General features: G+C 38.4%; 3 protein-coding genes across 12 annotated transcripts; all 3 read left to right on the top strand.

Moving 5' to 3' along the window:
• Window positions 1-46844: 46844 nt before the first annotated feature.
• Window positions 46845-89670, top strand: trpa1b (transient receptor potential cation channel, subfamily A, member 1b). The gene is made up of 28 exons (XM_079863458.1): window positions 46845-47019; window positions 49680-49798; window positions 50010-50172; window positions 57922-58097; window positions 60101-60208; window positions 60305-60413; window positions 61376-61521; window positions 66157-66293; window positions 66970-67018; window positions 67244-67343; window positions 67439-67539; window positions 67713-67882; window positions 68084-68248; window positions 68751-68865; window positions 69522-69688; window positions 72483-72606; window positions 72688-72747; window positions 72859-72957; window positions 73194-73264; window positions 82335-82488; window positions 84576-84665; window positions 84986-85155; window positions 85661-85790; window positions 85898-86080; window positions 86185-86253; window positions 86909-87004; window positions 87145-87263; window positions 88481-89670. Exons 2-28 carry the CDS (start codon window positions 49703-49705, stop codon window positions 88671-88673), a joined length of 3360 nt encoding a protein of 1119 aa, XP_079719584.1. The 5' UTR covers window positions 46845-47019; window positions 49680-49702; the 3' UTR covers window positions 88674-89670.
• An 8087-nt stretch (window positions 89671-97757) lies between these two features.
• Window positions 97758-101933, top strand: msc (musculin (activated B-cell factor-1)). Its single transcript, XM_079863346.1, has 2 exons — window positions 97758-98450; window positions 101194-101933. Exons 1-2 carry the CDS (start codon window positions 98043-98045, stop codon window positions 101275-101277), a joined length of 492 nt encoding a protein of 163 aa, XP_079719472.1. The 5' UTR covers window positions 97758-98042; the 3' UTR covers window positions 101278-101933.
• Window positions 101934-102746: 813 nt separating this feature from the next.
• On the top strand, window positions 102747-223156 carry eya1 (EYA transcriptional coactivator and phosphatase 1). 10 transcript variants are annotated; one of them, XM_079863664.1, is made up of 22 exons: window positions 102748-103104; window positions 105834-105923; window positions 126838-126934; window positions 139667-139818; window positions 151992-152059; window positions 183953-184080; window positions 184617-184682; window positions 186500-186577; window positions 188538-188604; window positions 188968-189113; window positions 190622-190744; window positions 197638-197720; window positions 198100-198286; window positions 199442-199584; window positions 200414-200497; window positions 207021-207110; window positions 217392-217450; window positions 217541-217701; window positions 217885-217999; window positions 218275-218396; window positions 219027-219127; window positions 221147-223156. In XM_079863664.1, the coding sequence occupies exons 6-22, from the start codon at window positions 183957-183959 to the stop codon at window positions 221225-221227; spliced, it is 1830 nt and encodes a 609-aa protein (XP_079719790.1). In that variant the 5' UTR covers window positions 102748-103104; window positions 105834-105923; window positions 126838-126934; window positions 139667-139818; window positions 151992-152059; window positions 183953-183956; the 3' UTR covers window positions 221228-223156. The 10 variants fall into 10 exon arrangements, with proteins under 10 accessions (XP_079719794.1, XP_079719792.1, XP_079719796.1 ...); XM_079863668.1 differs by lacking the exon at window positions 184617-184682 and having other exon boundaries at window positions 102747-103104; window positions 188971-189113; XM_079863666.1 differs by lacking the exon at window positions 184617-184682 and having other exon boundaries at window positions 102747-103104; window positions 190607-190744.
• Window positions 223157-232397: the final 9241 nt, after the last annotated feature.

Here is a 232397-nt window from a genome sequence, read left to right as displayed (position 1 = left end):
ACATGATAACGCAATCCATACTTTTATTTCAAAAATATTTTACAGTAAATCTACATGTTTTAAATATATTCTCATTTTTTTGTGCTGTATGAGGTGACTTACAGTTAACCATTTAACCATTTGTATTGTTGTGCTGTATTTTACTGTATTTTTTTCCCATTAAAATTCACAATTTTTTTTAATAATAAAACAAAACCTTTGCGGCCTTAGCATAATAAAGAATGCTACAGTAAGTAGTCTTAAGTTTACAGTATGTAGGCAAACATAAATTGCTGTACCCAGGACAGATTAAGACAGATCATAATGAATAAATCTATACTAATAATAACCAAGTAAAGGTGTGACTTGAAACCTCAGTGTCGTAAAAAAGGCTTGAGTGGACACCAACAGTGTCAGCTGTACTGGAGCCAGTGTCAACAAGATCCTGTATATATTGACTTTTTTTATGACTGGCAGCAGTCAATACATGATACAGTATATGTGACTAAGCTGTATGCATACTGCATTACTAGCAAATATTTTACAGGGTATAAGAAACCGTAAAATTCCTTAGCACTTCCATGTTGTGAAAGCAGCGGGTCCTTGTTTTTATTACATTGGCCTGGGGAGCCATGTGTACGGTATGAAGTGTGATTTAAAATGTATAACACTACGTGAGGATATGTAGTCACAGCAATTATTAGTTATGAAGCAGCTGTATTGAGTTTCAGTTGGTGTTGAATGACTTGCATGCCTGGGTCTGTGCTGTTAAAGTTCCCTCCATAACAGTAATTAAGCCTCTAAAACTGTCTGCTTTGTCTTTCAAACAGGGCCAAGTGAAAAAGATGAAAGGAAACAATAGTTTGGAGACCGTCCATCTATACGCACGAGATGTCACAGGACTACAGGAGACACAGTGGTTGAGGAACAAATGGTGCGTGCTATAAATATATTCTATGCTTATCAAAGGGGCTGTAGTTTGATTTCAATACATTATACTGTGGCATTGAATGATACTTGAAAAGGAATAAAGGGTGACATTTACATCTACGTTAACTATGACTAGTATGACTAATAACAATGAACAAATCACATTCACACACTGTGTATTGTGTTTTAGTATTTTAGAGAAATGCCGTTCACCCAAATGTTTTCTGTCACTTGAAATTTTCCTCTGACCACGGCATTTTTGTGAAACCAAACAGCACGGTGCGTGTGATTGATGTTCTAGCCTCAAATGATGGGTGATCAATACATCTCCATTGATTTTTCTGACTCCTGTGCGTAGTCTGCTATGAGCCACAATGTGAGGGTGAAGGACAATTGGAAAAAAGAGATGAAATAGTGACAAATGACTAGACACAATTTACTAAGGAGTCGTAATCAACTGCCACTGCTGTTCAATAGAAATATGCTAGTTGTCCGCCTATATCAGTACACCCTAACAAGTAAACATCTTGCTCCTATATGCCTGTCCAGCTAGGACCAGTTCACACAGGTTCCTGTTTATAGTTTGCATTTCTCGTCAATCCAAAAATTCCTATTGGATTCCTTATTAAACATGATTATATATACACACAGTACTGTATATACAAGTAGGCTATATAAATGGCATTATAATTATTTAATGATTTAACATTTTTCATGATAAACTTCATGGGTTTCTGTTTGCATTTCTCATCAATAATAATATTAATAATAATAATAATTATTATTATTATTATTATTTTGGCTTTAAGCAATGTATTAATTTCAAAATTTCTCATACATTTTAACACACACACACACACACACACACACATAAGATTTGGAATTGTTTAATACATTGCTTAAAGTCAAAATTATTTTTTATTTTTATAATATTTTTTATAACAGTAATTTCTGGTCCTCGAATCTGTTTGGCTGAGAGGTCTTTCAGAGGTCAAGCAAACCCACATACTTTTTCGTGAGTTTTGTTTAGGCGAGAATGTAGTTGTTTAGACCTCAAATATGTGATTTATATATAAACATATCACAGATTTGACAATTTGTTTAGACATTTTCAGAGATGTGAGCTCCAGGCCGTCAGCGGCCGTTCAGAGCTCATGTACCCGCCGAGAACAGCTTTTTTCCGGCCAGTCCTTCGGGAATTTGTCGCTGGCTTTTATGATGTTAGTTAAAAAAGAAATATAATTGGTTTAAGGTATATCAAAAATGGACAGTCTTTGGTTTTTATTAATTTATTACTTTTTCCAAAGCAAATCGATTTGGCTAAGAACAAAGTTAAGTTTCATAACTTTCAATTTTTATTTAAAGGACAAGTTCGGTATTTTACACTTAAAGCCCTATTTTCAGATCGTTTCTGATGAAATAGAACGGTTAAGATTAAAATTTGGACACATGCTGCTGGCCCGAGAATTTTCAGTTTCTTTCGCTTTCCCCCCCCACCTCCACAATGGTTGCATAGGTGCACTGGAACAATCCTTCCTAAAACGCATTAAACTTTCGTTTACAAAGACGTGAAACTCACCGAGTGGTCAGGGGTGTTCACTGATATGCTCACACAAAAATTGCTGCAAAAGATGCTTTCCAACAGGTTTTATCGTAGTTTTTGTCCAACTCCATTGACTTGTATTGGATGTGCTGTGAGGTACGGTATTACTCCACCGCCGGAAACTGGACTGGAGTGTCTATTATTCAAGCTCTCAACGGAAGAATGTACGGGTGTGAGGCGTTTGGAAAAATAGGTCCACAGTTTTACAACGAATGGTAAAACACCTTTTGGAAAGCATCTTTTGCAGCGATCAGTGAACACCCCTGACCACTCTGTGAGTTTCACGTCTTTGTAAACGAAAGTGTAATGCGTTTTAGGAAGGATTGTTCCAGTGCACCTGCAGCCATTGTGGAGGTGGGGGGGGGGGGGGGGGGGGAGCGAAAGACATTTTTCTCGGGACAGCAGCATGTGTCCAAATTTTTATCTTAACAGTTCTATTTCATCAGAAACGATCTGAAAACAGGGCTTTAAGTGTAAAATACCGAACTTGTCCTTTAAATCAAATCCTGTTCTAATTATACCATGGTCTTTCTGAATACTTGATTCTGATTGGCTCAAAGGTGTGCAATAAAGTTCCAAGTTACTTTAATCACCGTTCTATACTAATGCACTGTTTTCATTGAAGCTCGCGCACACGTACGTCACTCGCACACAGAGAGCAGAGATCACGCTGCGCACACACAAACATTCAGGAGCACAGAAACTTATCAACTCTGCCCCGTGACTTTTATAAAAAAGAAATAGCTTCGCTACTGAATCACTACATTATATTTCTCAGCAACGCTGGGGTAACGTCGCTTGTTTTGAAGATATTAAACTTACAGCTTTGTTGATAATAGATAGAGACGCTGAACAGACGCAGGTAATTCACACACGCATCTCTCATCTCTCTCTCTTTCCATAATTAATTCAAATAAATGGTATAATTCATTCATTCAAATAAATGTAATTATACGCTCTACTTTATCTCTTTGTCTGATTCAAAGTGGGCAGAAATCTATTTCTAACAAGCCGTAACTGTTGAAAATAAAACTAAAGTATGACCATACTTATTATAGTAATTACAATAACTGGGAATAACTTGGTAATAGCCCATACTTCTAAACCTAATCTTAACCCATGTAGTTCCTTTATATCACCCAGTACTTTCTTAGGTAAGTATGCACATAAGTGCACATACTGTAAAATAAAGTGCAACCCACAATTATAATTGTTTAAGATATTAGTCCATCTGAAAGTCATGCTGTTCAGTGTATGCTATATGGTGAATGTTGACATTGGTATTACCAGTGTAAATAAGGCTGAATTTCTGCTGTCTAGAAGCACTCTGGGCCCCATGTGAATGATGATTAAATGATACTGAGCTTCTGCATTTTTAATTTTAAACTTTATGCCAACATTGTGTCAAAGCACTCCATGTTACCAAGACTACAAAACATTTTGGGAATGTAATGCATGTTTAATTCTCAGTATCATGTGGGCATGTGTGTGTAGGCAGTTACCATAGAAACGGCAATCCTAGCATCATGCACAAGTAACATTTTGGCACAGCAAAAGGGTTATGCCTCAGAGCTAGAATTGCATGATACTATCAATATATCTGATTGATTTTGTACATAAAGCAAACATGAGGACCTTTAAAAGTGAATGTGCTAATGAAAGAAAATATGCAAGCATATGCAGCCCATGCATGTGTCATGTGTGCATGACAATGTTGGTATGTGCATGCTTGTGTGTTCGTGGGTGTTTATAGTGGAAGTGTTTATGGTGGGATTTAAGAAATACTTTCAGCTTAACCATCTAACAGGTAGTTGCCCACACCGGTACCCAGTTGTTCCTTCCCATTTGTTGTAAAGGCCCTCTGACCCCTCCAAATATACACAGTGCCGGATGCTCCGTTTCTATGAAACAAAATAAACAGCATAACATATACACAGAAAGGCTAATGGTTCCATATAAAAGTGGTTGAAGCATTTCAGTGCTGCTAGCTTGTGAGTTTGCAAGACAATTGATGCTAGTGAGCTGCTCTGTTTATTTACTCTGTTTGTGTGCATGGCATTAAGTTTTCAAAGGGCTGAGAAGGGAGGGAAAGGGGTGGGGGGGATGAGACGGACGGCTATAATTTAAGTGAACGTCTGCAGGAAGAAGAGGTGGGAGGGACCTCTCAGTTAAATTATAATAATAAGCTCTCAATCGATGCAGGATCCCTTGCTAAAAATAGAAGCAGCTCTGGACTGAATTGTGTGTGTGTCCATAAAAGAAGTGGGCTAATATAGGGTCAATGATGTACACACAATGGAACCTGTGTAAACCCTCATTTTATTCTTAGTGATGTCACACAAGTGATGATAAAAATAAGAACAATTGACACCCTATTGGAAACTAGTACACAGAATGGCTGAGGTAGGAAATTCTGTCACAGTTTTCTGGTGTCAACCGAACAGCCTTCTGTCACACGACATTACAAATTAAGTGAGAGACCTGGAGTGATGTATTTTTCAATTCTAATGATTAATGGATTTCTGAAGCGCAAGGCGAAGAAAACGCATTAATGAAGCAGCCATTGAACTAGCAGCCATGGTCAGGGCCAGGATGACGAGGAGATGGTTGATGTCAACAGGAAAAAAAACAATGGCTCCCATCCATTTGTTTTCTGGGATATTTTTAGGCTCTGAAGCCACTGTGGTGAAGGACATTGGGCCCTATCTTAAACTCGGCGCAATGCAGCGCCAAGCGCGATGCAAGAGTTTTTTGCTAGTTTCAGTCCGACGCAGTTATCATTTTCACGTCCTGCGCCACGTTGTTTAAATAGCAAATGCATTTGCACCCATTTGTGCACGCTGGTCTGAAAACGAGGTGTGTTATGGCGCATTGTTGACACGTTGCTATTTTGAGGCATCAGAAATAGACTGCAATATTTTTTTGGGTCATTAAGAGCGCGTTAGTAATGTGCGCCTATAGGTGGGTCCATAACGCCTATGTGAGACAATAAAATGGAGTTACTCGCTCTTCGGTCTCAGACACCAACTCTCAGGTCCCCCGTGCCGAAATACAGGTTCTGCTAGAAAAAGGTGTGATGGAAAAGGTTCCCGCAACCCACAGCGAGTCAGGCTTTTACAGACGCGATTTCCTGGTCCCCAAAAAGGATGGTGGCCTCAGGCCCATCCTCGATTTGAGATCTCTGAATAAGACAGCCGTTCAGGATGCTAACCTTGATGCTAACCTTGAAGCATGCTAACCCCAAAAAGGATGGTGGCCTCAGGCCCATCCTCGATTTGAGATCTCTAATAAGACAGCCGTTCAGGATACTAACCTTGAAGCAAATCCTCTCGCAGATATTCCCAGGGGATTGGTTTACATCGGTGGATCTGAAGGACGCATACACCCCATCTGTATCAGGGGAGCGTCTCCAGATGGAAGGTAGTCGTAACAGAAGCCTCCAAGACTTTGCGAGGGCAGGCCTTTGGCTCTTGGACAGAGCCAATGTCCAGCTGGCACATCAACTGCCTGTAAATGATGGCAGTGCTTCTGGCTTTCAAGCAATTTCAACAGGAGCTGAGGGGGCACCATGTCTTGGTCCGGTCGGACAACACGACAGTGGTAGCCTATATAAATTGACAAGGAAGTCTCAGGTCCTGTCTTCTGAACAGACTGGTACGCTGCCTCCTCCTGTGGGCTCAGGACAATCTTTGCTCGATTTTAGCTCTGCATATGCAAGGGAGCAGATATTCTGTCCCGGAACAGACCGCTTCAGGGAAATGGAGACTCCACCCCCTGACGGTCCGCATGATTTGGAGTATTTTCGGACAGGCAGAAGTGGATCTCTTTGCATCAGAAGAGAATACCATATTCTCTACCATATTCACAGTTGGCCTCCTTTGCGCCTCTATGCCTTCTTGCCGGCAGCACTGCTCCCTCAGGTCATCAGCCTAATCAGGGAGGAAAAATGCTCAGTCTTACTCGTGGCACCACTCTGGCAGAACCAGCCGTGGCCGATCCCTCTGAGAAGGGACCTCCTTTCCCAAGTGAAAGGGTCGATCAGGCATCCCCAACCCAAGCTGTGGAGCCTCCACCTATGGCCTCTCGAACGGAGCCTTTAAGCCTTCCTCGTGGGTTATGAACACTGAGGTGAGGGCACCTTCTACCAGGCACCTCTATAGTCAAAAGTGGGCTATCCGGCTTATAGACCCTATGGCCTGCAAGATCGACACCATTCTCTCTTTTCTCCAGGAGCTATTGGACGACGGGCTCACTCTCATTGAATCCACTCAAAGTATCCACAGCAGCTATCGCGGCTCACCATGCCCCTATAGCTGGCCAGTCGGGAAACACGACCTGATGGTCAGATTTCTCAAGAGGGGCCAGGAGGGTTAACCTGCCTCGCCCCAACACAGTCCCTTCCTGGGACCTGTCCATTGTTCTAAAGACACTCATAGGCCCCCCATTTGAGCATAGACCTCTGTCCTGCTGGCTCTGGCATTGTTCAAGTGAATTGGTGATCTGCAGGCTCTCTCAGTGGACTCTTCCTACCTTGAGTTTGGGCCTAACGACAGTAAGGTGGTGCTTAAACCCAAACAAGGCTATGTGCCTAAAGTGCTCTCCACGCCCTTTAAAGAACAGATTATATTGCTCTCTGCTCTCCCCTCCACTGCACCACACCCACTCTGCCTGGTCTGGGCCCTTAAGGTGTACATTGAGCGCTCCAGCCAATTCAGGCAATTGGGGCAGCTATTTGTGTGCTTCGGAGGCCGCTCTAAGGTGCTGCCAGCTACGAAGCATAGACTGTCCCATTGGATAGTGGACACGATAGAGCTAGCCTACAAGTCGCCTCTCACGGATGACAGATGTAACCCAAACACATGTAACCCAAAACATAATGTAAATGTCCATGCCTGGTCCTCTCTCGTCCTTGACTGTAGCCGCTCCTCCATTTATGCTTCCGAAGCTCCTCTGTGAGAGATTCAAGACCGGTGCAGCGCTCAGGGGGCGCTCATCATCAGTCACACCACCGGCCTTGTGCCATTCTCTCACGGCTCTCGGCCCCGCTCTGCTTGCCACAGTTAACATTAGTTAATGCACTGTGAACCAACATAACCAATGAACAGCTGTATTTTTATTAACTAACGTTTTCAAAGATTAATAAATACTGTAACAATTGTATTGATCATAGTTAGTTAATGTTAGTTAACACATTAACTAATGTTAACAAATGAAACCTTATTGTAAAGTGTTACCTAAATTTTTTAATGGTTTATGTTTATTTCACCATTTCTTTAGCTGATTAGTGTTAAACATATAATAATTCATATTTGTATGGTGGATTTTCAAAGGTTATGTCTGAGGACTATGCACAGCGAAAACGAAAACTAGGACTGAAACTTTTATAAAGTGTGATTTAAACCACATGCTATGTTTAATAAAACGTTAATAAATTAAATAAAAAAAATTCTACTGGTCAATTGGGATGTAACTTGTTTTATTTACTTTACTGGCACTTGGTGGGGTGTTAATTTTGGACCCTGTTTATGTGTATCTGCACAGATGTTATGTAACAGACGTTGATAGCAACTCAAATCGATGGGCAATATGGGCCTGCTTCACATTATAATTACTATAGCAAAAAACTTATAGAGGTGATTTGTCAAACGCTGAATGAGACAGGTGCGCTCAACTAGCATATTCTCAAACGTTTCACGTTTGTAGTAACAAGGCCACATGTAGCGCTATCACTCTCTATCTTCCTCTCTTTCTCAAGAGTCCTTAACAATCTCACTCACACACACACACACACACACACACACACACACACACACACACACACACACACACACACACACACACACACACAAAGAGAGGCCCACACAGAGATAGACTCTCACATGGATGTGCCCACACAAACTTTCTTTGAATACTAACATCACTCACTCCTGAAATATATGATCCACGGTCACCGTGATTTTGCCAAGTAAGACATGTTCCTGGATCAATATATTTTGTTGATCCTGGAATAACATTCCTGTCCATAGTCCTTACTCTATCCCTACCCCTAAACCTAACCCTACCCATAACTTTTCCCTAGAGGGAAATGATAGGTGAATAACCCTGATGTTGAAGCACCTCACCCTGGTTCTAAGCCTAAAATTGACATTACCTGTAAACTTGTCCCACAAATCTAATTGGTTGATTGGAAAGTTGTTCCAGGATCAACAAAGATGTTGATCAAGGAACATGTGGTACTTGGTGAAATCACGTTCACCATGATCCATTGTATTCTCCCTCTTGTGTTGAACTGTTACCTTCTCAGTTGCACATCAGTGAATGACTTTAATTATTGTGCAAACAGAAAGCGCTATTTTTTTAAACATAAAATCAGCATATTTCTTTATATTATAAAGAAATTAGACTCCCCTAATTAGAGTTAATTAGAGAATTAAGGTTGTGTAATAATGGGATTATTTCTGAAACTGTACATGAAAAAGGCTGAAGGCTAAATATAAAAGAGAAAGGAAATTAACTGCAGCCCAAACGTGAATTTTAATTATATAGTTAATATCTGGACTTGTAATATCTGGATGTGAAGTGCAGAATGAGTCGGACATTTTAGAGGTCATTTTTATGAGCTAAAACATTAAACAAAAGACACAGAGCTTTTTCATATTTTCAAAGACTTTTTTTAAATCTTGATATTAAAAGAGTAAAATCTAATGAATAAATAAAAGACTATATTTGTATGAATGGTGTTCCAGGTAGAATACAGTACACCGTGCTTGACAATTGTGACAAAAAAATCACAATAGAAAAGACCATCACTCTGTTTCATGATGACTTTAACATCTCAAGTGTCCATTGAAAAGTTCATGAGAGAAGGAGAAAAAGAGAAGTTTATGTTGATTCTATAATTTTTTAGATGATTATTTGGTTATTTACTTGCAGGTCATGATCACATGTTACTCTCAAAGCACAGTTATAGTTTTAGATTTATAACTATATAGATTTATATATAGAAACTATATAGATTTATAGCCTGTTTCCCTTGGGTCCCTGTGCTATGTATTATGCAATAGTTTGCGCTTGTTTGAATGCCTGGATGAATCCAAGTTTATGTATTCATGTATTCAGTATCTGCTATGCTTCAGAAATTTCTCTGCACTCATCAAAACCTCAGACCATAAAAATGTTAACTTCCACTTGACTGTAAACGAATCAGGGTCCAGTTTCTTTTGAATTCACCTACTGTATCTGCTTAGGTCAGTCTTGACTGGGCAACAAAACGTCAGCAGCCTGGTTTCTGATGAACGAGGGGTCGTTATTTACGGTTTGCCAGTAGATCGGTGTCATATCGCAATTATGGAGAACTTCCTGACATTCTGCCATCCCTCTGTGGCACTTTGCTGACAGTCTTCATTTGTACAGACAGCCAAGGCTGTGCCCCATGGTATCTGGGAAAAGGTCAGGCAGAGAGTCTTGTTTGTGCCATTACTGTGGTTGACAAGAGCTTTTAAAGCTACAAATGGATGAGAGAACAAGTGCATCTAATCTTATCTAATTTTGTAAAGACCTCATGTTTGATACAATTGTTTACTGATAAACTCATTGTGACTGAATCTGATGGTGATGAGGAGTGAAAATGGCTTGTGTAGGTCAGACAGTTCATTCTAAAGTGGTATAGGGCAATCAGTTTCTGGTTTCTAGCTCAAAATTAGCATTGCGTCATACCTAAGGGCTTTAATTGCTTCAAATAAAAGGATATGTAAGGGATTATGTTCAGGGAAAATGACCCCGTCTTGTATCACACTGAAGGGATTTATTTTGTAATAATGACTGGATGATTGTACATTATCCTGCTTAATACACAGCTAGTGACTAAATAAATAAATAAATAAATACATTTACATGAGAATTAAATTTATAATTGTATCTGTATATCACTTAAAGCCTATCAAAGTAGTCCATTACAACATATAAAAATATCAGCCTAGCAACAAGACAAACACTGCAACAATATTACAGTACTAATAATTTTTAAATACTAAAATATTTGTGTTAATATATTATTAAAAACATAATTTGAGGTCATTTACACTACAATCCATAACAAAATGCCACCAGTTGCATTTGTATAAAAGTAATATTTTTTACATTTTTTATTAAACAAAAAACGTGAAAGTAATGCCAGTTTTACTAATTCGAATAAGGAAGCTGATTGCAATAAAGATGAGTGCTGAATCGCAGTGTTTTGAAGGCTTATTTAACTGAAAGAAACACAGAGCTTAAATACACAGAACTAATTAACCAAATAAACATCAGGTGCAAACGATAATCAAACAATGATTAACCAAGGTAACTAACTGAAAACAGTTCAAGAAAAACAATCTTCTTAACCCTAAACTTTTGAGCTGTATAATGTTTGTCTTTGCACAGTGCAGAACAGGAGAAAGTATTTTAATGTAGAAAAAAAATGCACACTTCACCTTTAACAATCAAGTCTTTTCAGTTAACTTTGTTTGCAACAAGCATCTTTAAACTTTAATGATACCTTGTAGCCTAGTGAATTTCAAGAATGAGTAAAGCAATTTAAAATAAATCAGCAGAATACTTATCTCATTAATACATTTAAAATGAATCAGCTGAATGTTTACCTCATTAATATTGATTAAGTGCGCAAGCAGGCTGCTCATGGTTACAGACACGTATCAATGGCCGTTTTACAGCACATGTAATGATACCTGTTTCTGGCCTGTTTGATCTTATCCTCCAGTTGCAATGGGTGTCAGAAGTCTCAGTTTCTAGTGCTTTATACTTCTTCCACTTCTATAAGTAGGGTTGAGGCGGAAAAAAAAATCCAACGTGCACTAGAACTAGAAGCTCAAATTAAACACCACTGACAAAAAATATACAAAGACAGTTAGTTTAGTGCTCATTGTGAAATAACCTTCAGATCAGCCATCAGATGATGGACAACTGTGTTGAAAAGGGGACGTTATTAGAAATTGCTTGCAGTGAGTGTCTCTATGAGGACGTCCTGCGACTGGAGGAAGTTTCTGGAAAATGTTCCCCCCTAGGTCAGTTTCAGAGGATTATAGTCTTTACGACTCACCTCTGTACTCGCCATAATTGTAATTGAGAACACCTCATTTTGTAACCCACACCTGAAGGGATGTCAAGCTCGGTCTACTTAATTAGACTGTCGAGGGAGAGGTAATTAACCTAATACAGTTTAATTACACAGAGTGCGTGTCCCTGAATGTTTAATCAAATGTTTATTTTGGTGTTCAATTCTGCGTGCAATAGACTGGCATCATTAAACTTCAATCAGTACTCAGTGAAGATGTAGTGGTTATATTTTAACAATAGATAGTACATTTTCTGCAGTCTATAAATAATAAACAACAGTATACTGTATTCATTGAAGAAACTTGGCCGTGGCTATTTTCAAGTGTAAGTGATACCAAGAAAGTTTTTTTTTTTTTTTTTTTTTGCATACTGGATAAAACCAAAATGTTGTCACATCCCAGCAAGCAATAGCCGTCATTTCACCGTCTAGGTTAACTATAGACCCAGTATAGTCCGGCTATATGAGTAACCCACTTCTAGCCAAAATAACCTTTTACGTGTTGGTTTTGCCAAAATATCTGGTGCAATGTATATTCCATCATGTAAGCAAAGTAAACAGTGATTACAAGGTGTCTTTTATCTCCCCCATGTCTTTTAAATTTTCTATTATGAAATAGCCAGTTAAATAAAGGCTTTTTATACATTTCTAAAGAAGAGTGCCTTGGATTTCCTTCAACTACATTATAGTGATTACAATGTGTTTGGTTTCATTTCTTCACTCATTTCATTTCTTTGTTCAGCAAATCAACGATGATAACTGAAAAATAACAGAACGAAACAGGAAGTATATATACACTGGGAAATAAGACACAGGTGTGACTAATGAGTAACCAAGTGTGGCAGGTGTAGGATTGAAAATAATCCAAGATATTTTAAATGAACAAAGATATTAGCTTTACTGTTTTCCACCCCCTCTTTCGCCAATGACCATTTGGAGTCCCTAAAGGCAATGAGTTGCTGATAGTGATTAAGGCCTGTAGGCCAAGATGTGTGTACTTTGGGGGTCTATGAATTGTCACACCTTTAGTACAGTGGGGGAAGTTGTAATTATCTGATTGGTCAGTTTGAACGTCTCACATTTGGGTTTTAGTCACATGGTCATGGAAGGGATAAAAGAAGATTGAAACTGTTGCTCTGTCTCTTTTATGCTCTGGCTCTCTTCTTAATCTTCTATCTATCTCTCAGGTAACATTTTACATATATGCTGGGTAAGATTATCATCATCTCATACATCTATTTTGTAACTATTTTAAGTGTAACCATAACCATAGTTTGTCATTAAACCTTTTCAATTACAAACATTCGCTAACTAGTTTTGATTTGGTATTGACTTGGAATTGCTTCCTATTGCAATACAATATTGTCACTCTCTATAGCAATGCTCTCCTACATATTAAGCTAGTGTAACTGTGCTTATTTCCGTTGTTGGTATAAGTAGCAGTGGGTGGTAAGAGACAAGAAATGTTCTTTAGTCATTCGGCAGTCTTGCAGTCTGAACCCCTGCAGGAAATCCACCCTTACAGATGGTGCCGAAACCCGGGATCTCTTGCAGTGAGTTTTCTGAAATTTACTTTGATCGGTCATCAGAATGAGGAAATTTTTTCACAGTTGATTTTGTGAATGGATTAGAGCTGACCTTCTGACCAAGAAATGGGTAAGTCTGTTTTCATCGTTTAATGGTATGATAGGAAATTATAGTCTCCATTTGCATGAATTGAATGAAACAGAATTTAGAAGGTAAATAGCTTCAATAGTCTCATTACTGTACAATCTGTGAATATTCAAATCTCCTCAGGGATGGAAGGGAAAAATTCTAATAACAGTGACGTATTGTTTGCTTTATGGAGCAAAATATTTGAGCCTACCTTGTGTAAACTCAAGAAAGAGTACATTGGAATTAAATGTCCAGATGAGGAAATGCTCCAATGGTGGGACACAATTGGCAAACATCAAAAGAAATCAAACATGATGAAATAATTGAAGCTTTAAACTTCATAAGTTTTACACGGCTACGTGAGTTAACTATGTGTCTATCTTCAAGTATAGATGCTAAATGTAAAGAAGTGCAATCTAAAAATGCAGAGGCACAAAATTCTGAGGCAAAGATTCAAGATCTTCAAACACAGCTAATTACTGAGCAGCTAACCCTGACTGAAAAGTGTAAAAATCACAAAGAGACCATTGCAGATCTCAAGGCTAAGCTGAATGCTAAAAAGTCCATGTCACCCAAAATGCTTAACAGCGATGGGACTAAAAAACATGTTCACTTCTTAGAGGAGGTGACTTGCTCTAATGAATCTGAAACGTTTAGTTCAGAAAATGCAGGTTCAACTGTCCAAGAAAGTGTGTCTATTTCAGTTCTTAAGGTGATGCAACACCGTAATAGCACAGAGTCATGTGCCAGAACGCACGGTGTACAAGCATTAGAGAGTCGAGAAAATCCTCAAACTCCAGGATATCGTAGCAATCAACCCTATGGTAAAGAGAGCAGGTTTTGCAATTCCTTTCAGAAAATAGGCCATAAAGAGGGAAAATGCTGGTCACTAGGTAGGGGTAGACCTACTCATTTTCAGAAAGATAGCAAAGCACTTTCTAAGAGCAAAAATCAGCGATCTGCATGCACAGGTAAAACTCTTAGTGAGTTAACTGCTTTGTTCATGCAAGGCCTTCAGCTATTAACTTCACTTGCTACTGGGTTAGTAGCCCAATAGCAACAAGTTTAATATCCAAATTGCAATGATCCTGTTTGAATTTTCAAATCTGTAATTGTGCGTTACACCTTGTGCTCAAAGAACACACTTTATAGTTGTTTGTGCTACTACATGTCCACATAGGCTAATTAAGTTTATTCTTTAAAACTCTACAGTATTTTCCATATAGCTGCAGTAAAACCATGTACAGGAGCATAGAATTGCCATGTGGCTACAATGTGATTCACAATTGCATTAACCATGAAAATGCTTTCCTCACAACAGGATTTAGTAAAGTTGTACTTGCACTTTTATCATGCTTCTTAACTGAAACATTGGTGTGGAAAGATTTTGAGCCAGATCACACCTCGTACTCACATTCTCATGCTGGCTCCCTGTTACAAAAACAGGACCAAATTTGCATCACAATTGTAAAACCTCCTCACCTTTGGTTGGGGCATGAATGCATTTACACATAGCCATAGCTAAATGCAGCCACATCATTTGATCTTCACACAAAGTCAAATCTGCATCTATCTGATTCTGCCTCACAAAATGAATGCATACAATGTTATTTAAGTCTTTACATCTAGACTGAATTATAACTGCAAATTTCATCTAGTTGTTTTGTTTTTCTTTGGATTTACTTAATCACTTATGTTATCATTTGTCTCACCAAGTTAAATTGTAAAATGTATGTCAGTATTTATCACTTTTACCAAAGTACAAAAAATTGTGTTATCATTAATGCATTTGAAACATTTCTGAAACTTATTTGATTTCTGCTCATTTGTATTTTGTCGATTTGACTTGCAACAATGTTTTTGGACATTAATTCAATTGAATCTCTGTTTGGTTTGGTTCCATGGAATATTTTGCTGATACTCTTCATGAAATGGAGTTGTAAACCAGCGTTTGTTGTTTTGTTGTAATGCAATTTATTTAAATGTATCCAGAAACAGTGTAAGAGCTTGTAAGATCTTCTTTTATTCTCCCTTGACCATATTTTTACATCAATTTAAGGGCTTTTTGCCAGAGACAATTTTTAATCTGATCATATCAATCCTCTGACCAATGACAAATGCCACATATATGCTTTTTCTGTTTGTTGTTATGCTCTTTTAAATCACAGGAGCCCTGCCACCTAAGTTCATATCCAGTGTCCTATCTCAGAAAGAGACAGCTCCCAGATTGCTGTCTCACTGTCCCACTCATTTGCTCCCAGATTCAGTGCCTGTTCTTGTGGAGGTGTGAAGTATTCGATGGATGATTTGCATATCTTTCTTTCCTGTAGCTCAAATAGTAGAGCGTTGGCGCTTGCAACACCAAGGTCATGGGTTCGATTTCCTGGGAAAGCAAGAACTGATAAGAATGTAAAATGTGTACCTTGAAATGCAATGTAAGTCGCTTTGGATAAAAGCATCTGCCAAATGCATAAATGTAAATATCTATGATCGGTGCAACACATTTGATGGAGCATCCTCATGCAGGGCTGAAAGGAGAACAAAGTCTGAAGACTGACCAACTGCTATTGCAACAAGCCTGGGCGAAAAGTCTAAAGATGACATCTACACACAACAGACAGCATGTCTTTATGGACGGTGCACCTTTGGACTCCATGTGTGTGGCCAACGGTGCCAAGAGGGGAATTTGTTGGATTGAAAATAATCCAATAACCATAGTTTGTCATTAAACCTTTTCAATTACAAAGGATGCGCTAACTAGTTTTGATTTGGTATTGACTTTGAATTGCGACCTATTGCAATACAATATTGTCACTCTCTATAGCAACGCTCTCCCACATATTAAGCTAGTGTAACTGCTTATTTACGTCGTTGGTATAAGTAGCAGTGGGTGGTAAGAGACAAGAAATGTACAGTTTTCTACTATCTTGCTAATAACGTTTCTTTAGTTATTCTGCAGTCTTGCAGTCTGAAGCCCTGCAGGAAATCCACCCTTACACAGGGTAGGTAAGTTCCCTCCCTATTAGTGGTCACTGAATGATTGTCAGGAGTGACAGCATATCAGCATTCAATCCCTGCTGCAGTTATGCCACATGGCTAATGTTGCTGTCGGTGCACATGCATTAGTAAATTCTAGTTTTGTACACATACTTGTATATAAGCTGCTGCAAACTGTGCTGTGAGCAACAGCATGACCCATGTGTGTCAGTGACCATTCTCTGGTATGCATATTCTTATGAAGAGTTCAGATGCAAAAGCCTCTAAGTGCCATCTGAAATTTTCTTCTTGAATGCTAATTTGTATCAAGGTTGTATATTTAAGTTCAGTAATTTCACTTAAATAGCAATGAAAATTACCTATTAATTGTCATTTAAGTGAAACTACTGAACTTAAATATACAAGCTTGATAAAAATGATAATTCTAGAAGAAAATTTCAGATGGCACTTAGAGGCTTTTGCATCTGAACTCTTCATATATATATATATACACTGCTCAAAAAAATTAAAGGAACACTTTGAAAACACATCAGATCTCAATGGGGAAAAATATCATGCTGGATATCTATACTAATATGGACTGGGTAATGTGTTATGAACGAAAGGATGCCACATCGTTTGATGGAAATGAAAATGATCAACCTACAGAGGATTGAATTCAAAGACACCCCGGAAATCTAAGTGAAAAAATGATGCAGCAGGCTTGTCAATTTTGCTGAAATTTCAGTGCAGCAACTCATCATGGTACTCAGTAGTTTGTATGGCCCCCACGTGCTTGTATGCATGCCTGACAACGTCGGGCATGCTCCTAATGAGACGACGGATGGTGTCCTGGGGTATTTCCTCCCAGATCTGGACCAGCGCATCACTGAGCTCCTGGACAGTCTGAGGTGCAACCAGGTGATGTCAGATGGACCGAAACACAATGTCCCAGAGGTGTTCTATTGGATGTAGGTCAGGTGAGCGTGGTGGCCCTTCAATGGTATCATTCCTTCATCCTCCAGGAACTGCCTGCATGCTCTCGCCACATGAGGCCGGGCATTGTTGTGCACCAGGAGGAACCCAGGACCCACTGCACCAGCATAGGGTCTGACAATGGATCCAAGGATTTCATCCCGATACCTAATGGCAGTCAGGGTGCCATTGTCTAGCCTGCAGAGGTCTGTGCGTCCCTCCATGGATATGCCTCCCAGACCATCACTGATCCACCACCAAACCGGTCATGCTGAACGATGTTACAGGCAGCATAACATTCTCCACGGCTTCTCCAGACCCTTTCCTGTCTGTCACGTGCTCAGGGTGAACCTGCTCTCATTTGTGAAAACCACAGGGCACCAGTGGCGGACCTGCCAATTCTGGTGTTCAATGGGAAATGCCAATCGAGCTCCCTGGTGCTGGGCAGTGAGCACAGGGCCCACTAGAGGATGTCGGGCCCTCAGACCACCCTCATGAAGTCTGTTTCTGATTGTTTGGTCAGAGACATTCACACCAGTGGCCTGCTGGAGGTCATTTTGTAGGGCTCTGGCAGTGCTCATCATGTTCCTCCTCGCACAAAGGAGCAGATACCGGTCCTGCTGATGGGTTAAGGACCTTCTACGGCCCTGTCCAGCTCTCCTAGAGTAGCTGTCTGTCTTCCTGGAATCTCCTCCATGCTCTTGAGACTGTGCTGGGAGACACAGCAAACCTTCTGGCAATGGCACGTATTGATGAGCCATCCTGAAGGAGCTGGACTGCCTGCGCAACCTCTGTAGGGTCCAGGTATCGCCTCATGCTACCAGTAGTGACACTGACCCTAGCCAAATGCAAAACTGGTGAAAAACAGTCCAAAAAGATGAGTAGGGAAAAAATGTCAGTGGCCTCCACCTGTAAAACCATTCCTGTTTTGGGGGTTGTCTCACTGTTGCCCATCTAGTGCACCTGCTGTTAATGTCATTAACACTAAAGCAGCTGAAACTGATTACCAACCCCCTCTGTTACTTAACTGACCAGATCAATATCCCAGGAGTTTAACTGACTTGATGCTATTCTCTGATTAAAAAGTGTTCCCTTTATTTTTTTGAGCAGTGTATATATAAGCAATAAGGTACGAGAGGCTGTGCTGTATCGTGAATAAGTAACGGCTGAAGGGCGTTGTTAGGCACAACATATATATACTGTACAGTATATATACTGATTTATTTGTGGACGTTCTGTCTCTTATGGTGCTGTTGGGGTGATCACTTCTTGCATAAACGCTATTAGGACGTCACTGCTGTTTTGAAGTTTTTTTTTTATTTTGTTTTGTTTTTTTCTCATGCTAAAACTGGTGTGCTTGGGTGGTATTGCATCTGTTTTGATCCGCTTACCGCCGAATGTGCTTGAGTTGTGCACACGTGCCTGTTTTTTTGTTTTTTTATGTGGTGCTGTTCTTAGTTGTTGATCAACATGATTAACATGATCAATGACTAGTCAACATCAAGCTTAAAGCATCATGGTAGAGCATTAAAGTCGACAAGTGTGTGCAACCCCTACTGAGCAGGCTGGGCAGACTGTAGTCCTGTCAGGATTTGAGTTTATTTGTTCATGTTTAGAGTTTGTTTTTGACCTGTTTTTCTGTTCAGTCCCGGGGTTCTTTGTACGTCGCTAACTCACTTAGCTGGATTTGATTGTTGGCGATTTGGCATGATCTTGGATTGTTTGGTTCTTCGATGCTCATCCTGGACTTGCTGTCATAGCAACAGGTCCGTAAGCTTAAACCTGCTCGCGAGCAGGCTTATTTCATGTTAACAGGATTAGATTGTGGCTTTATAAGCGAAGGTGATATGTCTTTCGCAGCCATGTCTTGTCTGTTTTTACGACAGCAACCTGTTGCTGAAGGTGCAAGAATAATACGCAGAGCTTTTCAAATTAATCGCGTATTGCGAGATAGACAGGACCCTTTAGCGCAGCGTGATATTCTACTTATTGAGAGAAATAATTTTTCTCGTCAGGGTGTCATATACATTATTCATTTGTTGGAACCACATTAAATGTTCGACTCAGAGTCGGGCTTTAACAACGGCACAAACTGTTTGCATTGCATTGAGATTCTTTGCGAGTGGCTCTTTCCTTTACTCTAAAAGGTACATTATAATTGTTAATGAAGATCATTGGTGTCATAGACTGCACACACATACCCATCAAGGTCCCACCAGGCCCCAATGAAGGGGATTTTGTGAACCGAAAGGGGTTTCACAGTGTAAATGTGCAGGTAAATTACTATTAAGATTCTTAATATTCCAGATTAGTAATATATACAAAAATAAATAAATAAATAAATAAAATAAAAAACCTCATCAAAAAGTATGCAGTTGACTGACTAAAAATATCTTAGATGGTGTGTGACTCCATGTCCTATATTACAAATGTGGAAGCAAAATGGCCTGGATCTGTGCATGACTCCATAATTTTCAGAGAGTCGCATTTATGCACATTATTTGAACGTGGTAAGGGAATTTTTTTTATATCAAGCTCACTGTATTACATAAATTTATTCTGAGCATAACAACTGCATTTTTCCATTATACAGGTTCTTACGACAGGATCCGGCTTGGTGACAGGTGACCTTCATTAAATTAATAAATACAATATGCTTAGTTCCTTGAGTTTTATTTCAATTTCTTTGTCAAGAAAAGCCAGTGATTGTCATCTTTTGCCTGCAATAAGAGATATTGTTATACAAGGTCAGCAATAGTACTCTGTGTGAAATAGCATATTTGCACTTACTCTGAAGTTCCTTTTGAAGCAACTCAATCTCTAGTGCCAGTTTTTTTCTTCTTTAAGGTGTCAAGATCACCCTGTGCCATTTTTGGATAAAAATAATTAAAAAAAGAAAAAAGAAAAAAGAAAAAACCTCATGCAACAAAAATAAAGGAAAAGTACTACACTGCCCACCACTGTATCACTTTGTGCAGTAGGCCTTTCCTCCTGCAACTCATATTGCAGTCAGAAATAATATGTACACAACTATAAATTAAGTAAAGTTATTTATGCACTTACAAGTACTTCCTCCAAAGGACAGTAATCTGAGAGGGTTTCTTCAATGTCCTGTGCAATGGAAACAAATGGGTATTACACTTTCTTCCCTTTTGATGTAAAGTTAGAAAAAGTCCACTTACTGCACATATTTCAGCCACCACTTTCTTGGGAACAGGTCACCACTTTCTTGGGAACAGGTAAAAGTGTTGGTGTATCATGCTGGTGTAACTGCACAAAAGAGGAAAACACAATGGCATTACAATGAACTACACTAGGAAAAAAAATGGGATCAATAACTCATGGCAGAATATTTTTACATTAAGTTCAGCAGTTTTCACCTTCACAAGTCAAAGCAATTGATCACTGCTCAACTCAATATTTAACAGTTGAAATGACTATACCAGCCATTTGGATTATAGGCCTACTTAATTTAATGCAGCAACACATTATTTTACAGTGTAGCAAGAGAATTTAAAACTCATTTACCAGTAATGAAGGAGTTGCTGCTACTGGTCCCTGGCTTTTGGTCGAAGAAAGAGCTGCCCCCAGGGATGCCCTCCACAATGGGTCGGTTCACATTTAACCCAAGGGCCAGCTCTTCTGATAGGGTATAATGTGGGGGTGAGGACCACCACCTGTTTTTTTTCTGCTCAGCCTTTTTCTTGGTTGCTGTTATAAACAGACAAACACATCATTTAACAGTGTTAAAGTCAATTTTTTTGTAAAAGAGACTAAGAACAGTATAAGTAGAAAATATTACCATTTTGAAGAATACTCCTGTACTTCACTTTTACTTGTTCCCATGTTCTAGTGGGTCTTGAGGTGGCTCTGACATTAAGCAATTATGAAATTATTAAAATACAAGAATATATACTGTAATAAGTGATAGAACCATAACATGGTGAGCACTTACGCATTTAATTTGTCATTTAATTTATTTTTTGCCAGCTCCTGGCTTTTGCACACTTTGAGGTGTTCCCTGGTGTTTTAATTAAGCTTTCAAATTCAGCATAACCTTCAAGAAATAACTCTTACTCTGCAGCGGGGAAAAACTGAGCGTGCTCTTTGGCCATGGTGAGCAGCCAATAGCAGCATTGCTGATCAATGTTTCTACTATCGATACATATCCCATTTTAAACCAGCGCATGAAGGCGCAATTATCTCAGATAACTCAGTCCAGCCATACTAATCATAACCGGCAGGTGTGTTCGAAGAACCTAATTAGCCAGATCATGATTAGGCCGATGATATCTTGGATGTCTCATTTGATCTCGGATGTTTTAAGCAACCTACGAAGAACGGACCCCTGTTTGAGTTTTCTTTGTCAAATCTCTGTTTGTTTCCTAGTTAGTCTTCTAAACTGTTAATTACTTCAGTTCTTCTTGTTCTCTCCCTGTTTGTTTCTATGGTTACTGATTGTGTTAGTTGAGTTCAGGTGTGTCTTGTTAATCAGGCTCATTAATAACTCTTGTTTACCTGTGTATTTAAGCCTGAGTTTAATTCTGTCTAGTTGTTTGTCGATGTCGTTGTAAGCTTGGTTGTACTGTTCTGTGTATTAGAATTCCAAAGTATCCTGAGTATTTCTGTTAGTTTGAGATTAATAAAGACTGCTGCATATAGATTCCGTTTCTTCTCTGCTGCAACCAGGGCCTATGATGTCACACTTGGAGTGCCCTTGCACATAAAAGGGTGCCTAAGTTACACATTATCAACAATTTTTTCTGAAGGAGATTTGCCTTGCAGGCATGCTCTAAAGCAGGGTTCACCAATCTCGGTCCTGGAGGGCCGCTGTCCTGCAGAGTTTAGCTCCAACCCCAATTAAACACACCTGAACCAGCTAATCAAGGTCTCACTAGGCATACTAGAAACTTTCAAACAGGTGTGTTGGAGCTGGTTGGAGCTAAACTCTGCAGGGACAGCGGCCCTCCAGGACCGAGATTGGTGAACCCTGCTCTAAAGTATGGTCTGAAGTATGATCTCGCTCCCCTTCTCTGGGAACCTGGTTGCATATGCAACCTAAGACGTTCCCTTTCGATGCAACTTGGTATTGATGCTGTGGGGATCACAATTCCCACTACACCATGCTGAGATTATGCACACCCACTAGGTAGGGAAATGTGCACAAACAGAGCAAGCATCACATTAAGTGATTGCAGAACTTGCCAGAATCAAAAAGTGTCAACACCCAAGCACATCCTATGTGACCTGAACAGTGGCTTTCTTCCCTAAAGCCAGTGTCCCAAGAAGAACATATTCTGGCCTGAGAGGGTCATTGGGAGTAGTTCAGTAGTTAGTAAGAAGGGCAGGCTACAAACTCCAGAATGTCATAACCCAAAGGGGAACAATGTCCCTCATGAATAGATTGATAAAGGGAGGGAGACAAACGAGAGAAATGGGGCATATCGATTTTTTTTTTCAACCTGCCCCGAAAGCCTCTATACCCTAAGGGAATCAGAGGGGAGATTAAGCCCTATTTAAAACCCCATTAAGTTGTTGGAGCGGGTGGAATAAGAATGGGACACTATGTCCGTTCCTATTTATCCAGTTCTACCCTAAATATAAAAAAGGAACTCTCCAGTGACCTCCAGCACTGCGCCAAAGTGGGCAACAAATAAGAGGGACGCCATTTCAAGTGATCTACCTCTATGGTCATCCCTACTATACACAGATCATAGGGGGAAGCATTTAATCCTACCTAAAACTTCAATCTGAATTATTGGAGAGGCAGATGGGAGCTTGGGACGCAAAGCATTTTGCCCAATGCTACCCCCATTCACCAAGCCCAGGTGAAAAAGACGTACTATTGGTGATGTTTTTGGTACAATACAAATATACTATAATGCATTTTTAATACATTTAACAGAATGTCTTTTTCACCAGGGAGCTTCACCCATGTGGGGGAACACTATCCTACTATTTACATAATATAGACAGTACTGCACCCAGCCTAAGAAACAGGTGACAGAGAGAGCGGGTTCCATTTGTTCTCTCCTTTAAAAAAAAAATTGTTAACCTGCTCTAACTCTGTGCCTATTAACTTGGCAACTGTTGCTCTAACTAGCACGAGCCCGACAAGGAAGTGTAATGACTCCAACACCTCCCAGCCAAAATGCTGGAGTGGAACTGATGAGAAATTAAATTCTATTTACATTGTTTACCAACCCCAAGACTCGTGGTTGACTATTAATACAGAAGGCAACTGAGAGGAAGAGGGTTGCATTTTTTCACTGTGAACATCCTATAAAGAAGTTGCCTCCAAGCAGTGTTCACAACAAGCATTGTCTCTAGACCAATCAGAGACAAACACCATTTCATCATCAGTCCAGATTCAGAGCCTGCCCCAACATCGTCCTTGCTAGGAAGAGGAAGTTGAGGGCTTGGAAGGTTATTTGTACCTTCGCGAGATGTATTTTCTTTATGCAGCTGGCTGCACTCTCCCCCCCTGAATTTCCCCAACATTGCCTCAATAGAGGTGCCAAAGAGCCCAGAGGGTGAGATCAGGGCATTGAGGAGAAGAGTTTTCTCCTTATCCTTGAATTCCTACCGATTAAGCCACAGGTGCCTCTCTGTGATCAGGAAGCAGTCAAGCAACAGTCGACAAGCGAAAGAAGTGAAAGAAGCAGTCAAGCAACAGGAGGTGACAGTAACAAACGAGACTTCTAACAAACTGTCTCAGGTCTGAAGTACCTCAGCAACTGCCTCAGGTGGCAATCCCTGCCCCTGGATTATGTCCTTAAGCAAGTCGGCTTGGTATACCTACAACACTGCCATAGTGCGCAGAGCACTGCCAGCCTGACCCGCATATGCCTAACCTATAAGACCGGAGCCCTCAATGAGGATACCTCTGTGAGAGATAGCTTGCCAGCGTCTCTTCCACAGGGGGCACCTGTACATACTGTACCCCTGCTCACATAATCCCTCCTATGAGGGTTCTTCCCCAAAATTCAGGAGCTTTCAAAAATTACTTGTTTTATTGACTGTAAAGTTCTCTTTAATATGCTTGCCACAAAACGTGAAAAGGGCAACATTTTCCATAAAAAAAGAATGAAAATAAATACACTTAGAACATACAAAAGTATATTATACAACACATTCAAATAAACAAAAATTATCCTTTTAAACAAATCAAATCCCAAAACCTACATTTCCCATAATTCCCGACAAAAGATTTAAAGGGCATCAGTAAACACCGCGCCCTTTTAATAACCGGCCGCCGACTAACGTTGCAGTCATTGATCCTGGCACAACCACTGTTAAGACATATAATAATACAAAAACAACATTGAAAAACAGAGCAATTCCAATAGGGTCCTCACACCATCGGTGCTCAGGCCTATAGATTTAGAACCTTGTCCAATAGATCAACTTCCTGCTTCTCGCGAGCCTAAATCAAATTCAATCTGGCTGTTCCACGTGACATTACATCAAGCAACTCCTGATATGCTGGGCTGACGGAGGAAGTAGGCTCAGTAATTTCACTATCATGCCATACTCCCAACACATCTAACCACACAGCTAGACACCACCAGCAACATGCTCTCTGCTAGTTCGGAAGAAACCGCAGAGTGGGCATGCGAATCCAACAGAGCTCTTGAACTGGCAAGTCAAATCTTGTTCTCCATTGACACGCACTACAAGCAATCAGCTCCAAAAGACAAAAAAAATAACTGATGATGTGTAACTTTTATATGCACTGGCACTTTGCATGTGATGTCAAGGACTGCTGTCTGCCAATAGATTGGTGTGTGTTTACACATGTTTAGACACCGGTTACTCCAAGGGCGTTCCTCATAGCATCAACACCAAGACGCAGCGTCAAAGTTTCACTTCGAAAGGGAACTAACAACGGAGTAGTCAAGACTAAACCACAATGAAACACAAGAAACAAAAACATACAGAAAGACAACTAAACTAATCAATCCTGACAGATGTAATCTGAAAACATATTTCTTTTAATTCTCCATTAGTAACTACTGTTTTTACTGATTCTTTTTTTTTTATATTATTTATGGAAGTTGTGTTTTTTTCTATATTTTTTCTATCATTATTTTATACAATGTACACATTGTCTTTATTCTGTGAAAGCCCATGCCCATGCCATCAACTGATATTGTAAAAAAAAGTTATAGAAGATTCATGGCATGCCATTTATCTGACATTGCCAGCTGGACGCTCTTAGATAAGGGCCATTTTAATGGCTCCAGGAGGCACAGCAGTTTAGATAATTAGATCTAAAGGTGACTTTTGATTTTACTATTGGGTAGGCATTGGGTAGGCATGCGTATGTGCTAAAGGGGAGAGGCAGTTTTCACTTAATCTAAAATGGAGGAAAAAGCCATTGAAAACAAATAGATTAGATTGCAAATTAAGATCACAATCTGAGTTCTCTCAAGCAAAGATAGAGATGAAATCAATAGGTCTCACGCCGGGTCAAAGAACAATTCAAAAGGAACCTATTAAAACGGCAGAAAGTGAGGAGAAAAGCACATTTCCATTGCATCAGCGTGTGCAAATCCAGTACGATAAGCAATGAATAAATTATTCCATGCTTTACTGCAAGGTTAGGGTGGCATGTCTTCTCCCATGGCGCTGCATCCCACGTTAGGAAGAACATACCCACACACAGGTCAAAGTCTTCAACCTTCCTTGCACAGTACACATACACATACAGTCAAACAAGGCTTTTTTGTCCAGGGTTGTGATTCTATGCTAGGACGTTGTGCTTAACCTCTGCCTGGGCTCTGCATGTGGGATGCTGCTCGCTATGAGATGAGTACCATCCTTAACAACTCTAAAATGAAGCGTATCTAGTATAGAAACGTTCTGTATAAGGCCTAGCCAATCAATCTAATCTCTTGTCAGTTTTTTTCCTTCCATATTTGTGATTATTTATGTGATAAAAGGGGTAATAACACAATGCCCCCATCACAGGACTGCCCAACTTATGAGCGGCTGTAAATATCCCTAAACTATAAACACGTTCATTATTTATAACGTGCTGAGGAGACAAGTTTTGGGCATTATTTATTTGCAAGCTCCTACAAACACTTTTTGGATCTGTGTCAGCATCTTGCTTCAAACTTGATCTTTTAAAATATGAAGGTCGTGATGTTATCTTGGCTCCTTTTCTGGTTTTTACCCATATTTAAAGCCAGTTACCTTCATATATTTTGTTTCTGTTTTTTATTTTGCCAAGTGCCATAGTGAAATGTGTCAGGACTTTTCCTATGTCATTTTTCTTTTGCCTATAATCTTTTATGCCAGCCTGGTCTCATTTTCAATACGTAGGCGTCATTACATAACATTTTCAGGTGCAAAACTTAAATTTGTATACGTTTGGATAGATGCTGGAACGTACAAAATGGATGTATTGATCCACAATGTGAAGGGCATGGCACGCATTTGCCATTTTGACATCACCCAAAACATGGCATGTCGCAATCTGTGACAAAGCAGATGAAAGCCAATGAGCGTTTGGTATCACTGCCATAAAACGTGCTGTAAAGTTTCCGCGGTTTTCCCGGGAATTACTTTTACACTATTGCCACGTGTTGTTTTCTTTTTTAGTGTTATATAAAGAATATAAATAATGCTATTCATTTTAAGGGTTATGTCATGTTTAACATTATGTAATCTTTCAAAACAAGTTTGCAGCAGAAGTCACAGGACAGAGCAAAATGTTATAATTTCATATAAAGCAGATGAGTAAACTGCTTTTAATAAATGCAACTGACATTGGCCCGACAATTATTAAATACAATAGAATCAAAATATTAATGCCACGATTTTAAAAATTGATAAATGATTCATACACATTTGTCTAAAAGTTGTTCATACGTAAATAATTTATGTTTTAGTGCTGTCAATATGTCAAAATTGTACTTTTCAGTGTGTTTGAAAACGTAAGTAAATGTACGTAAAAATACACAAAAATACACAAAAATACTCATTATATCACTTTTCAGATGATGATAAGGAGCCAAGTGTGTTTATGAGCTCATGCAGTAATTTCAAAGAGTGCACAGATGGAACAAACACTTGAGTCAGCACTGTGAAACTGTACTTATTTTTGATCTAGAGTATATTTAAAATGCAAATAGGGCTTTTTATGCAGAGAAAAACTTCATATTTTAAACCCTACATTATTCTGACTGTCAAATACTATTCTTAAGTTTAAACTTCAAACTCTTCCATTCTCATTAAATCCTGCCTGTCAACATATGTCCACAAGGTGGAGATGTGCTCATTAGCTATTAGCTGAACATAAGCCATCTACAAACACAAACACATTCAAATGATTTTATTATGGTTAATGCTAGGGCCTGCCCTTAAGTTTGTAGGTGAGATCATTAAAATAGGCCCACCAAACTGTCATAACATAAAAACATCCATCCATAGAACCAATGCAACAAGTTTAATGGGAAAGCACTGAAAATGAATCATGATTTCCACAAAGATATAAATAATTTTCAACATTGATAAAAATGAGAAATGTTTCTTGAGCAGCAAATCAGCATATAAGAATTATTTCTGAAGGATCATGTGACACTGAAGACTGGAGTAATGATGCTGAAAATCCAACTTTGCATCACATAAATAAATTACATTTTAAAATATATTGAAATAGATAAGTTATTTTAAATTGTAATACTATTTCACAATATTACTGTTTTTACTGTATTTTTATCAAATAAATGCAGCAAGATACTTCTTTCAAAAAGATGTGTACATTTATGCTGAATTTTATTTTGTGCAAACAAATGTAAATATTTAGTATAATTCAGGTACAACAATATAGAAAAATAAAAATAGAAAATTTCAATTTCAACCAATTAACAGCATAACTGCTTATGTAGATTATGTGATAAACGCATCATATTGCGTCATATTTTACTTGTTTTCTGTTATATGGTCTTAGACAACTTTCTATATCACCTATAGAAAGGTCAGTCTTTGTTTAACACAATTTAATTCCAATTCCTGCATGATTAAATTCATATTTGCTCCTTGTGAAACAGATTGGGAATTGCACAGCTGTATGCTTTTCCTATAGGAAGAGAAATAAAAAAGTCAGCTACAGAAAGCCTGTGGAGTGTTCTTCTGTCCAATTGCAATCCACTGTCATGAAACTGTACACCACACTGCTTATGATGAAGCCTGAAAGGAATCATACGCTTGAGTGCACTTGTGACCTCTGGTATTGACCTTCATGACTGGCTTGGTATGGGAGGAAGATGCCTTTCATTATTCGACGCACTTGACAGTGAGGCATCTTGAGCTGATACATTCATACCCTTCCTGCCAAATAGCATCAAATCTGCAGAGGTTATATGGTCTCTTAAGGTGCTAAAAGTCACTCTGTTTGTTGCTTTTTCTCAATAAGTGGCCTGGGATAGAGAAATGGAGACATATGGTGGCATGCCTGAAAATAAGATTAAAGCCGGTGGAGGGGTTTGAGAAGGGAGCAAACGCTATCAATGCTCAACCTACCCTATGCTCGAACTGATTCTGCTTGATTGGATTCAACTCACTGGGAAAATATGCATCAGTGTATCAAAATTATCATTCATGCATGCATTTGTAATGCACTTAACCTGTAGGACTCCGGTAGGTTTTATCAATTGCGTTTTTGCAGCTATATCAGTAAGTACAGATTTGCGGATAATTAAGAGGACTTAGAGCTTAAAGGTGCCGGCCGACCTATACAGTATGGGATATCCTCCTTAAACTGCTAACCATCACGCAGACAGCTTAAGAGATACAGCTGAAAGACAATGAAAAACAGCTGATACAAAGCTAATCCAATAGATTTTACTGAGTAGTACTGGTAAAACAGCAAAAGATGCAAGTGTATATCTTTCTGTGGTTTATTGCTGTTAATATATATTTTTTAATTACACTTATGGAATATGTACTTAAAATCATATAAATACTTAATACTGTCAGGAGTAGTAAGCAAGCCTGCAGGAGATATCAGGAAACAGTCTTGTATTAACCTAAACTGAACAATCACTAGATCTTAAGGACAGAAATAACACTATCCACATAAATCCAAACAAGAACCGACAAGAGACTGAACTAAAGAAGAGGTGTATACAGGACTAAATGAGTGAGTTAACAACAAATATAGTACTTTAGGACGGAAGGATGGACAGACAGACAGACAGACAGACAGACAGGAACTGATTAAATCTCATCTGTGAAGACTGAAGAGCTGGAAAAAAGTAAGTAATATATATATATTTCACTTAAAAAATAATTTTATGGGAACCATTTCAACTATTATAATCCTGGTATCTCAGCTATTACATTGCCTTCAACATTATTATTTCCAGTTACCAATCAATGGATGATGTTGTTTAATTATTTGTGGAAAAAAATCTAATTCAAATATTATTTAAAATAAAGAATACAAATATTATACATATTAATAGTCTACTTTTCATAATAATAAATTATTATTATTATTATAGCCCAAACAGACCAGCAAATAATCACAGAACATTGGTGCATTAGAAATTTCTGACAATTTGAATTAGATTTTGAATACTCAAATGAGATCAGTCATTACATGTAAATCATTTACATGATCATTGGCTATGTAATATAATATGACTAAAAAGATTACATAGTAAAATAAGCACCAGCATGCCATTGAAAAGTTTATACCAGCCAAAGAAGCCCATACTGTAAGTACAATTCACCCTGTTTGAGATTATACAGTTTATAGATCTGTGGATCTCTTTGCAAGCCCATTTCTGCCACATTAAGGCCAAAGTACACTTCACTTTTTACTCGAGGGTCAGCATACAGTGCGCGTGACGTGAAATTTGTCATCAGAAGAGTATGTGCGTACCGGACGCGCACCGCTTCATCTAAGGTGTTTCGGACTGCTCCGAGACTTGGGTTGAAGATCCAAACGCAGTTTTATTGGGACAATCCAGAATCCATGTAACAAGCATAAGGTCAAACACACGGGCAAGCAGTCCAAATAAGCAAAATGGCTGAAAGACAGGCAAAAGGGTAAACCAGAAAACAGAACATATAATAAAAAAAGTTAAAAAGACACAGGAAACCAGGATAATGCTCATAAATGCAGTGTAAGAACATTCAAGACATTGCCAAGAATCAGTGAAAACACAGGGCTTAAACAGGCAAGAGTAAACAAGATAATAACACACAGGTGGAAGTAATCAGAAAATGATTAGTCCAGGCAATGGGTTATGGGAAATGTAGTTCATGTTGAGATAAAGCAGATGGAAAGAGTCCCCTCTGGTGGAGATCATAGGCACTCAGCTGGTGGTTATGACAATAATATTTTTAAAAAATTGTGCTTTGGTAATTATTTTTTTATTTTATTTTTTAATATTATTGTCATAAAATTGTGCTTTGGTAACCCCTCCTTGAACTGGAGGTGGAGGGGTTTGAGTACCCGAATGAACCTAGGAGCTATGTTGTCCGGGGCTATATGCCCCTGGTAGGGTCTCCCAAGGCAAACAGGTCCTAGGCGACGGGTCAGACTAAGAGCGGTTCAAAAACCCCTTATGAAGAAAACTAAACAGAGGACCGTGACGTCGCCCGGTATGGCGCAGCCGGGGCCCCACCCTGGAGCCAGTATGCGAGCGCCTGGTGGCCGGGCCTCCCCCCACGGGGTCCGGCCGGGCTCAGCCCGAAGGAGCGACGTGGGGCTGCCTTCCCGTGGGCTCACCATCTGCAGGAGGGACCGTAAGGGGCCGGTGCTAAGAGGATCGGGCGGCAGTCGAAGGCGGGGGCATCGACAACCCGATCCCTGGACACGGAAGCTAGCTCTAGGGACGTGGAATGTCACCTCGCTGGCGGGGAAGGAGCCTGAGATTGTGCGTGAGGTTGAGAGGTTCCGACTAGAGATAGTCGGGATCACCTCTACGCACAGCTTGGGCTCTGGAACCACACTGGAGGAGAGGATGGACTCTTCACCACTCTGGAGTTGCCCATGGTGAGAGGCGGCGGGCTGGTGTGGGTTTGCTTATAGCCCCCCAGCTCAGCCGCCATGTGTTGGAGTTCACTCCGGTGAACGAGAGGGTCGTTTCCCTGCGCCTACGGGTCGGGGATAGGTCTCTCACTGTCGTGTGTGCCTACGGGCCAAACGGCAGTGCAGAGTACCCGGCCTTCTTGGGGTCTCCGGAAAGGGGTGCTGGAAAGTGCTCCAACCGGGGACTCCGTCGTTCTACTGGGGGACTTCAATGCCCACGTGGGTAGCGACAGTGACACCTGGAGGGGCGTGATTGGGAGGAACGGCCCCCCTGATCTGAACCCGAGCGGTGTTCAGTTATTGGACTTCTGTGCTAGTTACAGTTTGTCCATAACGAACACCATGTTCAAGCATAAGGGTGTCCATCAGTGCACGTGGCACCAGGACACCCTAGGCCGTAGGTCGATGATCGACTTTGTGGTCGTTTCATCTGACCTGCGGCCGTATGTCTTGGACACTCGGGTAAAGAGAGGGGCGGAGCTGTCAACTGATCACCACCTGGTGGTGAGTTGGATCCAATGGCGGGGGAGGAAGCTGGACAGACTCGGCAGACCCAAGCGTACTGTGAGGGTCTGCTGGGAACGTTTGGCCGAGTCTCCTGTCAGAGAGATCTTCAACTCCCACCTCCGGTGGAGCTTCGACCGGATCCCGAGGGAGGCTGGAGATATTGAGTCCGAGTGGACCATGTTCTCCACCTCCATTGTCGAAGCGGCCGCTCGGAGCTGTGGCCGTAAGGTCTCCGGTGCCTGTCGAGGCAGCAATCCCCGAACCCGGTGGTGGACACCGGAAGTAAGGGATGCCGTCAAGCTGAAGAAGGAGTCCTACCGGGCCTGGTTGGCTTACGGGACTCCTGAGGCAGCTGACGGGTACCGACAGGCCAAGCGAACTGCAGCCCGGGTGGTTGTGGAGGCAAAAACTCGGGCCTGGGAGGAGTTCGGTGAGGCCATGGAGAAGGACTATCGGCTGGCCTCGAAGAGATTCTGGCAAACCGTCCGGCGCCTCAGGAGAGGGAAGCAGTGCCCTACCAACGCTGTTTACAGTAGAGGTGGGGAGCTGTTGACCTCAACTGGGGATGTCATTGGACGGTGGAAGGAATACTTTGAGGATCTCCTCAATCCCGCCGTCACGTCTTCCATTGAGGAAGCAGAGGCTGAGGGCTCAGAGGTGGACTCGTCCATCACCCAAGCTGAAGTCACCGAGGTAGTCAAGAAACTCCTCGGTGGCAAGGCACCGGGGGTGGATGAGATCCGCCCTGAGTACCTCAAGTCTCTGGATGTTGTGGGGCTGTCTTGGCTGACACGCCTCTGCAGCATCGCGTGGCGGTCGGGGACAATGCCTCTGGGGTGGCAGACCGGGGTGGTGGTCCCTCTTTTTAAGAAGGGGGACCGGAGGGTGTGTTCCAACTACAGGGGGATCACACTTCTCAGCCTCCCTGGGAAAGTCTATGCCAGGGTACTGGAGAGGAGAATTCGGCCGATAGTAGAACCTCGGATTCAGGAGGAACATTGTGGTTTTCGTCCGGGCCGTGGAACACTGGACCAGCTCTATACCCTCTACAGGGTGCTGGAGGGTTCATGGGAGTTTGCCCAACCAGTCCACATGTGCTTTGTGGATTTGGAGAAGGCATTCGACTGTGTCCCTCGTGGCAGCCTGTGGAGGGTGCTCCGGGAGTATGGGGTCCAGGGTCCTTTACTAAGGGCTGTCCGGTCCCTGTACGACCGAAGCAGGAGCTTGGTTCGCATTGCCGGCAGTAAGTCAGACTTGTTCCCGGTGCATGTTGGACTCCGGCAGGGCTGCCCTTTGTCGCCGGTTCTGTTCATAATTTTTATGGACAGAATTTCTAGGCGCAGCCAGGGGCCGAAGGGTGTCAGGTTTGGTGACCACACGATTTCGTCTCTGCTCTTTGCAGATGATGTTGTCGTGTTGGCTTCATCAAACCAGGACCTTCAGCATGCACTGGGACGGTTTGCAGCCGAGTGTGAAGCGGCTGGGATGAGAATCAGCACCTCCAAATCCGAGGCCATGGTCCTCAGTCGGAAAAGGGTGGCTTGCCCACTTCAGGTTGGTGGAGAGTTCCTGCCTCAAGTGGAGGAGTTTAAGTATCTTGGGGTTTTGTTCACGAGTGAGGGAAGGATGGAACGGGAGATTGACAGACGGATCGGTGCAGCTTCTGCAGTAATGCGGTCGATGTACCGGTCTGTTGTGGTGAAGAAAGAGCTGAGCCGCAAGGCGAAGCTCTCGATTTACCGGTCAATCTACGTTCCTACTCTCACCTATGGTCATGAGCTTTGGGTCATGACCGAAAGGACAAGATCCCGGATACTGGTGGCTGAAATGAGCTTTCTCCGCAGGGTGGCTGGGCGATCCCTTAGAGATAGGGTGAAAAGCTCGGTCACTCGGGAGGAGCTCAGAGTAGAGCCGCTGCTCCTCCACATCGAGAGGGGTCAGCTGAGGTGGCTCGGGCATCTGTTCCGGATGCCTCCTGGACGCCTTCCCGGGAAGGTGTTCCGGGTGCGTCCCACTGGGAGGAGACCCCGGGGAAGACCTAGGACACGCTGGAGAGACTATGTCTCCCGGCTGGCCTGGGAACGCCTCGGTGTCCCACCAGAAGAGCTGGAGGAAGTGTCTAGGGAGAGGGAAGTCTGGGCATCTCTGCTTAGACTGCTGCCCCCGAGACCCGGCCCCGGATAAGCGGAAGAAGATGGATGGATGGATGTGCTTTGGTAAATCATAATTATAGCACACTAAGTCATATCGAAATTATGACATAGTAAGTCATTTTATGAGATAAAAGTCCAAATTCATAAGAATGACATTAAAAAGCCAAAATTATGAATTAAAAAGTCATAATTATAACAAAAATGCATAATTATAAAAAGTCGAGTTGTAATTTTGACCTTTTTTTCTCAATTGTTTGTCTTATTCAGATTGGTGAATTAGACCAATATTTCAATGGTCTGTATTGGTCCAATATTTCATTCTCTGTATTTAATGCACTCTTTGCTGTTCCATCCTCATCAGTTTAATTTTATATTATCATAAGTGCATGTTCCTAATTGTGACCCTATCACATTTCCACACCTGCGTGGTTGCATTATGCAGTAACTAACCATACTATTATGGGAGTAACTAGAAACACTAACTCTCTGTCCTCTCTTACATACTGATTTGGAATTGAATAATCAATTCATTCTAGTAATTCAAACAAAAGTTTGGACAAACAACTTATGAAATAAAGCAATAAAAAGTGTAGCAGAACGGTTGCCAAGATACACACAGATGCAGTAATACTGATGTAAGAAGTTCACAGGTGTGTTTATACAGAGTTTTACAACCACTTTGAACATGACTCAGCCAATCATTGTGTCACGGTTCATGAATTCACTGCTTTTTCCTTGTCTCGTGTGATTGTGGTGTTGTGTGTTAATTAGTGTGGGTGTGTCCTCTGATCATTGCTCATCAACAGCGCCAGCTGATTCACATCTAATTCACCTTTATATTCTCTGTGACTGGTGTCCTCTGTTGTCAGAACCTTGTGGTGTATGCAGTGTTTGTTCCTGTCCCGTTTTGGCTGTGACCTGTGTTCCTGTGGAGTTTTCGTCGTGTCTTCGTCTCAACCCACCTTCGTCATCTTCCTGGATTTGGATCGTCACTTCTGCCATCACCCTTCACCAGCCGGTTGCCTATTGAAGTTTCTGTGTCACTCTCCTGCCCCAGTGTGTCGTGTGTGTGTGACTCTGACCACTCTGTTTATTTCTAATAAACATACTTTGTACATGCTATTGTCTCCTCTCTTGCAATCATGACACATTGTCATGGCGGATCAGGCAAAAACCAGAAGGAAGGTTCTAAATGCAGCAATAACAAAAAACAAAGACGATAATCCACACAGGAGAAAACAGGAGCAAACGTGTGGCAGGTCAGACAACACAAGACAAAGAACTGAACAAACTGACGGCCTTGTATACATAAGATAATGTGAAATCTATGAAAATCTAATCAAAACTAGAAATAGGTGTACAAATAATCGGTTACCACAGAAACAAACTAGTGACTAGAACAAATGAAACCAGCAGGAAACACAGAAAATAATTAAACACAAACTAGGAGTCCATCATAACCAACCTGAAACAAAACAGTAACTTCACTGTACTTAATTTCAGACGACACACTTAGAAGAAACAGTTCTATATAGAACTTTAAAGGGTTCTGTCTGGTTCTTCATATATAGATCCTATAGGGGTTTCCAACATGGTATGATTTTATGGATTTAGTTTTAATCAAATCAATTATTAAAAATCATATCAAATCATATTTTATCACTAGAAAAATGTCAATAACATTTCAGTAACACTTTGTTTTGATACTGCACTTTGATACTCAGACATTCTACTAACTATACTAAACTTACTAAGTACGTTTGCAACTACATGTCAACTAACTCTCAGAGTATTAGTGGACTATTATAGTGTGTTCAATTTGTCCTCAGAAGTGTGAAATTCCTAGTTGCCAGTAGAAACTTTTAACTGGAACGCTCTCTTAAGTTGGAGTTGCAGCTGGAAAAACTATGGGGAAGCATAACAAAACATGGCTTCAGAATTCAAAATGGCTGCTCAGCGCATCATCTGTAGTGAAACAGTAGTAATATATCGTTTATTAGCACTTCTGTTTGTGTGTATCTCAATAAACTCAATTGTCCACATATTGAACTTCTATGATAGACATGATACTTCGGCATTATCTGTGCAAAATACTGCTTTTTTGTGTGTTTGTATTCCGAAAAAACAAGCACAACGAGTGTTCAATCCCGGCTACAACATTCCTCTTCCGAGCTAATTGGAACGCAGCATTATGTTAGGGTTAGTAAAATAAGTTGACATGTAGTAGGGGAGCGCGGGGCACAACCTAACGCGGGGTTAGTTGTAACACGCTTGTTTTAAATACTTCCGCACATGCTTGGATGACGAAACTTTGTGTATTTACTAGTTGCCATATCAACACTATATAGAAAAAAAAAATCCGCCAAAATTATTTATTTTTTGGAAGATATCCATAGACATTTATTAAACCATAGCAAAAGTAAATTTCTTACTTAAGTTAATTTTTCATCTCTATTTTTTGTGTTTATTTAAAATAAGACAAATCTGATATTATTTTAATCTCCAAGATGTTATTTAACAGTTGAGATAGTTATTTAATGCTTTGCTAACTAGCAGAAGACACTAGCCGGGTTTAAACACCAGTTGTGCAGGCGGGGGCATGTTGTAACACTGCGTTACAATGTGCCCCTATAGAAATATGCTATTATATTCTATACTTTTATTAATTTTATTGAGAAAACGTGAGAAAAAGGTGACTAAAGACTGAGAGTCAATGTTCAGAAATTACTAATTATTTATTTGTTTTGAACTATGTTGTATAGCTGTGTTTTCCTGTGTTTGTAGTCAAAACTCAAAAATGAGTTTATATTTAATTATTAAAAATTGTCATTATTTTATATGAAAAAGTTTTTTAATTGTATTTTATTTAGAAAATATTTTAGTTTGTTTTGTATTTTTTTTTTATTAGATCAGATAACATTTTAAGCTGTTATATGGTCATGTTACAATGTGCCCCACACATGTTTCAATGTACCCCACCTATGGGGCATGTTGTCACATTTCACTTCCATTCTTTCGGGGTATATCAAGAAAAAAGTATATACTGTATTGATAAAACAAAAACACATAATTGTAGTAGACATGTGGGAAATTAATGTGGGAAAAAATAAATTCTCTGAACCATAAGTAGATTTACACAAACTGAGAAAGTCAAAAAGCGTTACTTTGTGCCCCGCTCTCCCCTACTTGCAAAGTTACTTATAGTCAGTAGAATGTCTGTTGGTGGACCATCAAATTAAAGTGTTAGCAGATATTAAGCAGACAGTCTGCTAATAATCTAATGACTGGTAGTTGTACGTGTACATTTTATATTAGTAGAATGTCTAAAGTGGACTATCGAAATAAAGTGTAACTGACTTTTCTCCTTATATAGAACCTTTTTTGGCATAAGGGGCACTTTAAAATTGAGTGAAGAACCCCTAGGGTTCTATCTAGAACCCCATTGAACCTTTTTTCTAAGAGTACTTCCCCAAATCTCCCCAAACAAGACTGAACTTCATGTCAACTTTTAACCTCAGTCTGGTCTTATGAAGTCAAGGATTAGACGTTGAGCCAGAAGCAGAAGTTCTGGAACATCTTGAACCTAAAGTAGAGAGTGTTATATATAGGTGCTTTAAAGCTGACACAAAATTATATTTTTATGAATTCTCCAAGACAAACATGCATAATACATGTGGATGCAATAAATCTGTTGGTTAATCGAATATTACCATGTAGGTCACTGCATGTATAAAATACGTCAAAGCTTTTGATTTCTGTATACAGCAGGTACAGATTGTTAATGTAACCACGCACCACCCGCCCATTTGGGATGTCTGTGTCAATGTACTAGAAGAAAGCTTTCCACAGAGTGCTCTCTGCTCTCCTGGGATTCACAGTTATGTTGATAGAAAGCTGATAATGCACAGATCCTGAGTCTTTTAAGCAGCAGTTTCAAAGACAATTTGGGGATGTGGAGGAGTTTCCCCCCTTGACAATCTACATAAGAGTGAAGATCAGGTTTCATAGTTCTGTGAAAAGCATGGCATTCAGTTCAATCGGCCTATTGCTTTATAAAGGCACTTAGTAATATGCTATGGGTTAGAACATGAGACGTATTTAAAACCACAGATGCGACAAATGGTAAGTTTAATTGTCGTTTGGAAAATTGTTGTCTAAATGGACTTCTAGGCTATGAAACGAACATTACACCATTTTATGGTGTCCATTGTGATTTTATTTGCTGTGTGGAGAGGATATAGTGTTGAGTAATTAAACTACGGAAATTACTGAAATATGACCTTGAGGAAGGCAAACATTCAGTCATCATTTTGCTGATGACAGGTGTTTCAGGTATTGAGTACACACCAGATAAGGTAATAGTCTCTACACTTTAACATGAAGTAGAATATTTGAGTGCCAGAGGTTGATTTTTATTAAAACTAACAGACTTAAAAAAATAATAATTATGAAGAGCATTTGCAGTCTCTCCTGAAAATATTTATTTGTGCTACTTTTTAAAAAGTATTTTTTAGTGTTATTTATACTTAATAAAAAAGACCTTCAAAACAATATCTTTACTTATCTTTAATTTAAACAAGAGTAAAATATATGTAAATAAATGAAATTACACTGTGGTTGTCATAACATGGCTTGAGCACAATGACGACAGTTGAGTTGGATGAACAATAAACAGGTACGTTTATTAATACAAGCAGCAGGAACACAATCCAATGTAGGCAAGCAATGATGAGCAGGATACATAGCAGCAATTTCGACTATGAAAAGGGTAACTGGTTTTGTCTTACAGGAGATCCAGACACACACACACGAGCAGACAAGATGAGACGACTTGAATGACTTATGCTGGCTTCACGTGCTATCCTACGTTTCCTACTTCCCACTCCTGAAGTCGGGATTACAAGTTTGTTGCGTTTTGCTGTCAGAAAGAACAGGAGGTATGGAGGACACTAGGTTTATTCTTGCCTATTTATTGGGAAATCTTATTAAAACCAAAATGATATTCAATATTCCATTAATTGACAACCATAAACATTCACCATGCTATTTAGATAGCTTGCTAAAGATTCTGGAATTTCTGTCAAATACAGGTCATTTTTTCTGTGTATAAAACATTCAAATGATTATTCATATATGTAAATATGCACTACTTCAACGACAAGACAAGGTGAAGTAGCCATTGTGGAAAAAAAATATACCAGTCACAGCAGAAATCGCTCTCCCTTCTGCCATGTTTAAAGTTTATAGTTCAAAATTATCCCCAAGCTTCCCAGTGGTAAATATGACTTGAGATGGCATTCAGGTCCCATTTTTAACTAGGAAACTTGTATTTACAAGAATTGCAATAGCATGTGAAGGCAGCATTAGAAACGACTTGGATGACTTGACGGCGACTAACAGGATAACAGCGTTGCAGATGATCACTGAAGTTTACGGTAGGATATTCCCAGGTAAGAGAGTCTGTGTTCTCAGACGAGGACCATCAACTACTAGTGGGGTGTGTGTGTGTGTGTGCTTTATAGTGCTGGTGATGAAGGCTGTGAGTGGTAGGTGTGTGTGATCAGTATGCTGGTGACTGTTAAAGGTGCTCTAAGCGATGTTGGGTGACGTCACTTCTTGTTGAGGTTCGAAGTATTGTGAAACAAAACGGAGGCTCTCCCGACCCTCCCTCCTCCTCATCCCGTCCCCTCCCCCTCCCTTCCGTGCTTCCTGACAGTCATGAACCATTTAGAAAAAACAAACTGGATTTACCCACGTGTCCAGCAAAAACAGAGCCACCTGAATGTCGGATTGGAAGCCCCTCGCCACCTTTTGAACGCTTTTCCGATGTAAATTCGGGACTTTGCGTTCCTTCTCCTTTTCCCTATTCTTTGTTATTTGTTCATCGGAACGTCATCTCATTGGTCGTGTGTCGGCCATATCAAAATTCTCAAGAATATAAAATTTTAACGTTAGTCGTTGTTAGGACATCTCTCCTCTAACTTCCCTCTTCATGCTTCTCTCTCCTCCACTCCCCACACCCCCCTTCATGTGCACGCGCACTAACCCCCCCAACCCCCACCCCCAAATCATTCTTGTCGGTTATTGGCTGCAACACTGTTTGTTATGTTTCGTGGTCCAGGCTGGGCCAGTTTGTTTTTCTTGCCGTTTGTGGAGCCTGGGCTGTCTACAGAGACCGCGTTTTTTTTTTTTTACAGTGTGTTCAGGGGTCAGGCAGCTAGCGGATAGTGAGGAGATGTTTGCTGGATGTGACAAAAAAAAATTTTGGCCTAAAAAACATGTGACATCACTTAGAGCACCTTTAAGGATGAATGAGTGAGGAAGAGCCTGGAGTGATCAGTGGTGGCTTCATTTTCCCCACAATCAACAATCATGCCTCTAAAAATAACACTCACAAGAATATAGTGAATCTTTTCCGAACAAGCTCTAATTTTTCTATATTTTTATTTTTTATTTTTTTATGTAAAGTTGTACAAATACATGAATATTAATTCACATTAGTGCTGTCAAATCGATTAATCGTGATTAATCACATCTAACATAAAAGTTTGTAAATAAATAATATAAATGTATACATACAGTACCGGTCAAAAGTTTGCCAATTTGATCAAAAATACAGAAAAAAGTGTAATATTTTGAAATATTATGACAATTTAAAATAATGTTTTTTCTATTTTAATATACTTTAAAATATAATTTATTTCTGTGATGCGAAGCTGAATTTTCATCAGCCATTACTCCAGTTTTCAGTGTCACATGATCCTTCAGAAATCATTCAATCAATCAATCATTGATCTGATGCTCAGTTAGTATGTTGGAAACAGTTGTGCTGCTTCATATTTTTTTGGAACCTGTGATACTTTTTTTCAGGATTCATTGATGAAAAAAAAAACGTTAAAAAAACAAACAATTTATTCCAAATAGAAATCAATAATATATCAATAATCAACAATAGAAGTCTTTACTATCACTTTTTATCAATTTAACTCATCCTTGCTGAATAGAAGTATTGAAAGTATTAAAGAAAAAAAAAATACTGACCCAAACTTTTGAAATACATTATATTGCATATATATATATATATATATATTAGGGCTGTCAAAAGATTAATCGCGATTAATCGCATCCAAAATAAAAGTTTGTTTTTAATAATATATAGTCACTTGAATGGCATAGGCTGTGTTTGGAATAATTTATGCTACCATTCAAAAGTTTGGGGTCTGTAGGATTTTTTATTTATTTTTTCTGAAAGAAATTAATACTTCTGATCAACAAAGTTGTATTAAATTGACCAAAAGTGACAATAATGACATTTATAATACTACAAAAGATATTTCAAATAAATGCTGTTCTTTTGATCTTTATGTGCAAAGAATCCTGGAAAAAATGTATCACGGTTTTCACAACAATAATTAAGCAGCACAACTGGTTTCAACATTGATAATAGTAAGAAATTTGACTTGATCACCAAATGAGCATATTAGAATGATTATATGCATACTTTCTATATATACTGATGATAACCTTCTACATTTTCTAAAATATGCAATATACAACCAGAGCACACTGCAAATATTGTATCCCACAAAGCAATGCGATCAACTTAACCTTCCGCTTCAGTGTCAGTTACCCCCACACGTTTCTGTAATTTTCTGACGTTTCTGTAATTTATATATATATATATATATATTAGGGCTGTCAAAAGATTAATCGCGATTAATCGCATCCAAAATAAAAGTTTGTTTTTAATAATATATGTGTGTGTACTGTGTATAATTAAATTTGTATATATAAATACACACACATGCATGTATATATTTAAGAAAAATTTGTTATTTATATATAAAAAAATTATATTTATATATAATATAAACTATATAAATATATATACAGTATATGTATGCAAATATTTCTTAAATATATACATGCATGTGTGTGTATTTATATATACAAAATAATTATACACAGTACACACACATATATTATGTAAACACAAACTTTTATTTTGGATTAATCTCGATTAATCTTTTGACAGCCCTAATATATATACTTTCATGTTAGATGTGACAGCACTAATTCATATGAATTAATTAAGTTTGTCTTTATGGTACATAATATACTAGCTATGTAATTTGCATAGACAAAATAAGTCAGCAGTTTTATACCAAATACCACAGGATGTAATGTGGAAATGACATTTGTTAATTTATTGAAAAAACATTATAAACACAACAGATATTTGCATGTCGCGTGCTGTTTATTATAACATTCATAACATTCGCAATCCCTCATTTTAAATGATAAAGGAGATACAAACATTTGAATGGACTTGAAGTGGAACGGATGGATACAGGACAATCTGTTTGTCCTTATCTGACATGGTAAAAAGATGAGTATGCCTCTGTGTTTAGCTTTCTCGCTTATGTTTATAAATAATCATAAAGTAGGAACAGCTGCTCAAAACTCATTTGCCCAAACCTCATGTATATTTCTGCCCACTCAAGAGTATTTAATGCACTATCAATGTAATGAAAGTTGCATTTTACAAACTGCTGAGAGCAAGATCCTCATGTTGATTATCTAGTTTCCTACCCAGAGTTGACAACACTCACAACCAACACTTGTGTATTATGCAAAACATTCATGAATTTGGAAATGTATGGGTTCAGCTGTTGAAATTGTATGAGGCAAGTAGTAAACAAGCACACCATGTCTACAGTGAGAATACAATAATTCTTGATATCCCCCATGATACGGCATAATCCCTAGTTAATGATGTATTTTATCAAATAATCCTTTTTGATAAACAGTATGCCTGCTTTTAAATCCAGCCTTTCTTTTCCCAAATGAATATTGTATAATCCATGCGATCAACAGCCTGAGGAGTCCAGCTGAGTCCAGCTTGATTTGATCTTGTAGCAAAGACTGCTTTGTGATAAAATATCAAGAGGATTTACCTTAGAGACAGATTGGAGTGTGAGCTTTATCAGATCACACTCGGACATGTTAGAAAGTTCAAGGGACAAAAGGTGGACAGTTTGAGGTCAAGCCTCAAAAATATGATTAATATTGAGGACAACTCTTTGAACGTGAGCTTGACAATGCCAGAATCTTTTTTTTTTAAAGCATCTGATAGGGTCAAAGATTCAGCCATCATGGGAATGCAATTCATTTTCAAAGCATTATTTTGTCATTTACTGATATATGACAACCAACAAGTTATTAAACATAATTTGTATTATTTCTTTACAGTAAATTTAAAGGAAATTATATTTTTAAGATATATGTATTGTAGTAACATATAAAATATTCATCCATTTGTATTCCACAGTAAGTCATACATAAATTAAACAAATAAGAATGCAAATTAATTAATTTATTAGTACTAAACCAAATATATTTTTATAAATGTATTTAATTAATTTATAGTTTAATAACTAATTGTATTTGATATTATAACTATATATATGTATATTGATATTTTAACTAATTGAATCTTCTAACTAATTGATAATTCTCATACATTTCAACTGATTTTCACAATTCTGTGTTCACAATTAACAGATATAGCCTGTTTATAAGCCATTTGAATAAACACATTTACATATGAATTAAATATGTATATGATTATTTAAATAAAATCATATATATATCAATACTTTATGTCATGATTCATTCTTTGTTAAACATTAAGTGTGTGTGAATGATACATTAATATATATATATATATATATATATATATATATATATATATATATATATATATATATATATATATATATATATAGTATATAATTAGAGTGATTAATGAGAAGGAACATAGAAGCCTTGATAGAACTCTCTGCTGGGCAAGCTTACTCCCTGCTGTCTGGCTGAAGTTTGCAGTCTTCTCCAGCACTCTCACAACAGAAGCATAATAGCACCAATACTCCTTCAATCCTCACTATTGCACAAGAAATAAAGCCCACGGCTTATATATATATATATATATATATATATATATATATATATATATACAGTGCTATGCATAAGTTTAGACACCCATGCTAAAGTTGACTAAAAAGAGGAATAAAAAATCATCTTTTGGAAATTGAACTTAATGCCTTAATTTAAAAAATGAGGAAAAATCCAACCTTTAAGGACACCAATTTTCTTTGTGAATGAATAATGTATGGTAAATAAATAAATGTTCTTCCTTAAAATACAGGGTGCATAAGTTTGGACACCCCTATGTTAAATTCCCATAGAGGCAGGCAGATTTTTATTTTTAAAGGCCAGTTACTTCATGGATCCAGGATACTATGCATCCTGATAAAGTTCCCTTGGCCTTTGGAATTAAAATAGCCCCACATCATCACATAGCCTTCACCATACCTGGAGATTGGCATGGTTTTATTTCAGTTAGCCTAATAGCTGGTTTGATTTGCACTGAGAGATGATCTTATGGAAAGTACTCCATGCCAATCTCTAGGTATGGTGAAGGCTATGTAATGATGTGGGGCTATTTTAATTCCAAAGGCCAAGGGAACATAGTGCGTGCGCCTGCTTCCTGTTTATACCCGCGCTGCAATTTTACAACAATTTTATCCCTGATGTCCTTACACAGCTCTCAGGTCTTGGCCATTGTGGAGAGGTTGGAGTCTGTTTGATTGAATGTGTGGACAGGTGTCTTTTATACAGGTAACAAGTTCAAACAGGTGCAGTTAATACAGGTAATGAGTGGAGAACAGGAGGGCTTCTTAAAGAAAAATGAACAGGTCTATGAGAGCCGGAATTCTTACTGGTTGGTAGGTGATCAAATACTTATGTCATGCAATAAAATGCAAATTAATTATTTAAAAATCATACAATGTGATTTTCTGGATTTTTGTTTTAGATTCCAGCTCTCACAGTTGAAGAGTACCTATGATAAAAATGACAGAACTCTACATGCTTTGTAAGTATGAAAACCTGCAAAATCGGCAGTGTATCAAATACTTGTTCTCTCTCTCTCTCTCTCTCTATATATTTATATATATATTAGGGGTGTAACAATACACCAATGCCACGGTCCGGTTCACGGTTGATCAATGATCACGGTTTTGGAGCCACGGTTCGGTTCGGTTCTGTTTGCTGTGGGGGCAGGGTTCATGGCAGGGCACCACCAGCAATAATAACACTAGATTCACAACAACAACAATAATTTAACTTATTAACTTTATCTTTATTAATTTTATACATTGGCTTCACGTTTTCTTTAGAGCAGTTAACACACCTGAGTTAACTAAAATGAAATAAATGTCTCCACTGACTAGTCAGAAATAAACTGCACACCTGCCAACTTCAGAAAAGTAAAATGTGGGACAATCGTGGTTCTTTATAGGAAAATGAGGGACACTCAAAATATTTACTGTATCGCACAATGTACATCATTTCAGTGTCTGCAAACTGTAGTTAAGTATATGTTTAAAAGGTTATCAGACAAACACATTTGTATTGCTTAACCTATTTATGTACAATTTAATTCTAAAAATAATTTTAATGTCATACAAAAAAAAAAAAAAAAAAAAAAAATGTCACATTACAAACAAACCACCATTCAAAATAACAGCATTTATCTGAAATAGAAAGCTTTTTAACATTATACATAGGCCTACAGTTCAAAAGTTTGAGGTTGGTAAGATTATTTTTTTGGGAAAGAAATTAAAGAAAGTAATTGCCTACTTTTATTCAGCAAGGATGCATTACATTAATCAAAAGTGACAGTAGCCTACATTTATAGTGTTACACAAGCTTTCTATTTCAAATAAATATCTTATGATCTTTACATTCATCAAAGAATCCTGGGGGAAAAAAACAAAACAGTTTTAAACATTAGGCCTAATAATAATCCGAAATGTTTTTTGAGCATATTATTCCCTAAAGTAGATTACATGTTTTCTTGCGTGGCTGGATGTTAGACTCATGAACAATAATCACGTTGTTTGCATTCGCCAAAATTGATTTGCTGAATTCAAAACGTGGACAGTGAAAGGGAATTACCGTTAGCGCGAGACGAGTCCGGCTTGAAGCGGAAGTGACCAGACGGCAGGCAGAGGATTATGTTCGCAAATCAAACAATGATTAAAAAAGCTGTGATATGTCATCATATTGGATGATGACAGGTATCGGTGATCATTCTCAAGTGTCGTGATCAGCACTGCTGCTGTTACTGCTGTGCTGTATCACTATCAGTCAGTGGTTGTGACCGCCATAGATATCTATGGTGACCGGAGGGTCTTCAATCTCGGAGTTGCCATCCTGAAGTGCGTATGTAAACTCCCGAGCGTGATCGATCACCCCAATCACGTGACATGCACTTTATTTAGTAAATAATATTATAATAATATTTACTAAAACTACAGCTCTTATTAGTTGTTAAAAGTGTACTCATTAATTACTATTTAATCAAATGTCAAGGAAGAAAAAAATAGTTTTGTGAAAAAGTTAAGTGAGAGTTGGGCAGCAGGGGGCGGGGCGCGTTCGGTTCGACATGAGAGTATCGCGGTTCGAACCGTGGCTGTTGTATCGCGGTTTTTCGGTTCGGTTTGAATATCGTTACACCCCAAATATATATATATATATATATATATATATATATATATATATATATATATATATATATATATATATATGGATTTCTTTTTTACTGAGTCATCATCCTTTAAATAAACTTTTCTTTTCATTTTAAATAATGCAAAGTTTTAACCAAAGACAAACCAAACATCCATATTTGAAATATTTCAATACACTGAGGGAAGCCACAAGCCACAATTTTTGCTTTTGTTTCAAAAATCCTTTTATCGGTTCTGGGAAGCAATATTACATGTGAAACCACAGGCCATTGTCTGGACATTTACTTTTACATTTACCAGCATTTGAAGTACTGAAGTCTCATGTGAAATTAGCATGGGCTTTAATGATAGCGTTGGATGACATTACCTCTGAGTGAGAGCCACTGTAACTGGATCTCCTTCAACCAACACAGTATATAACTCACTTCATACTGAGAGAGCAAGACCACATCGCACAACTGCTCAGCAGACACATCATCTAGGTAGGAAAAAGTTCCTTCTCTTTATGTCATCTAATAAACAACCATTTAAATAAGTAGTTTGTGATGTATGTGATATAAAATATATGACTTTATTTATTTTAAATTATTGATTCATGATTATCCAATTACAATTACAAATGATGTCTTTTTTATTCAATTTAACAATACCAGTGCATGACTAGGTACTAGTCTTACGCTAAATATGTTTAATAATATTTTTTTCAAATCTAATTTTACAAATATTTTTCACCTTTTGATTTTTCAGTGACTTTTTTTTTTATAATTTATTTTATAATTTATTATTATGTTCTACTCTTGCTGGTACTATCTTTTGTTTCTCATTTTTTAATGAAGAACTTGGGTAATGGGTAAATTCTAGATAATGGGTAAATCCTGGAGAACTACAATGTGTATTTCTCTGCAAATTCTTATAAGACTATAAAAATGATTTGATGGCAACAAAAACAAAAGAAAACAATTTGCATCTCAGCACACCTGTGCGACGGGCCGTATTCCAAGAGCAGACTGTTGCGTTTACAGCAGCCTGGGTCTATCTAATTTAGCAGTGTTTGCTCACTGCTTGGCAACCATCTTTACTGCTTCATCTTGAAAATAAAAAGACTTCCTGTATTCACTGTGTCTGCTGCAAATTACACAGACGGAAATCCATCAATTAGTGCACTTATCTGGCAGAGGATATAATGTGCTTTCCTTGAAAATTAGATGTTCTATTCCAAAGTTCCCGAATTGGGCCGTTTTCCAAGAATAATCTCACACAAAAAATGCACACTGCACTATCTGGATCTGAATTTAAAAGCACGTGGATGTTGTCAGCGTGTGTTCGGATCTTCAGTAATTTGACACCTCAGTCTGGGAGGCTTATGTGTGGACAACTGTAAACAGTCTAAATGGAATAAAGCTTTTTCTGTTGTTCAATCAGAGGCAGTTGTTTGGTGCATTTGATTTTCCTGCTTTACAGCTTCGGTACACCCATCACTGACTGATTCTCAGCATTGTGGTTATCTTAGGTGAAACATGACATCAGCTTATCCTTCATGTTAATTGTGATTGCTAACTCACTCACTTTTGTGATTACTCTCATATCGTGTTGGAAAATCTTTTTAGTAAATCAATTTTATAGCCTATAGTCACATCATGGCCACAAGCCATGACTTGCAACTTACTAACAGAAGTAGGTGGTATTTGGAGGAGGGACCACCTTATAGAGAGAATTTGATTAGACAAAATGAGTCAGTGCAGGATGAGTCTTCAATAGTTTCGGTCTGAAAGGAAAAATATTACATTTTACATGCATAAATCTGCTAAAAATGAATTTTGTCAAGGTTTAGCAGTATGTAAGCACATAGATTACCTCAAAGCAAACACACATGGACTAAAAACCAAAATATATGTGCTTTTGATGTACAGTATATAAAGTTGGTTATTTTCTGGTTTAAATTTAGTGTAAATGTATCTGTTTTTCTCTGTTTATGTTTTGGTTTAGATAAATGCTGCCCTGATAACAAAAATAAGTTATACTATCTATGTACAAAATTCAAAGATTTGTGGTAAGTCAATATCAATTAAGCAAGGATGCATTTAATTGGGCAATAATAAATTAGTTTAAATTGTAATAATATTTTCTCAATATTACAGTTTTTATGGTATTTTTCATCAAAGAAATGCAGCTTATGTGAGCATAAAGAGACTTCTTGTTTTTGGTTTTGTGTTCATTATGTTCAGTTCCTGTTTGCCAGTGTTTCCTTTGCTAGTTTGTCTCTGTAGTCGCTGATTGAGTTATGTAGGTGTTCCTTGCTACGTTGTCTCTGTGTGTATATTAGCTCTCGGTTCATTCAGTTTTTTTTTTTTTTTTTTTTTCGTGTCGTCTGTGGTTGTGTACATTTATTCTTGTGTTTTCTCCTGTGGTTGTTAAAGAGTGTTATTAAAGTCTGTCATTATAGTATTCTTGTGTGCATCATTCATGTGACATTCCTTACAGACAAACCTTACAGACCAACTTAAAATAAGTATGTTTTTGATACAGTTATTGTATATAAAGTTGGTTGTTTTCGAGTTTTGTTTGTTAAATTTAGTGTAAAATGTATCTGTTTTTATGCGTTTTTATGTCAGATAAATACTACTCTGATGGCAAAAATAAATTGTATTATCTATAGTTATATATTTAAAAAATGTCATCACCTTAAATAGCTTTAATGTAGTTCAGTGTAGGGCAATTCCACGCAAAAATGTCACATCCATAACGCCAACTAAATACCATGGCATTGTGTTGGTGTTATGGATGTGACAGTTTTGCGCGGAATTGCCCTGTACTAGCTTGTAATATAGGAACAGCAACATTTTCAAATGGGTTGCTCGACTGTAGTTCAAGCTAACACATTCTGTCATACTTGGGTCAAATGGTTGAGATTATGTTCAGTTCTCTTTCACAGTCTTTTAAAATGTTTGTCTTTGATCGAATAAATCAATAGTTATGCCAGTTTTTGATGTGAGTCAATGATGTGAGAATACACTCTCAAGTCCAATCACCTGCTCTCAGTTTAACCTTGGACCTCATCGCACAAAAGCAGCCACTAAAAGAAAAAACAATCAATGCCATTCTGAGGTTATTATTAATATCACCGATTGAATTGTCTTTACAGAAGATCCTCACTAAGCTCACCAAATGCAGTTTGGAAAGGAGTTTGTGAGGCAAAACAGCTTCTACAAATGTGTGATAAATGAAGGGGAAACAGACCTGGATTCTGCGGATGTGTTTGAGGTGCGTGTTGTTTCTCCTACGTATGTGTTTTAGAGAACTGAGGGCGGAGGGGAGCATAAATATTTACAAAAGATGATGCCATCAGCATGCGTGTATATGTTTGCTTCTCTATCCGGTACAATAGCTACCAGAAAAAATACCAGGTAACTGAAACTGACTTGTGTTTCACCTTTCCTTGGCAAGATACTTTTATAATCTGTTCCTCTGCCAGTTGGCTTACAAAGGGAAGGCTTCTGCTATCGACCACCTGATCCAGAAAAGTCCAGAACACCTAAGCTTCAGAGATGAGAATGGAGCTAGCCTACTGCACTATGCCTCAGCCGGAGGAAACCTGGACATAATTCGGCTCATTGTTTCTACTGTGGGTCCTGAGGGTAAGACTTACTCCTCGACATGGTTTTAAAGTCGCAATGTAAGGGAATTAGTGACAGGTCGTTACTTCCATATTGTGATGCACGAAAAAAAAAAAAATAAGGCCTTGGAAAAACTTACAATATGTTATAACTTATCTATAAGATCAATAAGATGTAATCAAAATAGAATTTTTATTTCATTCTGACTTGAATGAGTAATTTCTACACTATTAGCTGCTCTCTCCTCATCTGCTATTGGTTGGACAAACAGATAAGCCCAGCAAACTGCAAAATCTGTGACATTTTCATATTAAATTAAATTTGACAACCCAGAAATATAACTTACATTTTGTAGAAGATAATAAGACTACTTTTAGATCAATCTACAGCAAAAAGGAAGGAAATAACTTCAAAGTTTAGGATCCAGTTCTAGGAATTAAGATACTGGATCCGACTCTTGAGGCAGCAAATACATCGACTTAAATAAAATTACATTTTAACCTTCATAACAAACAACATATTTTGAGAAATTACACATGAGTCTATGCTTTGCACTAATTGCATTGTATATATATATATATAGATCAGTTTTGAAGGCCTTGTCCTTAAGCCTTGTTTATTCACCCCAGTCCTTTGCTATTCAGATCACATCAGGTCAATGTGTCATTATGTTCTAATGATTATAAAACTATCACATAATCTCCTCAGGGATCACACACTTACGTCAATGGGCTGCTTATTGTAAAAACTACTTCAATAAATCATTGACAAAACAGAGCCACCGGTTCACTCACTACAATGGCAAAAGACCAAATGATATTCAGAGTGCACATTTCTCTTCTTAATTACATCTATTACACTGCAATATCCTGCCGAAATAAACAACTTTAACTAGCCCAAGGTGGTTAGCTGCTCTCCTGACCTAAGATGTCTGGTCTGGTTTTAGACATTTGTTAGCTGGCTAGGATGGGAGATCAGCTGACCAACCAGCTATGATTTTTTTTTCTCAAACCAGTCCCAAACTCCCCCTGCAGCAAATTCTTAAGATTACATTGGTAACTTCAACCACAGTGCTGATTGCCTACACCAGGGTTCCTCAAACTCGGTCCTTGAGGGCCGCTGTTTAGCTCCAACCCTGATCAAACACACCTAAGCAAGCTAATCAATGTCCTCAGGATCACTAGAAACTCTGATCAGGGTTTGATCAGGGTTGGAGCTAAACTCTGCAGGACAGCAGACCTCAAGGACCGAGTTTGAGGAACCCTGGCTTACACAATGCTTGTGACGATGTCATAAGTTACCCCTGATTGTGGTGTATGCCATGTGTTTGTTTGGTGTATATTCTTTGCATAAATGTTTGTTTCTCATTGTTTGGTTATATATGAGTTTGGTAACTTTTTCTAGTCTAAGGTGCACATTAGACAGATGACAAAAGACACCAAGAGTTTTTATTTATACATTTTCTTTATTTAGAATTTACATCAACTATATTAGTTTATATCCCCATTTTCAAAACTTACCTTCTGGGTTCATGGCTGCAGCATGGTTTCCGGGGGTGGGGGTTTAAGAGGAAGTGCAGTCTTCCTGTTCCTCATTTTATGCCATCCCAAGGAATTCTGGGTAGTGTAGGCATAGTCCATTTCCTAGTATGAGCAAGGGGGTCATTGTTTCACTGTGTTGTTGTGTTTATTTTGATAGTATGAAATGTATTGTTTTTTATTTGTATTTCTTTCCTTGTAAAATTGATCTTAATGTATTTTGAATATTATTTTCATTTAAGTTTATTTATGTATTATGCATTATATATTATTTCAATTCCCTATTATCATGAAATCGTTGAACCTTTCAGTATAAAATAATTTATTTTGTCTGTTCGAGTCAGTTCTGGTGAGGGACCTCCATGAGGAGGGTCACCTTTAGTGTCTTTGTTTATGTTATTTTTGATTTGTTATTCTTTTTCTAAAGTCAATAAAAATGTAAATTGACTGCAAGCAGTATCTCCTGCCTTTGCTCTGGTCATGTCCCCACATTATGGTGGCAGCGGTGGGATAATCCAGAAGAGGAGCATTGCTGTGTGAAATCTTTGGGTGTGATGGCACCAAAACGGGCATCACGTATGGAGACAGCTGATTCCCTCTGAGAGTTCTTCTAAGGACATTGGTGAGCTCAAGGATATGTTCCAGAAATTCCTGGTGGATCAACAATAAATACAAGTACATCAAGAACAAGAATATGCACGACGAGAAACAAGATGGAGGTCCTTGAAACATCAGTTTCAATTACTGCAGGGAGAAGTGACTCATCATACCTCGCTGAGAAATCCATTGCCTGGGGAGAGTGAGGGCCCATACACTTCTTCCAGAAATTCTGATGGAGTTCGACATTCAACTGCTGGGGGTCCATTAAAAGAGCCAAAGATGCAGCAGCTCAGTGAGATGGATGACGTAGAGCATTATCTGACTACCTTTGAGCAAATTGCTACCGTGTGCAGATGGCCTCCAGAGGAGTGGGCCATTCGACTAGTTCTTCTACTCACTGGCAAGGCCCGTCCTGCCTATGTGGCTATGGATGTGGACCTCAGCGACTATGGGGAGGTGAGAGAGGCAAAACTGAAGAAATATTCTATCAATGCTGAGACCTATTGACAGCAGTTTCGTTCCATGGAGGTTCTGATGGAAGAAACTCCTGAGGAATTGTATGTTCGGTTGAAGGATTTACTCTATAAGTGGCTGAAACCTGCAGAAAAGACAATGCAGCAGTTTGCAGAGACTGTCATCTTGGAACAGTTTTTGAGAATGTTGTGTCCTGAACTACAAACCTGAATTAAGGAGCATGATCCATCTTCTGCTGAGGAGGCCGGCAAGCTGGCGGATGTATTTGTGGCAGCTAGGCGAAGGACTGAGCCTTGGAGTTTTGCTGGAAGACAGCAAGGGACAAGACTTCCTCTCGCAAGACAACCTCACTGCTAGAAGGGGGTAAGAGTATGGGTGAGAGACTTGTGAAACAAACAGAAACGTCTAGCTTAACTACAGTTGGGACCTATTAAGTGTTTTAGTTGTGGCCAGATAGGCCATAAGAAACCAATGTGTCCAAACCTAAATAAAAAGCTTACCAATGTCTGTTATGTTCCACGGATGATGATACCTGAACCTAGCATTACTCCAATGCCCAGTGATGTCACAATTCCTGTAGAACTGAAAGGTAAAAAGGTTATAGCTTTGGTAGACACATGGATGCACCCAAACGTTGGTAAAAATTGATCTTGTTTCTGAATGTTCTAGTGATTGCTTATGGTTAAATGTATCCATGGTGAAGAACGGTCTTATCTGACCACTGAAGTATATATAAGGGTGAATGAGCAATCCTACCTAATGAAATATGGGGCTAGCGCCAACACTGCCATATCCTGTGATCATTGGTCATGATTGTCCTGTGTCAATGGACTTATTGCAGCCAAGTAGTACCTGTAATGTGGTGTTAACTTGTGCAAAGTCTAGACAGAGCCAGGAGGTGAATGAGACAAACTCCTTGAAATGCCTTCCTTTTTATGATTGTGATATTTCAACCCATCCAGTGAAACTTATGAAGTTTAAAGCAGAAAAGTGGTTAGACTAGTTTTAAGGAACTGTGGTGCAAGTCACAGATAGGGAAGGTTCACAAAAATTTAATTTGGAGTGGCAGATCCCTACCAGATGAACTGCAAAAAACCGATTCTGAAATTGGTCCCATCTGTTCTAGAATGATAGAACATGCAAAGCAAGGCAGAGAGATTGTCTTCAAGGGTTCTACTTTTTGTTTAGAGAAGGAACTTCTGTATTATAAGACCCGAAACTGCCAATAAATGGTTCTTCCCATAAGTGTATGCAAGATTGTGTTAAAAATGGGGCATTCTATCCCCTGGGCTGGCCATTTGGGTCGTGGTAAAATGTATCGAATCAGTAAACACTTTTTCTGGTCAGGGATGACCAAAGATATATCTGAGTTTTGTAAGATGTGTCCAGAATGCCAATGTACTGCCCCTCGGGGTCCTCTAAAAGCTCCTTTGATGCCTTTGCCTGTAACAGAGATTCCTTTCCAACATCTAGGCATGGATATTGTGGGCCCGTTAGAGAGGAGTAAAGCAGGTAACAAATACATGCTGGTAATTTGTGACCATGCAAGTTGATATCCTGAGGTTTTCCCTTTGAAGAACATTAAGGCCAAATCTGTAGCCTTTTGAGTGGTGCAGTTTTTTTCTAGAGTGGGTTTTCTTCAGGAGATACTGACTGACAGAGGAACCAATTTCACTTCAAAGCTACTGCAACAGGTTTATCCATTGTTGGGTATAAGAGGTTTGAAGACCACACCTTACCATCCCGAAACCGATGGTCTTGTAGAAAGATTCAATCAAACCCGTGTTCAAATGCTCCGTAAATTTGTAAGTGACACCGGGTCTGATTACACCCAGTGGTTACCGTACTTATTATTTGCGTACAGAGAAGTTCCACAGGCTTTTACAGGTTTCTCTCCCTTTCAGTTGATGTATGGCCATGATGTGCAGGGTCCTCTGTCTTTGCTGAAAGAGACCTGGGAACAAAGTTCACAGATATCTAGTAAGCTGAATGTCATTGATTATGTGTTGCAAATGAGAGAGAAAATGACCAAGTTAGCAGTGGAACTCTTACAAGAAGCACAGTATAGGCAGAAAGGTTGGTATGATAGGAAGACAAGGCAGCGGTCCTTTGATGTAGGTCAGCAGGTTTTAGTCATGCTTCCAACAGAAGATAATAAGTTGTTGTTTAATGCCAGGGTCCGTTCAAGGTTACTAACAAGTTAGGACATACAACTTATGAAATTGCCACTCCTAGTGGGTCACGTTCTCATAGAACATTGCATATTAATCTCTTGAAGGAATGGTTTCCACAGAAAGAGTCTGCAAGTGCAAATTTGATGCGGTTGGTGGAAGAAGAGGAGGTAGAAAAGCAGTACCTATCGGTGAGTCAGGAAACAGTTAATTTTGAGCACTTCTCAGGGGAGCAGAAAATACAAAATTTGACTCCTTTCCAATGCCCCGTATTGAGGAGCTTATTGAGAAATTAGGAAAAGCCAAATTTATCTATAGACTTATGTAAGGGGTACTGGCAGGTGCCTTTGGCTCCTGAATCCCGAGGATTGACTGCTGACTTCACACTCCTACAAGTCTTATGCATTTCCGAGTCCTTCCTTTCAGGCTGCACGGGGCTCCCCCTACCTTTCAGAGGTTAAAGGTTGTACCAGCGATTTCAGGCCCAAACATAAATGATCACATTCATCTAATCTTTCCTAACGATCCGCTAGCTGCCCGCCCCATAAGCAGGCCGTCAAAAAAACGCATCTCTGTAGGCAGCCTAGGCTCTGAGATCTGCACACAAAATAGTGTTCCAACCAATCACCGACAGGGGGTGGGTGTTGTGAGGTTTTGCGCTCGTGCACGGCTGCACGCGAAGTCGGAGAACACGAGCAAAACCTCACAACACCCACCCCCTGTCGGTGATTGGTTGGAACACTATTTATTTTGGTTTTGAGTGGTGGTGAAACCAACTGTTTTTGTGTGCAGATCTCAGAGCCTAGGCTGCCTACAGAGACGCGTTTTTTTGACGGCCTGCTTATGGGGCGGGCAGCTAGCGGATCGTTAGGAAAGATTAGATGAATTTGATCATTTATGTTTGGGCCTTTTTTGGGCCTGAAATCGCTGATACAACCTTTAATGAATACTGTTTCGCAGGATTTAGGCGAATTTACAGCGGCTTATCTTGATGATGTTGTGATATTCAGTGACAGCTGGAAGATGTATCTTTATCTTGCAACAGTGTTTCAGCGAATTAAGGATGCTGGTTTGACAATCAAACCTACCAAGTGTTCTATAGCCAAAAGTGAGACTGAGTATTTGGGCTATGTATTAGGTAATGGTGTTATTAAACCTCAGATCCAGAAGATACAAGCTATTCAAGCTAGACTTTTTTAGGTCTAGTGGGGTGGTAACGGAGGTTTATACCTTACTTTGCCACTAGGGCGGTGCTTCTAACAGATTTGACACAGAAGTCGGGCCCAAATCAAATTTAGTGGACCGAACAGTCCAGTTTAGCTTTCCAAGATTTGAGGGAAGCATTAGTGACTAATCCTGTCCTGTGTAGTCCTGATTTTGAGAAAATGTTTGTGCTTCAGACAGATGCCTCTGAAGTGGGATTGGGAACTGTCTTGAAACAAAGGCAGGGAGGTGAGTTACATCCTGTGGCTTATTTGAGTAGGAAACTGTATCCTCAGGAGACAAGATATTCTGTCATTGAAAAAGAGTGTTTGGCACTGAAATGGGCTCTTGATTCTTTTAAAGGGGTGGTTGATTATGATTTCACTTTTCAAACTTTAGTTAGTGTGTAATGTTGCTGGTTGAGCATAAACAACATCTGCAAGGTTACAATTCTCAAAGTTCAAAGCAAAGGGAGATATTTTGAGATATTGAGGTAAAAGGACACAAGCTCTTGCAGCTCCATCCTCTGTGCCAGGAGCAGCAGCTCTTTTGCATTTAAAGGAACAGACACAAAATGGTGTGTTTTTGCTCACCCTCAAAAAGTGACAGTTTTAACATGCTATATAAAAATATCTGTGGGGTATTTTGAGCTAAAACTTCACATACACACTCTGTGGACATCAAAGACTTATTTTACATCTTGTTAAAAGGGCATTATACCACCCCTTTAAATACTACCAGTTGGGACGAAATTTTGTTGTTCAAACAGATCATAGAGCACTTCAATGGACTGACAAAATGAAAGATACCAATGCTTGTGTAACTCGTTGGAGTTTGGCTATGCAACCTTTCCATTTCATTGATATCACCCAGGGTCAGAAAACGTGACCGCACAGTGTCTCTCTCTCGCTTACCTTGCAAGAGTTTGGGGGAAGGGGAAGATGTGACGATGTCATAAGTTATCCCTGTTTGCGGTGTACGCCCTGTGTTTGTTTGGTTCATATTTATTGCATAAATGTTTGTTTGTTTCTCATTGTTTGGTTAAATATGAGTTTGGTAACTTTTTCTAGTCTAAAGTGCACATTAGACAGATGACAAAAGTTTTATTTCTTTATTTAGAATTTACATCAACTTAGTTTATATCCCCATTTTCAAAACTTACCTTCTGGGTTCATGGCTGCAGCATGGTTTCCGGGGGTGGGGGTTTAAGAGGAAGTGCAATCTTCCAGTTCCTCATTTTATGCCATCCCAAGGAATTCTGGGTAGTGTAGGCATAGTACATTTCCTAGTGTGAGCAAGGTGGTCATTGTTTCATTGTTTCATTGTGTTAGTGTTATTGTGTTTATTTTGATAGTATGTAGAAATGTATTGTTTATTATTTGTATTTCTTTTCTTGTAAAAGTTTAAAACATTTATTTAGACCATTAAGAAAGCAGAAAATATGTACGACATAGTTTCTTGTTTCAATGTTAGTCTTGACAAGTTTAGATATCTGAGATGCGTACAATAAAAGGAGCTACAAAGTGGCTATCTATTTGAACTTGAAATACACAAGCACATTTTAATTCATGAGTTCTCAATTTATTGCCTTCAGCCCTTCACATCACGATATTAATCAGTAATTTAAAAAATATATATTATTTGGTTGAAGTCATTATTCATGCTTTTCCAAATAAGGTATTTTGACTCATCGCTATGACACACTGGCTTACCTCTGAATGCTTACTGAATGTCCTACTGAACGTTGCAACCATTGCATATGTTGAGTGTTTTTTGCTTTGTAGAGCTGAATGTACAGGATGAGCAGGGCAGAACTTCTCTGCACTGGGCTGTGGAGAAGGATCAACAGCAGAGCTGTGAATTACTGTTAGAGCTGGGTGCTGACCCCAACATCCTCAACAGTGCCCTGATCGGCCCTCTGCATCTGGCTGTCACTAAAAGATACCATCATCTAGTAGAGGTCAGTCACACACATGCTGCTGATAATCTGTTTGGGTTACTGTCAATGTAAAGAGCAGCAGTAGATATGCATTCTCTTGAATATTTAGTCATCATGTGCATCAGACTGTATCAAATATTTTTGGGGTTGGTGAAGGGTTTTACAACCTCTTCGTCAGGGTCTAGCATTTTTTTCCCGATCTCCACACCGATGTGGAAGAAACCAAACATCTAATTATTATAACATCTTGGGGCTGAAGGATGATGGTTATAGAGCCTTTAATGGCTAAAACGGATTTGAGGACCGTTATCATCTCTAATAAGGCTTCAGCGAAGAAGTCCGAAACCACTGGCAGACCCCTCCAATGGGAAATGGATTATACCTCATTATACAGTGCCCATCTCCACTCGGTGCCCTCAGGGGACCATTCTGCCAACCCCGCCACCTTGTGTGCTTTGGTGTTCAGCATTTTCCAGCGAGCTCATGTCTCAACGTCTGCCCGGAAACGTTGCATTATCATTAACAATAATGCTTAATATTTTCATGGAAAACAGTTATTTTCAAATTGTCAAATTTCAGTTCAAACTTCTTTCAAAAACATAAAAAAAAAATAAAAAAAAATTGTATTGTACCAAACGTTTCAACTTTCGTTGAATTTGATTGAGTGGCGTATTCTGTAACTTCTGGTTATTTTTCAAGATGTAAGTTAGATAATACATGCACTCTCAAAAAATAAAGTACATAATTGTACCTTTAGGGGAAAAATGGCTTGTCACTGGAGCTGTACCCTCAACCTTTAAAAGAAACGGTACATTTATAAACCTTTTAATGCTTTTTGACCTTCAAAAAGGTACATATATGTACCTTGAGGTCCAAAAATAAGCCCTATGGGGTACGTTAGTGTAGATTGTACCTTGGGGGACAGAAATGGACTCCTACTGGACTCCTACTCCTAAAACATTCAAATTAGTCGTTTTACTGTAAGTAAATAATTAGAGGAACAAAGTGCAGTAAATGGTAAAACTATTTTCTCTACAAACCAGTTTGTTTATAATTAATAACAATACAATTAAACAAATATCATTTTCAAGCAGCTTAGACTGTTTTTGAGACCATCAAAATAAAGTGTTAGCAGATATTAATTAAGCAGACAGACTACTAATAATCTAAGACTGGTAGTTGACATGTTGGTGCAGTTACACTGTCAAAAATCCAACTTACGTTTTGTATGACAAATTCAGTTTGTAAAGTTTATTCAACTATTTAACATGAAAAAAGTTGAGAAAAGTTGAGATAACTCAAACACGTAAGTTGAGAAAACTCAAAAATGTCCTGCAGCTGGTTGCCTTAAACTTTTAAGTTTTCTCAACTTTTTTTTTTACAGTGTAGTTAGCAGAATGTCTAAAATGGGCCATTGAAATAGTGTTACCTTACTACTAAAATTAAAGCTGAACTAAAAATAGTTTAAAGCTAAATAGAAATATAAAAATTAAAAAAAGACAAAAACTTAAAAAATGACAAAAACAAAATGACAAACTAATATTAAAATGAAAACTTGAAATATAAAAATAAAAGCTAATTACAGATATGAATAAATCATATAATAGTATATAAATCATTCTAAAATAACAATGGTTGAAGTAAAAATAGATAAAGCAATATTGTGTCTAAAATGTAAGTTACTATATGTATTAACTTCTTGTTTATTGAACTGTAGCAATGTCTAAAGTACAGAAGCAATATTACACTTGTAATTGTGCTGTTGATCTAAATATCATCAAATATCATGTCAAATATCAACACACTGTAATTACTTGTGTCCTCGTGCCTAATGTTTGAATCACAGTCACACTGATTTTCTGGCTTGTGAGATATTAATTAGATAGCATAGGGACAGCTCAGTGGGAAAAATAAGGGCGTCTTCTGTGTAGAATCTGCTTCCTGTTGGGCTGAAATATTGGAGGAATTATACTGATTTTGTGCCTTGCAGATAATTATGATCATTTTGCTCATGTCTGGCATAGGTCCTTCTGACTTGTGACAGAACAGATGTCAATCTGGAAGGGGATTTGGGAAACACCCCTGTGATGCTGGCCTGCAGCAATAATAATTGCCAAGCTCTCCATTCTCTTGTGAGTACAAAGGGCATTAAAAGTCAAGTGTGAGAGTCAGAATCCAGAATCTCAAATATTGTGTATTAAAAGTGATTTTTTTTTCTTTCTTTACAGTCCAAACATGGCGCCAAGATGTGTCTTCAGAACAAACTGGGTCACTATGCCATCCATACAGTTGCTTTTGCAGGTGCCAAAGAGGCCATGGAGCTGGTTTTGAAAATTGGTAAGCAAGTTTAATATTCTTGTTGCACCAATTCCAACCATGACGAATCCAACCTATTCACCAAGCTGTTTAGACAGATGCATTGATTTAGCACAATGCATGGGTGGTCTTCTGTTCCGGAATGATATGTTCAAGACATACTGTAAATATTTGTTTTCTTTTCTGACAGTTCCATTTGGCTTAGAGACAAATAACAGAGTTTTCATTTCGGTCCAATATTTTCAGATGCTGATATGCAAAACAGTTAAAACAGATAGAAGGGTCAACAAGTCAAACATTGCAAGCATGTCACATGGTAACCAAACAAAGCAGTCATGCTTTCATTGTGATTGAGATTTGTGACATCAAAGGGATAGTTCATGAAAAAACTAAAATTCAGTAATTCTTTACTCACCCTCATGTCATTCCAAACCTGTATTACTTTTTGTTTATCCTATAAAAATTAATGTAAATTAATTAATAAATGTAAATAATGTAGACCACTGGTCAGTCTTTTTCCATGTATTTGCAATTCATGGTGACTAGTGCATCAAAAATACATGCAAAAAGGGAACTGGCGCTTCAAAAAGATAACCATAAACCAAGCACCATAAAAAGTGGCCTGTTTGCTTCATGCACTATATTCCAAGTTTTAGCTATTGTATGTCTCCATAAGTCTTGAAATATAGAGCATGAGTTGGATGAAACCCTTTTATAATAACATTATGGTGCTTTGTCATTGTGGTGCTTCAGACCCCATTCACGTCATTATATTGAAAAGAATGGCCAAGATATTCTTAAGAAATGACCTTTTGTGTTCTGCAGGAGAAAGTGGAGGTTTGGAATTACATGAGGGTCAGCAAATTATGACAATTTAATTTATTTTAAAATGCCTCTGAGTATTCTTTCATCTGTTGGAACTGTTAAATATGAAAAAAATGAAGCTGAACATTTCATCTCCTCTCTTTCTCATCCTCATGAAGGAGAAGAGCGTGGCCTTTCTGCTTCAGTGCACATTAATTATTTGGATAAGACCAAAAGTACCCCCCTCCATCTAGCTGTACGTGGGGGCAACATTGAGGTGATCAAACTTTGCATCATTAAAGGAGCCAGAGTGGATCAGCAACAGGTAATTGCTGTTTCAAGAGGTATAAAATGTCTCAGTTTGGATTGTAACCCTGGTTCTCTGAGAAGGGAACGAGATGCTACATCAAAATGTTTAAGCTATGGGAATGCTTCTGGATTACCTGCATCTGAAGCATGTGTGAAATCACTTCAATCTCATTGGCGAAACATAGTCTGATTTAACCCTGATGGTAACCCGATGTTGCGAAATGGTTTGCCCTCTCAGGGAAAATCCCTTGGTCTTGAGTCACCACTGCAATGGTCTCATGTTTATAAGGCCCATCATGTTGGACATAACTGCCATGAGCCCTAACAGTCCCTGAAATTGTTTTACAGAGACAGCCTAGTCTAGCCTGATCTATCCTACGGCTGAGAGAATCGACTTGATACAAGCAGGAGACAGACCCTAACCCTATGCCTGCATCGTAGTCGAATCCCATATCACTCCTAGAAAAGTGTTTCTCTGTAATGGAGAAAGCACATTCTTCTTGGAGTTTAATCTTAACCCCAAGCACCTCATGTGAGCGAGGGCAACATTGCGATGCCAAACCGCCATCTGATCTCTGGTAAAAGCTGAATATTATGTCCTGAAATTACTTGCCGGCAGTGAATGACCAAACATACTTGTCCATATCCTCCTCAGAATGAGCGAGCAAGTTGCAACACTTTGCTTTTATAATTTGCAAAACCCATGGAGACACATTTGGCAGAAGTTGCCATGCTGCCTAATAGTCTGAAAGAGATATCAGTCTCTCGAGACTGACCCCTGATGTAGACTGAGTAATATGCCCGGTGACCTGAAACAGCTTGCTGGCAGAGGACCACCAAACATATTTCTCCAACACCCTCCCCAGGGTGGGGAGTGAGCATCCCAGTTCCACAACATTCTAAGATGGAGACTGGGCCAGAAGCTCACTTGAAACTGCTCTGCCCGAAACACCGGAGATGGCTGGGTTGGCAGACTGGTCTCCCGAGGGCACAGAGAAGTATGGGCACAGTTAACCCTGGTGTGGGCCACTTCTCCTCAGAGGGGCCTGCCCTCGACGTCCTGACTTACCTGAAACCTTCTGCGATTGGATGGTGGTCTTCAGATCTGTCCACCCCTGAAAAGGCTTCAGCTGTGAGAGCCATCTCGACCCCCAGTCTCTCTGAGGGGGGCTTTAGAAGGGACACTCTGTTTTTGTTGTTCACGTCTAGAGGAGCTTGTACTCAGCTGGGGCTGCTCTTTAGTAACAGCCTTAAAGGCATGCACTCTGGAATGTCGCCACCTGTTTCTTGGCGTCCTGAAACCTCTCGACAACAGTATTACTGTAACTGCGTTGCTAAAGAGGCCAGGAGAGGTTAAAGAAGAAAAGAAAAGGTCCGGTGTGGAGGTGGGGAATTACTTGACAGGAAGGCCTTGTCTAACTTACTTGTGATGCGCTTCCTGCTTCTCTGCTGGCCAATCAATTTAGCAACATCATGACTCAATCTCCAAACTTTCCTCATAAGCTGGGGAGAGAGGTGGCAAATCCTTGAACTCCACTGCCTCAATGCTAACAATATCCAACTTCTCAGAGCTGGATATAGCCAACACTGGGGCCTCACTCAGCCTGGAAGAAACCACAGAGGTGTTTCAGGGTCCGGAATGAAGCCACTGAAACCGGCAGGTGAGAGTTGAGAAAGGGAAAAACCCGTCTCAAGCTCCTCTGTCAATTCCATTTTTGACCCCCGTAATCTGAGCAGGTGCGTTTGCCTGACCTCCCTCCTCGAAGAGAGCCAGGTGGGAACGAAGCATTCTCAATGGCAGACACTTGCAAGCTTGAGAGCTGACTGTGCTCCTCTCCCAAGCAGACCACACACAGATCGTTTGTGTCACCTCCTATAATGTAGTACGGGCCGGGAGACACATTTTAAACTGCTGCTTATTACTTGCCATAATGATAATATAATGGGTCAAACAACACCAAATAAGACTCACATGACACAAAGCACTTACTGAAAATATGTAAGCTGATGATGTTTGGTCAGGGTGTCCTTTATAGCTTCCGGTTGCTCCATCATCTGTCACTGGACTGTTTTGCCAATGAGTTTGGTGTGATTTCACACCTGCTTCATAAAATATCATAATATAAAAGTTAACAAGCAAAACTAAAATGATCAAAGAACTTGACAGATTTGATGGCCCAAGGCTTGTGATGAAAAAGAGTTTATTTTTCTTTTGTCAGTGTCAGTCTGTGGCAGTCCATATACAGTAACTGTATGATATTGTGGAAATAAAAAATGTATAATTTTGACACACTAATTGGAGAGTCTTAAAGGGATAGTTCACCCAAAACTGAAAATTCTGTCATTTACTCATCGTCCTCATTTCATTCATCCTCATGCCAAAACTGACTTTAAAAAAAAAGTTACTTCTTGGGCTCTTAATTTCAACCCCTCTTAGGGACTTAGGGCCAGATTTACTAAATGCGGCAAATTAGCGTGAGAGCACAATTCCACAAATGCGCTGATGGGAGTGACGAGTTTTGCGTGTGATCTACTGCTGACGTGCAGATTAAAGAACACAGACGCAGTCAAATCATTTACATAATGAACAACACAATCTACCAAGAGCAGCCCAAATTAGCGTTGGGACCATGGATAACGCAGGTGAAAATGCAAACACTGAAATCCCAGCTAAAAAAGTCACAGTATGTTGAAAATAGCCAGAGGACAAACTATTAAGGGTTGCAAGAAGTTTTGATGCACCTGGTATTGCGTGACTCCTTGTTGTTGAGGGTTCCTAGTCATCTTTTATTTCCTGCAGCAAATTAAAAATAGCATGGCTTGGCAAACGATATGTTCGGATAACGTCTTCCTCTGGCATATTTTCTCCCTTCTACCACGCGCTCTCTGTCCTCTGCAGTGTCTCTTCATAGCAGCAACAATTGCAGCCATGTCGAAAGATGTGTTAATACATGCTTTTTTGGAGCATTAAATAATGGCACAAATACCAGTAAATTGACTAGCGCAAACAATTGTAAATCATGTTGCGTGTATACTCGCCTCCCATAAATTTTGCATCTGAAAGGGAAACTCCTACAAATGCATATGCAATAAGGTGAGCCGCAAAAACAACTCGGTCCACTCCTTATCAGCGCTAATTTTGCCCTGCATGCCCTTTAGTAAATCCAGACAGTAGTTTTTAATGGCAAAAAGAGAATTTGCGCTGGCGCAAACTGTTAGTAGATCTGGCCCTTAGTGTCACAGTTATCTGGACTTGTTCATCTCTTCACTTTCATGGACTTTCAGTTTGTTTTCATTCATCACATGTGTTCCTTTGTTTGATTTTTCCTGCCACTCATCAGTTGTCATGGACACTCATCAGATCATCACACCTGTTCATCATCTCCTCATTATTACTGTATTTAAGTTCACTCTGTATTTGTCGGTTGTTGTTTGTGTTACATAGTGATGGGATGGTTGATACCGGAGCTCCGATGCTCCGACGCAGTTTTCAAAGCACTTTTGTATCACACACTGTACCGATGCTTGTATAGAAATGACAATACCACATCATTGATGACGTTTGAAGCTTTGAGCGTCATGCAGTATCGGAAGGTCGGGACACGGGGATAGCTGGTTTGAAAAATATTGGCGCTTCACGACCCCACCTGATCAAAGGGGAATGATTATGGAGGAGGCATTATTTAAATGATTTAACACTACACTTCCCTATAACATAATTTATATATTTTTTAAAACAGAACACCCAAAATATTTTTTTCTACAATTACAATTACTATAATTATGATCACATACTTGTATATTTTGTATTATTGATCCATATGTGAATCCGTTGACCAGGCTACACATGACACGAGTTTTGGTCTTTTAGTCTAAATTTGGCATATGCAATAATTATGATTTACCAGAGCATGTTTTTTTCTTGTGTGGTAGAAATGGGTTTCAATAGAATAGCCTAGAAACAGAAATCATGGCAGGTTGAAACCACCACCCAGTGGTTTCAGTTTCCACCAGTCTGCTTGAATTTTGCCATAAACATATTTTTCCATACTCTCCTGCAGCTGTAATAAGATATTCTGCAAAATTGTATAATATAATCATGAACCCATTATCATCAAGACTTATTTCTGTAAAAGCTTTTTGATACATTAAACCACACCATGCCCTGTAAGAAGTTTGGGGACAGAAATAACAAAATTGTTAAATATGCCTAATGTCAGGCTATAATGTCACCATTCTGAAAAAAATTTCATTTCATGAAATGCAGCCATATTAGAATGTGGTTTGCTATGAATACAAAAGCAGCCTGATTTCCTGACTCTCGATCTCGACCACACAGACACAAACACACTTACACTCCTCCATTTGTCGTCTTCAGTCTGTAGCAGGAGGGTTAATGCATTCAGTAATAGCTTCAGATAGTTAAATTGATACAAATTGCAGCCACTTACGTCTATAACTGAGCTTGGCCGTTCTGTCCATTGCCACAGCAATTCAGGGTGCTCTCTCATTAATGGTTTGTGTTATTGGTGCAGCAGCTGAGAGAATGTCCCCCTCATGCAATACCTTGCCCTGCCTCTCCTACTTATGTCAAGCTAATAGCTGACTTCCATCTTTGTGTCTGTGTATGTGTGGCTTGATTGTTTTGCAGTGTGACAAATCTACGGCCCTCCATTTTGCCTGCACTCAGGGTGCTCTGGATGCCATCAAAATCATGCTTTCCTCTTACAACAGAGTGGAAGACATCATCAACCTTAGGGATGGAGCCAATCAGACCCCCTTACATAGGTCAGTGTGATGCCATACTGCTCACCAGTAGTCATTATGAAGTCAACTAGCCTTCTGGTTTATATCAGAGCTGATCTCAGTTCATGTTAAAAGGACAGTTCCCCCAAAAGTTAAAATTCATAAATTACTCAATTACTTATGTTGTTCCAAATCCATAAGGCTTTCGTTTATCGTCGAAACACAAATGAAGATATTTTTAATGAATCTGAGTGATTTATGTCCCTCTATTGAAAGTCCATTCACCGCAAACTTTCATAAAGAGATACATGAATTCATATGACGACAGAGTAGGGTGAGCAGGGTGAGTTTTTATTTATTTACTGGACTTTATGGTAAAAATATTTAAATAATAATATTAAATTATTATTTAAAATGGACATTAAAATGTATTTGTAAACAATATCTAAAGTAAAAACGTAATATGTTATTGTCATTTTTTGTAAGTATTTTTTATATACTCCTGATATGTTTGGTTATATGTATTCTTGTTTGTACAACTTGTTTGTCTCAATAAAAATGTTAAAAGTAATTCTACTTACTTCTGTCTTTTAAAGCACTTTTTGCTATGACCAAACAATGGTGATGCCATAGGGTGCTTGTCCTATTGCAATTTGCACCTGTATGTGTTTAATTCCCAATGCTTTAATGATTAACAATGACTTTCTTTTCCTAATAGAGCCACATTGTTTGATCATGTCGAGTTGGCTGAATATCTTATTTCAAAGGTAAATGTTTGAATGGCTGCTTTGTGAGAATGTGAGTGGCTGAAACATCCAAACTCACACTTTTATTCTGCTGAATGTGCACTTTGTGAACCAGCAAACTGAGTTGCTTGGATTGATCTTTTGACAGGACTAATATTAACCACCCAATATCTCATTATCTTATCGTATATGTCCTTTGATAACGCGGTAATTCACTATTATTTGGATCTCATTTGTCTTGGAAAGAGAGCAGATATTGACTGCATTGACTGTAAGGGACAGTCTCCACTGCTGATGGCCTCCAACTGCAGTGCTTGGAAAACTGTTGCATTTTTACTGTCAATTGGTAAAGCATTTTCATGAATTTTCAACACATTTTATCTCCAATATCATTTGCATGCACTTTTCTGCATATTTAACATTTTGTCCTATTGAAAATAGGTGCCAATTACAAAGTCAAAGACAAAGCAGGTCGCAACTTCCTCCACCTTGTCATTCTTCAACCGAAAGGGCTGAAAAATCTTCCTGAGACAGTCTTACAGGTGTGAAAATCTTCCTAAACGTCAAGTTCAGTTTGTCAAATGCAGAACATTTTCATTTTGAAAGAAAGCCTGAAGAGTCCAAGTGACCTTGTGTTATGGATTATTACATAAAGCATTGTTTTGAACATGCGTATGTTCTGTATATAGTTATAAGAACCCATTCCCTCCTCCAGAGTAATGCTGTGAAGGAGATGTTGTCTGATGAGGATGTTGAAGGCTGTACTCCTCTGCACTACGCCTGCAAACTTGGCATTCACGATTCGGTCAAAAATATGCTGGGTCTCAATATCTTCTTGGGTCAAAAGTCACGGGAGAAGAAATCAGCGCTTCACTTCGCTGCAGAGTGAGAACGTTTGTAATGCAGTCAGAGCTATATCAAAGCCATATCTTTGTGCTTATTTTCTTAAAAGTAATAAGTTTTGACCTACAATAACATATCGTTCCTGACCATTTATGAGAATTTTGCTGGAATTTATACAAATTAATGCAGTATAACTTTCTCATTTCACATGCTCCCAAACCTTTTTTCTCCAATATCTGTCAGATATGGGCGTTTAAACACATGCCACAGGCTGCTGGAGAACCTCATGGACTCCAAAATGCTGAATGATTGGGACGATAAGGGTCTGACGTCCCTTCATCTTGCTTCAAGGGCAGGACACACACAAGTAGTGGAGCTGCTGCTCCGGAGGGGAGCGCTGTTTCAAAGGTACACCATACTTTTTTGGGGGGAAAGCAAAACATCTACATTTTTCACAGTCATCACAAGCAGTACTTCATTACTCCAATAACTACCAGGCAGTGCTATTTTAATCATTGAGATACTACACTGTAAAAAGTGGTAACCTGGAATTGTTACCTTGAAGAGCTGATTTTTAATCCATGTATTTTGTTTGTATAAATTAATATTGGTTGATTCGGCAACATTAAATAAAAAAAATTCTGACTGGAATAAAACAAGTTAATTTAAATGTTATCATTTTTAGGTTACCAATTTTTTTATATTTTTTATTTTTTATTAGTTAATGTTGGAAATGTTTTATGGTTTAGATATTGATAGTAACCCTGCTACCGGGTCACGATTGGGTGAAAATATCAAAAGCTAAAATTCCATTATTTTGTTAGGTTAGCGCCAGCTTCACAAAATGCTTGGTTAGGTTGTGAGTTCATTCAGCTGGACGTTCTGTCATAAGGTCTGTTGTAATCTCTAGTGATTACAAAGGCTGGTCCTGTTTACATCATGCTGCGGCTGAGGGATACACACAGACAATGAAAATCCTCCTCGCAGCCAATGTCAAACTGATGGATGGAACAAATGAAGATGGGGTAAGCAGCATAACAATCCCTAACACCTGTGGAGCACAGTCAGTTTGAAGAATACAATTACCAAACCATAGGAAACTGAGCTTTGAAGATCCAAAGAACAAAGCATAATACTCTCTTTAAATTTCACATCTGTCATAACAAAAAAACGTGTATGTGTGTTTAGGTTAGTAAGATTTTAAAGAAAAAAATGTATATCTTTATTCAGCAAAGATGCATTAATAAAACATGTACATTTTTATTCATCAAAGAATATTTTTTATTATTATTTTTAATAATAATAGTAATAATATTAATTAAGCAGCAAAACTGCTTTCAACATTGGTATTAATAAGAAATGTTTCTTGAGCAGCAAATCAGCATATCAGAATGATTTCTGAAGGATCATGTGACACTGAAGACTGGAATGATGCTGAAAATTTTAGAAAACAACATTTATTTTAAATTGTAATAATATTTCATAATATTACTGTTCTACTGTATGTTGTCAAATAAGTGCATACTTGTTGAGCATTAGATAGTTGTTTTTTGTTTTTGTTTTTCTCAAAAAGTATTTTATTTTTTACTTTTACTGTCCTGCATTTATTGATGAAAGCAATTGTCATTTATGATAAGTTTGAACAACACTGCTTTTTAACCAAACATGTATGTTTTAATAGAACACAGCCCTTCACATTGCTGCAAAAGCGGGACATGTAAGTGCTGTTTTGCTGTTATTGGAAAGAGGAGCTGAAATCACTCTCAACAATGCTGACAACTCTTTTATGCATGAAGCTGTGCGAAATGAGAAAAAAGATGTAGTGAATGCCACCATAGAAAGTGAGAGGTAAGGAGACATCCACATTCAAGATGGTTAAGTTAATAGCCTTGCATTTGCTTTGACACCCCACAGCTAATACCTGTAGTAAAAAGAAAAAAAAAGGATTGAAGGACAGTATTCATTTCAATATAAAAAGCAACTTTGATTGCATATTAATAATAATGTATGAATTAATATTGTAACATTGTTGCAGTGTTCATTTTGAACATTCTGATTGTTCCCTTTCAGTCAGTCAGGTTCTATGTACATATGAACTGAACAACAAATTGGGGATGGCTTTAAGAGACCAATCTACTTTGAGTGTAAACTAAACAAGCCAATGCGATAGGCATCAGCTGCTCTGCCTCGCAGCGCGAGCATATAATGAGCAGAAGGTGCGTAGCATCTTTGCTTTTCTCTTCGGAGCAGAGCAGTTCTACTGTTCCTGCTCTGATATTTGTGAGTGTTTAACTTCAAAAAGAAAATGAGTCTGCTTCTTCAGGAGGACGCCTCTGCAAACTTGTGTTGGTGTTACAGCAGTGTTGTAGTGGAACATGTCGATTGCTGCATCGGAGGGTGAGCTAATGTCCTCCGGGGATGAATATTAAGCTGTGCTGCCTCCTTCGGGTGTGGCACCGTTGCCCGAGTCTGACCCAGAGCTGACAGCAATGCCTTCCCGGGCCTCTGTGAGCGTCGGACTCTAGTGGAACCCAACACCGTGTCCCGAACACTCACGGCTTGACGATTGGTATCTCGGGGCGGCCCTTGCTGGTTCTCAGCGCCCTGCCCCAGTGCCTTTCTTTCCGAAGGTCACCAGATTGTGGACGGCACCTTTTTCTGCCCGAAACTGGTCTGCTGCCCTTTCCTCCCTTTCTACCCTCGATGGCGGTGCAGTTAAGGGGTACGTGGAGCTCCCCCCAGTGGAGCGGTCTGTGGCGATGCAATTGTGTCCCCAGACTGCTACCTCCTGGCGGGGTAATCCGTGTCTCCCCTGCCCGGGCATGCAAGTTCTTGTCCTCTCTGGCAGGCCAGGCTTACACAGCGTGCAGAGAAACCACTTCTGACGAAAGTCACTGCACGCTCCCTGGGTCAGGCGATGTCAACCTTTGTGGTCCAGGAACGGGCATCTTTGGCTGAACCTGGTGGATATGCATGAGTTCAACAAAGTTCGGTTCCTCAACTCCCCTGTCTGCCAGGCCGGCCTCTTTGGCGACGCTGTTCGCCCAACAGTTTTTGGCAGTACAGAAGCAGACAGAGGTGATCAAACCTATCCTGCAACGATGACCAGCTGCTGCCACCACCAAGTCGTCGGCTGCTGCTCCTCCACCTACTCATCGTTGCAGCCTCCACTTAGGCAGAAGGTAGCTGGACGCAAGCACTCAGCCCATCCAGGCCCCGCCAAATGGATGGTATGCATAGGGGCAAGCGGTCCTGAGATGGGCGACCCGGAGATCGAAGGATCTGCTTTTGCCTTGCCACTCCCATGTCCCTCTTCTGTCGCCAGCGGGCAGCAGTGTGCTGCTCAAGGACTCCTCTAGGCCTTCTCACATACCCTCAGCCCCACCCTGGAACCAGGTAAGTGTTGCACAGCACACTCAGATATCCACTGTGGGCCGCCTCAGTGCCTCCCGAGTCAAGTCCCTGTGTTCCACGGTACAGCTACACGGTTCGGCTAGCCCGTGTCTTTTCCTTGACAAAGTCCGCTTTGTCGTCTCTGCTGGTGTTCTTTAATGCAGTATAACTTTCTCATTTCACATGCTCCCAAACCTTTTTTCTACAATATCTGTCAGATATGGGTGTTTAAACATATGCCACAGGCTGCTGGAGAACCTCATGGACCTCATGCTGAATGATTGGGACGAAAAGGGTCTGACGTAGAACTAGGCTGGAACCACCCTAGAGACTTCCATATATTGAACTACCCTGCTTGGCTAGTCCATATGTGTAACACCCACATTTCACCTCCCTACAGGCAGGATATGTTTTCTGCAGCGTTCTCTTTCTCTAGAAGGTCACTCTTTCTCAGTGTTATCCAATAGTCTCACTTGCGGAACAGCAGTGACTGACCTCTGCTTGAGCCCTGATTTCCCGCTCCAACAGTTGGGGGCAGAGCAGGAGACTCGAGTAGAGTGCTGGAAGGGCCAGCGACAGTGGCGTGTTGGTAGATATCCCCAATTCTATGTACGTAGAATGTGACCAACTGAAAGGGAACGTGTCAGTTACGTATGTAACCCTCGTTCCCTGAAGGAGGGAATGGAGACGTATTTCCATTTGTCACGGTTACTGTACCTCCGCTGTATGGCAGTTACTGAACTTGGCTTCTCAGCAGAAAAACAAATATGCGACGCACCTTCTGCTCATTATATGCTCGCGCTGCAAGAAAGAGCAGCTGATGCAATTATCGCATTCCAATGTGCATTGGCTCGTTTAGTTTACACCCGAAGTAGATTGGTCTCTCAAAGTGATCCCCAATTCGTCGGTCAATTCCGTCGTACTTAACCATTCCCTCCTTCAGGGAACGAGGGTTACATACGTAACCGAGACGTTATCTGCTTTTCTTAAATGAAGCTCTAGGCTAATTAAAATAATTTAATCTCAAATCAGTATTTCAATCAAACTGTCCATGTATTTATTTGGTAATTAACCATTATGTAAAAAAGGGCACTTTTTTCTAAAATGAGACAACAATAAACACGTATGTTTCCTGCTCCCTTTTAATAAAAAATATCTCAAAAACAATTTCAGTGTAGGATTTTTAATTTAACAATATTAGAGAACATGTTGAGATTTTTTAAAACCTATATTATTTTTCTCCTCTCAGTTTGCCAACGGTTGACAAAGACATATTAATTCACTGCAGGTGTGCTGAGGCATTAACGTCATTTAAGGCTAAATCCCGCTGTGTCGTGATGGACATCATAGAGTTCCTCCCAGAGTCTTTAAAGGTCTGTCTATTAACTTCACACCTTATGAAAATCTCTGAGATATTGTTGATAAATTCTTTGACCCCTCTCTCTTCTGAACAGCACCTTCTGGACCGGTGTATTATTGAGTCTGATCACGACGCCAACAGTCCAGATTATCATGTAAGCTTTCCACAAATGTGCAAAAAGTTGCGTTAGAACCATTAATAGTTCATTAATGCAATAAAAAGATCATTAATCATATAAAATACAATTCTTTTATGGTATTGGCAGATCAGGTACGATTTTCAGTGGCTTCAAGCTCCTATACAGTTGATGAAGTATGCTAAAGCAGACAAAACAATGAATTTCCAACCATTGGCAGCTATGAATGTAAGTCTCTTTAAATCATGTTACAATAAGTTACATTCCTTCAAAGCACTCATCCTTTCTAATGATGGAAAATTGTTTATTAAAGGAGAAAACATTAAAATAAAATAAGATTTTTTTCTAGTGATGTCTGACTTTTGGACCCCATTGTGCTGTACACATTATTAAATACAAACTTCTAATTAATTTTGCATCCTAAAATGGTTTGAGAATAAATCATAACTCTTGTACCTCACTAGGCAATGGTGCGTTATAACCGTCTGGAGCTCCTCACTCATCCCGTTAGCCGAAAATACCTGGAAATGAAGTGGTATGTTAAAGATGTACTGTAATTCTCTCAGAAAGTCCCTACAGTTCTTGTTGTAATGTTTTACAACAAATTCACTGTATTCTATATTCACCCTATTTGGATGGTAATTGTTACTCATGGGGACGTAAGATATCTAAAGTCAGTGATTCTACTGCTTTTTGAATCCAGAATGTCAGTGTTTTTCTACAACCACCCACGTAAAATTACTTTCTTTTTTTTTGACAACACCAGGGTCATGTGGTAATGTCATTGCCATCTGAAGTTTACAAGAAGAGATCAATTAAAAAGTCATTGTGTAAATTGCTTTTGACCACTGCCTAGCACTGTACAGTAACTGTTGCACTTTGCGGTAATGTGCATTTTAAATATGGACAATTTTTTCTGTGAAATGCTGAAAACAAGAATAATGCTAAGTCAATTTGAAATCTTCGCAGATACCATTTATTTATGTGACATAACACCCAACATTTACCAGCCACCCCACACCCCTATCCCCCTAAAGGACGAGACCAGAGATGGGCTGGCAGAAGGGAACACCAAGGTGGACAAGAAGAAGAGAGGACCAGGGTGGAGACAGGAGAAGCTAGAGAATGACCCAGAGCAGAGCCAGGATGAATGCCCATGACATAACTGATGGAGGGAGGAGCCAAGATGGAGCCAGGGGCCTGACCGACTGAAGTGAAGTTGTGATAGGAGAAAACCCAGGTGGAACAGAAAAGACGAAGACCCAAGGTGGCATTGAAGGCCTGGAGGGCAAAGACGGAGCCGCAGGTGTACTTGACTTAGGTGAAGGCATGGGCTTGGCAGACCTGAGCGGAGTCAGTGTGACTCAGGATGATGGTGGAACTGGAGGGAGCCGGCCAGAGGGATGGAGGGTTGAGGCGCAGCAGGAGATACACAAGTCCGAAGCAAAGCCAGAGCAAAGATTGAAAAAGGAGGGAGCCCAGTGGAGCCTGAGGGTGACAGACCATGGTGGAGCTGAGGGAGCAGGGATGAGGTGGACTACAGGGTTTGGAGGCCCGAGCTGGAGCTAGGAGATCCGAGTGACTGAATGGAGACAGCAGAGGCGAGGCCGAGGAATTGGATGACTTTGGCAGAGGAGGAGGGAGAGGTGGGCTGGGCGGGACCATTCACAAAGAAAGAGATTTGGAGCTGGACGATGAAGGAGATTTGATTCTGGACAATGAAGGAGACTTGATGCTGGACGATGAATGAAAGCTGAAGCTGGGCTGAAAGAAGAAGACTTGGGGCTGGGCAGAACCAGTGGCCACAAAGACAACTTGGGTCTAGCAGAGACGAAAATGACTTGGGACTGGGCTGAATCACCAGAGCCAATTGCGACAAAGGAGAATAGGTACTGAACGACGATGAAGACTAGGGGCTGGACAACAAAGGAGACCTACTGCTGGACAATGATGGAGACTTGGTGCTGGACGATGAAGGATACTTGGTGGTAGACAATGAAGGAGACTTAGTTCTGGGTGGAACCAGAAGCAATGAAGAAGACTTGGGGCTGGGCAGAACCAGTGGTGACAAAGACGACTTGGAACTGGGCTGGACCAGCAGTGAAGAAGACTACTTGTGGCTGGAGTGAACCAGCGATGAGGAAGACGACTTGGAACTAGACAGGATCAACAACATTTTATCATCCAGCTTATCAAACAATAATTATTCAGCAGGGACCCAGCTCATAGCATGCACCTCAGCAACGGGAGTGTGTGTGTGGGTCTCCAATCCATGCCGATGTACTCCACTAAAATACTTTTAGGTTCAAGCACCTGGTCAGACTCCTTTCTGTGCTCGGGCTCCTGGACAAAATTGGCCACTGGCAAACACTCTGGCTTTCGCTTCGTGGTGGGCTTGGGCTCTTAGTCTGCGATGCGCTCTGGTTTATTATCCATAACAGGCATGACTGAAGGATAGCTGGGCTCTGGGTCAAGAATGGGGCTAGTGTTGTCTTAATCAGCGAGGCAGACAGTGCATGCCGGTCCACATTGGACCAGCACCCACTCCCTCGAGGACCTTCCACGGGCAGGCATGTCCTCGGTCACTCGTTGAGGCCACTGTTGTAGAAAATGCATAGTGAGTGGTCGGGATAGTGGGTCAGGCCTCCAGATCTAAAAAAATCCCTCGTATGATCCTCGAGGGAGCTATATCTACAGTTGGTAGTCAACCAGAATGCCTATTACTGCCACGTTTGCCGCCATGGCAAAGCCTAAAAACGCTAAACTCGATGCAAACCTGTTTTAAATAGATAAAACTGTCCTGACACTTTATTTAAACCTTGAAATGTGCAATGGGGTTCCCTTTCAAGGGAACTCGCGCTGCGTCGAATTGACGCTAGGGGAACGCTTTGCGTGATGATGTATTGAAGCAACTGTAAAATCAGTCCAATGGTGTGAAGGGACGTCAGAGGCGGGGTGACGTCATGAACCAGGAAACTATAAAAACCCTGCCCAAACAAAAGGGCGACAGCTTATGTGTCTTCACAAGCGCTCTGTGTGAAAACTGTTTCTGTCTATTTGGTGTTGTTTTGTCACATATATATATTATGGCGAGTCAGAATAAGCAGCAGTTCAGATTGTGTGTGCACCCCTGCCCGCGCTATTTAACGTTTTGTGTGTTGCATGTTTGGGAGAGGAGCATGCACAGTCAGCGCTCGAGGGCGCTGGCTGTGAGCACTGTGATGTGCTTCCCTTGCGGACGCTCCGATCCCGCCTGGCGTTCTTTCGCGAGGACGCCCAGGCTCGCGTTCCCCAGGGCTCTGGTCCCAGCAGCGATCACAGACTTGGGGTTCGCAAATGGATCTGTCAGTGGGGTTTGAGACGGGCTCTGCCTTATCTCAGCCCTCACCTGACAGATCCAGTGCCTTCTCTCAGGGTGTGGAAGCACGCGCTGCGGTTCCTTCCGCCCTGATTGAAGGACCAACACTACAGCTATCCAGTTCCGAGGAACTGGATGTTGTTAGTGTTGAGACACGTGATACTGAGGAATCGCCACCTCAGTCTCATGCGTTTGAGGAGCTCGTTGAGGTGGTGACGAGAGCGGTCGAAAAATTAAATATTGATTGGCCGGCAGATAAGCAGGACGTTCGTTCTAAAAGCAAGTTAGACGAACGCTTCCTGCCCTCTCGCGCTCAAACTCAACGCCGGGAGCTTCCGTTTTTCCCCGATCTCCACACCGAGGTGTCGAGATCGTGGGGAAAACCAGTGTCATATAGAGTATATAACACACATACATCTCATTATTCCTCTATTATGAACTACAAAGAACATGGTTATGGGGAAATGCCGAAGGTGGAAGAGACGCTTGCGAGCTATCTCTCCCCTGAGTCAGCTTCCTCTATGAAGTCCCCATTATTACCCACTAAACCTGTGAGAACTACATCAGCTTTAGTGGGAAAAGCTTATTCAGCGGCTGGTCAGGCTGCAGCCTGTCTCCACACAATGTCTCTTATGCAGGCGTACCAGGCTGAATTATTAGGAGAGCTCGATGAGGGCGGGGGTATTGGCCCGAATGCAGTTTGCGAACTCCGTCGGGCTACAGATTTGTCTCTCAGGGCCGCCAAGGAGACGGCAAAATCCATCGGCCGTTCTATGGCAGCCCTGGTGGCCACTGAAAGACATCTCTGGCTTAATCTAAGCAATATAAAAGAGAAAGATAAAAACTTTTTAATGGATTCGCCTCTGTCTACTTCTGGCCTCTTCAGCGACGCTGTTAATTCAGTTGTGGAGAGGTTTCAGGAGTCTTCCAAACAGGCAGCTGCCTTCCAAAAACTCCTTCCCCGCCGTACTCATGCCTCCGGGGCTGCTGAGCGGGAGCAGCCCCAATCATCTAAAGCCAGCTCCTCACACCGTACCTCACAGAAACAGAGCCCCCCCCCATCCCCCCCCCCCCCCCCCGAAGCAGAGCGGTTAACACCTCATTACACGGTGCCCGTCTCCCTTCGGTGCCCTCAGGGGACCGTTATGCTAACCCTGCCACCTTGTGTGCTTCAGGGCGCAGCGGTCTCCGGCGAGCACATATCTCAGGGTCCACCCGGAAACGTAGTGGTCCTGGGGTGCCCGCCCCCTCCCACGAGGGTCCCAGAGCAGTCAGTTCAGTCGTTCCCTGCCGGTGCGCCGTTACAGGGCGAAGGGCTGATTGCTCAACAACAACTAAAAGCCAGTCTCGAGAGGCTGGTACCTCTAGTAGAATTTTTGACTGCGTGGAAGCTACTGCCAAATATATCTAGTTGGGTCCTGCAGACCATAGAAAAGGGCTACCAAATACAGTTCGGGTCTCGCCCTCCCGGGTTTATGGGGGTCCTATCTACTGTGGTGGGCCCCGAGCAGGTTCTGATAATGGAACAAGAGGTGAAAACCCTGTTGGAGAAAGGGGCCATAGAATATGTACCTCCCTCCAGCAGGGACACCAGGTTTTACAGTCGGTATTTCATCGTTCCAAAGAAGGATGGTGGGCTGCGTCCCATTTTGGATCTGAGAGTTCTGAACAAAACTGTCATGCAACTAAAGTTCAAAATGTTGACACTGATACAAATCGTGCCACAGATCAGGTCCGAGGACTGGTTTGTCACGATAGACCTCAAGGACGCGTATTTCCACATTTCCATCCTTCCATATCACAGGAAGTTCCTGAGGTTTGCTTTCGGGGGCAAAGCATATCAGTATCGGGTTCTACCATTCGGCCTGGCATTATCACCCCGCACTTTCACGAAATGCGTAGATGCAGCCCTGGCACCTCTGCGTCTCCAGGGTATACGCATCCTGAATTACATCGACGATTGGTTGATTTTAGCGCAGTCGCATCAGTTGGCGGTTCGGCATCGAGATGTCGTCCTTGCCCACATGAGAGAGTTGGGGTTACGGCTAAACGCCAAGAAGAGTGTGCTTTCTCCACTACAGAGGACCACTTATTTAGGCGTGGTGTGGGACTCATTGTTGATGCAGGCACGTCTGTCACCTGCACGCATAGAGTCTATCCTGTCAGCTGTGAAAAGAGTAAAACTAGGCCAGTCACTCACTGTCAAACAGTTCCAGAGGCTGTTAGGTCTGATGGCAGCAGCGTCCAACGTGATACCTTTTGGCCTGCTGCACATGAGACCTTTGCAGTGGTGGCTCAGGACCACAGGGTTCTCCCCGAGGGGCAACCCCTTCCGCTTGATCAGGGTTATGCGGCGATGCCTACGTACCCTGGATATGTGGAAGAAACCGTGGTTCCTGTCCCAGGGCCCCATGCTGGGAGCTTCTTGTCGTCGCAGGATGCTAACGACAGATGCCTCCCTCACGGGCTGGGGAGCGATCCTGGAAGGACGCTCGACTCGGGGTCTATGGGGGGACCAGCACCTCTCCTGGCACATCAATCGCCTAGAGATGCTGGCCGTTTTTCTTGCTCTCAAGTATTTTCTTCCAGACCTCAGGGGCCACCATGTGTTGGTCCGTTCAGACAATACATTGGTGGTCGCTTATATAAATCATCAGGGGGGCTTGCGTTCGCGCCCGTTATGCAAACTGGTGCACTGAATCCTCCTATGGGCCCAGGGGAAGCTGTTGTCACTCAGGGCAGCTTACATTCCGGGGGCCCAAAATGTGGGAGCAGACATCCTGTCGAGACAGGGGCCGAGGCCCGGGGAATGGAGGCTCCACCCCGAGGTGGTGGAGCAGTTATGGAGGACTTTCGGTCAGGCACAAGTGGATCTGTTTGCGTCTCGAGAGACGTCTCACTGTCCACTCTGGTTCTCCCTCACGTATCCAGCTCCGCTCGGACTGGATGCCATGGTACAATCGTGGCCGAGGCTTCGCTTGTACGCTTTTCTCCCGATCGCTCTGCTCCCAGGAGTTCTGGAGAGAGTTCGCTGGGACCATGTACGCCTACTTCTTATAGCCCCGCGGTGGCCGGGCGGAGTCTGGTTCCCCGATCTAGTGTCTCTCCTCGACGGGCCTCCTCTGGAGTTACCCGTCAGGAGGGACCTGTTGTCCCAGGCCCTCTATATTTCACCCCCGACCAGAACTGTGGAACCTGTGGGCTTGGCCTCTGAGGGGGCCCAGCTCATAGGTTCAGGTCTCTCAACCGAGGTTGTGGAGACCATTCTTCAATCCAGAGCTCCCTCCACAAGGAAACTTTATGCCTTGAAGTGGAGAGTTTTCACTTCATGGTGTAGTGACCGTCATCTGGACCCAGTTAACTGCCCAGTTGGTACAGTGCTGGAGTTCCTGCAGGAGCGGTTCACTGCAGGTCTAACCCCGTCCACTTTAAAGGTTTATGTGGCGGCCATAGGTGCTTACCACATTCCTTTGGGTGGAATGTCTGTGGGGAAGGACCCTTTGGTATCTCGTTTCCTCCGTGGCACTTTGAGGCTGAGGCCTGCTACTCGCACTAAGGTTCCGACATAGGATCTGGCAATTGTCCTTCAAGGTCTTTCCCAGGCGCCCTTCGAGCCTTTGGAGGAGGTGCCAGCTATGTTTCTTACTCTAAAAACTCTGTTCCTCCTCGCTATCTCATCACTGAAAAGGTTAGGAGATCTTCAGGCTCTGTCGGTTGCTCCCTCATGCTTGGATTTTGCACCTGGCTTGGTTAAAGCTTTTCTTCATCCAAGACCAGGTTATGTTCCCAAAGTCCCCAATCAGGTGGCCAGATCTATAGTTCTGCAGGCCTTCTGTCCTAGTCCGTTTCGAGATCCGGACCAGGAAAGGTATAATCTGCTTTGCCCTGTCAGGGCATTGGATGCTTACGTCCACAGAGCTGGCCTGTGGCGCAAAACTGATCAACTATTTGTATGTTTTGGACCTCTTAACAAAGGGTCCCCAGCATCTAAGCAGAGAATGAGCAAGTGGGTGGTCGAGGCTATCTCACTTGCTTATGAGTCGACTGGACAGCCTTCTCCTTTGGCTGTCCGGTCTCACTCTACTAGGAGTATGGCTGCCTCTAAGGCTCTAATTGCAGGAGTGCCCCTTCAGGACATTTGTGATGCGGCAGGCTGGTCCTCACCGCATACTTTTGTCAGGTTTTACTCCCTGGACCTGGACTCCACCCCGGGGTCTCGGTTTACTTTCGTCCTAGTGCTGCTTTTGAGATTTCACACAGGACAGTCACTTCTCGCTATGGTGGCGTTGGTATAGACGTTCCCCTAGCGTCAATTCGACGCAGCGCGAGTTCCCTTGAAAGGGAACGCCTCGGTTACGACTGTAACCTCGGTTCCCTGAAGAGGGAACGAGCGCTGCGTCACCTGCCATATCTCCTACGTGCCTGTAGCTCTTGCTCAGACCTTAATAAGCTGTCGCCCTTTTGTTTGGGCAGGGTTTTTATAGTTTCCTAGTTCATGACGTCACCCCGCCTCTGACGTCCCTTCACATTGGACTGATTTTACAGTTGCTTCAATACATCATCACGCAAAGCGTTCCCCTAGCGTCAATTCGACGCAACGCTCGTTCCCTCTTCAGGGAACCGAGGTTACAGTCGTAACCGAGGCGTTTTAAACTGAATTAAAATGTTTGTGTCCTTTTAATTTTTTTATTCGTTTTTATATCTAAAGTAATACTATTTAGTAGCCTAGTCTTTTTTTCCCCTTTTTTGTCTAGCCTAGTCATTTTTAGTCTTTTTCTGATTTGTTCAATGTTTGGATCTGTTTTGAAATGTGTTGTATGGGTATCACTGTCAGTCATCCCCATTATGTGAATCATGAGTGATTCACAAAACAATAATCTATTCTAGTGAAATAAAGACGAGCTTCTTCAGGCCATTGTGACTTTCTGGTGCGATCAGCATACAAGCTGCCTTCAACAGCACCTTCATAAGGTTTTATCGTATGTGCAGCACAAGAGAGATCTCACTAGAATGTAGCAAATGTATGTTGTAACTTGCCATTATTAATTAAAAAAAAAGCTTGACCTTAATAATAATTCTAATAATTCAAAACTGTCGCCCAGCATCGGTTAACAGCATGTGTAATGTTATCGTCTTAATAAACGCCTACTAATTAAAATGACAGACAATGATTTATTAAAGGAAATTATGCTGATCATAACAACCTACTGTAGGCTATTTCATTCTTAATTTCACGAAGAATGCAAAAACACAAATGCTGCTGAGTCCGACTAACATCGGTTAGCAATTTAATTTTACGATAATTTAGTTTAATTTATTTCAGTGCTATGTTTCAGTTAAAAAATCTACTACAAATTAAAATAACACAAAGTTTAAGACACATAATCTATTGACATGCATAGCTTTCTAATTATAGAAAAACTGGGCTCACAGAGTAACGTCTACTTTGCTTAAATTTGATGCACATAATAAAAGCCTTTACATTTATTTTTATTTCTTAATTTGTACTGTAATTTCAGTAATGTGATTTATTAATTTGTTAAACTACAATGTTTCACTTTAATTGATCAGCTACAGCTCTCAATGAGCCCCAGCAGATTACGTAATAGAGAGAATAAACTGACACTTTTCATAGTCTGTGATTGTAGCGCCACTTAGCGGTAAAATGGACCAAATATCCCCAATTCCCACAGCAGTAAAATTGGGGATGTGTATTTGCTGCCTTTTACTGCTAAATGGCACTAAAATTATGGGTTACCCAGAAAGCATGAATAAAGAGACTTTTAAGAAACATTACATTTTAACATTGACAACTCTGAACAATGAACAGAAAGAACTCAGGGCTTAAATACACACAGGGATAATCAACTGAACAAGAAACAGGTGTGTAACTTAATTAAAAACTATGGCAACAAACAAAGAACTCAAACAAACAGGAACAGGGAAACCAATGAAAACAGGATAAGACAATGAAACTGTTAAACTAAACAAGACAAGATGGTGACAAGAAGTTGCTGCCATGAAAATGTATTTTTTACAGACTTCCCCATGAGAAACAATTTCTGATATGCTAATTTATACAGTCACTTGTTTTTATGTGCTACACAAAATAGTCACTGCTTTTTTACTTTTGTGCATATGGTTAAAAATAGCAGCACTAGAGTCTTAACATAACTTCAAACAAATAGACTGGTTTACATAATCACACTTTTGAAACTTCAACTGATATTGTGTTTTATTCGGACAGGAAGGCATATGGAAGCAAGGTTCATTTGCTCAACCTGGCAGTCTACCTGCTTGGCTTGTTGCCCCTCACATACCTCATCCTCAATCTGAGACCGAGCCAGGACATTTCTGCCAATGGCACATCTGTCATCATGGTGCCCGTATCTTTTAGTGAGGTAGACAGCCTCTATTCAGAGCTCTCTAGCATCTTGTAGGGAAGAGATGAGCTCAAAGAGTTCTGTAATTTGTGCGACAAATGACAGCAGGAGATGCTTATCTGTGACAAGCAGAGAAGGGAAAGGTGAAAGAGAATAATGGTAGTTGAATTTAAATGACAATCAAATTGATTGTGTATTACTTTTCAAAGTCACACTGTCATAAATGCTAGGAGAGATGCAAAATATTATATAACCTTTACAGAATTGGTAATATAATGTGTATTTTAACAGCTGTCTTCTAAATGTGGTGCTACACATCAACAGTGTGAAAACATGGGAGGGTCTGTGTGTTATGAGACAATTAAGGGGGCTCTTTTTATGAATAGAAAATTCCCATTACTTTTTACATCGTCAATAAAGGCAGATATTTAGTGCAAGCCTTTTACTTTATTGTAAGAAAAAAGATTGTACAAATGCTGTTATTTAATTGATGGGAATTTAAGGACCTTTTGATTTTAACTTTTAGCCTAAGTTTTCATTTGCATTGTTTTTTAACTCTTTCCCATCATTGACAGAATCTTTTTTTCTTTCTTTTTCTTTTCTCTTCTTTTTAATTTTTTCCCGTCATTTATGAGATAACGCTTCCCAGCCATTGATGGAATTTTCCAGCTTTCCATGTTTTGCACTATTATATGGTAGAGGGCGCATCTTTTGAAAGAGAACAGAATCTCCGGACCAAAACACAGGCAAAACAGAAGCAGAAACAATTGACAAAAGCATTGCTAATGCACGTTGTAGTCTTTGACAAAAATTCCATTTTCTTAGCTTTTTGTTCAAAATGTTGCTTTCTTTAGAATGCTAGAATACATTTTTATTTTATTTTTTTTAAAAAGCAGAGGCTTTTTTTCTTTCTGACAAATTACATATTTAGATATTCATACAACAAAATATTCTGGGGGCCATGAAAGTTTTGTGAAAATGATCAAAACGGTGGCTGAAAAAAAGCACCAGTTTTTAGCACCAGTTAAGCTAAATTTATGATGTTGTTTTCAGATTGCATTGATGATTTGATATATATATATTACCCAAATAATAATATATATTATTTGTTTTGATTTTATATATTTTTCCAAATGAGCTGTATATATGTTCCCTATATAGAAAATAGCTGCTCGGGGTCATATGCAAGACAATTTTGTCATTCATTCACCCTTATGTTGTTCCAACTTTCAAACCTGAACTGGAACTCGCACACAAAAAAAAGGTGTTTTGTAAAATGTTCTTATGTTCCACAGAGGAAAGTAAGTCATATGACACAAGGTTTGGAACAACATAAACAATGTAGTGAGTAAATTATGACAGAATTTTAATTATAAAGTGCAAACAACCCACCTTGTTGGCAGATTATATTTATTCTATTTCTGTCCACCATTGTCTGATTGAGGTAGTGGTGTGGAGAGTTAGGCAGTTAACTTTTGATGCTACTGTCCCAAGTTCGAAATAGTATAAATTGCATATATTTATACTTGGTGCAAAGAAAATACTGCTATTTTCACTTAGTGTAAGTATCATCTAATGCTGCCTTTTAATTTTTTGGGGTGAACTAGTCCTTTGAATGGACTTTGGCTTGTACTTAAAGTACACCAATATTGTCATCATATACCTTATTTGTCATTAAATGGGGGTCAGAAGTTCTTGATGTCAATTTGACCTAATCTGTTATGCATTGACAAGCTAATTATCTAAACCATCATTTACAATCACATGCATCTCCATTCTCACATTTTGAGTGAACCGAATGGCATCCATCAACGTCCCACTTATTCATCAGCTCCAAGGTTATTATCTCCATGAAATTAAGTATGTCTAATCTCGTACGCATATTACTATTTATCTTTTGAGGAATTGCACAGAAAGCTCATGTTGGCATTAATATGATCTATTTTTGAGTGTGAGGAACATGCACACACCATAGCAGATATTTTTAATTCAGCATAATATGCTAGTTGGGTTATGAATAAAAAGTAATACACTCATTATGTTAATGTGATTAATTTGGCGATAATGCTGTAATGACACTCTCTCTCTCTTTTCCCTCCATCCAGCAAAAATGTTTAATCTCAGTCTGTATAATCATGGTGCTTGTCATGAATGTGTATTCCGTTTGCAAAGAGCTGGTGCAGTTGGCTCAGCAGGTAATAATCATGTCATCACTTCCCATGATGCATCCACTATAAATTCCTCTCATACTACTACAGAGACTCTCAGTAGAGGGCAATCAAACCGTCACTAATCATAAATGTCATGATGCACATTAAATACACATGCCTTTGCTGTGGGGATTCCCTTGCAGTGCTTTAAGCCTTCCAGCCAAGTCATTTACCTATAAAAACACAGCTCAGATTTTGCATGCATCGTTCTATGGTCTTTGCCACTGGCGAGAGTATTCAAATTGCACTATGTTTGGAACCTAAAGGTGATTTTTATTTAACCCCTTATGTCTTTCACATTGTAGCGAATAAATTACTTCACGGACTTCTCTAACCCTGCTGACTGGAGTGCAGCTATTAGCTCTTTAGTATTTGTCATTCCCATGTGCTTCAATGTAGACAACACGTGGCAATGGCAGGCTGGAGCTTACGCCATTTTGACTTCATGGATCGGCTTCCTGCTCTACTTCCAGAGGTAGATTTAATGGCCTGCAGGTTTCTTAAATTTTAATATGAACAATCACATTTTCTGCTTGCACAAATTTATCTAAAGGAAATTTACTGGGGATTCCAGTCAGTTAATTTATAATCAAATTAATTACAGTACATCACATGCTGATTAATCACTATGAATTGCATCGTATATACTGCAAGAAATGCACAATATACTGTAGGCTATATTGAAACTAAAGAAAAATCCCAAACTATTGAATGATAGTGTATCTTTGCCATCATTTAACACTCACTTAAAGTTAATCTTAAGAAATGTTAATAATTGAATAAGAGTTAAATGTAATCTTCAGCAATTCTAAAAAGGAATATCCATTTTCGTTCTAAACGTTACAATGTTATGATGACTAAATTTACTTTTAGCATATACTATGATTGATTTGAGTAGTTTATTTTTTATTTATTTCTACAAAATAGTCTAGAATGTATGTATAGAACATTGAAACTCTTATGCCGTTTTCACATTGCAGGTTTGAGCGAATTGGAATTTACGTGGTGATGTTTGGTGGGATCGTTAGGACCCTGGTGTGCATCATGGTTCTTTTTATCTTTCTTTTGCTGGCATTCGGATTGGCCTTCTACGCTTTGATGCTCCACCGGGTACGTCCAAAAAGAGAGATCATATCAACTCAGCATGACAGACCCATCAAGTCTTGGCAAATTGGTGCAGTTTGATAATGATGTTTACTGTTTGCTAATTTCAACAGCCTGAGTTCAACTCCATCGGCCTTGCACTTGCCCAGACATTTGTGATGACAGTGGGAGAGCTGAACTACCAGAGCACATTCCTGAACACTTATGAAGAAGGCCACATGGCGTTCCCCGGGGTCACCTATTCTGTGTTTGTGCTTTTTGTGCTTCTCATGCCTATTCTTCTCATGAACCTAATGGTAGGACACTCAACACTGGCACGCTGGAATTCAGCTATTGTTGTCAATGACAGTTGCAATTTTTCAGGATGCATTAGGCTTATTTGTCTAAATCATGTTTGCAGATTGGTTTGGCAGTAGGTGACATTGCAGAGGTACAGAGAAATGCGGAGTTGAAACGGATAGCCATGCAGGTGAGCAGACTGGATTCAATACCGCTTATACCTCTATATTGATGTATATTTTCAACAATATTTTGCTAAATTGTTTTGCAAAAGCTTAGTAAGATTTAAAGGCACACTATGCAGTTTCCGTTTCTACAAATATTGCATAGTGTGCCTTTAAAGACATCACTTACTCACAATTGGAGATTTGCATCACTCTATCAACTTTGACAAGTACACTTTAAAGCTAACTTTTATGTCTGTTAGATTTGAAGTGTATTTGTCAAAGTTGACAGAGTGATCTCAGATACAGAATATATATTGCTTAAAAGTTTGGGGTCAGGAACCTTTTTTTAAAAGAAATTAATAATTTTATTCAGCAAGAATGCATTGAATTCAAGTGACACTGAACATTTATAATGTTACAAAAGATTTCTATTTCAAAGAAATGCTGTTCTTTTCTCATCAAAGAATCCTAAAAAAAAATCCCAGACAGCAACATAGTGGATTCCACACATACTAGATGTGGGCCGGATCTGGGCCGACACTATGTTGCTGTCTGAGATGTATCTTCCTGTATGAAACGTCCTGTTTCAATAGGAAATATGTCAATGCGGGAAAGAGAACCCTTTTTAATATAAGTATAAACAGAATGATGTCTAGTACATAACATTAATCATTACAGATAGATCTTCATACTGTCCTTGAGGAGAAACTACCTTACTGGTTCCTGAAGCGAGTGGACAAATCATCTATCACCGTCTATCCCAACAATTGCAAGGTTTGTCTATCAACAAATGAGGTTCTTATTCTGGTCACACATGAACTTTTGATCAAATTCTGTAAACGAACATTTTTCAATTAATATATGACATTTGAGGGAATATTAACACTTTACAATGACAATGACTTGTTACACAGAAAATGCTGATACAGGTCCTCATTGATGGTGAGATCCAAAACACAGTTCGCACCCGCCTGAACCTCTGCTCACGACAGGGAGGGCATCTAGAGAGAGAGCTGCACAAACAGAAGAACAGGTGATCTCTTTGTACCACCACTTCTGTTTTGGGAACACCAACCAGGGCAACATAAAGGGACTGATTTTAAAAGTGTTGTGCTTGTGCAAACTTTATAGGGAGATTATCCATTTCTCTATTTATTGGGAGGGTTTATCAGACGTAATATACAATATTGTGCCTATATAACTATCTATCAGGGAAAAAACTGTGCCTTTAGGAGCACCTTAACTACCTTTAAAGGATGCATATTAGCACTTTAATATGTACTAAAGGTACATTAAGTGTACCTTTTAAAATGTACTACCCTTTCCCTGTATTTTTAGGGTATTATGTAAGTTATTATTATTATTATTATTATTATTATTATTATTATTTAATTAACTCAATATCTGGGGTATATGCATTTAATTGTTTTAGTTTTTTTTTTTCAATGTGCTAGAAAATAAATATCCCAAACCTTTTAGACTTGTAGGAGAGCAGCCCCTAGTGTTCATCAGGTATAATGCACCACCAACCAGACATTCAAATTGCAATTTGGAGTTTGGTTTGCTACATCACATCACAAATTCAATTGCATTTTAATTTAAAGGTATTTCTCAGTTCAGATGTGAATGGTGGATGACTCTGATTCGCATACCACACCTACCTCACTTTTAAGTCAGTTTCAGATAATGTGATTTATTATATATAATAATATAGTAATATTAATATTTAAAATATATTCTGTTTTAGTTTCATAACAAATACAAGGATTTAGATGCATCTGTGCAGATGTGGTGGCGTCACTTAACATTTGCTTTTTTATTTTCGTTTACTTAAAGGCATAGTTCTCCAAAAAAAGAAAAGAAAATTCTGCCGTTAGTCATTATAAACCCATAAGCTTTTGTTCATCTTCTCAATTCATCTTCATCTTCAGCCTAAATTAAATCTATTTATCATATAAAAGTGATCATGTCTCTTCAGAAGACTTGGATTAAACTGCTACAATTTCTGTATGAGAAGTGTCAGAGCTTTGAGTGACTTTCATTGGAGGCACAGAAATCTCTCAGATTGCATAAAAAATATCTTCATTTGTGTTCTGAAGATGAACGAAAGTCTTGTGGATTTGGAATGACATAAGAGTGAGTAAATGATGACAGGACTTTCATTTTTGACTGAACTATCCCTTAAATTGATTTTATCAGATGTACAATATGGAGTGGTATGAACAACATTTGACCTGCTCTTTCCTTCAGGTTGAAAGCAGTGTCCTGTACGCTGGAGAAACAGCATGACCTGCTCAAACTGATCATTCAGAAGATGGAAATCACTTCTGAGGCTGATGAATATGACGGCCCACAGAACCCTAGAGCTCTGAAACAGTCCACTTCCTCATCTCAGAAGTCAAAGTGGGTCCCACTGATGCAAGCTATCAGGGCAAAGAAATAATATTAGAGACAATGACGTCATAATGTAAACATAAGCCAAATGCTCAGCCGTAATTACTCATATTGACTGTTTTGATGTTAGTTTTAGATTTTCCTCCCATCTGATTAAGTGTAAATGTGTAATCATGGGATTATAATGTATTTGGAAGGTTACACTGATGAATATATTATGAGTCAGTCTATTAAATACTCTTAAAGTTAGTACTGAACTCAGAACAGAAGTGTTTGAATGATATTCAATGCTTTAATGCATAATGAAGATCTCATTGCTCCAGTACTGAAGAATATGTGGTTTGAGAAAAACATTTGGAGTTAATGCACTGACAAGCTTCTAGTGCAAACTTAAAGACCTCAAACTCTGTGATGCATCACATATAGATTTATCACACCGATCGGTCCACATTTGTAGAAGAATTAGCATGTAAATTGCATCTGGCCTTGTGCCCGGACGCTGTCATAACACTGATTTCAAAGTAGTTCTGTTAAAGGAGAGCACAAGTGTGTAACCCTCATATATTGGATCTGTTTGAGCTCACTTTTTAGTGTATCCACCACTATATCATGATGGTATTCCCATGAAAGCTGCATTACATAAAACCAACTTGTTGATCAGATTGTCAATGGTGATTTCACAGACTTAAGCAAAAGTCACTCATGTTGGGAGTAGATTAAGACATGCACCTGCATGACCAGAACACTGTAAAATCACTTTGTGATTTAGCATGCACATTGTGAGATGTAGTAAATTTGATGACAAGGATTACAATATCCAGATGGAATGGATTTGTTTTAGATTTGGTCACTTGAAGCAAACTGCCCTTCCAAAGAAAAAAGTCGCTGCTTGGATTTAAAATGCTTAAGAGTCTATGATTGGATCATTATTATTTTTTAAGCAGTGTGCCTTTACTGCTGTTGAGTACATTTGCTTGAAGCATGAAAAAAACAAAATAGAAAATTTTGAAGAAAATAAATTAAATGCCACAATATGTGTTCAAGCCAACCAGAGTCTTTGGAGTCTTCATTTCTCTGAGACTGAAGCCCAATCAGTTGTGCTTAGACTTTGGAGACAAATGAGAGAAAAACAACTCATCTGTCATCTGGTCAGCGCTTCACAGCGTTAGGGGTTTACAGAGCCCAGATACAACACTTCCTCCTCCAAAAGGGTAAGCAGAATTTCGCACACCCACCACTCAGTTCTCAGCAAGACAGATATAAAAAGATTTCAGTGACAGAGCCTTCGTGTTTTTCCATGTCACAGATTTGATCAGCAGATTCATCGATCTTGAGGGCCTTAATGTGCAATAACATCAAGACATTTTGCAATGTTTGGCATTTTAAGATGTGTTTTATTACCAGGTGATTCTAACAAAAGTCCAAGACACAGTGCATTAAAAAATATTTATTTTAGGAAATAAAAATAAGAAAATTAAAGTTAAAGCATTATGTGCATTAAAGTGCCCCTATTATGGTTTTTCAATTATTCTCTCTCATGCAGTTGTAAAGTTGAAAGTGCATGATAAATAAAGTTATTGTCTCCCAAAAGAAAGAATCGACTCTGAACCGCCTTTACGAGTCGTTTGTGTTTCGAATCTTACTGCTTCACGGTTCTATGTCACTGGAAAAACATTTGCATAATGCCCGCCTACTGTATGTTAGATTGTCCGTCCGGGTCATTTTACTGACGACTGCTTCTCAAATCTCACGGGAGCTCAACGCGGGATTCGCAAAATGCTTGCGTTTGAAAGATGGGCCAGTACTCAGTTTATTTGGACCAGCTTGCTCCTCAGAATCACAACCTATAAGTGAATAATCATTGATGGAAATACGTAGTTTTATGTTTTATATTGTGTAAGTTTCCGGCTAATCGGCTAACTCACGTTATTACTGTCTTACTGAAATACTTCTGCTAATCAGCTGTGGGCCACTATTACCTAAAACTGTGTCTATTAATGCAGATTGTCTGTCGTTCTTACTACTTTGAGTAAAGATAAAGGATGGAGCAAGATTTGTTTTACAATGTTACATCAGTCATTCACGTTAGTGCTCGGGTAATGGATGTGCTGTTATTGATGCAGTTCCTGCATGCACTGCAATAAATTAGAAATACACATCGGTTTGCTGATGGACATACTCTTGTTAATGCTGATGGTGAGGAATTACAGTTGCAACATCTCATAATGCACCTCAAACTGAGTAGCATATCACTGAGAAACGTCCTGCTCAAGTCATCCTTGCGATGGAGGTTCCAGTTAAATTACTAGTTCTTCCAATGTTTCATCATCAGACTTGCGCTCGGATTGATATGTTAAAATCGACTTTACAGTGTGTACAATCTGTGCGCTTTAGGGAGCCTCCGGACGGAGCTGAAGATCACTTATGGTAATGGGCGTTCCAACACGCACTTTACGCAGTAGACCAATCACAACAGACTGTGCTGTCTGGCCAATCAGAGCAGAGTAGCTCGCGGAAAGGAGTGGTTTAGAGAGACTGATTCATCTATCGAGTCGTTTGAGAGTTATTGAAAAATGTGGTGATGTTCAATGTATATTATGAGAAAATTGAGAAAAAAAGAAAAAAAGGGGCACTTTAAAATTAAGCATAAAAAAGGATTAAGCACCACACCCCCTATCCTCACCTCCCTGGCTCCTCCCACCATCATCACCACCCTGGTTCCTTCCACTGAGGCTTCGTCTTCCACCAGTCCCTCGTCCGCTTCCTCGTCTGCCTTCGTTCCACCAGATTTTTTTTCCAGAAAATTCTCATTACCGTAACTGTCACAGTTATGCTTAGTTTTAATTTTGCCTATGTTCCTTTGTTCAAAACCCGCTCACGGATTACAAGCCAGAGCCCACCACAGAGGGGGAGTTTATGCCCGCCAAGGACCCTGAGCCAGACCCAATGACTGCTAAAGAGCCTGTGCCTGCAGCCACTTCCGCTCCGGAGCCTGAGCCCAAGAAGTCTGTGCAGGTGTGTGAGCCGACAACATCCATGACAGAGGGGACATTGGTGGAGCTGTACACTGACGAATGCTTGATAGAAATGGAGGTAATGCTTCCCATTACCTTCTCATTCGCTGATCCCGCCCAGCCTCTCTGTCCCACCTCCACTGCATGATTCAGCAAGTCCATCAGCCCTGGCTCCACTTGCCGTTGTGTGGTTAAGCCTCAGGTCTTCTGGTCACCAGCTTCGTCCAAGCAAGTGGATACCCCGGCTCTGCCTCCAGCCACTGATCCTGTCACTCCACCTCGGTCCGTCGACCTGTCGGCTCCACCTTGGCTCCTCCCTCCCTCAGCTTCACCAGAGACCGTCGTCCGTACGGCTCCGCTGGGCTCCCTCGTCCCTCTAGCTCCACCTTGGTCAGCCGTCACCCTGCCTGCACCACAAACTTTCAAGCCATCCACTGTGCTCCATCAGTTTTGGTTTGGTTTTCTATCAGTCTGTTTAATCACCTGTTTGCCTGTTTCTTTGTTCTCCTTTTCCCCGCCATAATCAGTTACCATGTATATTAATTTATTCATCACAGCTGTTCATCACTTAGTTCATCACCATATGTTTAAGTTCCTCACCTTCAATTATTCTTTGTCCTTTATTGTTTGTGCATGACACACTGTTTCGTGCAGTTGGCTTATGTTTATTAGTTAATTATACCTTCATCATTGGACATCATAACATGTCAATATCACAAGAATACAATTTTTTTAAACAATTAAAATCAGCCTAAATTAAAGGTTGATGTGTAATTTATTTGATTAAATAAACTATTTTAACATCTCCTTAATGAAATGTTTAGTTTAGATAGATAGATAATTGTATATTATCTGTATTTTCTTGGACAGGTTTCATGAGATTCACCCCATCAAATTCTGGTTGGTCATGGAAGCAAATGGATAGTTCACTCTTCAGCCACTTCTATCATTCAATTAAATGTGCTTGTTTCAATGCAGGGGGAGGCTTCACTAAAATGGGGGCGTATTGATTTTCCTAATGGCCGTTTTGATGCTGTTACATGCCATTTGTTTTACACTGCAGCTGTGAGAGCGTGGTGACCATGGGAACCAGGGGAGGAGAGCGCGCATAGCTGATGTCATAGTCCTGCACCTGTCTCGCTTACTCATTCACACAAAACAGAAGGAGAGAAAGAAGGAAAAGAGCCACTGCCCACACTATGACCCTTAACACGCTTATCGACAGACAACTGCACATTTCTCATGTTAGCTCTGACCCAAGACAACGTGGGCAGTATTGTTCCCATGTAATTAGTCCCTATGTGGAATCTTGGGAAAGATGTTCTTACACAGTTGTTTAAAGTAGAGATTAGTGTTAAAATGAAAGGTGCCTCATTACTGATTCACATACTAACATTTGTTTACTTAGACTTTTTTTACTAGGCATCTTAATCCTGCAGAGATTCTCTCAAAGAGACACAGTTATTATTAGTTGAAATCAATGCAAGCAGAGCAACAGGTTCCCAACGGATGAACTGATGTTTTCATGTAAAACAGTTTAGACATGCTAGAGTCTAGACTGAAAAAACAATGTGTCCTTGGATAAGGAGCATTCCTGTGCTATGATATGTGAGAAATCCTGTCATCCTGGAAGAAAATGGAGATCACTTTGCTACTGTACCTTATGCAATATGCATCTGCAGATTTATAGAGATTCTTACTGTTCGTGTTCATAAGCCTCTTTTCCACCATCGGGCTGAACGGTTCTCATTGTGAAACCTCCCCAGTTTTTATTTTTTTATCCACTGTTATGCTATGAAATCAGGATTAGGCCAAAAATGCGTTTACCATTATTTAGAGAATTTTCTCAGCCTAAATCCATTGATTTCACTTCAAATCCATGCAATTGTGAATTTTGCGTGAGGCTGAAAGATTTATTAATGCAAATTTCACAACGGGTTCATGGTCACGTGGGAGTGACTTCTGTGTGAGCTGCGCTTCATATGTACATCTCTACATTATTGAAAAATTGCGTGCAAAAATGTCCTTTGTCCATCAATAGTGTACCAATGTAGGAAGTGCACTGCACTCACAAATATCACTTTTAAACCAACTCCAATATATGTGACCACAACTTTAGAATGTAGGTTACCTAGGTGACACAAGAGTTGGCAACACTAGCAAGTGGACTGTGGAGGATTATCATATAGAAAGGTAAAATTATGAGTAATATGTTTTTGCAAGTATTTTAATGCGTTTACATAAAGCTCGGTTCACACTGCCAGCGACACGCAGTGACAAGTGACATGATCCCATTCATTTCAATGGAAAGCTGCCGATTTCAGGTGACACGAGTAAAAGTAACCTATGGCGACAGTATGTAGGCGTGTCCAGCGAAGTGACAAATTTGAGATATTTTTAACTTTATGCAAATGAAGAGTGACTTTTGGGAGTTTTCAGGACTTTCGGGATGTTTGTTTTCAGTGGCAAGAAGACAGATTCGTCTACAACATGGAATAATATTCATGAAAGTCATTCACAAACCTTACTTAGCAACCAGTAAACACGTTGAAATGCGACATGATAAAGTGAAGCGAATCGCTGATGAATGGTGCTTTCGCACCAAACGCTAAACAATCGATCGCCTTCAGCTAATTCAAGATAATAGAGAATGCTAACCGAGAATGCATTCTTCCACGTGCATGTATTTCGTAGGTTTTTCCATTTGGCTTTAACCTCGTCCACTGCACAACATACAATAAATTAATTTTAAATAAATTAACACTGTTTTCAACTAAAAACAAAAAACTTTTTTTGTGTTTTGGCCGGTCATTTACACTACAACAGCGGGGGCCTGAAAATGCTAACTTTTGAAAATGGGTTTTTGAAAACCATACCGTTATCGTCTCCGTGTTAATTACAAAAACTCAAATTTGTGAAAGTGGTGACGTCATGCGCATGTGAATTACATATTATGTCTCAGACACATACTTTTTCTTAACAAACCATCGCCAACTACTGGCCTGGCATGCATAATACAGTTTTTAATTGTTTTCACAAACATTTTTTTTGACCAATAACATCATAAAACATAATTAGAGCAACAATTAGCATCAAGCTGCACTTAACAATTTATGAGATTATTACTCAAAACCCACTTTAAGCCATCATCGAGTGCTTGTAATAATTGCAATCTAAAGTGTAGGCTATTTTGATTATAAAATGGCAGACATGCATTATTTGTGTTTTCTAATGGACTGAAAGTTACACCTGCTTAGCATTTCTCATGTAATTTCTCTTAGCATCACATAATTCAGTAGAAATGACATTCTCTATAAAGAAATATGAAGTAAACATGAGAATAAATCTGTTCTCAGACAGGAACAAGAACTCAACATCCACTCTCTTCTCTCTTCCAGAATTTTTTTCTTCTTCAGCGTTTACACTGGTTTTCAAAACAGCACCACCAGTCTACACGACACCGTTTTTCAACTAAAAACGTAAAACTTTTTATGCGTTTTGGTGGCCGTTCATTTAGGTTTCAAAGTGCAAGTTTAAAAAAAAAAAAAAAAAAAAACGTGTAAACAACAAAAACGCAAATCTCTGCAGACAATGGTGTCATGCGCATGCGGATTACGTGTTCAGTCTATAGTGCTTCATCGCCATCTACTGGCCTGGCAGCAGAATACAGCGTTTTTAGCCATTTTCGCGTATCCGTGTGAATCATTTTGACAATGGTGGTGACTGTAAAAGCTCAAAGGAAAAACGTCTTTGTTTTAAGCATATCGTTGTCATGTAAATGTGCCCTTAATGGGAACGCCCACTAACAACAAAGTCCAAATGAACTTCAAACAAACCTATATAGTTTTTGCCTATTTTGTCCGAAATGATGTCACACATGTTCGTTCTTCAATTTTGCTTGAAGTCTATTGGTCCTACAACACTAGAAAATCATCATGTCAAAAGTGGTTTCACCAGCACGGTTGAACATGGGGAAGTAATCAGCTGGAACGGTTTGTTGAACCATGTTCAAGTGGAAATTCAACTGGAATCGTTTGGCCAGATGGTGGAACAAATGTGAGACGAGGTGCGGACAAATGGAAAATAATAAATAACTTCTTTTAACTTGACCGTCTTAAAACAGTATTCATGAGCAAGATGCTAAAAAAGCATTGAGGCGCGGCACAAAGGTTAAAGGCATCCGTCTAAAAGCAAGAATTTTGAAAAACTACAGAAGGCGTTGTATGTGAACAGGTCCTTATAAGAATGAATATTTAAAATTCCACAGAGCAAGAAGAATAAACTGTTTATTGTAGGTTATTCCAAAGCTGTCTACACTTGGCAACAACCCTTTGCAAAACTGGAGCATACAAGTTAGCTATGCTTTTGGATAATTGTTGGCTGAGGGTGACCACTGTAATATAAAATCTTAATTTCACACTCATTACGCTGGAATGAAAACTCATACATATCAAGTTTACTGAGAGATATTGTGAGATGCTGAGAAAATTTCAGCTGTGGGAAATTTAGTTTTATGGTTTAGGAAATTTCTCTCTTCATGTATGGTCATATAAAAGATGCAGAGATATACTAACACATTTTTGATGCATTGTGTAATTTTATACAGATAATGTGTTGTTGCTAAGGACGTTATCACTTCTTTAAGGGCTGATGTTGTTCAAAATGGCCATATTAAAAGTGCTTAATTATACATTCCGTATAATGATGAAAATTGATTAATTAATTATAAACATACAGATGACAAAATAGCTATGCCCTCCTTTGATGTGTCATTTAACTGCCAATTCTAAATGTATGAACAGGCCATACAGAACAGTTTACTGAAGAAGCAGTCATGCAAAGTTTCCTCTAACAGCTGAACTGACATCTGCCAAGAATAATTATATAGGCTAAAAATCATTTTAATTTGCCAGGCATGTGTAGTTCTATCCTCTGCCACGCACCTCATGGTTACGTGTTTCTATATGATAGGAGAGACAAATGAGAGCACAGTGTGATCATGTGAAGAATGTCAACATGGGTATTTTTCCTTTACCCACAGGGTCCCAGTGATTGCCCCCCATCCTGCAGATGTAATGTAAAGTGCTGACAGCTGTGGCCAATGTGCACTGAGCGTGTGTGAGAGCGTTCTAACCAAGCAGAAACCCAATATCTCTGTGAAATGGCCAGTGGATTAAGAACGTTTGATAAGCCTTTCAGACATTTCTATTTGCTTAAGAGCATGTGGGAAAAAGCATTTAAGTGGACCGTGGGTGACCACTGAACTGAAGAAATAAGAAACAAAAGTTTTTCACAATATTTTCACTGAATTATTTATTTGAAGCATCGCTAGGTTGTTTTGGAGCCTTTTTAAATTAATTGGATTCAATATTTATTATTCTGTAATAAAGAAACATTCATATCTATCTAGACCGAGTCAGCAAATAATTGTATGAAATAGGTACATATTAAATGATTTAGATAATATCTATAAATATATTTCCATGACTAAAGGTAATTTATTAAATATTTTTATTTAATACATTTAATAATAATAATAATAATAGTAATACTAATAAATATCAAAATGAATATGTTGTTTATTGGCTTTATTATTATTATTTATTAAATACATTATATATATATAAATATATAACAAAATAAATAGGATATATATATATATATACATGTGTCAATGTATCATGTATCAAAATATGTAATATGTATTAAATATTAAATTATATAAATAATAATAATTAAATAATAATAGATAATATTTGACGTGCATGTATATCTTTGTAATCAAAATGTGTTCAATTATTTAATATTGAACAATATATTATTGATGTTTTTAAATAAATAAAACAAGAATTCAATATTAAATAAATATTGAACATATTTTTATATAAGAAATAATAATGTTCAATATTTATTTAATATTGAATTCTTGTTTTATTTTTGTTTAAAACAATACAAATAAATATATATTTAATTAAATATATATATGCTATCAGTGCCACTTTGTCAAACAGTCTTGCCAAAAGTTAGATGGGGAAAAGGGGAGGAGAAATGCCTTATCCAAAATGACCCGGCCAAACCCCAAATCTTAAATGTGCTTGGTACACCGCAGGACAAGCTCTGAGATGCTCAGTGAGAAGGGGCAATTGATACAGTCTGCTTTGTCTACATGACAATTTTAATAACCTTTTACATTCAGGAAATGCTGAATGACTTTGAAGGGTGATTAAATTATGGCCTTGTTTTGATGTGCCTTTTCCCTGGGCTTCTTTTACAGAGATTCGAAATCAAGGCAGCACCTGTTGCTTTGAATCTACAGCAAGGACGCTGAATATCACATACTATTGAAACAGGACTGCAGTTTTTTTCAAAATCAAGTTCCTTGCTCTGAAGCAGGTGCAGTCGTGATGTCCACAGGTTCGGTGAGTGATCCTGAAGACCTCCAGGAGCTGTCAATCACTCACACGGACACTCGTTCTCTGGAAGACTCAGAAGACGAGTTTGGTATCGATGACAGTTTGAAAGCAAAGACCAAACAACCCAGACCTGGTGCCAGCAACAACAAGCAACAAGTGAAGATGGCAAAGGATGGCAGACAGTCTCAGAGAAACGCAGCAAATGCCAGAGAGAGGGCACGCATGAGAGTTCTGAGTAAAGCGTTCTCTCGGCTGAAGACCAGCCTGCCGTGGGTACCGGCAGACACCAAACTGTCAAAGCTGGACACTCTGCGCCTGGCATCCAGCTATATATCTCACCTCAGACAGCTCTTACAAGAGGACAGATACCAGAACAGCTTTGTGCATCCTGTAAACTTGGTATGAGTGAGTGTTGTCTAAGTTTATGACCTGATTTTATATACTTCCATCTGGTTGAGAAGTTTTATTGTTAAGTATTACTTGTATAATGTATAATATATAATCTATAATACAATATATATATATAAAATATATAAAACATATACCACTAACAATTTAGTTTTTTTTTTTTTTTTTTTTTTTTGAAATGTACCATAATAGTATATAATTTTCTAAAGTACTGGGTTCTAAAGTATTTAGAATTTTATTTTATATTATTAAATGCCAAAAATACAATGTGTAAATAAACATAAAATAGTCATAAATATAAATAAATACGTAATAATAATTTAATAATTACTATAATAATTTAAAGTACATTACTTAATAATTAACTTTATATTTTAGATATTGATTAAAAGTACATACAGTATACTTATACAGTATACTGACAAAGTTTATAATTAAAAAATATAGCATCTATATATAAGAATATTATTAAATATGAATAAATAATACTTATAAATAATTACTATAAATAATATAAAACAAATTATACAGAATATATATATTCTGTATTAAATATCAATGATAACAATAATATGTTATAGCTTTCCTGTAGCTCAAACAGTAGAGCATTGGTGCTTGCAACACCAAGGTCATGGGTTTGATTCCCAAGGAAAGCAAGAATGTGAATGTGTACCTTGAAATGCAATGTAGGTTGCTTTGGATAAAAGCATCTGCCAAATGCATAAATTTAATATTAAAGCAAATATACATAGGCATAAATAATTAGTACCTTTTTATTTTGCATATTTACAGTAACAGTAAATATGCTGTATTAAATATTTGTGTGTGTGTGTGTGTGTGTGTGTGTGTGTGTGTGTGTGTGTGTGTATTTACTACCCCAGTTCCCAAAAAGTTGGGACATTTTGTAAAATGTAATAAAATCAAGAAAATGTGATTTGTTAACTGTCTTTAACCTTTATTTAACTGACAAAAGTACAACATTTTTTCACTGTTTCAGTTTTCACTGACAAAATTTTGATTTTGATGGCTGCAACACACTCCGAAAAAGTTGGGACAGAGGCATGTGTCACAAAGGAACTGTATCACATCACTTTTTCTTTTAATTACACTTTTTAATCATTTGGGAATTGAGGATACTAATTGTTGCAGTTTTGCATATGGAATATTTGCCCAATCTCGCCTGATTCAAGACGGCTGCTCAACAGTCCATGGTCATCGTTGTCTGATTCTCCTTTTCATGATGGACCATAGATTTTCAATAAGAGACAGATCTGGACTGCAGACAGGCAGTCAAGCACATCCACTGTGTGGTGTATGGTGTCTAAGAAACCACTGTGTTCTGTGCACACACTGAATGAGTGATGCAGCGGCAGACCGTGTTAAGTGACAATGGTTTTTCACAAGTACTCCTGAGAACATGTGGCTATATTTAACAGAGTAGCATGATGGCTTCTCATGTAATGACAACAGAGGTCTCCTTCCTTACCCTACACGGACTGAGATTTCTATGGATTCCCTGAATCTTTTCACAATATTATCCATAGTAGATAACAACCTAAATACTTTGCCATCTTGCATTGAGAAATTAGATTTTTTTTAATTGAAATTAGGCACAAAGTGGTAAGCCATGACCCATCTTTGTTTGCAAAGACTGAGGGACTGTGTACACGACACCGTTTTCAACTAAAAACATAAAACTTTTTATGCGTTTTGGCTGTTCATTTACACGACAACGGCATTTTGGGTGCCTGGAAACGAAAACTTCTGAAAACGGGTTTCAAAGTGCAAGTTTTTGAAAACGGTCTCTGTGTAAACAACAAAAACGCGAATTTCTGAAAACAATGACGCCACGCACATGCGTATTACGTGTTCAGTCTATAGTGTTTCATCGCCATCTAATGGCCTGGCAGCAGAATACAGCGTTTTTAGCCGGTTTCACGGATCCGTGTGAATGGGAATCGTTTTGACAATGGTGTCGCATATAATAGTTTTAAGCATATCGCTGTCGTGTAAACATACCCTGAGAGATGCTCCTTTTATACACTCTAAAAACTGCTGGGTTGTGTTGACCCAATTTTGGGTCAAATATGGTCTCACCCAACGTTGGGTTAAAAATTCAATTTAAAAATGGACAAACCCAGCCGTTGGTTTACATTTTTAATGTAACCATTGCAATTTGTCCATTTTTAAATTGCATTTTTGTCCATTTTTGATTTTGTCCAAAATGCAATTTGTCCATTTTTAAATTGCATTTTTTAACCCAACGTTGGGTGAGACCATATTTGACCCAAAATTGGGTTAACACAAACCAGCAGTTTTTAGAGTGTACCCAATCATGAAACCCACATGTTACCAATTCAACTGCTTATTGTGGACTGTTTCAAAAGAGTTATTCTATATTCTATATAATCTTTTCACTTTTTTTTTTTTTTTTGGAGTGTGTTGCAGCCAAAATGTGTTTATATTTACAAATTACAATTAATTTGGCCAGTGAAAAAATGTGAGATTTTTTTCTTTGTACTTTTGTCCGTTAAATAAAGGTTAAAGAGAATGAACTAATCACACAATCTTGATTTTATTACATTATACAATGTCCCAACTTTTCAATTGGGGTTTTATATAAAACTATTTACTGTTACTGTAATGTGTAATGCAAATAATAATGTAAATAAATCTGCGTCTGATGGCATTTAACCAGCATGTGTGGCTGACTTTGTTCATGCTTTTTCCACAGACCTGGCCTTTTGTGGTCTCGGCACGATCAGAGGACACCAAAGACATTTCAGCAGCGGTCAGACTATGTGGAGCTACAGCATAAACATCTGGCACCTCTCTGTCTTTTATCCCCCTCCATCTCTCTCTCTCTTTCTTTTTACTGTCTGTACTCATGCACTTCCTTTGAACTTACATCAATGGACATTATGCAATGAAGACAACTACATGTGGGACGTAGCCTACATGTAGTTAAACAGCAAAGTCATTGCACACAAATTTGTCTTTATAGCGTGATTATGTTATGTCTAGCAAACATAAGCCGATATAACTTTGTGTTTGATTTTTTTTTTCCTGTCTGTATGTAGATTAAAACTAACTTTTAAAGAAAAGATAAAAAGAACAAATTGCATGACCAGAAGCACAGAAAATCACTTTTACTGTTTTAAAGCGATTGCAATTTTTCTAATCACCCAGCAGACATTTAAAAATCATATTTTAAAAAGATGTTTTCAACTTGTGGAATCACTCAATGATTGTCTACATCAACACCCTTGATGCATAATAATGTTTTTATGTAGCCTACCAGATGAAGTCATTTATATCACAGTATACGCCTGTTGATCAAGTGTATCTCATTTAATCATTTGTTCATTGGTATAGTTACGCTGTGATTCAGTTTGGAGAACTACACTTACACATAAACTATGTCCCTTAATAGGAATACTTTGAGCAATGTCTTAATTAAATGTCATAAAGTCCACAATGTGTGAAGTTTATTAATACATAAAATAGCCTATTTGTTTTAATTCCTATCATGCCAACTTAATCTTTGCTGAATCTTAATCTTTTTTTATTTTGCATGGAAACCGCCTGGCCCTCAAACTTGGCACCTGCTGATCTTTTCACTTTATACAAAGTGATAAGAAATTTATCAACTATAAAACACACAACTTAAAATGCAATATTTTCCAAATTGTTGAACCCAAATGTGAGCTTGTGTTGTGCTCATGTGCACAGCGGTCATTAGAAAAGTGTGTAGTTTGAAGAGGAAGCTGACTTTTCATCACGTTTGTGGAGGACTGCAGCTGTCGAGCCATTAGTTTCCCAGAACGCTGAACTGGTCCCTTGAGGGAGTCTCACAGGAGATGAAGCACTTTGTCAGGCAAGGACAACTCAGAAACGGCTCTCACGTTCTCCACCGCTGCTAGGATGAGCGCTCTGGGGTTCACTGAGCTTACAATGAGGAAAGCATTATCTGACTGCTAAAACTCATGACTTCATAATCCACTGTGATTTGTCATCCTCTTCTACCTGGTAACCACCAGATAATACATCATTAAATCAGAATGGTACTGGAGTGTAAAAGTGGAATACAGTGTAATAGCATACACATTCAAAATAGTTCTATCTAGTGGTGACAGAGCATTCTGGACACGTGATACAGTAGTTCTCAACCAGGGGGGCACTAGGGGACCTCAGTAAATTAAAAAATTAAATTAAAAACATTGTTTTAGCGACACCGGTGGCCGTTAAGCGAACTGCAGTCAGGAACTTGTTGCTCGTGGCTTGCTGGCACACGTGCACACGCAACGTACAAGTGACTGAACGTGAGTGATTCTAGGCCCTGATATCCTACTTATTGCGAAGTTGTTTTTCGTTCTTCGCTTAAAAGTAAAAAGAAGTTGGAAATACCTTTTGCAGCAATATACTTTTAACGAACACCCAGACGCCACCCGAGCTGCTGACAGCGACCGCTCGTTTAGCGGACTTATTAAATATGTGCTGCGCGCGCTCCCCTTCAGAGTCTCAATAACAACACAACAAAACTGACCGTGCTGAGAAAACAGCCGTTAAGAAAACATCTGATTGTAGAGATGTGGATATATTTGCACCAGCTCTGCAACTCACCGGCATCATGTCGACAGATGAGGTAATTACAATTGCACAATGATATTGATTTGATTAAGGAAGTATATTAGACTGTAGATCTGACCATGTGAGACTAGTTTGAATCAACCCCTTTTCTTTGCATGACACATTGACATTACTGTACAGAATTGCTCTTTAGGTATTATATTTGAACATTAATTTCATCATGTCAATTTAATCTCTCGAGAGCGCGCGTAAATCACACGTCCCGAGTCCACATAAAATCAGTCTTCTACAGGGTTTCATAAGTTGTTCACACATTAGCAAAAAAAAAAAAAAGTGACTAAATACATGAAATTCTGACATATATAGCCCCTTTAAATATGTAAAATGTTATATTTAATTTAATTATATTAAAGTTGTTATATTAAAGTTATATTAAAATAATAAATGCCACAAATACTGCTATATTTGATTTCATTAAGCCCTCAATAATAATAATCTATCTATCTATCTCACTCAAATCAAAGAAAAGATTGAAAAAAACTATACATAAATAGACATTAAAAATACGAAGAAAAAAGTGACAAAGCTCACATTTTATTATTGTTATTCCTCTACCGTCAGTTTTAGTAAATGAACATTTTTATATAGCCAGCAGAGGTCGCCATTGATCCACAATACGCCTCATCCACGTCAAACTTTTGACACTCTCAAAGTTTTTGTATCTCATTTGAACCTTGATGTTTTCCTAGTTTACAGTCAACGCTAAAATGAGCAAACTCCCTTTCTGTAGACCTATTGGTGTGTGTTTGTATTGGGAGCAGAAAATGTCCAGCAGATTTAATTAAATTCTTGAAATACTCTGTATGTTTAGCCTTCCTTTTCTCAGGTGGAACACATTTTCATTAATATGGAGCTGTGTTTTTGTGTACCAAAAACACATTTCAGAGACAAAATTTCCATGAACAGGAAGGAACTGTAGGTCCAAAGCCAAACAGCACAGTTCACTGACCGTTTCTTTGTAGTTTAACCAAAAGCACTAACTGCAAACCCATGACGGGCCAAGATTCAGAGAACAGTCTTTGAGGTTATGAAAGACATTCTGAGCTTATTTGTTATCTAATATCCATTCACTCAACAGCAAAGAGGAAGAAAATGTTAAATAGGACCTATTACTTTGATAATCAGTTTAACATCTGCTTTATTTTGGTTTCATTCAAAACACGTAAGTCATTTAATCTTGTGTCTTGTTAGCTAAATATTTTTATCTATATTTCAAAAAAAAAAAAAAAATCATAAAAAATTACCATAATTTGTAAAAACATATCACTGAACTGATGATAACATGCATAATCACAGTATAGGCCAAAATACATCCAAAATACACATTTTAGTATTCATTTTCTTACACTTTATCTATTTGCGTCTGTACAGTAGATTTTAATTACAATACATATCTTTGAAGGTTGTTTTCTCAAAAAAAAAAAAAAAATTTCTCATGTCAGAAATCTCTTTAACTTCCCTTACATACACCAGACTTTCCAGTTTTATTCATATCTTGTTCATATATAAATCACCTGATTTAAATACAATTTTATTGCTTTTTATTTCAGTGCTAAAGATATCCAAAATCCCTTCTCTAATTATTACTCTAATATGTCAACAAAATGAAACAAGAATTTTGCATATTTAAACATAACACAATACGAAACAATTGTCCATGTACTGTGATTAATGTGCTGAGATTAATAAACTGGGAAAGTATGATGATATCTTTAAGTTAACATATTTTAAATAAATATGTTGACAATAATTATTGATTTAAGTTGAAATTATTTGATAATTTTACTTGCATATTATCTTAGGCTTCTGCTTAGGAAAAACTGTACGAAATAAAACAATCATTCTAGCAACAAGACAAACACAATATTACAGTATTATGTATCATAACATATTATAATGTCATATATTATACAATGTAAAATAAAAAAAGTTGCTTCCTTAAATGTTTTAAGTACAGTCTATCCGAATGTTTAAGTCATTTCAACTTAAATTACATTAAACTGACTTTAAAAAATGAGTTGAATCTTATATAACTTATTTTGATGAGTTAAAGCATATGCAAAAACATATGTTGTCATAACTTATTGATCATATTTTTTAGTGTATATATATATATATATATATATAATATATCATTATACATACAGTGTCGATCCAGAAGACGGCAAATATAATGACATCACATGGCTTGATTGGCCAATCAGAATCAAGTACTCCAGTGGGCCGTATAATAAAACGTTGTACTGTATGTTTACACTGGCAAACCAGCAAACCTTGCCACTCTCTTCCTTTGAAGATGGCTTTCTTTTCAGAGTGTCAAGTCACTACCCTGTGCTCAGTGTAATCCATAACTACATCCAAAGTGTAGTGTCATGAAACATGGCAGACTGTGAGAAAGTTTGGTGGCGCGCTGAAGGTCACTGCGAATATTACAGGGTGTGTGATCTGCTTGGCTGGAGACTTCCTGCTGGGCTAGGGGAGATGACACAGTTTTCTTTTAGGCAGGTGATAGAGTTTCAGCACAAGAGCAAGGCGCTCTATCTCCCGAGAGAATGGAGCCTCTTTGTGGCTGGATGTGCTCACAGAGGAAGGTCAAACCAGGGAAGGGAGGGGTGATGAGGTTGAGCATTGACAAGAAAACATTTCATCAGATATTCCCCCCTCTTCCTATTGATTCTTTGCCCACTCAGACCTCTCTTTCTCTCTTCTCCATTATTTTCGTAGTTCGAGGGGTGGCGCTGGCAGCGTCCGTGAGCGTTTCATACAGTGGCCTGATTAGGAGTGTGATTCAGGATACTCATATTTTCTCGCGAGGTATGTGTTATTCTCTCCTTGCTGTGTACAAGAAAAGGGTGGGAACCGCACCCATTGTGGACCGAACAAAAGAGTTTAGGTGAGCTCCTGAAGAGCATTGTTGTTCACAATGCCACACATTTCATTTGTCTCCAGGGCTAAGGTGTGTTTGGGAATAATGTCACCTGTGAAAACGTTCCAAGTGTCGGTTTTCACAACAGAAATGGCACAAAATATAATAACTGATGCTGAGGACAAACAGTGCCAGTATAGAAATGCAAACCATGCTGCATTCTGACATTTGGAATTGAATTGAGATTCTTTTTAAATTACAGCACCAAATGTGATGTGGAATTGACTATTTTAATTTAAGGAAGTAAAATTAACTACAATTCAAAGAAATATTAACGTAATAAGTGCATGTGCAATAAGTTTAGTATAACTAGAAAAAGGAAGGTTTGTCTTGACAAACTTTGAATGATGGCTTTAAAAAAGTTTTAAAACATTTCTAAAATGTTTCTTGAACTTTGAAGGTTTTATAGACCTTACAGACAGACAGATAAATCAGGTTCATACTAAAGAAATTTGAAAGGATAGTTCATTCAGAACTGAAAATTCTGTCATCATTTGCTCTGTTCCAAACTTATTTGACTTTCTTTCTTCTGTGGAACACAGAATATTATATTTTGAGGAATGTTTCAACTGTTTTTGTCCATACAATGAAAGTCAATGGGGTCCAAAACCAAACACTGGACCATGACTTTCATGGACAAAAAATCATTGAGACGAATATCTTCTTTTGTGTTCCACAGAAGATAGAAAGTCATACATGTTTGGAAAAACAATGAGGGTGAGTGAAGTGAATGAGTGAGTTTTCATTTTTGGGTGGACTATCCCTTTCCATTTACTCATCAAATTTATGGACCCGGGTGGACAAACACTTCATTTCCCAGAATGCATACCTGCTGAAGTACTCTGAATTGTAAAATTCCTTTAATTCCGAATCAAATTACAGTTTTGCTTCCTGTGTGTTTTGGCCAGCCAATTCAAATTCCAGTGCTAACTCTTCAACAATCGCCCCAACCCTGGAACCAAGATGTTTTTGTAGTCATTTATAGGACACAGGTACATCCAGGATGGATAAGGTGAGTCAAACCTGACAGACACCTGCTTTATGAAATACGAACTGCAATTATTTCTCTTCTTTATGGGCCAGTTTCATTACAAACATCTCCTGAAAAGCTTTCATGCAGTGAGCCATTTCCCCTCCAGACACATATTTTCTCATCCATCAAGTGATGCTATAATGATGGCTACGGTTTTGACAATGGGGATAATATTTTTCTCCCACAATGGCTTTTGGTTCCCCCCTTTTGGCAAGATTCTGGCTACTATAAATACTCCCCGTTCCCGTTGCTGTGGTTCACAGACACTGCTCTGAGCGAAGATGAGGCCTAGTGTGGCTTCAGGCCTGAGCTGTCAGCGCTCCATAGGGATTAGTAAGTCACAGTCACTGTATTGTTCTCCAGGCTACAATGGGCACATGGAGATCTGGCCTTTGTCTCGAAGTCCGTTGTGAACTTCAGAGAAGGTAACAATGGTGTGACACACCTGTGAATGTAGATTAAACTCTTTTTTCCTCTCTCGTTCCTGTCTTTTCTCAGATTCATGGCTGTAGCCTTTAGCTATGTCAACCACATCAAACAAAGAACTTGCTAGTCATGAGTTCTTCAGTAATCATTTGGTTACAATGAGATATTACATTTATATATTACAATTACACACTTTTTATTCATTCTATTGACATTTGTGACAGTGGGCGCTCAAATGATTTGATTTCAGGTGACGTAACGGTCAGACTGGGAAGGAATGATGTTTTATTTAATGACACTGACCACCTTTTATAACACACCCTTACTGCAAATTCCAGCCAATCCATTCGGAGAACAAAAACAAATTTCCCACAATTTTTTTTCCTCGCCATCAGTCTTATTTTGACAAGTCAGGAATAAGCTATGACTTCAAAAGACAGAAATATTCTGTCATAGGTTTTGATGGAGATGTCTAAACAGCTAGGACGCTAATTCAGCGTTGCGTTTTTCTCGGCGGTGAACTTTTAGTGACCGCATCAGAGAGATTTCACGGATATCAGGTGCAATGTGTAGTCCGAGGAGATTGTGTTTGACAAATGAATTATAATTACTCAATTTCGTTTCTTTGAATGGTCAAACAAATGACTCAGATTTAAAAGTTCACTATACAAACAGAGAAAGAAAAAATATATACATATTTAAAACTTAATGAGTACAATAGACAAAAGCAAAAATTCCAACTTTTAAGAGCTATCAGGAAAAAAATGAGTAAAATCATGGAAAAATCAAAGACTGTTCAATGTTTGACTTTATATTACCACACCATAAACAATCATTGGTTTCATAATTAGGAGTTTCTACAACTATAGACACTTTTGGGCTGTTGGACTTTTATAAAATAAACTCTCTGAAAACTCTGTTTCACACTCTCACTAGTTTATTTAATGTGTCTAATAACAATGCCCAAAAGTAGATATACACACATAACAAAAGAATTTAGACTTTTTTTTTTTCTTCTAAAAAGTCAAGAACATTTCCACCACACGTTTGCATTAAAATGGCTACTATCATAGACAGCATTTTATGTATCTTAAATATGCACAATTAAATACACTACTGCTCAAAAGTTTGGGGTTGTTAAGTCTCTTAATTAAAGGCTACATTTATTTGGTAAAAATACAGTAAAAACGGTAATATTGTGAAATATTATTACAATTTAAAATAACTGTTTTCTATTTTAATATATTTTGAAATGTAATTTATTTCTGTGATGCAAAATTCTCAGGATCATTACTCCAGTCTTCAGTGTCACATGATCCTTTAGAAATCATAGTCTAATATGCTGATTTGTTGCAGAAGAAACCTGTATTATCAATGTAAATGCCGCTTAGTATTTTTGTGGAAACTGTGATAGTTTTTTTGTTCTGTCTCCAGGATTCTTTGGTGGATGGAAAGATCAAAAGAACACCATTTACATTTTTTTATGTATCCATGCTGCATAAAAGTATTAATTTCTTTAAAAAAAATCTTACTGCCCCCTACCCTTTGAATGGTATATTTAGAAAAAAGGTCAAAATTGCAGACTTTTTAAATATGTAATAATTCACATTTTTATATGGATTTTTATAACTTAACATTGAAATCTAGGTCTGGGATTAGAGTAAAACAATACAATCATTAAAAACATATATTTTCAAAAATGGGGGAAAAGGCATAGTGTAAAGTTTCCTGAAATGTGTTTTTTATTTTTTTATTTTTTTAGAAAGTTTAAAGTCAAATACACCCCTATAGGCCATAAAAGTTCAGACTTCTGGTGGAGGTAAAATAAAATGACCCAAGTCATATCTAGTCCAGAATATTAACATATATAATCCAAAATATTAACAAGCTCTTTTGACCAGCAAGTAAACACCTAGAAGCCAGAAGATCCTAACAACCACTTAGCAATACTCTGGAAACCAAACCATTATAAACCTCTACAAACCTCTATAAACAGTGACTTTCAAATATCTGATAGATTTGCTTCACTCTTCATTGAGCTCAGTCAAAAGTTAGCACTGTGACTGGATACGTGGGCCATATTATCGAGGTCAGTCTCACCTCGGCGTAGACGGTCATTGTCTTCCATTATGCATATTGTGAGTCATCAGCTGTACGTCTGTATCATTAACATTTGTGTGACATGCACCAGTTTGCAGGCCATCATTTCTTATTCACACATGGCCATGAATAACTTAACAGAGACTACGACAACGTCAAATAAACTGTTTGCGATACGTTGTATATCTCTGTGTAAGCGGTGGGCCTAAGGGTGGGCGGTGTGACCCCACGTCCTACTGGGGTCTATGGGCCTTGGAAGGGTCACAATGGGAGCGCTTGACAGTGCAGCCAGTTAGCAACCACTGATGGATCTGCTACGCGCCTCTGAGACCAGAAGCCTCTTGGGCTGATAGTGTATCAGATGGCCTGTTAATTATACTGACTTCAAAAGAGCAGGCGCTGATGTCTGAGTGTGTCACTATGGGTGACCAAGTGTTCCCATGACATGCGTCTGCATGTGGACAGGTCTGTTGTTGTGAGTGGGCCATAGGTGTGCGATTTCTACCTGTGTGGGAATTCAGAAGTTGTTTGGATTAGCCTGATTAGTGCATCATAATCCTACAGGATGGGATGGTCTCTTTCCCATCCCGTTGTCTTTGTGGTAAGGGTAGTAACCTGACCAGAGGAATTTGATGACAGCTGCTAACCACAAAATTAGGGTTCTACCTAAGGGGTGACACGGATATTGCCATATGTAGATTAAATTAGCCTATTATTCACTGCTGGCTTGGTCACTCAGATATTTGTCACCATCTGCAAGGCGGCAATGAATCATTGGTGTCAACCAAAGTCGTCCATCTTCATCAGAAAGGCACGTGGATTGGGACAAATCAGTCACAGTAGGACAAAAAACAAATTGGCTCATTGGAAAAACACGCTTCTACCTACATTTTTGCAAAAGCGTACCTTTACAAAAAAACTGCACCGCATTTTCCAGCTGTAATGAACACTAGTGGCACCTTTTATCCCTTTTTACATAAATTATGATTGATTTATTTAAACTGGTGAAACACATGGTGAAAAGTTTCCTAAACTGTTATAAAGAGATAGTCCACCCAAAAATTCAAATTCTGTCATCATTTACTCACCCTCAAGTTGTTCCAAACCTGTATGAGTTTCTTTCTTCTGTTGATATTTTGAAGAACGTTGGTAACTAGACAGTTAACACGGCACCCATTGTCTTCCTTTGTAACTTTTTTCCTACTATAGAAATCAGTGGCTACCGTCAACTGTCTGATTACTAACATTCTTAAAAATATCAACAGAAGAAAGAAACTCATACAGGTTTGGAACAACCTAGGGGTAAGTAATTTAGATTTTTGGGTGAACAATCCATTTAATGTGAACCTAATATAACAACAAGCAAAAAAGCTGAAATGTGTTTTCAGAAAGGTTGAAGACATTTTTTTTTTTTTTTTTACCTATACATACAATGCCATTGCAGTTTCTAGTTCATTTGAAATAAACACTAGTGGAAGTAGAACACCAGCAAGTTCCTTGGAGAATACCTGTTATGACCTACAATACTATGTGACAACATATTTACCACATTGCATGATTTGCAAACCAATAGCCTACATTTCGACATTTGCATCACATAATCAGCCGCATATTTATTGGTAATTGCTGGTTATATCAGAAATGTGCAATAATAAATGCACCAAAAAACATTAAGATGTCCAGAAATTAATTTCAGTTGTACTTAAGTATATTTTTAGTCTAGAGAGTGTATTTTACATTAGCGAATAGATATACGTAAATCCGCATCAAATATTCATATGTCGTAATGGACTGGAGGAAGAACTTGATTGTATATCAAGAACAGGGACTCGTTTGTATGCATTTTGTTTTGAGATTTCACCGAAAAGTGTTTTAACAGAAGTTTTTCAAATTGAAAGTATTGTGAAACGTGCAAGAAGCAACATATACATTTGCAGAAATGTTGCAATGTGTTTTAACAGTAGCAGTGCTTGCGTTTGCACTGTGTAATGCTTGTAGCCATTGTGGCAAGGGCAGGATGAACAGAGGTCCCTGACCTCCTCTATACTTTGGGACCTTAGGGGCCCTTAGGGGTCCTCAGATCAAAGCTTAAGTCAGGGGATGAGTGAGCAGAGATGAGGACTGACTTGTTTGCCCAGCAACTGGTGCAGAAAGAGACAAACAACAAGGTCCAAGGCTGCCTCAGAACCTGCACCGACAGATAGCTAATCAAAAGAGGACCAGAAAGCCATGCATGACACAGACACAGGGGGATTGATTTAGACTACAAGAATGCATTTTCTTCAGTAGCTCTTTCAGTAGCTGTGTTTTCATCCAAAATGTGAAAAATAAGAATATCAAGAAACAATCCGCGAATAAGGCAGCGCTTCCATCCATATGTTCAAGGTTACAAAATTGTCACCTCTGGGAATTTTTATTATTTTATTAAATGTACACTTTAAAATAAAGATTCCAAAATGTTTTTTTTTTTTGTTTTTTTTTTGCAGCAGTGACACTGAAGAACCATTTTTGGTTCCCCAAAGAACCTATTTCCACTATAAAGAATGTTTTGTGCAATGGAAAGGTTCCAATGGATGACAAAGTTCCTTCATGGAACAATCAATGCAAATAAAGAACCTTTATTTTTAAGAGTGAAATAAATTCTACGCTGACAGTGTGTGTCAGACAGTGTTATTGCCATTAAAACTGAAACTAAACTAAAAACTAGCATGACTAAAATAAAATAAAATTAAAATAAATTTAGTTTTAGCTTTTTATACGTGGTATATTATAAAATTGAAAACCTTTAAATACCTCCTGCGTTAAATACAAAATAATATTTTAAATAATACCAACTTGTACATTTACTTACCATGCCATTAATCAGCCTACAAATACTAAATAACCTGAAATGATACAAAACTAACAATGATATAATTAAAAAGTGACAACTAAGCTAATTGAAAAAGACAAATAAAATGTATATAAAAAACAAATAAAAATGTTTTCAAACAAACAAATATTGGTGTTTCCATCCAGATCCAGCACTTTTTATGTAAAATACTAAAAATGTATAAAATATAATATAACTCCAGACTTATAGGTGTTTTTTGACTATATTGTTCCTGTATTCCTATCTAATCTATTTCCTTTCTCTCATTCATATTCTGGCCTTTGTTCAGTTCTCTCTGAAGCTATCTATATCAAAAACTTCCTTTAAAAATCATTCCCACGAACCTGAGACTAAAGCGTAATACCCCAAATCCTCAACTAAAAACTAAAGATTTACGTCAACAATCTATAGAGGCTTAAACAAACCTCACAGTCTATTTCATACCCCACAATTCACTGGTTCCCCAGACTCTAGAAATCACTGTTTCATTCACCGGCCTTTATTCCTCTGCTGGCAAAAAAAAGACACTATATTCCCTCATGATTCATGACAGCTTACTTTCCTCTCTTCACTTTACAAGGTGACAAACTGTTACCATCATCTCTGTGTGGCTGGTATCTATGTGAGTTGTGTCTCCCTATAGATCCATATGAAGTGTTCATATGCGCTCCTGTGAGGACTCTAGGTCTCTATGCCTTTTCCACATGTCCGATGTGGGCTTAATTACTCCGCTCAGCTGTGCCTTCCGCCCACGGCTGTCTGCGTCTGTGTGGGAAAAGAAAGGCTATGGGCTGACAGCCATGGCATAACTCTCTCCGTTTCACTGTGGTACAAACGCTGTTTATGAAATTAATATGATTGATTGCATACCTTAGATGCATTGTTGCTTGGTTTCACCCATGTTCTTAAGCAAATGCTGGAAACGTTAGAAAAACAGAGCGTTGTCCAAAAAAACATTGGGCATCAGCTTTAACGAGTAAAGAGTGAAACCCAACGTAATCGCAGCAATATATCTGAAATGTCACAAAATAAGAAACGCAACACTCTCTGTGCATATAATACGCAGACTTTGCTGCAGCTTTGACAGGCTTTCGCTCGGGATTCTGGGAGAGAGGCGAGATAAGATCAGCCCGTGACCTTTTCCTTCTGATTGGACGCACACACACATACACGTGCCCTTCTTCTTGGCACATTCAGCACTGGGTGGCACCCAAGAGCCAGGCTGGATAGGTATTGGGTTGCACACAGATTCTGGCTCACATGTTTTAGCAATTTCCTCTGCCTTCCGTGAAATTATGCAAATATTTTAGTCCCGTTTCCTTGAGTCTGGAACGGCAATTAAGACTGTCTGTTTCACTTTATGATGGCCACTGAAGTCACTTGCAGACAGCCTTCATGGGATGTGAGGATTTATGCCTGTAATGTCACAAAGGTGAAACCTATTTAAGCCTGGAGGTTCAATAGGTGAGGAATGGAGAGGTTCTGCCACACTTTGATAAACTTCACCGCTCTAGTAGAGTTGTAACAAAACAAAATGACCCGTACAGACTACTGTGTCTAAATGAAACACAATCTTAATGTGATTTTTAGCAGCTTCAATTTTGTTGTAAAACTAATTGGAAATATTATTGTGCATATCTCAAATTCAGACAATATAATAATGTAAACAATACAAAAGAAAAAAGGTTCTGGGTTTAGTAGATGCTAAGCTCAACTGAAAGCAATTGTGGCATATTATGTTTATTAGACATATTCATTTCCACTCTCTTTAAAAAAAGCAAAATTCCTGCTAAAAGTGAGTCACTTACAATGGAAATAAATGGGACCAATGTTTTAACATTAATCACTTTTTCAATGTAGCCACAAAACTGAATGTCGTATCATGATTTTAGGGTGAAAACAGTACTTACTAACCTTTTATAACTAATCTATAGCTGTCAAGTTACAATAAATGTTATTAAAATGAACATTTTATACAATACATTTTTAATTAACTGTTGCAATGATAATGTAACTCCATAAACCATAACATTACTTTAAAAAGATGAGCTGAACAGCTAACAGACAATACACAATATAACAATAATATACACGTTTTAAAGAAGAACAAGAAGTGTTTTTATAAAATGGTAACCTTCACATTTCTGCTTTTATGTGCCTCGCTGTAACCTTGATTTTTAAAAAGGAAAACAAGGGACACATTTTTATTTTATTTTTTTTGTGGAAATCAACATTACGCCACAAATGCTGTCGGCTGAGCTTAACTTGTACTGAACCTGGAGTATTCCTTTAAGTCTTCCTTTGGGAAACTGCTTGGCCTGTTACATCATTTAGAGGGTCTAATCTGGTCCAGAGGTCATTAAAGTCTATGTAGAATGAGTTAAGTTCAGTTTATATATTGGATAGCCCTGAAAGCCAAAGCAGATTCCTTTTTCCTCTCTGAATGCTCCAATAAAGATCTATAGGGTTGAAAATTTCCCACCACACAAAGACTGGCGGACCTGAGTGTCGCGCTATTGTCAGAAAGGGTTCCGCTGAATGAAATCGATGGAGGTCAGTGGATGAATATATCTTTCAGTTCAAAGGTTGATACAGAAGTAGCCCTCAACTACAAATTAATCTTGATCAGACCGAGACCTTTCAGGGAGCAAAGCATGTAATTGGATTAGTGAGCGTAACAACTCCATTAATTATCAAACAATATTGATCAAAGGCACGGCAAAGAATGGGTCAGCAGTGAAACATTATTATGAAATATAACCTGGAACTACAAAACCTCTAGGCAATGGATACTAACTTAAACTAAAACACTATGTAACAAACATCCTGACATCACTTTCAACATCAAGATTTAAGATTAAAGTGGAAATGGAAATGGAAAGTGTATGCTTTTAGATGCTGCATCTGCTCACCAGATATTTAAAAATTTTCACCTTTTTTTATTTTATTTCACTAGTAAATTTCAATGGTCCTGCAATTTGTGACAAATGAATTTATAGACATAAGTATAAGAAAGCGTACATATTCAATTTAAGCTATCAATTAATATAATCATGGCTGCAATACATGAATATTATTGATTAAAATTTTTAATACACTACTGTTCCACTGTTTGTGGTTGGTAATATTTTGTAATGTTCAGTTTTAGTGTACATTAAGTTTTAATGTCTCTCCTGTTCACCAAGGCTGCATTTATTTGATAAAAATAAACTAAATAAAAAAAGTAATATTGTGAAATTGTATTTACAATTTAAAAATAACTGTTTTCTATTTTAATATATCTTAAAATGTAATTTATTAATGCAATGAAAAAAAAACAACAACACATCCATTAATCCAGTCTTTAGTGTCACATGATCTTTCAGAAATCATTCTGATATGCTGATTTGGTGCTCAAAAAACATTTCTTAGTATTATCAATGTTTTTTGTTGAAACCATGATCATTTCTTTTCAGGATTCTTTGATGAATAGAATGTTCAAAAGAATCCTACTGGTCCCAAACTTTTTAACTTTTTTACAATTTTTAAATGTGCCGTTTTATGAGATGTACTTCCTATTGGGGTGTTAATTAAAATATGAAGGATTCATATATCAAGGATCCAAATATGAAGTCCATTTAGAAAAGGATTTGGTTAATCACACCACAAGAATCGAAAAAGATTTTGGGCAGTATGTAAATTCAAGACCAGTAATTTGTGATAATATTCAAATAGTATTTCTATTCATATTGTTCTTTTCTTTTCTTTCTGTTGTTAAGCATGTTACCACTTTTTTTTTTTTTGTAACAAAACAGCGAATCACTGTAGACAGTCAAAGACATATTGGTCAAAGCATTCTGACCAGAAGACTAGGTTGGGGGTAGGTGGGTAAGTTACCCCCTAAGCCGAAAGTTCAAAGGGAAGCCACCTATTTCTCTCTCTCCATCTCTCTCTTTTTCTCCAGGTGGTCTATAGCCACCTGTGTTTTCTTTGTGTGCTTGTCATCTGTCTTTGGAAGGCTTTGTTGGGTTGCTAGAGTGAGGACAAGTCCAGTACGTTTCTGATGATGGACTTTCTGTCCCTCTGTCCTGCCCCTCACAGGAAACCAGTGTTATAACCTTGAGATCCTCATCCAGTCCTCATCAGGAGCCTGGGAAACTACTTATGTGTTGTTTATTCTTTTGTGCGTAGGCCTGCGAATTAGAGGGTGGTGGCTCCGTTTTTCAACGTATGTTTAATTCTCTTCAAATATGCGGTCAGTTGAAAACCCTTTGGTTAGGAGTTCTCAGAACACCAGCGGGACGATACAATAAACTTCTGTAAATGATGATGATGAGGATCAGAAATCATCATACTTCAAAACAATTCTGTCTAAAATGATTTCTCATACGCTGAAATTGAGCGGCTGTAATCTGTGACACTGCCATAAATGATGTCCCGGAGGCATGTGTCTGAATGTGTGTGAACTCCACATACAGACAATGTGTGTGCTGGGGAGGTGTCCAAGAGTGTAACCTGACCACGGCTATTGTCTTGGCCTTTAAGAGAGTCATCACTCACACACTCACACACTGCACTGATGAGCCACTCCTAATCACGGCCATTTTAGGAGTTGGAGGTAGGAACATGAAAGGGCTCATAGTGTGGATGAGCTGTTCTTGTGGGTTGCTCAGGGGGCAATGTAGCATCTGCCCTGGTAAAACGAGATAACAGGGTAAGGTAGCAAGTAAACGCAATGGTTTAAGCATGGAGTGAAAAAGTGCACGTTATAAGCATGGAGATCAAGATAAATCACTCCTTGAGATATTTGTTTGCTTTAAAAAAAAAAAAACTTTGACTTTTAACTTTTTATCTTTTTTTATTTCCTTAGTGTCTTTCCTCTCAGAACATCATAGCAACTCCATAGCAAGGCCTTAAGGCCTCAATATGCTACGAAGTTCTTTGTTAAAGCCTGGGTATACTTCCTTTTCAGAGTCGTATCCGCACAGCTTTAACCCTTTCACACGTAAGTTTAAAATATTCTGGCTGACCCCCCAGCGTGAGTTTTTAAAGGCGACCATTATTTAAAACGTGTCACTTTATGGTTTCCATGGTGACGCGTCATTGCTTGTCACGTGACATACCGCAGCAACAACAGCGCTGAATGAATGATGATCTGCTTTTATGTCAGTTTTCCTTTTTAATTCAAAATATTCACAAATTTGTTAGCTATGGCATGAAATATCTGATATTCCGATTGTCAAATATATGCAAGTGGAAGTGTTTTGTTGTTTAAACACCTTTATAACGATCGAGTTAGTTGAGCTGTATGCGCGATGGGCGCCGCCATGTTAATTTGTGCCGCAGACGCAGTTCAGAGAATCGGATCTGTTGGATTTACAACACGTGAATTCATCCACTTCTCCTGAAATACATAAAAGTAAGTGGCTGGTGAACTGGGAGAAGAATAGAGTAAACTTTAAAGTTACTTACACAATGTGTATCTGATATGAATAAAACGTTATAATGGAAAGGATTATTGTTGCCTCTTCCATAGACATCAGTGTGTATTTTACAAACTCTAAATGTATTGTTTTTTTAGTACTTATGTAACTTTATATGTCTGAAACCTAAAATAAACATTATGTGGTTGAAAACACTGAAAAGTTGTGATATATGACAGCTCTGAGCGCGCCTGTCTATGGCTCAGCACCAGCCAACGCACGAAAGTACATTTGAATTTAGCAGTCGATCACGTGATGCACTGACCGTTCTAATCACACCGGTGTGATCGTACGCTCCAGGGACCAGCCTAGACTGATAACACCGGTGTGATCGTACGTGCGAAAGGGTTAAAAATGTATACTCAACTGGTGATGAGTGCGGATGGATGAGTTTGACACATGCGGAATACAATTGTTTTTTTGTATTCTACCAGGCAGAGTCGGCGCCAGGACACACAAACTCTGGAAGGATGCATTGCTTCTCCTTTTTTATTAAAAATATTAACAAACTGGTTAACTATCATGAACTATCTGATATATTGAATGTATGTGAATGTTTTGTCTTTTAATAAACACCTTTATTAGGATCCTGTTAGTTGATCTATACAGCGCGATGGGCGCCGCCATGCTATTTTGCACCGCAATTCAGAGAATCGGATCTGTCCAATGAACATCGCATAAATTCATTGTTTCTCCCAAAATACATAAAAATAAGTAGCCAGTGAACTAAGAGAAGAATAGAGTAAACTTTATTGTTACCTACACAATGTGTCAAATTATAATTGAATGGACTATTATTGCTCTTTTCACATCAGTGTGTATTTTTTTTATTTTTTATTTTTGTATTTAAATTCAATGTCTGGCACCTAAAATAAACATTATGTGGTTAAAAATACTGAATAGTTGTGATGTAAGAAAAGTGCTGAGCTCGTCCGTCTCTAAAGAGAAGGATATGCTAGTTTATTTACTATTTTGTATCGCCAGAAATGGAAAAAAATTTACACAAAGTTTTCTTTAGCAAGCTGTTTCAAACTCCTGAAACAAACTCCAAAAGAACTTAGTTTTGGCCTGATTTTGTTCGAAATGAAGTCACAACAGTTTGTTCTTTGATTTCGCTTGAAGTATATCAGGGCGTTTAGCAACCACCTAGCCTATCATTGTATCAAGTTCTGCAACATCTACTCATATTTACTTCAGAACATGTAAAAAGTTTTTTTCTTATGTTTGCACACTTAAAATTAAACATTTGCATTAAAGCTGCAGTCCGTAGCTTTTTTGGGTTAAAAATTATTAAAAAAGTTTTTTTGAGCAAGTACATAACCAGCCAATGTTCAGAACTATCTGCTTGCCTTAGCTCGATTCAAAACGGTAAGCTTGTAATAATGTTTTTCATTTCAGTGGTACTGGTGGATTTCTGCGGGAAATTCGAGCATGTCTTTGCGTCATTACGTCACATCTGTACACATAAAGAAGGTGTCTCGGCTAGTAGGCTAAATTGCGTGTGAGGTTGTTGTCACAGCGCTTGATATAATTAAAATCAATTTGATGGCGGATCCAGAAAGGTTCAAACGACAATCACCAGTGACAACTGGAGATGCACCCGAACAAACGCGAAAGACTTCGTAGAAAAAAAGAGACTGCAACCGGCCCATGCGAAAACAAGGATAAATATCGGAAGGGCATTAATTGTAGTCACGCAATGCTGATGTTGTTAACATTAACAATTTGAGAATAAAGTATAATTTGCACGGTTTGACGTGATATGATAAGCAATCGTTAGATTTAATCGGCGCGATTTACTGCAATGCTTTTTTCTCTTAGTTGGTCAGAACAAAAGTGGATGTTACTTACTTGTTCAGATGACATTTTACGGTGAAAATTCTTATGTTGGTCATACTTCCAAAAAGTAGAATCTGTGATTCCAAATAACAGTATCCACACCACCAGTGCGGTGATTGACAACCGCACATTCTCCTCAAAACATTGGATTCATCCGCGCTGTGCCATGCCGAGGCACAACGCACATAAAGTTGATAATTCCGCGAATAACTGCAATTGCAGATTTCGAACAGAGATGGCGACAAAGAGGAAAAACTACAGACTGCAGCTTTAAATTAAAATTAAATTATTAAATTTAAAAACAAAAAACACTGTATTAAAATAACTCAAATAACAAGTAAAACATAAAAAACTACACCTTACATCACATTTAGATAAACAAGGCGTCGTAATGGATGGTACTTGTCTCTTTGTGGAGATGAAAAAACACAAAGTTCTTTATGACCCACACAGGTTTTATTGATTTAAATGCAAAAGAAAAGGCATGAGAGTCGGCTGTTTTTGTCAGTTGTAAGTTTTAATTTAAAGTGTTTGTGATTTTAACATATATGTTTGAAAGTTTTGCCACTTGCTTGAGCAACTTTCTATATAAATCTGTATAGAAGTAATTAATTGAATAATATCAACTATGAAAGATTGTATTATGGACCATTACTACTTCTGGATTTGAAATAAAAATAATAAATAAATGTTGTGTTTGTGCTGTACAGCCACGGATCAGTTGCACACTGTGAATACGTAATAAGTGAAAGCACAATGAGCCCGTGCTGCTTCTGCACGGCATACATACTACAATACAAATTTAATCTAGTACTTCAGAATCTTGCCGGAAGTAGTAGGCCATCAGGGTCCTTTTTCCCTAGTCTTTTATGAGTACTGTGAATTCAGACATAGGCCTACTTATTTTGTCACATACTGTTTTTCCCCTACTATAGGGAAGTAGCGATTTCAGACGCAGCCACACTGTTAGAATGTGTGTCTAACATTAAAGTTGTATGAACCAGATGTGTGTTCACATGCATACTAGAAACACATTGAGTCAAATCTTTTCATTTAATCATTTGAGTCTTTTCACAAAAGTGGAACAATTCATTCACGAATGGAACTGAATCAATATGAGCGATTCTCGAGTCACAGACTTAATGAACCAGGAAACGTTGAGTTATGTATATAACTACTGTTCCCAGATGGATGGAAACAAGGTACAGTACCTGACAGTACAACACATGACTATGGGATATTTGCTGAATACACCTTTATTTATGCCTAAAAGGAAAATGACGCATGCTGATTTGGACGGACCTACCTGCCCACAGAATGTAAATGCGGTTGCATGTGTCATTCCCCTCTTTCAGTCCAGCTCTTTACCGAGCCTCCGACTTCACAGGGCTCAGAGGTGTTTTCCCCTAGTTCTGGGAACAGTAGTTATATGCGTAACTCAACGTTCACATTCAGTCCTTTCACTTGGTACAACACATGACTATCGGACATAGATTCACGCCCCGGAAAGTCTGCAGAAATAAACGTAAGGGACCAGCACTGCCAAAGACCCCTTTTTCTTTTTCAAGGGAGAAACCCTGCGGTAAGCACAGACTGAGCCATCGTCGCTGCCGTGACATCCAGCCGGTAAATTCGAACAAACTTGTGCGGTGATGTCCAACCTGCACCAGCACAAATATCCTCCATAGACACTGCTCTAAGCAATGCCCGAGATGTCGTCATGACCCTCGTAGAGTGTGCACGTACCCCTGCAGGCAGAGCCAACCATTTATTATTGTATGCTATTAAAATAGCTTCCAAAATCCAATGCAAAATACGCCGGCTTCCCATGGAATGGGTTAGCAAAGAATAAAAAAAAGCTTGTCAGAAGAGTGCACAGCCTGCGTCTGCTCAATGTATCTGTGCAAAACTCGCACAGGGCACAAAGCATGAATTCACCTGTCTTCTTCCGTCAATAAAGACGTTTGACAGGGCAGGCAGCTCGAACTAGAGCGCACTATATGCTCCTGACATGACTTTGGGCGTATACGCTGCATTAGGATGCAACACCACTTTTAACCCATCTAAACCAAATTGGATGCATGAGGGATGCACCGACAGTGCATGGAGGTCACCAACTTTCGTGGATGCCAGTGTCAGCAGCAGGCCGGTTTTGTAAGACAGCATCCTTAAGGTGATGATACACAGGGCAACTTTTTGAGCAATGTTGCTGGGCAATGTTGCCGTCAAAAGGCAACCAGATGAGACACAGGGCCCACGACCGAACTTAATTATCCAGATAGAAATGCATTGCCCATTTTCAATGGGAAAGTGCCCAAGCAACAATCGGTCGGCAAGATTGCCCAGCAACATTGCTCAAAAAGTTGCCCTGTGTATCATCACCTTTAGTTTCAAGGATTCTAGTGGCTCAAACAGAGGTTCACACATAGCCTCTCAAACTACAATCAGATCCCATGATGGCACCATTAATTTTGTAACAGGCCTAAGACGCAGAGCCCCTTTAAGGAACCGAATGGCAAACGGGTATGCACAACACCATTAATGCCCTCATTACAAGTCGAAATGGCCATTAAATAAACTTTCAACATGAAATGGGAGTGACTTTCCTCTAACAATTACTGCAATAAAGTCAGTATCACCACAATCGGCCACTGATACGACGATAAAGACATTTGCCTGCACCAAAGCTTCAAACATGCGCCACTTCAATGCATAAAGCCACATTGTCAACGGTGCCCTAGCACTCTGAATTGTGGCCATGATATTAATTGGGAGCCCAGATGCCATCAGATTGTCCCTCTCAGAGAGTAAATCCATAAAGACCACAGCTCCAGTTGAGGGTGCAGAATCTTCCTTCTTGTCTGGGACAGCAGGTCCCTGTATAGGGTAAGACAGCATCGTCATGATGCTCGCATACCATGCCAGCAAGGACCCACCAAAATCAGTGACAGACCCTCCCGATGCACCCTGTCCAGGGTGGGCTGTATCAGTTCCACCGGCGGGAACGTGTGCAGCAGGGTCCTGGGCCATACATGAGACAGGACGTCCACCCCCAGTGGAGTGTTCCTGTCTGTAATCGAGAAAAACAGTTTTCCGCAGGCGCAAAAAGATCAAAATTGGCCCTACCAAACTGATCCCAGAAATGTACCACTATCCAAGGGTGCAAATGCCACTCCCTGACCTGCGCTCTCTCCCTGGACAGCAGGTCTGCTTCACCATTCAAATGGCCTGGGACGTGCACTGCCCTGAGTGCACTAAATGTTGACTACCCCATATCAAGAGTGTCCGTAACAATTGTGACAGGGGAAGAGAGGGAGTATAGTCATTACTATACGTGACAAAGCCCTGCCCAGGGGAATTCCCTCTGTCAACAGATCCGTGTTTCCCCAGGGGACCAGGGCTTCAATGCATTTATTAAGAATCTCGGAGCTTGCAAATGGGAGACAAGTGCTTGTATTTGTAACACTGCTTGTTCCCCACTATGTGCAGCCAGGAGCAGGTTGTCCAAATAGGCGAACACTCTCATGTCCTGCTGACGCAGTGGAGCCAATGCTGCTTCTGCACATTTTGTTAATACAGTATGTGCAACGCTAGGTACAGCCCGAATGTCAGGACCTGAAACCTGTACCTAACAGTGTTGTAGTGTAGTGAAAATATGCATTGGTCAAATCCACCGATGTAAACCAATCTCAAAGATGCAGAGAGCATAACAGGTGATGTACATTAAGCATTTTGAAATTGTAACACCTGAGATGCTTGTTCAATTGCTGTAAATCTAGGATAGGGCACAAGCCCCCACTTTTCTTTGGGTGGAGGAAGTGACGGCTATAAAACCCTTCCTCAATTTTCCTTTTTGGAACCACCTGAAATGCCCCTTTTCTGAGGAGAAAATGGATTTCCTCCCTCAGCACTGATAAAACCCTCTCTGACACTGATGTTGCAGTTACTCCACTAAAACAGGAAGGGCACAAATGAAACTGCAGCCGATAACCCCCCTGAATGGTGCAAAGAACCTACGGTTGCAAGGTTAGTTCTAAAGCATACTGATCGTCTTGACCAATTCAACACACGAGGCACTGAATGCTGAACACAAAGTTTTGTTATTGACAATATACTCAAAACTGAACCTGCTCTCTTGCGGGTTCCTTTCTATGCAGAGTGAAGAATGCGGCTGCCTCTGGACTGACAGAGAAGAAGATCCCCCTCTTGCGGGCTAGGGATCTGACTGCCCCTTCTTCCCCTTCACCTCCCCTTTTTCCAGACCCTGCCTGCTGTTTAGGCTGTGTGTGCGTCAGATTGGCTCCCCAAGTACTGGGCCTCGATGCTGTTGCTGAGGGCTGGTGGCATCGGGAAGACTCCATAAACCCCGGATGTGCAGCCAACTGCGCTGGTATGCGTATTTTCTCGGCATTGAACCCCCTCCGAGATTCTGCCTGTTTTTTAGAGTCCTCAAACCGCGCCTGAACCCAGTCAAGACCATCACCAAACAAGCCAGGCGGGGAGACCGGTGCACCGAGGCAGATTTGCCAGGGTCAACCAAAGATGACGCTGAGCCACCACAATACTGGCCATCGCATGACTCAATCACACTAATGCGCAATGTATTGCACATAATATGTAGTCGGCCGTGGACCGTACTTCCCCCCCCAAAAGCACATCGCATGGCCTTCCCCTGTCATGACCTCGCCCAGTTCCCCCAAGCAAATAGCGTGGTACGTCTGCAATAAGGACTTAGTGCTCAGTGCTCTAGCAGTGCAGGACTGATCACTGTAAATCCTGCCGAGCTGTTTGTCTATTTGAACTGGCACAGATCCATTGGAAGATTTAGGGTACCTGCAACGGGACTATTTTAAGGAGGTGCCAGGTATGCAGCTAGCGAATGGTACATCGGGGGGGCCGACACTAACACCGCATCCCCCACAATTTTGAACTCTGTAAACTTATTTGACCCCGGCACCAGATGTGTGTTCTTACCACGGTTTGCATGGTACAGATCAATGAAAATATCCTCAATCACTTCACTTCCACCCTCCGCCTCGGAGGTCGAAGGGGAAGCCGTGATTTGCCCTGCTTGAAAAATGTCATCAGAGAATTCCTCGTCCACATCAAGTGAGACAGTCATCCTCACGAGTCACGATCAAATTTCCGGGGCAGTCATAGGAACATTTGTGATCACACAGACTCTTCTTGGCTTCCACACGATTGCCCCAACTCCTCGTGGCCTCCCCAAAAGCGACCAGAGACATCTGGATCAGTACCCAAAGATAGAAGCGGATCGTGTCTGGCCACTGTTCCCCCAAGCACACGCTCATCAAACGCTACATGCCGCTCAAGTGTGGAACAACAGAGTTGCTGGCAGTGCACATATGCCCAGGAGTTGGAGAGAGCCAGCTTAAACACACCGGGCAGTGCTCGTGGTTATCCTTTTCTGAGTGTAAATATCCAGATGCCATAGGACAGCGACAAGAACCTTTATGTTTAGACATATTCTTTGAAAAAAGTTTTTTAGCCCTTTCTTGGCTAAGCTGAACTTTCTCTATTTATGGCTAGTTTCAACAAGAGTTACCACCGTGGGTTTTTCTTGTGAATGTGGCTTGGTGTTCTAGCAGCAGGTGAAGAGCTGAAGAACGAGGGGGGCCACATTTACTGTATATGTTGTGGGCAGGTAGGTGTCAATGTGTCATTGGCCTTTTAGGAGATGTCTTCAACAAATGGTGCGAGGGCGCGATATCCCATAGCCATGTGCTGTACTGAGTGAACCGACTGAATGGGAACACCTAGGACATGTCCAATTCGCAATTAACCAAAATTGATGCGTGAATTGATAGTAAAAGAATTTGGAGTGAACTGAGAATTTGACTGATTTGAAAAGTAAGTTAAATGAATAAATGAAAAGCGAAAAAACTCCACACACATCCACATCCATCACTAGCATGTATGACATTTCCATCAACACAAATTCATAAATATCATTAAAACGTGCAAAAACATTTTCAGATATGTAATTCTATAATTGAACAATAAGCCCCGATAAAATACAAATTTTGTCAGAAAGAAAATGTAAAAACAGCATTATGTCTAGATATTTCTTTGTCATAACGTTTTATAGCATGAATTGGATGCCAAGCACTACATGAGGACGCAACTAAAAGAACCACTTAAACTGTCATTTGAATCGGTTCTTTGAAAAGAATTTGCACAAATAAATCGGACTTCTCATCATCCTCCAGCACTGTGGGGGCATAAACACTCACTTTCATGCCTTTACACTTGAAGAAAACGTTACCGGTTGTGACGACTATTTATTGTTCCTGAGGTTAGAGCGAGGGAAAAGAACATCACTCATAGCAGTATAAAGTCATTACGACCTCCGTGATATGCTCAACATCACAAGCCCCAGCAACCCCCATATTCCTCCTTTATATTTACCCTGCATCCGGAGTCGGAGCGTGTTGATAAATGAGGAGAGGGCGTCCAGGGACTCTCTCCGCTAAGGACCGGGCCGTGCGATTTATGGCGGCGCTCTTGCAGACTTCACGATGATTAATATGGCTCCTCCGTCCACCACGGTAGATCGGGCGCAGGCGCTGCACTCCACGAGCGCCAGTCGGGCTGTTTGGACAGGCAGCTAACATCAAAGCGGCCTGCTGCTAGTGTTAAGAAAATATTGCATTCTGGGTCAGCGCAAATGAATCCACAAGGAGCACGAAACTGTTTTAATGATAGTGCCATCTATATATTATCACTTGTGTGCAGATTGGAATGGAGACGTTTGGTTAATGTCATTTGCAAATGTCTTTTTTCTCAGTATGCACGATAAGGATTTCATTTCATGTTTATGAATGTACTGTGAACTCCGGCTGTAGACATATCTGCCCTGTTTAAAAAGCTCTTCATTACTGTATACTCGTAATGAAATAATCATATTAGTGTTGCAGCCACAGAATAAAAAATAAAAAAGTTAATTGTGACTTTTTATCTCACAATTCTTGACTTTTTTTTCCTTGGCTTTTTTATCTCTCGAGTAGACATTCACACCTGCTCCATTGATCACTTTTTATTTCTGACAGGTGTGGCCAGAGGTGATAGAACCGGTGTTTGATCTCACCACGCTGGTCTGGTGAGCAACCATAGACTGAGGCCATGTTGTCAATATCCTGCTCTTTGGTAAGAACATTCCCAGTCACCACATCACCCACCTCAGCCTTTAATGACCCTTCAAATGTGTTCAGAATCCCGCTGGCATTTTTGTCTAATTTGTGTTGCTGTTTAATGTTTCTTCTTAAATTGCCCATGAAGTTGGATAGGTAGAAGTCCAATCATATTTCATTAATCACTTGCACAATCATACTTGGAATTCTTGACAATTGATGCTCTGGAAAGACCTTGGGATCATGTGGGGTGGGGTGGGATCAGTGCTGTGTGCTTCCACTAAAGCTTAGGTATGTCATTAAAAGCAACACACACACTTCCTAAACCTACTGATGGAAGACTTCTTTTTTCCCTTTCTTACCACTACTTATAGCCTCTACTTAAGTATGCCAATTTAGCTGAATTCATGAAATCAATGGCTCACTGTTAGCTGCCCATTGATGTAGAACTACGGTGGTGACTGCCCTTTCCCATGCTTCCATCCCGGGACCTCTGCGGCCCACAAACAGAGGGAACACCTGTTTCTAGTGAGCCCAGTCCCCCAGCACCTGAAATCTTAGCAATGGCTCAGGCTATTGAGAGGCAGCCTCACGATAAGCCCGCCCCAGAGATGGACGGCGGAAACTCGATAATGAAAGGGGATGCCTAATAGATGAATCTGGTGCAATTTGCCAAAACACGCCCTGCCTTTCTCAGGAAAATTATCCACACTTGCAATAGGAAGGCCATTGTCTTGGGAGAGTTTGTGCTTTATCTATGTATTCATTATCTGTATTACAACAGCATAATGGGCCGCTGGTCGGAGAGAAAGGCGCACGCTTTTCGAACGGGGTGGGGGAGCACTGACGTGAAATTAAAAGTAGCTTTGCTGTCATTGGCATAAATCAATGTTATTATACCTGGTGGGAAAACCCCAGGTTTCCTGCCGAAATACCTTCAGCTTGAAAGAATAAATCCTAGAATCATAAGCCTTTATCCTGCCTTTTGGAACAATCCGTACGTCCTTGCATACCTATGTTTGCTAGCACTGCTTAAACTCCAGAATGAGGGGAAATTTATTCAGACGGTAAAATCTAAAGTGGTTTTGCGTATGTATTTATTAAGTTGTGGGCAATCTGAATATCAGAAATCATTATGAGAAAGTTAGCATAAATGTTCAGAATCTTTCAATTTTGTGTTTTTACGTTTTCAGATAATGCAGTGGTCAGTGTCAGAAATTAAGTTTGATGTTAAGAGGCTATATTTGCATCCTGGATTTGGTTTTTGAGGACATTTTTGTGGGGTGTGTTTTTTTTTTTTTTTTTTTTTTTTTTTTAAATGTCCCTAACCCTTGGTAAATGGAATTGTTAAAAAAAAAAAACAACAACAACATAAAATCAACTCTTTTTTATTTTTATTATGTATGAATAAGCCTACAATATACACATAAAAGTTTGGAGTTGGTTCATGTTTTTGGAAGACTGCATTTATTTGATAAAAATTTAAATGAATAATATTATGAAATAACAATTTAAAATAACTTTTTTATTTTATTTTAATTTATTTATTTCTGTGATGGCAAAGCTACATTTTCAGCAGCCATTACTTCAGTTTTCAGTGTCACATGATGCTTCAGAAATCATTCTAATATTCTTTGAATTATTCGTATTCATATTATTATTAAAGTTTAAAACAGTTGTGCTGCTTAATATTTTTATGAAAACCTCTATTTATTTTTTTCAGGATTCTTTGATGAATAGTAAGTTCTGAAGAACATCATTTACTTTAACGAAGTGTCTATTTAGACTAAGTGCAAATAGCCTGCCTTGTTTAAATACTTTTTTTTTCCTGTAACAATCTAAAAGTCTTGTTTTGCAGTGATGTTTTGCATAGGGCAGTATTTAGCATTACATCAATATTTACAAGTGCACTGAAGACACATAACAGCCATAGTTTATGCATTGAGGCTTCATTATTTGACAAGGAACACAAATAGTCGGTCCTTGGAGAGCCTCATATAGTTTCTGTCTTTTTCTCTATTGGTCATATTTCACTAACCCCCTTCTGAGGGTGAGTAACCTTCCTCAGACCTCCTTTGATGTCTACGGGATGTTGAAGCACTATTTGTAATCATCGCTGAGCCAACCTCTACACTTTCAGCCTCCTACCAAGCCGCGACTGCAAACTCAGATCTTAAGGGTGACCTTTACGTCATCCATTATTGTAATGCCTGAAGGGGGAGTCGCCTTTGCTGATGCATAAATTGCAGTTTAAAAACATTTTTGTCTTCATGATCACTCCTCTTTCACGCTCAGTAGTGTGTACTTAAGAAGAAATGGCAGCTAAGGGGCTCATCACTCATAGAGGCTGAAGTTCCCTCTTATAGACTCTGCAGAAAACACTTTTACTACACTATAGATATTGCTTCTTAGGTGAATGAATAAATGTTGTCATGATGAATTTCCAGTCTTCCAGATATCGATAGTCGCAAATAATTTTTGGGGTAAACTGGGGTAAATTTAAGGTACGAGATGTCCTAGTAAATCACAGGGATTTTAGTTCACAATATGAATTCTGAGTGCCTCAAAGCCCTCTACCATGGTAAAATCACTGTAACGTGCAACCTTGAGGAACTCATTTAAAAAATGGTGGCAAACTCAATATGAAGAGGAAAATATGTTCAATTAATAAATATCTAATATAAATGATCATTAAATATGAATGCCAGGTTAACAAAGTTTGCATGAAATGTTTGTTTTTGTGTCAGAATTTAAGATTGATGTTAAAAAGCAGTATTTGTAATCCTTGATTTTGTATAATACATATATTTTGGAGCACTTTTGTCTTTTTTTTTATGTTTTTTTTTTTTTTTTTTTGTTAAAGAAATAGTCCACCCAAATATGACATTTCTGTTATCTGAAATTTCACCGTCATGTCGTTCCAAACCTGTATGACTTTCTTTCTTCTGTGGAACATAAAAGAAGATATTTTGAATAATGTTGGTAACCAAAAAGTTTACCATGGTTAAGGGTGTTTATTTGGGCGCAACATGAATCCCTAGTGTCTCAAATCCCTCTAACATGGTAAAATCACTGTAATGTGTGACCACTGTAACCAGCAGTTTTGGTTCCCATTGACTTCCATTGTATTTCTTTTCCATATAATGGAAGTCAGTGGGAACCGAAACTGCTTGGTTAACTACATTCTTCAAAATATTTAAAAAAAATCTCTTACTATAATGATACTATACTGATACTATTGATAATGATAATGATATAATGTATAATCAGGCTAGAATATAGGCCTAATATTAGGAAATAATCTTAATTCTTAAACAAATAAAATATAATAATTAGTAATAAATACTTTAATTAATACATTATTAAATATATTTGGGGCATCTTTGCCTCTGTTTATTTATTTATTTATTTATTTTTGTGCGCCAAGCTGCCCTTAATTTCTGCCCTTGGCAGTAATTAATAAATGCATCTAACATTAGTGATAATAAACAATAAGTTAGCCAAGTAATATAACTCATTAACTTAAATTCTTGATGTTTCAGGCAACTTGCGATATTATCATACCCTGGTAATCCAGAGTTCTCGCGAGAGCACAAGTTGAATTTGCATTAATCTTTTAGATTTAGGTCTGGATTTCCAGGCTAATATTATCATAGAATTTACTTGAATATGCAGATGATTTTGTCATCATTATCAAGCAAAACTATTCGACTATCATAAAGAAATACAAAGTTCTGGCATGAAACTCTAGATGGTGCAGGCTAAAGGCCTGTTCACACCGGGACGAATTTTGCGCGCGATATTCGCCGATGTTTAACGCCTCGTGACTATACAAAGGGAGCCAATGTGAGTGTGCACACCGGCGCGAAAAACGGCACGCGTAAAAGCGTAATTTTTTAAAAAACGCCTCGGGTTTGTTTTTTTTGTTTGACGCGCCGCGTCAAAAACTATCCGACCAATGAGATTGGCGCTTTTGTTCACGTGTCTGGAGCTTCTGAAGTTACAGTAAAACACAACTTGGGGGCGCTCAAACACAAAACGGTCTTGCCGAACACACATACGTAACGGCGAAGAAGATATACGGCAAGTAGCGTCTACACTGCCGGGAAGAAATAAGACGAGGAAGATGCAAGGCAAGATGATTGTAGAGCTGCTGGTCTCGTTGGTGTCAGAACATAAAGAACTATATGACAAACGCGACAGCGACTACAAAAATCTTGATAAAAGAGAACTGTTATGGATTGGTTTCTGTTTTACATTAAGCGCCATCTAATGTCAGGGAATGAATTTGCATGTTCACTCGGCTCATCGTCAGCGAAAATGGCTTGGGTGTGAACACAAAAAACGCGTTGAAAAACGCTGGCGAATAACGCGCGCCGATATTCGTCCCGGTGTGTAGGGTCCTTTTACTTGTTCATAATCACATCGTTATCTTTAGGGCGCAGCTGATTGGTTCCTGCCGTATCAGTAGCCAATGAGCTTGCGTGCTCAACTTTCAAATACTTGGGTAACATTTGCCTTAGCAGTGCAGCACGCTTCAGAAACTCTCCATCTTCCCCAGTTCCACCTGTATAGATCTGCTACGGGTAATTCATGTACGCTATATTGTACAGCAGCAGCATGTCTTACTTGCCCGAGAGTTGTCATGACAGAACTAGGTTTTTACTTTTTCTGATGAAATTTGAGTGATGATAAGGTTTTCTGTGTGTTTTCCAGGGCATTGCTGTATGGTTGCAGTTTGTTAGTTTATTGCTGTGCAGTTGCTAGTACCTGTATTTTCTGGGTTAGGGGTGTTAGTGGTTATAGATTTAGGGGAAGTAGTTGTTAAGAGATATTTTGAAGAACGTTGGTATCCAAACAGTTTCAGTTTCTATTGACTTCCATTATATGGACAACAAAAAAAAAAAAAGAAAAAAAAAACATACTGGTTTGGAACTACATGAGGGGGAGTAAATGATGACAGAAACTTGTGGGTGAACTATCCCTTTAAAAACACCATGTCAACCAATCCAAACTAAAAATTGAATTCATAAAATGTTGTTTTAAATCAGCTTACTGCTAACTGAGAGCCGTTATAATGTTGAATGACAGTTTAATGTTAACATCTAATTTATCCTTCTCTTTCTGCATCTCCTAAAATGACTATTAGGTCTATTGCTTTTGTGGGGCAGTAGGATCCAGAGGGGGATCTTGTTGAAGAGGACCCATTAAACTGTCCTCACCTTTCCACATGGCCTCTGCTCTGGGCTAAAGATTTTAGTTTCCTCTGCAAAGCACCCTTCATTGACTGCTGGACTGACTGTGCGTCTGCTGAATGCATAGATGTGTTGAAGGGAGCTTTAAGGGCACATTGTGAGATTGTATTGATCTAGAGAATCAATCAGAGGGAGAGAGAGGCAGAGAGACATTATCTTTTAACACCGCAGACACATAGTCGTGATGGGCAAAAGAACAACGTCTAATACAGTCACTTGAGAAGACAGAACAGTTTTCCTCCCATCCTCTTTTTCCTTCCTCTTTCCTTCCCTATTAGTCCCTGGGGCTCGGTTAAGGATGCTATCACTCTATACTGATCACTCCATCCAACACTGCCACCCCATTTCTCTCTCACACTTGCATGCAGTCCTAAGCTCTTTGTATGCACACTAAAAATGAAGCAGTATGCTTTTTATCTGTATTGCAATGCTCTCGTTTGACCCCATTTTTAAATGAATTTAACAGTTACTAGGGATGCTGTGTGTTAAGATTTGATTTGTTCCATGAAGATCTGATCCAAACTATTTTCTGTAGGAACACCTTGATGAGATGCTTACTGAACTGCTCCCACTCTCTTAAAGAGACAGTACCTTTTTCGCTGTATTTGCAGTGCATCTCAATGTGAAAAGTTACCCTGCAAATGTTAATGTGAAAGTATTTAAAGGTTGGACATGCATTTTAAAATATTGCTACTTAATTATGTATACCTTTTATTTATAATATATAATAGATTTAAAAATAGACTCCTATACTATTATACCTATCCTATAATAGACTCCAATAAAAAGCAATAATGTTTAAAATGTTAAAATATTTTAGAATGTCTTTAATAATGCATAGTAAAGGTGTTAGCTATTCACTAATAATCATTATATATATACAGTGAGGAAAATAAGTATTTGAACACCCTGCTATTTTGCAAGTTCTCCCACTTAGAAATCATGGAGGGGGCTGAAATTGTCATCGTAGGTGCATGCATGTCCACTGTGAGAGACATAATCTAAAAAAAAAAAAATCCAGAAATCACAATGTATGATTTTTTAACTATTTATTTGTATGATACAGCTGCAATTAAGTATTTGAACACCTGAGAAAATCAATGTTAATATTTGGTACAGTAGCCTTTGTTTGCAATTACAGAGGTCAAACGTTTCCTGTAGTTTTTCACCAGGTTTGCACACACCGCAGGAGGGATTTTGGCCCACTCCTCCACACAGATCTTCTCTAGATCAGTCAGGTTTCTGGGCTGTCGCTGAGAAACACGGAGTTTGAGCTCCCTCCAAAGATTCTCTATTGGGTTTAGGTCTGGAGACTGGCTAGGCCACGCCAGAACCTTGATATGCTTCTTACAGAGCCACTCCTTGGTTATCCTGGCTGTGTGCTTCGGGTCATTGTCATGTTGGAAGACCCAGCCTCGACCCATCTTCAATGCTCTAACTGAGGGAAGGAGGTTGTTCCCCAAAATCTCGCAATACATGGCCCCGGTCATCCTCTCCTTAATACAGTGCAGTCGCCCTGTCCCATGTGCAGAAAAACACCCCCAAAGCATGATGCTACCACCCCCATGCTTCACAGTAGGGCTGGTGTTCTTGGGATGGTACTCATCATTCTTCTTCCTCCAAACACGTTTAGTGGAATTATGACCAAAAAGTTCTATTTTGGTCTCATCTGACCATATGACTTTCTCCCATGACTCCTCTGGATCATCCAAATGGTCATTGGCAAACTTAAGACGGGCCTTGACATGTGCTGGTTTAAGCAGGGGAACCTTCCGTGCCATGCATGATTTCAAACCATGACGTCTTAGTGTATTACCAACAGTAACCTTGGAAACGGTGGTCCCAGCTCTTTTCAGGTCATTGACCAGCTCCTCCCGTGTAGTTCTGGGCTGATTTCTCACCTTTCTTAGGATCATTGAGACCCCACGAGGTGAGATCTTGCATGGAGCCCCAGTCCAAGGGAGATTGACAGTCATGTTTAGTTTCTTCCATTTTCTAATGATTGCTCCAACAGTGGACCTTTTTTCACCAAGCTGCTTGGCAATTTCCCCGTAGCCCTTTCCAGCCTTATGGAGGTGTACAATTTTGTCTCTAGTGTCTTTGGACAGCTCTTTGGTCTTGGCCATGTTAGTAGTTGGATTCTTACTGATTGTATGGGGTGGACAGGTGTCTTTATGCAGCTAACGACCTCAAACAGGTGCATCTAATTTAGGATAATAAATGGAGTGGAGGTGGACATTTTAAAGGCAGACTAACAGGTCTTTGAGGGTCAGAATTCTAGCTGATAGACAGGTGTTCAAATACTTATTTGCAGCTGTATCATACAAATAAATAGTTAAAAAATCATATATTGTGATTTCTGGATTTTTTTTTTAGATTATGTCTCTCACAGTGGACATGCACCTATGATGACAATTTCAGACCCCTCCATGATTTCCAAGTGGGAGAACTTGCAAAATAGCAGGGTGTTCAAATTCTTATTTTCCTCACTGTATATATATATATATATATATATATATATATATATATATATATATATATATATATATATATATATATATATATATATATATATATATATAAATATAAATTTATATATTATAACAGTATATATATTTTAAAATGTAATTTATTCCTTTGATGGCAAGGTTTTCAGCAGCCATTACTGTACCATCACATGATGTACCATAATGATGGTAACTTGGTGCTCAAGAAACATTACTTATTATTATCAATATTGAAAACAGCTTAATGTTTTTTTGTGTGGAAACTTTGATACTTTTTTCAGGATGTTGATCATTAAAAGTTCTAAAGAACAGCATTTATTTGAAATAGAAATCGTTTAGAACATTATAGATGTCTTTACTGTCAATTTAATGCATCTTCACTGAATAAAAGTAATAATTTTGTATAATACATATATTTTGGAGCACTTTTGTCTTTTTTTAAATATATTTTTTTTTGTTGTTAAAGAGATAGTACACACAAATATGACATTTCTGTTATCAGAAATTTCACCGTCATGTCGTTCCAAACCTGTATGACTTTCTTTCTTCTGTGGAACATCAAAGAAGATATTTTGAAGAATGTTGGTAACCAAAAAGTTTACCATGGTTAAGGGTGTTTATTTGGGCGCAACATGAATCCCTAGTGTCTCAAATCCCTCTAACATGGTAAAATCACTGTAATGTGTGACCACTGTAACCAGCAGTTTTGGTTCCCATTGACTTCCATTGTATTTCTTTTCCATATAATGGAAGTCAGTGGGAACCGAAACTGCTTGATTAACTACATTCTTCAAAATATATTAAAAAATCTATTACTATAATGATACTATACTGATACTTTAGTGATAATATGTATAATCAGGCTAGAATATACTGTAGGCCTAATATCAGGAAATAATCTTAATTCTTAAACAAATAAAATATAATAATTAGTAATAAATACTTTAATTAATACAATATTTATATTATACTTAAATTCTTGATGTTTACAGTTGACAGGCAACTTGCCATATTATCATAGAATTTACTTGAATATGCTGTCACAGATTTTGTCATCATTATCAACCAAACTATTTGACTATCATAAAGAAATACAAAGTTCTGGCATGAAACTCTAGATGGTGCAGGCTAATAGAAAAAAACAGTAATATTGTGAAATATTATTACAATTTGAAATAAAATGTTCTATTTTAATATATTTTAAAATGTAATATATTCCTTTGATGGCAAGGTTTTCAGCAGCCTTTACTCGAGTTTTCGCTGTCACATGATGTACCATAATTATGGTGATTTGGTGCTCAAGAAACATTTCTTAATAATAATTTCTTAAATATATATATATATATTTATATATATATATATATATATATATATATTAGGGCTGTCAAAAGATTAATCGCGATTAATCGCATCCAAAATAAAAGTTTGTGTTTACATAATATATGTGTGTGTACTGTGTATAATTATTTTGTATATATAAATACACACACATGCATGTATATATTTAAGAAATATTTGCATACATATACTGTATATATATTTAGATAGTTTATATTATATATAAATATATATTTTTATATATATATAAATAACACATTTTTCTTAAATATATACATGCATGTGTGTGTATTTATATATACAAATTTAATTATACACAGTACACACACATATATTATTAAAAACAAACTTTTATTTTGGATGCGATTAATCGCGATTAATCTTTTGACAGCCCTAATATATATAATATAATATAATATAATATAATATAATATAATATAATATAATATAATATAAATAAATAAATAGATAAATAAAAATGTCTCTGGTAATATTTGAAACCATAGCTCTTGAAAGAATGATTTCACTCTTTGAATGGAGTGAAAAAGTCTGGACCTGGATCTGGAAGATAAGTTAACAACTTACTGGTTTTCAAAATAATTGGTAATGTGTAAAATCATTGGCTAATTTGATATTGTTCTTATATCAGTTAAAAAAAATTTTTTTACACATTTTTTACCCAAAATCACTGCAAAAAGGTCCACTGATTTCATTTGGGCCTGGTCATGGGTCTTTTAAATGGTGAAAAACAGCACCTGTATATCCAGAACAGTAAATGCCACTGGTCAATTCAGCTTTGAGTGCAACCCGCTGTTCAGCAGACTATGATGCACAAGTGTCTCGAGACAGTTTGAGTGGATAACCATATGCTGTCACAGAAGACCAACAGAGCTGAGCTGGGAGTTGTGTGGGAGTCTGGGAGTGGGAGGAAGGGGAGAGATGAGGGACGGCTGGGGTGTGGGAGGACTTGTCAGGGTTTTTCAGGAAGGTTACAAATCAAGGATTTCTGAACCTAGCCTTCTTCTCGGATTCACTCTCTGGAGTGGAAGTGTGTGTGAGAAGAGAGTGTGTTAACTGTTAACCAGGCCGTCCAGCTCTTTATTGAAGCCTTGGCTAAATCAATGGCATATGTGGAGGGTGACCGCCTCACAGAGCTGTCAAAATCTATTCTGCGCCTTCAACTGGCACCGGTCCATCCAGTCACACTCCATCCACCACAACCAGCACTGGGGTAAACAAACTCAATCCCGCAAATGTCAGAGATGTCGAAAGATGAAAAACTGTGGGCTGCTCAATGATTACAAGAGATAATGATTCAAAGAAGAGGCAAGGACATATAGTAGATTTTAATTGCTGTCTGTGCTGTCAAACATTGAAACAGTTTGTACTAATTATAAAACTCATATCATCTGTCTGTGACTGTAATTGAGTACTGCTGTGTTGGAAGCAGAAAACAAGCTAGTGACCAAACCCCATGTGGCATTTTCCTTTTTTTAACTTAAATTTTTTTATTACATTTGAAGAACTAGGTCTGGGTGGATTTTGTGATTTAATCACCATCTTCACTTGAAAGATCCTTTTATTGATTGTTAAAATCTCAAGATCAATGTTTTATCATGACTTTTTTGACCAGTGTAAACTTATTCCTGAACAAATTACTTTTATGAGCTGATTCTTTTTAGTGAATCAAAAACATAAACGATTCCTAAATGAATGACTTCCGTATGTTGATTCTTTGTAGTCAATCAATAACATAATTTGACCAGTTTAATCTCATTCCTAATGAGGCTGATTGATTTTAGTGAATAAAAAACATACAGAATGACCAATGCATTGTTTGTTTCTCGAACAAATTACTCTTATGAGCAGATTATTTTTAATGAATCAGAAACATGAAGTGCGACCAGTGTAATCTGATTCCCAAATGAATGACTCTTAAACGCTGATTCTTTTAAGTGAATCAAAAGCATATAGCTCCACCAGTGTAGTCTCATTCTTGAAGAAATGACTCCTAGCTGATTATTTTTAGTGACATAATGCGGCCAGTGTAAAATTGAAATTGATTATTTTCAGTGAATAAAAAACATACAGTGTGACCAGTATTGCAAGTTTTCCTGAAATGAAAGATTCTTTTGAACTGGTTATTTTAGGGTGCTTTCACACTGGAAGTTTAGTTCAAAACGGGGCACGGTTCATATGAAAGATTGGTAATGTGAAAGCTGTCATGAGGACCCGGGAGCGCACAGAGGAACCCAAGACTACCTGTAGGAGGTTGTCTGAGTTTGGTTGCACTGGAACTGTGGCGCGATTCATGTGAATGTGAATGCAACTTGGTCTCAGGTGTGCAATTGTTCAGGAAGTAAAGTAACCTGCTCATGCATTTTAACCGATGACATCATTACTTCAACAAATGCATGTAATGCTCGGTAGACATTGTATGATTTTGGACTGTCCCAGACAAAAGATGACCAATCGTGGCGATTTCTGTGGCTGTGGCTCCTAAACGTGAACCTACCTCATACAGTGAGAGAGGTTCAAAGATTGTCTTGTGACCAAAGATAGCCAGCGATAATTTGTGACAGTGTCAGAAATTTAGCATGATCATCTCAGAGTGTGTTTGCTGCTACGACCTATGTCTACTGACTAGCCAATAAAAATGCAACTTGAAATGGCGTATTGATCAACGCGACATGCCACTCAAACTTAAAACTACCTCAAGCTCCATTTACAAAAGTGGCATGCCAAGTTGGCCTCTTTTCCCTAGCCATGACCGTGTCCATATTCTCCTCTTTCGCACATAAAAACCACAACTGCCAAAGTGCGATTCATCTTGGTCTGTTTGTTTACCACTAGCGCATGGTGATGATGTTTTATTCTTCTATACTAACTTGCATCATAGCCTACTATTCAATAGGTGTCATCATCGCACAGTCTATATACATGTCGTATAGTGTGATTTGTAATGATCTTATAGGATTGCCGAAATCACACAGTCTGTAGCAGGCATAAAGGGATGACATTCCAAAACCAATAATCAATCAATAAGAATCAATAATCAAATTTTCAATCTTGACATTTTACATTTGCGCTTGATAGAGGTTGATGTTAACTTAAGATCTGAGACATCCAGTTACGTCATAAATGCGCTGTAATCTATTTAACTCCATAGACGACGCACTCACTGTAATGAGGATGATTTGTACTTTTGGTTTGCCAATTTATGTCTCAATGGATTGATTGCTGTTTTGGGAGATAAGCGTATGAATCTTGTTTATGGAAAGACTGATTGGACGCAAATGAAATTTTTTTCATTTTTCTTGAAATCGTGATTAGATCTCAATGAAATACAGCTCTTGATGTTTTTTGCGTCTTATGACGATGATTTCCTTTTATTGCATAAAAGCTTGTTTTTGCACGCGCTGCATATTTGGAAGCAACAGTCTTAATGGTGTTCAATTAGTTCCACAAGGATCTCCTCGATAGATAGGCCTCCAGCTTGATTACATTGAACGGTGGGTATTTCCTGTGTTCAATCCCACATATGGATTGAGTAAGGCAGTGGCTGTGGACTACTGTTTCTCTCCACTATATCTTAATTTCTCATTCAAACCCCCCACTCCCCCTACAAAATCTATTTTATTTCACCAGGTCGGCTGTCCAAATGCAGAGGGAGGTTTTGGCCTGAGCCTTTGGAAGGTGAAGCCAATGCAAATTTCAAGAGGCACGCTTGGCTCAATGCAGTATATTTCCCAAGATCCCTCACTGTCTTTGAGCCACACCTACTGACCTATGGCTGGAAGGTATATTTGTACCTTTACTTTTACAATAAGTTATTCCGCTTTGAAAAATGCATGTGACACATGAAAGGGTCTTTTTGAATTCCTCCTCATGCATCCAGAAGCGTCACAATCAAGTTTGTTCCACAGCGTGTGCTGGCATTGGGTTTTATGACTGGGTTCATTTCATCTCCATCAAGCTGAGTACTGTGTCTATCCCATGAGTCAGTAGTCTAAGAGCAGGCCACCATAAAATTAGCTGGAACCAGAACCAGTCTAATGACTAAACATGATGGTATGTGCTTGTATATTTATATATATATATATATATATATATATATTAATATTATTTTTTTTGTGTGAAATATTATTTTTGTGTGAAAAAGGCAATATATATTGTTTTTTTACTGAGGGAGGTGTACATGATGTGTTTGGTAACACTTTGGCAGCAATTCACCTGTAGGTTTTGTGATTCTAGTTGGATCATATTTACATTTTTTTCCCTGTGTTCTACACACATAATGCAAATTGCTTGGCAGAGAGTAATGTGAGATCGAGGGTGCGTGGTAGAGACATTTGGGTTGTGCAAACCTCATTGAGAAGTTAAACATGATTTACACATGCACATTGGCCTTCTATTGTTTAATTCCTTCTAATATTACACAATTTGTATATTAGTTGATTTATTTCAGAATATTGAGTTTCTACTTGCTTATGTTGTTTATAGGTAATTTATAGGTAAAAAAAAAGTTTACAATCATTGTTTGAAATCATAGCAGACAAGGAACAAATATCATTTAGTTGATTACTTCAATATTTAGTTGGGTCATCATGGCACATGATCACCCATTGGCATGAAGACAAGAGACTGTTTGCTAAGGGTTGGGCCAATGAACATTGGCAGTCAACGCCTGGCTGACTTTTTCATCAGTTTATTGTGGTAAACAGGAACAAAGGTGATGGTGAGGGTCAAACACAGTTCACTGCTGACTTACCAAAGACTTTCTTTAGTGGAGAACATTTCTCAGGTAAGTTTTCACGATGTTCATTGTCTTTTTTTATTGTATTTGCATATAGGGCTTTTGCATTATGTATGGATTGGGATACATATGCCTAGAGACTATTACATATGTATAAAGACTTATATATATATATATATTCACACAATTATTCAGACAAATGTGATTCTAAGATAATCTTGCAGGTATATGCATCATTGATAGCTGGTCAGAGTTTGCTGCTCATTATTTTCAGTAGGTCCTTGATGAGGTCTGAATCAAAGTATGTTTTCTTCCGTTTTTCCCCGACCTGTGAATGTATTTACTTTGGCTCTCAACCCTTACACCACATCTCAAAACCCAAACTAACAGAGTATTTGGATAGGCAAAGCAGCTTATTAACATTTCTCAGTGAACCTCAACCGTCCAAAGGTTCTATGTTACCTTTTTTTTTTTTTTTTTTTAACAAATTCCTTACATGCTCAGCAATCGTGCAACTTCTAAATATGTTGAAATGAGTGTTACTGGTAAGGATATGGGTTACATATAAGTGTTCTCTCTCTCTCTCTTTTAATTTAGGTTTACTGTTTTTATTTATTTATTTTGATTCTTATTGTAAACTCTATTATATTCTAAGTTCTTGAGTTACAAATACATATAGAGAATGAACATCACTGAACACCATTATTTTCTTTTGTCTGCCGATATCTTACATCCCATCCTGTGATAGCAAAACCACAAGGTATGTAAGTCTTCACATCCTTGTGTTGCTTTAGTGGGCATCCTGGTATGATAAATGTCATGTTTGATGAAGTGAAATGATAGAAATGGAGTACAAGGAGTCCTGATATGACAAACTAATTACTAATGAAGTTTATTTCCTCTCTTTTGTGTATGGAAAGAAAACATTTTTTCACCAGGTGCATGTTATTTCATATGTTCAGAAATATGATAGGACACTAATTCAAAACACTTGCTGTGTTGTCTGATTGGTTATGCTCATTTCTCCGTTTAGCCACAATAACTCAGGACTTTGTGCAACAAATGCAAACAAAGTCACAAAAAACAGATGTCGCTTCAGATCCCCAAATTATAAAATGAAAAATGAATGTTACAATGTAAGGTATTGCCAATACTGGCCTGTTCCACTGAAAAAAAATAAAATAAATAGCTATAACATCGTTATATTTTTACAGTTTTATATAAATCAAAAGTTATAGTCATGCTGAGACCAAAAGCGTTCAGTCTGCCGGTCGTCCATTTAAGTAGCGGTCAGAGCATTGGGTGATACACAGGGACCTCCTTCTGTCAGTTTTACTTCCTCCTGCTCTCCTCCTTTAGAAGAGACCTGATACAGCTGCAGGAAACCGCCAATAAGAGCCCTATCAGATCGACAAGGACGAGGGAAAAGACATGAAAGGAAATTCACAAGTTTCTTATCCTTTTCTCTTCCACTTCGCTGTTTCGTTCCCCGTCGGTTTTCCCTATCGACTGCTTTTTTGGCTTTGACATGTCTGTATATCAACACACGCTTACTAGCACATATAGGAGAAGTGTACACTCTGAGGCCCACGAGCGATTTAAACACAGTAGATCAGTCATCTAACACCCGAGAACGTTCTGCAATCGGATCCCCGAACATCCTTGAGAACATGAAAACATGCCCACTGATCACATCAATAACACAGTTATTGATCACAGAGTTCAGACTAATCAAATCGAGCGCTGGTTTGTTTGAAGTTAAATATGGGCTCTAGCGCTATTTATCTGCTCCGTTTTTGGACTTTTGTGCAGGCCGCCCACTCCCAACGTACATGGAGGGAAAGTGTTATTTGTATTGTTAAATTTACATTAAGCCCATTTTAATTGCATCAGCCGCTAAACAGATCTCACAATAATGGCCCTAACCGAGAAAATTGCGATCATCTGTGGAAGGGCCTGCAGTATAATGGACAAACCCAATTAATCTAATCTTGTTGTGTTCCATTATGGCTGCACTTTATCATTTCAACAGATGGAGCATGAAGAAATTAAGAATGCGCTCCTGCCAAGCAGGGCTCGCTCGCAGACGCCTTTTCTCTCTGATGGTACCGGCCTATATGTCCTCCTAAAGAAGTGATCTTCTTACAGATGAGGAATGCTATTTTAACTGATTCTCGACAAGAGATTAATTGAAGAAAACTTTTAGTTGGAGAAGGCAAGTGGGATAGATTAACAGTTTTACATCCAGAATTAAGATGAGTGGAACTGCAGGGTTAATGCCAGGTCATCTATGCAGCACGATTTCTAGAGCCCGGCTGTAACCGATGAGGTCAATTCAAGTCGTAATGTTCATGCCTGAAAATAAACAGTTTTTCTGGTTTGAGCGTTGACAGAAACACAAAACAGTGATGGATTCGTGTGGATGGAATTCGAATTTGAGGCTCATGAGTTTGTTTCTTCCAATTTTATTTTCCAGTGGTTAAATATTTAATTTGGATAAATGACAAAAATGTTTAAGTACACAAAAATAGGTCAGTTTAGAGGCAGTCAGAGTTGCTACAAAGGGTGCAAAGTGTTTGGAAGGAACATCCTCTAGAGGGCACATTACATTCAGTATTAAATACGAGTAAATATAGTCTAAGACTGGTGGAGGGTAACCTTGCAGTGTGTGTTGCTATTCTGTGACCTGAAGGTAAGCAGTGTTTGTCAGTAGCTGTTTTTGCAATGTTTTGATTTCATTACGGCCTAAATAAAATTGCATTTTGGTACTGTTGTGTGGGGAACAGGAATGGAGGAATATCTATTTCTTTCCTAAGCTTCACACAAGCAAATTAGCTGAAATTGGTGCACTTAATTCATTTTAAAATGACACACCAATGTGTCTGTATTACTAAAGATTGCAGATTTTAATAAAAATAGTCAAATAAAATGTGAGTTAGACTGATAGTACAGATGCATAAAGATACAAAGCCTTAAGTAAATTATTAATTAAGAAACAGACATTGTACAGTAACTTGGATACTTAAACTAATTACATTTAGCTAATAAGAGGACTACAGATTAATAAAGGGACTAATAGAGATTCTGATTTTGTGAGGCACATTTTCTGTGTACTACCACCTGGTAATTCACTATTCCTTGAGGGGAAACAGTTTTTTTTTACCATTTTTTTAAAATACCCTTCATCTTTTTCAGCTGCCATGCTTTTTTAAGATGACATCGTACTGTAGGTCATATATTGTTTATTTCACTTAATAGTGTACTTTAATCCAGCTCCCAAAAGTAAGATATGTACAAGGTATTAAAAAAAGCTTCTACAATTTGTCTGTATATTAATATACTTTGGTGAAGATTAATTATTATCGTTTTGTAGTTCATTATTATCATTATTGTAGTTAAATGTAGTTGTCAGCTTGTAGCCAAATGATATGACCTGTAACTCCTTCCCTTATTTGCATCCCGGCAGTCCAAATAGTAAAATGATAAATTCACTCCATTCTTTTCACAGGCGCCATCACATCTGCCAATAGCTGATGCGACATAGAAAATGCATTTTTGCCTGCAGAAAAACATCTTCTAATATTGAACTTTTGTCAGTCTTTAAGTTCTAATGTTTTGGCAGTGCTGATAAACAAAACTGTAAACAGAAGAGTACTAATATTAATGGCAAAAGTTTCATGTAGTTAATTTGTAGAAAACGAATAATAATGCAAACAATATAGTCATAAGCCAGACATTATGCATTATGGTTCTGTATAAAATATTAAAAAATAAATGTGCAAATTGCAAATGAAAAGTTTATTAGTTTGCGTTATGTATTTAGTATTATCTGATAGATAGATAGATAGATAGATAGATAGATAGATAGATAGATAGATATCTGGTAGATAGGATTATCTGTTTGAATTTGTTAATAGTGGGTGAGTTTTCCATTCACCCTGGTTGAAGATTAAATGCACATTTTCTATTTTTAAATATTTAAATTCATTTTTAATTGATATAGTGCAAAGTGTGCATTTAATGTAGGTACATTTGTGTATGTTTAATATCATTACATTTTAATTATCCTAATCAGCAATTATGATTCTTCTGTTAGACTGACATGGCATATGAAGTTTGTATTGAGTGTGGTATCAGTTTAACTGAACATGTTTTTAGCCCACTGTAACAGTGGTCATTGGGTTTGGTCTCACTGTAGCGTGTGTGGTTGACACACTAGCCCTCCCTCTGGTTAGACGTGTAGCGTCATCAAGGCTCTGTGGTCTCATTACCCGAGTGGTGTCATTACATTGAGTTCAAGGTTGAGCTGCAGTAGAAGTGAATTTGTGCAGTAATATCTAAACTGAAATACCTGGTTTTCTACTCAATCAAGCTCAGTAAATTTGTCATTTTACTGTTTTGGTTTGTCTGGTAAAACAAATGTTAGGCAAAACTAAATTCATAGACTGCACACATTCCATTGGTAAAAGAGTAAAAAAAAGGTAACTTTATTTTGATGGTCCCCTTTAGACATTCTATTGACCATTAAGTAACATTGCACCTACATGTCAACTAACTCTCATTAGAGTTTTAGTAGACTGTCTGCTTAAAATATCCTAAGAATTTATTTTGATGGTCCCCAACAGACATACTTGGGGGAACTTAGCAACTACATGTCAACTTATTCTACTAACCTAACCCAAACCATACACCTAACAGTCTACTAATACTCCACTAATACTAGAGTTAGTTGACATGTAGGTGCAACGTTAACATTAGTTAACAGAATGTCTAAAGAGGACCATCAAAATAAAGTGTAACTAAAAATTAAAGAATATGGAGTACTTTTAGGGAGTATAGCATTTTTTTATGCAAAAAAACACCATGCATTTTGATGCATTGCCAGTGAATAATAAACCCATGTAAATGTTTTGGCATCATGTATAAAGGTCAAATATTAAATAAAATATGACATAAAATAGCATCTGTGGGGTAAATTGTGTCAGATGCTTTGGGGTAAGATGTGCCAGAGACTATTACATTTATTGGTATCGTTTTGAATTTGAATACAAATTTGAATACAAATTGGCACAACTTACCCGCTTTACAATAATGGAAATGAATAAAACATTGTTAATCAATGCTTAATCATGTCAGATTTATATACTCAAAATGCACCTATTTTAGCTTCCATTCATTTTTGCAAACTGTTGTATAAGACACTGTCACACACTAGAATAATCTTCATAAGAGCTCAGTTCATAGCGACACAGCCTGTTCATTGAAACAATTCTTTGTGTCATCTGCTAATGCATGCCAGTTTTAAATTTAGATTTAACCCACTTCCAACTGTAATTTACGTTTTCAGCCCTTTATCTGCATTATGCACCATTACGTTACATTATCATTAAGGCTAATACATGGTGTTATTTTCAAACGGTGTGTAGTTTCGTGTTGCGGAGCGATACACTTTAAGCATTTGGAGTGGTAACTGCTTCAATTCCAAGACCCACAAAGCATTTCATCAAATGAATTATCCTAAATCAAAATGTGTTTTGGTACTACTTTGAAGTTTCTTCTTTTTCCGCTTTTACTGGCTAGCTGTGTTCTTTCTTTCAGGGCAGTGTCCTTGGGCAGCCTTTCATGTACTGTGAAAATAGCATGCTCCATTTATCTTGAATTGTCTTCATGTGTTGGCTGAGGTCTAGGCCTCCGCTCTTAAAGACCTCTGCTCCGCACCACTCTAAGTCTGCGGCTTTGCGTCTGAGTCAATGTTATGAAGACATTTTCATCAACTTCTGTCGTCAAGAACTGATATGATTCAGACTTTTGAGTAAATATCACTGATACGAGCAGATTAATGGCGGAGAGATCAGTTTGCACTAACATGATACCCACAGTTATGTTGTGAACTACACTTTTAGGGGCCGTTTAACTGACAGTTTTCAACTAAAATCAGAAAACGTATTATTAGTTTTGGCTGTTCATTTACACAACAACAGCGTTTTGGGGGCCTGAAAATGCCAGGGATTCAAAGTGCAAGTTTTTGAAAACGATACCGTTATCGTTTCTGTGTAAGCTACAAAAACTAGAATTTTTTTAAAACGTTGACGTCATGCATGTGTGTATTACATGTTCAGTCTGTAGGCGCATAGATTTTTATTTTTAAAGTGATATCGCCAACTACTGGCCTGGATTGCATAATACAGTGTTTTTAGCGTGAGAATGGGGATCCTTTTGACAATGTTGTCGCCTGTACATGAAAAACGCAAATGAAAAACTTTTCCAAACTTGTCGTCTTCTGCTTTAAATGCTCGAGTTCTTTAAGGCAGGATGGATTCTGATTGCCTGTCAATGTTTTTATCGTTCATCAGCTGGAAAAAAAAATCGTTCTGTGATTCCAATAATTCCGTTTCTCGGTGCCATTATAGTTGTCGTGTGGACTCTGCTATTCTTTTATTTAGAATGAATTTTAGAACTATATCCTTATTGTTATAGTAATGTCCTTGGTGTGAACAGGCCTTAAGTGTACAAGTTTTGATTGTGTGAGATGTTTATTGCGATTGGATGTTTTTCGAGTGATGTTTTCTGCATTTTTGAGGTGAGGTCAGAGCATTTGCACAAAGCAAGAGAAATTTAGTATCCATTACATGTCCTAGTTTTAGGTTAACTTAACACCCATGTGATCAGTGATCACATATAATTGCTTCAAACTACTATTATAATGTTCGGCCCACGACAGATGTACATGTTCAATATTGTGTTATATCTCAAGTCGCTGTATTGTCCGTGCCACCTTCCTTCTGTGGTGTTTTCTTTCAATCTTAAAGTCTCTGTTGTTTCAGTGAGACTAATTTGCTGTCAGACATGTGGTGCTTTTGCAATAGCAGGCAGACTCCAGAAATTAATTTATCCAAATAACCAAGCCCTCCTGGGCCATTGAGAAGGGGACACAGAAATGGCCTAAGAAGGCAAAGCCCCCTTTTGAAGTCTGGAATGTTTTGACTGACTTAAAACAGGCAACTGGAATGAACAGATCGTTTTCACTGACCCATGGGATTTTTAACCATTTTCATACACTACGGACAAAACAAAGAGCAAATGCCATGACTGATGTGTGGAGTTGGCTATCAAAAGGCAATGAGAGAAATGTGAAAAATGTTGTGGGTTTTGTCAACAAAAAAACATTTTGTGTGTGGAGATATAATAGGTAGAACTAGGTAGAATATCTGAGAAAATTGTGCATGTACCCCAATACAGAAATTAATCACACATGTAAAATTGGAAAGCGATTACTGGGTATTTGGGTTTGGGATAGCATGGGTTAAATTGGGCCGGAATGATCAAGAACAACATCTTCTGATATGCAGCTGCAATTTTAATCACCTTTAACATTTAAATTCTAAAATGTAATTATATATATATATATATATATATATTTTAATTTAAATTCATATTTATTTACTAAATACAATTATTATTATATTTAGTAGTAAAATATATTATTTAGGGCTGTCAAAAGATTAATCGCGATTAATCGCATCCAAAATAAAAGTTTGTGTTTACATAATATATGTGTGTGTACTGTGTATAATTATTTTGTATATATAAATACACACACATGCATGTATATATTTAAGAAATATTTGCATACATATACTGTATATATATTTATATATTTTATATTATATATAAATATATTTTTTTTATATATAAATAACTTAATAATAATTTTTCTTAAATATATACATGCATGTGTGTGTATTTATATATACAAATTTAATTATACACAGTACACACACATATATTATTAAAAACAAACTTGTATTTTGGATGCGATTAATCGCGATTAATCTTTTGACAGCCCTAATATTATTATATTAGATTTTTTTTATTATAAATCATTTACATAATGCACTGATTAAATAATATATTATTATTAGTCTTGAAATTAGTATTCCACTTTTATTTTAATATTCACAAACACATTACTTTTCTGTTGTTTTGGTAAGAAAATATCTGCCAAGAACTTTTAATTTATTGTAATAAAAAGAATGAATTTCTCATTGAAATAAATAGTTCATTTAACTTTATGTTTGGATGTATTTACCCACATCTCTCAATGTTAATCACGTCCAGCAACGTAAAGGCATAGTTTCAAAATGTATTCATTTATTATTTTATGTAACAAAATTAGTTGGCAGCAAAGAAATAACAACGAATGTCATGCGAATAAATCATCCCTATTAAAACTTGCGTACATGACAATTATTGGCAAAGCGGTTTAAACAAGCCTGAAGAAAAAAAGAAGAAAAAAAAAACAGGCAGCCTTGAGTTAGGGGCACTTAAGTTTCCACCTTAATAAATAATTCACTACTCCACTGTCATGAGTTGCAGTGGGTTGAAATCCCTAATGACAGCTTTTTATAACCTATGACTCAGCTGGCCATTATGCTTCTGACATCTCCACACAGACCACATCCCTTCAGCCAGATCGCTGTTCTCCGTCTCTCTCTCTTACACAGATCCTGATTCTTGAGTGCATCGATGAATTAGCTAAGCGTTCTACTCTCTTTATGAACTGAGTGTTGCAAACACTTTTTGGCCATTAATGCAGTGAATGATTAAGATGGATGCTTACAGGTTATGAACGCTCTGGCTGAGGTTTCAGCTTTATTTCTACACTGAAACCTGGGGCTTTTACAAACTGATTATACAATATTAAGTCACTAATCTACTACAGATTAACTCTCTGAAATGAACTCCATTAACTCATCATGCCCAGGTTGCCATCTGCAACTAACTCGTTCCTTTTTGCTGTACGTTTTGAACTTAACGTTAAAAAAAAAAAAAGACCAAATTTGATTCTTCACATAATTCATCAAAAACATTGCTAATGCTTTCTTGTTTCTGTGCTATTGTTTTCCCACCCAAAATGATGTAATTATTGAGTACCTCGTTCATTTATTTATTTGTTTATTAAGTTGCTCCTTATGTATTACTGTCAATCAGTGTTTATGTTTGACATGCTTTTATGATTGTCATGTCATTCATCTATCCAGTTTCAAAAAAGGCAGGAAAAGCATCTGGCAAGGGATATTACGAAAGTCTAACAGGATGGAAAGTTCAAGTTCAAAACTGATTTTTTTTATCAATTAATCAAACCTAGAATATTTCTTTATGAATTGCCAAATTTTTCATGTCAGAAGTTGGACATGGAAAAATGTCAACATCCGCTCGAACCAAAGTAATGAAATTATCTGAAGTCATGCTCACTTAATTGTGATATTCTGATAAAATTTAACCAGCTAAAATGACTCCCATCTTTAAAAACTGAGTTTATTATTTTATCTACTATAATAACTCTTTCCCCACCAGCATTTTTTGTTGCCAGCCAGCACCAGCATTTTTGATAGTATTGATACTTTGCACATGACGTCAGTTGTACCGGCTGGCGGGCAAGAACGCCATTCTCTAGCAACGAAAACCAGTAAACTAATCAAGGATCTTGCCAGGACGTTGCCAGTTTTAATATACAAAAGTTGGTGTTTTGAGGTGTACACGACATGCCAGATAGTTGTTGTGCGATTGGATGCACTAACCGCGTTTGTTGCCCGCCAGATATCACGTGACTGCAAAGTATCAATTGTAGCTTCATTCTGTTTATTAGCACTTGAATGTTGGTAACTAAAAAAATAAATAAAAGAAAAGAAAAAAAGCAGTATAGGGCACTAATTGGGCACTATTTGAGGGCACAGCCGTTTGTAGTGGTGTCCAAAAACATAGTGGAGTTTATCGAGTGCACTCGTTCAATTCTACAATGCACCACAATAATGAGTGTACAACTGATGTACACTCAACATCTAGAGAATGCCCACAATGCACTGTGAGATTTGCGCATCTGACCTGAAGATGGCGCCCACAGAATCCATCCATTCATTTTCCAAACCGCTAGTCCAATGTGGCTACAGCGTAATATCATACAGGTATAAAGTCCTTTTTAATTGATTATTAAATTGTTTAATTAAGGTTTATACATTTATATGACAGAGTTCAAGATAAATCTTTTCATCTTAGCCTACTACTGGAGCTGCCAGTTTGCTAAGTTTCAAACAATTGTTAAATGGCAAGCTCAAACTATGCAAAAGCGGAAGGCCTTTCGGCACACTCAGTGTCCGAATTCACTCGCTCATTTTCATTCTGCTCCTTAAAGTGGATTATATTATTGGACTAATGTCGGGAATAGTGAATGAGGGTATAGGGAGCGATTTTGGACACAGTCTTTCTATCGATTGTTTCTGCTTCTTCTCTGCTTGTTTTTGGAGCCGGAGATTGGCTGCATCCGAAAACTTAGGCAACTGACTTGTTGCCTCGCTGCCTTATAGACAATGACTCTGTAGGTAGCGTTTGCGCATGAAGGTACCTCACGAAACTGATTTCAGACAGACTTCTGAGGCAGTGTAACAGTTGACCAATCTACAGCTTTGGTGATAACTAAATTATTTAATACAGTAGTAATTTCTTGCTAGAAGTGACATTGGAAGTGGAAAATGTTGGTTCAAAACGTACATTTACACTCAAACTGACCAGCAACCGCAACTTTCAGACGGCATCTTTCTTTTTCAAGCTTAACTGTCACCGAATGGGATGTATAGGATTGTGGGATATCAAACGTAACGAAGGATACATCTTTGCTGGATTCAAAAATCTAACATTGAAATCGGACGTGCCTTGATGCCGTCCTTTCTTAGAATGTGTCCTCCGAAGGCAGCATTTTTAAGCTTACGGATGCAGCCATTCTGTACTATTTCAGAAGATGTGTAATAGCGCCCCCTGCCTTATAATAGTCAAAACATGGATTGCCTAATACTGGATTAAATTCAATATGTAGTGGATGTGGTTTTTTTTTTTCTCTCTCCCAAATTCAGTGTAAACTCTGCCCTGCAGCCGATTTAAAAGATTTCATTACTGATGTCAATCACAATGCTGATTGCCTACATAGCGCTATAATACTAACCCCTAAATCTACCCTTCACCCTAAACCTTAACCTGGTTTGGAGAAAAATCATGTGCACTTATTAGATTTAATCCAATATGTCATTGCGATACAGGGTGCAGGACATTTTGGTAAAACTTGTCAATGACAAGGAAGCATTGTCAATGGCGGGAAAATATTTCAAACGTGTATGATGGGCACATGGAAATGACTCAACTGCTCTCTTACTGTGTTTCACCTAGGTTTATAAGGAGTTTCCACCCCCTACCGAAGTCAATGAGAGCTGAGGCTAAATAATATCCCTTAATGGGTAAGTGTCAATCTTTTCTCTGTTCTCTATTTTGCCATAAAGTTGTTTTACTCTTCCAAGTGTCTAATCCCTATTTCATAAATCTCAGCATAAATAATGAATTAGATTAAATATAGTGCCGCTTGCAATGCAGTAATCTGACGTTGGTGTATCGCTGCAAGTTCTTTTACTCCTTCTAAACGTAGAGACGTAATTGACTATAAAAAGAACAAATAACTCACAGCTTTATTGAGTCATTCCCACGAGTTAACCCTAGGATATAAATCTTGCGGTGGTGATTAAGCTTTTGACAATAGAGTTAGCACAGTGTAGCAGACAAGGGCAAGTGGGCCTGCAGAGTAATTTACTCTACGGTTTGCAGGTGTGGCCTCCTACTGAGCAAGAGACCACCGTAGGAACTGACGAAACTCTTTGCTAGCAGGGAAACGTGTACAGTCAAAGTAATCACTGCTACCGTGCCTCGCTCCTGGCCACTACTGATTTTATCCAGTTCGTAATTATCTTGAATTATGTAAAAAGAGAGATTGATGACTATTTTTTCAACGTTTTATTGTTGACCTTTTTACGTCACTGCAGACCTCTTTCCCTCGCCACTAACTATTAATTATGAAATACTGTAGGTCCCGGCCATTTCATTTTACAGCCTCTTCCTGTTAAACTTGGTGTGAAGGGCTGCTGTTTTTAAATAGGTGTGTAAAGTCAATGTGGATATAGTGCCCCTAGCCTCCAATCCCATGCCCATTATGTCATGTGGTTTTTTTTCTTTATAAAAAAGCTATACGCTCCTGCAGTCTTGCTGTTTACTTGCACTTCTGTAATTTTGACAGTTTCAGACAAATTTTCAGCAGTTTTTGCAGTGTCTTCGCTTTGCTTTAAATGCCTTGTTGATTATTTGTAACCTGAACACTGTAACCTTTTATTGACATTGATCTCTAAGAGTTATTATCATTATCATTAACTAAAACTAAAACTATTAAAAATGTATTTGTTCATAAATAAAATATAGATGACTTACGAAACTGAAATACATTTAATTTGAAAAACTAAAATTGCTAACTTGGAATAAATAAAAAACTAAAACTAAAATCAGAATAAATTAAACCTAAATAGCATTTAAAAAATAATAAAAATAATAATTTATAAAACTAATAAAAATGACAAAAGCACATAACAAAATAGCTAAAAATTAAACTCAAATTAAAATGAAAACTGAAAATATAAAAAATAAAAGCTAACCTGAATGCTTTTTTATTCAACTGGATAAATTGATCTATAATGGAGTGTGTATGCAGGGTTATTACCATTAACTAAAAGTGTTAAAAAATATATTTGTTCATTTATATAAAGGTAAAATAAATCTCACGAAAAATTTAAAAAAGAGAAAAAATAATAAAAATGACAAAAGCACATAACAAAATAACTAAAATTAAAATGGAAACTGGAAATTTTTCCTTTTTTTTTTTTGCAGTGATGCCACAGAAGAACCATATTTAGTTTCCCCAAAGATTTTTTTTTAGTGTGAAGAATGTTTTAAAAATCCAAAGAACCTTTTTTCACTATAACAAACCTTTTGTACAATGGAAAGATTCCATAGATGTTAAAGCTTCTTCATTGAAACATAGATGGCACTAAAGAATCTTAATTTTTAGAGTGTATATAGATAATAATAAAAAAAAAAAAGGTTTTATGCCATACACAATCTGTGGGTGCAGTGCGGATTACCACAGAGTCAGATTTATCTATCTGCAGAATTCCTAAGACTTTTCATTACAATTAATACAGAAAATACGAGAAAAGTTTGCAGATTTTGTGTGGGCCTGCCGATGACCCCCTCTACTGGCCCCCGGGGCCTTTCGTGAAGCAATCAACTCGTGTGGATGAATATATTGCTGGTGGTAGAGCAGGGATTGTTTCCCTGTATGCCACAGGCTTATCGGCTTCTTGTTTAGGTCACATCATTTGCTATCCTGCTGAGACCTCTGGAATAACTTACGCAGCCCTGATCCCTACTGTCAGCACCTCTCTCAAAGTGTGAAGTGATTTCACCAAGGACTCTCTTGGCTGGAAATGACTGTGTTTCTCTTTACATTTAGTCTTTAAAACGGGAGCTTGCCCACAATAATAAATGTCATTTCCATCTAGTCACAGAGAACGTTTTCGGCAAAGTGTGGACAAACAAAATGTGGGTATATTGAAGTCAGCACCAGGCAGAGGGTGAAATAGTGCTTGTTATTTTACTGTTACCACTTACAGCTGTAAAGCTGTGGATTTGAAGTATTGCACTAGTTTCATTTCAACTTTCATTTCATTTTATAAAATTGTGTGCGGGTAGCTAGTGTTGCTCTTAAAGGAGTATTATGATTTACGTGAAACATGCAGACGCAGACATTATATGCAACATTTTAGTATTGTGCATTTTCCAAAAGAATTACAAAATTTGAGCTTGGCTATTGTTCCCATTACCATCAAAAAGTATACTCTTAATTAATACTGGACATGATATTAATGTGGCTATTTTGTGGGCTGTTTAGAATGAGACCTAAGACTAACATATGATAGAGGTACTGACTGAAACTCTAAGACAATATATATAAGACTATCTTTATACAACTTTGAAGGAAAAGTTCATACATTTTTTTTTTCATTATTTACACCCCTTCATGTCATTCTATAGTATTTCTAGTCGTATGACTGATATTAAAATGTATTATTCACTGATTTGTATTCACTCTGCAAAAGCTTGTGTCTAAAATGTAGTTTGGAAAAATAGTAGTTTTTTTATGTTGTACTTGTTGGGCTATAATCATTAATTTCCCATTGTTTCAAAATCTATGAATGGAATAATAGACTTTCAAAATTCACAACACAACAGATCCTCATTAATATTAAACTATTTGAAGTCAAGATTGTACAGTACAGAATGTTTCAAAGCAGATTTACAGTGATAGTAGGAAATTAATGCAACAAAGATTTTATTGGCTAACAATAACGATACCGTTATCATCTCTGTGTAAACTTCAAAAAAGTGAATCTGTGAAAATGGTGACAGCATGTACATGCGTATTACGTGTTTAGCCTCTAGGCATGCGCGTTTGAATGCATATGTGCACGGGCGCGTAGTCTTTCTACACAAAGTGACATCGCCAAATTACTTGTCTGACCTGCATAATACAGCGTTTTAGTCATTTCCGTAGATCCGTGTGAATGGGAATCATTTTGATAATGTTTTCATCTGTAAAAGGTTTTTTTTTTTGTTGTTTTTTTTTTGTGAAAAAAAAACATTTGTCGTGTCGCCGAGGCCTTCGCAGGGAATAGCCCAGTTGACACGGTCTCTGCTGACGCTTCAGAGCTGCGTTGTGGTCTTGTATAGGTGCAGGTCCTTAATCTGATCTGTATACGGCCCGGATCCGGCATACTTCAGTAAACCTCGGGATAAACAGAGAGACTAATATTAGCGTAGATGCCTTTCTTAGGATGTAACGAGTACATCAGATGTTATGGGAAGTGTACCCGGTTCTGGCTGATCTAATGTATGCAGCCCAATAATCATTTTAAATGATTTGAATTATAGAAAGTGATAATGTATGTCAGGTTAAAGAGATCTAGTCTAGATTTAAACTGACAGAGTGTTTCTGCTTCCCGGACAACACTTGGAAGACTGTTCCAGAGTTGCTAAATAGGAAAAGGATCTACCGCCAGCAGTTGATTTTGATATTCAAGGTATTATCAACTGGCCAGAATTTTTAGATCACAATAGATGTGAAGGACTATAATGCGTTAACAGCTCTCTCAAGTACTGGGGAGCTAAACCATTTAATGTTTTGTAAGTAATTAGCTAGATTTTAAAATGTATGCAATGTTTAATAGTGAGTAAATGCAGTGTGACAGAACTGGGCTAATATGGTCACTTCCTGCTGATTCTAGTAAGAACCCTTGCTGCTGCATTTTGGACTAGCTGGAGTTTGTTTAGCATTTGAATATTAACCACCCAGTAGTACATTACAATAATCTAGCCTTGAGGTCATGGACGCATTTATAGTTATTTTTAAGATGGAAGAATGCGGTTTTACAGATGCTAGAAATGTGGCTTTCAAATGAAAGATTGGTATCAAAGAGCACACCCAGGTTCCTAACTGATGACGAAGACTTCACAGAACATCCATCAAGTGTAAGACAGTATTCTAGATTATTACATGCAGGGTTTTTTGGTCCAATAATTAGAATAGCTGTTTTTTCAGAATGAAGTTGTAGGAAATAACTAGTCATCCAATTTTTTTATATCAGCTATGAATTCCATTAATTTTGTGAATTGGTAAGTTTCGTCGGGGCGCAAAGAAATATATAGCTGAGTATCATCAGCGTAACAGTGAAAGCTAATGCCTTGTTTCTTTATATCTCCAAAGGGTATTGTACAGGATAAAAAGCAATGGTCCTATTACTGAGCCTTGCGTTACTCCATGCTGAACTTGTGATCGATATAACACCTCTTCGTTTACTCCTACAAACTGATAACGGTCAGATAAGTATGATTTGAACCATGCCAATGCAATTACACTAATGCCAACATAATTTCCGAGTCTATTCAAAAGAATGTTGTGGTCGATAGTATCAAATGCAGAACATTAAGGAGCTCACATTAGTTTCACATTTTAACTGTGAGCATGTGTGTTCTTCTCATTAGCGCTTAAATTGGGCAAATACCCGTTACTGCTGCACACTGATGTTGAGTGACGTGTAGTCAGTCCATAACTTATGTAACCCCTCTAACCACACTCACAAACTTAGAGTGGCTGTTGCTGCCTGCTTACTCACAAATCAGGACCAAAAGCAGCAGTTCAGAAGTTCACTTTTTGGAAGCCAGCCGGAACTGCTTAAGAGTGATGACATTTTCCAGGAACAGGTGGTCCAAGTGACATAATTTTGGCCCAGTGTTGAGACTTTGCGATATTACAACACCATCATGTTGCCAGAAATCGATTTCAAATGAATACTCTGATATTATAACATTTGCTAAAGTGTGCTTTTAGCAAGAGAATAAAACCCGCTAATAACTCTGAAAGTTGCACTTCCTCTGTTCAAGACCCATCTCAGTCTTGAAAATGCTTTGGCTGAGAAAACTATTTATGATCATACACTGTTAACTACTGGCACGTACACTTTGGACTGGAATGCCATTCAGAATGCAGAAAATATATTTAGTTCTCACCAACAGACAGCAAAAGGCACCAGTGGGTCTAGCTCAACACGAGAACAGTTATTTTTACCACAGTATGGACTTTCAATTATGGTAATGTGTTTTCTAGCCCCTTTAAGAACACTTGGAGCAATTAATGTGCCACCGTTTGCTGAAATGAAATATGACATTTTCTGACAGATGCAAACACAAAAATGTTTGAAGTATAATTGGTGCATTTTGTTTATCTAAATGAAAGGGATGCAATCATACTGTATATTGCCAAATGTCAATGAAATTAGCACGTTCTTATGTAAATCTGCACTACTGTTTAAAAGGTTTGGGTCAGTGTGTTTTTTTAAAGAAATGAATACATTCATATTAAGATTTGATCTAAGAAATCAATACTTTTTTCAGCAACAACGCAAAAAAAAATCTATCAAAAATTACAAGTAAAGACATTTATAATGGTACAAAAGTTTTCTATTTCAAATAAATTGTTTTTTACTTTTTATTTTCATCTCATCTCAATTATTTAAAAAGCACAATTAAAAGCCACTGTTGACCAATGTGCTGTACAATGTTCTAAAAAGATTTATAAATACACCAAAACCTATAAAAAACATTGAATAAAAAGCAAAACAAAACAACACCAGAAGAGATATGTTTTTAACTTTGATAAAAAAAAAATTAATAATAAAAAAAGTACTGTTAGTGCAGTTCTAATATGGATCTGTAAACTGTTCCAAAGTTTAGGTGCGGCTATGGCAAAAGCTCAATCACCCCTAGATTTTAACTTTGACTTTGGAACTGTTAGCAAACTCTGGTTGGCTGACCTATAAGTTCTCACTGGATGGTGTACACACAAGAAGTCAGAAAGAGGGGGCAAGGCCATTTAAAAACAAGCAGAATCACTTTAAAATTAATTGTAAAGCGGACTAGGAGCCAATGTAAAGACATTAAAACCGGAGTACTATGTTTGCGAACACTGGTTGAAAGTGTTGCAGCCGTGTTTTGGACCATTTGTAATTTAGATGGGGAAGAATTGTTTATTCCCAAATACAGGGAGTTACAATAGTCAATTCTTGAAGGAATAAAAGCATGAATCACAGTTTCGAAGTTCTTAAAAGAAAGAAAAGTCTTCACTTTTGCCAGCGCTCTTAGTTGGTAAAAACTTGATTTGACAACTACATTAATTTTCTCATCAAATTTAAGTGCACTATCAAATAAGACGCCCGAGTTTTTTACACAATATAAAACACCAGAATTTAATTGAGAAATGTTTGGGAATTCAGAAGAGCCAAACACACTGATTTCAGTTTTACTCTCATTTAGATATAAAAAATTTGACGGCATCCAGGCTTTGACATCGGAAAGACAGGCACTGAGAGAGACTAAGCCATTTCTGTGCTTCAGGGGCAAATAAAGTTGTGTATCGTCTGCATAGCAATGATAATACAAGCCATGCTTTTTGAAAATAAACCCTGAAGGAAGCATATACTGTAGAAGGAAAACATGTTAGAAATAGCATGCTTTAAACAATCAGGTACAGTTCCTGATTCCAGGCACTTAATAAAAACTAGAAAAGCAGGGCCCACCACATCAAATACTTCTTTAAAAAGGCAGGGAGGAATGACATCACACAGAGACCCAAAAGGCTTTAGTTGGTTAACAATCTCGTGTAGAAAAGAAAAGGAAACAGAATTGAACTGGCTAAAGATAACACTAGAATTTGAAGGAACAGCAGGATCATAAGTAGAAGGCCTGATATTCTGTCTTAACTTTTCCTCATCTCATCTCCAAAAAAAATGACAAAACCTTTCACATGCATCTACTGACTACTAACTATTACAAACAGGTGGATTCACAACAGCATTTATAGTATTGAAGAGCATTCTTTTATCAATGAGCTCAGGTAAATACGTAGACTTAGCCTTTCTGACTGCTTTCTGATATTGAATGAGGAGATTTTAAAAAAGAATGGCTTTTAGATTGTTTGGATTTATTTACAACACAACATAATCCAAAGATACACAACAAATGACAAAAAAGCACTTATTGAAAACAATGATCCAAAGACAGAGACCTTTCTGCCATTCCTAAAAACATTGTACATACCTTTCATTTCCAAGGTGTTTGATTTTCACTTTACCATGTTCATGTACAGAGACTCGTGTGATTGTTGAAGTCAGCAGGACTCAGTGGCATCTGGGCCCTGAAAAAAAAAAGTGAACATACTGATATCAAGAGAAAGGCCTGCACGATTTTTGGGAATAAATTTTTGATTTTTCTGGTTAAAATTGCTTTTTAAAATTCACAGAATACACACACACACACACACACACACACACACACACACAAATGTTTCCAACAATATATAATATAATGAACACCAGGTTTGTTGTGCCTTGTTAGGCATAGGCTATGCGCAGTGCTGCATAAAATAATAACAATAACCTATAGCAGCCTATAAATCTTCCAAAAGATTTCAGTAACAACTAAGCTAGAGAAAAATATATTGATTATCATGTTACTTCAAATGTTTCCATTCGTTATGATGATATGAAATTAGATAATAGTAAAAACATGAAGCCGTTTGGTGCGTTTTGCTTTTCAAACGTGATCGCGATCCAAAATATGATACATTCAAACGCGATCGCGCTCAAATATAAAACATTATGGTTACCATACAGCCTACATATCTACGTTTGATCCTTCTTCTACGCAGCCATGATATTGTAATTGATGCAGTATATGGTCTGGCATTGTCATGTTGGAAAATGCAAGGTCTTCCCTGAAAGAGATGACATCTGGATGGGAGCATATGTTGTTCTAGAACTTGGATATACCTTTCAGCATTGATGGTGCCTTTCCAGATGTGTAAGAGAAACTATAGGGAATATAAATAGTAGGTTTTCAGCATTGGTAATAATAAGAAATGTTTAGCACCAAATCAGCATATTAGAATGATCTCTCAAGGATCACTGAAGACAGTGAGTAATGATGCTGAAAATTCAGCTTTACCATCACAGGAATAAATTACATTTTAAAATATAAATTGTAATAATATTTCACAATATTACTGTTTTTACTATAATAATGGTTGGTCAAGTAAATGCCGCCTTGGTGAGCATAAGAGACTTTTATTGAGAGATGCTCATTGTTTAGAGACAGCTCAAGGAAACAGTAAAGAAGTAGAAACAATGTGGAAATAAAAACTCTAAATTATGATTGGATGAGCCACATTTGAAGCCGTCGCAAAAATAAAGCAGTAAGCCACTCAAGGTTGTACATTACAGTGATTTTACCATGGTAAAGAGGTTAAAGTCACTGTGACGCACAGCTGCTTGTGGTTTATTGCCTTCTCCTTATGTCTGTCATTGTTCCTTATTTATTTCCTCTCTAATTGAGCTTTTAGTAAATTAGCAGCATCTGCATCACAGAAAACAACCACACAATCCTTGCCTATTTCAAGAACACCTGTAATGATGTGTTTTCAGGTCTCTGTGACGTTTTCTCCACCAAAGCTTAGCGAGTCCACCAGGTCAAACAGGAATACAATGCGAACAATACACTGAATTACCTGAATGGCAGGAAGACTAGAGCGGTTACGTGTACCTAAGCAACTGAAATCCCTGTGTTTGTATTGAGTCGCGCTCAAGCTGTTCTCAAACGTCATTCATTCTGTTTATTTGCTGTAGTAATTGCTGCAGACTTGTCATATCACCCTGTTTGGTTTGCGTCAAATAAGTGACGGGGCCCTATTCAGGTAAACTCAAACATTTTAATGATTTTCAATAATTTCACAATCTCATCTGAATTTCAAATTAAATGAAAAGGAATGAGTTGGAAAGTTTATTTAACAGCAGAGGCAACTCAACACCGTCACATCCTGATATAATAAGACGTCTTGGCGAACAAGTGGAGTCACACAGAGCAACTGCCCAAGGAGGATCAAATCAGAATATTTCGAGTTTAAATATAGTATCAGGATTCAAAGAGGCTTTCTGCGAGTTAGATAAATTTCCTGTGATTTATTTTCAAGTTTTAATTGTCTTGGAGGAGCCTCCTTATTAGAGTTCCAAACCCATTGAGATAATGAAACCTTTACCCTCCAGGCAGGCATCTTTTTTCCAATGACAGTAATTTACATATGATTTATTTAGAGAACAAGAGGCTCGGCTAATTTTATTTGGAGATTTTCCTTTGTTTTAAGAGTCATTAGCAGCTCAGCCTAATCTAATTTGGACAATTTCATCAGGCCATTTTGGAAAACCTCTCCGAGCTCATCAGAAAGATGCATTTATTGCTAAGTGTGCTCTATTGCATTAGCACACAATAAAGCGACCAGGGACTGCTACAGACGTTTGAGTGCAATTCAGTTAACACTCTGCCAATTCGTTTTTTATTGGGACGCAATCAATTTTTATTCATTTTAAAACCAAAAGGCTTTCTTTCATTGTATGCCATCTCCAGCTTATTATGAGGCTAAACAAATTACGCAGTTGTTTGCACAAAATGCTAATGTTTATGGTCATGGTTTCCTCTTTTAAATTGAAGCCTGTGCCTGAATATACATTATGCTGAAATGAAATTCAAACACTTATTGTCCTTCGTCTCATATCTTTCAAGGATTTTCATTTACAATACCTTGTTATGAAGAATAAAATAAATGCATTTGATTTGTACTTTATGCATTAATAATATAGTATATATTTAACTTTATATAAAGTTATAGTCAATTATTCAACTTATACTACAGCTTAAGACATTTGTCAGGTATTTGTCCTTAAAACGCTCTTGTGTGTAGGACTAATTTCTTACGCATCCTCATAGCAAGCCTCCGTTGCTGATTCCAAAACATTTTAGAGCTAGTAACTGAGGCTTGAGCCACTGATATGTTGACTAATGCAGTTATTAGTTACTAGAGAGAGAGAGAGAGAGAGAGAGAGATTGCTTAAGCTTGTGTGAATTACCAAAATCTGTGTGTCTCTCAACAGTGTGCGGCAGCAGCGTCTTTAATAATAGTGAATATTTGCGGGGGGTTTTTTCGGGTTTTTTTGCTTCAAGAACAGCAACGTTACTAGCTCGCTACTGAAAATGTCGTAGCTTTTCAGTTGCAAAACTATTTTATTGATAAAGTTGCAGGGCAGTACTGACGAGTTTCTGTGCATGTGAATGTTTCTGTGTGTTTGTGCGTATGTGTCTTTATGGGAGTGAGAGAGCAGGAGAAAGAGGGTGTGCTTTCCATAGATAATAAAAGATAGTTTAGTTGGAAAAACATGGAAATAGTTTGTCATTTGTGTCCTATTGTTTGTTATATTTATTTGCTTTTTTTGGGTTTTTGGTGCTTTTGCTGTTGTAGGCTTTAAGGACCTTTGAAATACCTTCAATAATTTGACAAAGTGATATGGAACTGTAATGTGTTCAAGACCTCCCTGTAACTACTTAAGGTGTGTGTTTACTGGAAAATAAGAGAGCAACTGTAACGTTTTGGTCTGAAGATGCGAAAGGTTCCAAAACAAAAGTATTTATTAAATAAAACAAACTCAGGTAATCAACATGTACAAAGAAGGCAATGAAACAGCGTGTTGACACGACACACAAACAATACCAGACAACTCAACTAAGACAACTAAGGATCTTTGGAGGAGTGGGTGGTGGTAGGATCCAGGGAGGAACAGATGGTTGATGAGATCCCAGAGCGAGACGGCCATGAGGGAGGTGACCCACGGTAGCAGTGATGGAGAGAAGAGCCAAGGTGGTACTTTGAGCCCAACCGACAGCAATGATGCCTGGAGATGTAGAGGTCCAGACGGAGTCCGTGGGGTCAAAAGACCCTGTGACGTCGAAGGACTGGGAGACCACGGCGAAGTCCAGGCGACGAGTGGCCAAGGTGGAGCTAAGGAGCCGGAGGACTGAGATGACGCCGGTGTGAGTAAGGACCACGGTGGAGCCTGAAAGATGGAAGAGCCTGACGGAGCCGTAGGGTGAAGCGTAGATGAAGCGCAGCAGACAGCCCCAGAAGTCAGTGGCGATGGTTTGGCAACAACTGACCAAGGTGTAGCCAGTGGGACAAGGGAGCCCGGTGAAGTCAAAGGGATGACGGTCCCAGGTGGACCCCAGGGGGTGAATAGCCAGTATGCAGCTGATTGGTCGATGAGCCAAGGTGGAACTAAGGGCTCCAAGGGATGAGGTGGAGCTTGGGACAATGATGGTGGTGATAAAAAACTCTGTGATGGATGGGGTGGTGGCGACGAAGAACACACTGTGAAGGACAGGGCTGGTGTCGACCACAAACTAGGGCTGGACAGGACCTGTGCCTATGATGAAGACAGAGGTGTTCTTGCAGGAAGGGACCAGCAGCAGAGAAGGTTTGTGGGTGGGTTGAATCCATTCCTTTGAATCCAGGTTCACTAAAACCCCCACTGTCACAGATGTTATGGTGGGCTCACACACCTGGTCAACTGGGACCTCGGGCTTCTTCTGCGGGACGGATGTGGCTTCTGGCTCTGATTCCTTAGTTTGCATTGGTTGAGGCTTGATCTCCATGGCTGGAATCAGCTAGGTTTCTCGGTCTGTGGTTGACTCTGGCTCCGTATCCTCAGTGGACGTGGACGTAGGGTCTGGCTCTGGGGTGGTGACGGATGGTGAGTTGGGCTGGACGCTGGGATCCTCTTCTACATCGCCCTCAGTAAAATAATCCGTTGACCCATAGGGCGAAGTTGATGTATTCAGCCTACGTACAGTAAGACTTTCCTTGCGGTATCACCAGCTGTCTCTAGTCGTCGAGTCCGAACCAAAGCCCCTCCATGAGTGTGATGATGCCAACCTTAGCCTCTGGTGCCGACAAATTCCTCCACATACTCCTCCAGGTCTCTTCCTCAAATGAACTGAACCTCCAATTTGTGTCAGACATGTGTTTATTTTATAAGTAAATAAACATGATATTAAACTAATTAATAATTTTATTGTCTGTCTTGGAGAGTCCAGCTGTATTTGAAACCAGTTTCCTGGATCGGTCAGTTAAACACTGTTGCCATGGATAACAGTCGGTAATCAGAAATATTCAGTATTTGACCCCTGAATGCAGCGTTTGACCAATCAGTATATTTGTAGAAGCTGTGTAATAATAATGCTAAGATATTTTCTTACTTTTGAGCATCCAATTTCAAACAGGAAATCAGGCCAAATACCCTTTTCATTGTTGTTTTCTTTTGAACCTGTACATGATTAACACATTACCTGTAACAATATCCAGGTATTGTGATGTGTCATGGCATGACATTCTCAAACAGTCACGCGTGACTCATTCAAACATTCCTCCACTATTTCAGCAATGTGCAGTTCTGGGACTCAACCTAAATCCACCTGTGATATGATATAATGTGATGTGGACGAGCGTGTGTGAGTGTGTGAAAAACCTTTAACACTTGATATCTGGATGGCACAAAATGGCTTGAGCCGGAACATTACCTAGATGTGTATCACAGGCTCAGAGGAATTCCTCGGCTTCTTAAGTGCTCCTGAAGACAAGACATGCAAAAAATCTCCCCACAAAGAAAGCTTCCTAATGGCTCCCACAAGACCGTGATATCATGTATTTCTCAGATCAGATTTACAAGTTGTACCCTTCATAATTTGTACAGGCACATTTGACCTCGATGGAAAAGTAGCCTTTTCTTTTCATTGCTGTAGTTTTTCAATCAGCGTCTGTGCATTTAGCCTTGATGCAGGTATATCGTTTTAAAGCATTAAACTATTGGTATATTTTAAATGACAGAGGGGTGAAGTAGCTCAGATGATAAGCCGTGGCTCTGGAATGCTTTCAACATATTGATGAGATGACAACTTCTTATTGATTTGTCTTTATTTAGAAGCCATTAAATAATGTACGTGCCCATGTGTGTATCCTCCCACTTCTGTGCCCCCTCAGCCCATTAAGACAGCACTGCGAGTCTCACAGACGTCTGAGGTCCTTGGGCTTTCATTTAATTAAATTATCTCCTAATGAAATCTCATGTAATGAGATTAATTTTAATTATTCATCAAGAGCTGATTTGAGTAAAAGACAGCGTAAATAATTGATCGCACTGCTAAACATTTTTTCAATTCATCACCTTTCTCTTTGGTAAAAAGTACAATTTATTAAAGAGATCACAGCTGATGGTGTTGGGGGTCAGGGATGCTGGGAGTAGGTGCCCTTGGGGTCAAATTTGTTTGGTCAATTTGCATGGTTTAGAAGCAAAACTGTGGGTTAATGATGTACAATTGCCCATGAAAGGAAAATATAGTTTATACAGTATATATAAAAAGTCTACACACCCCTGTTAAAACAGCTGGTTTCTGTGATGTAAAAAATTAAACAAAGATAAATTCAGAAATTTTGCATTTACAACCTATGCAATCCCACTGAAAACCATGGGTTAACCATCAAGTAAAATTGAGCTTTTTTGTATATTTTCCTTGCACCTGTACACATCTTAATATTTGAAATGTTTCATTGTGAAATATAATAATAATAAAATACTTAAAAGACATTGTCACACCACATGACATTTTCCAACCTGACCTAACCTTGTCATCAAGTTAAATTATCTGATATTTTAGGAGACATTGCCCTCTGACAGGCTTTGTTTTCATGAGGTGGCATGGCTCAGTAATCTTTAATTCAGTGTTTTTTGTTTTGTGTTGGGGTCTATCCATTTGACTGGGCGTTCTTTATTCTTTTGTGGCAAAAACAAAAATCTTTTTACTATACATCTTTTCATATTTTTGGTGTGTTTATATCTGTGCATTATGCTGTTTACAGTATGTCATAAATATGCTGTTTTGTTCTGATCGTGTTACTCATGCAGCAGGGAGCTCTTAACTAGTTGGCGTTGGCACTGGTTGGGCGTGTTCCCTTAGCATGACAGATTGCACCACGGTAACCTAATCTTGTATTTCAAATTCTGCCCTCCTGGAGGGATAAAAATAAGGAACAACATTTGCCCTCTTCTGCCTAATCAGCCCTTTCCTTCATGTATTAGAGATGTGTCTATAGCTGCCGAAGACAAGAATGTCGACTGCATAACAGGCTGCCTCCTTTTATTAAAGCTTTTCGATATCTGTTCAATTATTCAGGCCCAGAGCAGCCGTTTGGTGAGACAGAATTTCAGCTAGCTTGTAATTTTGTAAATAGCATAGTCATCATGTGATGGGTCATTCGTCATGCCAGTAAATGCAGAAGATCCTCAGGAGACAGACAATAGGTGAGGTTTCACTTTGTCAAAGACTTCATTTACTTAAGGAATAGGCCATCCGAAAATATTGACTCACCCCTATGCTGTTCTAAACCTGTATGACTTACTGTGAAACACAAAAGGAGAAATTTTGAATAATGTAGTGGCTATTATTTTCCATGCAGTTATACAAATTAATGGACACAGGAGCTTTCAAGTTTTAAAAAAAGTCAGAAAATTATTATAAAAGTGGCCTATACGAAATGTTCACTATATTCTATTTTACCTTATTTCATACAGTAAGTTTTTTGTGGTGAACAGCCTGAAATATGAGTCATTGTTCACCGAAAATTCATATGAGAAATGGCATATGTCAGATTCTGAATGAATAATTTTCTGAGCATTTAAATTGAATCAGTTGAATCGGTTCTCAAAAGCAGTTTGACTGGTTTGTTACTAAATCAGTCTGATCTAGAATAATAAAGTTTATCAGGGAATAACAACATAATTTTGGGTCTGTTTGCACAGAACAACTCACACCTATGAATTTAACACTATATAAATTGTAGTGATAAAAAATGTGAAAATATTTTTTTATTAAAAATATTTTCTTTTGCGTTGCACTGAAGAAATTAAGTCATATGTGTTTGGTGAAGAAACAATCATATATATATTTTTTATGATAATAACCTTTCCTTTAACTACGAAATGTCAGAAATTATACAGGTATGGTCAAGCACCACAATGTAAAAGAAATTGCAGCTGTGGTTTACCCTAAAAACTTTACCCTAAAAATTATGGTAAAAACATTTTAAATTGTATTGATTAAACTTAATTAAAAAAAAAATGTAAAACAGATGTTAAAGAGAAAGCCACATGATGATTAAAGTTCATCAGCTTTTCCACAAGCTGAGGCAAATACTAATATATAGAAGGTGCACAGTGTCAAACAAATACAAAACACCATCATGGTAGCACACAACTCTAAAATAACGCAATAAACAGTAATTTACCAACAGAAGATGTAACATAAAAACCTAATGTACATATATACCTAAATAAAAATTAAAACAAACTAAGAAGAATCATAATTACTTAAATGAAAAAAACAAAAAAACATGTTTTTCACAGTATTTAACTTAACATGTTTTTACCATAGCATTTTTACAGTCTTTGACTGATAAATGAATCTTTTATCTCTATTTTTCGATCTCCAAATGTGTCTTGTCTTGCTAATCCACTGTTCTAATATGCAGTAAAGACAGAAATGACAGCTGTATATGCTGAATGGCCATTAAAATTGAAGCTGGATGTCATTTCCATTCTTCTAGTGAGTCTAAGCCAGGTGCGGCCGAGAGGGAGAACAATTCCAGCCCAGTGAATGAACAAACCCCCAATTACCCTGAATGTCCCTCTGGTAGCTTTCATTCAAGCAAATGGCTCCTCTAATTGGCCTGACCAGTCCTACCTGTTTCACATCCAAATCCTGGACTATTCTTCTGCATTGTATCCACGGCAACAGGAAGTTTTGCGGCCTATAAAAAGTTGCGAGTCGTGTAACCGAGACTTGGCAGGGAGTGTTACCATGGTACGCTTCTCTATTTATAGATCAATCTCGCTGTGAGCTGTGAGTTATACCCCTCAGACGTTTGACGACCAGACTTTGGATATCGCTTTACTTAATGTTTGTTTTAAAAATTGTGTTTTGTAACTGTTTTGTTGTTAAGGAATTGACCATGATAATGCATGACAGCATTGAAAGATTACGAGTAGAATAAAACAACACAGTTTATAAAGTCCATCAATACTCTTGTTTTTATAAAAGTTGAAATTTATGACAAATCAATATGCCTTGAACATCTATTTAGGTGTTTGTGGCAGTGGGTAAACTGAATCATATGTTAGCCATCTTGAGTGCAAAGTTAGTCATCCTTTTCTTCGTTTATCATCATTTATTAAAGCCAAACCCTCGGCATACGGACAGCCTGCTAATGTTATTGGATGCAGAGGATTTTATAACCCTGTCTGAAAGCATTCAAGTTGGCCAGGCATAATCTTTTTTTCTTTTCCTGTGCATTTTTTCCACAAAATGAAAGTGTGACTCAACGTCTCCCATAAACATTTTAGTCATACGAATCAAATGAAGGGCAGCAGGGATTCTGTGAACCCATTTTTTGGTGTATTTGAATGGAAGCATTTCTCACAATGGTCGAACCTCCATCGTGGCCTGTTTTTACTTCAGTTCTTCGCTCGTCGAAACACATTTCGCTCCAGAACTATTGCGTCACCAATGACGGATGCCCCTCGCCTTGATTACTGCTTCCTGTCAGTGTTTTCTTGTCATATTTCCATAAGCTGACAGTAGGCTGTGTATACTAAGAGGTCGATAGGGTCCGTAAAGAGGATGTGTCATCAGGTGAACTTCAAATGCTGTTTTGAAACAAGTTTTTCTCTCCGGCGTATCCATTACGAGAAATCCACCCTGTACATCCCATTCAGACGCGGTGATATGAGACACCCCAGTGAAGTCATGGAGCAAGTATACTACATGCAACCGAGCAATAAAAGGCCTTTCCCTGCGGTTTTGGATCTCAGAAATGTGTTTGTGATGAAAGTTCAGAACGGACTGGACGTGATATATACATCTGGAAATGAACATCTGCATATAGAGGCTTTACTTTTAAGTTTGTTACTCTTTTGAGTATGTCTACGACACCCCACTGATGTTGGGATGGGATTTTTGGCCATCGTGTCAATCATTCAGAGGCCTAGATATAAGACAAGGTTTGACATATTTTTGAAGAGTTCGGGCTGAAATCCCACTAGGCAATTTCCATTTCCTCAAAGAGGAAATCACCTTCTGAGCACCACACAAAAAGGAAATAAACATGGAAAGTTGGCACGTCAGTCCAAAAACTTTGACTTTGTTGCTCCGGTGTTTTGATGTTAAGTGCATTTGGTGCACTTGCCCTTGAAAAAGTCTTCTACAAAAAAGTTGGGGTGATAGATTTTTATTCTAACTAAAGGCAACTGTCTTTGTGAGTTTTGTCAATTAAGCAGACGAGACCCAGAGTCGAGTACGGAGTCACGGAGAGTTAGGCCTCATCGGGGGATGCTATTAGCATGTGTCTTTGCTCTCTCTCCCTCATGCATAGTCCTAAACTGTTATTAACCTTTGGTTATTTTTGAACTTCTGGTCATGCTTCAAGTCACTTTATATGACGCCAGCATGATGGGAGGCAACCGCTGGCCAAGCAAGCTGCTAATAGTTCACACACTTCAGGGGCCGCTGCAGCATCTTCCTGTCCTATAAAATGAACGCCATTCCATATCCATATAATCCAAGCGTTATTTTAAATGCATGTGCGTAAGGAGAAAGAAAGAGCCAGGGAAGTTCAGCTGTTAAATGTCTAAACTGAGTTAAAAATGAAATCCGCTGCCCAATAGCTACCCTGCCATTATATATGGTAAGCAGCCATGAGTGATTTAATTATACTTCCTGAAGAGCAAGTGTGGAAATATTTTTAGTACAGATTGTTTAGTTGCTTCCTCGGAGTTGGTAGGCCGAAGACGCTTCCCAGGCTAAAATTCAAAACTGTTGAATGTGAAATCAAAAAGAATGCACACTGGCCCAATTTTTTTTTCTCAAAAATATCTGTTATAGGCCTTTCACAATGCTTGCGTTGCTTTAACCTATGATGCCTACATATCAATGAGGCTGCACTTTTCTAAGCTCTGGTATCATCTAGCACATTTACACTTCCCGCTGAGGCACACACGGATCCATTTCTCCCTTACGCCGAGACACAGTCGCATTCTCCCTCTTGCATTCCTTCCATGCGCCTTCCCCTTCACTGGAACTGCCCACTGCCATTGTGCAGAATGGCAATGCCCCAGTCAAAGTGGCTTTCATCTGGCCAATTTAAACAGACAACCCCAACCAGACATTTGCCTAATGTGTTTTTGTTATGTGGACTCCTGGCTTCGCAAATGTCAGCCGGCTGGAAGGAAGCAGTGGCTCTAACCTCTGTAGTTTCAGTGCTCTTCCCCCACTGGGAGTTCTGCTGGGCTGAAACTAATCCCTCCGCCTGAGAGCCGAAGTGTCCTCTCTGCAGGGGAGAGCCCATTCCGGGGGCCAGGGAGCAGCGGTCTGGCCCCGGCACTCTGCTGACCTGGACCCAACTGGGGGAGGCAGCTGTGAAGGCTGGGAATGCCACATTTCTGACCAAAACCAAGACAGTTGGGCCAGCGCTGACAAATGTTCCTATGGACGCCAGGCATGCTTGCTTGGAGTTATTAGAAAGGGGCCTGGAAATTTATTACGAAACGTATTGGTATTTTAGAGCGCAGCTGATTTAAATTTAGTGGAGTTCAGCAGCCTTTACCATTCCAGAATTTAAGATTCTAGTTATGGTTTACCCAGGCAGGGATAAAAGTTTGTGTGTGTGTGTGTGTGTGTGTGTGTGTGTGTGTGTGTGTGTGTGTGTGTGTGTGTGTGTGTGTGTGTGTGTGTGTGTGTGTGTGTGTGTATATATATATATTACAAAAATTACCATTAAAATATGCTGATTTGGCGTTTAAGAAATGTTTCTTATTAATAGCAATGTTGAAAAAAGTTTTGCTGGTTAATATTTTAGTGGAAACTGATCATGTTTTTTCAGGATTCATTGATAAATAGAAATAACATAATTTATTTGAAATTGAAATCTTTGGTCACAATGAAAAAGTCTTTACTGTCACTTTTGATCAATTAAATGCATCTTTTCTGACTAAAAGTATTAATTTCTTTAAAAAAAAAATGCACATATGAATTTTTTTTATTTTAATTCATATATATTTTCAAGTAGTATTTTTGCTTATGCTCCTGACCAACAGTTTTGTTGTGGCACATGATGCCACTGTTTTAGTTTCTACACTGATGCATTCTGGGGTTTCATTTGACTTGCAACACCTGCAGCTAGTTTAGTTTGTCAACATCAACACTGCCAAAATGGTGGAAATTGGAAACATTTTTTTTTTAAACGGTGTCTAGAATGCATTCTTGATTGAACAAATAAACATTTTAACTTGCTTCAGTCCTTGCCATTTTTCCTTCCATTTAACAACACCCAATGACCCTAGTACAGCATTTAAATAAACACTCTAGTAGGGAGTATGTCCTGTATATCAGCACAATCCTCTGTGATGTCTCTTTCTGAGTAATAGGTCTCTGTAGTTTGCTTGTTTTGCTGTTTTTTCAGAGCCCTGGAGAGTCATAAACTGCCTTCTTGAGGATCAGAGGGCCCTCATAGAACTTCACCAGGTGTGCTTGAATCCTCATAAAGCGTGGCCTGCAGTGCACTCATGGGTAGAAGTGTCCTTTGTGCCGCTCTTAAACAAACACTCTGTCGGCATTGATGTTTTATCATCTCTAAAAGTACAAACATGAATGTAGTTTGAAATTCATACTGATGAGTTTACAATAGAATAAATGTAATTAACTGAATATGAAACATCTTTTTGGTTTGTCTTGCCTGTGATTGCAAATTTCGATTTATTCACCGTTCTTTTGAGGTTAACCAGCTGAATTATTCTGAGGAGAAATCTAGTTGTATTTCATAGGCATGAATATGAACATACTTCAGTTCCATTAGTTCTTCCAGCAGATGAACGGGATGTTTGTTTATAGAGAAATGGAGCTTCACTGCAGCTTTTATTCACCACTTGAAAGCACTTTGCTTGCTACTAATTTACCTCAGGGGGCTTTAAAATTATCTGTCTCTGCTGTCGAAATCTTTATTGTGGTGACAACTCGTCATCATCATCAAAGATTGCCCCGGAGTCAAATGAAGATGGTTTTGGAATAGTGGGCATGGTGCTCTGTCGAGCAGATTCCATCTGATTGGTTCTCCTCTCTAACAGTGAGATTAAGCACTGCAGGTTGGATCAGCAAATGTAGTTTTGGAGATTGATGGTGCAGTCTGCGGGATCAGGCAGGAGGAGAGAAAAACACCCACTGATGGAGTCGTATAATCCATAAAATGTCTTGTATGTTGTGTTTGAATTTAGCTTTGATCATTTTTTTCTGAATGCAACTGTATCAGATGGAGTTTTTCAGATTAACAATCAGAATCCTTTTTATTTGTCATACCTAAACCTGGTATGAAACTAATGTTGATACAGTACACTACACTTATTTGATAAAAAATACAGTACACATAGTAATATTGTTCAACTATTTCTATTTTAGTATATTTTCAGATGTAATTTATTCCTGTGATGGCAAAGATGATTACTCCAGTCTTCAGTGTCGTGTGATCCTTGAGAAATCAAAGCTCAAGAAACATATTATCAATGTTTAGAACAGTTGTGTTGCTTACTATTTTTGGAGAAACCGTGATACATTTTTTTTCAGGATTCTTTAATAAATAGAAAATTCAACAGAACAGCATTTATTTGAAATAGAAATCTTTTGTAACATTATAAAAGTCTTTACTGTCACTTTTGATCAGTTTAATGTGTCCTTGCTGAATAAAATAATTAATTAATTCCTTTTGAAAAATAATCTTACTGCACAAAGAATATCTTGCACTTTTTTTTTTTCAGCCCACAAAGTGCAATAGGAACAATAAAGATAAGACAATATATATATATATATATATTACTTTTTACTGTTTACGTTACTTTTAATTTACATATGAATAACTACTAGGGCCATTGGCTGTTATGAATAATAATATATAAGACAATGTGCTATATGGCTTTATACACTTGCTAAATATGTCATGAAATTGTCTGTGATCTGTAAATAACTCTTTGCGTTTCTCACTGTTGAATTATCTGAAGTATTATAGTAAAATGTTCATTTTGAAGTGTTGATTTATACAATAGGTGTCATTAGTCAAGTCTGCGTGAGTTTAGCACATGAAAATTGCGCTTCAGTTTTCACCTGGTTGTCTTTTTTTACATTGTCAGTCATTCAAGACAAGTTATTGTTGCTCAGTTATTCAAAGCAGAAAATATACTCACTATGACAAAAGTGCTTCAAAGAATGAAGAAAATATCCAATATCAACTGCTCATTAAAATCACCACAGATCCAACTCTCCCATCCTCTACCTATCAGGGACGTGAATTTAAAGGCCTAGATTTTTTCCCCCTTCACGTTAGAAGTATTGGTAAATATTGTGTAAAATGTATAAAAAGATGTTTTCATTAGACAAAGAATGAAGTTCAGGTTTCGTATCTTGGGGGAAGCTTTAGAGTTTTGTGCTCTGGGAGACAAGCAGAAAAAGCAACTCGATCCCCTCAAAGTGTGACATTGTGTAAACACTTTGGTAGCAGATTGCAAACAACCGGTGACGTTGTGATTTTAGTTTGTTGTCTAATAGCATTAGCATTATTAGCATCACAATCACTGTGCATTTTCTCATTTTCTCTGAGCAGGTATTGCTCATAGTTTAAAGAAGTATAATTGTGCTATACAATACCTATAATGACATTCCATCAGGGCATTCATTTATTGTTTTTCAGCTGAATTACTTCAGTGAGTAATGAGTAGCTCAACTTCAGCCAGTTGCTTTTAGTGGCTCAGCTGTGGGCAAAGCATGAATCATAGCATAATTATGCATTTGTGACATAATTTCATGATAACCCCCAGTGCAACGCAGGACACTGTAGATCCCCCCATGTGTCTACATTTCAAGCAGGCATCTCTGCAGCCTCCCAGTAAGACTGCAGGGTCCCATCAAGATAATCCTTAATAAAGAACGGCTTCACTTTTAATCTTACCCACTTCTCATATTTCTAGCCTGATATAGTTTTTGGCAAGTAATGTTTTAGCACTGATGTCAGTCTAGGACTATCAATGCATCTTTGTTAAGTCCATCACGGGCACATAATAGGAACATTGCAAGCTTGATTGTCTAATTCTAAAGAGCGTTTTGCTAAGCGTTTAAGTCTAGGGTAAAAATAAGGCTGTTAAAGCCTTAAGGCTCTCAGATTTAGGATCAGCATTTATATATATATATATATATATATATATATATATATATATATATATATATATGTATATATTTTTTTTAAATGTACTTATATATATATATATATATATATATATATATATATATATATATATATATATATATAACTATCAACTTCTTTATTTTCCCAAGATATGAATTCAGTTTTGCTATTCATGTTAATGAGTCTTTCAGAATTTTAATTTCAGTCTTATTGAATATTCTAAGCAATCTTTCACCTGATATTGAACTATTTATAGTTATATGGTACAGTAATGTGAAACATACCTTTCTGTTGACGATGATGCCTTTGCTTAGGGGGAAATGAAAGTGTTTTCTTGGGAGACATAAACTACTTGGGATAATTATGCTGTGCAATTTTAAAATAACTGCAAAATTACATTGAAAGTTAATTTTATGTGCGAGAGAGGGGGTTATAACTCGATTGGCGTATAAACCCCTCAGCTACGGTGAATAGTTACTTGAGATCCCCTCTGCATTTATTAGTCTATTGAGTTATCAAGAGCCTCTTCAAAATGCAATATATTTAATTTTCTCAGGCTGTAATGTGAAACGCCGGCTTTTACCTGTAGGCACATCTGTAGCGTAAACGCCTGTGCATTTGCATGACAACTGCTTTAGTAGTGCGCCACATCTAGATGAGGAAAAGTCAAGCTCGGGTCTATTTATACTGAAGAGGACAGCAGAGGTTTGACCTGCTGTCCCATATATGGCTGCCAAGTCCATTTCATTTCATCACATCACACATCATCAAGTTGTGTAAATGAGTTTGTGAGCGTTGGTTTGTCTTTTTGACCACTTTTTAGCTTATTTTTAGGGCCGTTCACACCAAGAACTATAATGATAACGATATTAGCATGGATGACAACGTTATCTTTATTATAAGCGCGCTGCTGTTATGTCGTCTGCCACTTCCAATGCTGGAGCTCTTCAAAGCAGGATGGATTCTGATTGACTGTCAATGGTTTTATGGTTCATCAGCTGGAAAAAAAAATCTTTCTGAAAGTGATTCCAACGATATCATTCTCTGTGTCGTTATCGTTTTTGTTGTGGTGTGGACTCTGCTATTCTTTTATATTTAGAATGATATTTAGGACTATGTCTTTAGGGCCTATCAAAAGATGAATGCAAAGATATATTTTTAATATAGGCCTGTATGTCTATAAAATAAGGCACATGCTGCTTTTGTTCATTATATAATTTGTTTAGACGCTTATTAAACTATCATTTATAAATATTAGCGTATCTGACAATATGATCTCCACATTGTGTGTTCCTATGAAAATGTAAACTTTCATCTATAATTCTATAGGTAAATTAAACATTTGAAATTTTTACTTGAATTTTTTTTATGTAGGCTAGTACATACGGTACTTTTTTTTTTTTTATTGAGATCTACTTTACATTTGTAGTTTGCAGGTATGTGTATTATTTATATAAATATATACTATAACTTTGCATAATCGAGGTCTAGTAAATTGAGATTTGAGACATTTTTGAATGTATTGAATATGTATGTATTTCTTTATGTAATAGATTGCGTTTGGTAGTATTCCGTTGTGAGGGATGAAGGTACATTTTGGAAACAAATGAAGTAATAAGCTGGAGCAGACAGACGGCAGTCATTACCTTGCAAACAGCAGTGAGAGGTCTACTTGTTGATGGAAGGCTTCCACTATAACGCTGATCGGACGAGCCAGTTTGCTCCAATAAAATCAGCTCCGTCATTTACAAACTATATTTACTTAATGCATACCTACTAGGATCCTTTTGTCAGGGACAAACCACAAAAGAATCAACCACAAAAAAAGAACCGGTTTGTGGAAAGAAGAAAATAAAAATAAACAGGAGAGAAAAAGAAAAAAGCTGTGCCCCTGGGCTGTGTGTGTGCAGAGCCACGGGATCCAGCAGACTAGCAGAGATGCATGCAGGATCTGCCGTTTCATTGTCTTAGGATCACTGATACAATCTAGAGGAAGGCTATATTGCTTAAAGCTGTGAGTGAATGACATATGGAGGACTGGTGTGAAGAAAACTCCCCAGTGCCTCCTCCAAACTAAAGTCTTCCTGTGAGAGAGAGAGCAGCGAGGAACTTTCTGCGCTTTCAAACTGCATGCTCCCTCCCTCCCTCTCTCTCTTTCTCTCCCTCTCGCTCTCTCAACCAGCTCTCTCTCTCTCTTTTTTTTTTCTCTTCCTCAGACACTAGCTAGTCACTGCCTGCAGCAGTAATCGGACAACTCTCGTTCTTGCTCGGAGTCTGTCTCTTGAGATCTAGCACGGGGCTCCATGACTTTTCACCCTTAAAATGAAAAAGAAAAAAGTTGTCTTTTATCGCTAATCTGCGCATTTAAAGTCAACTCAGAGAGAAGTTTCTTTTTTTTTTCTTTTTTTTTAAGTTCTTTATTTGCTGTGGAACAGATAGACACTCAACGGAAGATTGCAAAAAAAGGAGGAATAAAAGAAAAAGTGCAAGGATTCTACCATAATTGTAGTGAGTACTATTTTGATTATCTTTTAACGGTCTTTGCTTCCACATATGTTATTTTACGTGTCCCGTGCTAAACTTTTTTATGTCAGTTTTAAACATGGCTAAATGCAGCTGTGTGTCTTAACTTTACATAATCGAGGTCTAGATTAAATTGAGACATCTTTTTGAAATCACAACTTTTGATATTTTTATGAACGTCAGTTAAGGAGTTTTTTGAATGACAAAATTAAAATCATTTGAAACCTCTGACAAATTATTCTATCAAAGTTATTAGCGATTTATCTCTTACCAAATATATTTTTTTTTAAACTTTGCCTAATTTACTGTTAAAACCTCAATAGTGTTAACTTTGTTAAATTTCATAAAAGACTAAAATAGCAATTTGCAAAATGCCTAAAAGTGAAAATTGCTGTAGTATACTTTGACTTGACAATTTCCAAAACATATTTATAAAAGGTCATAAATAAGTATTTCATATATTTTTTTAAAAAGCTATATTTTTTATAGTATGTTGAGTTAACATTCCTACAAATTTCTATTTTATTTAAATTTTCTGATAAATACACTCAGTCTTTTTTAACATATAACTTCCTATAAAATTCAGCAACAGCGTTTAAGTTTAAAGTCTTTAATACTGCTCTAAAAGCATCATGTCGCTGTTTGCCGCTCAAATTTAAATCCCCAGTGACTCTGTCTCTCTCTTACGCACCTGATTCACACCTTCACCCTTTTCGAATTCACCTTTTTGCATCTCCTGAGCCCTCAGGTGACAACCACCGTTTTTTTGGTACTTTAAAACAGGTGTACGAGGCACTGAAATAAGAGATTGCATTGTAAATAATGACCCAATTTTAGGTCTAAGATAATAAAGTTTTCCATAATTTTCCATCCAGTAAGTAAAACCCAAGATTATATTCAGCTGGCAGAATAAAACAAAACCAGTTCAGTTTTAGCAGTTGACATCCAATGCCATCTGCTGCAGGGAGGAATGTTTTAGGGAAGACAGACAGGCAGATTGCTGTCTTGTAAGACATCGGCAGACGGCCACCACAACCAAGACACCCCGTACATTTTTGGAAGGGTTGTTTTCTATCCGGAGTTGCAGTTTCTTTTAGTGTCCAGCATTTTGTGTTGTGCGGTTAAATGCGTAATTATGCAGGACTTAAATATTTCTCAAAACAGATATCTTGTTTCACTTTTTGTCCAGTAAATAAACACAAAAAAATGGCGTTTAATTATGCTTTTATGTTCTAATAATTGAAAAGTCATTCTACGGCAGCTGTTTCTCCGACTCGCATTGTTTTTTTTCCGGAGTGTGTGAGCACTGTGTTGCCTCCAGCCGCCCTCTCTGTGTTCCTTTCGCACAATAACCCTGCTTATCTAATTAGCTCATAATGTGCTGCTTGATTTGGACTGTTTACACACTGTATTTGTTTTAATAAGGCATAAGTTTGACAGCATTAAGCTCTCTCCGATAAGCCCTCATGCGTCCAGCCTCGCGACGTGCCGTTGTTTGCCGAAGGCCCAATGCGCTCCGTGTGTGTGCGGCCGAGCTGGAAACGGTGCGCGGTGAAAGACACAGGGTTAATTGAAACTGCTGCGCTCCACTGTTTATGAGATAGAGACAGCGGAAATGGTTTGTGGCGATTAGCTGTTTACTAAATACAGTAGAATGTTATTTTGTTAACATGCCACTGTTGGTCTCAGGAAAACGCCGCTCAGGGAGCAGGAAATAAGGGCTGAGAAGCTCAATTGATCACGGCTCTTCTACATTCACAATTCCTTTGTGTTTGTTTACATGTAATCAAGGAGTTCGTTTACTTAAGCAGGAGAGCAGAGGATGAGCTAAACCTAAACCTGAGTGTCTTTTTTTTTTTTTGCTTTTTTTTTTTTTTTGCTTTTGGATGTTTGTGTAGATTCAGGTTTTAGTATAGTGAATAAAAGAAAATGGGCGGAAAATGAATAAATACTGTAACATGAAAACACCCAAGAATAAAAATCAGTTTTTATTCTAGTTTTTTTCTCTTTTTCTTTTTAAGATTAAATTAATTTGTAGAGCAGACTTTTTACAATGCAAAATTAAAAGCCGAGAAAACAATAAAATAAAGGATGCATTAAAACGTAATGGTTTTCAGTAACAATTTACATGTTCGCAGTGTGATCGCTTTTTTTTTCTCTGTTACTGCGGTTGGGAGAATTCGATCAGATGTGTACCTTAAATCTTCTCTGATGGACTCTCAAAGCGGACGGACTTCTGGAAATAATTTAGGGGTTGAAGAGCTCAGAATTAACAGATTTAATGTAGCTGCGCTGTCCATCGCTTGAGCTTCATGTCAGACTGAACAAAATGGAAGGGACAAATTGCACGTCAACAAACCACAGCATGTGTTCGGAATTTACATTTTAATTACACAAAATTCTAAAAGTTGAAATGGTTTGTTTAAATGAAAAATTAAAAGTATGTGTCCAAGTCGTTTGCGCATAAATGTGTAATTTGATAATTAATATTATGGGCCTCATGTATCAATACATATTGATTATCCTGAGTGAACAGTTTTCATGTCACACTTTATTAATGCATTATTAGTATTTCAGTACATTCACAATTTTAAATCTATAATTCAGTTACAGAGGGGAAAAAAAAAAACTTGAAAGCATGTCTGCAATAAAATGAAGCCTGATATTATAGACACATTTCTCATTCTGTCCTTATATATATATATATATATATGGTAATCAGTGTTTTGTTGGTGGTGCACATTTCTTTGCTCTATGCTCACAGAGTCCAGTGAAGTGTAGCATTTTGTAAACTGTGTCTAATTCTAGTCACATCTGTGTTCAATTGTTGTCTACATCGACATTCTTTGCATGTGGATTTATTTTTCCTGGGCCACCATGTGGATTCAGCTGACCAGCTTAAGTTGGGATTAGTTGTTTTAAAGTTATTTTGATTAAAGCGTTGTTTTTTTCAAAACTAGAAACTTACAACACATGTTTTGCATAATCTATGAAATTCAAAAAGGAACATGCATGTCTTGCCTTATAAAATTACAATCTTGTAAACCGTGGCTGGAAAGCAAGCAGGATAAACCGTTTCATTATGAATTTTTGAATTTGAAAAATATGATTGACTTATTCCCTAAATTGTACACCTCATATATTTGACAAAAAGATAAATGCAATAATAATTGCGTTATTAATATGTGTTATTACATCAGAGCTTAAGTATTCAGGTGAATCTCATCCGTGCCAGAGCGGCTCAGACAGCCCGCGTGCTCTATAATGATCAATGTTAAAAGCCCGGCGGTGTTTGCCGATGGAAACGCAGCGCTTGAAATAAGCAAAGCGAGACAAAAAGCCGTGCAAACAGTCGTGAGTGAAGCGAGTTTGGCTTTTTTGATGACACTTCCAACGCAGCTCTTTGTTCCTGAGAGCTTCAAAGACAGCTCAGTTCAGGTTGAATTCAAGCACACATCAAAGATGCTGAATGCACTTCTTTCGTTTTTTTTGTTTAAACAATAAATATTTAGCAGTACAGGACAAGGGCTTGTTATTGCTTTTAAAAACCCACCAGCCCCTCCCTGTTCACCTGGTGAAAATCACCTGCTGGATGAGGGGCTCTGCCGTGAGACCGGTATGCGTAATGCTTCGTAAGCTCAGGGCGTTCAACGCAAGCCGTGGCAAGGTCTTTATTTCTCTCTCTTTCATCTCCCTTTTTCTTGCAATGAAACAACTTGTGCTGAACTTTTTATAGAAAGCCAAAGTAATGTTCCCAAGCTTCGGATGATGTAAGAAACGACTTTAGGGCACGAAAGTGTGTTAATGTGACTAGACGGGGTCAAGAGAAAGAAGACCGAAAGAGAAATTTGAAAAACTTGACCATTATTCATCACGACTCGGCCATTGTGAGAAGAGGGGGGGGCGAAAAAAACACCAAGACCAAACAGCTCGGGTTACTACATCATGAAAACAGCCCAGCATTAAAAATTCATGCAGGGATTTTTCAGACATTTTTGGTGGAAAGGCCGGATCACTGTGACCTAGATCCAACAATTCGGCTCCGGTCTGATATTGGGAAATAGCGCCGCAGGTATCAGTGCAGAAGTGGACGGCAAAACGTAATTGTCGACTAAAAAAATACGAGTGATAGTGGCATTTGAAGTGTCAAATTAAACATATATGGCCCTATACGGCCCACTCCAACTGATTATACAAGATTCAAGTTTATTTATATACTGTAAAAAAAATATGATCAATAAGTTATGACAACATATGTTTATACATTGCTTTAACTCATAAAAAATAAGTTAAGCAATTTTCAACTTTTTTCAAGTTATACAAGTCTCAACTCATTTTTTAAGTCAATTTAATGTAATTTAAGTTGAAATGACTTAAACATCCAAGTTGATTGAACTTAAAAAATGTAAGGCAGCAACCTTTTTTTACAGTGTATAGTGCTTTTCACAATACATATTGTATCAAAGCAGCTTTACAGAAAATGCTTTTTTCAGTGCTTTTAACAATTAATAAATATTCTGTTATCAGCCAGAGATGAGTGTCAAAGTAATGCCCATGTGGCAGAAATATACAGCTAAAATTTTATATATGTAATGTTAATAGTTAATGTCATTTATTCAGGTAAGCAGACACAACAAACGTGTTAGGCAGCAATTACAACTTGTGCTCATAATGATTACTATATCAGAATAATGTTACAATATAAAGATAATATTTGATAGTTTTGTATGTAAATCCAAAGTTGTTATATAGCTGGCAATGCACTCAAAATGTTTTAATTCAACTTATTGTACAAGATGCACTCAATACACTCCACTCTGATTTATTGTACAGGATGGTATCTATAGTGGTCCGGTGTTCCCTAAACCCTCAGGCGAAGTCCCAATCATCCCCCTGACCGTCATTAAGAACTGTCAGTGTGCCTGGAGAGGGAGTGTAGATAAATTTCAGATAGTGTCAATTGCAGATGAAAGATGCTAGGGGTGTCATGCTTGACTAGCTTCTGTTCAACAAAGTCCCATCTCTCACAGCCCCCCCCCCCCCCCCCCCATACACTTCCAGAGGCAACAGCGGCAGAGACCTCAAGCAGGCGCCCCCAGTTCGCTCACCCAAAACACCCCCCCCCAAACACCCGCCCCTCCCTTTCCTGCTTACCTTGGCTAAGCCGCTTTGCATGTTGATTGGGGGAGGACTAATCCAGTTTGCAGCTGTCGTAGACCAATGATGAATCACCTTTCCGTCATTCGGCCGGGAGGAGGGAAGACCTGGAAGGAGGAAACAACGGTGGAGGGGTTGAGCCTACAGACAATGTGCCTCTCTGTTCCACCGACTCCTCTCTTCCCATTCTGCGTGAGAATAACAAAAATGTTTTCTCAGACAACGTCTATTGTGTCACGGATGGCTCTTTACAGAGACACTGAGCTGAAATAACAAGGAGCGATATTGTTTTTAGGGTCCTGGCAGGTGGAAGGAAAGACAGAAAGAAAAAGAAAGAAAGACAGAAAGAAAGAAAGAAAAAGAGAGAGGGAGGGTGAAAAACACTGTTTGACAGATGGTTGAGGTCCGTCCAGTTTCAGGTAAGAGGGAGATTTGATTTGCTGCCAGCAGCATCACTGAAAAGCAACCACTTGTTTAGCAAAGTGCACCGGTTTTCAGCGTTGAAACGCTCAGAACTTCTGGAGAAAGTGTCTGGAAGTTTTTGCAAACTGCTGGAAGTGTGAAAGAAACAGGACAGAGGGATTTAGGAGTGTCAGAAAAGGAAAACATTTGACAAATACGGTTTGTGTCAGAAACTGACGTTATTTTTAAAAGCAAGTCAAGTTTTAACATCTCCATGGCATGGATTATTTTTCCCTTGTTTTAACTGCGACCAGCTGTAACGGATATTTTATAGCCGATCAAGAAAAAGAGGTATGATAATCTACGCTGATAAAACGTTTCTTGTTTCCTCCTCTTTGTTATTCATAAAAATCCAAATGTTTGTTGATAGCAGGGACACGACCATTCCTAATTGATTCTGGCAGAGCGGCACGCAAGGCATAATGTTTTTGGCGCAATTAGCGCAATAATGCTTTTCTGAAGACTGATGTGTGTTTTAGTTTTGCGGCCACGCTCACATCACACACAAACACCCGTAACATACATCCGACCGCAGACGCACACTGGCCTGACCTTCCATTTGCTATGCATAATAAAATCCCGCGAGTGCTGCGATGGAGCCAGTAGAATAATGTTTTCAGTGGCGTGGCCCTCGGTACATAAACAAAGAAACAATTAAGACGCTCGCCAGAGCAAACAGCATGCTTTAGTGAACTCTTCAGTCGCTCTCGTTGAGGTTTGAGGCCTCGCAATCACACATCTCTCTCACACGGCTCCGGCTCTTGCTGCTTCAGATCAGAGATCGCTGGGGGAAATGAACGTATGAAAATTGCAGCGTGCGCTAAGGGGCCAATGGTGGTTAACTTTTAATGCCTAAAATGAGAAAGTCAATCAATCATCAGATGTCTCATTAATTGTTAAATTTGTGTCAAATGTCATTTGATGTGCCTCAGGGGAAGGTCCTTGTTAAGCGTATTTCTCTGGAGAGCTGCTGGAATGTTCTTGTTTAATGTAGTTTTTTTAAATGATAATAATAATTATTCGTATTATTATTATCATCATTATTTTTTGCTGTCATTTTGTAATTGTATGTTGTTCATAATGTATAGCTAAAATGGGGAAAAAAATATTCTACTTAAAAATAATTGCCAATAATGTGGTTAGACATATTTGTATGTATTAGCCTATATGTTTTAATTTTAAAAGTGTATTATTTAATTGTTTTTTTAGTAAATGCAGTTCATTAATATTTATTTTAGTGAGCACTCATATTTCAGATGTCCTGTTGATTAGTTTGAGTGTGTGTGTGTGTGTGTGTGTGGGCGTGTGTCATTCAATAGCATGTGACTGTCTGTGTGTTTCTTCCTCTCAGGTCTATGGAAATGCAGGATCTAGCTAGTCCACACAGCCGAGTAAGTGGAAGCAGTGAGTCCCCGAACGGTCCCAACATCGACAACTCACATATAAATAACAATTCCATGACACCAAATGGCACTGAAGGTACGTCTTCTCAGCATCCCGTTGGTCTTATACCTTCATTACTGTGCTACAGCACACTGTTTTTAACATGCACATTCCCTTTATATAGCATTTATGCTCTTGTGAAAAGTTAGATCTGTGTTAAACATCTAATATATTTTGCTCTGATGGATATGCAATATGTTTGCCATGTCTTTCCATTTATAGGCTATACTCCAATTTAGCTATTGTAATCTGGTCAAACATTAACATTCTTAATAATTAATATATGTGAATCTGTTTCCCTGACCTCAACTTTATTGCTGTAATATTTTAATTCAAAATTTTTAAATAAATTCTTCTTTATGCAACAGTGCACTTTTAGGTGCACTATATAAACTGAAGATCTTTCTGTGTTTTCACAGATCATGTTACAGCCCATAAGAATTTTATTCAGCTCTGAAGTAGTTTACATAATGTAATCTTGACTGTGGTTTTTCTCCATTTCTGTAGTGATAAGCCCCAACCTGTGACAGTGCAGATTGTCATGTGTCCTGTCCCATTCTTTCTCCCTATAGGTGATAACATCACTATGCTTACCACAGCTGACTGGTTGTTAAGTTCTAGTTCACAGTCCGCTGCAGGTTTGTGCAGTTCTGGCGAAACAATGAAAGGACAATACTTGGCGTCATATGTGAAACTACACACGCTTTATAGTCATTTCACTCTGAGGCAATCCTAACATTTCAAATCTGATTACATTCACGAATGTGAAAAGCCAATTTGATGTGCTCACATCTCTTCAACTATTGTGCCTTTCATTTGGACTCTTGTTTGGCATTCTGTGTTGTGTTATGGTGAATCTGTTGAAAGCATGGTTTGAGACTTTTTGGCTTTGATTCCATTCTGTCAATGAATGGTAAAGCTGTGGGCACGCGTAATGTGCGTTTAGCTTTTTTATTTGATGTTCTGCAGGACGGTTTTATGGTTATGTGTGGTATGTGATAAGACTTGACTGCACTAGTTTCTGCATGTGCCGTGCCACTATTTTCCCGTATCCCTTCGAGAAGGAGGGGTGGGGGGAGCGTTGGTACGTATTCAAACCGCTCCCCATCGACATGTGTTCCTTTGAGGGAGAGCATAGCTGCAACATGTTCGACATGACAAGCTGATGGCTACCTCAGACATGAGGGATTTCAGTGGGCATGACTCTGTACCCACATAGAGAATTTTGTTTTCATAAATGTAAACCTGCACCCCACCCCCTCCTGAGACAGAGATGGATTCATTTCAAAGATCCGGGCCTGTCTAAACGCTGTGAAATCGTCTCCCGGTTGCCCTCATTGTATTTCGAGCGGTTGGGTCAAACACTTTTTTTGTACACCATGCATTGCCTTGACATATCAATTATGCTGCACGTCCATGCATTCCACAGTTTATTCCTGCCATTAAATTCCACCTTTTTTTGCCTGTTTTCCCTTGATGCTACATAAAACCCTTCCGGTAAGAAATCAAGTGACTAACCCTTTAGAATAGATCAGTTGGCATTAAATAAAAGGTCAATTTTCAATGTAGAAAAAGTAATACTCTTAATAATAATAAGAAAAAACAACAACCATATGTATACTGTCTTTCAAAAGTTTGGGGTTGGGAAGATTTTAGTGTTTGTAAGTCTCCAATGCTCACCTAGGCTGCAGTAAATTTAAAATATAATTTTTAGTCATTTTAAAATATTCAGCAGCCATTAGTCGAGTCTTCAGTGTCACATAATATGCTGATTTGCTGCACAAGAAACATTTTTTATGTTATTATTTTATTATTATGTTGAAGACAGTTGTGCGGCTTAGTCATTTTTTGGGAACTTTGATAAATGTTTTAGAAAGTTCAAAAGAACAGCATTAATTGGAAATAAAAATATTTTGTTTGAATTTCTTTCCAAAAAAAAAAAAAAAGAAAGAAAAGAAAACGTATTGACCCCAAACTTTTGAACATTGTTTCATGTCATTCTGTCAGAAGTAGATTGGAGAGGTTTATGCATTTAAATAAGACTGTTGTCCTTAAATCAACACCAGAGCTGTGTGTATTGGAAGGGAATTGTCCTTGTCTTATTTGTAGAAGAGATTAGCTTTAATTGTTGGCCTCTCCTCTGAGGTAGCTAGGATAGAACTGTCGAAACCTGAAAGCTCTATTATCATCTCAATAGAAACCCCAGTTCATTACACCCTTACAAAACCCAACCTCCTAATGATCCTTTCACATTGTAAGCCAATGAAACCATCTGGATGAGCACTTTGACATTTACAGAAGTTTGTTTTTCTGCTATGCTTTAAATTTGCACATTACCTTGAGATTAAGTATGTTGATTTTACAAGCAGAGAGGCATTTGCCTGTAGTGTGACTGACAACAGATAGTGCTTGGTAGTGCTGTGCCACAAATGCTCTGCTTTCCTTCTGTTTGCAGTTAAAACAGAGCCAATGAGCAGCAGCGAAATCGCCACCTCTGTAGCAGACGGCTCTCTAGACAGCTTCTCAGGATCAGGTACGACACGCACACACTCAAAGCTGTAGAGCTGACTGGTGGGAGATGATCCCAGAGATGGGTTACTGATAAGCAGAGGCCCAGGAAGTGTCCCTGTGGCTTGGGCTCTAGTAGCATGAGGCTCTGTCTCAGTTCCCATGCCAACAGGTGTTGAGTTATGACCCTCCCAGCCCCCTTCTCGGCCCTAATCGAGTGACACCCCGTCCCCATGGCCCTCACACTTTTAGTTGCATGCTTCAAAACTAAGTCTCCTAAATTGTGAAATGTCTTTCTAAACCGCAGAACTTTGAACCAGATTTAATTTCGATAACTGTGAGACGTGAAGTGTAAATTGATTGATGTTTTTACTCTATTTCTAAGAAACTTAACTGAACATTTTGGAGCTAAAAAAAAACAGCTCGCTTGCACCGTGTCAAAAACGTTATACTCTCAATGGTCTATTTTCAAACTTGCGCATACAAATTTAGATAGATCTACTCCATGTTATAGACTCCTCACATTACTTACTAAGCAAATGCAAAAACTCTTCATGGAGTATTACATTCCTGCTAATTTGTCTTATTTCCCTACCTATTTGACTAAGTACCTGATACCTTTATGTTAGACTCATATAAATCATGGCTCGGACTTCTATCTCTGAGAATATGAATGAAATGAAGTCATTTGAGACTGTTTTATACTCAGGGGATGCAGTTGAGCAGAGGTTTGGTGTTTGCCCAGACCAGGTGCTGAAGTGTGGTGGAAAAGGCCCCGTATTCAGGGCACTGAGAATACAGTTACATTGAGCAAGAGCTACTTAACTAGACCTTACTTTAGATGTCACAGACAATTATTCACAAAAGGCAAGATAAGCACAATATTCGTAATACCTTCACCCCAAAGAAAGACATCCAAACCCTACAAATGGGAATGCACAAAGGACCTAGGCTGATATCTAGCAATCTATAAATGGCAATAGCCAGCTTAATAATATTATTAGATTATAAAAATTAAAAAAAAAAAAAATATTATAAATTTTTTGATTATAAAAAAAATTATAATAAAATAAAAAAATGAATACTTACAATGAATACTTACAATTAAAAGTTTCTTTATATATTGTTTTATTATAATTGCTGTTGTTGTTGTTGTTGTTGTTAAACATAAATTAATAATAATAATAATAATAATAATAAATTATTTAGAAAATGACATTTATTTTATGTTTATTTATTTGTATTTTAGTGTCACTTATATTACAGTATTAAATTAAACAATAAAAAATAATCTTCTATAATAAAAAATAATTGTGTTATATAATGTATTACTGTAATAATAATAAATTATTTAGTTATGATTTGAAATCCAATATTTGATATAAAGGTTTTTTTCATGTTATATTGTTTGCCGTGAAAGGTGCCTTTTAAGGGCATTACAGTTTGAGCGCAAGTTCCCAGACTTAAGCCATGCATTCACTGGCACATCAAAAGATCTCATGTTGCTCTGTGGTGTTTGTGTGAGTTAACTGAATGGCCCTCCACACCATCATTAAGGGCTGGGAACCACAGGGCCGGTATGTGTCTAATGAAGGCTCCTTATGTGTACTACTTACCTGCAATCAGGCCTGATGATTTCTCATTGTACAGTCCACTTTAAACCCTCCAGTGTGCACAGCTATACATCATTCCCAGCTCTGTGTGTGTGCGTGTTTGTGGACACTAGGCCTTTCCATCCTGTGTAGTTTTTTTTTTTTTTTTTATGTATACAAGTCAGCAGAAAAACGCTCCCATATTACCTGATTATTTTACTTCGTTATTGCTCTTAATTTATCAACCTAAAATAAGGTTAGTGAAATAAATAGTGTAATGCAATGTAATTACTGTTTCCTTGGATTCCAGAAGTTCTGTTGGCAAAGAATAATATTTGCCTTATTTTTTAATGCTTGAATGTGCTTGCCTCTTTTCTTTTTAACTCTCCACAGCCATTGGAACCAGTGGCTTCAGCCCAAGACAAACTCACCAGTTCTCTCCCCAGATTTACCCTTCCAAGTAAGGCTTCTTTTATTTTTCTTTAAAAAATAAGCAGCATCCAACTTCATTTGGGCCTTTAATTAGATCCTTCTGCCAGATTCTGGACTCTCCGGCTGCTTTGTTTTCATTGATGTCTGCAGCTTGCATATTCCAAAATCTGTTGTAATTATTATCTTGCGAAAATTTCCCTTGTGATTTATTTTTCTTTCGCAATGTATATCAGCTGCTTAATGGCTAGATTTTTCTCCGTTTCACAGCTTGGCCAAATATTTATGATTAAGTAGCAGAATCACACAGAATTTGTCTTTGAGCAAATTTTACGATTTGGGCTTTTGGGTAAAACTACACGTCTCCCTTTTCTCTTACTTTGCTCTCAAATAGCAGACCCTATCCACACATTCTTCCGACTCCTTCCGCCCAAAATATGGCCGCGTACGGACAGACGCAATACACCACAGGAATGCAGCAGGCTGCTGCCTATGGCACGTACTCTCAGCCAGTCCAGCCCTATGGGATTCCAGCCTATGGTAACTCATTCAATTATTCTTTTCTATGCTTTAAAGGTTTTGGTTGGGCTTTGCTTTTCACTCAAATGAAGCAAATGAACTCCAACCCTTACAAAACATTTCTGGGTCACATTTTATATTAGGTGTCTTTAACTACTATGTACTTGCATCCAAAAAAAAAAACTACAATGTACTTATTGCATTGATGTTGTATTGCAAAACATTTGTGCTGCTATTGAGGTGGAATACGGATAAGTTTAGGGACAGGTTTGGTGGTGAAAGGGTGGGTTAAAAAAGAAAGGAAGGGTCAAAAGTGTAATCATACCTGTAATTACAGAAATTGATTACAGATGTAATTAAATGCAGGTAATTATAATAATAAAAATACTCTGTAAAAGGATGTATGTACATAATAAGTGCATTGTGTCAAATGATTAATTCAAATGTTAGTACATAGTAGTTAAATACACCTAATTTGAAGACCCATATATGGGACCCATTTCTGTATTTTCTGCCATACTCTAAAAATACAATACAATACATTGATATGGAATGATGGAAACTTTATTAAAAGGTGTGCAAATGTTTCAGAATTATTGGTCATTTTTTCAAATGTATTTTAATTTATTTATGGACAGTGATGGAAATTTGAACATCTTTATAAACATTTTCATGTTTTTTGTCAATTATGTCTAGTCTACTTAGCGAACATTACATTACCTAACTTTTTAAACCTTACTACCAGGTTTATTGTGCATACCTCACTTTTCAGATCTTTCCTTCCTTTGGTGAAAACAGGCCAATATTTAATGTTTCTTGGCTCCTTTGATGCATTTAATTAAACTGAAAGTCATAAAATGGGACGCAGTTTAGCATTTAGTTCAATACTTAGCATGTAGCTTTAAGATTCATTCTAAAACTTAGCTAACAATGTACTGATCACCAAGATTATGCTAACGCTTACCTCAGCCCTTAGTAGCTCCCTTTCCCACCTTCAGTCGAAACTTGGGACTCTGCTGACCTTTTGTTTTGCGTTTGCAGACTCAGTGACTCCTCCTGACAGTTGCTAATTTCATGCTAGTTCGACAGATATGGGAGATATAAAGATTTCAGTTCATCGTGCACACACTGAACCCAACTCAAGCTAGAAATGTTTTTCCAAGGGTTTTGAACGTTGTGAAACCTTTGCGAAAATATGCGCACAGATAATGTTGTTTAGGTAGAACAATCTTGAATATGCTCCCGAGAGTTCACATGTTTGTTTGAGTGGAAGCAAAACGCAAACCTTCATTGGGCCTGATTCAATCTAATCAAAAAACAGGTTTGTTTTAACTCCGACCAGCAAATTCTTGGAAATCTGTGCTGGGTTTGGCCCAAACTCTTCAATGCAAAGGTTGCTTGAACCATGGCCCTGTGCGAAACAAGCCACCATTATCTTTCATTCTTGATTGAAGTGGAAAGAGTAACACTGAGGATTGTGCATCATACTGCTCTGGTGTCACTAACTGATTTAGGTCCATTGTGGGCAGGCATCAAGACAGAGGGTGGATTGACCCAGGCCCAGTCTCCAGGCCAGAGTGGTTTCCTCAGCTACAGTTCCAGCTTCTCTACGCCTCAGACGGGACAAGCACCCTACAGTTACCAGATGCAAGGTCAGGATCACCCTCTTCTCTTTTCCCTTTTTGCTCTTCCCAATGGAGCGACAAAATAGAGCCGTGATTCCTCTCAGGCCCCCTTCAAAAGAGGACACAATTAATGGCAGACACGGACCAATTCATAACATCCCCGAGCAGATGGTTTTATTAGGTTGTAGTTGGACACAGTCTTTTTTGCGTTAAGCCTGAAGAGAAACAACACAGATGGGAAAAAAATCCCTTTTTCCTCTTTAAGACCAATCTTTTTCTCCTTCGCACTTGGCCATGTACATTCTCAAGTGCTCTCGTCTTTGAGGTCAGTTCATGGAAGTCACACTTACGTGCTGGGAATTAAACGTGCATCAAGCAAATTTCCTGCCACCCAGTGGTTTTTTGGGGGTTTTTTTCTGAGACATTGTCCCAGCTCCAAAGCCAACAGTCTTTTTCTGTCGTTCCATTTCTCCCGTCTTTCTCCCTCTAGTGTTTTCCTTCGGGCCTCCAACAGTTAGTGCTAGTTTGAGCTCTCTAATCTCCAAATAATGTGTGACAGTAGAAACATCTCCATGTTTTTGAAATCTCTCCAGAGCATCTCACAATAAATAATGTGACATATGTGGTCTGTGGAAGCTTCTTTTCCATGCCTCATAAGTAGAAACTTTCTGTTTCTGCTGATGCTGCTTCAACACTAGGGTTGTAAGTGTTACCCTGTTCCGACCGCAGAAGTTTAAAGGCCTGTTCACACCGTTCAAGTCCAATAAGACTAAATGTCATGAAAGTATAGAACCCAAAGTGTGCATCAAATCTATTCACAAGGTGTCTGATACCAAATCTGAGACATTTTTGGAATAATTTTGGGAATAAGGACCTTGTTTAGCAACCAGATGATAAAAAAAAAATCAACCTAGTTGTCAAATAAAAGCACTTGAATGCTCATTGCAATAGGATATTTTGGACTTAGGAGTTTGTAGAGATGTTTTGTTTCATTTAAAAATGTTATGTTAAAGGGATGGTTCAGAGCCAAACACCCACCCAGAAGCCTTTTTTCCCTTGGTCGAACATTATTAAAGTTACAGCTTATTTAGAGATATCAGCTGAATGGCTTAGTGCAGGCGCTAATGGATCCAAGGATGTATCTCGTAAATTACCCCACTAATAATGCCTAGAATGGTACCAAACTTATACAGTAGTACAAATAGGTTCTGTACTTATAAAACTAGGCATTGAAAAATTTGTAAGTACATCAGGAGTTTATTTAAATAACACTTGCCTGATGGCTTATGCTACCGCTAACCCGGACGTCGAGGTCACTTCCGTTATTTGGGAAAAGCACGTAAAAGTCCTGGTAGAAAGCGATGCATATCAGTGGGTGGGTTGTGGGAAAGGGGAAAAATTGTAAAAACAAGGAGTATTGTTAAACTCTTTATGTATGTGATACATCACTTTGTTCTTCCTTCAATAAAAAAAATTAAAAAATAAAAAGAAAGCGATGCATAAGGATGTAGAGTAAAAATTTGGTATGAATAATTCTCAAAGGAATAGTTAACCCAAATATTTAAATTATGCCATAATTTATTCACCCTTGTGTCATTCCAAACCGGATGATCATCTTCACGCAGCTCTTTTCCAAATATAAGACCATGTCTTTCAAAATTCTTCAAAATTCCTTTTTCCCTTTTCCTTTCAAAGCCCATTCAGCCATAAACACATTAGCCACTAACTGCAAGAGCAGATGACAGATGACCATTAACCAGGCCAGTCTGTCTCTATTGGCTTCCTCTCTGTGCCTCATCGATTAGGCAGGTCTGGACTCAGAGGAAAAGTCTCAACACGGTAGCCAAATGTAGACCCCCCATTATACGATATACCAACTGCTGTCCCATAACCCTAGTAGAGCGAGCCTGCACCCAGCTGTCAGAGGGAATACAATTAAATTAATGTTTTTACAGTGCTCTTTCATGTCTAATGGAACAGCACTGGCTTTCTCTGATCATGATCCAGAAATGTAACACAGAAGAACCTTCCTGGCTTAAAATGATGAGGTCTGGAGTGGTCACATATTGTGGGATTATCATAAATATCACAAAATAGTGCGATAATATGGTAATTTGAACACTCTGACAGTATCAAAATTCGGGTGTCAGTGATCAGGCTTTTGTTCAATTTTATGGAAATAAAACAAATATATTGACTTGTAAAGCTACTTCTTGTGATGTCAATTACATTATTTACCGTTATGCCAAAAATGTATAATTATTGTGTTTGTCAGTAGATATTGTGATTATTTCCTTTGATTCATTAATCTGGATATCAAGTAATTTTATATATACTGTACACTACTGTTTTAGATCAGTAAGATTTTTTCATGTTTTCAAAATCAGTCTCTTCTACTCACCAAGGCTGCATTTATTTGATCCAAAATACAGTAAAAAAATGAAATATTTGTTTTACAATTTAAAATAACTCTTTTCTATTTGAATATATTTGAAAATGCAATTTATTCATGTGACGCAATGCTGAATTTTCAGCATCATAACTCCAGTCTTCAGTGTCACATTATCCTTCAAAAATCTTTCTAATATAGCTAATTTGCTGCTCAAGAAACATTTATTATTATTCAAGAAATCATTCAGTGTTGATTTTTTTTTTTTTTTTTTTTTTAGGATTCTTTGATGAACAGAAAGTTATAAAGAACAGCATTTATTTGAAATAGAAAGCTTTTGTAACATTATACACTACCATCCAGAAGTTTGGGGTCAGTGAGATATTTTTTTTAGAAAGAAATCAAAGAAATGAATACTTTTATTCAGCAAAGATGCATTAAATTGATCAAAAGTTACATTAAAGGCATTTTAGATAAATGCTGTCCTTCTGAACTTTCTGTTCATCAAAGAATTCTGAAAAAAATTGTACACAACTGTTTTCAACATTGATATTAATAATAATATTTCTTGAGCAGCAAATCAGCATATTAGAATGATTTCTGATGGATCATGTGACACTGAAGAATTGAGTAATGATGCTGAAAATTCAGCTTTGATCACAGGAAGAAATTACATTTTAAAATATATTCAAATTTTTTAACTTTAAAAAAATATATTTCACAATATTACTGTTTTTGCTGTATTTTGGATCAAATAAATACAGCCTTGGTGAGCAGAAGAGACTTATTTTAAAACATGTACTGTATATAGGAGCTTTATTGCTTTAATACAGATAAAAAGTTTTTGAATTAATCTAAATAAAAATAAATATACTGATTTACATATGATCTTACATTAATAAATATAAATACATATTTTTTGTCTGAATTAATCTGAATATAAATAAATGAAACCTAAAAGCATGAGCTTTAATTAATACATTTTCTGTAATTTAGCTGAGCTTTAATTCGCTCTATGACATCTATGAATCTTCTTGACAGCATTTCACTGTTTTTGAAACTCAATTTTCCAGTTTCACACCTGTTTGAGCTTTGCTTCCTTTTTCATAAACATAACGGCTCTTAAGCAAGAGTAGAGCGAGAGAGGGGCATGTCTCGCTGATTTTTTCACTAAAAGTAGATGATAATTACAGCAACAATTGTGCCTCCCTCCATTCTGCACACCGTGTGAGAGGAGCAGCAGACTGCTTTTTAAAGAAGCCCATCTGGACTTGATCGCATGCTCCCTAGAGAGGCCTACAAAACTTCTGCTACAAATATTGTGCACTGATGATAGACATAGCCCATGGCAAGAGGACTGATCAAGCACAGCAAATGGACTCCCAATTGGAGAGGCCATAAGGAGAGCCAGTGTCTCGTCTTGAGTGAACTAACTGGAGCAAGACAGAGCGGAGAAGGGGGAGGAATGGGGGAGTTTTTTTGCCCCTGGGAAAAACCAGGCCTCTCCCCAGCATGGAGTCATTCTTTTGGGACCGGAGGGGGTCTTGCTTGGCTTTTATGTGGCTCCGGACTCTCTCTGGAGTCAACTGCTTTCCTACGAGTCCTGGCTTTTATGACTTTTTGAACTGTGGATTTAGCTAATTTGTTGTGCAATGGGAGTTTGATGCGTCTCGCTTTAAATGACGGCCTGAGTCTGGAGAGGAAGTCAACAGCTTTTAGAGCACCTCTTGCTGTTATTTAACAGAAAAAAAGAAGAAGAAAAAACTGGAACAAAAGAAACAAACTTGCTGGTTGAGCCAGACAGTAGTCCACAAGTAAAGCTGTTGTATGTTTGTTATAGTCTGAAGCCCCCCCCCCCACCCCCCACCCACATTTTCCAGAAGATGAAAGACTGTGCTTCTGTTTTTTTTTTTTGTTGTTGATAGCTTCTGTACAGTTACCCTTTTATTTAAACACATTGAGTTAATTTTGTGCCCATTTCATGTTGTGAATGCTGTAAAAGAGATAACTGATGACTCCAAGGTTACCCACAACTCTTAGCAGCAGGTTGTGTTCATTAGTTTATCGGCAGGTTATGTTAGTTTGCAAAAGAAAACTTCTGGGAAAATGTGCTAAAACTGATTAAAAGGAATATCCAGGTTCAATACATGATAAGCAGTCCCTTTTTTTCTGTAAAGAAACTTTGAGGTTAATGAGACGCTTACAATGGAAGTGAAGGGTTCCCGTTTCTGTAGGATTTAAAATAAATAAGAAGCTTTTACTTCTTCTGTTGAAACCTGTGAATCTCTTCAGCTGTAAAGTTGTTATCATTTCTACAGTAGGGTTGTTAGAATTCACTAAAACTAAAACTATTAAAATTGTTTTTGTTAATTGAAATAATCATGAAATAAAACAAAACTTGAAAATTAGAGATGTTGCCTTTGCAAATAACTGTGATAAAATAAGTTTAATTTGAAGTACTACAATTTGTAAAACTAAAACTTGATTGAAAGCTAAATAGAAATTTAAGAAAAACTAATAAAAATGACAAAACAACATACAAAATAACAAATATATATATATATATATAATGAAAATGAAAATATTACAGCATACAGCATAACACTGTTCTATGGTCATTTGGGGGGTTTTGGGTTATGTTGTCGTGATTAGTAAGCAATTTACAGAAATCACTTGCATCTTATGGCTATACTATTGAAACAGTGAGTATTTTAATGTTTACAAATTGGCCCTATTCACTTCCATTATAAGTGCCTCACTGTAACTCAGGGTGACAATTCTAAATAATTTTCTGTTGATTGAGCTTAACTTGTACTGAACCCAGAATACCCCCCCTTGAGAATTTCAATGTGATTTGAGTACTTTGACTCCAAGAAACACCTCGAAACACAACGTACCTCCAGGCTGTCCCGGCCCCTATAACTCATGTCATGTATGTTATTAAGTCATTAGATGCTATCTCTCCATAGAGAGATTTAATTACCCAGAAGGTGCTTCTTTGAGCAGCTTGAAAAGAAGACAGATATGCATATTTATTGAGGCAGGATGTCAGGTAAGAAAGACCTCCCATCTCCCTCCCCCTCGGTCACAACAGTGGCACTGTGTCTGTCATTGTAAAGGTAGCGATGGATGAAATAATAGACCCAACCCCCTTTCCTCTTTCTTTCCGACCATCAGCAAAGATCCAATCACTGATATGGAGAGAGAAAAGATAGAGCCACTGTTATATCCCACCCACCAACACACACACACACATACACAATCCCTCATGCCCCTATAGTACCTGCAAGGCTTTGTCTTTAGGTCATGCTTGGCTCAGCCCCCATCTTCAATTTAAAAATGTCATTTATTTTGAGCGATGTCTTTTACATCAGTTGCAAACAAAGGCTGTGTCTACACTAATCTGGATACATTTGAAAAGCATAATTATCTCTAAGTTTTGGCTCTCTGTCCACACTGAGGCAGAGTTTTTGTCCTGCAAAAGGACGAAGATGCTTTTTGAAGACACTTTCCCAAGTGCATAACTTTGAAAACACCATTTTTACATTGTAGTGTGGATTGTGCAAAACGGTGACGCATGCTTGTACCGGTATAGGCCAATTCACACCACACAGAAAACTGCCAACAAACAAGTTGACCGTTGGATTTAGAATTTTATGAAAAATAACTGTCCCCTTCAACAGGACAGATCTGACAAACCCCAAAAATGTGTTTTTTTGCAGTTTGTCTGTGCGGTGTGAATTGGCCTTATGTCTCTGCTGTGTTCTATTCAGTTTCAGTGTTGCTAATGATACATTTCACTTTGTACAATCTTCATATGACATTTCTGCGAATATGGAAGAAGATTTACACAATTGCATTTTAGACCATAAGGCAATAGAGTGCAACCTTGACGCATTAGTAAGTGGTGGGATATTTTACTAATAAAATGACTGTGCCAAAAGAATAGAGAACTTTAATATGTCTTGTCTCTTTGTCTCATCTCAGTGAGATTTTATTATGTTTTATGCATGCACAGTGATATGATTTAAAGGGATAGTTCACCCTAAAATGAAAATTCTGTCATCATTTACTCACCCTCAAGTTGTTCCAAACCTGTATGAATTTCTTTCCTCTGCTGAACACAAAAGAAGATATTTTGACCATTGTTGGTAACCAAACAGTTGATGGGCCACATTGACTTCTGTAGTATTTTTTTTTCCCCATAATATGTTACCCATATTCTTCAAAATATCTTATTTTGTGTTCAGCAGAAGAAAGTAATCCATAAAGATTTGGAACAACTTGAGGGTGAGTAAATTATGACAGAATTTTAATTTTTAGGTGAACTATCCCTTTAAGTGTTTTTCGATGTTTCAGTATGGACGAGAAACTTTTGGAGAGCGTGATTGGACAAAGAACATTTTAAAACGAAAACACTGTTTTCAAAAGTATCCTGATTAATGTAGACATCGCCAGAGCCTCATTTGATTCAGTCTTTCTGTGTGTTTTGCATTGTGATTTCTCACCATTATGTCTCTTTCTCTTGTAGGAGGCAGTTTTACAACAACTTCAGGGCTGTACGCTGGAAGCAATTCCCTCACAAACTCAACTGGATTTAATAGTACACAACAGGTAGCTGTAATTGAATTTCTATCTCTGACTATCTAGTCTGTAGCACACGTTGAAATTGTATTTCCTCCATTTGGCACATGTGCTCTGTATTTTTTTTCCTTCCTCCTGTAAGTCTTTATAGAACATGTGTACGCTCGCATATTACTCACATGATATGAATCACTCTAAATGTCTCGACCACTGTACGCAAGGATTACCTCTTGCTCTTTTCGCGTATGAATTATGCCACGAGCAGAGGGGAAAAAAAGTGAAGACAGATCGCTGTCCAGATGTAGCACACAGGAGACATATGTTCACATTTACGTTTTGGAATCTGCGCTGTAAAGTAGCAGCGTTGTGTGCTGCTATCTCACATTACCGCCTTGATGTCTTTCTGCAGGACTACCCCTCCTACCCAGCTTTTGGCCAGACTCAGTATGCGCAGTATTACAACAGTAGCCCCTACACCTCTCCATACATGACCAGTAACAACACCAGCCCCACCACACCCTCCACCACTGCCACCTACACCCTACAGGAACCTCCATCAGCGATCACCAGCCAGGCCCTCTCAGAGCCGCCGGCAGGTAAGAGAGTTCAGTTTGGGATAAAAAAAAAAGTCCTAAAAGTTGCTGCAAAGACAAGATGTGATTGGCTGATTTTGAAACACTAAACACTGGTGGTGCACTAAAATAAGTCCATAAATGTACTGGAATTCCCCGCAATGATTTTTCAAAAAACATTTTCCTGTATTTTGAATTACACATTGGCCCGGTTTCACAGACAGGGCTTAGATTAAGCCAGGATTAGGCTATAGTTCAATTAGGGCATTTAAGTAGCTTTTATAAATGTGCCTTAGAAAAAAAACATTACTGATCTGCATTTTGAGACAAAACATTGGCACTGATATATTTTAAGATGTGTCAGTGCAAGTTGCTTTCCGTTAAGACAGCTCAAACATGCATTTTAGTATGGGACTAGCTTAAGCCTCGTCTATGAAACCGGAGATTAAAGGAAAAGTTTTGCCAGAAAATTGCCAGTACTTTTCCACTTTTCTATGTTTTTACTTACAATGTGACACTTCTGTAGCTTATCACTGTATCTTAATATCAGTATTGTTGTGAGTACATTTAGATTACCTGTGCTGTCATCTAAGTTAATCTTTGAAAATGATTTAAAAAAAATTTAATATCTCATTTTTTTAAATAATTTTATACATTTATATTTCATAAAAATATATTATAATATTATATATTTATAATAAATTGTATTTTTATAAATATATATTCATTATGATGATGTAGCATTTAAAATACTTAATTTTAGTTTTATTGTTTTAATTATTTTGCTCTGGAATGCTGCAAACGCAGACAGTCAGATACAAACGATGCAACATTTCAGATGTTGGACTATGTATCTGCACTATTGAAATGATGTTCAGCCAATCAAAGTCGAGGACCGAACTATTATAATATATATGCAGTATTTCATTCATGCCTTTATTTCCAAAAGCTTGTAAACCCAAAATTAAGAAACGATGATATAGTGCATAACACCCCCATTGCCATAACTAAAGCTGAAATGGTATCTAGGGTATAAGGAGATCAGATAAACAGCATGATATTAGAGCATGTGGGCAGCAGCTACAGATGAGGTAAACGGATCCAGCCACAATGTGAAGGTGAAAGCCTTTTTTATTTTCCTCTTTTGATATACTTTTTGCCTTTCTTTTTTCCTTGCAGGAGAGTACAGTACAATCCACAGTCCATCAACGCCCATTAAAGATTCAGAATCAGATCGATTGCGCCGAGCTTCGGATGGAAAGTCACGTGGCCGGGGAAGGAGGAACAATAACCCGTCCCCACCTCCTGACTCTGACCTTGAGGTATTGGACCACTGCCGCTCTCTCAGTGTATCTGACTGGAAAGGCAGTGATAGAATTCATTACCATCCAGATACTTTTGATAATCCAGAAGTGTCAGTTCTCTGCTTTACCTTAAAAACAATGCATCGACATGTTTAAAGTGTGCTTTTACATGCTCAATTTTACATGTTACAACATGTAAATGCCCTAAACAGAGTTTTTTTCTGGTGAAAGCTTTGTTTTGCATGCTTCGCTTTGCATGCAAACACCTTAATAGGCATTCTGTCGGTTTATTTAGTGTGCACATCACATGTTTCGACATGAAGACTAAAGAAAAACCAGATCATTTCAAATCTCTTATAAACAGTTTTCTTGCATGGTTAAGTTTTTATAATGAACAGATTTCGGATAATTGTCAGCATTAAGTTGTGCGTGTCAAAACACTTGGAGCTCAAAATTAGAATTCAAATTGGTTTTGAATCATGTAGAAATGCATTATTTATATCTTGGTCATATTTGAGCTGCACAGTTCAGATCATGGGTCGTGGGCTTTTCATTAACATGATCTGAATCTCAGGAACGTTTCGGCCCCATTAGCAAGCTGACATCATAGCATGTTAACAAATCTAGTTAATTAGTTTGTTGGTATCGATTGTGTTAATGCATCAGGGGCAGGGGATGGATGGATGGTCCGGTGGTGGTTCTTCCCGCAGTTGCGGGGTGCTATGGTGACCATCAGGGCTGTGTATCTACCATTCCCAGGGCACATGAATCCATGCACCCTTCTTATTGACAATCAGATCATCTTGCATGCTGAGTGAGCCATTGATTTTGCTCTTTCTTTTCTCAGCGCGTGTTCATTTGGGACTTGGATGAAACAATCATCGTTTTCCATTCCTTGCTCACAGGATCTTACGCCAACAGATTCGGAAGGGTAAGTGATGTATTTTGAATGCAAACACAGGCAAATATTGCGGCAAAGTTTAGAAAAATACACAGAAAAGGGGTCTGTTTGGGTACAGCGTCCAGCTTCGAGGAACTCAGAGTTCAGAGTAATTGTTTCTTTTTTTAATATGATCGTCGAGGCCTCGCAGGCATTCAGCTCGGCCCGCAGCTGTCTGAGTTATGTGGCTGGTACAGGCATGGATTACAAACCAGTTGCACCGAGAATGTCCATTGACACTTCTTAAGGGTTTTTTGTCCTTCAGAAATGTTTCATTGTTAGGTTTAATTAAGTGTTTGCCGAAACCACCCTTTAAGTGAGGTTAATGTATTATAGCAAAGTTGATGAAGAAACATGTTTTCAAAAATTCCCTATATATGTTTTTGAAAGAAGGCTGCATTTATTTGACTAAATATAGTTTTCTATTTGAATATATTTTAAAATGTCATTTATTCCTGTGATGGCAAAGCTGAATTTTCAGCATCTTTAACTCCAGTCATCAGCGTCGCATGATCCTTCAGAAATCATAATCTAACATGCTGATTTTCAGTTCAAGAAACATGGTGCTCTGAAAAGTTGTGCTGTTTAATATTTTTGTGGCAATTGCAATACATTTTTTAGGATTTTTTTAATTGCTAGAAAGTTCAGCATTTATTTGAAATATAAATATTTTGTAACATTATTTATGTCTTATGCTTCATTTTAAGGCATCTTTGCTGAATAAAAATATTAATTTCTTAAAAAAACAACCTACTGTCCCCAAACGTTTTGTAGTGTATATAAAGCATGTCATATTTTGTGTAATATATACAAAATGTAAATACAAAAATATGTATATATATTTGGTATGTTAAATCTAAATTTTGGAATAATTGTATTAATACATAATGACAAATTTAGCAGGTTCAAAAGGGTTATGAACATGCAATTAAGAACTAGTTTACTTCTGTGGTCATTGTATTTGTTATTTTAATATAAACCATCATAAGCTATATTTGAACTTTCAAAACAAACAATTTGGGAAATACGGCGATCTGAAATTCTCAGGCTTCGTCAATGATCTCATGCTTTTATTTTACTTGTGCAACTGCTCGTTTAATTCACCAGATTATATTTTGACAAAAATCGCGAAGTCTGGGTTCAACATGCGTGTGTTTTTAAACCCGCTTTGTGTCTGAAGAATGTAGAAAGCTGCTTCCTTGTTTGAGGGAATAAATCACAGACTTGGCATTTTTTGGCTGAGCTTCTTGAAGGGTTTTTTCTTTGTGGTGAGTGTAGATGACAGCAGCGCTCGGATGTCAGTGGAACGGGGCCCGGCGGCTGGTTTGTTCTCTTTGTTCCTCAGGCAGGGTGTTTGATGGGGGTGGTGTTTTGTTTTAAGGGTGAGGGAGCCCTGGCCCTCGACCCTGCACTGTTTATTTACTTTATCTTGGCTGAGCATGCTGGGTAAAGAAGCAAAACTCTGAGAGCGCCTCAACCGCATCCACTCTCTCTCTCACTCACACACACTTCAACTGAGCCTTTGGTCACCCCTCTGATTTAAGGTCTTTTTCCCAAACCGATCTTCATTTATAATTGAATGAACTTCTTCCTCTCTGCTCTAAAAATCTGATTACAAGTTGCCCTTTTCACGTGTTATAATTTCTGTCTACTGGGATTTGATTGGTCAGAGGAACATATTACAAGAATTTGAATGAAGAATTAGAGAATTAATTTCCAATTTTATGTTATTACTTTTAGACATACATATTGGAGTTTAAAATTAATTAATACTTTTACTCAGCAAGAATGCATCAAATTGAAAGACATTTATGATTTCTATTTCAAATAAAAGCTGATATTTTGAACTTTCTGTTCCTCAAAGAATCCTGAATAAAAATGTGTTGTGGTTTCCACAGAAATATTCAGCAACACACCTGTTTTCAACATTGATAGTAATAAGAATAAGCACCTCTGATTTTAAGGTCTTTTCCCCAAAATAACCTTCATTTATAATGTGACGGCGAGCCCCCATCATTCTTTCTCTTCCTCTCTGCTCTCGAAATCCGATTACGCGTTGCCCTTCTACCAGAAATATGCTTTTCCCATCTACCCTGCAACATTACAAACCGCATAATGCTCTCTTAAATCATATCAGCGCACTCATCTCAAACCCTTACATTAAAAACCAAGGTGCTTCACGTTTCTCCGATATGAGGCGTAGATGACATAAACAGAAAGAAAACCCAGCGAAATGCATTTCTTCCAGGGAGACCGTTGAGGAAGAGCTCTATAAATAGAGCCGTGTTGGAGAGCTCGCTGCTGTGGTTCTCAGTTATCCTAATTGGCATCAGGGCAGCTCGCTCCCATAAAGCTGATGGTTCGGGCCAGCTGTGTGGCCGTCAGACCCGGAGGGAAAGCTTGCGGGGTGAGGGGGTTTCGGAGGGGAGGACTTGGCGCCCGTCGGGTGGCGCTGATGTGTGGGGACAGGTGGCAGCGAGAGCAGAAGACCCTCTGGCACTCCGGCCTGCTTGTATTCTTAACTCTCCTGCTGAATGATTGTTTAGATTTAATTGGAGAGGATTCGTCGGGCCGGAGAAGTGCACTTTGCATACCTCTCACCACCAAACCTGCTTTTATTAACTTTCAGATACATACACAGGTGTTTATATTCAAGTCCACTGACTGGCAAGCTCAGAATAGATGGGAGGGGAGCAATATTGAGACGTGCTGTTTTAAAGCAACCCTTAACAAAGAATGGACCTATTTTAGATTAGGCTATATATTTCAAAGTGTTTTTCATAATTAAAAGTAACATGAGAGCAACTCGGTATATACAGTATAAATTATTGATCATTTTTTTCATTAACCCTCATGTTCTGTTTGGGAGTCTGAGAGACTCCATGACTCTTTTTATAGCTTAGAAAACATACTTAACGTTGGAGTATCAGGTTGATGACTTCCTGCACTCATGAGAACTGATTATAAACATAATTTTAACTTGCTAACATGCATCCAACGACCTCCATGAAATATATTACTTCAGTTCGGAGTCTCAGAGACCTCAGATATAAACAAAGAATAATTGCAATGGATTTTCACATGCAAAAAGGACCGTAGAAATGCATTCCTGCCAATTTAATTTGTTTTATTGGATTTTTCTGCAATGTGTTTTTCTCTCTCAAATCAAACAGACCCCAAATTGGAAGTTACAATTGTTACTATAATATATAAAAGCCATGTTTCACATTTAATCATTTCTGTCTAATTGTTTTTTGATTGGTCAGAGGAACATATTACAAGTATTTGATGGAAGAATTAGAGGTTTAATTTATTACATGTATATGTACATAATTGGAGTCTCTAAAACTCAGTCTGAGCAGAACATGAGGGTTAATTGTTTAAAATTAAAGTAGACTAACTTTAAAAAATGTGGGATCAGTAAGTTTAAAAAAAAAAAGAAATTAATAATTTCATTCAGCAAGAATGAATTAAATTGATAAAATGTATTAAATTTACTGTAAAGATATTTATGTTACAAAAAGATTTGTTTCAAATAAAAGCTGTTCCTTTGAACTTTCTATTTATCAAAAAAATCTGTTTTTTATTGTATCCATAAAAGTATTAAGCAGCTCAACTGATTTCAACATTGATAATAATAATAAAAAGCACCGAATCAGAATGATTTCTGAAGTATCATGTGACACTGAAGACTGGAGTAATGATGCTAATGTAATTAGCATGATGCTGAAAATTCAGCTTTGCATCACAGTAATATAAATTACATTTTAAAATACATTTACATTTTTAAATTACATTTTTAAATATATTCAAATAGAAAAGTTGTTTTAAATTGTAATAATATTTCACACTATTACTATTTTACTGTATTTTTTGATCATATAAATTAAGTGAGCATACGAGACTTATCTGTACCACCATATTATCTGTACCATCAAAAATATACAAATTTGTATATTTATTATACACAATTCTTGATACTCAAGTGTGTGAACACCAACTTAAAAGCCTCATCAGTATCTTTGCTGGTTCTGTTCTTCTTGTGTGGTTTCCCCTCCTGCTGTTCGCAGTTAAAACATTTTCATTGTGGAGTGTGATAAGTAATCAGTAAAAAGCTCAGCCGTTTCTTCAGGTGGCTTTAAGCTCTAATCCCTGTAGCAGAGCTCTCTGACTCAGCACGGCCATACAGACACTGGAATAAATCCCCTCCTTTGCTTTCCTCTCTCATTCGCACACTCGTTTTATCCTCTTAATGAACAACGGGATAGTGGCCTCCGATTAGAAAAATAAGCCCATGTGGAATGAAGATTACAAAAAGATGATTTTAAACTGAATGCTAAACGTCCGTTTAATAAACCCTGTGGCCTTGTTTTAGTCTTATAATACAGTTTCTCTTTGTCTCAACACTGTGTACTGTCACTTTAAATTCACTGACTCTTAAATATTTGCAGTTTAGTTAAGATAGCAATCAACCAGTATGTGTGTGTGTGTGTATATATATATATATATATATATATATATATATATATATATACAGTACTGTGCAAAAGTCTTAGGCATGTTAATACACCCCCCCCCCCCCTACCCCCCCCCCCCCCCCCCCCCCCAAAAAATGTGTTTAAGTCAGTTATTTATATCTTTTGCTGTAGTGTGTCAATAGGAAATATCAGTTTACATTTCAAAACATTCTTTTTGCCATAAATTGTAATAATCCAGTGAGATTTCTGTATGCACAAGGAATCTGACAATAGCCATCAGGATGATCTGATCTCACCATCATCGAGTCCGTCTGTGATTACATGAAGAAACAGAAAAAACTGAGTTCAAAGAACTGCAGGAACGTCTCCAAGATGCTTGAAGAAACCTTCCTGCAAAGCTACAGTACTGTGAAAAGTACTGGCACTTGTGTTAAAATGCTGTAAAGTGAGAATGCTTTCAAAAATAAAATCACAAATTGAATTTATTTATGATTTAACTTCTATTAACTAATTCAAAAATTAAATTAAATTAATTCAAACGGCTTTTGTCCAGGTACGCTTGCGCATAGTTTTTCAGGTAGCTTTGCAGGAAGGTTTCTTCAAGCATCTTGGAGACGTTCCTGCAGTCCTTCTGGATTTAGTCTGTCTCAGTTTTTTCTGTTTCTTCATGTAATCACAGACGGACTCGATGATGGTGAGATCAGATCATACCGGCTGTTGTCAGACTCCTTGTGCATGCACAAATCTCACTGGATTATTACAATTAATAGCAAAAAGAATGTTTGGAAATGTAAACTGATATTTCCTACTGACACACTACAGCAAAAGATATAAATAACTTACTTAAAACCTTTTTCTTTTGGGGGGGGTGAGGGGGGTATTAACATGCCTAAGACTTTTACTGTAGATGGATGGATGGATGGATGGATGGATGGATGGATGGATGGATGGATGGATGGATGGATTGATGGATGGATGGATGGATGGATGGATGGATGGATGGATAGATGGACGGACGGATGGATGGATGGATGGACGGATGGATGGACGGATGGATGGATGGATGGAACAACTAGACCAACACAAGTTTGTAATTATGAAAAGGTGTCATTTTGTAATGAGCTTCCTTGGTGAGTGTTTACTAGGTATTAAAGAGAAAAACACACTGCAACTGGTTCATTAACAATTTAGAGAGCAGTCACTCCAATCTTTGTGTCAGCTCTAACACAACCATGAGATCACCATTACTGCCAGTATTGCATTACCGTGGAAACTGAATACATTTTAAAAAAAAAGAGTCCATTATATTTTAAGTGAGTAATCCATTTTGATTACTGCCAGTGCACAGGTTTAAACATCACTTGCTAACGCTGTTTTGTGTAGGAAAATGTGCATCTTCCTGTTCCTAGAAGTTTCTATTAAATTCCCAACTTGAGCCTTTTACAAATAGTTGGGAAAATGCTTTATCTGATGGTAGAAGATTGTTCGGGGGAAATGGGGGTGAAATGCATCAGTAGTAATGTGTAGAAAGATGATCTTGGCTCTGAGGTATGTGGACAGTGATATATTTATGATGACACTTTGACCTCAAGCTCATTTCAACGCATAACACATCTAAGACTGGGTTTTACTGCCTACAGAGTGTAAAATTAAGCCCAGTTTCTTTTTAGAGAAAAATGAAGCTCTTAATTCTTGAGCCTTGTAGTATCGGGATAGGCAGAGATGTGTTTTATTATGTATTTTATTAATTATTTCATTATTTTTAAAGTATGCATGATGGATGGGTGGATGGATCACATTTACTTTTTTTTCTATTATTGTGTTTAAGCCATGTATTATTTTATTAAATAAACATTATCCAAAGTAAATATGGGGAAATGTGTTAAACAGAGCTAAATATACTATATTACTGATTCTGAAGCATCATCGTGTTTTTGCTGAATCATATTAGGATTGAATATCAGGCTTGCCTATATATTTTTTATATTGTTTTGTGGAAAGGATAAGTAATTATTGAGTGGTTTTTTTTTTTTCAGGATCCACCAACGTCGGTGTCATTGGGACTTAGAATGGAAGAGATGATCTTCAACTTGGCCGACACACATTTCTTCTTCAACGACTTGGAAGTAGGTCCATCAATTTTTGTGGCTTTGGGGATTCCTTTTTTTTATTATTATTTTTTTTTATTCTCACTGGCTTCAATGAAGCTCACTGCAAGCCTTCTAATACTGTGATTACTTCTGCAGCCTTTTTTAGCGGCCATATTTAAAACCCAGCCCCAAGATGTGGATAAGTCACAACAGAGTGTATACATTACATTACGAGCACAAGAGCAGTCCATTAAAGTTTAAGCCATAGCATCAACAACCATTTAATAGCAGGGTGCCTATTTCTCGCTAACGTCCCTCAGTGGTGAAGTATTACCTCGGAGCCCATGGGACACTATGAATTTTACATGCGCTGTCAGTCTCCCCGACCTGCGCCCACCACCACCACCCCCCTCCCTTCCCTGCCGCCCAGGCCAATTTGTCAGCTTCTAATATTTCTGTACGTGCTCTGACTGTCTGCGTGTCATGCTGTGTGCTCGGTGTCTCTGACTCTCAGTCACGGTCTGAAAACGGCTGGTCTGCCCGCTCTGCCTGATTCATGTAGGATCAGTGTAAAATCTGCCCCCGGGGGCAGTTACTGAGAGGGTATCTAGGTGTCTGTCTGCCCCGCCTGGTGAGGGGTGAAAACGAAACTGGTGGGGTCACTTCTACTCGTGATTGGCAGCACTCCATGTGTTCATAGCAATGTAATTCAGTTTGACCAGATCTGGTGTTGCTTGATCTAGTACGTCATTTAGTGATTTAAACTGATCATCTATATGGCTTGTTAAAATAGCTTCAGGCTTAAAAATATGCTAATAATTCAACAAACCCTTAAAAGCCGGGTAATCCAAAAATAAAAATTCAGTTATCATTTATTCACCTGACTTTCTTTCTTATTCCAAGTCTTCTGAAGATGTACCATGGCTTTGTGTTAGAAGAGACCAAACTTTAAGTTGTTATTTATCTATTAAATTAATCTGTTGATTCAGTTCAGATTAAACTGTTATGAATGATTCATTCACAAATCGAACAGATCTGGTTCTGAAGTTCTTAACCCTATAAAACAGACCGTATCATATTTTGGTATGCATATTTCTAAGGTATGCATAAACCTCTAAATTATCAACATGCTCAAAACCTGTTGTACACAATCTGCTACAAGCCTAAGCTACAAGTCTTCTGATTGGTAGTTTAAAAGGCCTTTTCATTTCATTCTCAAAGCATCCCCTTCAGGTCGTTTCACACTTGTCTTTTTGCTTTGAAATCTTTAATGATTTTTATAAAGCAAATGTAAGAATAACTTTTATATTGTTACTAATATTTCCAGATGAACACTCACTCGACTGATCCAACTTTTTACTTGTTTATCCATATATCATTTTTTAGAAAAATCATGTTAAAATATATGATCAATAAGTTGACAACATATGTTTTTACATTACTTTAACTCATCAAAGTAAGTGAATCAATTTTCAACTTTTTTTAAGTTATACTAGATTCAACTAATTTTTAAGTCAGTTTAATGTAATTTAAGTTGAAATGACTTAAACATCCAAGTTGCGTGTACTTAAAAATTTAAGGCAGTGACTTTTTTTATGTAACTAATATGTTTTACCTTCCACAATAAAAACTACACACCTTTGTTCATAAAACTAAGTATATATATATATATATATATACAGTATATATATATATATATGTGTGTGTGTGTGTGTGTGTGTGTGTGTGTGTGTGTGTGTGTGTGTGTGTGTGTGTGTGTGTGTGTGTGTGTGTGTGTGTGTGTGTATATATATTGTTTTTCAACACTCAACAAAAAACTTTTTTTTTTTTAAAGATTTCTTTATATTTTGGTTCAATAAACATAATCTGACAAAAAATAAAAAAATGTTTTTTTTACTTAACTCACTGATTCATGGATCCGGTTGCAGTGGAAGATAATCAATGAATAATAATAAAAAAATAGAACAATTCAGTCTGTTTCCCACACAAAGCAATCGTATGACTTGGAATATAGCAATTGAGTCATATGCATCACTTTTATGATACATAACTTTTCTTTTTGAAGCTTGAAAGCTTCAGTTGCCATTGATTGTAATTGCATGAAAAAGAGCAGCTTGAACATTCTTCGAACTTTATCCTTTTGAATTCCACTAAAGAATAAAAGTCATACAGATTTGAAACGACATGAGGGTGAATAAACGATAAAAGAAGTCTGAACTATGCCTTTAAGTAGCAGACTTTGCAGGCCAGATCTAACCGAGCCCGCTGAACCCACCCGATCCCAGACACCGCTGGCGAGCCGCTTTCCCTCGTCCCAGAACCCGACTCCACTGACCCACTGATTTTCCTCCGTGTCCTGCTTGTGGCTGACCTCGCGGAGGAGGAAATGTTTTGTTTGATACTTAAGTGTGAGGAGAACTGTTGCGAGCCTGCCAAGTCTCATTAGTCAACGGCCTCGCTCTGCTTTTCCTGCCACGAGAACCAGGGAGAAAGAAAATGTTTGTGCTGCCCGAGACATTCGAGTGACGGGGAGATTCCAATCGCACTCATCTTGATCAAAGTTAATTGGCAGCAATTGGCTGTTAAATATTTCCGTATGTTTGGCTACACTGAATTGTGCCCGCTGCACTTTGTATAATGGGTATGCCCCCCCCCTCCCGCCCATTTGAAAAAAAAAATATGACAGTTTTGTGACAAAGCTTAAATGTGGCTTTTTCACAACATCTGTCCTGTATTTTGATTTCGTTTCATGTGTTTAAACCGCTCGCGTATGATTCGGCTGTCGAGGCATCTTGTAAAATGATTGGATTGTGCAATGTGCAGTTTTTCCTTTCTGCTATATCTCAGCAACGGAATTATTACATTTCGTTTTGACACTTTAAAGCTAAGGACACTTCTCTTAAAACGACAATTGCATGCAATAGCTGAATACTTCACTTTCTGTACTTTAGACCGTTTTCTTTGAACTAAACGGGGTGTTCAGATGGACAGAACAAAAAAAAACAAAAAAAATGTCAGCACTGAATTGGTGGGAGAATTTCAAACTGTAAATAATACCACAGCAGATATGTATTTTAGACCTTGTAGAAATGCACATGCTCGGTCTAATTTAGTCAAAGCCATAAAGGGATTTCCCTCTGGCTTTGCACATACAAATGCCTAATGGTGATTGGTGATTGTCAACTGTGTAACTTAGACAAATGTGCAAAGGACAGCCGGCACAATCCAGAAATACACTATCAGCCTCTCAGCTTTTGCTTTGTGCCAAGCACTTACAATGCTCATTTTGGGGAATAAAACAAGACTTTGACTTGTAATTATTTGTATTTAGTGTATAAATCCACATGGATACATTTTCTCGTGGTCACATCCTGTCTGATTAAAGCGTCGGTCTGTGTTGGTGATGTGTGGGGTCATGTTGCATTGTGTTGTGTTACACTATTCGGTGCAGTCGATGGGTTGGTATTTATTTGTCGTTCCGCCCGCTTTCTTGCACCTGTGTTTGATGGGAGTTTTATGTATTCTGATAATAACAGATTAATGTTGATATAGAGGAAAGTAATGAAAAGGAAGAGGCATGTCGTATTGCTCTTAAGGGTTATAAATCACACACACACACTACTGTGACCGAGCAGACACATAAAGAGAGGTCTTTGGAAAAAGAGACACTCTGTCTTGCTTTTTAGATTTTTTGGCTCACATAATTATTAATATTGTACAGTGACAGAATATATTTCATGCTTGTCAGCAATATGATCCTTGTATTGATTGCAGTATATTGATTCAAATTTCTTCATGACAGAGGAAAATTTCAGGAACCACAAGTTTTATACTAAAATAGAGTGTGCAGAATGTCCTGTGCCATTTTTATGAATAACTTTATTAAATGGATAATCAAAATGTGTGTTGCTGAACAATTTATTGTATATTTAAAAATATAATATTCTTAAAAATCTCCAGGCCCATTTCTATTTTTACATTTATAAATATAAAATGTTTATAAAACCATTTTTAACCCACTCTGTACTATATTTTGTCAAATGTATTTACATCAAATACACTACCATTCAAAAGTTTGGGGTCAGTAAGATATAGATATTTAAAAAAAAGTCTCTTATGCTCACCAAGGCTGCTTTTATTTTATTTAAAATACAGAAAAAATTAATATATTTTAAAATGTTATTTATGCCTGTGCCATCATTACTCCAGTCTTCAATGTCATGATACTTAAGAAATAAAAAAATAAATAAAAAAATAAACAAATTAATAATCCTTTAATTTGTTGAAATATTAAGTTATTTTAGGACAGAACAAGGCACCAAGAAATACAGTAGTATTTTTACTGGACAAATCACACATTTAAAATGTGTACAGGACGCAGAGACTTATTGGCGTTGTTCTCTTTGGTTATACCACAACTGGTTATACCGTAACTCTTGTATGCAATTACCCAGCTTGTGAGATATGCTGCGTGCAGTACCTGAGTGTGAGGATGTTTTGGGGATGAAAGCATTCTTGTGTGTTGGGTGAGAGGTGGAGTGCGGGTTGGTGTGTGGGAATGTGCGTCTCTGGAGGCCCGGCCGTGCTCCCTCTCAGCAGGGAAGGGCCACGGCTCGCCGGGAGAGAAAACAACACAGAGCCGTCTGCGGGACAGAGATCTCCTCCCTGACTCTGCTGAGGTGGGAACGGTTTCAATTATCCCCGGCCGTACCTCGGCCGATGCATACCTGAGGCCAACCCGGTGACATTGCAAACGGGACGGGTTTAGCACCTCCGGGATGGAGGGGCTTCGCTTATCAGTTTACAGCTGGAATCAAGTAGAGGTGTTTTTATTTTATTTTTACAAATGCATTATTGTGACTTTTTATTTTATTTTATTTTATTTAACAGCCCAGCGCTTTAACATCTTTCCAGTGCAATTCAACTATCTTAGTTTCCAGTTGTCCTCTCGGTTATTTAGGTAGATAGCTTTGTTATTTAATATACTGTATTTCTGGCCAATACCACAAGCAAATGTTCCATCACAATTCCTCGAGCTCTTTGGAGCAAACCAAAATAGAGGAGTGACTCTTTTGAAAGTGAAATAAGTCATTATCATAACTTTCCCTGCACGTGTTGTGTGTTCGGGAACACGATTGACTCGGTGGATTTAATGTGTTTTTATGTCTAGACGCAGGTAGTGTCTTTTGGCTGTCAGAGCTCCAGAGGTCCCCAGGCAGGAGCCCTGATGTGTTTTGGAATGACTAAAGAGAGAAAGGAGAGCTTTTAAAGTCGGCCTGTCTATCTTCTCTCAGCATCGGCCCCTCTCTTACCCAGGAGCCCACAGTAATGGGGCCTAAAAGCAATAAAGGTTATGCGTCTGTGGAAAATGTAGTGTTACAAACAATGTGGTGACAAAAGATGGTTTAGAAGCTGATTGCTCACCCTTATGTATAAATAGAGATTTTTTGGATTAAAGCAAGGTTTTGTTTTAAATTAAGTCCCTCAATTAAGACAAAATGTGAAAATAATTTATCATTTGATATAATCCTCAAAACGTTAGGGTATTAAAAAGAGTAGGTTTTGCTTGTGTTTTTACTTGCGTCACATCTATAAGGTAGAAATGCAGTGGAAAATTTGGTGTTGATGTACCAGACCATGTTTGACCACATTCAAACCATATTTTCCATTATCTTCTCTCCATCATACTTACTTTACTCAAGTTTACTTTACTACACACAAAACACACTTAAGAATGAAATTCTTCTTAACTGCTCATTTTTTTTAAGACTGTTAGTATCTCTTTTTTCTCTTAAGATTGTTCTAAAGACACAACTTGAGAAGAATTTGAATTGCTGAAAAGAATTCTTAAAAGTCATCGTAAAATAACAGAGCGCAAATTAATTCAACATCTCTGCTCAATCTTGTGACATACTCTTTAAAAGATTTAAAATACATGGCACCCTAACTTAACCTAACCTAACCCTAAAAAGTGGGATTCTGAGTGCTAAACTCCCATTAAACCTCACAAACCAAAAATAGTGTGCATGCTTTTTATGATTATTACGGTAATCTACAGGAAGCATAAAAAGACTTCCTTTGGTGTGTTGTCTTCGGCAAGAACTGCCATACAATCAAATAATACCAAAGCCTCTCATTTTCTTCTTAAGAAAAAAATAAGATGTTTTTTTTTTTTGGAGAACTTTAATAATTGTACTTAGGAATGTTTTTATGAACTTCTCAGAATTAATCTTCTTAAGAAGATTTTCATCAATCTGGCCCCTTCTCTTTTCTATCTTCATATGTGAGAGCGCGAAAAGCCTTGGTTTTAGGAAAGTCGCGCTTCCAGAGAGCTTTGTTTTACTCGGCTGTTTGAATTCCATGACTGTTCAAGCACAAACTGTGGATTGGAATGAAGTGGGTCTGAAGAACTCTCTTTGTTCTCCATATCCTGTGTCCGACCCACAGGTAAGCTGCACCCTCCCTCTTTCCCCTTTACCTCTCTCACCCTTTGCGTGGGCCAACTGTGGTGGGAAAGTGAAGGGGAGGGGGGGGGGGGCAAACACTGGGGTCGTGAACCCCCCTCACAGACGGGGGATGACAGACCCTGCCAATGGAGAGGCAGCATTGAGAACCTGCGAACCATGGATTGGGCTTTTTCACATGGACTTAGCTTGTAGGCTTGGAGGAATGTTGTGATGATGGCTGTAATCACTCACACTGTGCCTTTGTTACCTGGGCCACTCACCTGTGTGGGGAGCTGGTTCCTTCTCCAGAATGAGATTCAGCAAAGTTTAGGGTCTGGCCCAAAGGCACGGCCAGGGATGAAAGCCTGAGCTGAGAGAGAGAAAGAGAGAGAGAGAAAAAAAGAGAAACGGAGGTAGCCAGGGAGAGTAATGCAATACGGATGTTTCCAGCTCGGGACGAGAGAGAAAGTGAGGTTTGTAGTTTTAAATAATCATTTTCTTTTTTGACATTCTGCAGCATTTGCTTCTGTGCAGTCGGCAGCAAAGCCCTTCCTCTGGCCAACAGGAAGAATCAGCCAGTCCAGCCTGATTGCTTAATGACAGATGCCAGCCGAACAAAGGAGGCTCTGATAGTTCGCATAAATGAAAAGGTTTTTCTAGGCCTGGATAGTCAGAGGAGGAACTGAAAAGAAAATGAGAGCGAGTGAATGGAAATAGAGAAGAGCTGATTTCAAGGTGTTTATTTTGTAGTTTGTTAGGCTTCTCTTGCAGTTTCCCACAGTTTTTCCCACACATTTACACATTTGTTTCGTCTACCAGGGCCTTCATATAGTGTAACGAATGAGAAGAGATCAAAAAATTGATGAATTAAACAGAGACAAAGTGTTTGTGTTAGACGTAATTATGTATGGATTGCAGAGGAGGATCTTTACACAGCCTACTGTAGGAACATCTGGTGTTAGTTAGAAGTGATTTTAGGTTTGTAAGAACCACTTCTTGGTGAACAAGGAGATCCACAATGAAGAAAAGACAGACCTATTTACACTGGATCACACTCAACTTTCATTGCCATCTAAAGGGGTCAACATGACACAATTTATTTCTTATATATTCATTCAAAATGCATAAAAAAATTAATTTGCATTTTTAATTGCTTGTTTAGGGTTTTTTTATTATTATATTTTTTAGGTATAATGTCAAAAATTAATAAATGTCCTTATATTTCAATGCAGAAAAATCATTAAAGGAATGAGATTGTTGCATAATCTTTTATTATTATTTCAATTGCTTCACTGCTTGTTGTTTGAAATTATTTTTTATTATTATTATTTAATTTCATTTTAGCTATAAAACTAAATTTAAATATGTACAGTTTATGTATATTTATCACTTTTTACTTAATGGATACACCACATTACATTTTCAGTTCATTAAATGTAAACCGTCCTTGAAAATGGTATAAAAGTTCAAAAGCATGCAACCAACATGAATAGAAAAAGTGTGTTTTAAAGTACATGCTATCATGAACTCTCTTATAAATCATTGACCCCATTATCTCAATTGAATTCCTACCACCAGCTCAATTGTGCTAAACTTCAAGCAATATTTACAGTATCTCTTCCTTTCAACATAACACATTTTTGAAGATACCTTCAGACAGCCACCCTTGAAGATCAACCACATGCTGTATTTAACCACTTAAAGCTGGCCCATCCTCGGTCATTAGGCTTAACGGTGTTTACGAGCGCTTAAGAAGCTGCCCTAATGAGTCTCATGAGTTACTGTAAGACATTAGGACCGGGCGGCTCCATTAGGGTCCGGGTGCAGCTACCAGAGTGGCAGTCAAGTGGTTTATGTGGGCTCCAGCTGTGTGCAGTAATTGCTAGAGGTTGTGCATTCTTTCTCTGCCCTCACTTTCATCCCGGAGGTCTGGAAGCCCACAACAAGACTGTTAATTGTGTGTCGTAATAACCAGAGAATTAAAAGGCAATGTAAACATGCGGTGATTCCGTCAAAGGGAGATGGTAACGTGTCAAGAGACCTAGACAGCTGCGCACAATTGAACAAGGGCAAAACTACTGGAATGTGTTTTTATGGTTTGGATGTTTTAATCAACCTTGGTTAGAAATATTTCAAATACTCCATGTTTTATTTATCTGAAATGGCGCATTTGTCATCGTAACAGTTAATACTCAGGATTAAACGTTGTGGCGGCGGCCCCAGCTTTCTGTAATGATTTTGGCCTGTCTAAAGGTCCTCTTTGAAAAACAAATTGGTACTTCAGAAGTATTACAGATCCACTGCTGACTATCTAGAAACAGATTACACAAATAGCTGGAGGTGTTCCTGAGCCGTGGCTGCAATTGGCAGTCCATCTTTTGGCCCCGCAACACTCTGAGTTCTCCATGTGAGGTCACCCCGACTCCCCCCTCACAAACCCTCCCGCCTCCTGCCCCCTCCCCCTTATCTGAGCCTGTGGAGCCCTGGAGAGGAGGAGCAGGGCACCAGGTCAAAGTCTTTTCCTCTTTGGATCTCGAGGCTTGCTGGGAGAGGCTTGGCGAGAGAATGGCTGCATTAGAGCAGGGGTTGGGGGTCAAGATTTTAATTCTGTTAAAGAACAGCTGGTTTGAGTTTCTCTTCACGTCGCTCTCCCCTCCCTCTCCCCACAAATCCAGAGAGATGAAAAATTTGTTCAGAGGGGAACCAGTAAAATAAAAAAGGTTTACGGTCTAAAGCGCTTACCCCTACCCTGCTGTAGCATTAGACAGGAATGCAATAACGTCAGCATTTGGCCAGGTTCAGATTGAGTTAAAACAAGGAAGTCCTTTTTGTATTTTTGTGTCTTAGCAGCCAGTTGAAACTTAATTAAAAGGCTTAATGTTCTGGAAAGGAAATTCTAAGGAATGGCTAAAAGGAAATACCCTCTTCTAAAATTCTACTACCAAGTAAATTGTTAGATTAAACTTGAAATTTGAATGGTGGTCAGCTAATTTATATATGTATGTATTTATTAATTTAAATGTATTAATTTATTTTTATTTTATAAAATTTTTTGCATATGATTTTTGGAACGCCCAAGCCACCAACTCTGTCTTTCCATGTGATTTTTGTTTGATTTGAATGCTCAGGTCCTGCTCACTAATATCTAGGGCTCTTGCAAGGGGAGGTGGGAGAGGACGACTATAAATGGAAAACTAATAACAGATTTTCAGTCTGCTTTCTCCAAAAAGCTGGCCTCAGGCTGTGTTGGTGTGTGGCTCAGCAGCAATCAGAGGTCATAATTTCATTGGCGGTTAGCATCAGGTTCAATTTTTCTAGTACGTTACATTTACCAGAAAGTCTGGTTTGTGTTACTGTGTACACTGGCTGAATCAGCTTTGAGCTGTAGAATCATTCAGCCTCTCCAAGAAGTGGAGACCCTGAAGGGGGCACAGACGCACTCATTATCCCACAGCTATCTCTTTGTTCAGGCACCAGTCTCTGGACTAGCAGACCTAACACAGAGAGGCCACCTCTACCTTCCCGGAGTCTACCGATCCCGTCCCAATTGACTTTCCGTACCAGCAGATGTGCATATCAAGAGATCCCCCTAGTGGTAGTGGCCAAATGGGTTGGATCCCTGGTCCCCTGATGGTGGTGTTTATTTTTATTAAGATTTAGCAGGTGGGGGGTTAGGGGCTGGAAGTGGTTGAGGGTTGATTTGAGCTTTTAGGAGAGAGCTTTCAATTGGGAATTCAACAGTTGTTGACATTATTCACTTCATGGATTCAAGCTGCCAAATCGAACCCAATTTTGCACATGAAAACAATTAATCAAATTGGTATATTTTAATTCCAGTCGGCTCACCATCCTTTGTTTTGCTTGTGTCTAGGAGTGCGATCAAGTCCATATCGACGATGTGTCGTCGGACGACAACGGGCAGGATCTAAGGTAGAGTTGGCATCATACTAGCCATTTCACAGTTCACTCTGGCTGAAGTCGAGCTCAAAAGCCCTCTCTCTTTCTCTCTTCTCCGTTCAGTACATATAATTTTAGCACAGACGGATTCCACGCTGCTGCCACTAGTGCCAACCTGTGCCTGGCCACCGGCGTACGAGGAGGTGTGGACTGGATGAGAAAGCTTGCCTTCCGCTACAGACGAGTAAAAGAAATTTACACCACCTATAAAAATAACGTCGGAGGTAATCCCCCAATAAACTGCTTTTCTAAAATTGCTGGGGAAGAGGGGTGGTGCGTCAACAAAAGCACTCATAAGTTTCTCAAATAATCCCTTATGCAGAAACCACTTGGTCTGGGTAAATTTCTAAATTTCTCAAAGTATTCGCAGGATGCTCCAACTCAAACAATGTTTCTGTTCATTTCAGGTCTGCTTGGCCCGGCCAAAAGGGAAGCCTGGTTGCAATTGCGAGCAGAAATTGAAGCCCTGACTGACTCCTGGTTAACACTGGCACTGAAAGCACTAACATTAATCCACTCAAGGTAGGCCTTAGCACGAGCGAATTATATAGAGCCCATCACTGATACACATAAATCAGGGAGAGGCATGAATAACGGTGCTCTTTATACCCCAATACCTCAAAGAACACTTATTCTCTGTATTATTTTGAAAAAAAGATATAATTTTAGGGCACCGAGTATTTGCAACAATTAAAGGTCCATTTATCACGGGGTGTTTTAGATGACAAATGGCGTGCCTGTTAGACTTGTCCTCCCCTGTGTGCTTTAACTTGACATAATTTGCCTTTCAATTACAGATCAAACTGTGTGAACATCTTAGTGACCACAACACAGCTCATACCTGCCCTCGCCAAGGTCCTTCTGTACGGACTGGGAGTAGTATTTCCAATTGAAAACATTTATAGCGCCACGAAAATAGGTAAGTGTGAGCTCAGTATTAACTACCTGTGTGTGAATGGATTCTATTGGAGTGTGGCCGTAATTACTATGATATTATGTGTAAACAGCGCAAGACACATGGCGTGTGATTGGGTTAGGCTGCAGAAGTGGCAGACACAAGAGAGGGTTGATGTTCAGGAAGAGGTCTAATCAGGCTGGGATTATTTTCTTGGAGCTCAGCCTGAACTGGGCCTCTCCTTTTCAGGTCCACATATGAAACCACTTCGGCAAATTTATGTCATTCCACTTTGACATTTTTTTTTCTTCTTTTCAGCCTCTGCACTTTTTCGAATGCAAAATAAACACCAACCTTTACTTTCGTACTTTCAATTGCGCAAAGCCCTTGCACCTCCCTCGCTGCGGCATTTGCATGTGAGGTTGATTTGGCTTGTTTTAGCCATTTGTCCCACGTCCTGGGAGGAATAATGCTTTTCAGACTACTTTTATTTTAGCATCGATCTTATCGTATCTCCAACCCAAGGCAAAGTGTTTACACTGCGTAATTTTGTGTAACTTATTGCGTATTTAAAGAGCCCCTCACCGGGGCTTGGTCTTGGATGTGGCTTCCTTGCTTTCCGGAGCAAACTTAACCTGTTTCTCCTCTCCCCAGGAAAAGAGAGCTGCTTCGAGAGAGTAATCCAGAGGTTCGGGAGGAAAGTTGTTTATGTGGTGGTGGGGGACGGTGTGGAGGAGGAGCAAGGGTCGAAAAAGGTACGAAGACACCCAGAACTCTACACCACTTTTCCTTCAAACCTTCAATCCATTCTCTGAAAAACGTCATTGGACCAGCGAGAGAATAAATCTCACATTGTAATCAGCTCAATTCTTTTGACAGCTCAAATGTAAAGGGAGGCAAGATGACATAATTACACGTCCCTGCATGTGACTGTGCCGTTTCACCATTTGTAATGCTAGACAAGTCCTCTCAGGCATGTTAGAGAGCCCGTTTCATAAATATAACATGCATTTGAGAGGCTTAAATCATTGTTAGATAAGTTGAGGATATTCAGAAGAACATTAAGAACCGTCAGAGGGGCAGCCAAACACCTTAGTGTTGTTTTCCACGACTCGTGTTCTTCGAACCAGAAGATTTATGTTACCTGCTGCCTGTGTATTCAGAACCTCTGCCAAGTTTTCATGTAAATCCAGAGCTATAAACCACAAAACCTGAAATTATTCATCATGTAATTATCAAAGCAGATTGTTGTTCAGACAGGTTGCAAACAGATGAATGAGTGTTGATGTGATTCTTTATTATATTGTGCCAAGTGATTAGTTCCATGTTGTCAATTAATCATAGAAGGAATGTGAACGTAGGAAGTCAACACCAAGTTTAAGTTTTACATGTCAGTCCCCATTTCCTCTGAAACAAAGTGTTTAGATGTTACACCGGGGATTTTAATAAGTCCTTGGCACTTAAGAAGCCTGCAGTTTTGTCAGATACAACACTGGTGTCAAGGGTGACATTGTATGAAACCACCAAAGCAAAGACAAACCTTTGTATACTTTGGTTTTTTTCCATCGTATCCCAGAAACAATTCCCCTCTAGTTAATAACCGACCAAGGCAAAGGGAGATACCATCTCTGGCTTTTAAAGTTAAAAGCAAAGACAATTTACAAAACAAAAGAAAAGAGTCTTTTAAGGGTCAGTGCAAGCTTCTCTAAGCGGAACATATGCCTGAGAGAGGCTATACCTTTGATAAGACTCAGTAATGGTTTGTGTGTGGACGTCTCTGAGCTGACAAGCTTCTTTCATTCTGGCAGAATCATATTTCCCTGTGGCCTCTCCCAGGAACAATGCCTCATTTGCAGCGTTGTGTCCGGATAAGTTTGTGCAGAGGTGCTGTATACATAGTGCATTTAATAGTTTTCATTTCCCACCTGGAGATTCCTTTTCCTGAGGAGTATTATGGGGTTTATGGGGATTGTATATTTTTAAATATTTCATATTTTTGAAGTCATTTTGTATTACATTTTTTTTTTAAATGTATAAAAAATATTCTTTAAAATAAAAAAATGTATTATATTTTTTTTATCTAAATTGTTCACTGCCCATTAATATTTAAACATTTAGCTGCCAAATCATCGTGCAGAAACATGCACGAAAAAAAACAACAACATTAAACTAGTTTCTTAAAATATCAGATCATTTAATCTTTTTATGACAAGGCAAAATTAGCTCAGGTTGTAAAATGTCATGTGGTGCAACTCCTCAAAATTGTTATGATATTTATGAATTAATAATTTGTGATATTTGTGCATATATATGAAAAAAATGAAAGATTTTTTTTTTGTATTTTTCACTTGATGGTTACACCACTTTCTTTTACATTAAATTAAAAGGTCTACATGTTTTTTGTAAAACCCTATGAAACCAACATGCATACAAAAACTGCATTACTAAGAACTTTGCATGTTTTATAATATATTTTGTTTTATTTTCTTATATGTCATTAAGCTAACTGTCAAAATGTGATCTTTTTATTATTACTAGCCTATTATTTAAAGTGATATTTACTGAGTGACCTCAATGGTATGGTGCCGCTTCAGTGGTTGCAGTTTGCAAGTCCTTCCTCTTCTCAAGTCTCGTGATGTTACGGGCCATCAAGGCTGTTCATTCGGCACTCGTGAGCGTGATTGTTTTTCTAAGTGAAGTGTTCATTGCAGGTTTTGTGTTTCTTTATTTTCTCTTTCACTCTCAAACACTCTTGCTCTCTGTGTCTTTTCCAGCACAACATGCCTTTCTGGAGGATCTCTAGCCACTCTGACCTCATGGCCCTTCACCACGCTCTGGACCTGGAGTACTTGTAGCACTGTGACGGCTCTGTCCCAGGGCGTGCGAGGGCCCTGAAGACCCAAACCCAGCACCGTCAGCCTGCTTCGTCGCCCGAGCGTCTGCGTTCCAACAGCACCAGACCAAAAACAAAATCGTTCACACACACAACGTAGAGAGAGCGACACTCTCAGCGTGTTGACACATGGCCGCAATTCGTCTTAACCCTAAACCTTTTTCGAAGTGGAGGAGAGTGAATTTATGGCGCTGCAGCTGCTGGCCCTGGTTACTGTGAATTGGCTTTTTTTTTCCAAAGCCATCAAAATGTTTTACAGCCCTGTCTACGCGGGGGACTCGGCAAGGGTTCACACCTGTGACAAAAACTGAGCTACCGATGCCTTTGGAACTCAGCAGGACTCCGATCCCACTGCGACTTGGTGTAATGTTTTGTCTCTACGTCTCCGTCTTTCTCAATCGATGGTACAAAGACAGTCGGGCACGGCCCCTTGGTTTTTCTCGTTTCTCCAGCCCCGTCGCCCTGGATGTCCTGCTCTTCTTATTTATAATCTTCAAGAGACTTTGTGGAGCGGCACCGGCCCCAAAACAGGCGCTTTGTTTAAGAGACTTGTGCCTTTTTGTGTTACAAAGTACTTTGATTCCACTACACCAAGAAGTTTATGGAAGAAAAAAAAAGGATTTTCTAAGTAATTTAAGGAAAAAAATTTAACAAAACACTATTTACATTGCAGAGACAATCGTGTACAGACATTTTTTTGTGTGTAAATTTGTAATCACTGGACTATTCTTTCCTATATTGATTAAGGTACATGCTGTGGAAAGCGCTTCATGGAAGTTCGTAAAGGCGTTGCCCGCAGTAGCTCGTGCAAAGCCTGAAAGTGTTGACGTGTTCGAGGTTTAATTCAATAAATAAATGTAGATAAGGATTTTTTTTATTTTTTTTTTTTTTTTTTGTGATAATTGTTTTGTCATGACCAAAAGCATGGATGTCAAGTGTCAATAATTTCGTATTTTTCTTCAGTGATGTTTCGTTTCCTCCTTTGTACGCTTCTGGTGGTGAGAACTTGTAGAGACTTTCTCCACAATGAAATGTGACTCTTTCTGTCAGAATTTCATACCGGATAGAGTGAATTAAGTCCCAACGGTAGCTCAAACTCCCAAGGAAGAACATAAACAGCATAATAAGAATAATAATCTTCTGAATGTCAAGCTTCAAACTGAGTGTAAATGTCTGTATCTCCCAGTACTATCTCCTGCCCGAGCTGGACATTGAACCGGGCATTTAAGCTTAAATAGGTTTTATTATCTTTTGTACTGGCGCTAAAGCAGAAAGTCTTGTACAGCAAGTGTAATTTTTGTATGAAGTAGTCTTTTTATTTTGATTGAGTCCACTGTAGTTGGATTTTCATGATGCATATTGGTAGTTCTAAGGTAACTGTGGACTGGAAACTCTAGCTCTTAGACTTTAAGAAAGAAAGCCACTACTCACTCACACCTACACACACACACACTCACAATGGAGTTTAGAACATACATGTGCTATCGACTGTGAATTTCCCCAGCTAACTCGATCTGTTTCTAATTTTCCCTCCCGGCACATGATGATGTTCGACTCCTGCAGGTGAGGTCGTCTTCTCTGGCCTAGTTTTTCTCACCACATTTACAATTTCACCCCTCTTATTGCGTCGCCCGCCACCCCCCCCTTACTGGGGAATCACATTTTGCTGCTAGATCATGGTAACAGTAGATGTTTTCTAGATTTAACACAGCATTTTTTTTTTTTTAAATAAATGATGCAATCATAATGCAAACTGGAAATAATTTACGATATGTGGGCCTCATTGTGAAACACAGTTTGTTGTGTCTACAAAAAAAGATGTGTACAGATGTTTTTGACATTTATTATTTGATTGTGTTTAAATTAATAAAAACTGATTTGTGAACTGTTACACACATTTCCCCTTTTTGCGAGTGATTGAAATGGTGGCTTTGCAATATTCTGCCATGGGGTTTGTATTTATTGACTGTTTGGTCGTACGATCAAATGCCTCCAAATTAAGTGTTTTGGAATGGCGGTCTTCTGAACATATGAGCAACTGATGCGTGTCCAGAGATCATTATATTAACATTTTACATATACATATACACACACACACACACAGAAGGATAATGTTATAAAAGTCTTTTTTTTTTTTTTTTATTGGGATTGGGAATGTAATATTTGTGTGGCCTCTTTTGTCATTTGGTGGTCTGCAATTCAGCATTTCCCCCAGCAACAGATTCTCAGACAACACGTCATGTATGGCACTTTTGCTTAAAACATCATAACTGATGTAATGTCATATAAAGCTCTCCGTTCCTCTCATCTCTGTGCAAAGCAACTGTTAGAACAATATGTGGGATTTCAAAGTACATTTAAAGTCAATATGTTCAGTTCATTTTAGAGACTCGCTTCCAGTCTTTGGGCCCTATCATACACCCGGTGCAATGCAGCGCCAGGCGTGACGCAAGTGTTTTTTGCTAGTTTCAGCCTGACGCAGTTATCATTTTGACGTCCTGAGTCACATTGTTTAATGCATTTGTGCACCCATGGGCGTGCTGTTATGAAAACGAGGTGTATTCAGGCGCATTGCAACTGAAATAGACTTTGCCATTGACCAACTGAAACCTGGTCTAAAGTCAATGGCGCAGTATTTTTTTATTTATTTTTTTATTTAAAGAGCGCGTTAGATGAACCTATAGGCGGGTCCACAACATGCGTACACATCCCGTAGATGGTCTGCATGCGCTTTTTAACCTCGTGCACGAACAGATCCGTTTCCTCGCTGGAGAAGCGTTCAGTTTTTCCGCTTGCAAATTCCGCCATGTAAATAGCGAATCCGCCATGACGCGAGCGCAACTGGCTTTTAAAGGACATGGGAGATGAGACTCTGATTGGTTTACTGCACGTTACGCCCAAAACACACCCATTACTCATTAAGAGAATAGGGACAACACTTTTAGACCATGCGCCGGGTGCGCCCACCATTTTTCCCGTCGTTAAACTAGCAAAAGTGGATTCGGACACGCCCTAAGTGCACTTGCGCCGTGAGCTTTAGACCATGTGTTTAGATCGTTAAAATAGGGCCCAATATGATGCAAAAACAATGTTAGATGTCTAAATTGATCACACATTGACAGAAAATTATCTTTTCTTTGGGTATGAATACTGTCTGATCATATTCTTTATAAAGAGACAGATAGAAGCTTTGATTTTCTGTTTTAGCTGTATTTCTGGATTCAGATGAGGGGAATACGCTATAATCGTGCTACATAGGCACCAGCGATTTGTCAGTCGGGCGGTTTGTGTTATTCTTGGGGATAGTTGAAGGTGAAACCCTCACCTAATTGTGATTTCTCTTTGCAGAACAGCCAAATGCTTCCAATAACAGCTCCTCTCCACAAATGTTTCCCTGTGTTTTTCTAAAAAAAAAATCACAGCTCGGCCACTTGCAGTTGGGAGTGGAGTTGGTTTATATAACGCATGAAAAATATTTATGAGGCTGATTTTATGAGGTGGCCAAAATGAAGATGTAACGAGAGACTGGCAGAGGAATAGAGGCGTTCCTGCAAGTGCTCAGAAGAATCAAGCATTCATGGAATCTTATTTTACAAATATTGAAGTCAATTATGTTTTCAGATGGCATCTAAGCAATATGCCAGGGGATTTAAAGGCTGCCAGGAAGAGCTGATAGGGCTGTTATCCTTGGAATGCAAAAAAAAAAAAAAAAAAAAAGAAGAAAAAGAAGTAGATGCCAGATTTCTGTCTGAGGCTCATTTACCACATTGGGACAGAATGGGTTTTGTTCACTTTTGATATACAATGGATCCAAAAGTCTGAGACCACATTGGAAAAACTGGGATTTATATATATATATATATATATATATATATATATATATATATATATATATATATATATATATATATATTATCTATCTATCTATCTATCTATCTATCTATCTATCTATCTATCTATCTATCTATCTATCTATCTAGATAGATAGATAGATAGATAGATAGATAGATAGATAGATAGATAGATAGATAGATAGATAGATAGATAGATAGATATCATCTAATTATCTATCATCTCAATCTAACTTTATCCATGCAGCGTCATATTTTTGTTGCGAGTTATTCTCACAGATTATTCGAACATGCTATGTGTTTCAGACACCTCTAAAATAAATAGAATTTGAAAAAATGATATGCATAGGAAAAAGAAAACCACTTTACACTCTTATGTGAGTAATTTCTTGACAAACAGCACCAGAGTGATTTACTGCCTGAGCCCAGACACCGATTTCATGCAGATTCACACAGAAAGAGCCACTCCTGGAGCATCGTAAGTGAACTAATATTATATTACATACATATCAAACATTAAAAACTCGTTCCACATGAGTTACTTTACAACCAGAGGGTCTATTAAAAGGCCCTTGTTCCCCACAGATGCGGTAGCTAATGTGTTTCAAGCTGAGGGAGTTCACTCCATCTTTACACTGCAGACAAGAGAGAGAGAGGCTCTAATAAAGCACTTGAAATTCACATTCCTCCAACAGTAACATTATGAAACTACATAAGTCAGTGGTGCCTGTTATTTTACTGCCATCGTCTTTAATTATGATGTTTGTCTTTGGGAGAAGAAAAACATATTTGAAGTTATTGTTGCCTCTTTTCATGGTGTGTTTTGGACAGGCCGATTTACTGCTCAGAGTAAAGACTTACTTCAGTTCTCCCGGGGAGCGACTGACCTGCCATTACAGCTGTGGGCCTTGCCATACTGGGCTGTGGTTGGTTGGTTGGTTTTTGGATTTGTATATATGATTTAAAGGTGCACTAAATACATTTTACAGGTTCTGATTCAAGTTCAAAAGCTTGATTAAAGTAAGCATGAAACAAAAGTTGCAATAGACCTTATTCACAGCAGCGCCATCTTTGATTTTTAACAGGCTGTGAGGGATAGACTTCAGTGGGTTGAACTGTTATTTAATTTTTTTTGGATTGCTCTGCTGACGAAACACTGAAAAAATATCTTTCAGATCATTTTTTTCAGAGTACACTGAAAAAAACAATAAGTAAAATTCACATATTGAATTAAGTAAACTCTACTTGACTAAGTTAAAGGCCCCCTGAAATCAAAATGTAAGTTTTGTAGCTTTTAGTATGAATATGTTAGCCTTAAGGTTATAAATAAGCTGGTGTGTTCCAAAACAATGACAAAATTCACATTTAGGAGATATAAGCATTCAGAACTTAACAGTCTCTCACTTCCGCTAAAATGGTTCACGGATTTTTATGACATCACCGCGAACTTCAGCTTCTCATCACATCTTCTGTCCAATCAAATGCTCTAGAATCTAAAGCGTCCCGCCCCCTATGCTATAAATACCACCTGGCCAAAGCTACCGTTGACACGCCACAGAGCAATATGGGTTGGAGATGTGAGTTCGATTGCTCAAACGCTCAAGTTTTATTCCATTTTCCAACTGTACGTTGATTACGAAAGAAATGGCTAGAATTTATTCACGCCTCTACTATTGAATCCAACATATCATCAGCGCTCGGATTCGCTTCCATGGTGCTGTCAAGTACGAATTGCAGTATGTGAGGTAAACAAAATGCTATTTGCTATTTGAAAAGCGGGAGGAGCCATTTAATATGTTCTTAACCCTCTTCCTGTTTCAGTGGAAATTACGTCAACAGACTATACAAAGCTGCGCGTTCCAAGGCACTTCAGTGGGCTATAAGTAAAATTAACAAAGAAAACAAGTAATTTTAACTTGGCAAGTAAAAGTTTGAGTAAACTTAGTTGAAGTTTTCTTTGCAATATCTTTTGTATTATTTACTTAGATGTTTCTAAGTAAAGTATACTCTTTAACCCCTTAACTTTCACCCCAAATTTGAAGTTGATATCACAAAAATTGAAGTTCCCATGAAATTGTGTTTAGGCATAATACTAAAAATAGCCACCGGGTGATACATTCCATTGAATTTAATTGTATGCATTCTTCCGTAACAAATTAATACTTTTCTGTCCAAATATCTCTTCTTTCACAAAATATGGAACCTTGACACTCAGACCTTTCTGACAATATGTGTTTTGTCAAGATTAGAAAAGGTTTTGATCATAAATTATGAAAAATGACGCCCAAAAGGGGAGGAGCCCGATAAAATAATTTAGAGTACCGTTACTATGGTAACGCAACGTTCAATTTCGAAACAGTTTTCACTACGAATTCTGAGTTCATAAGCTTTTAAATGTTACCTAATTTATAACTACTAAAATATGTGATGTAATTAAAAAAAATATAGAGGATAATATATATATATATAATACTTTTTAGATGTAAATATTATTTTATAATTTTTTAATTTAATAACATAATTTGTAACAAAAAACAGTGCTAAAATATCTATTTAGGAGTCTTAGACCTTTCCAACGATATATAGTTTGTCATGATTAGATTACGATTTAATTGTAATATAGTGAAGTAAACTTATGAGTTAATCACATTAATTGAGTTTTATATTGTTTGAGTAAAAAGTATTATATATAATATAAACAAATTACACAGGAATATATATAGAGAGAGAGGAATTAAATGTTACTGAGCATATTTTTAATTATTTAATTTAATTAGGCTATTTAATTCTTTTATTTAAAATGTCTCTGTCAAAAAGTCTGTCCGCCAAAGATTTTTCACTGAGCTTGTCGCAGTGCATTCTGGGACTGCCTTCTGCACAACAATTCATGTGACAATGCCTTTAACCAAAATGAGTTGTTAGCAGTATAATCTTGCTGCCTACCTTTTGGAACAGCAATCTATGATAAAAATGCATAAAATGTTTCCTACAGAAGAAGCTCAATAGGTTTTGGAACAAAGCAAGTGATCATGAAGAGGTCATTCCACTTTAACATTAAAAATGTTCAGAGGCATGTCGTTGCACTCCTGTTTATGTGGACCTTGGATCCAAACCATTAATTTATCACATTATTCCATATAGATGTTTCGAGTTAAGTGCAATTTATGATATCTGTGTTGAAGGTGTTAAAATGTTTCTCCAATTGGCTCAATGAAAGAATCTTTGATTTATTAACAATTTTAAAGGGATGATCTTCAGTGCAACGCCAAAGTAGTGCCTTGTGAGACGTGTCCTCCAAACCCTCCGCTGTGTAAACATCGCAGCCTATCACATGGGCCGGTGCTGGTTTTATAGCAGCAGAGGGTTGGCCACAGTCATTAAGCTGGGAGTTGTTAGTCATATTTGCGAGAGAGCTTGGCTTTGGCTTTCCGTTCTCCCGTTCGCAACCTCCACCTGCACTTGCGGTCAAACTGCATGCTCAGTGCTCTTTTGTAGGCCCACCAAGCAGTGAGTGGCAGTGAGTTATATGGACGGCTCAGGGCTCGTTTTGGCAGCGCAGAGCCGATGACTCCGGCTTCCCCTGCTTTGAGATGTGAGCTTCTGCATCTCCCGGGACTTAATTTGGCCAGCGAGCTGCGCTCAGACCTCCCGGTCTGGTGTTAATTGGTCAGACTTTCTCCCGTTATGGCTCGGATTCGCTCCAAGCCCTTTCTCGGCTGGCCCGCGTTCCAACCTCTCTGTGAGTTTAATAAACTTTATGTCGTCCGGTTAATAAAACAGCATTGTGTCCCGCCTTGGCTTGTTTTTCCTCGATAAGTCATGGGATTTTTTCCTCTCTCGCTTTTCCTCTCTCGCACCCTGTCTCTCTCCACGGGCGATTTCAGAGAAATGCTTTGGAGGCTAAAAGACTCTCCATGTGAAGAGATTAATGGATCGTTTATTCTCTCTATAAAAATGTATCTCCTCCTACTGCCTGATTCTTCTATTGTGTCCTGCTCATTGGGTCCCACAGTAAAGCATTAAAGTAAGTCAACTTTACATTCGTAAAACACTTCCTTTTCTTCTTGGATTCCAGGGAAGTGGGAGTGCAGTTTTCTTTCTCTTCTGTCTGGGTTTGTTGATTGATGTTTGAGCGGTGCGGACTCTCTTGTAGACTTGAATGTAGACTGATGTCATTGACGGGTAGATGACAGATACACCACACTTACTCTGGCTTCAGCTGAGGTCATGTGTTCTTCAAGGGGTCAGAGATGGTTTCCCATGTCGGACACACTTCTTTGAACATAAAAAGCACCACCCTCATGAAGCTATAAGATATTTAAATATCGTTGCTGTCAGGTGGAAACCTTGTATGTCCAAAACCGTGATATTCAGGAAGTGGAAAAAACACTGTATTTTTTAAATAATTAAACACTGCGTTGTCAAACTTGATATTGTGGCTTTATATACGGTTAGTCACTTGCGTGTGTCATTATAGGCTATTATTAACATTTTGCCATCAAGCTCAAATGGAGTTACAAGGTTTTTGACCAGCGAATTTCTGAGAATTTCGGACGTGTGTTTTGTCCGTCATTCGAGCCTGAAGCCTTGGTTATACTTTCGCCTGGCTCCGCAGCGCGAGTCTCTGCAGACTGCGCGCGCACCTCCCCGAACGGACGAGGCGTTCATACTTGACGCGCTCGCCGTTGTACTATTCTTTGAAACGACAGGGGGCGACTCGAGTAATCGTCCTCTAAACCATCAGGAATCAGCAGTGAGAAGAAGAAAGCTATACACACGTGACAATGTTTATTTTAGTACACCACCACCAATACCACACTACAAAAAGAATAGTGTAAAACCCAGTAAACCCTGAGATACTATTGACAATAAAACAAAATATATGGATATGAGAATGTGTATAAAACATAACTAAATTAACGATCTCTTACATATTTTCTAATTTCACTAAACATTTCATTAAGTTTCGTGAACATTTTTATTAAACATGGACCTTATGTTCATTAAAAATACTTTTTATGCTATTGTATGCTCATTTTTTAAATGTAGCCTAAGCAACTCATTTAGACGTGCAAACTGGGTGACGGTGTGGTGAGAAGTTCGAGCTCGGCCAGATTCGGCTCGAAGTCGTTCATCTTCGGATGCGGCGCCGCGCGCGTTGTTACAAAAAATGTCGCGCACACCGCCAGGCGAAATTGGGTCTTGCGAACCCAACGCGCACGACCGCCCCCTCCGCAATGACGTCATTTTTGCCGCGCGCACCTTCGCGCTCGTGCGGACGCGTCGAGTACCCCTCATACAGATTATAAAGTGTATTGTAGCTGTGGACACTCAGTTGTTTCTGTCATTTGGCCAAGATCTCGTGTTATAAAAGATGAAGTGCAACAACACCCAGGCTTTTTTAAGACCGTATTGGCTATGACTTGATGGCAAATGCGAGACTTAAAGGAGCTGTATGTAAGATTGTGGCCAAAACTGGTACTGCAATCACTTTCAAATTACTGTATAGAGCGGTGTATCCCCTCCCCCTCCCCCTGACTCGAGGTTGCCAGATAGGCTGCAGGATCCAGCAGGAACGTAGGCTGCAGTTTGTAGCTACAGCTGTGGTAACTAGAGCAGAGCTGGCAACCCGGATGCTGAAACACTACTGACTTCGTGATTGGTAGATAGATGGAGGGCGGCGCTTCAGGCCAAAACACAAGATGACAACAGTTGAGGGCTGCAACTTCACTTTTTAAATGACAATATCCTGGCCGTACTACTTTTGTCAGTGATATAAGTATTTGAAATGAACATGATTTCTTAATGTCTAGTGACATATCAGGGCCATTTTATGATTAATTGAAATACATTTCTTACATACAGCTCCTTTAAGACACTCTTCTCTGCTCCTCAAATACATGAAGCATTTGTCTAGGGCCTTTATATATAGTGTTTATAGATGAGTAAAGAAAACACTCTACTTATTGCAAACAAGCAGAGACGGTCCAAACTTCATTCACAATAGAGGACGGGTGGAGTTATGAGGTTTTACCAACAGTTTTGAGGATCCAATAGAGTTAAGAGGTTAGTCACAAACTCATTTAATAATTTCCATTGATTAAATATTTGCAAAAACCCACAGACAGACGTAAAGGGTGACCAGTAGTAATGATTCATGAACAAAATTGACAATATATTCCACAAGGCATGATAACAATGGAATTTGCATACATTTCCCAGTTCAAAAGTTTACACACCCTTGTTTTTTAATTTCATGTTTTGTTTCCATGTTTGTGTACCAGCTTGCTCTGCTTGAGTTCTTCACCATATTCAATATGATGTTGGAATCCAGCTTTGTCTGTCAGGATGCTTGAAGAACACTGTCACGGAAGGCTGGCCACCTTTTAAGAACTAACAAACTTGAGAACTGATTCATTTTTGTAATTTACTCTTTTTCACACTACATAAATATATGCTATACAACTTGTTTTCAGGAAGAATGCAAATGTAATATTTTTTTAATATATATTTTTTTGAATTCTCTTTACCAAATCTTGCCTCTTTAATAAGTAAACTAAACAAAAAAATCAGTGTACCTACAATGTGTTTTTCACTGCATTTTCGTTCTTGTATTTCTTTATTTCTTCTAAAGGAATGTTAATGTTGGACAAAACTTTTTTTTCAACCCTTCATTACCATCAGTGACCAAAAAAACCCCAGCAAATCAGCCTTTTCGGACAAGCAAAAATATTTGATTTCCTCTGTGACTCCCCTCTGCCAGGGGATTACAAAGGCTTTAAGCCGGCGGATGAAGGAAAGCAAAGTGGTAAGTGACATTTCTGGTCTGGGAATATGGCAATCAGCAGTATGGAGGACCGCCAAGTCCCGGGCCAGGCCTGAAAATGCTAAAAAGGCTCTGGGAGAGTGTAAACAAACACGGTGTTGTGAGGGTGGGGGAGGGAATCTTGGGGGACAGATCTGTTAGCCATCAGCGAGTCCTTTTCATCTGACCGCTGCTCCTCCGGTAAGCTGAAGGAAGGCTTTGTATACCTGCGTACAGACAGGAGCTAAGCATTCAGAGAGCAGGAAACCACAGCCTTTCCCCCCACCTTCATCCCTCCATCCCTAAGGCCCTACAACAGAGAGCGCATACAGTATGGCATTCTGCGCCAGCGGCCCCTGCCCGCCACTTAGCCAGCCCCAAGACACAGGAAGCTGGCAGAGTCACTGCCGGGTCAGGGTTCGCTCGGGACAAGGGCACACAATGACTCGCTCATGCATATTTAATCACAGACAGGT

The sequence above is a fragment of the Squalius cephalus genome, assembly GCF_949319135.1.
Source record: "Squalius cephalus genome assembly, chromosome: 25".
Lineage (NCBI taxonomy): Eukaryota > Metazoa > Chordata > Actinopteri > Cypriniformes > Leuciscidae > Squalius > Squalius cephalus.
This window is presented reverse-complemented; position numbering and strand designations above follow the sequence as displayed.

Coding starts and splice junctions, on each gene's coding strand:
- trpa1b (XM_079863458.1), top strand. CDS start 49,703: ATGCAGTTTGGAAAGGAGTTTGTGAGGCAAAACAGCTTCTACAAATGT. Junction 67,344..67,438: donor TGCATTTTTACTGTCAATTG/GTAAAGCATTTT, acceptor TATTGAAAATAG/GTGCCAATTACAAAGTCAAA. Junction 69,689..72,482: donor GCCACCATAGAAAGTGAGAG/GTAAGGAGACAT, acceptor TTCTCCTCTCAG/TTTGCCAACGGTTGACAAAG.
- msc (XM_079863346.1), top strand. CDS start 98,043: ATGTCCACAGGTTCGGTGAGTGATCCTGAAGACCTCCAGGAGCTGTCA. Junction 98,451..101,193: donor TTGTGCATCCTGTAAACTTG/GTATGAGTGAGT, acceptor CTTTTTCCACAG/ACCTGGCCTTTTGTGGTCTC.
- eya1 (XM_079863661.1), top strand. CDS start 183,957: ATGGAAATGCAGGATCTAGCTAGTCCACACAGCCGAGTAAGTGGAAGC. Junction 186,578..188,537: donor AGACAGCTTCTCAGGATCAG/GTACGACACGCA, acceptor AACTCTCCACAG/CCATTGGAACCAGTGGCTTC. Junction 217,451..217,540: donor GACAACGGGCAGGATCTAAG/GTAGAGTTGGCA, acceptor TTCTCCGTTCAG/TACATATAATTTTAGCACAG.